This window comes from Manis pentadactyla, chromosome X (genome assembly GCF_030020395.1).
Source record: "Manis pentadactyla isolate mManPen7 chromosome X, mManPen7.hap1, whole genome shotgun sequence".
Lineage (NCBI taxonomy): Eukaryota > Metazoa > Chordata > Mammalia > Pholidota > Manidae > Manis > Manis pentadactyla.
The window spans coordinates 146191143-146463140 of NC_080038.1; the positions used below are offsets into that span (position 1 = coordinate 146191143).

At 52.6% G+C, this 271998-nt stretch overlaps 17 protein-coding genes, 3 long non-coding RNA genes, 1 other non-coding gene and 1 pseudogene across 52 annotated transcripts; 13 read left to right on the forward strand and 9 right to left on the reverse strand.

Moving 5' to 3' along the window:
* The first annotated feature begins 14956 nt into the window (after positions 1–14956).
* LOC118913303 (long-wave-sensitive opsin 1) lies at positions 14957–26649 on the forward strand. Its single transcript, XM_036887198.2, has 6 exons — positions 14957–15117; positions 18557–18853; positions 20761–20929; positions 22067–22232; positions 22900–23139; positions 26520–26649. The coding sequence occupies exons 1-6, from the start codon at positions 15006–15008 to the stop codon at positions 26628–26630; spliced, it is 1095 nt and encodes a 364-aa protein (XP_036743093.1). The 5' UTR covers positions 14957–15005; the 3' UTR covers positions 26631–26649.
* A 2587-nt stretch (positions 26650–29236) lies between these two features.
* On the forward strand, positions 29237–43080 carry TKTL1 (transketolase like 1). The gene is given in 10 exon segments (XM_057495418.1): positions 29237–29314; positions 31353–31521; positions 35609–35660; positions 36094–36198; positions 37886–38012; positions 39742–39847; positions 41257–41332; positions 41465–41586; positions 42884–42912; positions 42914–43080. Coding segments are annotated over 10 exon segments (987 nt in total). The 3' UTR covers positions 43037–43080.
* Positions 43081–48530: 5450 nt separating this feature from the next.
* On the forward strand, positions 48531–50561 carry LOC118913323 (uncharacterized). The gene is made up of 2 exons (XR_005025156.2): positions 48531–48574; positions 49253–50561. It is a non-coding gene; the product is annotated as an uncharacterized LOC118913323 (long non-coding RNA).
* A 5299-nt stretch (positions 50562–55860) lies between these two features.
* FLNA (filamin A) lies at positions 55861–81355 on the reverse strand. Of its 6 annotated transcripts, none has more exons than XM_036887122.2 (48): positions 81200–81355; positions 77639–78126; positions 74388–74636; positions 74189–74286; positions 73919–74066; positions 73251–73369; positions 73081–73158; positions 72828–72990; positions 72522–72722; positions 71840–71977; positions 71631–71754; positions 71392–71528; positions 71106–71299; positions 70827–70940; positions 70591–70734; positions 69849–69972; positions 69614–69774; positions 69437–69527; positions 69177–69346; positions 68795–68912; positions 68438–68700; positions 67615–68212; positions 67343–67516; positions 67101–67263; positions 66862–67022; positions 66601–66771; positions 66056–66179; positions 65807–65963; positions 65028–65217; positions 64849–64872; positions 62259–62506; positions 62059–62154; positions 61789–61891; positions 61561–61701; positions 61318–61446; positions 60974–61147; positions 60720–60881; positions 60426–60629; positions 60199–60351; positions 59974–60096; positions 59590–59856; positions 59303–59440; positions 59015–59130; positions 58353–58485; positions 57403–57579; positions 57023–57241; positions 56736–56939; positions 55861–56349 (listed from the first exon to the last, which is right to left on the reverse strand). In XM_036887122.2, exons 2-48 carry the CDS (start codon positions 78009–78011, stop codon positions 56162–56164), a joined length of 7944 nt encoding a protein of 2647 aa, XP_036743017.1. In that variant the 5' UTR covers positions 78012–78126; positions 81200–81355; the 3' UTR covers positions 55861–56161. The 6 variants fall into 6 exon arrangements, with proteins under 6 accessions (XP_036743017.1, XP_036743016.1, XP_036743021.1 ...); XM_036887121.2 differs by having other exon boundaries at positions 66862–67040; XM_036887126.2 differs by lacking the exon at positions 70827–70940 and having other exon boundaries at positions 66862–67040.
* A 4190-nt stretch (positions 81356–85545) lies between these two features.
* Positions 85546–87892, forward strand: EMD (emerin). The gene is made up of 6 exons (XM_036887213.2): positions 85546–85760; positions 85864–85971; positions 86138–86215; positions 86423–86556; positions 87025–87071; positions 87155–87892. The coding sequence occupies exons 1-6, from the start codon at positions 85679–85681 to the stop codon at positions 87486–87488; spliced, it is 783 nt and encodes a 260-aa protein (XP_036743108.2). The 5' UTR covers positions 85546–85678; the 3' UTR covers positions 87489–87892.
* Positions 87893–96965: 9073 nt separating this feature from the next.
* Positions 96966–100306, reverse strand: LOC118913319 (uncharacterized). 3 transcript variants are annotated; one of them, XR_008995317.1, is made up of 4 exons: positions 99712–100306; positions 98668–98766; positions 98050–98190; positions 96966–97926 (listed from the first exon to the last, which is right to left on the reverse strand). It is a non-coding gene; the product is annotated as an uncharacterized LOC118913319 (long non-coding RNA). The 3 variants fall into 3 exon arrangements; XR_008995318.1 differs by lacking the exon at positions 98668–98766; XR_008995319.1 differs by lacking the exons at positions 98050–98190; positions 98668–98766.
* Positions 100307–100414: 108 nt separating this feature from the next.
* Positions 100415–102989, forward strand: RPL10 (ribosomal protein L10). 3 transcript variants are annotated; one of them, XM_036887227.2, is made up of 6 exons: positions 100438–100553; positions 101383–101441; positions 101534–101641; positions 101862–102000; positions 102541–102703; positions 102781–102989. In XM_036887227.2, the coding sequence occupies exons 1-6, from the start codon at positions 100531–100533 to the stop codon at positions 102931–102933; spliced, it is 645 nt and encodes a 214-aa protein (XP_036743122.1). In that variant the 5' UTR covers positions 100438–100530; the 3' UTR covers positions 102934–102989. The 3 variants fall into 3 exon arrangements, with proteins under 3 accessions (XP_036743124.1, XP_036743122.1, XP_057352053.1); XM_057496070.1 differs by lacking the exon at positions 100438–100553 and adding an exon at positions 100844–100875; XM_036887229.2 differs by lacking the exon at positions 102781–102989 and having other exon boundaries at positions 100415–100553; positions 102552–102660.
* On the forward strand, positions 102372–102505 carry LOC118913363 (small nucleolar RNA SNORA70). The gene has a single exon (XR_005025172.1). It is a non-coding gene; the product is annotated as a small nucleolar RNA SNORA70 (small nucleolar RNA).
* Positions 102990–103984: 995 nt separating the features above from the next.
* On the reverse strand, positions 103985–110342 carry DNASE1L1 (deoxyribonuclease 1 like 1). Of its 2 annotated transcripts, XM_036887209.2 has the most exons (9): positions 110004–110342; positions 109462–109538; positions 107643–107852; positions 107200–107288; positions 107029–107115; positions 105795–105895; positions 105538–105650; positions 105209–105457; positions 103985–105126 (listed from the first exon to the last, which is right to left on the reverse strand). In XM_036887209.2, the coding sequence occupies exons 3-9, from the start codon at positions 107769–107771 to the stop codon at positions 104983–104985; spliced, it is 912 nt and encodes a 303-aa protein (XP_036743104.1). In that variant the 5' UTR covers positions 107772–107852; positions 109462–109538; positions 110004–110342; the 3' UTR covers positions 103985–104982. The 2 variants fall into 2 exon arrangements, with proteins under 2 accessions (XP_036743104.1, XP_036743102.1); XM_036887207.2 differs by lacking the exon at positions 110004–110342 and having other exon boundaries at positions 109462–109676.
* A 642-nt stretch (positions 110343–110984) lies between these two features.
* Positions 110985–121828, forward strand: TAFAZZIN (tafazzin, phospholipid-lysophospholipid transacylase). 4 transcript variants are annotated; one of them, XM_057496068.1, is made up of 10 exons: positions 110985–111462; positions 111610–111738; positions 112714–112759; positions 113005–113090; positions 119603–119683; positions 119807–119848; positions 120072–120134; positions 120335–120387; positions 120809–120886; positions 120986–121828. In XM_057496068.1, the coding sequence occupies exons 1-10, from the start codon at positions 111354–111356 to the stop codon at positions 121022–121024; spliced, it is 726 nt and encodes a 241-aa protein (XP_057352051.1). In that variant the 5' UTR covers positions 110985–111353; the 3' UTR covers positions 121025–121828. The 4 variants fall into 4 exon arrangements, with proteins under 4 accessions (XP_057352051.1, XP_057352050.1, XP_036743107.2 ...); XM_036887212.2 differs by having other exon boundaries at positions 110986–111462; positions 120999–121828; XM_057496069.1 differs by having other exon boundaries at positions 111352–111499; positions 120999–121828.
* Positions 115013–119535, forward strand: LOC118913297 (ATP-dependent RNA helicase DDX3X-like; annotated as a pseudogene).
* Positions 121829–131223: 9395 nt separating the features above from the next.
* LOC130682022 (uncharacterized) lies at positions 131224–134657 on the reverse strand. Its single transcript, XR_008995320.1, has 3 exons — positions 134607–134657; positions 131870–132038; positions 131224–131446 (listed from the first exon to the last, which is right to left on the reverse strand). It is a non-coding gene; the product is annotated as an uncharacterized LOC130682022 (long non-coding RNA).
* A 14392-nt stretch (positions 134658–149049) lies between these two features.
* On the forward strand, positions 149050–156404 carry ATP6AP1 (ATPase H+ transporting accessory protein 1). The gene is made up of 10 exons (XM_036923595.2): positions 149050–149253; positions 149504–149630; positions 151903–151977; positions 152261–152454; positions 152883–152923; positions 153670–153755; positions 154130–154368; positions 154955–155002; positions 155089–155320; positions 155551–156404. Exons 1-10 carry the CDS (start codon positions 149099–149101, stop codon positions 155758–155760), a joined length of 1407 nt encoding a protein of 468 aa, XP_036779490.2. The 5' UTR covers positions 149050–149098; the 3' UTR covers positions 155761–156404.
* A 541-nt stretch (positions 156405–156945) lies between these two features.
* GDI1 (GDP dissociation inhibitor 1) lies at positions 156946–162781 on the forward strand. 2 transcript variants are annotated; one of them, XM_036923596.2, is made up of 11 exons: positions 156946–157103; positions 158284–158391; positions 158535–158634; positions 158782–158916; positions 159393–159591; positions 159863–159994; positions 160521–160620; positions 161050–161221; positions 161415–161559; positions 161680–161734; positions 161825–162781. In XM_036923596.2, the coding sequence occupies exons 1-11, from the start codon at positions 157059–157061 to the stop codon at positions 161975–161977; spliced, it is 1344 nt and encodes a 447-aa protein (XP_036779491.1). In that variant the 5' UTR covers positions 156946–157058; the 3' UTR covers positions 161978–162781. The 2 variants fall into 2 exon arrangements, with proteins under 2 accessions (XP_036779491.1, XP_036779492.1); XM_036923597.2 differs by lacking the exon at positions 158284–158391 and having other exon boundaries at positions 156953–157103.
* A 625-nt stretch (positions 162782–163406) lies between these two features.
* FAM50A (family with sequence similarity 50 member A) lies at positions 163407–172308 on the forward strand. Of its 4 annotated transcripts, XR_005032318.2 has the most exons (15): positions 163407–163598; positions 164827–164911; positions 165003–165102; positions 165362–165507; positions 167612–167688; positions 167773–167839; positions 167943–168004; positions 168271–168347; positions 168711–168765; positions 168895–168943; positions 169048–169118; positions 169213–169323; positions 169454–169569; positions 170650–171243; positions 172219–172308. XR_005032318.2 is itself a non-coding variant. In XM_036923598.2 (13 exons), exons 1-13 carry the CDS (start codon positions 163488–163490, stop codon positions 169460–169462), a joined length of 1020 nt encoding a protein of 339 aa, XP_036779493.1. In that variant the 5' UTR covers positions 163407–163487; the 3' UTR covers positions 169463–169700. The 4 variants fall into 4 exon arrangements, 1 of the variants encoding a protein (XP_036779493.1); XR_005032320.2 differs by lacking the exon at positions 170650–171243 and having other exon boundaries at positions 172219–172237; XR_005032317.2 differs by lacking the exon at positions 172219–172308 and having other exon boundaries at positions 170650–172190.
* Positions 172309–179176: 6868 nt separating this feature from the next.
* Positions 179177–194699, forward strand: PLXNA3 (plexin A3). 5 transcript variants are annotated; one of them, XM_036923590.2, is made up of 33 exons: positions 179178–179449; positions 181122–181745; positions 182141–182680; positions 183207–183389; positions 184399–184527; positions 184598–184698; positions 185046–185169; positions 185259–185415; positions 185493–185592; positions 185763–185877; positions 186039–186239; positions 186425–186521; positions 186628–186818; positions 186900–187045; positions 187114–187234; positions 187343–187479; positions 187582–187752; positions 188047–188140; positions 188224–188463; positions 188546–188689; positions 188767–189001; positions 189104–189246; positions 189326–189582; positions 189662–189728; positions 189821–189967; positions 190053–190212; positions 190327–190430; positions 190630–190726; positions 190979–191169; positions 191475–191644; positions 192136–192306; positions 192545–192695; positions 193641–194699. In XM_036923590.2, exons 2-33 carry the CDS (start codon positions 181149–181151, stop codon positions 193734–193736), a joined length of 5577 nt encoding a protein of 1858 aa, XP_036779485.2. In that variant the 5' UTR covers positions 179178–179449; positions 181122–181148; the 3' UTR covers positions 193737–194699. The 5 variants fall into 5 exon arrangements, with proteins under 5 accessions (XP_036779487.2, XP_036779485.2, XP_036779484.2 ...); XM_036923589.2 differs by having other exon boundaries at positions 179179–179449; positions 192136–192348; XM_036923591.2 differs by having other exon boundaries at positions 179179–179449; positions 186718–186818; positions 192136–192348.
* Positions 194700–195381: 682 nt separating this feature from the next.
* On the reverse strand, positions 195382–196598 carry LAGE3 (L antigen family member 3). The gene is made up of 3 exons (XM_036923594.2): positions 196446–196598; positions 195973–196067; positions 195382–195717 (listed from the first exon to the last, which is right to left on the reverse strand). The coding sequence occupies exons 1-3, from the start codon at positions 196581–196583 to the stop codon at positions 195603–195605; spliced, it is 348 nt and encodes a 115-aa protein (XP_036779489.2). The 5' UTR covers positions 196584–196598; the 3' UTR covers positions 195382–195602.
* Positions 196599–207733: 11135 nt separating this feature from the next.
* Positions 207734–208893, reverse strand: UBL4A (ubiquitin like 4A). The gene is made up of 4 exons (XM_036923588.2): positions 208736–208893; positions 208472–208577; positions 208034–208248; positions 207734–207919 (listed from the first exon to the last, which is right to left on the reverse strand). Exons 1-4 carry the CDS (start codon positions 208781–208783, stop codon positions 207809–207811), a joined length of 480 nt encoding a protein of 159 aa, XP_036779483.1. The 5' UTR covers positions 208784–208893; the 3' UTR covers positions 207734–207808.
* Positions 208894–209442: 549 nt separating this feature from the next.
* Positions 209443–213323, reverse strand: SLC10A3 (solute carrier family 10 member 3). Of its 6 annotated transcripts, none has more exons than XM_036923582.2 (2): positions 213211–213323; positions 209443–211249 (listed from the first exon to the last, which is right to left on the reverse strand). In XM_036923582.2, exon 2 carries the CDS (start codon positions 211109–211111, stop codon positions 209678–209680), a length of 1434 nt encoding a protein of 477 aa, XP_036779477.1. In that variant the 5' UTR covers positions 211112–211249; positions 213211–213323; the 3' UTR covers positions 209443–209677. The 6 variants fall into 6 exon arrangements, with proteins under 6 accessions (XP_036779477.1, XP_036779478.1, XP_036779476.1 ...); XM_036923583.2 differs by having other exon boundaries at positions 213000–213306; XM_036923581.2 differs by having other exon boundaries at positions 212948–213306.
* A 3915-nt stretch (positions 213324–217238) lies between these two features.
* On the reverse strand, positions 217239–224027 carry FAM3A (FAM3 metabolism regulating signaling molecule A). Its single transcript, XM_036923580.2, has 9 exons — positions 223790–224027; positions 222172–222285; positions 221611–221634; positions 220038–220161; positions 219897–219955; positions 219361–219411; positions 218981–219065; positions 218778–218904; positions 217239–217954 (listed from the first exon to the last, which is right to left on the reverse strand). Exons 1-9 carry the CDS (start codon positions 223800–223802, stop codon positions 217859–217861), a joined length of 693 nt encoding a protein of 230 aa, XP_036779475.2. The 5' UTR covers positions 223803–224027; the 3' UTR covers positions 217239–217858.
* Positions 224028–228569: 4542 nt separating this feature from the next.
* G6PD (glucose-6-phosphate dehydrogenase) lies at positions 228570–243884 on the reverse strand. 5 transcript variants are annotated; one of them, XM_036923573.2, is made up of 13 exons: positions 243702–243884; positions 242684–242811; positions 233225–233262; positions 233033–233141; positions 232309–232526; positions 231216–231374; positions 230972–231097; positions 230570–230663; positions 230036–230222; positions 229707–229942; positions 229559–229635; positions 229356–229448; positions 228570–229266 (listed from the first exon to the last, which is right to left on the reverse strand). In XM_036923573.2, the coding sequence occupies exons 1-13, from the start codon at positions 243808–243810 to the stop codon at positions 229176–229178; spliced, it is 1665 nt and encodes a 554-aa protein (XP_036779468.1). In that variant the 5' UTR covers positions 243811–243884; the 3' UTR covers positions 228570–229175. The 5 variants fall into 5 exon arrangements, with proteins under 5 accessions (XP_036779468.1, XP_036779471.1, XP_036779470.1 ...); XM_036923576.2 differs by lacking the exon at positions 243702–243884 and adding an exon at positions 243406–243650 and having other exon boundaries at positions 242684–242814; XM_036923575.2 differs by lacking the exon at positions 243702–243884 and adding an exon at positions 243406–243650 and having other exon boundaries at positions 242684–242826.
* Positions 243885–244019: 135 nt separating this feature from the next.
* On the forward strand, positions 244020–268301 carry IKBKG (inhibitor of nuclear factor kappa B kinase regulatory subunit gamma). Of its 2 annotated transcripts, none has more exons than XM_036923578.2 (10): positions 244020–244406; positions 247636–247837; positions 251330–251541; positions 262622–262740; positions 264685–264837; positions 265349–265445; positions 266607–266750; positions 267019–267161; positions 267350–267411; positions 267671–268301. In XM_036923578.2, exons 2-10 carry the CDS (start codon positions 247651–247653, stop codon positions 267811–267813), a joined length of 1260 nt encoding a protein of 419 aa, XP_036779473.1. In that variant the 5' UTR covers positions 244020–244406; positions 247636–247650; the 3' UTR covers positions 267814–268301. The 2 variants fall into 2 exon arrangements, with proteins under 2 accessions (XP_036779473.1, XP_036779474.1); XM_036923579.2 differs by having other exon boundaries at positions 262625–262740.
* Positions 268302–271998: the final 3697 nt, after the last annotated feature.

Genomic DNA, 271998 nt, shown 5'->3' on the forward strand with positions numbered 1-271998 from the left:
TACCATAGACTGAGGTGGCTTACAAACAACACACATGGATTTTTCACGGTTCTAGAGGCTGGAAGCCAGAGATGAGGGGGCAACATGGTCTGATGAGGGCCCTCTTCTGGGTCGCAGACTTCTTGTGTCCTCACATGGCACAAGGGGGCAGGGTCTCTCTCAGACCTCTTTCATTAAGGCTTACATTTACAAGGGCTCTGCCAATCACTCCTCAAAGGCTTCACCTCCTAATACAAGCATATTCAACATGAGGATTTCAACATATGGATCTGGGGGGACATGAATGTTCACGGCAAAATTATAATACATTTATATCTCACCTCAGGTACAGTTTACAAGTCAACAGAGCACATGACTGAAGGCAGTTGCCTTGCCCCTAAGCATTGTGGTGCCCACAATGTGCTGTGTCTCTCTTCCTGGGACCCCTGGACTTTAGAGCAAAGTGGTTATTTGCATCCATCAGAGCCCATCCTCTCTCCTCCCAGACTGTAACAGATTAAGTCAAATTTGTAATCACAACCTCAACCAGAAATGTCACTTGTAAAGGGAAAGCTCAACTAGTCAGATTCAGACACTCAGACTTACTTCTAAGAACTACATGAGGAGGGACCTCCCAAGAAATGGCCTGGGCCCTCCCATTGAGAGGCGACCAAGTCTCTCCCCCAGAGAAGGAGGGGCGCCCTGCAGTGGGTTCCAGTGGGGACAAGTTTTCTGTCCTTAGCGTCCTGAATCAAAGGCAGTAAAAACATTTCTAGAACAATGGAAACGAAGAATATCTTCTGTTGCCCTGTGTAAGAAGGGCCGGACAGATTAAGGGAATACACACGATAAAAATACCGGGGCCTGAACTAGAGGAAACACTACTGTTTAAACGGATTTGCCCTGGGCTTCTGTTCTAAATGTCTTCCCTGCCCCGGGGGGAGTGGGGGGAAAGTTAAAGACAACCATATATTGCATGTGCTCCTCTTGTTGATAATTTTAATTGCATATATATTGCGTGAGCTTTTGTCTGTGAGAGTGAAAGTGAAAAGAACAACGAACTGGACCACACACTGAATTAATGATCTTAATACAAAAATGACAATGAACACATTGCAGAGGTACTGATGCAGCTGAACGGCACACCTAAAAATGCCACGATGGTAAATTTTGCCATGTGTACTTTACCACAATTTAACACCCAGTTTTTTTAATGAAAAAAAAAGAGTTAATGACAGATTTCTGGATTCAGCAGGGAGGAGGAAGGTCGCAAACCTCTAATTCCGCCACTTCCAAAAGCACGAACACACAAAGAGAACGAATGAACACCGCCCCCCGCGTGCGCACATACATCTACAAGTTCCGCGAAACCCGGAAGCTCGGACAGCTGCGCATCCAGAAGAATCTTCAGGACCAGAAACCGCCAGGGTGCGGCGGGGCAGCGGGGCGGTACAAAGGGTCCTCGCGGTCCCCAGGCCGCACCGACCAGGACCTGCCCCCTCGGGAAACGGCCTGTTCCTGCGTGGGGACAGGTGTGCGCAGCTCCGGGAAGGTTCAGGACCCAGGCGACGCACGCGTCAGCGGCCCAGGCTTACTGCGCAGCGCGGTCTGGCCGGGTCAGCGGCACGGCAGCGCCAGAGGAGGGCGCCCGAGAGCCAGGCGCCGGCCAAGAGGCGGTCCGTTCCCGCCCCCTAAGTATACAGTGCCAGGAGCGGACACTTGGGAAAACCGAGGTCGATCAAACACAGTGAAATGTTTGGCCCGCCAATATAGAGATAGCGGCTTCCATTCTTGCCAGAAATTCTTTCTGATGTTCAATTCGTCACAGGTTTGACCGGGGAAACCACCTCGAGCTGGCAGTTGTGTGTCTTTGCCGCTCCCTATCGTTTCTGACACAACAGAGATGTGCCAAGCTCAGCAATCTCGTCCTTCTTTTGATTAACAGTGCTGGAAAATATGTATACAATACATAAATCTATACTCGTGTATTTAAAACCATTGACTTCAGATCGAGATTTACAATGAACGTGCAACATTCCATCACTCCTTCCTCTTACACTGAAAATCGGGGTTTGTGGAGCGAATTTATAATTTTCCTTATCCTAGGACATAAAGAAGCCAGTTGGGACCTAACAACACTAATGTGAAAAGAGAAGCCTGTGGTGATGCAGAGCAGGGCCCGAGTGCCCCACCCGTACCCTGCAGGCAGCGGGAGTCCTCCTCCAGAGGTTGGGGGTGGGGGGACAGGGTGATTCAGCTAGGCCTCACGTGGGCAGGGGCTGCTCCAACAAAGCCCGGGTTCTGGCCCAACCCAGCTGCAAGCGCGAAGCCAAGTGCATGGTTGGCCTGTCTGGAGCGGTGGGGATGCAGACACCAGTCCTTGGGAAGTGGCAGTGCTGCTGGCATATACCTGCATGTCCCCTATTAGAAGACTTCGATGCGAACTGTTTAACAACTTCTTTGCGTTCCTGGGGATTTCTCTTAGACATAGGGACTGGCTGAGTGTTTGCCCTTGATAGGGTAAACTGTTTCCAGATGACTTTAACTATTTTCAGTTTGTCATACCCGAACACATATTCACCACGGGCTGTGACGTAGTTAACAGTGTAATGGATAATATATATTTTTAATTGTAATTGTGGTGAAATACACATAATGTAAACTTTACCATCTTATTTCTAAGTATACAGTTCAGGAGTGTTAAATTTTGTGCAGCCAAACTCCAAAACGTTTTCATCATGAAAAACTGAATCTCTGTACCCTTAAACACTGACTCTCCACTCATCCCTCCTCCAGGCCCAGCATCCACCCTGCTCTTTTCTGACTCTATGAATCTCGCTACTCTAGGGACCACACACAGAAGTGGAACCAGACACGATTTGTCCTTTTGTGACTAGCTCTGGAGCATCTATCTTCTTGAAGTCTCTTTATTCCCAAACACAACACCAACAAAAATAGTTTAATCACAGTGGAAATTCTGTGCAGTTTAAGGCTTGGCTTGGAACTAGATTATAACTCTGGATCACACTGCAAATAAAACACTTTATTTTATCAAGTAAAAAGAAGAAAAGTCAATTTACAAATACAAAGAAAAAAACAGCCTATTGGATGGGAGGATATATTTACAAATGACATATCTGATAAAGGTCTAATATCCAAACTATATAAAGAATTCATACAACAACTCAATACCAAAAAAACAATCTGATAAAAAAATGGGCAGAGGAACTCAATAGACCTTTTTCCAAAGAAGACATTTAGACGGCCAATAGGCACATGAAAAGATGCTCGACATACTCATTATCAGCAAAATGCAAATCAAAACCACAATCAGATATCACCTCATAGTAGAATGGACACTATCCAAAAGACAAGAAATAACAAGTGTTATTTATATTTTCTTTGTCCTAGCATTGGATATTAAATAACAAGTATTGGCAAGGATGTGGGAAAAAAAGGAACCTTCATACACCACTAGTGGGAATGTAAACGTCATCCCTGTGCCTGTTTGGTCTTTATGTAATTTGACCACTCTCGCCTTGCAGCCTTTGCAAACTCCCCCACTGTCTGAAACTAAGTCATATACACAAGAGTGCGAGAGTGAACTGTCAGATGATGTGGAAGAATCAAGTACGCGATCTCCATCCCCACATCTACCTAACTCCTCTTCATCCTCCTCTTCCTCTTCTTCAGAGACCGATGATTAGAGTTCTGTTCGTTCCTCTCATCGTAAAAAATCCCCAGTCTCTGTTCCTGCTACATCTGCCTTTGCGGCAGGAATACATAAAGCCCAGAGGGAGGGAGATATAGATGCTTATCTGACACCCTTAATAGCACCAGTTAGTTTAACTCCTTTTGGGCCAGGTGAGGATCCTGATTTTCCACAAGGAGGAGTTAAAGCACTTTATACACCTATTCCTTACAAGATATTAAAAGATTTTAAACAGGCTATTTCTTCATATGGTACTAATTCTCCATACGTTGTGGGTCTCATGAGGGGGTTGGCAGAACAGGAAAGGATGATTCCTCATGATTGGGATTTGTTGGCTCATACTTGTCTGGACTCTTCGGAGTTTTTACAATTTAAAACCTGGTGATATGAGGAAGCAAAAGCACAAGCTTTGAGAAATCAGCATGCCAATCCTCCAGTTCTTATAACTGCTGAACAACTAGCAGGACAAGGAGACTGGCTGCAGATAGAGAGACAAGTTAGATATGAAGACATAGCAGTAACACAAGTACGTTTGTGTTGCTTAAAAGCCTGGGAGAAAATACAAGCAGCTGGAAAGCCTGTCTTGCCATTTAGTAAACTTAAACAAGGGCTTAATGAGTCCTATGTTGACTTTGTTATGAGATTGCAAGATAATTTGAGAAAAACAGTAGCACATCCAGAGCTGAGAGATCTGTTGTTACAGATTCTAGCCTATGATAATGCAAATACAGAGTGTCAGAGAGTTCTCAGACCTTTAAAAGCCACAGGAGGGAGGATGGAAGATTATATCAAAGCCTGTGCTGATACAGGTTCTCCTACATATCAAGCTAATTTACCAGCAACTGCTATGAAGGGAAAGTCAAGGAGAAATGCAGGAAATTTAAAGTGTTTTGGTTGTGGCAGACAAGGGCATATGAAAAAAGACTGCCGATTGCAGAAGAGAACAAAAGAGTCAAATTTTAAAAATAAACTGCCGTCTGTTTGCCCAAAATGTAAAAAAGGGAGACATTGGTCTAATGAATGTCGTTCAAAATTTGATAAAGATGATAATCCTATCAATGAATCTCAGCCTTTAAACTTCCAATCTGGCCAGCCTCTGAGGCCCTAGAAAATAATACAGAGGCATCCTCTCCAAGTAAAAGAACATGGCATGATTTACAAGCTGCAACTAAAGGAAGTGCTGCTGTAATCTTGCCTCTTCTCAATCTGTATATTTACAGCCATCACAAGAAGTTCAATTACTTAGTACAGGAATTTTTGGTCCTTTACCAGCCAATTCTGTAGGATTACTTTTAGGCCATAGTAGCTGGACTCTAAAAGGATTAATAGTAAGACCTGGAGTTATTGATCCAGATTATATGGGTGAGATTAAAATAATGGTGTCATCTGATAAGGAATTATATATACCTCAAGGAGAAAGAATTGCTCAATTACTTTTACTTCCCTATCTCCCACCTTCAACAACACCTTATGAGAGAGGACAAGGTGGATTTGGAAGTACAAATAAACAAATATGGCTTAATACAAAAATTACATCTGATAGACCTCAATGCAAGATCAGTATTCAAGGCAAGTCTTTTACAGGATTGTTGGATACAGGAGCTGATGTATCTGTAATTGCTCTTAAATATTGGCCAAAAAATTGGCCCAAACAAGAGAAGCATATTCAAGTTTCAGGTATTGGTACAGCTTCTCAAGTATGGCAAAGTTCAGCTACCTTGCATTGTCTCGGTCCTGAAAAGCAATTAGCTTTGTTAAAACCTTTAATTGTTGATGTAGCAATTAATCTCTGTGGACGAGATTTAATGCAACAATGGCATACTACATTGTCTTTTAATGAGCCTTCATCAGTTCAGTCTTTTTCTTAGGGGTCATTGATAAACGGCTGCCAGCTTCTATACCATTACAGTGGACCACTCAGACGCCTGTTTGGGTGGATCAATGGCCCCTCAATAAAGAAAAATTGGCAGCCCTACACACATTAGTTCAAGAACAACTTCAGCTAGATAGGTTAGAATTTTCCATAAGCCCATGGAATTCTCCTGTATTTGTTATAAAAAAGAAATCAGGAAATTGGAGACTTTTACAAGATTTAAGACAAATTAATGCAGTTCTTAAACCTATGGGACCTTTGCAACAAGGCCTCCCTTCTCCAACTATGGTTCCAAAAGACTGTAACATGGCTATAATTGATCTTAAAGATTGTTTTTTTTTTTACAATTCCTTTAGCTATAATGGACAGGGAAAAGTTTGCTTTTACTGTCCCTTTTTAAAATTTGCAGGCACCTTCAGAAAGACTCCAATGGAAAGTACTTCCTCAAGGAATGTTAAATAGCCCTACAATTTGTCAAAATTATGTGCATAGAGCTCTTCAGCCTATACATGAAAAATGGTCTTCAGCTTATATCACTCATTATATGGATGATATTCTCATAGCCCTACCTAGGCATTTATCTCTTACCAATATTCTCAATGAGACTGAAACTGAGTTAAAACAATGGGGATTACAAATAGCACCAGATAAAATAGAAATACAATACCCAATGAATTATTTGGGAAATAAAATTCAAGAAAATTCAATAATTCCTCATAAAATACAAATTAGGAGAGATCATCTTAAAACTTTAAATGATTTTCAAAAGCTCTTAGGAGATATTAATTGGATCCGACCATTATTAGGAATTCCTACTTATAAATGACATCTTTTTAATATTTTAAAAGGACCCTCAGATCTTAATAGTCCTAGAGACTTAGCCTCAAAAGCTGAGGAAGAACTCAAGTGGATAGAACAACACATTCAAAAGGCTCAATTATCAAAAATTGACTTACACAAACCCTTACTTTTATTAATCTACTTTACTCCTCATTCTCCTACAGGATTGCTCTGTCAATGTGATGGTTGGTTAGAATGGATATTTCTGCAGTATCAAACTAAACCCTCCTTACAACCTTACATTGACAAAGTGGCTTCCATTATTCTTAAAGGACAACAGAGACTAAGACAGACGATTGGTCAAGACCCTCACTCTATTATTCTTCCCTTATCTAAACAAAATATTATGCAAGTATTTCAAGAAAATACTCATTGGCAAATTTCACTTTCAGATTATTTAGGAAATATTGACTGTCACTACCCTAAGACTAAGTTATTTTCATTTTTTCAGCGCCATTAATGGATCCTTCCTCAAAACACTTCTCCTAATCCATTATTAAATACTGTTACCTGTTTTACAGATAGTACAAAATCTTTTAAAGCAGCCTATATAACTTGTTCTGGTTTGTCAAAAACTTTTCAAACATCTTTTACTTCTGCACAACAAAATGAGTTATATGCTGTATTGCAAGCTTTGCAAGATTTTCCAGGTCCTGTCAATATTGTCACTGACTCTGCTTATGCTGCCGTTTCTGTTCCTCTATTAGAAACTGCAACATTGGGCACCGTACAATCTCCTATTAACACTTTATTTTCTCAATTACAGGCATGTATCCATCAACATCTACATCCTTTTTCATCACTCATATATGATCACATTCTAATTTACCAGGTCCTTTATCATACTGTAATGATAAAGTAGACAAGCTTGTTTCTTTAGTTACTTACTCACCAGCTCAATGATATCATGACCTGACTCATGCTCCTTCTTTCACCTTACAGAAGCGTTTTTCTCTTTCTGCATCTGAAGCTCGCAATATCTTGAATTCTTGTCCAACCTGTTCTCAAATTAATTCTCCTAATTTGCAAGCAGGAACTGTTCCCAGGGGAACGCGTCCTAACGCCCTGTGGCAAATGGATGTTACTATTGTTCCTGAATTCGGAACTCTTAAGCATGTTCATGTTTCCATTGATACTTATTCTTCCGCTTCATGGGCAACAGCTTTACCAGGAGAACGATCTCATCATGTTATCACTCATCTTTTACAAGCATTTGCAACACTAGGCATTCCTGCCAACATAAAAACTGACAATGCTCCAGTTTACCTCTCTTCTACACTAAAGGAATTTTTTCAGCTGTATAATATTAATCACAAAACAGGCATTCCTTACAATTCTACAGGTCAAGCTCTAATTGAACGTCGTCATCTTACTCTTAAGCATTATTTGTTAAAACAAAAACGGGGATTACTCCCGGATATGATAAAATCAACAGCAAATCAACGCTTAATGCATGCTTTACATGTTCTTAACCTTGATCTTTTCAAAGGTGATGGACGATCAGCTATGGAAATACATTTTTCTGACAATATTTCTTTTCCTGAAACAACAGCAGTTCCTGTATGGTGATCTCCAATAGGTTCTTCACAGTGGTATACAGGTCATATCAAAGTGTGGGGCAAAGGGTTTGTTTGTGTCATTACAGAGGATTAATGCTTGATTTGGCTGCCCAGAAAAAGAATTCAGATACGATATGAAGAAGAACTCCCAATATCAACATCCTCAGAAAGAGCTGCTCCAGAGGATGGCCACCAATAAACTTCATTGCTGGAATGAAGCTTCCGGATAGTGAAGTTTCTACTTCTATTTATGGTGATAACATTCATACATACACACACTGTACAAGTTTGCACTATTAGAGCTAGTGTGAGCAGTCCTCCATATTTAGGCCGAGGAGTAGTCCTTCGGTGTGTATCCACCTGTTCAACTCCTGTAGGTCCTATAGTGTGGAAAAAAGATGGTGAAGAGATATATAGACAAAAGTATGGAGGAAAGCTTGGATGGAATAATGCAACTGATCAGTCTAAAAGAGATAATACTTGCTATGACATTTATAAAACAGTTTTGACCAGAAATGATGTTGGCAATTATTCTTGTGAGAAAAATCAAAAAGGATCTCCGGATATATTATATAAAAGTAGTTATGTCTACTTAGACATATCACTCTCTCCAGAGAGGGAATTTTCTTCACCTAATATGTGGCTACAACTTGCAAGTCGAGGACTGAACAAGTCATCTTTTTGTGTAGCAGTAGATTCCTCTATTAGTGGATTATTAAAGAAGAATTTGATAGGTATAGGACTCCCCTTTTCTGTTTTCACTAATATTTCAGGAATAAACATCACTCATTCTCCTAAAGTTCTTACTCGTGAAGTTCAATTGAACTTACCTGTCAGTACTACTATAGTTTCTGAATGTATATGTATTAATTGCACTCATATTCCTTTCTACTGCAATTCTACCATTCACGTAAAATGGCCTTTTGGATATAGACTTCCAAATGGCTGGGTATTTTTATGCAATAACAAAACATATCAAGCCTTTTCTTCACATTATTAAGGCGTTTGTGGAGTGGGGCGAATTCTTCCTGCTCTTACAGACCATCCTGGATATAAGCACAGACAGGTTTCTCGAGCCCTGCCACCTGATTGTGACGACAACTTGAAGTTGTTGGATCCTGTTGCTGTAGCTGTCGCTGCTGCATTCATCTTGCCAGTTCCAGGACTCGTCGTAGGAATGCAGAACGAAATATCCAAGATGGCCTGTGCATACAGTAAAACAACAAATCTGACTGCTTCTGTATTATCTGAACTCAGCCAAGAACTGGGAGAAGTACGAGTTGCAGTACTTCAAGATCGTACTACTATAGACTATCTACTGTTAAAAGAACACAGGGGATGTGAACAGTTCCCAGGCATGTGTTGTTTTCATCTGTCTGACTTTTCTCAAACTATTCACAATCAAATAGACAATATTCATCATATTATTGATAAGTTTTCTCAAATGCCTGATTTACCTAAGTGGTTTTCTTGGTTTCACTGGAGATGGCCAGTAATTGTAGGCCTGTTTCTTTTGTGTATTTGCCTTCCAGTCTTGATAGCCTGGATGCGTCATATAGTCACCAGTTTGTTGAAACCGATGCATGCTTATGCTACTTTCCTGGAAGTGATGTCTAAGAAATGATTGTCCTTTGTTTGCATTGTTTCTCATGAAAGTCCGTACACTAAATCTTTGTATTTTGTGATTTCTACGATTAAGGCTGGACATAAGAGTGAGAGTATGAAAACAAACATCAGTCTACTCCTAATGCCTCCTTTTTCCACACGTTCTCTCCCTGTGGCCCCAGGAGATGGCTGCTTAGCCAGAGACGGGTAAGATTCCTCATGGGAGGAACAACCTAAGACAGGCACAGTCATAAAGGATCAAAAGGTGAGGAGGTGGGGGCCAACTGAGGTGAGGCTTAGAACCTCGTCCCCCCATTTATATGAGGCATTCTCTGCTGCTTTTGTCCAGCCAAGTTGATACTTAAAAAATTAAAAATGGATCTTTTGCTTGAGTTACAACAATCATTATTTCAAAGTTCTTTAATAAAAAAAGGGGGGAAATGTGGGAAGTCATATGGAATTTATATATAAAGTATAAAAATCATATGTATAAGCACTTTTGCCTTGATGGTTTGTTTGTAGTTCATGATTCGTAGTCAAGACAGAAACAGCAGCCAAGACAGAAAGAGTTTCTGTGTTTGTTCACCATGAGGATTTGTTCGTTATCCTTCAGAAGGTGAAACTCTTGAGAGTTGGACTTAATTAATGATTGTGCATGGAAACCCCAATATTGTTGTTAACAACCATTTCATCATTAAATATGAGAGATGCCTTCTCGGCACCACTCTTGCACTGTCATGCCTTGAGTCCCCTGGCTGGTCCTTAAGATCTTCGACGAACAATTGCGTCTCTTCCCTCATCTGCGGGTCAGAGACAGGGAAGGGACCTGACACACGTTGGTCATTGATGCCTGTGTGCTCACAACTTCCCTCCACAAGCCAAGCCCCCACCATCCAAGGCCCTGACTGCTCCACTGAAGTCAATTCCATCCTTTTAGTTGCTCAGGCCCCAAACCCTGGAGTTGGCCTTCACTCCTCCCTTTCTCCAGCTGCTTCTGCCTAAGCCACCAGGAAATCCTGTTAGCTCTCTATATAGAGTTAACAGCCATGTATTTCCCAGTGTGCAGTGAGCTAGCCAACCAGGGCCAGGTAGTAAGACTATGTTCCACGTTGATTTTAAAGGAATCAACCTTTTGAAGGTTAAGATTATAGGCATTATTCAAACCTTAGTGAGATATCACCTCACACCAGTTAGGATGACCAACATCCAAAAGACAAAGAACAACAAATGCTGGTGAGGATGTGGAGAAAGGGGAACCCTCCTACACTGCTGGTGGGAATGTAAGCTAGTTCAACCATTGTGGAAAGCAGTATGGAGGTTCCTCAAAAAACTCAAAATAGAAATACCATTTGACCCAGGAACTCCACTCCTAGGAATTTACCCAAAGAATGCAGGAACCCAGATTCAAAAAGACAGATGCACCCCTATGTTTTTTGCAGCACTATTTACAATAGCCAAGAAATGGAAGCACCCTAAGTGTCCATCAGTAGATGAATGGATAAAGAAGAGGTGGTACATATACACAATGGAATATCATTCAGCCATAAGAAGAAAACAAATCCTACCATTTGCAACGACATGGATGGAGCTACAGGGTGTTATGCTCAGTGAAATAAGCCAGGTGGAGAAAGACAAGTACCAAATGATTTCACTCATCTGTGGAGTATAAGAACAAAGCAAAATCTGAAGGAACAAAACAGCAACAGACTCACAGAACCCAAGAATGGACTGACAGTTACCAAAGGGAAAGGGACTGGGGAGGGTGGGTGGGAAGGGAGGGATAAGGGGGAAAAAGGGGCATTACAATTAGCACACATAACATAGTGGGGACCACGGGGAAGGCAGTATGGCACAGAGAAGACAAGTAGTGACTGCACAGCATCTTACTACACTGATGGACAGAGACTGTAATGGGGTATGTGGTGGGGGACTTGATAATGGGGGGAATCTAGTAACCACAACATTGCTCACGTGATTGTATATTAATGATACCAAAGAAAAAGAAGTGGAGTCATATTTGACCACATAAAGATTAAAATGTGATGTATGTTAATTTATTTCAAATACAGAGTCAAAAGCAATGGGTGAACATTGAGGACATTATGCTAAGAGAAATAAGCCAGACACAAACAAATACTGTCTGATTCCACTTCTACGAGGTACACAGAGCAGTCAGCTCAGAGAGAAGTCCGGTGGTGGGGGCCGGGGCCTGCGGGAGGGGGCGGGAGTTGGTGTCTAACACGGACGGTCTCAGCTTGAGGAGCTGAAAGGGGTTCTGCAGTGCAGGTGGGGGTGCTGCACAGCAGTGGGAATGCACGCGACGCCACTGGACTGGACATTAAAAATGGAATCGATGGTGAATGTGATATTATGTATATTTTATAACAACAAAAAAGTTAAAAAGGCCAAATGGTCCCTTGCCCTGTAGCAGTAGCAGCCACTGGCTGTTAATGACAAAACCTGCGGCCTGCTGAGCAGAGCAGAGAGTTGAATCAGGGTGACAGCTCCCAGGGCTTCTAATGAGCACCCCTGTGCCAAGTCCCTTAGGAGTAGTCAGATTAGAGACAAGTATGGCATCTCCTTCTCCAGCCTGGCCAGGTAGCTCTGGCTGGTCACAAGGGAAGGAGACCCAGGGTAGAGTGGAGGGCCTGGCAAGGTGGTCTGCCAACCATTGGCTGAGGGTGGAGAAGGATGAGCCCACAGACCTTAGTCCTGCCCCTTCTATTTCTCCTGCTCCTCTTCACCCACATTCTCACCCCTCCACTCATTCTTCATGTCCCTCTTCAGTGCCTCCCCTTTCATTCACCCTTTGCAGAGCACTGGGCAAGCTGTCACTGGGCCTCGGGGAGCACACGTGTGTGCCCAGGTGCCAGGTGACTTTCCAGGGCAGTAATCTTCTTTTGGCTAAAATGGGACTTGATCTTCTGTTAGCCCTAATCATCAATTAGCACCCCACTCTGCAGAGACCGAGACAGTCTAGGACTCACAGCCACCCCCACCTCCCCCAACGCAGGCTACACCCTCTCCCCTTCCCCAGAGTCTTGGGGCAGACCCATGACTGAGCTCAGTCATTAGTGTAATGCTGGGCTCTTGCTGGAGGCTTCTCCCAGATGTCCCACGCCTCCTCTGCCAAACCTCCACTGAGACTGCATTTCACGCTCAGAAAGGGCTTCCAAACAGCACGATGGCCCTGGACACCCATGGCAGCCTTGTGTGGGAGAGTGGCCAGGCTGGATTGGTTCTTTCCCTTTATAGAGAAGGGGAAACTGGGCTGAGAGGAAGGGCTCGCTCAGGCAAGGCCACCCAGCTGGTTGGTGATGGTGGGAGGACGAGGCAGTCCCATATCCAGGGCTTGGAAAGGACTGGGTTGGGCAGGTGATCTCAGATGCTCTGATTTCTTCGCCCTGGTGGGAAGGCAAGCAGAGAAAGCTCACCGGGACTCAGGAGGAGGGAAAAGAATGGACTTTGAAGTCACAACAACCTGAGGGTTGAGTTCTAGGGATCTGGCCTCACAGTGTGGCGTGATGAACTGTGTTCATGCTTGGAGCCCTGCTTTCCATCCTTTTGGGTGTCTACCCAGAACTGGAATTGCTGGATCATACAGCCATGCTATTTTTGAATTTTTGAGTTGTCAAACCATTATCCACAGTGCTGCATCATCACAATCTAATTTTAGAATAGTTTCCGCACCCCAGAGGACTTCCCATCCCCGTTATCAGTCACTCCCCATTCCCTCTACTGCAGGCCCTGGTACCCACTGATCGGTTTTCTGTCTCTGTATCTGCCTGTTCTGGGCATTTCACAGCAATGGAATCATATGGTATGTGTTCCTTTTTCTGTCAGTGTAACGTTCCCAAGGTTCATTCATGTTATGTATGTGTCAGACTGCACTCCTTGATAGGGCTGAATAATGGGCTACATTTTCTTTCTTCATTCATGTGTTGACCCACTTGTGGATGGTTTCTACCTCTTGACCTTGTGTGAATGGTGTTACTATGAGCGTCCCTGTACAAGTCTCTGTGTGGGCACGTTTTCAGTTCTCCTGGGTAGACAACTGGGGGGTGAGGGAGAGCACTGGGTGCCCTTTCTCTCGCAGTTAGGAAAACACAGCTTTCGAGGTGCCCTTGGGCAGTGAATATCGCTTTCCACGCTGCTGATGGGCCCTGGCAAGATTGTGGCTTTGATTCCAGGCAGAGGCCAGAGCCCTGCACCTGGCCCATGGCAGGCACTGAGCGAAGCTAGGAGCCACTCCTGCTAAGAGCGGCCAAGCTGGGGACTCCACACTGCTCCAGCCCTCAGCTCAGCAGCCGAGGCTTCCCCTCCAGCTGCAGAAGCGGCCTTAGAGTGGAGTGTTGAGGACTCAGGGCACTGAGAACAGGGAAGTGAGGCCACAAGCCCACGTCTTGGCTTTACTAAGCTTAAGACCGACCCAAAGGGAGTGCTTGAAGGCAGCTGATTTGGGGGTTGATAGAGGGGAGCTGGAAGGAGCCACAAGAGAGGATGTGCTCCTGAAGGGGGCCCTGTGCAGGGGGACAGGGTCCCTTGGTTGGAAACAGATAAGGCTGTGGGATTGGGCAATAAACAGGTAATTGGTGCCCTGCCAAGCACAGAGCTGCAGCAGCCAGACTGTAATGGGCGAACACGGACAGCGGGGGTGATCGTCTGGGACCCTCGATCAAAGGTTTGCTTCGGAAGGCAAGTTGAGAGGGAGGCTGTAGTCAGGGGCAGTCCAAGGAAAGGGAAGAACTCAGTGGAGGGAGACTTGGGCAGGTAGGGCCTGAGTGCTTATGGCTCCTGTAGGTGCTGTGGGAGGACCTGGATGGGCACCGTGGTGACCCAGGCAGCTGAAGCTCATGAAGAGCAATGTGGAGGTGGAGCGAAAGCAAGATGAATGGTGGAGCCTCCCCAGGCCCGTCCTCCACACCCCAGGGCAGAGGCCCCCACACTGGCACAAGTTGCATCCATTTGGGCCCACTGAGGTGGCCTGGCCCCCAAAGAAGCTCCAGTTCCAGGCCTGAGTCCTGCAAAGCCTCCTGGTCCCACACCTCCCAGGGCTGTGGGGAGAACCAGATGGGAAAGGCAGATCTGGCGTTTGGGCTGCTTCCTCCCACTCACTGCAACATACAGAGTAGAAGAGAACAGAGGATATGTAAGCTTGAGCGCGGCAGCTCATGCAGCTACCTGGGTGAGCTGCAGGCTCCGAGTTTAATGCCTAGAACGTCCCTCTGAGCTGTCCTTGAGGGCTTGCCTGGCTAGAAGGCAAGGGGTGGGGGAGGATGAGTTCTAAGGCCCAGGCCCAATTAAGAGATCAGATGGTGAAGGCTTTCAGAGCTTTTAAGGTGAGGAGGACTGCGCTGATCCCATGACTGGTATAAAGGGCCATGACCCCCGGCAGCACCAAGACTGGCAGGCATCAAGTACAGGGCTTTCTGGAGCCATGGCCCACCAGTGGGGCCCCCAAGGACTCACAGGTGGACAGCCGCAGGCCAACTTTGAAGACAGCACCCAGGCAAGCATCTTCACCTACACCAACAGCAACACCACCAGAGGTGAGCAAACAGGTGACCGGGTCACCTTGGCTGGAGTGGCCCCCCCCAGAGACACCAGGCCTGAGTAGCCACACAGGGGGCTGCTGGCCAACACCCCCCACCACCACCACCTGAGAGAGCCTCTCTTCTGTACATCCTCAGTAGCCAAGGTAGTTTTCTCCACTGTGTGCCGGGGGGTCCCTCTCTGAATGTAAAAGGCCACTATCATATCAAATATGCATTATCAAACCACATCGGCTTCCCAGACCCTTTGAGATTCCCTGTCCCAGGCAAGTTCATTAATTCTGTCCTTGTGGCCCACACTGCTAGTGGGCACCCATCCCACTCAATTCTGCTGCATCTATCTGGCTGTGCTGCCCTGAGCTTCCTCAGGAAGGAGCTGGGTCTGACTGACCTTTGCATCTTCCAAAGCCAAAAGGAGGCCAACGCCAGTAGAGGGAGGCTGGGAGCATACCCTGGAGGAGGGTGAGTGACTCCTAGAACCTTAGGATCCTAAGAGGAAATAGATGTCCACATGGCCACGGTGCACCCAGGCCCTGCAGCCTGGGGGGAGAGCCTTGCTCAGATCCCAGGGCAGCCTTTCTGCTGCCACATGTCCCAGGAAAAAGGGCTTAGGGCCAACAGAAAGCTGAAAACCGTGCAGGCAGCCTGAGTTCTGCCCTGGGAGGAGGAGCCCAGTCAAAAAGCTTTGCATGTAAGCTCTGCTAGGAGCAGAGAGCACTAGCGACCCCCAGTCCCAGCCCCCTGTCTAGGTCCCTCCTCCAAACCAAAGCCCATCGGCTCCTTCAAGAATGTCTCAGGTGCTATGTTTTCCAGAAGCCACAGCAGCTCCTTGACAGCCAGGGCCGTGACCAGCAACAGGGTTCTGGGCCAAACTGGATGAGAACCCTCAAGTTCACCCCCACTTGACTGCATTCCACTGTGTCCTTCATGGAGATGCACCTGTGCTCTCTCTGGAGGCCCATGGGCCTTCACTGGATGCCTGAAATTCCTTTCTGTAATTGTTTTTTCTTTTTTCAAAAATTCAAATATCTGCCAAAGTAGAGGGAAGAGTATAATGAACCTCTGGGTATCTATCACTTGTCTTATTTCATCTGCAATCCCCTCCACTTAACCCACTTTCTGATTTCTGGAAGCAGATCCCAGATATCACATTATTTTCTCTGTAAATCTTCCGTGTGCACTTCTAAGAAGAAAGGACTCTAAAAAACATAACCACAATGCCATTATCACCCCTGAAAGGTAACACTGCCTTGATATCATTGAATCTCCTCATCAGTGTTTAAAAAAAGTCACACTTTTTCATCTTGCTTGAATCAGGGCTCAAATAGGGTCCACATGTTCGGATTGATTGCTGTGTCTTTTCATCCTCTTTCAATTGAAGAAAAAGCGTTGTTTGTCGCTGGCCTCACCTACTTCAGACTTTGCTGATGGCTTCCCCATGGGGCTTCCATGCCCCTCCCACGTCGTTCATTCTGTTTCTGGCAGTCGGTCCGAAAGTCCTCTGGTAGGCTGGTTGGATTTGCCAGGTGTTTGGCAAGACCGCTCCATTTGGAGGGTGTCCCTTTCTCTGGGGTGTTGGCAGGAGCTGAAGCTCTATGTGTGAACCCATTAAACTACTGGGGATACAAACTGGTGATATTCTACCTCTCCCTGTCTTCATCTATTATTAGCTGGACTACCTCAATAAAGAGAAGCATGCCGCCATCTACTGTGGAGTGTCCCTGGACTTCGTTGTGTACAGGGGAGGCAGGGGAAATCCTTCAGTCTTTCTCCCATTTCAAAATAATGCCTTGATTCCCCAGTGGAGCCAACTAGGTCTGAACTCTGTGTCTCCTTTCTCTTCTATTAAGAATCCTGTTCTGAAGCACTTTGGGTGGAATTAGAATTAGATTATAACTTATTCAGTTGGTTTATCTTATACACACTTACAGTGGCCTCTGCTGACACCAACACTACCCCCAACAACATGACTAGCCAAAGTGTAACACATAGATAGGTCTTTTTATCCTTCGCGTATGTGCCACTAGGTTCACATAGTCAAACTAGCATCTTTTCAAGTCGACTAGCCCCTCTCTATCTGATTATACCAAGTGGATTATACCAAGTGGATATGTGTTTAGGTCCATATGTTTTATTATCTGATTTTTAGGGACTGCTTTATAAAATTTAATGTTGTTTTGTAGAACTATACAATAAAATATTTAAAAGGTGTTGAATTAAAATTTAGAAAACAAGGTACAGCTGAAGAAATCTTGCTTCTCTACCTGCCTCCATACCTGATTCCCTCCTTCCCTGTATTTTTTAAAATACCTTCACCTGGGAGTTGATTGTAATACCCTTCTCGGGCTCATTTCTTCACAAAACGGGTCCCAGAACTTTCCAGAGAGAGGCCAGGCCAGGACCCCTGCTCTGGTTGCACTGCTCAAAGCCCCTTCTCTGTGGCCTCCTACATCTGGAGCACTCCTGTCCTCCCCCACTGTGCATGGCCCTTGTTCCTGCCCTGTCCCTCTTGCCCCTGCCCTGCCCAGTTTGGACTCTGTGGGTTGTCTGGGAAGGATGCTCCAGCTGCTAGCTCATTTCGAAATGGTTCCAGCCCCTTGCACTTGTCTGAAAGCTAGAGTGTTTCGTTCAAACACCTCCCAGTTCCAGCTCTATTCTCAAACTAACCTGGGTGGGTCTGGAACCTTCTGGGAGCTGTGAAGGAGAGTCCAGGCCAGTGCTTGGCATTCCTTGGCTTGCAGGCACATTACTCCAGTCTGTGCTTCTGTCTTCACATTTAGGACACCAGTCCCATTGGATCAGGGCCCAGCATAATGACTTCATGATAATTTGCTCACTTTGTACAGACTCTGTCTTCCAGATAAGGTCACATTCTGCGGTCCCAGGGGCTATGGCTCCAGTATATATTTTCAGGGAAACAAAATTTAACCCACAACACATGTGAGATGAATGAGACACCGTCTCTGGTGAGGACACAGGCAACTCCAATATGTGCTAGAGCACCCTAGAAGTGCATGAGGCCCGAGTTAGTTAACTCTCAGCTAGAGAATCTGGGAAGGCTTCTGGAAAGCAAGGGCATCTAGGCCAGGCTTTACGGTATGGAAGGGAAAAGAACCCAGGTGCAGGGGAGATGGGGGGTGAAGACCTGACAATAGGAAGACACATGGGGAGCAGCACAGGGGGCTCAGAGGGGCTGGGGGTACTGAGCCAGATGCAGAAGTGACCCCTGGCATTGAGGATGAGAAGCTCGGGCCCCTGGCCTGAGAGACAGGATGGAGGGAAGGTTGTGTGCAGACGGGCAAAGCTAGGGGGAAAGAGCTGGTCACAAAGGCGCGGGCAGTAGGAAGAAGGGCAGGAGGGCTGAGGGGAGGCTGTGAGGTGGTGGGGTGATGCTGGTGCCCGGCTCCTCTGCCCACTCTCTACCTCCTGCCTCCAGGCCCTTTTGAAGGCCCCAATTACCACATCGCTCCCCGATGGGTGTACCACCTCACCAGCGCCTGGATGGTCTTTGTGACCATTGCTTCTGTCCTCACTAACGGTCTTGTTGTGGTGGCCACCATGAGATTCAAGAAGCTGCGCCACCCTCTGAACTGGATCCTGGTGAACTTGGCTGTCGCTGATCTGGCAGAGACCCTCATTGCCAGCACCATCAGTATTGTGAACCAGATCTATGGCTACTTCGTGCTAGGCCACCCTCTGTGTGTTGTGGAGGGCTACACCGTCTCTTTGTGTGGTAAGCCAGTTGGGGGCCCCAGGCCTGGGAAAGACCCAGCCTGCTGTGCATAAAGGGAACACTCACACAGCCGGGCACACCTTTGAAGGGAGTCATATGTGCAGGGGAAGGTGGGCCGCGGTCATCATGGAGGTAAAGGGCTTGCAGTCCAGCAGACCCTGAGTGCCTGCCCAAAGAGTAGCTAGTCTGGAGCCATGCAGCTGACATGGGAGGAGCCAGATGGAGATCACCCTGGGACAGTGTGGGAGGGGAGGGCTCGAGGAAGCTCCCTAGGTGGTGGACACGTGCCAGGCAGCTCACCTGCGTCAGCTTTTCCCAGGGGAAGAAACAATTCCCACGAGAGCTTTTGGGATATTGAAACTAGATCCCAGATCCCTTCCGTATCCCCATCACTAATATCTCTGTGGCCTTAGCTCCATTCAAGCTGAGAAGCACCCATGTGCCAGGCTACGTGCCGATTGGGAGCTGCGTCTCAGGTAGAGACCACACGGTACCGTCAGCCCTCTCAGAGTACTGTGTCCTGGAGGAGGCAAAGGAGGAGAAGGGGGCTGGGGCAAGGCAACCGAGAGCTGGGTGCAGCCAATGCCTGGGTGAGCGGAGGATGGCTGAGCAGCAGACGGCAAGAGGCAGCAGACCTGGGATGACATGCTCAGGAGTGGGGACTTCATGTCGGGTAGAGGAGACTGGAGGGAGACACCCAGGAAAAGGGTGGAATATGGCCAGGACGCTGAGGAAGAGGGTGAAGGGAACACCAGCAGGAGGGGTGAGGAGGCTGTAGCAACAGGGCCAGGGAGGGCTAGTGTTGCCAGAAGGCCAGTTTTCTTTCTCCAGGATCCACGAAAAAGAGGACAGGCAGGCCTGATGATGCCCCGCGTGGGAACAGAGGGCCGTGGGGATGCAGCTGGGTGTCCACCCCAGAAGACAGGCAGCCCAGGGCCCCAGTGGTCAGACCAGCTGAGTGGCTCACATCTGTCCCTGGTTTTGCCAGGGCACCCCAGTCCCCTCTGCGTTTGCTTGCACTCTGTTCTTAAGCCGCCCAGGTGTTGAGCAGTTTTGGTGCAGTGGACCCCCCCGGCCCTCTAGGGAAGCCTGTAGACCCCTTTGTAGAAGAATGCTTGCCAACACACATCTTAAGATCCCTAGGATTACAAAGAAAGCCGGTAATACTGAAACACAGTTATCAAAGTATCAAACCTTAATTAGTGACACAGTCCTTCATTAAGAATATTAGTATTAAAAGTATTTTTGGAAGTATTAATGACACCATTCTTTATTGAAGTATCAGATAAGTGGATCAGGCCTGAGAAGCACTGCAGTGTCCAGTGGCAATGCTTGTAGTGATATGGAAGAGAATGGCAAGTGTCCATTAGAAGCTGGTGGAAGCAAAGCTGTCATTTTTCACACCCCGCTTCATGGAGCCCTGAGTTCTGAGCAGGGACCTCCAGGTCAAAGCAGGAGAGGGAGATGCTGTCTCCACCTGCCTCATGGTGTGTGGTGGTGGGAAATCTGGGAACAGAAAGGAGCGCACTAGGGGGAAGGGCACGGGTCACTGGACACATCTAGTTTCCTTGTTCGCGGCTGGGACCACGGTACCTCAGCGTGGTCCTGCTGGTGTGTGTGTGGCTGTCAGGAGTTGTGTGGATGGCACCAGACAAAAGGCTTGTGGCCCAGTACAATAAAGGTGAGCAGCAAAGTGGTATAGGCCCGAGGGGAAGGGACAGAGACAGCAGTGTTAGAGGAAGAAACTGACCAAGAGTCCCCCTGCCTCCTGGACCTGAAAACACTTTGGGGCAAGTAGGTTTTACCGGTGGGTGGGGCGCCTCTTCATCTGGAGAACAGTTGGCTGGTCCAAGTGGAAGAAGTGATGCTGGAGGTTCACTGCCCTCGTCTGCTGCTCTTTCCCTCAGGGATCACGGGTCTCTGGTCTCTGGCCATCATTTCCTGGGAGAGGTGGCTGGTGGTCTGCAAGCCCTTTGGCAACGTGAGGTTTGATGCCAAGCTGGCCATCGCAGGCATCACCTTTTCCTGGGCCTGGGCTGCTGTGTGGACAGCCCCACCCATCTTTGGCTGGAGCAGGTAAGGACACCAGGATGCCAGGGAGGTGGCTCATGTAGGGCAGAGCAGGGGCAGGCTCATGATCCCCTCTGTGAAATAGGGGCAAATTGTACCCTGTCTCCTGGCCTCTGTGGCCCCAGAAGTAAAGCGAGAGCGGACCTAACCCCCCTGAGGCTGATCTGAGCGTGCAGTGCCTGAGGCCTCTTTCTTGCACATTCTGAGGCTCCCCACCCTGTTGGAGGCTGCTTGAGTTGTAAGTACGCTTGGGCATTTGGTCACATGTCCTGGCCAGGCCCCTTCTTTGGGGGAAACACCCAGATTTTGAGTAAGTGGCTCCGACGTTTGAGCGGGAGGGACAGGACAAGGATGCAGCATTTCTGCCTTCCACTGCACACTCCTGCACACGCGTGAGTAAGCTCTTAACGGTGTTTGCAGATAGGATGCTCTTTCTTCTGGGAGCTGCCATCACTTTGGGAAACCAACCTTCTGAAAGCTTGTTTTTGTCTCCTGCCCACCTTCTACCACCATGCCTACAATGAGTATGGATAGGCAAACTAGGCAAATGTGTGCCACATACTAACTTTGGTGGAGAGGCTGCTGTGGACCGTCTCATTTAATCCTCCCAGCCATCCTGTGAAGAAGTCCCTTTATTACAGTGGCTGCCTAGTTAACCCTAGACAAATGATTTGGGAATTTATGTGTTCTTAGAACACAAGAGGGCACCTCACCCTCCCTTTGTCAGAGGGGGATGAGATTAGGGGAATGACAATGTTCTGGAACCAGATAGTGGTGATCGTTGTACAACACTGGGACTGTACCAAACCTCCTAATTATGTTATGTGTATTTTACCACAATAAAAAAAAGAGGGGGCCAGGGGACTTGAAAATGGACAAGGATTTCCCAAAATCTTACCTAAGGGTTTCCTTTGGGGGCAATGAAAAGGTTTTAGAACTAGGTGGAGGTGGCAGTTGCACAAAAGTGTGAAATGTACCAAATGCCACTGAATTGCTCACTTCAAAAATGGTTAATTCATGGGACGTGAATTTCACCTCAATAAAAAAAGCCAACAACCCCACCCAAGTCAGTGGCACGCCCAGGCTGGAGGGTCCTGGGTTGCCCCGCCTGCATCAAGACAGGGTGTTGGCCCTTGTCTCCAGGTACTGGCCCCATGGCCTGAAGACTTCCTGTGGCCCGGATGTATTCAGTGGCAGCTCATACCCGGGGGTGCAGTCTTACATGGTTGTCCTCATGAGCACATGCTGCATCATGCCACTCAGCGTCATAGTGCTCTGCTACCTGCATGTGTGGCTGGCCATCCGAGCGGTAAGCCCCGGTGCCCTCCTGGCTTCGCCCCTGGCTGGTAGAATCGTGAGGGCTTGACATAAGCTCCCTCACCCCACCGCCTTCAACCCGCGATTATACTCCCGTCCTCCTCCCCTGGCCTGCTCACGGAGGATCACAACCAGTTAGCTGCCTCCCACGGGTTTCCGCCCAGAGCTCAGACCATGCTAGCTCTGGGCTGTGCCCCTGCCCACAGCAGGGGGTAGCCAGCCTCTATGTCTTCTCCCACCTAGTCCTCAGACCTGAGCACCATAGGGGACACTCTGCGAAGGAACCAGGTAACACTAAGAATAGCCATTCTCCTTAGTGCCTTCCCAAACTCCTACCAGGAGCCAAGCTAAGTCAAGAGCTTGGGGGACCCCAGTTCAGGACCACCTTAGTCAAGCCCAGCGGTGTGCTACCTCAAAGCCCACGCAGGGTCCTGCACTCGCTCAGGTGGGAGTAGGCTGCTGTCTGGTCTGGGGGAGGGGGCAGGCTGAGCAGGTGGGCCCATCTCCTTGTCCCCACCAGTCCCCATCCTCGGGCTGCCCGCCTCTCATCGCTTCCCCAGCTCACTGCTCAAGCAACAGCAATGGAGTCCCCTCCGACAGAGGGCCTCAAGGGCCTCTGCCGCTCCCTGTCCCTGGGCACAACTCTCCACCTCCCTCAGGTGGCGAAGCAGCAGAAAGAATCCGAGTCCACCCAGAAGGCGGAGAGGGAGGTGACACGCATGGTGGTGGTGATGGTCCTCGCATACTGCCTCTGCTGGGGGCCCTACACCCTCTTCGCCTGCTTTGCCGCTGCCCATCCTGGCTACGCTTTCCACCCTCTGGTGGCGGCCCTTCCAGCCTACTTTGCCAAAAGTGCCACTATCTACAACCCCATTATCTATGTCTTTATGAACCGGCAGGTAAGTCATGCAGTTGGCAAAGTAGAAATAGACCCCAGAAGAGCCAGGTGATGGCTCCCTCCTGGAATTGTGTCAGAGGGGAGCTTGATATCACCTCTGGAACAAGGCCCAGAGAAGACTCAGCACATGACCAAGCCTATGCTGGCTGCCACCCAATTCCCTTCCGTTGGCCTCAGGGCTAGCCTGGAGCTCTGAACAGGCCTACATTTGCCCCACGTGTGCTCAATTCTTCTCTCAGCCTTCATCTTTCCATCTCCAAACCCTCACTGCAACAAGGACATAAAGAGGCCCTTCTTGGCTGCACTGACCTGTGGCTTTTGTGACTATGGGTTAGTTCAGGGGGACATGTTGTGGTCCTGTCCAAAGACTTGCCAGTTGGAGACCATCCTGGGATGACCTACTGGGCCTCAGCAGCAAACTGCCCACAGCTCCTCAGTCTCTTAGTGGGCTACACGTACTCTCAAGGCTCATCACCTCCCAAGCGCAATTTGCCTTACACTTCCTTGACGTCATAAAGTCCACTTCCTTAAGGCAGAGCTGGAATGTGACTTGACAGCAGCCAGAGAAGTCTGTGGGTCAGGTACACTGCCCCCGCAGGGACCACCAGCTCTTCTCAGTGCCTCCATTCTGCAGTTGCCTCATGGCCCAGCCCCCTCCAGCCCGGCTCTGACCCTCTGCTGAGTCCATTAAGCACACATTCTTTTGGTGATGTTTAAGTAGAGCCAGTAGCACAACTGATTCCCCCGAAGGCCATTGTTGACACTTCAGTACCTGGAGTGTGCTTCCATCCCAGACCCCTGATCCCTTTCACACGTGTCTCTTTTTGAGTCTGCTTTTGTTTGAGGAACCCTAAGCTATCTTGCCAAGTACAGTCTTTACCCGAGTTTTGCCATGTCTTGGCTTTTTGTTGAAAGTTTTTATCACGAATGGGTGTTGAATTTTGTCGAATGCTTTTTCAGCATCTATGGAGATGATCATGTGGTTTTTGTCCTTCTTTTTGTTGATGTGATGGATGATGTTGATGGATTTTCGAATGTCGTACCATCCTTGCATCCCTGAAATAAAGCCTACTTGATCATGATGGATGATCTTTTTGATGTATTTTTGAATTTGGTTTGCTAATATTTTATTGAGTATTTTTGCATCTATGTTCATCAGGGATATTGCCCTGTAATTTTCTTTTTTGCAGTGTCTTTGCCTGGTTTTGATATTAAAGTGATGCTGGCCTCATAGAATGAGTTTGGGAGTATTCCCTCCTCTTCTACATTTTGGAAAACTTTAAGGAGGATGGGTATTAGGTCGTCACCAAATGTTTGATAAAATTCAGTGGTGAAGCCATCTGGTCCACAGGTTTTGTTCTTAGGTAGTTTTCTGATTACCAATCAATTTCTTTGCTGGTAATTGGTCTCTTCAGATTTTCTGTTTCTTCCTGGGTCAGCCTTGGAAGGTTGTATTTTTCTAGAAAGTTGTCTGTTTCTTCTAGCTTATCCAATTTGTTAGCATATAATTTTTCATAGTGTTCTCTCATAATTCTGTGTATTTCTGTGGTGTCCGTAGTGGTTTTTCCTTTCTCATTTCTGATTCTGTTTATGCGTGTAGACTCTCTTTTTTTCTTGATAAGTCTGGCTAGGGGTTTATCTATTTTGTTTATTTTCTCAAAGAACCAGCTCCTGCTGTCATTGATTCTTTGTATTGTTTTATTCTCGATTTTATTTATTTCTGCTCTGATCTTTCTTATGTCCCTCCGTCTACTGACTGTGGGCCTCATTTGTTATTCTTTTTCTAGTTTCATTAATTGTGAGTTTAGACTGTTCATATAGGATTGTTCTTCTTTCCTGATGTAGGTCTGTATTGCAATATACTTCCCTCTTAGTACGGACTTCGCTGCATCCCACAGATTTTGCAGTGTTGAATTATTGTCATCATTTGTCTCCATATATTGCTTGATGTCTGTTTTTATTTGGTCATTGATCCATTGGTTTAGGAGCATGTTGTGAAGCCTCCATGTGTTTGTGGGCTTTTTCATTTTCCTTGCGTAATTTACTTCTAGTTGCATACCTTTGTGGTCTGAGAAACTGGTTGGTACCATTTGAATCTTTTTGAATTTACTGAGGCTCTTTTTGTGGCCTAGTATAAGATCTATTCTTGAAAATGTTTCATGTGCACTTGAGAAGAATGTGTATCCTGCTGCTTTTCGGTGTAGAGTTCTGTAGATGTCTGTTGGGTCCATCTGTTCTAGTGTTGTTCAGTGCCTCTGTGTCCTTACTTATTTTCTGACTGGTGGATCTTTCCTTTGGAGTGAGTGGTGTCAGCCCATTTCTTATGTTACTGATTTCAACAATTTTTTTGTGAGTTTTGATGTTAGAAGGAGCTGGAAATAGTCAAGAACAGGCCTAAAATATATGAGGTGCCTCTGGTCTGCATTCTCAAAGCACTATTGTTAGCTCATTCATGCTATGAGGTATAACTTGAGAAATGAATATAGTCCCCATCTCTTTAAGGGCCTAGAAGCAAAGGGCATGGCCCTCTAGTGCCGGAAGTCTCTCTTGGCTGAAGAGAGAAGGTGGTAGCTGGACTGTTGTCTATGTAGTCCCTGCCTAGTCCCAAAATCTTTGGAATAGAAACAAGATGACTATCACATTCCTTTTCGCCAAAGTGCCTCTGAGTCTTTTCCCGGAAATTTGGGAGATGGGTCACTCTGTGCATGGGCCCCTTTGGCTGGCGCCATCTTTGGCCACAGTTTGAGTGTCCTTGGGCTGCCATAACAAACTACTACAAAGTTGGTGGCTTAAAACAACAAAAATCTATTCTCTCTTAGTTCTGGAGGCCAGAAGGCTGAGATCCAGGTGTGGGCAGGGCTGGTTCCTTCTGGAAGCTTGGAGGGAGAATCTGCTCCAGCCTCTCTCCCAGCTTCTGGTGGGTACTAGCCATTCTTGGTGTTCCTTGGCTTGTAGATGGGTCACCCTGATCTCTGTCTTCACCTTCACATGGCCTTCTTTCCTCTGTGTCTGTGTGTGTGAGGACAGCAGTTGCTGGGGAAGGGTGCCCCCCCCGGCATGACTTCAAGGCAATGCACACCTCAATACCATCTGCAATTACTGGCTCCAGGGCTTAGGACTTGAGCATAGCTTCTGGGGGGACACAACTGACCTAGAGTAGTCACCGTCAGCTGCGACATTAGATGACTCAGGTGACCAAGTGTAAGGAATAACCTGAGCCTTCTTCTATTCTCCCTGTACAGTTCTGACTGGGAGAAGAGAAGGTGTTAGGTCACCAAGGTGACACTTAATGAATACCTTCCTCAGAATGCCCCAAGCATTCCTTTAGCCTAACACGTTGGCCCTTCCCCCTCGGGTGAATAACATTTTCTGTCCTGCCAGTTTCGAAACTGCCTCTTGCAGCTTTTTGGGAAGAAGGTGGATGATAGCTCTGAATTCTCCAGTACCTCCAAAACAGAGGCCTCTTCTGTCTCTTCAGTGTCACCTGCATGAGTCTCTTCCAGCCCTGACAAAAAAAGGTCGGCCTCCGACTGGAAAACATGACCCTATCCCCTCTCCCACTCTCCAGGGCTTTGGCCACCCCATACCCACCCCAACCACTGCCCCTTCTCCATCGCTGTGAAATAAGTGTAGTTTCTCTTTGCCAAAAAACAACAAAGTCACAGAGACTGCCACCGCAGTTTGGGGGCGCCTGGGCCTCTGAGTGTTCGGTCACTGGGTCTCGAGAGGGCATGATGGGGTAGAGCAGCACGGGGGAACGGCTTCAGCACCCATCTCTTTCCTATGGTCTGGGAGACAGCAGAGGGGATTCGCTCTCCTTTGCCTCTCTCATCCCCATCTTTCTCACTGGCCTTTTCTCAAAAGCTCCCCTGTGTGGGTCCTTGCCTCTCTCATAGGACAGATGGGCCACCTTCTCTCCAGTGTCCCCTGCAGGTGCTCACCACCGGCACGAGTTTTGGCCAGGGTGCTCAGGGATGTTACTTCCTCTTTTGTTTCCAAGACAAGTGCTGATGGAAGAACAGGTGGATGCCTGCCTTCCTCCTCTCCCCCAAAGCTCCAGTCGAAGCCTGGCTCCTCCTCCAGATCGGCCTCGGACCACGCAAATTGCACATCAGCCACAAACACCCTGACAGTCATACATCTTGTAATTATACTTACTCTTTTATAGCAGCTTTACCAAAATATTCATAGACCAGAAATTGTAGAAATAAAAATCTAAGTTTTCCATTTATGCCATTAAATTCCTTATATATTTCCAGCACCAGTTTGGCATGAAGAAGTTATTCCATAAAAATCTGTTGATTATAGGAATGGGATGGTCACAAAAGACCACATACTTTATGATTCCATTTAGATGACATGTCCAGAATAGGCCAAACCATAAAGACGGAAACCAAGAAGTGGTTGCCAGGGGCTTGGGTTAGAGGGAGGAGAGGAGTGACTAATAACAGGGTGGGGTTTCTTCTTGGGGTGATGACAACATTCTGGAATGAGGTACTTGTGATTGTTGCATAACTCTGAATATACTAAAAACCACTGAATTGTACACTTTAAATGGATACATTTTATAGGATGTGAATTATATCTTAATAAAGCTATTATTAAAATAAAAACAAAAATTGGACTGTGGTAATGGTTGCACAACTCAGTAAATTTAGTAAAGATCATAAAAATACAGTTAAAGTGGTATATTTTATGGCATGTAAATTATATCTCAGCAGAGCTGTTAAAAAACCCAAACATACCATCACTACCTGTTATTTAAGGCTATGTATATAAGCAGTAAAAGTATAAAAACCTGCATGGAAAACGCAAGGGCCCAACGAGGATAATGAGGTGTGAAGGAGGGGGATGGAATTGGGAATGGGTAATGAGATCTTCAAGTGGATCTTTAAAATTTTTATTTCTTCAAAAAACAAGATTTGAAGTGAACACAGTACTTGTTACAATCTGAGAAAGCTAGGGATGGGTGTACAGTGTTGATCATGTTATTCTCTACATTTCCCTGGGTTTAGAGTATTTCATAATTTAAAAAAATACTGTGAGGTTCCTCGTTTGGGCTGCAGAAAGGCCAGAGGCCAAGAGGCTTCTAGCACTATCATGGAGGGAAGAGCCAAGGAAGACTGGGAATGTGATGCAAGGAGGTCAATGTGGTCCTGCTTCCAGAACGTGACTGACACCCACATGGAGATGTCCCCCAAGTAGCAAATAAGCTGAACATCTATTTATCAAAAGCCAATTCATCAAGAGCCAGTTCATAATAGTCTCTCAAGGAATATGCAATTGGTCTCTGCCCTGCTCACTGCTGAGAAGAAAGGGGGCTGACATGGCTGAGGCTACTGCCCATAGAGGGGGTAGATGATAGGGTGTCCACCCCAAAGGTAGATTCCCCATGACTAGCTTTCCAGGTACATGAAGGATCTAGCCCCAAGAACATTCAAGATACTAACTATGTTCAAGTATATATCCATGAATAGATTCTTCACAACTTTAAAGACAATGAATAGATTCTTCATTAATACACTTATAAGAATTATTAATGTATTCTTGAACATATTATTGAATAAGATGTTAATTCCAAAAGATATTCTCTTAGTCCCCTCTTTTCTTGGGGCCCTAGCCTCCTCACCCTCTGGCAGCAGCATCCTCGCTGTGACACAGTTGAGTGTCCTCCCTGTCCTTCCCTTGGTCAAGGACCATTCCCTGTCTAGCTCCACAGTCGCAGGAGCCAGTGGACTACTCTGGAAAATGCTCTTACAAAGGCAAAACGATGACCAGCCAACCAAATGCCCCCCATATCTCCCAAAGCTGTGAAGGCCACTCTCTCCAATACCAATCGTCCCAAACTGGGGTTAGGACATTGTTGCAAGAGTATACTCTTGATCATACCTGGGGATTGGCTTTTGGCAAACTGAGCTAGAACCTAATGGCCTGCAACTTGGAGACATCTGGGATGGAGAAACAGATGTAGGAGGCATCAAGCATCATGGGTAGGGGCATCATGTGGCAGGGACAGAGGAGGTCCTGAGCGAATGTGCCATCACGCACATCCCTTTCAGAGGGAGGCAGAGGGAGCCTTTGCACACAGAGGAGACCACATGAAGACAGAGAAGGACAGAAACGTGAACATTCTGGCCTGGAAGATTGGAGTGGTGCTGCCACAAGCTAAGGAACTGGCAATCACTGGAAGCTGGAAGGGAGCCAGGAATGGACTGTCCCTTAGAGTCTCCAGAGGGAGCCTGGCCCTGCTGCACCCTGACTTTGGGCAAATGAAACTGATTTTGGACTCCTGGCCTCCAAACCAAACTCACTTAGGAATATTGATGTAAAAATTGTAAAAACATTCACCAATCTCAGCTCCCTTAGTGCATTTTAACAAGTATATGAATCAGTGAAGTTCAAATTAGTAATAGAATGATTCATCAATACCAGAGGGGAGAAATTATTATCATTTTCGTAAAATTCATTCATTCATATTTTTGTTTTTGTGTTTTAAACTCTTATTAAGGCAAAATAGGGCAAGTGAGATAACTTCAGTTACATTATCAATCTAGATATCTTAAACCTGGAACCATCTTTGTACCTACCAATAAAAGCACCTCATTAATCTGGCAGAGTCAGCCCCGTCCTGGAAGTGCTAGTCAATTTGGTTAAATAACAGAATAATAGACTCAGTCCTAACAAAGAGAAGGCAAGCCTGTCGTCATTTTCAGATGGTCGTTGTATATCTAGAAAATCTATCAATGGAAATGGTTATAAAAAGAAGAGTCCAGCAAGAGAGCTTGTAGCAAAACTGATATATGAGGTTTAATTCCTTTCTTACATTAACAAAATGGAGAGATGGTCCCTTTTATAATGGCAATAAGAACTAAAATAACTAAAAGATGAACTTAAATGTGTAAGATCTATAATAAGATGCTTATAAAATTATAGCATTGCAAGAAGCCCACATGCCTTATGCGTAGAAGATGCTTACCAATCATTTTGTACATTGACCATTCCCGAAAAGATCCTGCACAAACCGGTTATTTCCGCTTACCTCTGGGGAGGGAAACTGGGTGGCTCAGGACAGGAGAGGGGGAGGAAGATGGCCTCTTCATTCAATATTCTCCCATAACTTGTGTGTACTGTCTACAGGAATTGCCTATTTTTTAAACTATTTTTAAGAGTGGATGAATGGAAGACAAATAATGAAGAGGGAAATCTTGGGGCAGGGGTTATAACAGCTTTTTTGAGATATAACAACTCCCTATATAATCCATCCATTTGAAGTGTACAGTTCAGTGATTTTTAGCATATTAACAGAATTGGGCAGCTTCACTGCGCTCAATCTTACAACATCTCCATCCCCCAAAAAAGAAACGCCATCCACACTAGCAGTCACTCTCCTCTCCCACCCTGCACCTAGGAACCACTGATCTACTTTCTGTCTCTCTGGATTTGCCCATTCCAAACATTTCATATCAGTGGGATCATATAATATGTGAGCTTTTGTGTCTGGCTTACTTCATTTAGCAAAATTTTCTCAAGGTTTATCCATGTTGTAGTATGTACAGTACTCCATTTCATGGATATAGAATATACTTTGTTAATCCATTCTTGCCTTGATGGGCATTTGGATTTTTTCTACCTTTTGGCCATTGGGAATAATGCTGCTTTGAACATCTGTGTACAAATTCTTGTATAGATGTATTTTTCTCCTGGGTATATCAACTAGGAGTAGAATTGCTGGGTCATGTGGTAATTCTATGTTTAACCATTTGAGGAACTGCCACACCTTGATTTGCAGTAGAAAAACTCACTATTTTAAAGATATCAATCTCCCTTAATACATAAATTCAGTCCAATCTCAAACAATATCGTAATGGAGTTCTTTGTTATTGACATCATGATTCTAAAGTTCTACATTTTGATTTTTGCAGGGACCATTATTATCAATCAATTTTATAGTTAGAAAGTCACAGAGGCATTAGCATTTGGGGAAATCTAAACTTTTAAGTCAACTGTATGAATGGGACAGAAGAATAAATTCTCCTTTGAGAAATTAATACCCAGTGAGCCAAGTATGATTTTAGATTGACTGCCAATGCATTTTATGACCCTGAAAGAGATTTTTGGTGAATCATAAATTTGCTTTCTTCATTAACATGAGAAGACAATTTGTAATGCTGATAAATGTCACCATTCTGAGAAACTACTGTTTGACTCTTTCAGATAGGTACTCGGAAAGCATGTGGTTTGACACTGGCTAAGCTGGGTTGTGCAAGTAATAGAGTCATCGTGCTGGATGGTGACACCAAAGCCTCCACATTCTCTGACGTATTCAAGAAGGAGCACCCTGAGCAGTTCACCGAGTGTTTTAGCGCCAAGCAAAACATGGTGTGTGTGCTGTAGGCATACCTCTTGGTTCACTGACTAATGGTGGCCCACCAGACACAGGAGATTGACTGCCCTTTTGCAGTTTCTCTTCCCATTTATAAAAGCAAAGGAACTGGGGGGAAAAATTTACTCTGTGGAAACAGGTAGCAAGTAGCCAGAGTCTGGGGGTGGCTTCCAGGACTGCTGGGAGGGACATGGTAGACTTCCCAGCACCCTCTTCCTATAGGCTGAGGGTAGCAGGTGGAGGGCCACAGCCATCCGACCCCAGGGCTCCAGACATTGTAAGCTCCCTAGTAGCTATAGGTATTCCCACTCTTTCTGCCCAGCCCAGAATCAGGTGATCCTACAACCACCCAGAGGCCAGGAGGTTGAGAGAGCTGCAAGAGACTGGTTTCTCGCTCTCCACTATAGCGCGGAGCCTAATATACCCTAAATACCAAATGTCGCACTAAATGCAGCCTGAAGAATGCTGGTAGAGCTGTGGCCTTAGGAGAAGCTACTCTACTTCTCTGTGCTTCAGCCTCTCCCCAGAGTGATGTTAATGCAGGGGGTCTCTTTTACATATGTACACATTACCCCCACCAACCTCGGGGGAGAAAGACTTTGATGCAAGTAAACGCCTTGTTTTGTGAAGCTCTGTGCCAGTGCAGAGGACAGTGCACATCTATCTACACATCGTGGAGGCCAGGCTCAGCACCAGCCTGGAAACTATGAGCCAGCAGGTCTCACATGCCCACCAGAGATACTTCACTTAGAATGAGTAGTAGTTAACAGATTTTTTTAAAATTAGCTGCTAGCTTTTAAAAATCAGATTTTATATAGAATCCAAATTCCTGGATTCTGGATTCTCTTCTGGGGGTAGAGTGAAGAATGGGAAAATCTGGCAACACTGGGATTTACTCCTGCCACCATTGGCTGGAGCCAAGCAGGGACCCCATTTGGATGGACATCCACAGCCAGCTTGCTGTGTCCCTGCCTCCCACTGGCCCGCTCGTTTGCTCTCAGTGCTGCCCTGGCCCTGTTAGTGTGAGAATTTAAGCTCCCCTGTTCAGTAAGGTAAGCGGTCAAAACTGTAGGAATATGTGTATCTTGCTGTGGGTCTCATTAAGCTGTTTCCATTTTGAATGGAAAACAATCCAACCCATGCATTTCTGAATCTAGCCACCCATCCAAAAGCTCTTCCCCAGCTCACTGATTCCTTCTGTCAGCAGCTGGGTGCTCTGTGCCTGCTGCTGTGCTCACAGTGGGAAGACAGCAAGTGAATGCATGCCCAGCAGGTGGTATCCAGTGCTGTGGTGAACTGGAGCCTGTGGTAAAGAGTGTGACTGGGGCCAATCAGGGACAACCTCTAAGGAGACATGACATTTAAGCTGAGTTTTAAGTGACAAGGAGTCAGTCATGCACAGATCTATCTGGAGGGAAGCATTCCCAGAAAAAGGCATAGCTAGCTCCGTGGTAGGCCCAGATTTGAGAGGTTTAGGGAGCAGGAGGGGCAGCAGCAGAAGCATTGTGAGCACAGAAGGAAATTGGCATAGAAAGGTCTCCAGGGGCCAGACCATACAGAGCTTTACAGGCCACATTCAGCATCTCAAGTTTCCTTGACGTTTGCTGGGAAACCACTGGGGGGCTTAAAGCAGGAAAAATAAGGTGAAGTGTTTTTGTTCATTTGTTTTTTTAGACTGCACATATATGTGAGATCATATGGCATTGGTCTTTGTCTGACTTACTTTGCTTAGCATAATATCTGATGGGTCCATCCATGGGACATGATGTGTTTTATGAGACCCTACACTGTGGAGGATAGCTTATGGCAGGAGTTGGGGGTGATGGAAGGTGGGGACTTGGGCCAGGACAGTAGCTGGAGGGCGGAGAGAAGCAGACTTATCCCGAATCTGCCTTGCCAGGAGAGACAGTAGGACCCCATGGGGTAGGTGTCAGGGCAGGAACAAAGGCTGGCACCAGGGTGTGGACCAGAGCACCTGGTGCAGTGGTGTCACGTCCTGAGACAGACACGACTGAGGGAGGACTATATTTGGGGACACAGGAGCTGTGTAGGGGCAGGTACCTGACAGACATGGGGGAGGGGGATCATGTAGGTCGGCAGCTGTGTCGGTTGTCATTGAATGCCTTTGCTCTCCAAACTGCTGAACGGGGTCTTATTAACTACATATCCTGCCTAGCTTTAAATTAATATCTAAATTCCTCATCACAAATTTTAGTTGCAAAAGATGTAATTTCCCATATATCAAAATTTGTGGCACTTTAAAATAGTGAATCATAAAATGAAAGAGTCTTCATGTTAAAGATTACATGAGGACTGTCTTTGTGAGAAATTAAGTCCTTTTATACTTGAATTCTTTCTTCCATTCTATTTTCCCAGCATATTTTTATGCACAAAAGCCTTTTATCGATGATGCTATTGTTCTCTGCAAAAAAATATGCATATAAATTGAAAGTTTTTAAAATTTATCCTGTGTCCATAGGCCTTGGAGCATTACAGTTTTTTCTTTTGGATTGAGCTATGGTTATAATTATTAGTTTGTGTGTCAATGGATTAAATATAGTTATAGCTTGAATGAGACAAGATTCCAAACAGAATCTATTGCTGTTTTAATGATGTAAGTACCAAGAAACCTTATTCACATAAATAGGTTAATGATAATAGGAGTTTTATTGTAGGAATTCATCTGATTCTTTGAATTCCTGCCCAGTTATAAACCCGAAGTCACAGTAGTCTTAAACAATGTATAGAGTTGTTCATGAAAAATTATTAGTGAAGAGTTGACAGTTCCATTGGGTTCTCTTTCAGTTTTGTTGCAAGGATAGAACTGGAAAACACCTGACTTACAAAAGGATTTGCTCTCTGCTCATCTGAGTTCTTCACTTTCTCGATGCCACTGTGCTTGTTTCGGATTGTCCTTTTCGTCTCACTCCAGAGGCTGTGTGCTCCCAGGTGCTGCCCCACTGTAGGATTTGAGATGGTGGAGAGTTTGCTAGAAGATGATTGTCAGGGAGCACGTGGGAAAGGAAGCAATGGGCCTTTTCTCCTGCACACAAATGTGGAGTCAAGGATCTTGACGGTGAAACCATGGCCATGTGCCCCTTGGAAGGTCTTTATTTATCTCCAGATATTCATCTTTTAGTTTAACACCTGCTGGCGTATGTGAGCCTGGCATCCCATGGGAGGTCATTAGTATAATGCAGGTCAGAGTGATGGCTAAGACCACATACGAGCTCCCAGTGGAGGGGGCAGAGGAGCAAGGGTGTGATCCTGAGCCCCAGGATTCAGTCCAGCCACGAAAAAGAGGTGGGCCATCCAGCAGATGGGGGAGTGGGGATGGCAGCCGCATCCAGTGAGGCAGGAGGGCTGCTGTGCCACATCCTGCTGTGAAGTCAAATGCTGCGCACACAGAGGCCCCTCGGGGAGGGCGCCTACATGACGGAGGCTGGGCAGAGGGTGAGAAACGGCCAAGTGGGGTGTGTGAGAAGAGTTCTGCGAAGGAGAACCCAGATGGAGGGCGTGGGCAGGGGATGAGGAAGATACTACCGCATGATGATGAGAGAACGGCCCAAGAGAAAGGGAGCAAGTGATTGAACACAGGAGGAGAGGGGATATTTGCGTGGAGATGCCCTTGAGAAAGCAGGAGTGGGATGAGAAAGCATGGCGTGTGGGCCTTCAGTATGTTCAGGGCTGCCATGTCTTAGTGGCACAGGGCTGGGACAGGGGTGATTGGAGCAGATAGAAGACCCTCCATCTTTCACTTCTTCTTTCCCAGGAGGTTCTAGGTGAGGGCATCATGGGAGGGGACAGGGAAAAGGGGGTGCAGTGTAGTCTTGAGCGTTCTGTGCTTCCACATCTTGGATTTGAAGGAGCCTGTATTTTCTGGCAGTGTTCAGGGGACACAGTGAGTTTGCCAGGGCTGGGGTTTTCTCAGGTAGGTGCCTGGGGAGGGGGGAGGCAGGGGTGTGTGTGGAGTAGGGCTCTCCTGGGAGCTGTGCACTCTACAGTGGGTAAGGGAAAGGGCCGGGCACTGAGGCGTGATGGGAGCAGGATCCAGTGTTCTGATTCATCTTCTTTGTATTGCACGTAGGCGTGGTGCTGGGATGCACCATCTGTTGTCAGACCATTGCTTTTGCTGGCACCCTTGCTGCCTTTTTTTTTTTTTTAAATAATTATTTTTTATTGAAGGGTAGTTGATGCACAGTATTACATTACATTAGTTTCAAGTGTACAACACAGTGGTAGAACATTTATATACATAATTCTAGGTTCCAGCTATCACCCTACCAAGCTGTTACAATATCTTGACTATATTCCTTATGCTATACATTACATCCCGGTTACTTATTTATTTTACCATTGGAAGTCTGTCCTTTTTTTTTTTTTTTATTGAGGGCATCTCTCATATTTATTGATCAAATGGTTGTTAACGACAATAAAATTCTGTATAGGGGAGTCAATGCTCAATGCACAATCATTAATCCACCCCAAGCCTAATTTTCGTCAGTCTCCAATCTTCTGAGGCATAACAAACAAGTTCTTACATGTAGAACAAATTCTTACATAATGAATAAGTTTTGCTGCCTTTTTGACCCAAGTATTTGACCAGATCCAGATGGGAGGCATCTCTCAAACCACCATCAACCTTACTGGGTCCCACTGAGGGTTATCTGTTGGTACGTGTTCTCAGTGCCATCATCTTGGGAGCCTTCTTCCTTTACAGAGAAAGATTAGTATGTGAGTGGTTGACCTGCCAATATACTTAGGGTTCTGTAATGTTTGATTATTCATAACCTGTTTTTGCTTTAAAACTTTCAGACACTCCTGGTTACTTTTGAGCAGATCTCTTGGTATTACTGTTAAGTGTTCACTCTTTCAGTCACTGAGAAATAATTATCTGTCTTGAGTGCCTCTTAAGTGTTGAGCAACAAACTGGGTATGAATAGGGCCACCCTGGCATCACAGAATTCCTTTGTGTTCTCAGTGAGGTCAGCTTTGTCTAACTGGGGACAAGCAGCATGGGCACAGGGAAGTGAGGGGCATAACCCACGAGGGCTGTGCGTGGGCAGAGCAGCCTGCTCAGATGGAATGGGAAGCCTTGAAGGGGTCAATGCAGGGGAGTGAGGCCGAGGCTGACGCTGCTCTCAGGGCCTTAACCTGACAGGACAGGCTAAACAAACAATGGGAGATGGGGAAGCCAGAGGGTTGAAATAGTGTGTGCTAGCAGTTGAGAGAAAATAAGGGTGAATCTGAGAGTCTAAAGGAAGAAGTTAACATTGCTGGCAGATGGAGGAGTCCAAAACTGCACAAAAAGCAGAGCACCAGTCTCCAGGAGTTTCTCACTCAGGAAACGCCAGGGAGTTGTTCGTGCTCATGACTGACAAGCAAAGTGCCTGGCACACTTGTAGTGGGGCAAGTCATCTGAGACAGCTTGCAGTCACTGCTATGGTGCTAGAGGAGGGGGTGCTGGACTTACATGTTTGGGCATTATTTCTGGACGTTCTTGAGAGGACTAGACTGGCTAAGAAGTCTCTGGAAAAGTCAGATACAGTGGGGGAAAGCAGAGCAGGGGAAGAGGAGGGCCAGCAGTATTTCAGGGCCTAAAATCAGTCAGCTAAGTAAAATGGCTCTAGGTCCAAAGCAGAGGAACCACGGTCTGAGGTTAGACAGTTGTCACGAGTAAAGCCATGTGTATAGTGACAGTCCACTTCCTAGCTGGAAGAGCCAGGCCACCTTGGTGTACACTGGGCTTTCCCTTCCACCCTGTTTTTGGCCAGAAACACTGTTCCCAAACAGAGGCCCCCCTCTGTTCTCACACCCCCCAAGGATGCTCCAAAGATATGCTGAGCTGCTTTGAAGGCACTGAGAAATGAATAAGACTACTTCAATCTGAAAACACCAGTTTCTTGATGGAGAAGATAGAAGAGCAGACAAGGAAGGACAGATCTGGCCTGACAGGCCCCTCCTAGGAGAAGAGGACAGGGGCAGACTTGGTGGGGCCAACTCGGCCACCAGTGCTCAGGGAGAAGAGCTTTGAGCCAACCCTGGCCAGTGCCAGCAGTGCCCAGCGACTGAGTGTCAGAGTCTGCTGAGGGTCAGAGCCAAGAGGGAGCTGCCGGTGTTGATCTGAAAGGTCACTCAGGAGCCTAACTCAGAGTGTCACAGTGATGTCTTGCAGGAGAGAGACACATGGCAGGCCATTATGAGACATTATATTGACAAAAGAATCAGACAGTTTTGTGGGCTCTGCTACAGCTGTGGGCCCCCTACGGCAATAAGTGCTGTTGGTTATCCAGCAGAGGGTGAGTTCCTAGTTGGGTCTTGCTCATATTTTTGTTGGGCTGTGGCTTGGCTTTCTCAGGTGGAGACTGCCCCCCTCCCAGATGGCCCTGCGGGATCTGGCCATGCTCCGAGCCATTCCCAACTGCACTATTTTCTATCCAGGTGATGCTGTCTCGACAGAGCATGCTGTTCTCCTGGCAGCCAATACCAAGGTACTTTTAAAGGGATACTGGTTCAGACAGGAAATACTTCTAGGCTCTGCTACTAGTTTGGTAGTGATAGTTGGATTTTTCCCATTTTTTTCCTTAGCATAAAGGTAATAGATATTCATTATAGAAATTTTAGTTTGTAGGATTCCTTTTAGAAATAGAACCATTTCACACAAAAAAAGTGATTAAGCACAGAGAACATTCATGTTGTAAAGGACAAACAGGGCAGAAGGATGTTGACCAACACTTGATGGCCTGCATTAGGTGGGGCTTGGTGGGAGAAGAGCCGTCAGCAGGGCCAGGGGAGGGGGCTGCAGCGTGAGCTACTAGGGGCTGGCCTTAGACACACCCCAGCCCAGCAGCACCTGTGACATCCAGAAAGCTGGAGAGTAGCCAGTGGGACAAACCCCAGAATCCCTAGCCCTGCCCCCTCAAGACACTGCTTAGAAGGCAAGACTATGGCTTTGTCCCACTTGCCCTTCCTGAAGTTCACACAAGGGCAGCAGGGGGACACAACTTGATTTCTGTCCAGAGCCCAGGTGCACAGGTGGCTAGGGCGCAGAGTCTTTACCTTGCCAACCACTCAGACTACCAGTCACCAGATCCCCGTCCCCACCCAGCCCCACACCCACCTGTGCCCTCGCACAGGCAGCCCTGGGTGTGGCTGGGGCCCGGCCGTGTGAGTTCTGCTGGGTGAGTCCGGCACATTAGAGACACCTTGCCTTGACTGGTTTTTTTTCCTTACGGAGACCTAAGTGGGCTCACATAGTACATACTGTGCTGTAGTTGCTTTTTTACTTAACTAAATCCGGGAAGTTATTTTATACCTATACATATACAGCATGATATCCTATGTGTTGGAGGATCCTATTTGTAGAAAATTCAAAAAGAGGCAAAACAAAGCTGTGGTAGTAGAAATCAGATTAATGGATGCGTCTCAGGTGGGGAGAGTGACTGGGGGAGAGGTACGAGGAAGCTTCCTGGGCAGGGCAAAGGCTGTCCGGGCTCAGGTGATGGTTACATGGTGTATGCCTTTGTCAGAATTCATGGTGTGCTCCACTTAGGTAAATTTTCCTTCAATAAAAACGCTGAGTAGAATTGGTTCATAATTTGTGAATGAATAAACAGAAGCAGTGTTTCTAAATTAATATATTAGTTTGTAATGTATGATTAAATATGTATGTAAGCTGATAAATACTTTAGACATTAGAGTATTTATATTCCTTTTTATGTGTTCAAGTTGATAAAAGCATGTATTTCTTCTGGCCATTGTGAAAACACTGAGTCATTTTCTATTCCAGTGTTTAAGGCATTTCTAAGGATGAATCATTGCAAGTTATTGTGGCAAAACGTAAGTGTTTAACATCATATTCTGGGCTTTCTACTCAACAAGAGTCAGTGCTCTTTCCCTGAGTTTATGTTCTGTGCAGAGAGAATGGGTCAGTGTATATTTGAGCAAGCTCTCCTGAATCCCTGAGCCTAACAGCATGGGAAGTGTGTCACTGAGGGCGGGCGCCAGGGTCCTGCACAAGCTTGGCCTGGCTCAGTGGTAACCTGACCACTTTGCTAAGGGTTGTCACTCTTTATCCCTTGCTTCAAAATGTGCACTTTATTTTTAATAAAAAGAGCTCTTCGGTCTTCCTCCCAACTCCCCTTTATTTTTTAAGGTATATTAGTGGGAAATATAGTTTGATTTTCTAAAGTGTAGCTCTGGTTTTCATTGATGCCCTAGGAGATGTGCTACATTCAGACCAGCCGGCCAGAGTGTGTGGTTATTTATACCCCACAAGAAAAGTTTGAGATAGGAAAGGCCAAGGTAAGGCCTTCAGTTCTCCAGCGTCTTCTAGTATCATTTCACATGGAGAGAACTGTTCTTGAGCTAGCACTAGGCAGCCCCACAGTTGAGGCTTCAATCCATTCTTTGCTCTAGTGTTTGAAAAATCAACTGTGACCTTTGCCTGCTGTCTCTCAGGAAGGAACACTATAACAGTATCACCCTGAACCGAACTTCTGTCCTTTCCAAATGGAGTCTCCTCTTTGTTGAACTCTTAAAGTAATAACAACTTGAAGGCACTTGAGTTTCTTGGCTATAACTTACCATTACCTCATGCTAAACAAAATAATAGAACTCATTTCAAATGAATAACAGATCTGTTCAGTCTGGGTGTCTTGATGGCAGTCAGGCGGTTCGCAAAGCTTTCTCTTTGCCCTCCTTTTTCTTTCCCTTAATGTTTGCCCTGTCCCAACAAAATGAGGTGAATGTCCTGATGGTAAAGGATATGGGCTAAAATGTGTGTGGGAATATGCATGATGACATGGATAGTTCAAGGGCTGGATTTTGTAAAGGGGACATAGGAGTGTGTGTGTATATATAAAGGCTAGGACATTCTCAATGAATGAGGTGGCTTAAAAGCCCTGAATATAAAAAAAAATTAAATTTAATTTAAAAAAAGCCCTGAATATCTGTACTGTCCACAGGGCTTAAGCTACAGGGAAACCTATACAGAGAGACTAAATGATTAATTCCAGGTGCCTTTGCTTGGGGGGCTTTAGAGGAAATAAAACTATGAAAAAAGGCCAGGGACCCCTGTGCTGGCTTGCAGAATAGCAAGTGGTTGAGAGAGTCAAGCTTTGACATCAGACAGGCCTGGCTGCCGATCTCAGCCCCGCCCTTAGGCAAGTCCTTCCTGCTCTGAGATTTGCTTTCCTTGGCCACAGAATGGGCTCACTAATGCACAGGCCTTACCAGGCGCTCAGGCGTGCAAGGTGGTCAGCACAGAGCACATTGCAAATGCCCCAGAATGGCCCCTGTTAAATTAACCTAATTCATCATTGGAATCCGGTCTGTGTGTGTGCCCCAGCAAGATGTTCAAGTAGGGGCAGAGATGGTGCCTTTCTAGTCCCCTTAGTGAGTATGACTGTGCTTTGGAGCACGTGGGCTTTACAGCCTGCTTCTGGCCCTTTGCCTTTCAGATCCCAGCTTAAATTCCACCTTCTTTGCTAAAGGGTCAGTTTGTGTGTGTATTGTATGTTACTTAGTGGTTTGGTAAAATAATGAGAAGCAGATGAATTTGTCAAACAAACATAAGGTGGGGCTTATCAAACTGTGTGTCCTTGTTAGGGTGCTGACCCAGCCTTTTGTACCTTTTGTATAGTGAAGGACTAAGGAGTCAAGTGGGTGGGCTCGGGGAGGAGCAGTGGAGCAGAAAGTTCTCCACTTTGAGACTTTGAGGTGCTCTCTGCATAGTAACCACAGCACTTCTGTTTAGTGGGTGCAATACTCTGTATGAAGCTTTAGCAGCTGCTGAAGATCTTTCCAAGCAAGCTCAGTTGGTTGTTGCTGAATGCTGAAGTTCAAGCTAGGGAGAGGTAGGACTTGGGCTGCCTCATGTGCCCCAATTGGTCTTTTCATTCTAAGTCTACTTCATATACCAAACTAATTATTGATGTTCTCCAGATATTTCTGTCTGTGTCATTGACCTGTTCACTGTTAAGCCCCTGGACGTTGCCACCATCACAGCCAGTGCAAAAGCCACAGGCGGCCAAGTTACCACAGTGGAGGATCACTACCCAGAAGGTGTGTGTGGGCCTTGCAGATCATTCTGAAAGTCTACTTTGGCAGGATGTGTTTTTTGATTTCTGTGATTGGAGGCGTGCCATGCTCCTGGGCATCACTTCCGGCAACCACTCACCCAACAACCTTTATCACTACTCTTGCAAGTGCATCAGTTTAGGTATCTCCCACCCACCTACACTGGCTTCGTAAGGGTGGGATCAAGCCCATACTCATTTATGTGTCCCTAGCACAGTGCCTGGTCCTGGGTGGCTCAGTGGCAACACAAAGAAGTGTCTAACTCTCAACACAGTGGGCAGGGAGGGGGTTGAAAAGCTTCACAGTCGCTCTTGAGATTTGAATAACTAATAGTTTGTCCCCCCAAAATGGATATAGTGTTTTGCAAGCAGAGAACCCAGCCAATGCAGAAAGAGAATGCATGCCATGGAGAGGAGGCTGGGCAGAGTTTGGCCTGGGAAGGTTGGGTGGCACAGATGAGGGGATGAGGGAGCTTCATGTGTTAGCACGTCAGGGTCCCCAAGAGCATATCCATGACCCACGGTGGTTCTCGGAAGTGCTCCCAGTGCCCTCCCTGCTGAGGCTTGTTGCCAGGGAAGGGCACTCCAGGGTCCACGAGGATAGAAGGCACAGGCTGGGACTGGAGAATCCCATGCCTTAGGCTCCCTCCTTCCCAGGAGGGGTCAACCGAGGGCACTCCCTTCTCCAGCGGCGACAAATCTATCACTTAGAGACCCAAGAACCCACTCGAGAGACTCTGTGTCTGGAGGTTTTATTGAGGGCTGGTCACGCAGGCACCCTCTGCGAGGCACACATCAAACTTCCTGACGCCCAGAGAAAAGCAGATGCTCCGCAGAACCCCATTGTGCAAATGGCCCAGGCACAAGGTCCACCCTTACCAGTAGGGACTTGCACCAGTCCACTTCCCAGGTGCCACCTGAGGGTCAATCTAGGGGCAGAAGCTAGCAGCTCCATGCCTGCCAGTTACTCTTTTCTGTAGAGTTTGTTGGTTTTAACCATTTTGGGGTGCCTAGAAGCTTTGAGAATCTGAACTTCACAGATCCCTGAATCCATGGAGCCCTGGCTGACAGGGCCCCTGCTATAGGTGGGGCTAAGAGCAATTCGGAGACCCACAGCCTCAAATGAGAACTCTCCTGGCCAGTCAGGGAATGATTATTTAATGAATCAGTAGCTAGTGAAAAACAGGTTTCCCTGGGATCCAGCAAATCCAAACGTCTGTCATGAGGCATTAAGGCTGACTAGCAGCTTCCAGAAGAGAAGCCAATGTTCCTTATTTTCCAAGGTAGCATCCGGGAGGCCGTCTCTGCAGCTCGTCTCCATGGAGCCTGACATCCTGGTCCATCAGCTGGCAGTGCCAGGAGTGCCTCCGAGTGGGACACCAAGTGAGCTGAGGAATATGTTTGGAATCCGTGCCAGGCACATCAAAGACCTATAGCTGTAGGCTTTGGTCTTAAAAGACGGGCCTGTTTATATTTCTGCTTGTTGCCAAACCACTGTTCAAGTTTATACTGTTGTGCTTGGTTCTTAAAAGCAAAGCAAGTTAACTACCTCCCTGTTAAGCCATGACTACATCTACAATTGTAACTGTCATCTTTGAGTCACTGAAGTGGGTTGTAAGGTTTTAACTGACAGAATAGCTTTTTCTGAAGTATGGATAACCAGCCTGGGGAGTGATAAAGGGTACCCAGCTCTTAAATGGGTGTATTTTCCTCATAAAGTAATGAAACTGTGACTTTAGCTATGTAGCAGGCAAGCGCCCAGCTGCACACTGCTGCCCCAGTTCCGGCGTCCACATGCTGCCATCCTACCTGCAGCTCCCCAGGGACTGTGTGATTGTAGCTGCCCTGGAATTGCCTTCTGTAATCACCTTCAACTTCCCTCCACGGTGCAGAGGCTGTGGAGCAGCAGCAGAAGCTCTTAGGATGTCCTGTGCTGCTCATGGTGACTGTTCTGTGAAGAGAGAACACAACTAGTTCTAGTCTCCACACTGCACTCTTCTGTGAGGCCTCAGAAATGACTCATTTTCCCAGTGACCAAACCAAACTGTTAGCTCAATTATATTCATCTACTAAGGATACTAGTTAATGTTAATAAAGCATTTAAAAACCAGCTGCTTTGTCCCATTTGTTCCTTGAATGTGTGACTTGGTTTCTTCTTGATTATATCCTAAATCAGGAAGGAGCTTCTATCTAAAACAGGAGAGAGTCCTGTCCCCCAATAGCAAATAGGAAATGGTTCTGGGTAGCAGGTGTAACACTAGGGGACAGTGGGTGGCCTGAAAAGCCATCCCTGCTTCTTTCAGCTGTGAGCACAGAATTCATGCAGCTGGAATACAAGAAAGTGCCAGTCAGATAAAGATGGGCCCAAGCTTCAAAACTAAATGTAAAATTGACTGAATGTGTCTGGTATGTCATGGTCATTATTTTTGTTGCCCTCATTAACTGGTCATCAGGAGTCTTTATTCCAGAATGTGTGGTAGAGACTTAAGAAGTAGCCTGGCACTTGGAGTCCTCCTTGGGGCTACTCATTCTGCTCCTGCCCTTTTAAATCACTGATCTGGCTTCCTGGCCTGTAAAATGAGCATGATTATTGCCATGCTTACTTAATAAGATTTCAAAAATGTATTTTTGTAAAACAGTTGATAGAATTGATACAAAATATTACAATATTTAAAATATCAACCGTTGATTTTTGGAAAAACGTTGATAAAGGGTCATTGTAGAAAATTTAGGGAATAGAAATAAGCAAAAAAAGTATGCCTCAACTAACCATGTCACTCTCTGTATAGTTCACTCATTTAAAGTGTACACTTTAGTGGTTTTAGTATACTCAGAGCTGTGGCACAGGCAGCACTATGGTCAATTGTAGGACATTTGCATTCCCCCCAGAAAAAAAACCTATATAGCCTGTTAGGAGTTACTTACTAGCCCCTGGCACCAACTCATCTTCTGTCTCTGGATTTGCCTGTTTGGGACATGAATGGAATCACACAGTATGTGGCCACCTTGTGTGTCTGGCTTCTTTCACTAAACATGACACATTTGAGATTCATCTGCATCCTAGTGCAAGTCAGAATTTCATTCCTTTTTATGGCCACATAAAAGTCCATCCTATGTCTAGACCACGTTTTATCCATCAGTTGATGAACATTTGGGTTTTCATTTTTTCTCGTGAATAATGTGCTGAACATTCCTACTCAAGTTTGTGGATGTATATTTTCACTTGTCTTGAATGTCTATAAACCTAGGAGTGGGCTTGCTGGATCATGTGCAATTATGTTGATGCTTCTGCATGTATGTATCTTGTCTGTATGCTTAAACAGCTCTGTAGGAGTGAATGAGACAATGACCATGAAGATGCTGTGATGTGAATGTAAGATAAATTCCAACCAAAATAAGCAGGCCAAGAGAGGCAACAAAGGGCCAGGCAGTTTATTTGAGCACAATTCCCTGGTGATGTTCCCTGGTCTGGGTATCACAGGCCGGGGAAGTCATGCTCAGGAGGGGAGGCGGGGAGTTTTTAAGAGAACAGGGAAGGGAGGGGGAAGTGGGCCGCGCTAGGGGTAGGTGAGGAATTTTTTATTGGCTCAGGGTCGGGTGATGGACAGCCAGGGGTCTCCTTCCGGATGGAGGGGGTCTGCATCCCGGGTTTGTTGGCAAGTCATGGGACTGGAATCCAGGAAGAGCTGTTTGTTCCTTCCCCATACAGCACAGGGCTACTTGGTGCTGTCTCTGCTCTGCATGCATTGTCCTCGCCCTTCTCCCTCCAGTGCCTCCAGCCTTACAGTGAAGTACTGTACACTCTAAGGAAAGCCATCATGAATGCAGACAAGCCAGAACATGTAGCCATGCACTAGCTCCACACCTGCTTGTATTCCTGTAAAATGCCCTATCTGACGTATACAACAGAAACAGTGCACACGAATGCACTGACAGCCTAAGTGGAGCAATAAATTCCATCCACAGGTAAAGCGCCATTCCAAAAGCCTGAATTCGGAGCCCCACTCGTACCGAGCAAGAACAGTAGGACCAGTCTAGTAACAGGGCTTGAAGGGGGCGATGATCGCGCAGGGAAGAGAGTGGCCCTGTGGCCACCTTGGCCCAGCTATAGCTCCCGAGTGCAGAATAGCCAAGATGATGGTAGGCAAGCACATGGTCAACTGCTGTAGGCGCTTAAGTACATCAAAATATTGCCAGAAGGGGATTGGGATTGGGAGGATAACTAAGTAACTCTTTTGCCCGTTTGTTTCATCTCTAAGGAGCGGTGGAGCTGATGATGGTGATAGTATCTATCTCACAGGACCGTGGCCAGGACTTTAGAAGTGCTATCGAAACGTCCCCATCGAGGGCTACGAACCACCCAGTCGCTGCCTCTGCCCTCCGCATATCCCAGCCTCCCTGGGAGAGTTCAGGGCTCCGCGGAGAATCACACCGCTTCTCCCTTCGCAAGCCAGCCCTCCCCTCCTCCGCAGCCCTGGCTGCGCGTACCCCTCCGAACCGCCGAGGCCCTACAGGGACGTCCAGTATGAGACACCGCCTTATACCGGCCCGCGCCACGGCCGCCGAATGGAGCCTGCGCCAGCCGACGACTCGGCCACTCGCCCCGCGGGCGGCGACCCAGGCCACGTCACTGGGTATTGTCCCATCACTCTTTGGGCTCTCCAGCCAATCGGCGTCGCCCATAGTAGCTGGCCGCGGGAAGCTACGCCCCAGGGCTGCCAGGGCTCCGCCCCATACGGAGGTGGACGCGGCTGCGTCTCTGCTGTCCTAGAACCCCTTGAATCGCGGGCTGACTGGTGGTAGAAACAGAGGCATGGACAGGGAGAGGGACACTGGGATGGGGTGATGTCGGTGCAGGGGAGTGGAGGGTGGAGATGGAGGGAGGTGCAGGTAAGGGTGATGGAGGTGAGCAGCCCAGGCCCTTCCCAGATCCTAAAGGGGAAGGAAAGTGAGGCAGAGCAGAGTTCGGCTTCAGACACAGACCGCCGAAGGCAGTGGGCTCTGGGAGCTTAGCTCTTCAGCTAGAGCACGCGATCCACACACGCCGGGCCAGCGGCGGCCACACGTGCAAAAAGAAGATAAGTTGAGTACCTTCTACCTACCCTTTGTGGTACCATACCTTCCGGGCGATGCTTCAGATCAGAAAAAACGCTGGATTGGAATTCAGAATTATTCCCAAATTGGTGAGGAGTTGCAAACACTCAAAGCAGGGACCGAGCAGTGCTCCAGTACATGTAGGGGCAGATATGAAAGATGCCTCTTTGCGTACTGTGTGCCTGTGCCCCTGGAGCAAGCTGTGAATGGACCCTAGTTACGGGTTTAATGGCAACAGGGGGTGGTTGCAGAGGGTCTCGAGGACAGCGGGTGTCCCCTTGTGGGGTACCTGCCCCAGGGGAGGTAATGACACAGTCCTCCAGCAAGGGAACACCAGTCCCCCAGACACAGGATGGTGGGCCTCTTCCACTAGCAGGGGAGGCTCAGAAGGACCTGGGGTCTTCCTGATCGTCGGCTTCAACTGAGGCCAACCAGATGTCCCCGCTCCAGGTTTCAGGGCCCCACTCCTCCAACCGCTGCCCTGCCTTCCACATGAGAAACGTGGAGAGACCAGGAATTCAACTGGCATTGGGATTCTGGGAACCGCGCAACCAAACAGTGTGTTTGATTTTCAGCACTGTCAGCCTGCAGGTACAGGAAGTTAAGAGAAATGTCTATGGCTGCCTGCAGTGGAAGTTGTCACACTGTGGTTGTGACACTGTGACTTGAGCTGAGAGGTAAGGAGCCTGAGCTTGTCATACTTCCTCTGTGCAGGCTGTGGCACGCTCAGGAGTCATCCCGCAGCACAGCCTTTGTAGCGGTCATCGCCACCATGACAGCACAGGGCAGGGCCACTCAGGCGCCCCAGTCACTTGCTGCAGGCTGCAGGCGGCCCCTCGTCCCGATCAACCTCAGGTGAGAGCTAGATAAACTGTGAGGCACCACTTCCCATTGGCGAGGAGCTCAGCCCTGCACTGCAGCCCGAGGGCACGACCAGACCGGTCCCCAAAGTTGCATCTTTTTGGGTCCCACCTCTGGGGCCACTCCCAGTACAAATTCTGTATCAGTCAGGCACGAGTCGGGATACAAAAAAATAATAATAATACGTATAAAAAGTTTTTCAGCAGAGGGAATTGAATAGGAGCGGTTGGTCGCTCAGGGATGGGAGGGCTGAAGGAACCGAGGGAATACAGGAAGGAGCTGCTGGCCCTCGCCAAAGGGGTGACCCTTTGGCTTTAGGTGGGATCTCAGTTCTGCTCTCTCATCACCGCGAGCACCTTGGAAACCGAGCCTGGCGGCTCCTCAAGCGGCCCCAGCTGCAGCCCCGCGCATTTCCCCACCCCCACCCCCCGTTTTCATTTACTCTGCTTCCCCAGGGATTTCCCTCGTCCACCTGTGGGCCACCTACGCATGTAAATAATGTAACTAAGCGCTTCCCGTTACGTATTTCCTTGTCTTTCCCCCAAGCTGGACTGGCCCCCTTAGAGGGCAGGGGCTGGGTGGCAGAGAAGCACTGCTCCCAGCCTAGTGCCTAGGCAGCAGTGGGTCATGTGAACAACACACCCCGCCCCCGCCACCGGTGACTGGGGCCGACCCGCCAGCTTGGGTCAACGAGGAACTGGCAGCAGGCATTCAGATTCCACCCAGAGTCTCCTCGCTCTTGTCACGCGTGCACAAGATACGCACCACCCAGAAAGCTTCTGTTGAGAGTTTAATAAATTTGGTCATGTAAAAATGTGTCAACTTCTTGACAGCCCCAAATAGCAAGCCTCCTCTTTCAAGACAAGAGACAGACTGAGGAAACGTATCTGCAACATACGTAACAAGGTAACAAGGACTAACAGTCCTAATTATACGACAAGTAAAGTATCTGGGGGAGGCAGTTACCTTTCAAGACAAGAGACAGACTGAGGAAACGTATCTGCAACATACGTAACAAGGTAACAAGGACTAACAGTCCTAATTATACGACAAGTAAAGTATCTGGGGGAGGCAGTTACCTAGTGTCTGTTAACATTTTAAATGCCCAGATGTTTTGACCTGGCAGTTCCACTCAGAGGTAATTAATTATCCTAGAGGGGGATTGATGCATGTCCAAAGCTGGTAGTTGCAGTGTTACTATTAACAGCAAAAAATAAAAAGAAGAAGTACATCAATTGGGGACTCATTACATAAATTACACTACACGTACTCTTATCAAATACCGGGCAGCCAGAGAAGAAATGAGCTAGACGTTTGTGTACTGACGTGGAGGGATTTCGAAGATACGTTGCTTAGTAAATCACAAATGTGTAGAGTGTTATGTTTTTTTTAAACCGTGTGAGTATGTTGGTGATCACATAGAAGAATTCAGCTAGAAGAGAGAAAATTGTTAACAATCTTGCTTCAAATAATGTTGTTTTCTAAAAAATTCCAATCGTGTGTTTTGAAAACGTGCAGGGTGGTCATGTAAAATGTACGGCCACTGTGGAAGGCAATTTGGCAGTTTCTTTTAAAGCTAAACATCCACCTCCGTAGAACCCAGCAGTGGCACTCTTGGGCATTTATACCAAAGAAAGGGAAACTTACGATCGCACAAAAAACCTGTACATGAATCTTCGGAACGGGTTTATTAGTAGACACCGAAAACTGGGAACAAGCAGTGCGTCCTTCCGTAGGTGAATGCTTAACAGACTGGTTGATCTACACCAAGGACTATAGCTAGCAATACAGAGGAAGAACTAGCTATCCATGCAGGCGACAACTTGGATGGCTCACAAGCGCGTTATGTGAGTGAAAAAAATAAAAAGCCCATCCCAGGTTACACACCGCAGAGGTTGCATTAATGTAACAGTCTTCGGTGACACAACTGCAGGGACGGGAATACAATACTGGTGCCACGGGTTGGCGGGAGGGGGGAGGCTGTTGGGACACTGATGGCAGAGGGGGTCACGTCAATCTACACGCGTGACGGAACTGCAGAGCTACTGCGTGCGTGCGCGGGCACGCACACGGATGAAGCCCGGAACAGGTTCTCGGATGGCGCCAATGAATTCCATTTCCTGGTGTGCGGTGGCGCTAGATGTGCAACGGGCCGACACTGGGGGAACTGCGGGAGGGCCCCCGGCCTCCGGGACGTTCCTATGGAACTTGCTGTGAATGTAACCACTTCAAGATACAAGTTCACACGAAAAGCACACAAACAGGGCTCAGCGTGTACACACAGGACGACTCGCGCGACTCTGCGCGGGGAGTCTCCGCCCTCCCTGCGGAGAAGCCTAGCGTCCGGCAGCAAGGAGTAGGTCCGACGCGACAGGACCCAACAGCCGAGAAAGGAGGGGCTCGCACGCGACTGGCTTGTTTTGATTGGGCAGAGACATCGGCCGCCGGGTCCCGCGGCCTGAGGGCGGGCCTCGTTACGAACCGAGCTTTCTCATTGGCTAAGATAGCCGGAAGGGGTGGGTAGGAAGGCGGTACTCCGCGGCCTGCGGGGCGGAGCTTCCGGTGGGCGCGCTGAGGAGACGTGTGGAGAGGGGCGTGGGGGCAGTCAGGGCGGGGCCCGACACGCCCGGAAGACGCCCCGGCCTCCTCGTCACCGCCCTCCCCGGTCCCGGGACTGCCTTCCGCCCCTCCGAGTCCTGCGCGCCGTCGGAGTCCCGGCTCCGCGAGACCCTCCGTGAACGGAGGCCGGGGAGAAGCCTCCACCAAATCCAGGCCCCGGGAGGCCGTTGGGGGCCCCGTCAGGCTTCCCTCCCGCCGCTCCCGGCAGGACTCCCCCCGCTCCGCCCACTGTATGAAGGAGTCTGGCCCTCTAGGCGGCCAGGAGCAGTATATTGGGGGCCCCAGGGCCTGATGAGCCGGGGAAGGAGGCGGCGACCTGGCGGGGATGGCGAAGAGCAGGGTCACTCCACCTCCGACTGCGCAGACCTGGGCTCTGGGAGCGGCCTTGTTCCGCGCTTCTGGTAGCTTCCACCCTCCCAGGGCCCAGAACGTGGCACCCCACCCCTACCTACACACACACTGCCTGTCTGTCTCTGTCTCTCCCTCTCTCCCTCTCCCCCCGCCCTCCTGCGTGCTCCCGCGTCTGGCCCACCGTGATCCAGCGCACCTGAGTGTGTCTGGGACTGTTCTGCGGAAAGCATGGGCATGGACACCCCCAGCCCCACCTCCACACAAGTGCGGTTACCCAGGGAGAGGTGGGCAGAGCCGGGGCCACTGCCCGGGGGCATGGTGTCCACCGGAGATGTCTGTCCATGCTTCTGGAAGTGGGGACGGCACTTTGGTGGAGCTGCGGGGCTCTGGCTCCGGGTCCCTCACAGGCTGCATTTGAGGCCTCAGCTGGGGCCACAGCCATCTGGCCTGCCTGGGGGGAGGCTCTGCTTCCAAGACTGCTCGCGTGGCTGGCAGGGGCCTCAGTTGCCTCCCCAGGGAGGCCTCTCCATGGGGCTGATCGGGGACAGGGTTTCCCCCAGAGCCGAGGATGGCTGTGGAGGAGGGAGAGGTGGGAGAGAGGGGGAGACAGATGGAGAGGAGAAAGGGGCCCCAAGAGTGAAGCCGCTGCTTTTTATAACTTCACTGCTAAGTGACACTCCCTCACCTCTGCTGTATTCTCATGGGTCATACAGGTCAACCCTCCAGCAGTGCTAGAGGGGACAACACCCGCTAGGGCATGGGTGTGCCTGCTCACAGCGAATGGGAAGGCTCCGAGGAGTGTCCTTGCTCGCGAGCCTGGATGTGGGACTCCTGGTCCCGCACAGGCCCCTCAGAAACGTGTCCTTTGTCTAAGCAGGGGTGGCAAGTTCCAGCCCCAGGCCCGAGACAGGCGGAGCCTGTGTTTGTAAGGATAGAGTGTGCCTCCTCTGTCTTTAAAGGTTGCAAACACAACACACAAAAAGCCAGAGAAAGGAAGGAGGATATGTGACAGAGCCCCTGGGGGGCCCGCAGAGGCGTGTGTGTGCTCTCTGCCATTGGCAGAGGAGTTGGCAGCCCTCCCTGGCAGCAGTGCCAGGTAGCTGTGCAGTCCCGGGCGCAGAGGCAGGAAGCACTTTCTCTTCAAGGCGGCCCCGTCAGGACCGGCAGCAGCGATCAGCACCACGTGAGTCCCACCCAGGCCTGGGCCACAGGATGCTCCCCAGTCCAGCGTCCCCACCCAGGGGCTCAGTCTTGCCTCCAGCCCCTCTTCTTCCTCCGGGCACGGGGGAGGGGGGCAGCTGCCCTGCCTCTGGCGGGGCGACCCCTCTCTGCACACAGGTGCTGGGCCCTCCCTCCTCCTCCCCTCCCACCTTCCCCCACCAGCAACTGTGGCCGCCGTGGGTGGGGGCAGGGAGCGGAGAGGTGCGGACCACATTGTGGAGGTGCAGGCCGAGCCCCTTTTTCATCGTCAGTGACGATGGCAGGCAGTCCCACGCTGGGCTCTGGCGGCTCAGGTGGTGGCAGGCGCCAGCCTGAAGGTGCAGCCAGAGTGTCCGGTGGGTCAGGGAAGGAGCTCCTGCTGAGGCTAAAGGAAGCCATTTGCATCTTGTCACCCTGGAGACACGCCACGCGCACCGCATCCTTCCTGGCTTGGACTCGAGATGACTTCCCCATGACAAGCACAGTAGCTCCAACTCTGTCACACAGGTTCTGTGGGTGGAGAGTGCTTTTCCTGTGGGCTCTCGCTGCTGAGCGACGCTGGGGCCCTTGGCAACAGCTCCTGGCACTGTCCGAGGCCACCATGGGCCTCTTGAGCCCAAGGATGGCAGGTTTTGGGCGAGCCGGGCTCTGTCTCCCAGGAGCAGAAGCAGAGACCGAGGCGGTGCTTGCGAGACCTTACCTCAGGGATCATGGTCATGGCTCCTGGGGACACCCCTTAGCCGGGGTGCCAGGCCACACGATCCTGTGCAGGCCCGCCACAGCCCCGCACTCCCCAGCCATCCGACCACTGTCCTCACTGCCTCTCTGGCCTGTGCCTGAGCTGAGCTGCCTTCCTGTCCATCCCCTGGCTCTGGGCAGGAGGAACAGTGAGGAGGGCCTGGCTTCTCTGCAGTGTTCCCTGGGAGCCCACTGCGGAGGGCCGTGGAGGGCTGGGCGGGTGCTGGGTACTCTCCCACCTGGCCACCGGCAGGCTTGCCCTGGGGGAGCTTCTCCTGGCGCCCTGCTCTGCAGATGGTCATAGTCATGGCTGCAGCCAGACCCTGTCCCTGCCCACCTTCAGTGCCCATCCTTGGCCCTCACCCTCTCTGCCCAGGGACATGGGTGCCTTTCCCATTGAGCCCAGGGTGTGTGTGCCCGGCCAGTCCTTGGCAGCTGTGCCGACCCAACGGCTACCCCCAACCCCATCCTCCACTCAGTGGCTTCCTTGGTCCTGCTCCCCTGGCGGCAGCCTCGCTGGGCCCATGGGGGCCTGCCGTGACACCAGCGGGGAGTGGTGGAGGTGGCCAAAGCCAGGCCGACCTCTGAGCAGCGCAGAGCCCTCCCTGCTCTGGGTGGTACCCTCCCTGGACGTGCCTGTGGCCTGAGGAGGCGGCCCGTGCAGGCGCCGGGTCCTGCCTTCTGAAAGACCTGTCCACGGCTGGTACGGGCCGGAGCCCTGGAGTGGGCTGAGACCGTCCTGAGCCGCAGCGCTCCGAGTGCGCACGCGGTCCCCGTGGTCGGCGCCTGTCACTCTGCATGCTCGCTCACCCTGGCTTAGCGGCCACCCCCTCCTCAGCCCGCTGGCACCATCAGGGGTTCCCTGGGGGCTGCCCTGGAGCGGGGTGAGGCCACTCATGCCCTCCTGGTAGGTGGCCCCTGCAGGAACCCTACGGGTCCCCACACTAATGTTCCCCTTGTTGAAGTGCAGGGACTCCCTCACTGTCGGGTAGGTGGCAGCCCCACCCTGAGGGGCCAGTGTTCCCCTTTCCTCACCCAGGGCCCCTCCCAACCTCCTGGGGGGACAGGCAGCAGGGAGGGTTGGGTGCAGAGGTGTGGCCATGGCAGGGGTGGAGGCTGGCTGTGGAGTGGTTGGCTCAGCCGTTCCCCTGCACTGCCCTGCCCTGTCTGGACTCAGACCAAGTAGGACTGGCAGGATGGGGGTGGGGGGAAGGGCCCTGTTCCCAAGTGAGGCGACCTGCAGTCTCCTCCCCAGACTTAGTAGGTGAGATGGGGCCAGCATGGGGAGGGCATGTGGCCGGGACCACTCTGCTCCTGGCACCTGTGGGTGAGCAGGGCTTGGGCATGGGGCCCGGTGGGGCCAGGCCACCACCCCTGCTGGCTCTGGGTGGGTGGCCAGGCCTCAGCACTGCGTGTGAGCCCCGCCGAGGGCCTGGGCCTTGCCCTTGCCCCTCCCTGTCTCCTCCTAGCAGACCAGGTGACCTCTGGGGATTTGCTCAGTGCGGCTGGGTCCCAGGCCCTTTGTCCCCAACAGGATGGGGTCCCGGTGCGCCTTTTCCTGGTGTCCTGGTGCCATATGCCTGTCCTCCCCCATGGAGCCCAGTCTCGCTCCCTCCCACCCTGGCCCGGGCAGGCCTCAGGCTCAGGCCTGGCCTCTCCTGCAGTCTCTGTCCAGGGCTGTTCCCAGGGACCTGTTTCCCCCAGGTCGGCGTCTTTCGCCCTTGCTGCCCCACGGTGTGTCACAGCTGCCTGGGCATGGTGTGGCATCCTGGGAGGAGACAGGGACTCCTGGTAGCTAGCTCAGCTCAGCTCTGGGGCCATTCTCCCGTGGGGACGGGGACCCCACCAGGCAGGGGCTTGGGAGGGGATGGGAGGCAGGACTGTCTCCTCTTGGTGGGGCCCCTACAGGGATAGGGCAGGAGGCTCTGGGTCACTCAGGGGAGGGCGGTGTGCCCCGTGGGTGCAGGGTCCTGGGTTGCCCGGTGGTCCAAAGGGAGAAGAGGAGGATGCCTCGGGGGGCCCTGTATGCCCCCACTGGCACTGGACCGCTCTGGGCCTGGCTCTGCTGCCTCCTGCTCGTCTCCGGCCAGGTTGCATGAAGAAGCCTCCAGAGCGCACGTGCCTCCACCCTCCCCAGCCGGCAAGCACACTGGGAGGAGGCCAGGCCAGGGTCAGGGCCTGACTCCACTCAGCTGGGTGCTGCCTGTGCTGGGTGGGGCATGGGGAGGTCCCATTTCCAGCGACTGGCCGCTGGGGGCCTAGGGCAGCGCCAGGCGCTGTCACAGCGAGGATCCAGTGCCTTTTACATAGATCAAAGGCTGCTGCTGCTGCTGTGCCTGCCCGTCACCCCAAGGTTCAGGGAGGGTGTGGGATTGGGAGAATGTATAGTCCTTGGTGTTTGGGGACCTGGCCACCAGCAGGTCCTCTCTTCCAGAGTTACGCTCTGCCACTGAGGCTGAGAAGGAACTGTGTGCCCTGGTCTCCGTGATGGTGGCCTATGAAGTGTGCCTGAAGGTGCCCAGTTGAGGCCTTAAAGCTGAGCACTGTGTTGCTTTAGGGGTTTCCCTTTGTGTGGTGTGGGGGAGGGGGTGCAGTGGCCCAGGCCCACAGGAGGGGCTGCCTTGGGGACATGAGTGCCCTGTATGCAGGGCTGCAAAGCAGGGAGGACTTGAAGGGGGGTGTTAGGCAATTATGTTTGGTTTTTAGAGCTTGGGTGGGATGTGGGAGGCAATGGACAGGGATGCAGAAGGCACGGTTCAAGTCAGGTGCTGAGATTGCCCCAGTACACTAAGGGCAAACAAAACCATGGCAAGGCCTGCTTAGGGAGGGAGAGCAGGAAAGGGGAGGACATCTAGGGCCATGGTAGGAGAGGGGCAAACTTTGCAACCAGTGGGCAGTGCCTTGAACACTTCCACCCATTGCTACCTTCCCACTGTGGGGCCTTGAGACCTGCAGCCTGCCCCACGGGGCAGAGGGTGTTATAACAGTCCCTCATCCAGGGGGATACCACATTTAAGATGCCTGGGAGATAGCCAGGGCCTGCTGTGATTTCCTGTTTATCTGGTCCTCCTACCCAGTGCTTTGCCTCCTGCAGGCTGGCCGTGACCTGGCTTTTCCGTAGGACAGTGTCTGTTCCTGGCAGGGCCTGGGACGCGTGTACTAACTCCAGGCCCTGTTCTGGAAGTACTATATATCCCTCATCCTGCACTGGTCTAAATCAAGGAGGCAGAGGGGAGATGAGTCCAGATGGGAGATGCAGATGTGGACTTTTGGAGTCAAGGGGTGGGTGCAAGCAGGGGCCTGTGGGTGCTGGGCCTACAGAACCAGGAGCCTGTGGCCTTGGGCGCATGCTTTGATCCACCCTGCCAGCACACTTGCAAGAAAGCTAGAACCACCCTTGGGAGAAAGGAAGCAGAACTTTATTCCTCTTAGCTAGGGGTAAGAACTAGTGGGTTGTTGTGCACAGGACCCCCGACCCTTACCCCTCCTGGAATCGAAGAAGACAGGCAGAACCACCAGAAGGCTACCTGTGCTTCCCTCTCTCCTTTGCCCAAGTGGAGGCAGGTGAGTGCAGGGGTGGCTGCAGTGATGGGGTAGCCAGGGCTCCAGGGCTGAGGAGAAGGGGGGTTGCTTGGGTGGGGGTTAGGCACGGGGACATTTCTAGTTCTAGGAGTAGCTGGCCAGCACGGGCACAGAGCTCAGGGTACCAAGACACGGTAGGGGCTGCCTGGGATGTGCTCATCGCCCCACTTTACCACCAGCATGTACTCCCCCTTATCCTTGAGTAGGTAGGAGACACTGTAGAGCCTACTGCCCACATGCTTCACCAGGATCTCCTCGCAGGGTGTCCGGGGGCCATGCACCCCTACCAGCAGCATGTTGTTGCCTGGAGGGGAAGGAAAGAGGCTTTAATGCCAGGCCCACCTTTCAGCTATGACTACATTGACCCCCCTTCCTCTTGTCCTGTATCCTCCCCTCCCCTTCTTGTCTGTTCAGCATAACAGGCTTCCTAAAGAGCTGCCAACACTCCTATCCCCCAAGCTAGCATAGCAAACTACAGCTCCCTCAAGACACTTTCCTGAAAAACAGAGGATATGGCAGGGAGGCCCAACTGGAAAGGTGGCTCTACAAAGAACAGTCATACCCCCCAAAAGGCATTTCCACCCAACCTCACCCCCACTTCCTGTGTTCCCTGGCACTAGCCATTCAGTCTTATGTCTGGTTTTGTCTTTCTGGGAGGGCTGGGGCTGTAGCTGGGGCCCAGGTGCCCACCTGCTTTGCTGCAGTCCACCGTGAAGCTGCTCTTCTGGCCCACATAGGCCTTGCTCAGCCCCAGGCCCTTGGCCAGCACCTTGCTGGCATCAGTGGGACCTGGGCCTGGGGCCCCATGCTGGGGGACACCAGCAGTCTTGGTCAGGGAGTCCACAAACACCGATGAGGTCTCATGGAGGCTGTGGTTGCTAACGAGACGAGGACCTGTGTGGCAGAGCAGGTGGGGCTGAGATGGCTGGAGTGCCAGGCATTGGGGCTGGGCACCAGCAGTGTGGTACGACGCTTACCTGTGACTTTGGCTTTGAAGGGGCTGCCCCCAATGTGGTAGGGGCCACCATACTTGATGGAGATGAGGTAGCTGCCAGGTGCCATAGGGGTGTAGGTGACACGGTAGCCCTCAGGGCATTCCTGGCAATCCATCTTCACCTTGGAGGGCCCGTCAATGGTTACTGATAGGGCCCCAGCTCCTGCATTGCTTGTGTTCACGATAAACTCAGCTGGGCTCCCTGGGGGCACAGGAGGTCAGACAGGGACTGGCACGTTTCCCCAGCCTGTTCCCGAGCGTCAACTTGTCACCTTTGCACACCTCCTGTTGTCACTGAGTGGTTGGAGAAGGGGGACCCTAGCAGCCACATCCACACATTGGAAGCTGCACCCTATGACCTACCTGTGACACCGCCTTCTAGGCCAGCTCCATAAGCGGACACCAGGCCTGGGTCCCCTCCATGCCCAGGCTCCCCAACTCGGATCTTGAAGGGACTTCCAGGGATGTGGGTGCCATTGAACTTGACATCAATCAGGTACACACCATTCTCCCGTGGGATAAAGCGTACAGCATACTTATCTGAGGAGCAGAAGGGCATGCTGTGGGCCTGGGGCCTCTCCTCCAAGACTGAGCAAGTGGCATCTCTGAGGAGTTTCCTTTGCCTGACAGCTGGAGTCCAGCAGGTCCATGTGGCCCACTCAACTTCTTCCAGGGACTGTGCTGGACGCACCCAGCAGCACAGGCGTCCTGAAGCCTGAGGGCTGAGGCTTTAGATGCCCAAGCAGCCCACTATTGGGGTTCGTTTGGACTGAAATCTTTTATAGACAAAACACCTGCCTCGATGCCTCCTCGGAAAAGCTACCCTGAATGCCGTATTCCTTGCATGTTAATTAGAGCTCAGAGGCAGGCCAGAACTCCCTCTGGAGGTCATGACACTGGGAAGGGGCAGAACTAGGCAGGAGAGTAGTGAGACTTGGCTGAGCAACCCCTCCTACCCCTGCAGGCTGCCCTAGGCCTGTTTGCCAAGTGCCAAACCCTGGCTGAAAGGTTGGCCAGCCCCACAGCTAGACTTTGGGCCTCTCCCTCAGGAGACTACATAGTACTGCCTGCAGAAGCCTTTCTCCTTCCCAGCAGCCATGGCTGCCGAGCCAGATCCCAAAGGGCTTGTTGGGTCAGGAGTGGGGAAGGGCTGCCTGGCTGAGGGAGCCCTGGCGTTGGGCCCTCTCTCGGCTGCTTACAGAATCTATCTTCTTTTTATACTCTCAGCCTGCTTTCAGCCAGCTGGACAGGCCCGCTGCTCCCAGCAGGGCCAGGGAAGATGGCTGGGTGCCCGGGCAGGGCCAGGGCCTCACCTTGGTCAATCTCTGTGACATAGCACTCCTCCAGGGCTCCTGAGGGGCTGTGCACCTTGGCATCGATCGCCCCCTTGGCCCCGTTCAGGCTGACTGCAAAAGAGGCTGGCTGGTTGACCTTTAGCCCTGACTCCTGGAAGCATAGCAGACGTGGTTAGACATTGCAGCTGGAGCCGGGGTAAGGGACGGCAGGGCCCCAGAAGCAGGAGGCCCATGGGGTTGAACTTACCCATCTGGCGTCCAACTTGGTTTAAAGAGGGAGAGCCATTGATTCTGAAGGGGCAACAAGCCACAGCCACACGCACCACCCACCCCTTTCCCCTGCAATCACACACCCTGACATCAGGGAGGGAGGTGGCCCTGCCCCTTGGGCAGCACTCGGCCCTGACAGGCTGTCCCTCTTTAAACCTCAGCCCTGGTGCTCAAGGGGCACAGGCTTCTGTTCAAAGCCTTTAGACCTGAGACACGAGAAAAACTCCACACGGTGGGCAGGGGTGCTTCCTGCCAACCCCAAGTGTGGGCTGCACCCGGCCAGAGCAGATGCCCGATGCCCTGAGCTGGGCTGGGCAGGTCACTTGACACAGGGCCAAGGCCTTTGTGCGGTGGCTCTGGTCTGGCCGGGCCCAGGAGCCCAAGGCGGGCGGTTTCTCTCAGTGCCTCACCTGAAGACTAGAAACAGTAAGGCGGCGGGCGTCGCCAGACGGAGAAGCCACAGGCACCACGAAGGGGCTGTCAGGGATATGCTCCTCGTTGAACTTGACTGAGACCTCGTAGTCACCTGGGCAGGGAGAGAGCATAAAGGGCAGGCTGGGAGTTCCCCACTTTTCAGTGTTTGAGCCTCCCGCCTCCCACAGACAGCTGGGTGACCCTGAAACCTCAAGGTGGAGGGTGGGAGCCAGGGGGACTGTTTACATAGACCTAAACCCACACCACGGCCAGGCCTTCAGTACCTGGCTCCTGGACCACATAGGTCACACCACAGGAGCCATCCTTGCGGTCCTCAAAGGAGATCTCAGCCTTGCTGGGGCCCTCGACAGCAATGGCCAGGCCCCCGGCGCCAGCTTCCCTGGTCCAAATGCTGAATTCAGCTATGGGAAAGTAGTGTGTCCTTTTAAAAGGCTGCTCCCCTGGCCTCGGCCCCCTCCAACCGTGGCCAAGATGAGCACGGCTGCCAGCTGCTTCCCTGACTCCCCACCCCAGCCCAGAAGAGCAAAAGCCTAGCAGGAAGCAGGCCTACCTGGCACTCCGGCTTCAGCCCTCTCCAGGCCGGGGCCCCCAGCACGAACCTTGTGGGCTCCCCCTTCCCCTAGGGGCCCCACGGTGAACTGGAAGGGGCTCCCAGGTACGTGCTGGCCCTTGTACTTGACGCTGACTGTATGCATGCCCATCTCAGCAGGCACAAAGCGGATGCAGTATGTATGGTTCTCTCCTTCCACTATCTCAGCCTCATGGCTCTTGCCTGATGGGCTGGTTACCTGAGCTGTCATGTCCTGGATGCTAATTTCTGTAGGTGGAGGACAACAGCTTAATAAGCAGGAGCCCCAGGCCCCACCCCTGCCCTTGGGGCTGCTACCCACCCAGAATTCCCCAGTACCGCTCCCTGGCTGCCTACAGCTCCTACCAGGGATCTTCAGGCTGAGGTCACAGTGACTGCCAACATTGGCCACTGATGGGGCCCGTCGCCTGCGTGTGATGCTCTCTTTCACCCGACCCTCTCCTGTCACCTTCACAGAGAAGGGGCTGCCTGCAGGAGGAAAGCACAGCCCATGCCCCACACAGTTTACGTTCTGCTGGTGGCAAGGAGGGTCGCCCAGCCATGAGGGAGAGGTGTGGATGCTGTACTTACCAGGCACATGCTGGTCAGCAAACTTGATGTTGATGATGTAGTTTCCAGGCTCTGTGGGGCAGTAGGTGACCCTGCATGTACCATCCTCCAGGTCCTCTGTATTGATGTCCACCTTGCTGGGGCCCTCGATGGATAGGCTGAGGCCACCATAGCCTAATGGAGGGACACCCCTAAGCCAAGGGACCAAGCAGTGGTCTTGTCCCAGCTGGCAGGCCACCACCACCTACCTGCATCACGGGTGTCGATGATAAACTCTGCAGGCTCAAAGGTGTGGCCTTCGTGAAGGCCCTGGCCTGAGACCCGCACCCGGCTGGCATCCCCAATCTCTGACTGGCTGATCACCACTGGGATGGGGCTGCTTGCCACATGCTGGCCATTCTTCTTCACATGCACCAGGTGCTCCCCCGTCTCCTTGGGCACGAATGAGATTCCTGGGCACAGGTTGGGGCTGTCAGGCAGGGAAAGGCATGCCTCTCCAAGCCTGCTTCTTTTCCAGAAGGCCCTGCTCCTCAGCCTCTTACCCACGTGGCCATTGCGCAGCCGCTTCAGTAGACAGGGTTCCTCCCGGCCTGAGGGTGGCACCACAGTAGCTGTCAGCAGGCTGAGGTCCGTCTCCGAGATATTGATGGGGATGTCAGCAGCAGAGCCCACCTTCAGGTGCGACATGCGCATCGAGTCGTCACCTGGCAGGGAACAGTCTGTGTGTCCAGGTATGGAGAGACTGTGTCCACCCTACCACCTACCTGCTTTTGTCATGGCTTCCAGTGCCACCCACCTGTGACCCTGGCAGTAAAGGGGCTGCCCGGGATGTGCTGCTCATTGTATTTAACCAGGATACTATAGTCACCGGGCAGCACGGGCAGGTAGGAGACACTGCATGTCCCATCTTGGTTGTCGGTGCAGCTGATATCTGCTTTGGATGGGCCCTCAATGGCCAGGGACAAGCCCCCTGGAGAGAGTCATGGGTGAAGGTGGGAACTGCATCAATGAGGAGGCCCACCAGGCAAGCGTGGCAGAGCAGGATGCCCCATTTGGGGAGATTCTCCCCATACCCAGCTCTCCAGCGGATGAGGGCATCTCAAAGCACACAGGCCGGTCAAGGCTAGAGCTGCCACTTACCTTCTCCTGCATCCTTGGTGTTGACGGTGAAGACAGCAGGTTTGTTTACTACTCCATGGCTGAGACCAGGCCCATAGGCAGTGACATGGCCGCAGTTGACGTGATCCACATAGAACTGCAGGGGGCTTCCTGAAGCAGAAAGAAAGGCCACAAGGAATAGGGGCCTTGTGTTACCCTGAAGTACCCCCCCACACCCCAGCCCTGGGCTTCTGTGAGCCAGTGCAGCATGCTGTGGGGGAAAACCTGGAATGTGCATGTTATCATAGCGGATGTCCATCTCATGCAGGCCAGCCTCACTGGGTGCATAGCGCACAGTCACAGTGCCATCCTTGTTGTCGGTGATGCCCGGCTGTGCCACCTTGCCTGAGGGCATCCGCACCTCCCCTGCAGGGCAGTGGGGCTGGGGTCAGGGTAGCCTGTTGGCACAGCTTAGCCCCTGTGGCACCCAAGCTCCTTCACATCCCCACTCACCAGTAATCTCGCCTTTCTTGATGGTGAAGGGGATAACGAGGTCAAAGGGCCTCAAACCGGTCACATCTAACCCATTGACACCCACCAGGGGTCTCTCTGGGGCCTGCAGTGGAGACAGAGGGCCTGAGTATGGGGCTATAGGAAGTAAGTCCTGGGCAGGATGTGGGGCTTTTCTCATATGGCAGAACAAGGCCTCATGGGATACAAGCTAGCCAGTCCCCAAGTGTCTCCTAGGGCTAGGCAAGCTGGGAGGAGGTGGGCAGGCCATACCCAGGTCTGCGGGCCACCCTGGGCATAGGTATACGGCGGAGCCAGCTGCTGGGGCCGTAGCGGGGTCTGGGCTGTGGGCTGATCCCCAGCCAGCGCCTGTGGAGAAACATACAAGAGCTGGAGACTCTGTCATCACACAGGAACCCCAGTGGGGCCACACCAGGCTCTGCCCAGACCCCTCCCTCCTAGCCCCTCCTGACCGTCACTTGGAAAGGGCTGTTGGGCACATGCTCGCCACCAAAGCGCACGCAGATGACATATTTGCCCGGCTGGGGGGCTGTGTAGAAGATGTCAAAGGTGCCATCCTCATTCTCTACCACGTCCACATCCACCTCAGAGCCGTCAGGTGTGCACACAGTGCAGGTCACCTTGCCTTTGCCTGCTGCCTTGGTGTCCACAGTGATCACTGTCTCCTCCCCAATCTGGATGGTGGGGCCAATGCCAGCACCTGGTGGGCAGGGCGGGTCCCCAAAGGGGGGCCAGTGCGTGAACTTGGTGCTCAGGACACTGCGCTCCGCCTGCTGCCCGCCCAGGCCTTTTACTGCCACCACCAAGCACAGCCAGGCCTCCTGCCCCCACCCCCAAAGCTGGGACAGTGAGTGGTTCTCAGAAGGCAGGAAAGGGTCCATTGGGCCTCCTCAAGCCAGGGTGTCGTGTCTCGGGGGGTAGCCCTCACATAGGAAAAGCCCAACAGGTAGCACCCAGGTGTCTGGGAGGAAGGGCGGGCCTGGAGGCCCATAAAGCCACGGCTGCCATCAGGGTACAAAATGTCTGCTGCCACAAACACCCCCCACCGCTGCCAGCTTGGCCTCGGCTGGTGCTGTGGACCATGCTGACCAGTGCCAGTGCTCTGGCGGGGCCCACAGCTGCCTTCACCCCTGCGGCTGGCCCCTGGGCCCCAGTGCTGTGTGCAGATGCGGTGAGGCAAAGTCCTGCTGCAGCGTGGGGGGATGTGGCACTTGCATCCCACCGCCCAGGCCTGAAGGTGAAACTGGAGTTTCCTGGCAACTGAGAATGTGCGCTAGGGAGGCTCATGGGGAGGGGCAGCCAGGGCAGCCAGGGCAGCCGGTGCAGGCAGGGAGCTGGGAGCAGGGAAGCAGGGAGGCGGTGGGGTTAGCGCCGGAGCAGCACGGCAGGCAGTGGCAGCACCCGAGGGGAAGGTGGACAGGAGGCCCAAGCCACAGCCACTGCTGCTAGGTTGCAAGGGCAGATCAGCTGAGCAGCCTCCAGGGCCCCAGAATGCCCAAGGAAAAGGGAGGGACAGTGACGTTATGATCTGGGCTCAGCCGTGGCTTGGGGGACTGTGGACTGTGAGGCCTGGCAGCAGGAGTGCTCCCTGTGGCCCGGCTCCTGCCAGGGAAGCAGCTGGCAACAGCAAACCCATTCAAGGGCTAAGTTCAAGGAGGTCCCCCTGACCAGCCTGCCACTGAACTCCCCTATTGGCCAAGGGCTCCCACTGTGGGTTTGGTGGGGTCAAGGCTGGCCTTCCACAGATGTCCTGAGCTGTAGACCTGAATGCCTGCTGCCCACCTGGCCCTGGGAGGCCTCACCTCGTACCCACCACACCTCTTCTCACTGGCTCAGAACCTGGACCCACCATCTACCTAATGGCCCAGGCCCAATCTCACAGGTACCCCAACTCCCCAGTCCACCAATAGGTCTTGGCTGCTCCATCCTCAAAGTACATTCCCCAAGCTGACTCCTGCCTCAAACCCCATCATCATCAGCCTGCTCCAAGCTAGCCTGCTGACTGATTCGAAGTTGATTTCGGTTCTCCAGCTAAGCTCTCTGCCTCCATCCTGCACACAGTGGCCAGGAATGGCAGGCTGGCCCATTCCTTCACCAAGTCTTGAATCTGCCCCTGGTCTCCAAAGTCCTGTTCCTCCACCCTAGGCACACATGCCTGTCCATCAGATCCTGGGACCTGCTCCACAGAGCCAGGGAGTCCCTGCCACAAAACACTAGCCACTCTCCAGCTGTGGCCCAGGCTGCCTTGTGCATGCTCCAAGCCTGCAGCCTTCAGAGGCTCTGGGGTCACTGCCTCTTACTGGCGTCCCTGGCTAGAGTTTGGCTCTCCCTTCCCATGCCTGAGCAAGAAAACCTCCATGCCTGGTAAGGGACCATCGGAATAACGTCACTGCTGGGGGAACAGAAGGGAAAGAGGGAGGTGGGAAGCTGGGGAGGGTGGGCAGGCCACCAAGTGCACTTTGGGGCTCTGAGGCAGGGCCAGGCCCCGCCATGCTGGCCGCCCAAGCGGTCGCTGCTGGTGCTACTGCATTACCAGCCAGCCCCACCCGCTCATGCAGTCTGCCCCTCCCCTGGCCTGGTACACAAGGCCCTGGGAGGTGGGGATGGGGGTCTGCGGATCCAGCCAGGGCCAGGGACTCCCACTGGTTGGGGGAGACCCCTTTGTCCCCTTAGCCCATGCAGGAGCCCTTGACATAGAAGGAGAAAGAGAAGGAAGGGCCTGCTGCCCGCCCCCGGGATCCCCTGGGGTGCCAAGATCCCCAGACCCCAGAGCCCCCAGTGGGGTGCCTCTCAGGACGCACCTCACCCCAAAGCTCTCAGCTGCAACCCAACTTCTCTGAACAGGAAATGGAGGCCCAGAGGAGGGGAAGGCTGGAGTGCTCATGCTCTCTCCAGAGGCCTCCCTGGGCCCTCACCCTCCAGCCCCACCTGTCCCTGCCAAGAGCTGCAGCTGGAACCGTCCTGGGAATCAGCACAGAAGAGGAAAGGAAGCTGCCCTCTGGGCAGGAGGGGCATTGGGAGTGGCCCCAGCAAGCAGCTTACCTAGCCCGTGACCTCCGATTGACACTGAGGTGAGAGGGCAGAGAGCAAGGACAAAGGTCAGGTGAGTCACTCAAGGGGGCGGCCCCCACTCCCACACGCCGCCCCAAGCAGCGAGCCCTTGCACACAGGCACACCCAAGCCCCGTGCTGAGCGCCGCAGCCGCTGGCAGGCTGGCTCACCTGTGACTGTGCACTTGCTGGCATCTCCAGTGGGCACAGCCCGGACACGGTATGGGGAGAAGGGGATCTCATCACCTCCATACTTGATGAGGATGGTGTAGCGGCCTGTCACATCTGGCACATAGGCTACCGTGTATGTGCCATCATGATTATCTTGGATGTGTGTCTTCTTGGGCTTGCCCTCGGGGTCCTGTATGGCAGAGCACAGGGGAGGTGGTTGGCCCAAGCCCAACCAGGCACAGGGTTACCTCAGGCCCTCTCAAGGAGCAACTGTCGAGCACCTCCAAGCCATTCAACCACCATGGCCCCAAATGGCTGCCTGCATCCCACTGCATCCCTTACCTCACCATGGGCAAGGTTCAGAAGGGAAGCCCCAAAATGCTTGATGCTTCCCAACATGACAACAGGCAGGGCCAGGGAGCTTGGCGTCCATCTTTATCTCCATAAGCACCTCTCAGCTCCCATCATTTACCGTAGGGCCTGCCTAGGAGAAGCTCCCCTGGAAGATCTCAGAGTTCTATCCTTATACCTGGCCCATGAGAATGTTACAGCTTGGGAAGTTGAAGCACTAAAGGCTTCCATAATGTGCTCAAAGTCAGGAAACTGGCCCTCTTAAGCATGGCCCTAAGGGAGACCAGAGACCAGGACTGTCCCCCAACCCTGGCTGCATGCTCCACGTTGCCTGATGCTCTGGCCTGGGCCCCGTTCCTCCCTTGCCTTCCCTGTGCCTGGAGATACAATCCAGCAGGGCCATGTGGCCACCCAGGCAGTCAGCTCACCGTGATCTGGACAGCCAGCAGGCCCTCTCCTGCATCCTTTGCATCAATGGTGAATTCCACAGGCAGGCTGGCAGGCACACCAGTGGTGTTGAGCCCAGGGCCGCTGGCTTTCACCTTGCTGGCATCATGCGTAGGCAGCACCTTGACCTTGAAGGGACTGTTGAGCCAGTTTCATGATCAGTCAAGAAGGCTCTCAGCACCCAGTCCAGGACCCTCCCCCTCTCAGGGAGAAAGATCCAGATCCCTTACCTGCGGGTCACCTCCTCTTCCCCATATAGCACTGAGATGCTGTAGGGCCCCTCACGGCTGGGCACATAGTTGACAGTCTGGGTGCCATCAGCATTGTCCACCACGTCTACTGGCTCTACCAGGCCTGGCCCCGGTCCCAAAGACAAAGCCTCAGCCTGTTCCCTGGGCCCCCCAGCCCCTCCACACTGTATGGCGAGAGCTCAGCTGTCCACCCAGCCCCCACCCTAGGCCTAGACCTCACTTGGCTTTCACCTACTGGTCTTCCAGGAATGGCCCTGAGCCCTTGTGACACCAGGCACTCATCAGGGTGCTACCCCAGACCTTTCCCTTCCTCTCACCGTGAGTGCTCAGTGGCCAAGTCCTGTCTATCCTGCCTCCCTGGCCCGTCCCAAGGCACTGGCTCAACTGTCATCTGAGGCTCCTCCATCAACTGCCTCGCATCTTCCCCAGCCTCCAAGAGCTAGACCCCCAGTCTTCTTCCCCAGCCTGCCCAGAGAGGACTGTGTCTTCCCTGACACCCTACTCCTACGCATGTGAACACTCACCTTTGGGACCCTGCACTTTGACCTGTAGTGGGGCTACACCAGCCTTGCTCGTGTCCACCTGGAAGGACTGAGGAAGGTTGGCACGGACCATGCCTGAGCTCAAGCCAGGCCCAGAGCACTTGACCTTGGATGCATCCGTCACATCATGCACAGGGACTTTGAAAGGACTGCCTAGGAGCCAGAGAAATGGCAGCTTTGTGAGACAGAAGTGGAGTGTGAGCAGGTGGCCCCCACCTGGCCTCAGCAGACCTGCCTCCTCACCTGGTACTTGGTGGCCACCATAGGTGACATTAAGACTGTAGGTACCAGCCTCATAAGGGATGTACTCAACTGAGCAGCTGCCATCCTTGTTATCCATGCAGGACATCTTGGCCTCAGAGGGGCCCTCGACAGCCAGGCCCAGGCCCCCTGTGCCAGCTCCCCTGGCCCAGACAGACACTCTATTATTCCATGGGGTTCCAAGGCCCATGGAAGCCCCTGCCTCCGGGGTGCATGCTCACCTGGTCTCCACAGTGAACTTGTTGGGCTTGTTGGTGGTGCCACTTTGGATGCCGGGCCCATGCACGCGCACTCGGGAGGGGTCACAACCCTCAGTCACAGGCACCTGGAAGGGGCTGCTGGGCACAGGGCTGCCATCATAGGTCACATCCACAGAGTGGAGACCTGGAGGAGAGCAGGCTGGGTCAGGAGAAGCCCAGGCTGCCCTGCTCCCACCCCCGCCCTCCGGAGCCCCAGCACGCACCCTCCTCATAAGGGGTGTACTCCACTTTATATGTGCCGTCACCACAGTCCTGCATGTAGGTCTCAGTCAGGTTGCCGGAGGGGTTGGCCACACGAGCCTTAACATGGGGCCCTCCAGTCTGTGTCAGAGCCCGGGCATCCACACTGAATTCGGTAGTAGCCTCTCGGAAGACACCTGCAGAGGGAGAATAGTGGGAGGAGGGACAGGTCTCCAGGAGCTCTGGGGACCCTGGCTCCCTCCTGGTTCCTGGGTCCCATGGTGGGGCCTCTCACCTTGACCCTCGATCCCAGGCCCGTAGCACTGGACACCCGAGGTGTCCACTGCAGGCTCCACTTGCAGCTTGCTGGGGAAGTTGGGAACTGGCTGGCCGCCGTACTTGATGGTGACAGTGTAGGCCCCAGGGCAAAGAGGGATGTAGGTGATGGTGTGTGTGCCGTCACCATGGTCCTGGATATGTACCTCGGCGGGCAGCCCCGCCTCAGAACGGATCTCGATGGTCAGCTCTGCGCTGCCTGCACTTGAGCAGTCCACATGGAACTGGCCTGCCTCACCAGCAGTGGCCCGCTCCAGCCCAGGTCCTGAGCACTTGACCTTGGACGCGTCAAAGCAGGGAACCACATGGGCCTTGAATGGGGAGCCGGGGATATGGGTATCAGCGAAGAGTATGTTGATGTTGTAGTCCCCAGGTTCAGTGGGCACGTAGGACACAGAGCATGTGCCATCCCCGTTGTCTAGGCACTCGAGCTGGGCCTCACAGGGGCCCTCCACTGTCAGGCCCAGTCCGCCTGTGCCAGCACCCTTGGTGTCGATGGTGAAGCGGGCAGGGGAGCCTGCACTACCCCCCTGCAGCCCTGGCCCAAACGCCTTCACCTGAGGGAAGAGGAGTAGGTCAGGAGCTGGAGTCACGCTGACCTCCCTGACCTTGATCCCAGACCCCTAGCCTGACCTTCCGTCTACCTCTTCTTGCTCTGGTTTCCTTCCCCCACCACACAGAGGCACAAGCAGGCCTAGGCAGGGTCATTGTCAGAAGAACAAAATGAGACAGGATGAAGGTGAGTCTGCAAAGACGTGAGTGGCCTCCAACACCCCAATTACCTTGCTAGGCTTGGTGGGGGGTACGGCTTCCAGAGGGAAGGGGCTGCCAGGCACAGGCACACCATCGTAGGTCACCTCGACCTCATAGGGTCCCTCCTCTCGGGGCACAAAGCGCACCACACTGTTGTCAGTCCCCAGGCCCGGTTCCACCTTGCAGGGCACTACTGTGCCCAAGGGGCCCACAATCTTGGATGCCACTTTGCCTTGGCCACCAGCGCCCTTTGATTTGACTGTGAATTCCTGGTCTTTGCCAACATCCACCTCTGTTGAGATGATGAACAGAGAGAACTGTGATGCCCAGCCCAGGTGGCCCTGGGGGCATCCTCAGTGACCACTACAAGGGTCCCATCTACTTACTCTCTCCTAGGCCTGACACCTTGATCTTGCTGAGGTCCAGGCTTGGAGCCACCCCCACCGAGAAGGGGCTTTTGGGGATAGGATCCCCTCCGTAAGTGACATTGATGCCCACTGGGCCCTGGGAGGGGTACAGAAGGACAGGGCCATAGGTCATGACCCTGGTCTCCCTGACCTGTGGCTTCCCCACTTGGGCTTGGAGGGGATGACGGCCAGAGAGACCCTGGCTTTTCTCCCCCATACCCAGCCTTCCATGTCTCCTCTCTGCCACATGGGAGATGAGAATAGGGGTGAGGGCCCCCCAGAGCAGCCCACCCAGCGCACCATGCACGGAGGCCCATGGGCTCAGGGGATGTAGTACAGCTGTGGGGGTCAAGGTAGCTACCTGTTGCACAGGGGTGTACTTGACCGTGTAGGTGTTGTCATGGTGGTCAATGATGTCCATGTCACGTACTGCATCCCCCTTGGCCGGCCCTGAGAACTGGACATCCAGCTTGCCTTTGCCAGCAGCTTTAGCACTGACCGTGAAGTGGGTGGGTTTGCCAAGCTCAACACCTGAGGATACACAGTGACTGTGTAGGGGTACCCCACCTCAAGCCCTCTTGAGACCCTCTCGCATCCTCCCCACAGGACGCTCATCCTCACCAGTGCGACTGAGGCCAGGGCCCTCGGCTTTCACCTTGCTAGCATCGTGGGAGGGCTCCACCTTGACCCGGATGGGGCTAGTGGGGGTGGCCTGCAGTGGGCACGAGGAGAGGAGCTGAAAGGACAGCAGCACCCAGACCTCTAGCAGTGTCAGGGGTCAGGGGCAGCAGCACCCACCTGGTCAGCAAAGAGCACCATGATGGTGTAGCTGCCAGCCCCTCGCGGTGTGTACTTGACTGTGAAGGTGTCGTTGTCGTTGCGGATGATGTCGAAATCGATGTCAGCCTCCGTGGGGCCCACCACGCCAGGGGCACACTTGATGCCAATGCTGACATCACCTGCGGCAGGGGTAGGAGTGGAGGCTGGGACTTCCTAGGGGCACCTTGCCCACCCACCCAAGGTAGGGCCTTACCCTGGCCGGCCTCTGTGCAGTCCACAGTGAAGTAGGTGGGCTCATGAGCCTTGAGCCCCGTCTTGGCCACTCCTGGGCCATACACCTTGACTTTGTTTGGGTGGCTACCGGCCCCCACATTCACCTGCAGGACACAGGGGCAAGTCAAGGGCATGGCCTCTCTAAGCAAGGCAGGGGCTCCTTCACCCACAGAAAGTGGTACAACCACCTTGGAAGCTCTGGTGGTTCACCAAAGGATTAAAGGTGCTCACTATTCACAACAGCCAAAAATACCCAAAGTCCATCAACGAATTATTTGATGAAGAAAACGTGGTCCATCCAGATGATGGAATGTTATTCAGCTGCGGAAAGGCAGGAAGTGCTGATCCATGCTACTGCGTGGATGACCCACAATGCAAACATTACAGTGTGTGAAAGCGGCCAGGTATGGAAGGCCACCTAGTGTGTGATTCCACTGATGACAAATGTCTAGAACAGGTGGGCAAACCCACACAGCCAGAAACCACATTAGTAGTTGCTTCCCGCCAGGAGGGCAAGTGGGGGCTGAGGGGGTAAAAGGGTTTCTTTGTGAGACGATGACAGTGTCCTAACTTTCAACTGGTGACAGCTACACAACTCTGAATGTGCTCAAAGAGTTACACTTGAAAGGGACAAACAGTGTGGTATTTGAGTTTGATCTAACAGTGCTGGATAAAACCAGAGCAGGCACCCTGGGAGATGGGCCCACAGAGCGCTGGCTCACCCTGAAGGGGCTGTTGGGAATGCTGACACCTCCCCAGGACACCATGGCGGTGTGCTTCACAGGCTTCCTGGGCACATAGGAGCAGCTGTAAGTGCCATTGCCATTGTCCTTGACGGATGCCTCCACGGGGCAGCCCTCACTGTCCTGGAAAGCAGGCAGGAGCAGGCAGCTCACTGGCCAGTGCCTGGGCCTGGGCACTTGCCTACCCAGCCCCCTGCCATGGGTGCACATCCCACCTGGACTTGGACCCGGAGAGGTGCCTTCCCACCATGCTTGGCATCCACCATGAACTCTGCCGGCTTGTTGACAGCCACACCTGTCTTCTCCAATCCAGGCCCACGTGCCTTCACCTGATGGGAGGCCACCCAGATCTCAGGAGACCAGGTGTCGGCCACCAAGGACAGAGTGCCAGAAGCACACTGCTGGGCATAGCAGCCCAAGACCCATCTTCCCTCTGATCCCCAAGCAGCAGGAGGACAGAGCCAAGACCCAGGCCAGCAGCATGTGCCCTTTACCCGGTCTGGGTGGAAGTCCTGGGGCGCCTCGCGGATGTCAGCCATGAAGGGGCTAAGGCGGATGTCCTCACTATTGCACAGCACATGCACGGCATACTCGCCGGCCTCCTGGGGCCAGTAGCGCACATCACAGGAGCCATCTCCCTTGTCGTCACATTCGATCTTGGCCTGTGATGGGCCCTCCACCGAGAAGCCTGGCAACAGCCGCCAACTTCATCAGCGCCCCAGTCTTGTGGGGGTGGCCGCCCTCTCCCCCCAAGTGCCCATAGGACAGCCCCCAACTTACCCAGGGTGCCCACGTCATCCCCAATGGCCTCCACCACGAAGTCAGCCGACCTACCCACAACGCCGCCCTCCAGCCCAGGGCCCCAGGCCCGCACCTTCTGATCGCCGCACTCAGTGCCGACCTTCACCTCAAAGGGGCTGCCGAGATAGAGCCACACAAGGGCATGCTGAAGGACACTGCCCTGGAGGGGCACCAGCCGCAGCCCAGTAGGAGCAGAGGTAGTCTGCCTGGGACCTCACCTGCGCCCAATGTTCTGGCTGCCCCATGTGATGGTGACGGTGTACATGCCAGGAACCATGGGGTAATACTCAAAGCCATAGACGCCATCCCCCAGGTCTTTCTGCTTCACACGCTCCTCACCCTCTGTCCAAAAAAAGGGAAGGCCTTAGGCCTGCCCAGCAGCAGCCCTGGGGCTGCCACTGCCCATCCCAGCTGCCGGCCAACTTACTGGGACCCTTCACAGTGACCTTCAGCTCCCCACTGCCTGCACCTTTCGTGTACACCTTGAAGTCGGCAGTCTCCTTCACCCGTACACCCTTGGGCTGAAGGCCCCGGCCAACAGCGCGGCAGGCACCCGGGTTACAGGCTGTGGGCAGAGGGCTAGCTGAACCACTGGGAGCCGGCACTTGGCAACCCCTCCCTTGCCTCCCACAGGGCTGGGCCACTGGGGTCTAGGGGTCCCTTAGAACTTGGCCACCCTAGATGGCAAGGGACACAAGAAAAAACCTTGAGAAAACCTGGGGACTATGACCCTAGGACTCAGGACAAGGTGGGCCTCCTCCCACCTACTCCACACCAGCCGCCGTTCCCCCCCACCCCGCCCACCCTGCCTCTCCCAGAGGAAGACAGATCCAAGTACCGTTGACCTTGTAGGCAGAGCAGAGAGCAGCAGGTTTCTAGACAGCTGGAGCGAGATCTTCCGAAGGTGAAAGCGTGGAGGAAGAGACAGAGAGGGGCGAGGGAGGAGGAAGGGCCCCAGCAGGGAGGAAAGAGAGTGTGCCCAGACAGTGGCAGAACAGAGACCTAGGGCGCCAGGGCTGGGGGCTGGAGCACACCTACCCCAGCTGTCCCCCTCCTGAGGGAGGCCCAGGCTACAGCGCCCCACTGTGGGGCGGCCGGGACCAGCCTACCTTGGCCAACAGTGACAGTGTAGGGGCTGCGAGGGATGGGCATGCCAGCAAAGGTGACATGCACTGTGTGGATGCCCTCCATGGTGGGCTGGTAGCTGCAGCGGTAAGTGCTGTCGCCCCGGGCTTCGAGCTGAGGCTCCACAGTGCCCTTCTGTCCTGCAGGGTCCTGGATCATGACCTCCACCTCGCCTGTGCCAGCTCCTGCCACCGCAAGGCACCGGCTCAGCTCTCTCAAGAGCCTCCAGGCTGCTCCTGGGCCCAGCAGCTCTACCCCCAGACCTGCCAGCCTCGGCAGCCTCCCCTCACCTGCTGTGAAGATCTCAAAGTAGGTGGTCTTGTTGGCAATGTTGCCGCTGGGCTCCAGGCCAGGCCCCTGGGCAGTCACTTTGCTGGCGTCACCCTGGGATTTGTCCACATACACCTCAAAGGGGCTCTTGGCAATATGTTGGCCAGCAAAGAGCACAGTGACCTGTTCCCAGGAGGGGCAGGCCATGAAATGGGGTCAGGGCCCTCCAGCCACTGCCCCAGCCACGAGCCTTCCCATAGACTGAGGACTCACCTTGTGAGTCCCCATCACCTCAGGGATGTACCAGACAGAGAAGGTACGGTTCTTGTCATTATTGGCAGTCACCTTTGCCTGTGGTGGGAGGGAACCCATAAGCCTTTGCTAAGAGTGGTCCCTGCAATGGAGGCACTGCAGTGCCCTGCCCTGCCCGCCAACAGCTCTACCTCCTCCTGGTGTCCAGCTGGGTCCTCCACATACACCAGCACCTCTCCCTGGCCAGCACTTCTCGTCTCCACAGTGAACTCGGCCCGCTTCTTCACCATATTGCCTGTGGGCTCGATGCCTGCCAAGGGAAGGTGAGGAAGGCACAGGCCAGCCGTCAGGGACGCCACCTCACCCTCCACACTCTCATCATCTAGGAGCTCCCATCTTCACAGGCTCAGTGCCCCTCTCTGCCATCCCCGTCAGGCACATTCTGAACTGGGTGAGCCAGTTTGGTGTAAACTCCGATCCATGAAGCCTGGCCTAGGGCCCCAGGCGCACTCTTGCTGCGGGATGGGCCCAGGCCTGTCTTCTGGAATGCACACTTGGGTGTGCCTGGGCCCTTGTTCCTGCGTGGTGCCTTGGCTGTTTGGTCTCTATTTACGGTAAAGCAGCTGGATCCTGCCCCCCGAACACGCTCCACCTTGGGCTTATGTAACGTGGGGAACTTACTATCCAAGTGCCCAGTTTCGACGACCCTGACTTACTCCCGTCTGATTCTCAGGGGGCATTTTATAACCTAGGCCTCATTTGGCTGAAGACTCCCCAGTACCTCTACGTTTACAGAGTGAGTGTTGTCCTACAGGGACAAGGTCGGTGCACAGGAGCACCCACAGACCAGCTCCCTCACCTGGCCCATAGGCTCGGGCTTTCTTCGGGTTCAGTTTGGGCCGCAGGGGAGCCCCTGGCTTCAGCTTGGCCTTGGGAAACTGGGACAGGTAGGTCATGACAGAGTGCTCGTCCACATTGGGATCTACGATCTCCTCTGGGGTGATCACCTGTCACAGACAGAAGACAGGGGCCATCTGATCTCCAACCTCAGGCTCCTGAGCCATGACCCCTCCCTCCCACTGGGGCTGTGGCCCCCAGGATGGCCCTGGGCAGCCAGGCAGGGGTGTACCTGAGGGATGCCCAGCCAGTCATCAGCCTGCTGCATGGCTTCCCGCGCATTATTCACGGGCTTGCTGGCGTCCCAGGAGTCCCAGTCAGGACACAGGCCTGTGGTGTGAGGAAGGCTGCTGAGTCAGGGCTGCAGGACCCCCTTACGGGCCACTCCCTCTAGTCCCTAGCTCCCTGTCCTCTACCCCCACACCCCTCACCTGGGGCACAGCTGTCGACAAGGGCACCCAGGGCCCTGCCACTCTGCCAGTCCCGACTGAAGTTGGTGATGGGCAGCTGTGGCAGCTTGTTCTGGATCCAGCCCAGCAGCCTCTGCTTAGGGGTCTGCTTCTTGGCTTCCTCATCCTCATCCTCATCCCACATGGGCATGGAGATGGAATAGTGCAGGATCAGGGTCCAGATGAGGCCCAAGATCAGCTTCAGGTTCCCGTCCACGATGGCCTTGCTGTCTGTGAGGCAAAAGAGGGGCAGTACTGGGTGGGCAGGGAGCTGAGCCGCGCGGCAGCCCTGTATACACACATGCATGCATATGAAGGTTGTGGGAGCCCCCCCCCCACTCCAGGGAAGGAGGGAGAAGCCCCCTGCGGGGAGGGGAGGTGGGGTTATGGGTAGGGCACTCTGTGCTCAGGACCCCTGTGGGAATGCAGGGGTGTCCAGAGGTGAAGGACACTCCTGGGTGAGGCTGGGGGGCACCCATAGACACAGGGTGACAGTACAGTACAGGGAGGGGCATTGCTGGAAGCCCCTGAGGACCCAGGCTGCAAACAGGGCCCAGGAGACCTCTGGAGGAGCCCCCTGCCCAGAGAGCTCTAGAGTGAGTGGGAGTTGTTGTCTGCAGCTGCCCAGGCAGGGGCTCACCGCCAGTCTCTCGGAGCAGCAGCCCGGCCCCAGTGGGCCTAGATGCTGGGGCCCCTGACCTAGTGCTGGCAGGGGAGGAGAGCTGGGGCTAAGGGAGAGAAAAGGAAGGCCAGTGCGTGAGGCAGTTGGGAAATAAAAAAACTGCTGCCTCAGGGTGGGTGGGTGGGCAGTATGAGGCAGGGGAAGCTGTAAGGGAGGCATTGGGCAAGGCCCCTTTGGGAGGAGGATGTGACCGCACCCCCACTTCCTTAGTGCCCTTCCACCCCCAGAGCCCAGCTGGGAGTCAGGCAGCTAGCCTGGCTCAGGGGAGGGGCCAGGAGCCCAAGGGAACTGGCGGTTGAGCAGCATGGCCCTGACTCACTGGGTCCCAGCAGGGATAGCCTGCCAGCAAGGGTACGTTCCCAGGGGCCTGCTCACCCAGCCTGAGGAGGGCAGAGGAGCCAGCGAGCCAGGTCAGACACCCAGCCAGTTCGGGAGCTGGGGTGGCAGAGGCCACAGGTGGGGTTCTTAAGTCCTACTGCCTCCGCAAAGCCTGCCCAAATGCTGCCTAACCTCCTTAACACCTAAGGGGCCACTGGGTTGTGGGTGGGCAGCTGCCAAGCTCACCACAGGGGAAGTGGTTAGGGAGGGTACCCTGCACCCCATCACCATGGCAACTCCTCTGGGCTCTGCACCCCACCCAAGACATTTCTTGGTCTCAGCCTCCTCAAGGGATGAGGGGCTGGGGATGGAGCCCTGAGAATAGGCAAGCTTTCTAAGAGGGTATCTTTGAAATCCTGCTGGCATACTGCCCCCCCAATAACCGCCCCTGACTTGTAATCAAGATAAAATACTTGTCTAGTGAATTAACTTGGGGTTGGGAGGAAGGGGAGGGACACCAACAAAAGGGCTCTCAATGGGAGGTGGCCTCTGAGTCCCCTGGGCAGCACCCTGAAGACCAGCTGAACTACTCAAAGCAGAGTAGCCCCCCTGTTCCCAGACTGGGTTGGTCCTGGTCCTGCACCACTGCTTTGCACTGTCCTCAGATGGTGGCCGGAGGGTGGAGGGGGGCTTCAGGCTGGGGCTGACCGGAAGGTTCAGAGAAGACTAAGGGCACAGGACCAGCCAGGGCTTCCCACCAGGTCCCCACCTCTGGAGTCCTGGGTCTAGCCCAAGAGCCATCAGGAGGCATGAGGCCCTCAGTGACCCAGGGATCACAAGCCAACCCATCAGCCTTGGTCCACAGGAGGCCAGCCTGGGTCCTCTCCATCCCCCTCCCAGGGTTGGGAGACTGCCTGGTTGTGCGGCCCCGCCCCATCCCACCCCCTTTCCCCAGCCCCTGGGCCAGCCTGCCCCCTCCCTCCCCTAATCACTGCCGCTTTCCAACATTTTTTTGCCTTATATGGCAAAGCTCTGGGAACTAGGCCTGCTCCAGCCAGCTCACAAGAAAAGGGAGGGAGAAGACCCCCCCAGACAGTTGGGGTGTGGCTCGCTTCCCCACATCCGGTTGCCCCCCCCAGAGATGACTCAGCTTGGCTAGAGTGAGGCTGAGACTTAGGGGTGGGCCTCAGCCTCAACTGGCATTCCAAAGAAAGAGGTGGGGCCCCTGAGACCTGCCCTCTGAGTAGTCGTGGGCATCTGGGTCCTGGTCCCTCAACTGGCTCTGGCTCAGCAACGAACATGCCGGGGCCACAGGGACCGCCAGAAGGCTCCTTTCAATTCTGGAAAAAGCTCAGGTCCCTCCATCTCTCCCTGTTGCTCATTACACCCAAATCAGTCACCGGCTCTGCTGCCTGTCCCTGAGTGGCTCGCACCTTGAGAAGAGCCTGGGATGCTGCACTAGGCCGGTTCAATGCGGGCCTCAACAGCTGGACTGGCGCCGGGCCCAGTAGTCAGCCCAGTGCATGCTGAAGTACCTCCCAAGCAGCTCCTGCATTCTAGAAGCAGAAAAGCAAGTCCTACATGGCAGGAAGAGCTTCGCCCAAGATCAACACTTAGTGTCTAAGTAGACTACAGGCCAGCTCCCTTCACTGACCAACACCCAGACTCATCTAAGGTGCCATTTTGTTAGCAATGGTCCTCTCTGGCCCCCTAAGTTCCCCGGGGAGATCTAAAGTAGGGGTTGAAGCCATCTCCAGGGGGAGGGCCCATCTTCCATGATCAAAAAAAGGTGAGCCTTTGACAATGGGACCCACAAGCTCCAACCCCGTTTAGGAACCACAGCGGCGACTGAAGGCCAGAAGGCCCTCAATCAAACCCCTCAAGGTGGCCGGTGCACCCGTCGTTCTCCCCCAACTCCGCCAGGCCCACTCCCACCACGGGTGCAGCAGCGGGGGCACGGCCTGCGGAGGATGTGAGCTCAGCCTGGGCACAGGCCAGCCCGGGGCGCGGCTGGTGAGGGCGCCTAGCGGTCCACACGTCTGTCCGGCCAGCCTGCACGCCTTTGTTCTCGAGGCCAGAGTGCAGCTGCGCGGCCCAGGGGCCCCCGGGATAGCGCCACGGCGAAAGGGAGTGGCTAAGAGGGGTCGACGAGGGAGGGTTGGGGGAGACGGGAAGACGCACTGAGCTCCCGCCCTCGTCCTCCCCACGCCACGGAGCGGCCCCACGCCCTCACCGATGGACACGAGTTTGATGCTCTCGCGGTCCAGGAACTCGAGCGCGACCGACACGTTCTCGAGCTGCATCTGGCGGAAGGTGGGCCTCTGGTTGTGTTTGCGGTGCATCTTCTTCTGGCTGAGCACTTCCAGCAGCGCGATGAGCCGTAGCCCATCGCTCAGATCCGTCTGCAGGTTGGCGATGCGCTTGCTCACGCACTTCAAGTGCTCATTGCACCAGCGCGTGAATGTGTTCTGCTGGATCTTCTTCCACGGCGCGTCCTCCGCCAGGTCCTTCTCGGTGGCCGGCATCTCCGCGTCCCGCGTATCGACTCCGCCACCCGGAGCCGCGCCCGCCGCGCTCTGGCCCGCCCGAGAGTGGAAGCTACTCATTTTGAGGCTCGAGGAGCCGAGGGGCGGTGCTGCAGCCTAGGCGAGGGGACGTCCCTTTAATTAAAGTCGCAGGGACCTCTGAGTGCGCAGAGCGATGCAGACAGCCGAGGTTGCACTGCGGAAAGAGCGAGCCCTTTAAATGGGGGCGAGGGGCGGGGATAGGGGTGGGGCGAAGTGGGGCGGGACCACGGGTGGGGCTTCGGGATCGCGCCCTCCCGGCGCGGCCCAGTTGGAATGCCACCCTCTCCAGCCGCCTCCCCAGCGGTCTGACCTGACCCCTGGGAGGCTAGGGGAGCATAGTGGGGCCTAGAAGGGGTCTAGAACGTACTCAAGCCCCGCGGCCTCGCGTCTTCACTGCAGGAAACCCTGCAGCGTGGAAACGCTGCGCAGCGTCTGGCGCTGGACCACTTGGCCTGCCTCGGCCACGCCATACAAGGGACTTTACTTACCCAAGGCCCCTGCGAGGGGGTGGCATGGCTCGCCCACCCCCAAGTCACTTGGATTCCCCCCGTCCCCGCAGCCACCGCTAACCCCCTTCTGCAGGCGCCGGCGCTCGGGGTTCCCGGCTGCACCCGAGCCAGCGGCCCTGGCAGCAGCTGAAAGGGGCCCGAACCTACAAGCGAGCCCTCGGAGAGCCCGGGTCCCGGGCCAGGCTCTGATGGGAGCGCCTTGCGCGCGTGCGCCACGCCATGCAAGCGGCCGCCCCCCCAGACCCTCTGCCCCGGGCCGGCCTTCCCGCTCTGCACGGCCCTGGCCCGCGCACCTGCGCCCGCCTGTCCCCACCGCCTCTCTCCCTCACCACTCCACCCCGGAGAAAATGGGGCACTGGGCCAGGAGGCCACCAGCACTCCAGGAGCAAGCAGTCTTGGAAGGGGCCGGGCGTGCCAGTGGGCACTGGCAGAGGGTGCCGTGTGATGCGTGCAGAGACCGCGAGCGTCTGCCTGACCCACTTTGCGGTCCACCTGGGACACTGGGGGGTTTCCTCTCCTGTGGGAGTGGACCCTGAGCCCAGTGTGACCTGGAAGGTGGCCAGGGAACGGGTACAGGGGCTGTTCCAATAAGGCTTGCCAGGCAGGCAGGCACTGAGCACCTGGGTCTGGGTGGGCTTCAGGGCCTGTGGCAGTGCAGAGAGGGTCCTGGAGGACAGGGGTGCCAGGGAACTGAGGGGGGTGAGACACGGCAGGCTGCCAAGGCCTGCTGAGGAGCCTGGAGTGTGTCCCCGGGACAATGGGGAGCAATCTGCTCAAAATTAATATTCTGGTAGACAACTCTCGAGACAGAGGGGGGCTGCTGCGGGGAGACAGACCAGCAAAGGTACAGGGACAAGAAGCCTGTTAAGGACACTCACTTCCATCTTCTTTAGTCAAGAGAAAACAGCTTACCCATGCCTTCCTTCCCAGAGTGGACTCACTCCTCCCACTCCTGTGCACCTCCCTTCCCTCTCCAATGTTCCCTTCTTGACATCTTTTTTCAACAAAAGCATGTCATTGTTCCTACTGTTTGATTCCTAGATTGAGCTGCAGAATAGTGGTAATTAAATTATGTGCTAAAGACCAGGGAGAGAGGAGGCCCTGGATGAGCCCAAGTGTCATGCCCAAATATGGTTGATTCTCGTAGAGCACTGAGTGTCTTCATTGCCCACAGTGGGGCTGTGGTCGCAGCCAGCATCTCCCCTGCCCTGTAGCATGCTCACTTTGGGGCTATCACCCCACTGGTTCTTCCTCACCAGTTGTGAGGGGTCCAAATGGCATTCTCCAGTGTGAGGCCCACCTCCTGTGCACTCTCCCCTCTTCTGACCACTTTCAGACACACCTGCACACAGCTCCACACCACAGCATCTGGGAACTGGGGTGCGGGACGGAGGGAGAGCTGTAAAGGGGGAACAAGAACGGATCCTTCCTTGCCAGGCCCCATTCAAGACAGGTGAATGTGGCCCTTCTGGTCCATCTCCCTGCCCCACTGGAGTGCAAGTTTCCAAGGACAGAATTACATCAAGAATTGATTTGCTCTCCACTAAGTGCCATCCAACTGGGTTCATTCCTTAATCTTCAGAAAGTGGGGAAACTGAGTCAAGGTAACTGACCAGTAGTCAACTCCAGCAGAAAAGGGGACAGAAGCTAAGGGTTCCAGCCTGAGGCTTTCCGTATTTGGGGAGACAAGAGATGGCGTTCTTGTCCATAGGGAACAAAGTACACCACCAGGTGGCGCCCCATCCCAAAGCCCCCAGATCGGGCAGTCCTTGGAAGTCAAAATCCAGCTCTTTCATATTTTCCCTTATTTGGAGTAGATTCTTGGATGTTAGACACACTCCGCCCCCTACCCCAAGCCAGGCTGTCAGACCCCAGGCCAGGCCCTCCCACAGGGGCGCCTCAGCTGGTAAAGAAAGCTGCAGAATGGCACGGTGAGAAGAGACCCGAGCTCCCATCTTCACCGGGAAGCCTAGCGCATGTGCAGGTGGGCCTGCCAGTGGGCTTCACCTACTTTTCCTGAACCCAGGTGGCATGGGAATCGGGGGACGTTGCTGCTCACACCCTGGCTGGCAGTGAACATCCAGCTCAGGGCCACCTGGGATATGGGCCCAGGACCCAGCCCAGGAATCCGGTGTGTTGGAGGAGCCCCTGCTTCCTGTACCTGGTCACAACCCCTGCCCTAGCCACAGAGCACAGCAGCCCGGGAAACAACTGCCCTGTGTCCAACCAAGGCAGCTGATGCCCTGAGGGCTAGTGCCAGCAATGAACCCACTGTCACCCTCCCCGGGGGACACACCGTCCATGAAGTATCCTTCCAGGTAACCATTCACCCTGAGCCCACATAATGTCCTGCTCCTAGTGCCCATCCTTCCAAGACAGTCATAAGTTACACACCGGCTGGCTCATGGATGGCCACACCAGCCTATATACTGCCAAACGCTCAGACACCCTCTCTCTCAGGGACCACCGTGGCCTTGGGCTCCCACACTCCTGGGCACCGACAGATTCTCGGGTGAGCGAGGGAAGGCAGTCCCTGGACGGTGCACTCCCAGGCACCAGGGTCGCCCCCAGAGCTCTCAAAGCCCAGCTGCATCTGGCCTGGGTGCGCGCCGGCACCTGTGTTCTCGGAGCCTCTCTGCCTACCTTCGCCACCGCCGCCCCAGGTCTGCGAGCAGTGCTGTGACCGTCCCGCTAAGAGCCCAATCACTGAGGCCTCACCTGCTGTCCCTGCGGGCGGCCGGCGACCGCGGGGTGGCGCCTGGCTCGCTTTCGCGCCCGCACCCGGCGCCTCGGGGCTCCGCTGACGGTCGCTGCACGCCGCGCGCCTCCACGCGAATGGGCTGCCGCCCGCCTTCTTGTTGGCCGCACCCCCGCCCCGCGCCCGGCCCGGCCTGGCGAGAAAGCCTTAATTGGTAAAATTGTCCAGGAGCTGTGGGGCAGGGGGGTGGCGCGCCATGAGCTCAAGTGCCCGGACCGCCTGGCGACGCCGCCCCCCAGGATGAGCTCACCGCCCAGCGAGAGCCGCCCTGGGGAAAAGGGGGCTCGCCTCTAGAGCCCGCAGGGTCTACAGGGCCCACGTGTCAGCCCAGCTGGAAAGGCTACCTCTTCCAGGGAGCCGCCCACAGTCACGGCTCCCTGCATTTGCCTCAAGCCCTGCTGGCCAGGCAAGTCGGATTCTGCCCTCTGGGCTGGGGCACAACAGACGTTGCGGGTGTTCCTGAGTACCTACCACCCACAAGGCCGCAGTGGGGTGGGGACCGAAGCCTGGTGGTGAGCAAGCAATCCAGCTGCCACTGATCTGGCCCTTGCTGAACGCCAGGCCTGGCCTGGAAGTGGGCAGCAGAAACGTACTGCAGTGTAGTCCTGAAGCCTGGCAGTGTGCAGTGGGGTGCCGCAAAAGAGCCAGGTGTCCGTGAGCTGTGTAGGCACAGCCACAGCCTGGCACTGCCAGCTCCCTCTTCCTCTTTTTCGTGCTTATTTCCTGGTAGCTTCAGATTCGGCAGCTCAAATGTCACTTCCTCAGGAAAGACCACATAAAGCAGTGTTATTTAACATTTTGCCCACAGTCCCCAAGAGTTACATTTTACACCCTGCGCCTGCACGTGTGCAGTCACGTAAGTAGTTTGACAAATCACTGAAACAAACGTTTCACCAAATGAGACTTTCAGATCTTTCCCTTATGACCTGAAAAGCACTCTGCTGTTTTCTATTCTATTCTACATCATTAAAGGAGAGAAAGAAAAGAAAGGAGAGGGAGGGAGGAAGAAGTTTGGTCACACCTGCTAAATGAGTTAGGCGATCAAGCTACAGACACTAACAGGAAGGTGCTGATCACCCCCCCAGCCTCCCGGTAGCCACTGCTGCCTTTGCTGATTTGGCTGGGGATGGCCTTTCCACTTTGACCCAGGTGGGATCTCCTGGCAGTGCCAGGGTCTCTCTCGGTATTCCCTCCAGTGGGAACCCACGCCTCATTGACCCACACACACACACTGGGGAGGACAGTGGGTTATCATCACTTGATAGACGAGCACAGATGAGTGACCTGAGTTCAGACCCCTGAAGTGGCTGTGTTGGAGCTCATGACCAAGGCTGTCCTTTCAGGGAGGAAACCCACCGACCATAGGCATTGCAATCAGAGCCAGGGGTGCAATAGGTGTGGGGGAGGCATAAATGAGCTGGTGACCACGTGGCTGGACCTCCACACCCCTACTTCCATGTGAATACTCTTTACACTACTACCTCCCTCCCCCAAAACACACCCATCTCCCCCAAAACACTTGGTCCTTGGTCTGCATGTCTTCCAAGTCTAGGGTGGTTGTACAGCACTGGCTATTCCGTGGTGAAGATGGTAATAAATTAAAGACCTTTCCTCCTTTGAAGGTGTTGAAGGTTTTGGAAAATGCTAGAATCAGCTCCATTACTGCTTCCAAGGCCAGCTGAATCTCCAACTAGCCATGCGACTAGTACTGAGATTAACTGATGTGTTCCAGGGTGGGAACACAGGCATTCTTTAGAAGGCTTTGGTCAGCCAACCATTCAGTTTTATACTGAGTGTTATAATCTTCCACACATTAATTTTCACAATATTTGTCTTCTTACTACTTTTGTTACTGACCAATGTTTCAAGCATTCAAATACCAGGTAAAACCCAAAGGATCTTTAACATTCTTGAAGAGGAAAGTTGTTTTGTATTATACTAAAATATTAAGATTCTGATCTTAAATAAAATATTAATAGCCCAGTGAACAACTGTTCCCTTGGACTCTATGTATTGGTTGGTATTTTTCTGTATAACTTAAAGCCATTCCCATCCTTAAAGGAGAAACTATCTTCTCATTCTTGACTTGGAATCAGTAACTTCCTAGCCCTTTTCATCCTGGCTACAGTTCCAGATAAATTCCTCCCCTTTTTAAACTCTGGTCACCCTTCCCAGGAAGACTCCCCTGGAGAGCCCAAATTTCCCCCAACAGCCCCTCTGACCACTTGGAACCCCTGCTGGGCCCCACCACCTAGGTCATTTAGCTGAGTAATAGGTACTGGCTGGGGCAATGGTCTCTGCAGGAATCACTGCACTCAGGGCCTCGGGCAAGTCTCCTCCTTTCTGGGACCCCACCTCCCCCTCTGGATGGTGCAGAGGGCATCAGCTTTGATGGTCAAGGGCACGTTTGGTTTCTGGTGGTCTAGGATGGGTCTTCACTGCAATGTGGTTGGACTTGGGATCCAGATGCCCACAGGGTAGGTGAGGGGGACCATTACAGTTCAGCCTCCTGGTGCCATCCGTCGTGGGACCTCATAGTGAGGCAGGCAACGGAAGAAAGCATAGAAGGTAGAGTGCCAGGCAGGTGCTGAGGGGGAAGTTCCTTGGGGAGAAGGCAAACCTAGAATTCCTTGACCTCATAAGGAAACAGCTTGGATCCTTATGGGGAGGGGTGGCATGTGGGAGGACTGAGCCTCTGGGACAGGGGCCAGTACTGCAGAAGAAGGCTTGGAGAGGTGCTGGGGAACTTGATCCTGCCAAAACTCAAAATTCCCTGAAGCAGCCCAGAGCCCACATGCCAACTCCCTCCCTGCTCTGAAAGATAAGCAGCAAGCCCCTGCCCTGCCCAGGGCTCTCCCCCTTCTTACTGCCACACACATGCCTGGGGACCCACACACACCTTCTCCTCCTATTTGGGGAGACAAAGCAGGTTTTACCCTGACTTTAAAACCCGGCCAACAGCACCTCTTCTTGCATGGCAACGTCTTCCCCATCCCATGAGCACACCTCCAGGGAGGACTGGTGTTACCCTCCCCAGCTGGGCTAGAACCCTCCTCTCTTCTTCCCCTTATTCAGCTGTTCCCTGTGAGAACAAACACAGCACTTTGTCTTCCCATGCCTACACTCCATCAGCTGCTTTTGTTTAGAATGGGATTGTTACCTCCTTTCCAATCTCCAAGGAATAGGTCTTTACTGACCAAGGCCCTCATCAACTCCTAGGGACAGTCCAGGCTCCTCAGCAGGCCTTGGCAGCCTGCCGTGTCTCACCCCCCTCAGTTCCCTGGCACCCCTGTCCTCCAGGACCCTCTCTGCACTGCCACAGGCCCTGAAGCCCACCCAGACCCAGGTGCTCAGTGCCTGCCTGCCTGGCAAGCCTTATTGGAACAGCCCCTGTACCCGTTCCCTGGCCACCTTCCAGGTCACACTGGGCTCAGGGTCCACTCCCACAGGAGAGGAAACCCCCCAGTGTCCCAGGTGGACCGCAAAGTGGGTCAGGCAGACGCTCGCGGTCTCTGCACGCATCACACGGCACCCTCTGCCAGTGCCCACTGGCACGCCCGGCCCCTTCCAAGACTGCTTGCTCCTGGAGTGCTGGTGGCCTCCTGGCCCAGTGCCCCATTTTCTCCGGGGTGGAGTGGTGAGGGAGAGAGGCGGTGGGGACAGGCGGGCACAGGTGCGCGGGCCAGGGCCGTGCAGAGCGGGAAGGCCGGCCCGGGGCAGAGGGTCTGGGGGGGCGGCCGCTTGCATGGCGTGGCGCACGCGCGCAAGGCGCTCCCATCAGAGCCTGGCCCGGGACCCGGGCTCTCCGAGGGCTCGCTTGTAGGTTCGGGCCCCTTTCAGCTGCTGCCAGGGCCGCTGGCTCGGGTGCAGCCGGGAACCCCGAGCGCCGGCGCCGGCGGAAGGCGATCGGCGGGGTCCGGAAGAAGCCCAATCGACTTGAGGCGGGCGAGGCGTGCCGGGCGTGCCGACCGCGCCCGCCTCGCGTAGCTCTCCCTTCCTGGCCGGCTTCTGCCGGTTCGACTTGCACAGGCCCCGCCCCTCCACGCTGTTCGCCAGAACAAGCCAGCGGCGAACGTCTCTCGGCTGGCCAACCGCCCGGCTCCCACAATTAGCGGAGCGCGTAGGCCCTGCCCCTCCCTCCCGTGTAGCTCTAACACGCCGGAGGGTGACGCCTCCCGCCTCGCCGGTTCCGCCCCTGCCTCCGGGCGCGCAGCCCCGCCCACTCCCGCGGCCGGGCCGGTCTGCGCCTACCGCTCCCCGCGGCCTGGCTCCGCCCCGCGCTGCGCGCGCAGCCCGCAGCCATGACGCGAGTGGGACGCACTCTGACGTGAGCGCTGCCGCTCCCGAGGCCGTCGCGCTGCCGCCGCTGCCTTCCGAGGCAGCAGCAGCTCGGCCCCTGTCCCTAGGCCCGGGCCGCCTCCAAGCCTCCATCGCCCGCCATGGACGACTACGCGGTCCTGTCGGACGCCGAGCTGACCGCTGTGCTGCGCCAATACAACATCCCACATGGGCCTGTCGTGGGTACGCGACGGCGGGAGGCGGGAGGCGGGCGGGCCCCCTCCCCACGCTGCCTCCGGGCTCCCAGCCCGCGCCCCTGACTGCCCCGTGCCCTGCGTATGGCCAGGTTCCACTCGCAAGCTCTACGAAAAGAAAATCTTCGAATATGAGACCCAGAGGCGGAGGCTCTCGCCCCTGAACTCGTCTGCATCCTCTTTCTCCTATCGGTTCTCCGGTGAGGCCCCAGCCCCAGACTTTCCCCCGCCGCTTGTGGGGACAGGGTTTGGTCGACGGGGCGGATGGGGTCTTCAGGGTGTGGCAGGGGCGCTGATCGGGTTGGGGACGGGGAGAAGGGAAGGGAGCTCTGGGGTCAAATGGTCGTACTCCCCTCCTCCATTCAGACTTAGATTCAGCATCCGTGGACTCCGATATGTACGATCTGCCGAAGAAAGAGGATGCCTTACTTTACCAGAGCAAGGGTAAGATAGGGATGGGGTGGGCACCCTGATACCTTCATTCCATTTCCAGTATCAGGGAGAACCTGAGATCTCAATCCCCATTGTCCCTCAGCAGTCCTAGAGAGGAGAAACAGTGTCACAGATCCCAAAATGGGCTTCAGCTTAGGGCCATCAGGCCAGGCTGGGACACCACTGCCCCCTCTGCTACCACTGCCCCCCTTTCCCAAGGCTATAGTGATGACTACTATGAGGAGAGTTACTTGACCACCAGGACTTACGGGGAGCCTGAGCCTGTGGGCACATCCAAGGGCTTCCGCCAGCCCTCAGCTTCACTCTCAGATGCTGACACCTTTCACCACCAGGTGAGCAGGCTGCCAGGTACCCTGTACTTGGGTATATCCTGAGGGGGTTATAGCTGGGTTTGGATAAGGGGACCCCTTGGTACAAATGGTGGCTCCCAAGGCTCCAGGGAGAGGTGGGGTCAGCAGACACCTGCCTGGTCAGGGTCGTCTTTCGGCGTGTTACCAGAACTGTTTGACTAAAGCACACAGGACATGCCCTGCACCCTGGTCTGGGATCCAGGTTTGAGCTCTTTTTGAGAATCATGGGGCCGAATGTAGGATCTAGGCAGCCATGACAGTCACTGAGCAAGTATCAAGGCCCCATGGACAAGTAGCAAGGCTGAGCACTCCGAAGGGTTCTGGAAGGGGCAGGGCCCAGGCCTTTAAGTAACGTCAGAATAGGTCATCTGGGGAGGTCTGGACTGAGGGGTACAACAGGGCTACACTGACCCTCCCAGCCAGTTCCCTCACCCTTACTCTCTTCTGTAGGTACGCGATGACAGTCTTTTCTCTTCTGAGGAGGAGAGCAAAGATAGGTGAGTAGTAAGGAGGGCTGGGGACTGTGGCTGTTTCTGGGCCCAGGTCCTCCTGGCCCATATGGTCCCCCTCTTTGCCTCAGGGAACACCCCATGTATGGCCGGGACAGCACCTACCAGAGCATCGCACACCACCGCCCAGTCTCCAACATCTCCAGGAGCTCCCTGGGTCTATCCTATTATCCTACGACCTCCTCCACCTCCCCTGTATCCTCATCTTCATCTCCTCCGCCTTCGTGGCTCACCCGCCGTGCCATCAGGCCAGAAAAGCAGGTCCCTGGGGCTGGTCTGGGCCAGGACCGCCAGGTCCCACTCTGGGGCCAGCTGCTCCTGTTCCTGGTGTTTGCTGCCTTCCTGCTCTTTGTTTATTACTCCATGCAGGCTGAGGATGGCAACCCCTTCTGGACAGAGTCCTGAGGGTCTGGCTTCATGGCTGCAGGGCCAGCTGCTCTTGGAAGTCCTGGCTGACTGCCTTAGCAGTGTTTGCTGGGGGAGGGGGTGGGGGCTTTTCTGTGTGTTCTAGCTTGGGTGCACTGGGCCTGACCTAGTGCAATGCTTGCTCCCCCTGCCTTGTCCTGCCAGAGAGGCAGAAGGTCCAGGCCCTCTGTGTTGCCATGGTGGGCCAGAGCAGGCCTTCCTCTGGAGCCTCCTGGCCCTGCTTGCTCTGACCCTTAGGGCCCAGGAGGTCAAGACCTTTCTCCTGGAAGAGAACTTGTTGGTTGTCATTGCATGCCTCCTGTTCATTGTCACCTTGTTGGGGGGTAACCCAAGGCCACCCTGACTGTTTTCGTGGATACACAATAAAGACCATTTATTTTTAATGTGTGGGCTTTTCCTGCTAAGGGAGGGATGGTCTTGGTGCTTCAAGAGCCTTGGTTCTCCCTTTTTGCTTTGGATTTGGGGTAGGGATCCCATGCTACCCATGAACACATTAGTGCTTGACTTGTAGGGTCCACTCATTAACTCGTTACCCAAAGCTCTTGTTAGGACTTAGGAAGGTAACTGTGGTGCCACAGGCTGCAGAAAAACCACACATATGCAGGCGAAGTTGCATGTACATTGCCTGCTACAGGTATTCTAATGAAGAGCTGACGCCACTTTGCTGTCCAAACGCAGGGGGATGGAAAGGAAATGGCATCTGCTTGGTGGGCCACTTCTGGAAAACTGGGGAAGGCTTCCAGTGTTTTCAGATTCCTCACCTCTGGGTAACCCAATTCTTCAACCGGCTATATTTTCATTTGTCCATCTCCAGGTTTTCTGCCATGGGTATTTGGTAATCTTTCTAGGTTACATGCATTTTTAAAAGCAGGTGCTGAGGAAACCCAGGGTAGAATGCCACCTGAGGCTCTAGGGCTAACAGCAGAGGGTGGGAAAGCACAGAGGGGCTGGTTTCTGCTCCTCACAACCAGTGGGAAGCAGAGACTCAGCCAGGGCTTCCCTAGTGGGTAAAGCATTGACATTTGTCCCTCTTGCCTCTGAGCAGCTCCTTGCTGCAGGCACTGGGCCTCAGCCCAGCGTCTCACCTGGCACAGCGCCCATGCAGCACCTGCATGTGCATCCAGGGCTTCTGGGCCTCCAGGGCTCTCACCTAAGGCCACATGGTGAGCTCCAGCCAGGGCTGGGCATGGGACCCCCTGCCTGACTCCTGGCCATTTATTTTTGCAGCATTCTCATCTTTCTACCATATTTTTGGGTGTGGTTTTTCTAAAAGTAACATGCTTTTTAGCAATTTAAAATATACAGACAAGAATGAAATAAATGAATTGCTTTTAATTTTCTGACCTCCCCCCAACCCAGTGTCAGCCTCCCTTGTTTGCTGCAAGCCACTCTTACATGGATCAACCCCCAGTCTCCAGCCACCTGTGGCATGGATTCTCCAGGCACCTGGCCTCTGCCCCTTGCCAATAGTGCAAGGGCTGAGACCTGGATGCTCCCTGGTGAGCAGTGGGCTTGGGCAAGAGATTGTCATTGGTAACAATAGGGCCTGATGGTTAGGTCAGTGAACCTGTGTCAAGTCACAGTTCACCAGGACCCCAGAGGAGCACAGTGACATGTGATCCCTAATCAAGCATGTTGAGAGGAGGTACCAACTGCACCTGTGACTACAGCATCCCTATTAGCACTGTCCTAGGGGACTGCTGGCAGGCTGGGATATGGCGAGGTCTGAGCAGAGGCAAGTGTTGCCTAACAGGCCACACATGAGGTCTGGGGAAGTGGCAAGGTTGTCATGCTGATGCTCTGAAATAGCTGGGGTGGAGAGAAGGGACAGCATAAAAAGAAGGGGAACTGGGTTGAGGCATCCCAAGGAAGGGGAGAAAGATGGCATGACTTCTGGATGGGATCCCTCACTAGGCCTCAGGTCCTCAGGTTCTTCATCAGGGACAGGAAAGGAGAGGGGCGCTATGTGTGCTTGGCAACCACTGTGGTATCTGGCATGAGAGAGAAGGGAGGAAACAGTTGTCACCCATGTGACATAGTCCCCTTTTTGTTCATTTATACCCCAAGGGTAACCACACTCATTCATGACCAAGTGTCAGATGAAGAATTGTTGAGGACTCAAGAGTCCCTAAAGGGCTCCCACTTGGGCCTCCTGCCCCAGGGCTCTGAGACACCCTCCTCCCAAGGAGGAATCCTGAAAGTCCCTGGCTGCTCTGGGCCTGCCCCAGGATTTGCATTCAGGCTTGGCCCACTCCCCAGGGCTTGGTGGGACCCAGTGCTCCCTCAGCCAAACGATGCTCTCCCAGGGCTCTGTGCTTCACTCAACCCCCAAGGCTCTGGAGCTCCGTAAGGGCTCTGAGTGCTCCCTAGTGCACTATGTGCCCCAACTCAAATGCTTTCCAGGGCTCTGTGGGCCCCAGACAGAACCCCAGACTTCCAGGTCTCTACCAAGTGCTATTCAGAGCTCTGGGACTACCTCTCTTGAGAGCTCCAAGGGGGCGCCCTCCCAAAGAGAACCCAGGGGTCCAGGGTATCCGCACATGGCAACTGAGATCTCCAGACCTCCCAGTCCTCAGGGATAAGGCCCACCCTTCTGTCCCCGACTCCCCGGAAAGCCTTCTGTGCTGCCCTGTGGTACAGAAGGAGCCAGCAGCTGCGCGATCCAGTGGGCTGCTGTGGGGGTGCCACAGTAGCCGGGACACTGCTGGGTTTGGGAGTGGGCAGCGTTGGCAGCTACTGGGGAGCTGACTGGCATCCCCAGCAGGGACTGGGAGGAGAGCAATGCAGACAGGACAGGACGTGAACCCGAGAGCTGCATTCTTGACCCTGCCCCTAAACTCTGCCTGGACAGGTCATCTGGAAACAACAAACAGCACTTGGAGGCCCAGGGATGCCCCTGCCTTCATACAAAAGCACCAAAGCCAGCTTCTCAAGTTAGAGAGCATTAGGCTGACTGGATCCCAGTCTCAGCAGGCACCCCTGCAAGAGAACAACTGAAGGTATGCCTGGCTTGTGGCTCCAGGAGGATTCACTACCCTGGCACCTAGACCTGACAGGAAATAGGCACTGGATCCTCGCTGTGACAGCGCCTGGCGCTGCCCTAGGCCCCCAGCGGCCAGTCGCTGGAAATGGGACCTCCCCATGCCCCACCCAGCACAGGCAGCACCCAGCTGAGTGGAGTCAGGCCCTGACCCTGGCCTGGCCTCCTCCCAGTGTGCTTGCCGGCTGGGGAGGGTGGAGGCACGTGCGCTCTGGAGGCTTCTTCATGCAACCTGGCCGGAGACAAGCAGGAGGCAGCAGAGCCAGGCCCAGAGCGGTCCAGTGCCAGTGGGGGCATACAGGGCCCCCCGAGGCATCCTCCTCTTCTCCCTTTGGACCACCGGGCAACCCAGGACCCTGCACCCACGGGGCACACCGCCCTCCCCTGAGTGACCCAGAGCCTCCTGCCCTATCCCTGTAGGGGCCCCACCAAGAGGAGACAGTCCTGCCTCCCATCCCCTCCCAAGCCCCTGCCTGGTGGGGTCCCCGTCCCCACGGGAGAATGGCCCCAGAGCTGAGCTGAGCTAGCTACCAGGAGTCCCTGTCTCCTCCCAGGATGCCACACCATGCCCAGGCAGCTGTGACACACCGTGGGGCAGCAAGGGCGAAAGACGCCGACCTGGGGGAAACAGGTCCCTGGGAACAGCCCTGGACAGAGACTGCAGGAGAGGCCAGGCCTGAGCCTGAGGCCTGCCCGGGCCAGGGTGGGAGGGAGCGAGACTGGGCTCCATGGGGGAGGACAGGCATATGGCACCAGGACACCAGGAAAAGGCGCACCGGGACCCCATCCTGTTGGGGACAAAGGGCCTGGGACCCAGCCGCACTGAGCAAATCCCCAGAGGTCACCTGGTCTGCTAGGAGGAGACAGGGAGGGGCAAGGGCAAGGCCCAGGCCCTCGGCGGGGCTCACACGCAGTGCTGAGGCCTGGCCACCCACCCAGAGCCAGCAGGGGTGGTGGCCTGGCCCCACCGGGCCCCATGCCCAAGCCCTGCTCACCCACAGGTGCCAGGAGCAGAGTGGTCCCGGCCACATGCCCTCCCCATGCTGGCCCCATCTCACCTACTAAGTCTGGGGAGGAGACTGCAGGTCGCCTCACTTGGGAACAGGGCCCTTCCCCCCACCCCCATCCTGCCAGTCCTACTTGGTCTGAGTCCAGACAGGGCAGGGCAGTGCAGGGGAACGGCTGAGCCAACCACTCCACAGCCAGCCTCCACCCCTGCCATGGCCACACCTCTGCACCCAACCCTCCCTGCTGCCTGTCCCCCCAGGAGGTTGGGAGGGGCCCTGGGTGAGGAAAGGGGAACACTGGCCCCTCAGGGTGGGGCTGCCACCTACCCGACAGTGAGGGAGTCCCTGCACTTCAACAAGGGGAACATTAGTGTGGGGACCCGTAGGGTTCCTGCAGGGGCCACCTACCAGGAGGGCATGAGTGGCCTCACCCCGCTCCAGGGCAGCCCCCAGGGAACCCCTGATGGTGCCAGCGGGCTGAGGAGGGGGTGGCCGCTAAGCCAGGGTGAGCGAGCATGCAGAGTGACAGGCGCCGACCACGGGGACCGCGTGCGCACTCGGAGCGCTGCGGCTCAGGACGGTCTCAGCCCACTCCAGGGCTCCGGCCCGTACCAGCCGTGGACAGGTCTTTCAGAAGGCAGGACCCGGCGCCTGCACGGGCCGCCTCCTCAGGCCACAGGCACGTCCAGGGAGGGTACCACCCAGAGCAGGGAGGGCTCTGCGCTGCTCAGAGGTCGGCCTGGCTTTGGCCACCTCCACCACTCCCCGCTGGTGTCACGGCAGGCCCCCATGGGCCCAGCGAGGCTGCCGCCAGGGGAGCAGGACCAAGGAAGCCACTGAGTGGAGGATGGGGTTGGGGGTAGCCGTTGGGTCGGCACAGCTGCCAAGGACTGGCCGGGCACACACACCCTGGGCTCAATGGGAAAGGCACCCATGTCCCTGGGCAGAGAGGGTGAGGGCCAAGGATGGGCACTGAAGGTGGGCAGGGACAGGGTCTGGCTGCAGCCATGACTATGACCATCTGCAGAGCAGGGCGCCAGGAGAAGCTCCCCCAGGGCAAGCCTGCCGGTGGCCAGGTGGGAGAGTACCCAGCACCCGCCCAGCCCTCCACGGCCCTCCGCAGTGGGCTCCCAGGGAACACTGCAGAGAAGCCAGGCCCTCCTCACTGTTCCTCCTGCCCAGAGCCAGGGGATGGACAGGAAGGCAGCTCAGCTCAGGCACAGGCCAGAGAGGCAGTGAGGACAGTGGTCGGATGGCTGGGGAGTGCGGGGCTGTGGCGGGCCTGCACAGGATCGTGTGGCCTGGCACCCCGGCTAAGGGGTGTCCCCAGGAGCCATGACCATGATCCCTGAGGTAAGGTCTCGCAAGCACCGCCTCGGTCTCTGCTTCTGCTCCTGGGAGACAGAGCCCGGCTCGCCCAAAACCTGCCATCCTTGGGCTCAAGAGGCCCATGGTGGCCTCGGACAGTGCCAGGAGCTGTTGCCAAGGGCCCCAGCGTCGCTCAGCAGCGAGAGCCCACAGGAAAAGCACTCTCCACCCACAGAACCTGTGTGACAGAGTTGGAGCTACTGTGCTTGTCATGGGGAAGTCATCTCGAGTCCAAGCCAGGAAGGATGCGGTGCGCGTGGCGTGTCTCCAGGGTGACAAGATGCAAATGGCTTCCTTTAGCCTCAGCAGGAGCTCCTTCCCTGACCCACCGGACACTCTGGCTGCACCTTCAGGCTGGCGCCTGCCACCACCTGAGCCGCCAGAGCCCAGCGTGGGACTGCCTGCCATCGTCACTGACGATGAAAAAGGGGCTCGGCCTGCACCTCCACAATGTGGTCCGCACCTCTCCGCTCCCTGCCCCCACCCACGGCGGCCACAGTTGCTGGTGGGGGAAGGTGGGAGGGGAGGAGGAGGGAGGGCCCAGCACCTGTGTGCAGAGAGGGGTCGCCCCGCCAGAGGCAGGGCAGCTGCCCCCCTCCCCCGTGCCCGGAGGAAGAAGAGGGGCTGGAGGCAAGACTGAGCCCCTGGGTGGGGACGCTGGACTGGGGAGCATCCTGTGGCCCAGGCCTGGGTGGGACTCACGTGGTGCTGATCGCTGCTGCCGGTCCTGACGGGGCCGCCTTGAAGAGAAAGTGCTTCCTGCCTCTGCGCCCGGGACTGCACAGCTACCTGGCACTGCTGCCAGGGAGGGCTGCCAACTCCTCTGCCAATGGCAGAGAGCACACACACGCCTCTGCGGGCCCCCCAGGGGCTCTGTCACATATCCTCCTTCCTTTCTCTGGCTTTTTGTGTGTTGTGTTTGCAACCTTTAAAGACAGAGGAGGCACACTCTATCCTTACAAACACAGGCTCCGCCTGTCTCGGGCCTGGGGCTGGAACTTGCCACCCCTGCTTAGACAAAGGACACGTTTCTGAGGGGCCTGTGCGGGACCAGGAGTCCCACATCCAGGCTCGCGAGCAAGGACACTCCTCGGAGCCTTCCCATTCGCTGTGAGCAGGCACACCCATGCCCTAGCGGGTGTTGTCCCCTCTAGCACTGCTGGAGGGTTGACCTGTATGACCCATGAGAATACAGCAGAGGTGAGGGAGTGTCACTTAGCAGTGAAGTTATAAAAAGCAGCGGCTTCACTCTTGGGGCCCCTTTCTCCTCTCCATCTGTCTCCCCCTCTCTCCCACCTCTCCCTCCTCCACAGCCATCCTCGGCTCTGGGGGAAACCCTGTCCCCGATCAGCCCCATGGAGAGGCCTCCCTGGGGAGGCAACTGAGGCCCCTGCCAGCCACGCGAGCAGTCTTGGAAGCAGAGCCTCCCCCCAGGCAGGCCAGATGGCTGTGGCCCCAGCTGAGGCCTCAAATGCAGCCTGTGAGGGACCCGGAGCCAGAGCCCCGCAGCTCCACCAAAGTGCCGTCCCCACTTCCAGAAGCATGGACAGACATCTCCGGTGGACACCATGCCCCCGGGCAGTGGCCCCGGCTCTGCCCACCTCTCCCTGGGTAACCGCACTTGTGTGGAGGTGGGGCTGGGGGTGTCCATGCCCATGCTTTCCGCAGAACAGTCCCAGACACACTCAGGTGCGCTGGATCACGGTGGGCCAGACGCGGGAGCACGCAGGAGGGCGGGGGGAGAGGGAGAGAGGGAGAGACAGAGACAGACAGGCAGTGTGTGTGTAGGTAGGGGTGGGGTGCCACGTTCTGGGCCCTGGGAGGGTGGAAGCTACCAGAAGCGCGGAACAAGGCCGCTCCCAGAGCCCAGGTCTGCGCAGTCGGAGGTGGAGTGACCCTGCTCTTCGCCATCCCCGCCAGGTCGCCGCCTCCTTCCCCGGCTCATCAGGCCCTGGGGCCCCCAATATACTGCTCCTGGCCGCCTAGAGGGCCAGACTCCTTCATACAGTGGGCGGAGCGGGGGGAGTCCTGCCGGGAGCGGCGGGAGGGAAGCCTGACGGGGCCCCCAACAGCCTCCCGGGGCCTGGATTTGGTGGAGGCTTCTCCCCGGCCTCCGTTCACGGAGGGTCTCGCGGAGCCGGGACTCCGACGGCGCGCAGGACTCGGAGGGGCGGAAGGCAGTCCCGGGACCGGGGAGGGCGGTGACGAGGAGGCCGGGGCGTCTTCCGGGCGTGTCGGGCCCCGCCCTGACTGCCCCCACGCCCCTCTCCACACGTCTCCTCAGCGCGCCCACCGGAAGCTCCGCCCCGCAGGCCGCGGAGTACCGCCTTCCTACCCACCCCTTCCGGCTATCTTAGCCAATGAGAAAGCTCGGTTCGTAACGAGGCCCGCCCTCAGGCCGCGGGACCCGGCGGCCGATGTCTCTGCCCAATCAAAACAAGCCAGTCGCGTGCGAGCCCCTCCTTTCTCGGCTGTTGGGTCCTGTCGCGTCGGACCTACTCCTTGCTGCCGGACGCTAGGCTTCTCCGCAGGGAGGGCGGAGACTCCCCGCGCAGAGTCGCGCGAGTCGTCCTGTGTGTACACGCTGAGCCCTGTTTGTGTGCTTTTCGTGTGAACTTGTATCTTGAAGTGGTTACATTCACAGCAAGTTCCATAGGAACGTCCCGGAGGCCGGGGGCCCTCCCGCAGTTCCCCCAGTGTCGGCCCGTTGCACATCTAGCGCCACCGCACACCAGGAAATGGAATTCATTGGCGCCATCCGAGAACCTGTTCCGGGCTTCATCCGTGTGCGTGCCCGCGCACGCACGCAGTAGCTCTGCAGTTCCGTCACGCGTGTAGATTGACGTGACCCCCTCTGCCATCAGTGTCCCAACAGCCTCCCCCCTCCCGCCAACCCGTGGCACCAGTATTGTATTCCCGTCCCTGCAGTTGTGTCACCGAAGACTGTTACATTAATGCAACCTCTGCGGTGTGTAACCTGGGATGGGCTTTTTATTTTTTTCACTCACATAACGCGCTTGTGAGCCATCCAAGTTGTCGCCTGCATGGATAGCTAGTTCTTCCTCTGTATTGCTAGCTATAGTCCTTGGTGTAGATCAACCAGTCTGTTAAGCATTCACCTACGGAAGGACGCACTGCTTGTTCCCAGTTTTCGGTGTCTACTAATAAACCCGTTCCGAAGATTCATGTACAGGTTTTTTGTGCGATCGTAAGTTTCCCTTTCTTTGGTATAAATGCCCAAGAGTGCCACTGCTGGGTTCTACGGAGGTGGATGTTTAGCTTTAAAAGAAACTGCCAAATTGCCTTCCACAGTGGCCGTACATTTTACATGACCACCCTGCACGTTTTCAAAACACACGATTGGAATTTTTTAGAAAACAACATTATTTGAAGCAAGATTGTTAACAATTTTCTCTCTTCTAGCTGAATTCTTCTATGTGATCACCAACATACTCACACGGTTTAAAAAAAACATAACACTCTACACATTTGTGATTTACTAAGCAACGTATCTTCGAAATCCCTCCACGTCAGTACACAAACGTCTAGCTCATTTCTTCTCTGGCTGCCCGGTATTTGATAAGAGTACGTGTAGTGTAATTTATGTAATGAGTCCCCAATTGATGTACTTCTTCTTTTTATTTTTTGCTGTTAATAGTAACACTGCAACTACCAGCTTTGGACATGCATCAATCCCCCTCTAGGATAATTAATTACCTCTGAGTGGAACTGCCAGGTCAAAACATCTGGGCATTTAAAATGTTAACAGACACTAGGTAACTGCCTCCCCCAGATACTTTACTTGTCGTATAATTAGGACTGTTAGTCCTTGTTACCTTGTTACGTATGTTGCAGATACGTTTCCTCAGTCTGTCTCTTGTCTTGAAAGGTAACTGCCTCCCCCAGATACTTTACTTGTCGTATAATTAGGACTGTTAGTCCTTGTTACCTTGTTACGTATGTTGCAGATACGTTTCCTCAGTCTGTCTCTTGTCTTGAAAGAGGAGGCTTGCTATTTGGGGCTGTCAAGAAGTTGACACATTTTTACATGACCAAATTTATTAAACTCTCAACAGAAGCTTTCTGGGTGGTGCGTATCTTGTGCACGCGTGACAAGAGCGAGGAGACTCTGGGTGGAATCTGAATGCCTGCTGCCAGTTCCTCGTTGACCCAAGCTGGCGGGTCGGCCCCAGTCACCGGTGGCGGGGGCGGGGTGTGTTGTTCACATGACCCACTGCTGCCTAGGCACTAGGCTGGGAGCAGTGCTTCTCTGCCACCCAGCCCCTGCCCTCTAAGGGGGCCAGTCCAGCTTGGGGGAAAGACAAGGAAATACGTAACGGGAAGCGCTTAGTTACATTATTTACATGCGTAGGTGGCCCACAGGTGGACGAGGGAAATCCCTGGGGAAGCAGAGTAAATGAAAACGGGGGGTGGGGGTGGGGAAATGCGCGGGGCTGCAGCTGGGGCCGCTTGAGGAGCCGCCAGGCTCGGTTTCCAAGGTGCTCGCGGTGATGAGAGAGCAGAACTGAGATCCCACCTAAAGCCAAAGGGTCACCCCTTTGGCGAGGGCCAGCAGCTCCTTCCTGTATTCCCTCGGTTCCTTCAGCCCTCCCATCCCTGAGCGACCAACCGCTCCTATTCAATTCCCTCTGCTGAAAAACTTTTTATACGTATTATTATTATTTTTTTGTATCCCGACTCGTGCCTGACTGATACAGAATTTGTACTGGGAGTGGCCCCAGAGGTGGGACCCAAAAAGATGCAACTTTGGGGACCGGTCTGGTCGTGCCCTCGGGCTGCAGTGCAGGGCTGAGCTCCTCGCCAATGGGAAGTGGTGCCTCACAGTTTATCTAGCTCTCACCTGAGGTTGATCGGGACGAGGGGCCGCCTGCAGCCTGCAGCAAGTGACTGGGGCGCCTGAGTGGCCCTGCCCTGTGCTGTCATGGTGGCGATGACCGCTACAAAGGCTGTGCTGCGGGATGACTCCTGAGCGTGCCACAGCCTGCACAGAGGAAGTATGACAAGCTCAGGCTCCTTACCTCTCAGCTCAAGTCACAGTGTCACAACCACAGTGTGACAACTTCCACTGCAGGCAGCCATAGACATTTCTCTTAACTTCCTGTACCTGCAGGCTGACAGTGCTGAAAATCAAACACACTGTTTGGTTGCGCGGTTCCCAGAATCCCAATGCCAGTTGAATTCCTGGTCTCTCCACGTTTCTCATGTGGAAGGCAGGGCAGCGGTTGGAGGAGTGGGGCCCTGAAACCTGGAGCGGGGACATCTGGTTGGCCTCAGTTGAAGCCGACGATCAGGAAGACCCCAGGTCCTTCTGAGCCTCCCCTGCTAGTGGAAGAGGCCCACCATCCTGTGTCTGGGGGACTGGTGTTCCCTTGCTGGAGGACTGTGTCATTACCTCCCCTGGGGCAGGTACCCCACAAGGGGACACCCGCTGTCCTCGAGACCCTCTGCAACCACCCCCTGTTGCCATTAAACCTGTAACTAGGGTCCATTCACAGCTTGCTCCAGGGGCACAGGCACACAATTTGACCTTGGATAAAAACGTTTGAACATCAATAAAAATTTTAAAGACTTTTTTGGTTTCTACCAGCTGAACCCTAGTTGAACATTTGCCAGAGTGTAGTCTCAGGGCACTAAGACTAAATTGTTGAGCTAAGACACTCAGTGGTTTTGATTCACTGCCATGGGTCCACTTGCCAGAGGTTCCAGATTAAATGTGCTACACCTGCATGTGGTGGGAAGTCTAGTCCGTCACTTGGTCAGTTGACTGAAACTCGGACTTGCTGGTGGTCTGCAGTTCATGGGTTTTGATTCCAGAGGTGCTCTGGCATGAGGTAGAGAAGAAAATCGAAATGCATAGGGCGAGAAGAATCTTGGGGTTGATCACATTCAATGGAAACACCCCACCCCCAACTGTGTTCTATGGGAAGGGCCGGAAGCAGCTCTTTTCAGTGAGGCATTGAGAAAACCATTAGAGTGGGAAAACCTGTGTCCTTCATGTGCTCTGAAAAGATCAGTGCTTTTGGGAACGAAATAGACTGGTAGCGTGCTCCAGCATTGCTTGATGTGTGTAATGCTAAGTGCTGTAGGTCTGAAAGCTGAAAACCTGACTTGTGTTATCCTGGTGGAGCTTCACAAACTCACTGTTTTCTAGAGCCCCCTGAGAGAAGGGGAGGCTGGGTCTCCTGGGACGGACTCTGCACTATTGCTCGAAGTGCACACCACAGATCTCCCCAAGCCTTCCCAAAGGACCTGTAGCCCTTTACTACAGTGACAGATCATCATGGAGAAAAATAAGTGTGCTTGAGTAGATCCCCTGCCTGGGCCATGCCTTGACTAGAGGAAGACTTTGTTACCTTCCTGCTGCCCTACCTCCAGAAGTGAGGACATCTGTAGTGGACATTTAGATCCCTAGCTCTGTCCACCTCTGTGGATACTCTTGTGTGTGTGAGGGTATCTACGCTTTACAGCAAACCATCTCAGAGGCCTTCTCAGGAGACACTGCAACACAGTGGGCACAGAAAGGAAGGAGTGTGTATGTGCACCCAGCGGGGTGGGGCAGCACATTCCTGGCCCTGGGAGGACTGAAACTCCCAGGTGCATGGAACACGGACGCTCTTAGAGCTCAGTACTGAGGAATGACTGGAGGAATGGTAGTTCCTTTTCCATCCCATTGTGGTCCTCACCCTTCTCCAGGTCACCCTGGGGAGCAGTGTCACTTTTTGCTGATGGGGGTCATGGTGGGCGGGGCTGCTCTATAGGCACTCACAGTTTGTCTTAGGGCCTGGATCTCGCTGGAGGCTTCTCCTTGGCCTATCTCTAGCAGACGAGCGCACAGCACCCCAGGCCATCACAGGTTCTGCCCTGGGTCTCCGGAGAGCTGGGACGAACACATGGCTTACATAGAAGCTGATTCTGGACCCTTTGGTTAGGGTAGGGAGAACGAGGTACGGGCCTCCTGCTCTGGCCTCGCCATCGATAAAAGAACAAGGGCAGAGGCTCCAGCCTGGCGTGTCCAGGCCAAGTCCTGGAGCCCAGATAGAGGCAGGGAGGACGTGTCCTAGGCCCCGAGATCTCCGGGAACACGCGCGTGGCCGCTGTGAGTCCCAGTCGGAGTGTACTTTTCTTCAACTCTAGGAGCATACATCTCTCGTAGTTAAGGCAAATCGTCGGGCAAGACTTCAACGCCAAAGACGGCCAGCTGGAAACCGTCTTCTCGGGCCGAGGTGGCGAAGCCCGATTCGCCAGACCGCTGCCAGCTTTCTAGAGCCCAGCCGCCTCCCCCATCTGGGCATGTGCAGGTCACGCCCGCACGCAGGCTCAGAGCGCTGCTGCGTCTATGGTCGGGAAGTCTGATAGAGTGTCCACCTATCTGGACCTGGACTCTATGGTTCCTACGTGTGAAGATGGACGGCCTATATAAGGCATGCGCAGGGGCAGGAGTGCCTCTTTTTCTTCGTGGTGGTGAGTAGTCTTGTTTACGTGTTTGTACCAGTCCCTGTGCTTACTCCCCGGTTTGAGGCTTGCCTTCCTCTTCTGTTCCGACTTTGTCTGTTTCATTGCAGCCACTGAAGATCCTGGTGTCGCCATGGGCCGCCGCCCCGCCCGGTGGTGAGTGCCAAATCCATGTATCACTACTGGGTAAAGGGAGAACTACATTTGGCCGCCAAAAGCATCCGTGCGGTGGGGCCTCTCTTGTGCGGCTTGCCGTCTTGGAAGCCGACTGTTTTTCCCAATACCTTTCGGGTCGCTTTAGGTTCTCCTTTATCATTTGTTTATTTACTTGAAAATCTCATGACACTCTTTAATCTTTTCCCCATTTTGTTGGGGTGGCGGATTGACCCTGGACTGCATGCGCTCTGCCAGTTAGGAGCTGGAAGCGTCGTCCGCCTTATATCCTGATCAGTGTCCTGGAAATGCGTCGCTGTTTCAGGTTCGGTGCCCTCAGAGCCTTTGGGTGCCATCACCGTTTTATTTCCGGGCGCCGTGCAGTGTGGTCTCGGACGCCAAGGGCAGTCCCAGCAAAGCGTGTTCAGCTGCCTCCTGTGCCCTACAGGGTGCGCTGCCAGCCCATCGGGTGGCTCAGGATTTTTAATGCCAAGTGCCCAAAGTGTGTAGGTGGATGGCATGGACCACGTTAAGCTTCAGATTTGAAGTAAACAGTATCTTGAAGTGGAATTACCGTGTTTCTTTTTAACAAAGGTAGTTTCAAAGTGTGCTTTATAGGAAGTTGAATATTCAATAAGGGTCGAGGGAGATACTTCTACTTTTGTGTTACTAGTGTGTCCGTGCAGTCTTAACTTCTGGACTTATGGCCACCTCATTTCGATACCCCTTTCCCAGCCTGCCTTTGGTCTTATCTTGAGGGTGTGACTCGGTGTGTCTATTGGTAGAGATTGTGTGTGAACCCCTGCAAATTTGTTTCCGTATTCCCCTGCAGTTACCGGTATTGTAAGAACAAGCCGTACCCCAAATCTCGCTTTTGCCGAGGTGTCCCTGGTAAGTAGTGGAAGAGTCCCCAAAACTGATTTTGCTGCTCCAGCTCAGTTGCCTGTGTCGCCCCCCACACACTTAACCTGAGCTTTTTTCAGATGCCAAGATCCGCATCTTTGATCTGGGACGGAAGAAGGCAAAAGTGGATGAGTTCCCACTCTGTGGCCACATGGTGTCAGATGAATATGAACAGCTGTCCTCTGAAGGTGTGGCAGGATTCCTTGGTAGTCACACCTAGTCCCTTGTATGTGCTCTCCCAGCCAGACCCAGAACAGACTGCCCTGTAATTAACCAGTTTATTAAGAGCCTCTTTACAAAATTTACCCAGTCAATACAGATGTCCTGAGAAGCAAGGAGAGCCATGAGTGCATCTGTTCCATCTCTCATTCTGTGGCCTTCCTCTCCCCACCCCCTACTCCACCCTAGCCCTGGAGGCTGCACGAATTTGTGCCAATAAGTACATGGTGAAAAGCTGTGGCAAAGATGGCTTCCACATCAGAGTGCGGCTCCACCCCTTCCATGTCATCCGCATCAATAAGATGTTGTCCTGTGCTGGGGCTGACAGGTGAGTTGGGTCCTCTGTGTTGGGCTTGATTTTCCATGGGTCAGGGCCAAGAAGTGGCCACACTTAAGACTCAACCACCCATAGCAAAGCTAGGGCAAGGACTGGCAAGCAAGTTTTAGTGGACAGTTCCCCCTCCCAGCACTGTATAGATGAATAGGACTGACCCCCAGAAACAAAACTGAAGCCATCACAGCTCTTAGCAGGTTCTGGGTGGTAGGTGTAGGGATGTGCTTCTGAGGGAGTAGGCCTGAAGATAGCCATCTGCTACCAAGCAGGTAGCTGGTGTGGTCACAGTTTGGGGGGTTTTCAGACAAGCCCAGTGTCAGTGGCACCTTGTAAGGACTCTGATCTGTTTTGGAGCTCTGTGTTCTCTGCAGCCAATTAAGCCGACCGTGCTCTTTCCCCATGGGGGCTCGGTGTGCAGTGGCTGCAAACAGTAACCTCCTTGGTAGTGTATGCAGCCTGTTGCTTGTATAGGTTGCCCTAAGGGACCTTGGAGACAGTGGGTGCTCATCTGATCAAATGCTGTTCCCAATCTAGGCTCCAGACAGGTATGCGGGGTGCTTTTGGAAAGCCCCAGGGCACAGTGGCCAGGGTCCATATTGGTCAAGTCATTATGTCCATCCGCACCAAGCTGCAGAACAAGGAACATGTGATTGAGGCCCTACGCAGGGCCAAGTTCAAGTTCCCTGGTCGCCAGAAGGTAAGAAATGATGCAGTCTTCGTCCTATCTTTCCTTGCCTCAGTCTCTAGTCCTCCTAAATTCTTTGTCTCTCCTAGATCCACATCTCCAAGAAATGGGGCTTCACTAAATTTAATGCAGATGAGTTTGAAGACATGGTAGCTGAAAAGCGGCTCATCCCAGATGGTTGTGGAGTCAAATACATCCCTAATCGTGGCCCCCTGGACAAGTGGCGGGCTCTGCACTCATGAGAGCCTCAGCACTGCCCCCCTTTATTCACACCTATGAATAAATCCTACTTCCTGTCCATCTGTCTTAGTGTCTGGATTTGTGGGGGTGGGGGTGGCTCTGGGAACCCTAGAGTCATTGTCCCTTCTCTAAGCTGGCCAGCTGGTAGTTGGTAGGGCCAACAAGGGGACAAACCCAGAACACATGCAGGATCTGCAGCCCCTCCTTGCTTACATAGGTGGGATGCTGACTTGGCTCTGCCTAGATCAGGCTATAGGTTCAAAGTTTCCCTAGCAAACCCAGGCAGTGGTTAGTCTACATGCATCAAGTGCTGCCTTAGTAAAATGTTCTGTCCCAGTCATGAAAAAGAGATTGTAGCCTAAGGCTGACCTCTGCTTTCTGTGCAAGCTTTTTCCAAGACTTTCCAGATCAGCAACCTCACTGGAAATGAGAAATGAATCAGACTGGGTGTATCTCTGCCTGTCTTTAACTAGCCTTACAGGAGACAGGGTAATCTAGTTACTCTGGAGTAAACAGGTTTGTCCTGGGTCAGACCCCATTTGCCTGTCTTCAGGGTAGTACAAGCAACCTTGACCCATGGCTCTAGGTACCTCTCCCCTGTTCAGGGTTCATTCCTGGGGCCCTGACCACCATTGGCTGATGTCAAGTCTGACCTCCCACAGCTGAAATGGCCCATGGAGCTTGGCAGTCACAAGAGATCCTTGAGCAAATTGTGCAGCCCTGCTCTGAGGATGCTGAAGGGCTGACTGTCCAGTACCCAGACTGTGCTAGGGCTATTCTGCAAGCACAGCATTAGGACTCTGCAATATCCGCAGGAAGCAGCAAAAAAAAAATGGCCAGAGAGGTCCACTAAGTGGGATGGCCTGCAGCTCTGCCTGGAAGAGGGCCCTGAAGAGATCTGGTTGCAGAGCCAAACACTGGTCTGAGACCCCTGCTCTGTTCTGCACTGTGGTCAGAGACCCAGGCTGCTCCCTGGGTTGGGCTGCGTGCAGCACTTAGTCCCTGTGGCCCCTGAGAGGCATCTGACTTTCTGTAATCTTACATTGAGAACACTTGTAAAATTCAAAATTACCTTTATTTTTAACCTCAAAGATGGTTTTAAAGTATGACTAATTTGCCCTGACATCCCACTAGATACTTTTTATTGAGCTCTGTTGTCTTCAAGAGGAGCTGGGCAAGGAAGGGTCCCTTGATACCATGTAGCCCCTTTCCCTGCAAGACCAAACTATGTATTCAAACAAAAGGTGCTACAGTTACAAGATAAGTGTTGTGTGCACTTCCAGCCTTGGTAGCCAGCCTCTTGTGGCTGGCCCTACACACAGGCCTATGGGGACCAACAGCTGCAGGGCCAGAGGGGTAGGGGCTGCCCAGTGGTTGTGAACATGGGCTTGACTGAAGGCATAAGGGCTGTTGGCAGCTATTTTCATTCATTGGATTACAATGAGCTTAAACGTTTCCTTTTGTTCACTGAGCTACTATGTGTGTAAACTCATCTCCATCCTTGTATCTACTGGTGTCTTAATATTTTAATTCATATGAATCCTGTGCATAATAAAGATGGTCCTTTGGCATATCTGCTACACATATGTGATAACCCTCCAGCCTAGCTTTTTGTTGTCAGTGTGGATGTAAGCTTCCTTTTGAGTCATATAGTAAAATACTTTGATCTGTTGCACTTTCCTTTTCTGAGCCCCGCAAGAGTTTAGTCAAGATAACCTCCCAAACATCCCTCCCCTGTCCCTCGAGCCTGCTTAGGCCTCATTCCTGACACTACCTGGGGCAAGAGTGGTACAGACAGGTCCAGCCTCAGGGAGGTCTTCCTCTTCTACATTCTAATGCCACCCACAGGCCCAACCAAAAAACAAGCCAAAGCAAAGCAAAGGCAGAGGAGGGATTCAGTCCGATGGATCAAGGCCACACAGATGGAGGGCTGCAGTTGAAAGCCCTCAGGAGTCACTTTGGCCCCAGGGCAGGATGGACAGGGAGGCCAGGGTTTGAGGTCTGAAGGCAGCATATTCATCCCATCTGCAGGCAGCAGGCAGCAGGCTGGTTCACACCACCAGGCCCAGGCTGGGCGGCAGGAGTGGCAGCAGCATTGACAACAGTAACAGTGTGGCCAGGCTGAGGGGCTCAGTCCTGCGAACTGACCAGCTCAGCTCCACCTCCACAGGGTAGTGGTCACTGATGTTGAGGGCCTGGGGGTGAGCAGTGGAACAAAGTGTCAGTGTTGGGGCTAAAGGACTTTGCTGCAACCCCATTTCTGCCTCAGCTCTTTACCTCCTCCTCTGTGAGCTGGAACCTCCTAGGGAAGTCGAAGGTGGCCGAGGCAAGCAGCAGGCTCTGGCAGCGCTCCCCGTGCAGCACTATGCGATCATAGGTGCAGTGGGTGCTGGCCCGCACAGTGGTGTCCTCCCCGTCGGGAATTGCCCAAAGGAAGCCTGCCTGAGTCCGCAGCGCCAGCTTGTCTAGGCGCTTTTTGGTCAGCGAAACACAGTCAGCATTGAAGTCTCCGAGCAGGATCACATCCTGGAGAGGGGGGCAGTGACTGGGCCTGGCCATCCAGACATCTGGTCCCCATCCCACCCATGTAATCTGCCCAGCCCTACCTTGCTCTGCCAGTGCTCAGAAACATCCAGAAACACATCGTACAGGGCGTTCAGCTCCTTCTCTACGGCCTTTGGAGTGGTGTGCAGTGGGACCAACACCAGGCTGGGAAGGACTACAAGGGCCCAAGGATGAAGGGTCCACCCACTCCTGGCCCTCGTCCGCCCAGCCTTCCTCTCCGGGTGACCAAGCCCCTGGCAGAGCCAGCCAGACCCTGCTTCCTTCCCGCTCCCACATAGCAGAGCCACCCTTCTCCTACCCTTGCTGGGGAAAGTGAACTGGGCCACAAAGGGCTCCCGGGCAAAGAGGTCATCCTTGTCATTGTACACGTAGGAATCCAGGACCTGCGTCTTGTGTGACCTGGGAGACCAATGGATAGGAAGCAGTGCTTCTCATGTCCCTGATTTTGGTTTGCAAATGCCAACATAAGAGCTGGTGCTCAGGGAGGGGCCTCTGCCCTCAGCCCTGCATCATGTGGGCACAGCTTTTCAGGCTTTTTTTCTAGAACCTTTTTTTTTTGAGATACAATTCACAAGCCATGAAGATCACCTCTTTAAATTGTGCCATTCAGTGGTGGTTAGTATAGTCAGGTTGTGCAGCCATCACTACAATTTTAGAACATTCTTATCACCCCAGAAAGAAACCTCATCCCCATTAGCAGTCACTCCTCACTCCACTCCCCTTCAGCCCATGATGTTTTCGGTCTCTAGATTCGTCTATTTTGCACATTTCGTTTCGACGAATCAAATAGTATGTGATCTTCTCTGGCCTCTTTCCCTTAGCATAGGTTTTCAAGGCTAATCCACACTGTGGCAAGGGTCACAGCTTCATTCGTTCCTATGGTGGAATAATATTCTAGTATATGTTGACAGCACTTCGGTTTATCCAATCATTTGCTGATTGACACCTGGGCTGTTTCCAGTTTGGGGCTGTTATGAGTGATGCTACCACGAGCATTCCAGTGTGGATGTGTTTGTTCCCTGTTATTTTTGCATGAATTCTAGATATTATGTAATTTCATCTATACAGAGACGCAAGTCTCCTTCTCTGACAGCCCCCCTTGCCTTCCCAATCCTGACCCTAAAGGGCTTCTCCCAGGCTGTCTGCCCAAGGACTTAAGAGATGTTTTTAGAAACTGGGTCTGCCCAAGGCCCACAATGGGCCCCAGTTGAGCTTCTTCCCAGAAGTTGCAGCCAGCCATTCCCGAAGAGGGAGGCAGCCTTTCCCTGAGCCCCAATAGTTTCAGCAGGACAGAAGCAGAGAGGCCCCTCATCTGTGTATGGAGAAGGAAGGCCTCATGCTTTAGGGCTGTGTGAGCACCAAGGCTGCCGAGGGGAGAGGAGAGGAAGATCCCAGAATAACACTGTTGAGGAGAGGTGTAATGAGAAGATGACAGCTGCCCCAGGAGGAAGGGGCCTATAGCCCTTGGAACTAATGAGCCCTTTCACACCGGGCCAAGCACCAAGTCTGCCTTGGCCACCCGCTGTGCTTACCGGTACACATACACATACTTCTCCATGTATGTGCTGCGCCCCAGCGGGAGGCTGCTCAGGAAGCTGTAGGGCCCAGAGCCATCAAATCTGCCAGGAAAGGGGAATGCAGGGTCAGGGGCCCTGAGGCTCTGGTGGTGGGGGTGCAAATTAGACCCCCAGACTCCTCCTCACCTATTGAGTTCTCGGAGCAGGAGGGGGATGGCATTGCCAGAAGAGTCTACCACCTCTTGCAGCACCATGATGTCACAACGAGCCAGGATCTGCGGGACACCAGGAAGGCCAGCCCCACCCAGTGCCAGCTGCTCGAAGGGGGGGGGTGTCCCTGGGGAACTGGCACTGGTGTGGCCAACAGTGTCATGGTGTGCTGGCTGTGGCTCTCAGAAAGCAGTGGGACTAGAAAGGACCTGGGAGAAGACTGAGTGCCATCCCCACCCACACCGCACCCATTTTTCAGAGGAGGAGACTGAGGCCGACAATGGGAAAGTTATGTGCTCCACATCTCCACACACGTCTCTTGATGTCACCTCTTCTCTGGGACATGGCCCTGGTCAGGCAGGGCTGGGGCCTGAGTCACAGTTCTTAGGGGCTCAGCTTCCCTGCAGTGATGAACCTACCTGAACTAAGGTGTCCATCACATGCTCCCTAGCCACCTTGGCAAGTGTCAGCCGCTGGGCATTGAAGGCACAGATGCGAAAGGCCTCAGCCCCGCTGGCCAGGAGGAGGAACACCGCTGGGCAGTGCATGGCTGGGTATGGGTTGCTAGGACCCTCCAGAGGAATCCGGGTTGCCCCAGGGCACAGTCCCAGCTGGGCTCAGCTCTGGCTCTAGAAAGACATGGTAATATGGGAGAGAGAGAAAACAGCACCCTCCTGCTGCCCACACCACCAGAGCTGCCAGCACCTCAGACTTACTGCCTTTCTCCTAGTGGACACCTTCTGACATCAGCACATATGCCTTGACCTCATTCTCTTCAATTGTGGTAAAATACACTTAGGATAGAAATAGACCACCTGAACCATTTTAAAGTGTCTGAATCAGCGACATTAAGTGCATTCACACTGCTATGCAGCATCCTCACCTTCCATCTCCATACTTGTTCATCTCCCCAAACTGAAAAATGTCCCATTAGACACCAACTCCGCACCCCCTTACCCCAGCCCCCCGTCCGACTTTCTGTCTTTATGAGTCTGACTGCTGCACATCCCTCACCTCACAGAAGTAGAACCATACAGTATGTATTCATTTGTGACTAGCTGGTTTCACTGAACATAATATCCTCAAGGTTCATCCATGTTGTCAAGTGTATCAAGATTTTCTTCCTTTATAAGGATGAGCAACACTCCACTGTACAGATAAACCACATTTTGTTTATCTATGCATCTGCTAAGGTTGCTTGCACATTTTGGTGATTGCAAATCATGATGCCATGAACATGGATGTGCAAAATCTCTTCAAGTTCCTGCTTTCAGTTCTCTTGGGTATCTATCCAGAAGTGGAATTGTTGGATCACATGGTAATGCTATGTGGAATTGTTTGAGGAACCACCACTCATGGTGGCTTTGCCATCTTACAAGCCTACCAGCATTGCACCGGGTCACTTCTACCCTGTCACCGCCATTAGCAACTAGGAAGACCATCTTGGCACATCTCTCTCCCTATTTGTGAGATGTTACCTGTAAGACAAACTCCCAGCAGAACTGCTCAGTTCAATGGCATATGCATTTAAAATGATCTCAGATACTCCAAGTCACCCCACTGCACAGCGTGACAGGGCCATTTGCCCACACCCTGCTACCACTGGCAAGCCTTTCTTGTTCATCTTACCACTGAAGTCCCCCTCACCCTGAGCGGCGCTCTGGTTATCTCTGTCGCGGGCTTGCCCAGACTTTGCCCTGTCTTTCTAGCTTGCTCCCTCACTCCACTCCCAGTCCATGTCGTTCTCATTGAGTGACATAAGTCCCCCTATTTCCGTCTGCCTGTTTTTCTCTGGCACTTTGTCACCCTTCCCCTTGGGCTCACTTCCTGTCTCTGTCTTTGTCATCCTGTCTTCGCTGCTCTCCCTGTCTTTGTCTCTGTCATTGCGCCTCTGAGCACCTCCTTCACCCTCCAGGCTGGGCTCATTGCCTATTTCTTCCTGGCCACCTGCTCTGTCCCTCATACCAGTTTGGGTCCCCTGCCCTGAAGCCTATTCTGGGATATATGAAGGCATTTGGGCAGCCCTGGGCTGGCAAGGGCAGGCTTGGCGGCTCTGCGCCTCCCTGAGGACCTAGGGCAAGAACCAGAGAGTGACGATTCTGGGCCCCAGCCCGAAGACCAGACTGGGCTCCCAACACCAGGCCTTGGCCCCAGCCCTGAGCTTCCCTTCCCCTCTCATCCGCCTCCCCAGGCCGGAGTCAACTTCCTCCCTCCCTCCGTCCAGAGGGCTCTGGTTACCTGCACAGAACAGCTTGTCTCCAAGCACCCGTGGGCTGTGAGCTGATTGTAGTACCTCACGGAATCGCAGCCGGTGCCTGGGCGGAGACCGGAGGGGAGAAAAGAGGAAAAGTCTGTCTTCCGACCCACCCTGCCTACAACTAGCCGCTCCACCCTTGGCAGGGGGTGGGGGAGGGGAGGAGGGGAGGGCAGGCCCAGCCCAGCTCCACCCACGCCCGAATAGGGAGGACGGGTGCCTGGCCTGGGAACGGCCGACCTGCCCTCCCAGCTTCCCACCAGGCCCCGCCTTCCCAGAGGCCGCGAGGGACCGGGCGCTGGCAGAAGCCCGGATCTGCGGGCAGATAACAGACTTGTGAGTTACAGAGAGCCATTAAGCGGCAGCAGCGCCCTAATGAGTGGTTCCTGTGCCAAGGGCGCGGCGGGGAGGAACTGGCACCAAAATGCTCTCCCAGGCCCCCGCCCCGGGCTGCCTCCAGGCAGCACCTGGTAGGGAAGACCAAAGAACTGGAGCGCATGCCCAACAGAGGGGAGTCCGCTATGACCTTGGGCACACTCGAGGACAAGAGCCTTCTCTCCATGTCCTCGGGCCAGGTCCAATGTGTCCGCACACTCCTGAGAACTCTGGAGACCCAAAGTGACCGACAGCCGGTGTAGGTACTGGCCATGGTGGTGGCAAACCGAGGAACTCAGTCTCTGAGAGATGGCAACTCAGTGCCCCGTGCCTTAAGCGCTCCTGCACTGTTGGGACAACTGGAGGACTGGGCGGGGTCTGTGGGCGGGCTGTGTGTCCTCGTTGGCCCGTTGTAGAGCGGTCATCAGGGCTGTGTCGCTGTTTGCAGGATCTGGGTGCTAATGGATTGGGGGTGGTGATCAGCAGAAGGTTTAAGGTTTAAAGGTTATGCTTTAAAAAATAAAAATAGACCGCTGAACGGGTACTGGGCTTTCTTTTGGGGTGATGAGCATGTTTTAGAACCAGTGGGAGATGGTTTACAACATTGTGAATGTACTAAATGACATAAAATTCTACAATACATATATTACACATAATGCCTATTATATGTCATATAGTTACATATTATATGTTGCCTATCACACATTACAAGTTATATACATGTAGTGATGTTGTAGTTATGTAAAACTACGTGCAGGTAATTATGTAAAATCACAATGTAATATATGTGGCTTAACATTACGTATGTCATATTCGTGCACAAAACATGTAGTATACGATGCTATGATATACTATAAAACGATTAAATCTGTCATATGAATTTTACCTCAAAAAAAAAAAGGGGAAAAAAAACTAAAGTTAAAGTGCTCCGCCGTCGCCGACCTTGAGTGGTGTCAGGTAATCATGCTCCACAGCCCAAGTTACCTACGGAGACTTCTCTGGTGACAAAACAGACCCACTCCGCCCGGGCGCCTGGAACCCAGACTACACCGGGGCTTGGGGGGACAGGGGCGGGGCCACGCTGCCCGCGGGCCCGCCCTCGCTGCCGTCAAGCGGCCCGAGCTCGTTTTGCGACAGGCGCCCGGGCAGCCAGGCACCGTCACGGGCTAGCCTTCCGGCAGGCGCGCGAGTTGCCGCGGCTGACACCGTCAGCCCCCTGTCGCTCTTCATAGCGACCGCCGGCTCCTGACCCCCATTGGCGGCTGGTCTGTGGCACGAACTCGGGGCCGCCATAGGCTCTGGACTGACCCGCGAGGTGACCCTGGTCGAGTCCCGTGTCGCGCTGAACAGCGGCACGCGTCTGTAGCGCGGGCCTTTCAGGGACCTGGCTCTCCAGCCCTTGAGGACACAGACCTAGAGAGGCCCCAGAGGCTGCCCCCTGGTAGGGGGGGCGCCGCTGGGCCCCTGGGGGTGGTGGGAGGAGCTCGGGTGGAGCGGGAGGATGCCCCTACACGTGAAATGGCCGTTCCCCGCCGTGCCGCCGCTCACCTGGACCCTGGCCAGCAGCGTCGTCATGGGTCTTGTGGGCACCTACAGCTGCTTCTGGACCAGTGAGTGAGCCCGAAGCCGAGGCAGGGCCGACCCCGGGTCTCCACGCCCGGCCAGAGTTGGGGTTGGGGCTTGGGGGTGCTGGGGGGGGGAGCCCTGGGCCTCGACGCGAAGGAGGCCAAGAACCCCATATTCCCTCTCGGCCCCAGAGTACATGAACCACCTCACCGTCCACAACAAAGAGGTGCTGTACGAGCTCATTGAGAACCGAGGCCCAGCCACCCCCCTCATCACCGTCTCTAATCACCAGTCCTGCATGGATGACCCTCATCTCTGGGGTACTGGCGCCAGTGTGCTGGGCACAGGGAGGGAGGGAGCCAAACCAAAGCAAAACAAACTCACTTTTCACTGGGCTCTTCACATAGCCCTGGGGCTCCTGTTCTGGAGTGTCCTGCCCCAGGGGTGAACATCTGAGTTGTGGTCCCTTCAGCATCCTCTCAGGGAACCTGATTTGGAGAGGGTCTCAGAAATTTGGAGGGAATGAGGAAGTGAGGAAACGGCCCAGGGCAAGGTCTGACAGCTTCGTTACTCTGATGCATCAAGCCTGTAAGACCTTCCTTTCTCTAAGCCATTGAAGGTTCCAGAGTGTTGGGAACAAATTAAAGGACCATATCAAGGAAGCTCTGGGTTAGGGGCTGGAAGACCTGTATCCTGGTACCAGCTCTGCTTCCGGCTGGGTCTGTACCCTTCAACCAGCTTCATTGGGGAGCCTAGTTCCCCATCTAGAAGTTCCTGCTTTGCTGACTGTACAGGGAGTGGCTTGGCTCCAATAACCTGGATGGCTGGATAGAGAGATACCCAGGGCTTCCACCACAGGTTCCAGGTTAGACTATCCTGGAGTTCATGGGGTGCCACCTGATCAAGCTGGAGACTTCCAGAGCTCACCACTGGGCAAGAGTAGGGTAGCGTAGGTGGATCCCTGGAAGCCAGGAAGGAGGTTTTAGAGCCATCCAGTAGCCTGGCCTAGGGTGGTAGCAATGACAATGGAGGGAGAGGTGTGGGAGGATAGGCAGTATCAGGGGAGGTAGGCAGAGCACATGTGGCGACTAATAAGCTGTAGGGGGTCAGAGAGAGGAAGGAACCAGGGAGAACTTCGGGGTCCAGCCTGAGCACCTGGAAGATGCTTCTTTGGACAGTAGGGAAATGGTGGCACTGCTACCCTTGTCCCTCATTCCCTGAAATGGGGTGGCAGGAAAAGGTGTTCCCTAGGGACAAGGTAAATTGACACATGAAACTTTCCTCTCCTTCTCTAGGGATCCTGAAACTCCGCCACATCTGGAACCTGAAGTTGATGCGTTGGTGAGGAGAAATGGGCCCCTCGCACTGGGCCTGGCAGGCTTCACCCGTCTCTGCCCAGATTTGCCCTCCTCCTGCTCTGCCCAGGAGGTGGCGTCCGGCAGTCCAGGCAGGGCATGGGGTGGGGCCCCCAGGCCCTCCTGTGCCTCCGTTCTCCATTGCTGATGATGGCAGGCATCATGCTCAGGGGAGGGTGGGGAGGCAGGGTACAAGGGAGGCAGGGGTGACTGTGCCTGTTCCCACTCCAGGACCCCTGCAGCTGCAGACATCTGCTTCACCAAGGAGCTACATTCACACTTCTTCAGCTTGGGCAAGTGTGTGCCCGTGTGCCGAGGTGAGCTGCTCCCCGGGAAGGGCTGCTGGGCCAGTGGGTGTAGGAAGGTGTCTCTGGGGGCTTCTTTGCCCTCCCTTGGGGCAGGGGGCTGGGCCCAATGCCTCTGGCTTGGCAGTACTGGCAGTGGAGGGACCCAGCTGGGACAGGCAACCTGGGGACAAGGGGAGCCCCAGTAGCACAAGGCCCAGCTCCACTGTGTGACAGCAGAGGTGGCAGTGGCTGTGGGAGGAGCAATGGCTTCTTGGAGAGCACTCAGTTCTCCACGACGGCCTGAGGCTTGTGCAGACCTATAGCAGTCAAGGAGGCATTACCTACAGCCCCTTCTCTGGAGGGCACTGCTAAGAGACTAAGTGATGGCAGTGTGGTGTCATTGGTCTGTGAGGGTGGTGGTATATAGCGGAGTCTGCAGGGTTTGGGCGAATAAATAGGATTGTGTGTTGATGGGGGGTAGGGGCCATTTTGACCCCCGGTCTCCATATAAAAGGGCTTGGAGAGATTAAGCCATTGCTCGAAGGTCAAGGGGTAAGAGATGGCAAAGCCAGGATCCAAATACAGGTTGCTCTTTCCTCTGGGGAAGTACAATTTTCCCAGGCAGAGTATGAAATGAAGGGTGTTCTAGACAGGAAGCACATGCCAGGAACTGGAGAGGTAAATGGTAAAGGTAGAAAATGTAGGTTGGCTGTTGAATATAAAGGTTCTGGAATAACTGTGTTAAGCAGCCGGGACTCTGTTCTCTCATTGCGGTAGTGATGTGCTTTCATCAGTGGCTCAGAGAGCACCATGGCTGCAACAAGGCTGGTGGACTGGAGCTGGGCCAGGAGGAGGTAGGGAATCTGGTTAGGGGTTCTTGCAGTAATTCTGGCATCAGAGGATTAGTAGCTGAGCCTCTGCTCATCACTGTTGAGAGCCGGCGAAGGGGACAGCTTTGGGATGTGCTCTGGAGGTAGAGTTGACAGGACTCTTGGTCGATTGGGTGTGGGAGATGGGGCAAGGAAAAGAGAACTCAAAGATGATTCTAGGTGACATCTGGTGGCACGAGTCACTGGGAGGACGGGATGAGGGGAAATCAGCGTGGGGGTTGGGAAGGGCAGGGAGTCCCAAGTTGCACATGCTTCATCTGGGGAGCCTCTCACCCAAGAAAGGGAGCAGCCGAGAGGCAGTGGGATGTGCTGTTCCAGAACTCAAAAGAATGTTCAGGAATAAAGATACTGGGGACTCAAATCAAAAATGAAATCGCAAACGTAGAGGCAAGATTGCAGAGGAGGAGAACAGGGAGAGAGCAGGGGCTCAGGATGGTACCTCAGAGTACAGGGGAGCAGGAAGCAATGGCCAGAGGGGAAGGAAAAGTAGGGCCCCTTGGCACTGTGGGAGCCTCCAGTGACCCCAGAGAAGCCATTTCTGTGGAGTGACAGTGGCAGGAGCTGCAGGGGGTGGAGAAGCAGGAGTGGAGACCCTCCACCCTGCAGGAGAACCTCTTTTCACAGGTTCTGTGTGAAGAAGGCGGCAGAGGAGGAAGTAACCAAAGTGTGTTAGAAGTCAAGGGAGAGTTTCTTATTTCTGGCTGGTCAAAGTAAAACAGTAACACCCAGTAAAGTCACTGAAGAGTAAAGGAGCGCTTTTAATGAGAGGCTGCAGTGCCTACCCCTCCGGATCCGCAGACCTGCTCCCTGGACACAGCTGCCTTTCCAGAATGCTCTCTTTTTGCTGCTTTGGGCAGCTACTTAATTTCTCTGAAACATAAGCAGAGGCCACAATGTTGAGGCTAGTGACCATGGTATTGTTTATCACTCCCTGCTCGTGTGCCCCCATCCCCAAATCTCAGCTCCTCCCTTCTGCAGCCTCAGACAGAGGCCTTCCATGTCCACTTCCTGTTCTGTTCCTTCTTTGACCTGTATCTAAGTTCTATTGCACAATTTAAAAAAGAAAGCAAAATATTAATCCTAAGCTCCTTTAATGAAAGAAAGCAGGCAGGGACAAGCTATTTATCAAACACGTTTCATGTGCAGCAAAGATCTAACAACAGGTGTTAAAGCAGGTGAAGTATCTTTGGTTCTGTGTTCCAAAAAAGTCCTTTTCCCTGAAGCACAGATAGGCCTTGTGAGAGGGCAAGAAGTGGCAAAGTGATCTTGCACAAGCTATACGAGTGAGTAGAGATAGCATTTGCAAAAGGTAAACATTATGAAGTGTTGTTCCAAAAGCATACTAGTAGTTTTTTAATTTTGTTATCATTAATCTACAATTACATAAAGAACATTATGTTTATTAGGGTCCCCCCTTCACCAAGTCCCCCCCACAAACCCCATTAAAGTCACTGTCCATCTGTGTAGTAAGGTGTTGTAGAATCACTACTTGTCTTCTCTGTGTTCCACAGCCCTCCCCATGCATCCCCCTACATTATACATGCTAATCATATTTGGTTGGTCTGCTTTCTTTTCTGTGACTTTATTTTCTCTGGTGACATCTATTTAGCCTTAGGAGTGCTCCCATCTAGAGCAGTCCCTCTAAAATACCGTGTAGAGGTGGTTTTTGGGAGGCAAATTCCCTCAACTTTTGCTTGTCTGGGAATTGTTTAATCCCTCCTTCATATTTAAATGATAATCGTGTTGGATACAGTATTCTTGGTTCAAGGCCCTTCTGTTTCACTGCATTAAATATATCATGTCATTCTCTTCTGGCCTGTAAGGTTTCTGTTGAGAAGTCTGATGATAGCCTGATGGGTTTTCCTTTGTAGGTGACCTTTTTCCTCTCTCTAGCTGCCTTTAAAACTCTGTCCTTGTCCTTGATCTTTGCCATTTTAATTATTATGTGTCTTCGTGTTGTCCTCCTTGGGTCCCTTCTGTTGGGAGTTCTGTGTACTTCCCTGGTCTGATTGATTATTTCCTCCCCCAGTTTGGGGAAGTTTTCAGCCATTATTTCTTCAAATACATTTTCTATCCCTTTTTCTCTCTTCTTCTTCTGGTACCCCTATAATGCGGATATTGTTCCTTTTGAATTGGTCACACAGTTCTCTTAATATTGTTTCATTCCTGGAGATCCTTTTATCTCTCTATCAGCCTCTATGCGTTCCTGTTCTCTGGTTTCTATTCCATCAATGGCCTCTTGCATCTTATCCATTCTGCTTATAAATCCTTCCAGAGATAGTTTCACTTCTGTAATCTCCTTCCGGGCGTCATCCCTTAGCTCTTGCATATTTCTCTGCAGCTCCATCAGCATGGTTATGACCTTTATTTTGAATTCTTTTTCAGGAAGATTGGTTAGGTTTATCTCCTTCTCAGGAGTTGACTCTCTGATTTTGGTCTGCATCAAATTCTTCTGCCTTTTCATGGCAATAGAGGTAGTTGTGCAGAGTTGGCGCGCGTGTCAGCTGGGAGAACGTCCCTTCTTCCTGGTTTGTGGCCTTCCTCTCCTGGGAGAACAGCGACCTCTAGCGGCTTGTGCTGGGCAGCTGTGCGCAGACGGGGCCTCTGATTCTTGCCCAGCCTCTGTGGAGTTTAGCTCCGTGGTTGCTCTGGGCGTGGCTGGCCTCACTCTGCTGCTCCAATATGGCGGAGCCTCGACGGAGGGGAAACAGGCAGGAATCTGTTTATCCCTGTGAAGGGCCTCTGAGCTGTGCTGCCGCCCAGGGGTTTAGGGCGCCTGGAGTTCCCTGGGATTTCTGGCTGCTCGGCTGAGTGTCCCAGGACGCTTTACTCCACATACTGAAAGTTTCAGTGATGCTGAGATGGGAGAAATTATCATGGGGAACATTGAGCTTACTTGTTACACTCGTCCAACTCCAGTGCAAAAGCATGCCATTCCCATTATTAAAGAAAAAAGAGACTTGAAGGCTTGTGCCCAAATAGGCTCTGGAAAAACAGCAGCGTTTCTCTTGCCCATCTTAAGTCAGATTTATGGAGATGGTCCAGGCGAGGCTTTGGAGGCTGTGAAGGTATGGATGCCGTAAACAATACCCACTTTCCTTGGTTTTAGCTCCTACAAGAGAATTGGCTGTACAGCTCATGAGGAAGCCAGAAAATTTTCACACTGGTCTAGAGGTCGTCCTTGTGTGGTTTATAGTGGTGCTGATATTGGTCAGCAGATTCGAGATTTAGAACGTGGGTGTCACTTGTTAGTTGCCACTCCAGGGCGTCTAGTAGACTTCTACAAATACTTAGTATTGGAAGAAGCTGATAGGATGCTGGATATGGGATTTGAACCCCAGATATGTCGTATAGTTGAACAAGGCAGTATGCCACTAAAGGGTATTTGCCACACCATGATGCTCAGTGCTACCTTTCATAAGGGAATAGTTTCTTGCTTGTGATTTCTTGGATGATTTTCTCTTCCTGACGGTAGGCAGAGTTGGCTCTACCTCTGAAAACATCACGCAGAAAGTAGTTTGGGTGGAATAGTCAGACAAACGGTCATTTTTGCTTGACCTCTTAAATGCAGCAGGGAAGGATTCCCTGACTTTAGTGTTTGCGGAGACCAAATGGGTGCCTATTCTCTCGAGGATTTCTTATACCGTGAAGGATATGCTTGTACCAGTATTCATGGAGATCGATCACAGAAGGATAGAGAGGAACCCCTTCACCAGTTCCACTCAGGAAAAAGCCCAATTCTAGTGGCTACAGTCGTGGCAGCAAGAGGATTAGACATTTCAAATGTGAAACGTAATCAATTTTGATTTGCCAAGTGATATTGAAGAATATGTACATCAGATTGGTCGTACAGGACGTGTAGGAAACCTTGGCCTTGCCGTCTCATTCTTTAATGAAAGAAATACAAATATCACGAAGGATTTGTCGGATCTTCTTGTTGGGAAACATGGCTCATTAGCAGTCGTGGACGTTCTAAGAGTAGATTCAGTGGAGGATTTGGTGCCAAAGACTATTGACAAAGTAGTGGTTCCACCAGTTCTGGCTTTAGTAGTTGTCATGCAACCAGCAGCTGCAGTGGTGGAGGTGGTCACAGCAGCAGCAGAGGATTTGGTGGAGGTGGTTATGGAGGCTTCTACACTAGTGATGGATATGGAGGAAATTACAGCTTCCAGGGGGTCGACTGGTGGGGCAATTGAATCTGCTTTACAACAAAGTCATCCTTTTAAACAACCTCATGGAAACCACATGCAACTTCGCCAGACTATTGTGTAGCTTTAAGAACTTCAGTACATTACCAACTGTGATTGTCCTGAAAATTTAAGGGAGCTCAAAGAGAAAAGAAAACAGTAGTCAACAGTCTATTAATACATTGATTTAAAGATTTAATTGATGTAGTTTGGATTAAACCCCCTCCTGCTTATTCCCACCCCAAACTGCATTTATAATTTTGTGACTAAGGATCATTTGTTAATTGTGACTTTAACTTAAGACAACTTACTGTTTTGATGTCCTGTTGGCTCACTAATGCTCAAAATATCAATTGTTCAAATGAAGTTACTGAAGTTGGGCTGAAAAAAAAAATCCATTTCTTAGTGTATTGGGCCAAGATAGTCCCAGTGTCTGTCTCCATCCTTTGCGATGGCTCTCCATTCCCTACTTGGTAAGGTGAGGGTATTTACTTGACCCCACTCCTTTGACCTCCCCCCTTCTGTCTCTGTCTCTGTCCACTATATAAAGGTTGATGAGATTCTTACTGTGTGTGATCACAGACTGTCTCCACATCACCCCCAAGTTGAAATCCAGCATGCAACATAAGGCATCTGTGTTGCTGCTGATCACAGGGCCACCTGGCTCCACTATCATGGTGGGCAGCATGAATCCACTTTTTTCAGCATATCAAGTTTTGAGTTTTTCCCAACTCTCAATGGCCCTGTCTGTCCCATAATGTGTTCTCCTTTTCCCAAGAGGCCTCACTAAGGGGGAGTCAAGTTTTCAGGGGGAACCCTGAAAGGAAGGGGCCAGCAACGGGGGGATGGCAGAGCTCAGGCGGAGGCCTAGGTGAGACCCCGAGAAAGGGTGCTGTCCAGAATCTGGGGCCCAAGTGAGGTTGGAAATAATGTACTGCTTTGCTCCAGCAGCTCCCTCTGTGCCAGGGGCTACATATGGAAAGCCCACCCAAGGGGCAGTGCATCCCAAGGAGAAAGAGAAGGGTTCAAGAGCCTGGCTAGGGATGGAAGGCAGGGAGGGTGATGCGTTGGTCTGGGCAGCTGTGAGGGAGTGGACTGCGGGTGTGCGGCAGCTGAAGTGGCTCAGCGGGTGAAACTGGTGAGACCAGCAGGCAGGGCCCTAGAGTGGTAGAGGAGCTGCCAGCTCAGGATTTCAGTCACAGTTCCAAACCACGATGCGGCCTTGTAAGTGACAGGCACTTAGAGGTTTAGAGGATGTTAGTCAACTAAGGATGTCAAGGGCCATAATGCAGCCAGGGCTGAACAGGCCCAGGAGAGACAGTCATTAGAGGGTGTCCCTGTGGATGGCGAAGTGAGGGGTGAGGAAGTCCCTGAGCTGCTGCTTCATCTGCCCTTCATTCCCAGGGAGGGGGAAGGAGGGGCTCAGGGGAATGGGGACTGATGGGGAGAGGCCTTTCCTTGGCAGGAGATGGTGTCTACCAAAGGGGAATGGATTTCATTTTGGAGAAGCTCAACCATGGAGACTGGGTGCACATCTTCCCAGAAGGTCAGTGGGGCTGGCAGGGTCACAACCCACCCCACCCCTACCAAGTATATGGGTGGAACTAGTCCCCCCTTCCACCTCCCCTCAGCAGCTCCCAAGCTTCTCCTGTGTTCCCCCTCTCAACAGGGAAAGTGAACATGAGTTCTGAGTTCCTGCGCTTCAAATGGGGTAGGGGCTGCTGGCCTTCTCTGGCTGGGTTGGACTGGCAGATGGGGGCACATGGGTGTGTTGGTAGCAGCAGGAAGAAGACTGGTGCTGAGATGAGGGATTGTCATGCAGAGGGACCAGCCCAGGAAGCTGGTTTTAAGTGGGGGAAGGGCAGGGGTGGCCTGGCTGTAGGCTGGCACGTAAGCTCTGCTCATGCCAACATTTCTGCCTCTCTGTGGGGCAGGAATTGGACGCCTGATTGCAGAGTGTCATCTCAACCCCATCATTCTGCCGCTGTGGCATGTTGGTGAGCCTCCCTCTCAGGCCAAGGCTGTGGCCTGGGCATGGGGGTGGGGAGAGGGGTTTCTCTAGATGGTGTTGGCAGGGAGTTCCACTGGGTGGCAGGGAGAGGATGTCTGGGTTAGGGGATCCACCTGGGCTCAGGCTGCACTGCTCCACGCCCTGCCTCATGCTTCTCGGTCTTCTCTTCTGTCCACTGTGCTGCAGGAATGAACCATGTCCTTCCTAATAGCCCACCCTACTTCCCCCGTTTTGGACAGGTGGGTAGGGGCTGCTGACCTTTGTGTCTGTCTGTCTGCCATCTACCCCATGTTCCCTGCCCAGCACTACTGAGGCCGGACTCAGGAGGAGCTGAGCTTGAGGCCACAGCTGGGGGACTGAGTGGAGCAGAGAGAGGGCCTAACTGGCAACAAGGCCGATAGAAGGAGAGCAAAGGAAATCAGGAAGGGCTGGGCCCTTGGGTTGGGGCAGAATGGGACATCAAGGGCATGGACCCCAGGACTGGAATGGCACTTGATGCCATGGAGCCCGAATGCCTTGTTTTAAAGAGAGAGAGTGGCTCTGAGGGAGCATGCAACAAGTCAACGGCAAGACTCAGGCTTCTGGCTCCCTGGGGTGGTTGGGCTGGGACTGTGGGCACTCCCCGTTTGTGTAACCTGCCTCTGGCTGCACTCCCCACAGAAAATCACCGTGCTGATTGGGAAGCCCTTCAGTGCCCTGCCCACGCTCGAGCAGCTCCGGGCAGAGAACAAGCCAGCTGTGAGTCATGCCCCACACCTCCTGCTGTCCCCTCCTACAAGTGCCCTCTTCTCCCAGGGCCCCTGGGCCCAGCTCCCCACGGCTGCACGCCAGCCCCAGTGCTTCCCCTCAGGTGGAGATGCGCAAAGTCCTGACTGACTTCATTCAGGAGGAATCCCAGCGCCTGAAGACCCAGGCTGAGCACCTCCACAGCCACCTGCAGCCTCGGAGATAGGCACCACCCTACCCAGATCCTGTCCTTGCTTCCTTTCAGGAGAGGGCAGCCAGCCCCTGAGGCCCGGGAAAGAGGCTGTCCTGGGACCCAAGCCCCAACTTCTGGGCTCTCAGCACCATCCTTGGGTTCTTGCCTGGCACAGAGATGGGGCTGGGGGATGGACTCGTGCTTTGAGCTCAGCTCTGGTTTTGTAGACAGATTTGTTCATAACCCTTAACGGGTACCCTCCCCTAGATGGTGAGCATTCCAGCTCCTCTCGTTCTTCACGTGAAGGAAGGCTCTCAGCTACTCCTTCCACTTAGCCATGAAAGGAGCAAGAAATTTAGGCTGGAGCCTCCTTCCTGCTTGCTTCCAGGCGTTCCCTCCAGGACTGGGGTCAGGAGGCAGAGTAGTTGAAGGAGGTGGGGTGGCCAGGACAGACGTTCAGGGAGGGGCCCATGAAGGGGTGGGCCCAGGCTTCCGACCACCCGCCCTGATCAGGGATGGCCACTAGCCACGTCTTCCTTCTGCCCATGCTTCCCACAGGTGTGGGACTCTTGGGCAGGGCCCAGCCTCAGGCTGCAGGCAGAAGAGCAGCCATTTGCCAGAAGTGGAGCCCAGTCAAACAGCCTGTAGCCAGGGCTCACTGACTTCTCTTGTCCTTCCCACCCCCTAGCATCACTCAAGTACCCTGGAGCCTACATTTTAATGTTTTGTAAACAATAAAGTATCTGTGTTGTTCCGGTTTACCTCTGGCCTCTCTGCAGAGGTGGGGATGGGAGGTGACCTGTTGGACAGGGAGACTGGGCGTTTAGAGTCCTGGGCAAATCAAGAACACTTGAGCAGACAGCCATCAAACTCTCAACGTGCACCAGTCATGTCAGACTTAAGTCATCGTCTGTAATCCCCTACCAACCTCGCAGAGGAGGCAGAGCAAAGCTAATGGACTTTCTTCAGAATTCAAAGCTAGCAAGGTAGGGGAAGGTAGCAGCAATTTGATCCTCCTCAGGCCAGTTCCCAGGAGAAAGGTTTCTGAAGGGCCTGGTGAGCCACCATGAGCAACACTTACCGTGATGGGAGGTGGGGCAGAGATCGCTAGATTGAGCTTGGGACCCGGCTGGGAACAAAGACGGATCCAGGGTGGTGGCACTCCCGGCAGAGGCAAAAGCAAACCTCTAGAGAAAAGTGAGCTCAGTTTAGGCCTCCAGGTTGTCCATAGATTAAGATCAATAAAAAAAAAACACCTTGGGACTCGCTGGACGGCGGCCTGCACCAAGCAAATAGCTGGAATTTTTTAAAAAGCAAAATCACAGCGAGGGGCGGAAGATGGCGGCGTGAGTAGAGCAGCGGAAATCTCCTCCCAAAACCACATATATCTATGAAAATATAACAAAGACAACCCTTCCTAGAATAAAGACCAGAGGACACAGAACAATATCCAGACCACATCCGCACCTGAGAGAACCCAGCGCAGCGCGAAGGGGCTGCCCGAGCCAGGCCACGCCCACAGCAACAGCGGAGATTAACTCCATAGCAGCCGGGCAGGAAGCAGAAACCCTGTCTGGGCGCAGCTGCCCAGCACAAGCCACTAGAGGTCGCTGTTCTCCCAGGAGAGGAGGGCCACAAACCAACAAGAAAGGAAGTCCTTCCAGCCGTCACTCGTCCCAGTTCTGCAGACTATTCCTATCACCATGAAAAGGCAAAGCTACAGGCCGACAAAGATCACAGAGACAACACCAGAGAAGGAGACAGACCTAACCAGTCTTCCTGACAATTCAAAATAAGAATCATAAACATGCTGACAGAGATGCAGGGAAATACGCAAGACATATGGGATGAAGTCCGGAGGGAGATCACAGATGCCAGAAAGGAGATCGCAGAAATGAAACAAACTCTAGAAGGGTTTATAAGCAGAATGGATAGAATGCAAGAGGCCATTGATGGAATTGAAATCAGAGAACAGGAACGCATAGAAGCTGACATAGAGAGAGACAAAAGGATCTCCAGGAATGAAACAATATTAAGAGAACTGTGTGACCAATCAAAAAGGAACAATATCCGTATTATAGGGGTCCCAGAGGAAGAAGAGAGAGGAAAAGAGATGGAAAGTATCTTAGAAGAAATAATTGCTGAAAACTTCCCCAAACTGGGGGAGGAAATAATCGAACAGACCACGGAAATACACAGAACCCCCAACAGAAAGGATCCAAGAAGGACAACACCAAGACACATAATAATTAAAATGGCAAAGATCAAGGACAAGGAAAGTGTTAAAGGCAGCTAGAGAGAAAAAGGTCTCCTACAAAGGGAAACCCATCAGGCTAACATCAGATTTCTCAACAGAAACCCTACAGGCCAGAAGAGAATGGCATGATATATTTAATACAATGAAACAGAAGGGCCTTGAACCAAGGATACTGTATCCAGCACAACTATCATTCAAATATGACGGTGGGATTAAACAATTTCCAGACAAACAAAAGCTGAGGGAATTTGCTTTCCACAAACCACCTCTACAGAACATCTTACAGGGACTGCTCTAGATGGGAGCACTCCTAGAAAGAGCACAGCACAAAACAGCCAACATATGAAGAATCGAGGAGGAGGAACAAGAAGGGAGAGAAGAAAAGAATCTCCAGACAGTGTATATAACAGCTCAATAAGTGAGCTAAGTTAGGCAGTAAGATACTAAAGAGGCTAACCTTGAACCTTTGGTAACCACGAATTTAAAGCCTGCAATGGCAATAAGTACATATCTTTCAATAGTCACCCTAAATGTTAATGGGCTGAATGCACCAATCAAAAGACACAGAGTAATAGAATGGATAAAAAAGCAAGACTTACTGCTTACAAGACTTGCTGCTTACAAGAAACTCACCTCAAACCCAAAGACATGTACAGACTAAAAGTCAAGGGATGGAAAAACATATTTCAAGCAAACAACAGTGAGAAGAAAGCAGGGGTTGCGGTACTAATATCAGACAAAATAGACTTCAAAACAAAGAAAGTAACAAGAGATAAAGAAGGACACTACATAATGATAAAGAGCTCAGTCAAACAAGAGGATATAACCATTCTAAATATATATGCACCCAACACAGGAGCACCAGCATATGTGAAACAAATACTAACAGAACTAAAGGGGGATATAGACTGCAATGCATTCATTCTAGGAGACTTCAACACACCACTCACCCCAAAGGATAGATCCACTGGGCAGAAAATAAGTAAGGACACGGAAGCACTGAACAACACAGTAGAGCAGATGGACCTAATAGACATCTATAGAACTCTACATCCAAAAGCAACAGGATATACATTCTTCTCAAGTGCACATGGAACATTCTCCAGAATAGACCACATACTAGGCCACAAAAAGAGCCTCAGAAAATTCCAAAAGATTGAAATCCTACCAACCAACTTTTCAGACCACAAAGGCATAAAACTAGAAATAAACTGTACAAAGAAAGCAAAGAGGCTCACAAACACATGGAGGCTTAACAACACGCTCCTAAATAATCAATGGATCAATGACCAAATCAAAATGGAGATCCAGCAATATATGGAAACAAATGACAACAACAACACTAAGCCCCAACTTCTGTGGGACACAGCAAAAGCAGTCTTAAGAGGAAAGTATATAGCAATCCAAGCATATTTAAAAAAGGAAGAGCAATCCCAAATGAATGGTCTAATGTCACAATTATCGAAATTGGAAAAAGAAGAACAGATGAGGCCTAAGGTCAGCAGAAGAAAGGACATTATAAAGATCAGAGAAGAAATAAATAAAATTGAGAAAAATAAAACAATAGCAAAAATCAATGAAACCAAGAGCTGGTTCTTCGAGAAAATAAACAAAATAGATAAACCTCTAGCCAGACTTATTAAGAAGAAAAGAGAGTCAACACAAATCAACAGTATCAGAAATGAGAAAGGAAAAATCACAAAAGACCCCACAGAAATACAAAGAATTATTAGAGAATACTATGAAAACCTATATGCTAACAAGCTGGGAAACCTAGGAGAAATGGACAACTTCCTAGAAAAATACAACCTTCCAAGACTGACCCAGAAAGAAACAGAAAATCTAAACCGACCAATTACCAGCAACAAAATTGAAGCGGTAATCAAAAAACTACCAAAGAACAAAACCCCCGGGCCAGATGGATTTACCTCGGAATTTTATCAGACATACAGGGAAGACATAATACCCATTCTCCTTAAAGTTTTCCAAAAAATAGAGGAGGAGGGGATACTCCCAAACTCATTCTATGAAGCTAACATCACCCTAATACCAAAACCAGGCAAAGACCCCACCAAAAAAGAAAACTACAGACCGATATCCCTGATGAACGTAGATGCAAAAATACTCAGCAAAATATTAGCAAACCGAATTCAAAAATACATCAAAAGGATCATACACCATGAGCAAGTGGGATTCATCCCAGGGATGCAAGGATGGTACAACATTCGAAAGTCCATCAACATCATCCACCACATCAACAAAAAGAAAGACAAAAACCACATGATCATCTCCATAGATGCTGAAAAAGCATTTGACAAAGTTCAACATCCATTCATGATAAAAACTCTCAGCAAAATGGGAATAGAGGGCAAGTACCTCAACATAGTAAAGGCCCTCTATGATAAACCCACAGCCAACATTATATTGAACAGCGAGAAGCTGAAAGCATTTCCTCTGAGATCGGGAACTAGACAGGGATGCCCACTCTCTCCACTGTTATTTAACATAGTTACTGGAGGTCCTAGCCATGGCAATCAGTCAAAACTAAGAAATACAAGGAATCCAGATTGGTAAAGAAGAAGTTAAACTGTCACTATTTGCAGATGACATGATACTGTACATAAAGAACCCTAAAGACTCCACCCCAAAACTACTAGAACTGATATCAGAATACAGCAAAGTTGCAGGATACAAAATCAACACAGAGAAATCTGTGGCTTTCCTATATACTAACAATGAACCAACAGAAAGAGAAATCAGGGAAACAACTCCATTCACAATTGCATCAAAAAAAATAAGATACCTAGGAATAAACCTAACCAAAGAAGTGAAAGACTTATACTCTGAAAACTACAAGTCACTCTTAAGAGAAATTAAAGGGGACACTAACAGATGGAAACTCATCCCATGCTCGTGGCTAGGAAGAATTAATATCATCAAAATGGCCATCCTGCCCAAAGCAATATACAGATTTGATGCAATCCCCATGAAACTACCAGCAACATTCTTCAATGAACTGGAACAAATAATTCAAAAATTCATATGGAAACACCAAAGACCCCGAATAGCCAAAGCAATCCTGAGAAAGAAGAATAAAGTAGGGGGGATCTCACTCCCCAACTTCAAGCTCTACTATAAAGCCATAGTAATCAAGACAATTTGGTACTGGCACAAGAGCAGAGCCACAGACCAATGGAACAGACTAGAGAATCCAGACATTAACCCAGACATATATGGTCAACTAATATTTGATAAAGGAGCCATGGACATACAATGGCGAAATGACAGTCTCTTCAACAGGTGGTGCTGGCAAAACTGGACAGCTACATGTAGGAGAATGAAACTGGACCATTGTCTAACCCCATATACAAAAGTAAACTCAAAATGGATCAAAGACCTGAATGTAAGTCATGAAACCATTAAACTCTTGGAAGAAAACATAGGCAAAAACCTCTTAGACATAAACATGAGTGACCTCTTCTTGAACATATCTCCCCGGGCAAGGAAAACAACAGCAAAAATGAGTAAGTGGGACTATATTAAGCTGAAAAGCTTCTGTACAGCAAAAGACACCATCAACAGAACAAAAAGGATCCCTACAGTATGGGAGAATATATTTGAAAATGACACATCCGATAAAGGCTTGACGTCCAGAATATATAAAGAGCTCACACGCCTCAACAAACAAAAAACAAATAACCCAATTAAAAAATGGGCAGAGGAACTGAACAGACAGCTCTCCAAAAAAGAAATACAGATGGCCAACAGACACATGAAAAGATGCTCCACATCGCTAATTATCAGAGAAATGCAAATTAAAACTACAATGAGGTATCACCTCACACCAGTAAGGATGGCTGCCATCCAAAAGACAAACAACAACAAATGTTGGCGAGGCTGTGGAGAAAGGGGAACCCTCCTACACTGCTGGTGGGAATGTAAGTTAGTTCAACCATTGTGGAAAGCAGTATGGAGGTACATCAAAATGCTCAAAATAGATCTACCATTTGACCCAGGAATTGCACTCCTAGGAATTTACCCTAAGAATGCAGCAATCAAGTATGAGAAAGATCAGTGCACCCCTATGTTTATCGCAGCACTATTTACAATAGCCAAGAATTGGTAGCATCGATAGATGAATGGATAAAGAAGATGTGGTACATATACACAATGGAATACTATTCAGCCATAAGAAAAGGGCAAATCCAATCATTTGCAGCAACATGGATGGAGCTGGAGGGTATTATGCTCAGTGAAACAAGCCAAGCGGAGAAAGAGAAATACCAAATGATTTCACTCATCTGTGGAATATAAGAACAAAGGAAAAACTGAAGGAACAAAACAGCAGCAGAATCACAGAACTCAAGAATGGACTAACAGGTACCAAAGGGAAAGGGACTCGGGAGGATGGGTGGGTGGGGAGGGATGGGGGGGAGAAGTGGGGGTGTATTAAGATTAACATGCATGGGGGGGTAGGAGAAAAGGGAGGGCTATACAACACAGAGAAGGCAAGTAGTGATTCTATAACATTTTGCTATGCTGATGGACAGTGACTGTAAAGGGGTTTATGGGGGAGACCTGGTATAGGGGAGAGCCTAGTAAACATAATATTTGTCATGTAAGTGTAGATTAGTGATACCAAAAACAAAAAAAATAAAAATAAAAAAGGGCAGTTCCTGTGTGGTAACCTCCAATGAGTTCTACAGAAGGGTATAAAGGGCATATAAAAGTGTAGGCAAAGGGTCTGTTTGCGTTTATACAGAAGATCAAAGCCTAATTGGGCTACCCCGAAAATGAACTATGATATGATATGAAAGAGAACTTCCAACATCAGCACTCTCTGGAAGACTCATGCCAGAAGATGATCATCAAAAAACCCCAACAAAGATCCACGCACTGCTACAGCTGTAGATGCACTCATCCCACCAGTTCCTGGACCTGCCATGGGAATGAGGAAGGAGATATCTAAACTGGCCTGTGCATACAGTAAAACAACAAATTTGACTGGATCTATACTGTTGGAACTCAACCAAGAATTAGGAGAAGTGCAAATTGTAGCGCTCCAAAATCTTACAACTACAGACTATCTACTGTTAAAAGAACACATGGGATGTGAACAGTTCCCAGGAATGTGTTGTTTTAATCTGTCTGATTTTTCTCAAACTATTCAAATTCAGTTAGACAATATCCATCATATCATAGATAAATTTTCACAAATGCCTAGGGTGCCTAACTGGTTTTCTTGGTTTCACTGGAGATGGCTGGTAATTACAGATATGCTTTGGTTATGTAACTATACTCCTATTATGTTAATGTGTGTGCGCAATTTAAGTAGTAGCTTAAAACCTATACATGCTGAAGTCACTCTACAAGAAGATATGTCAAAGAAATAATCAATCTTCCCATGTTTTCTTCCGCCTGCTACTTCTATAGCTTTTCTTCTTCCTTCCTAATTACAACCCTTAAATAGAATTCGTGCCTCATATCAAATTTACCGTGTATCATAATTCTTCCAAGTGGTAAAGATACCTCAAGACAAATGCTGGGCATAGAAGCTACAGGGCATAAATATGCAAAGAAATAAAAAGCTAACCATTTCAAACAATAAGGCTTCTCTCTCACTTACCAACTTTACATTTCCCTGTATGGCCCCGGAAGATGACTGGTTAGCCAGAGACGGGTAAGATTCCTCAAGGGAGGAACAACCTAAGACAGGCACAGTCGCAGGGGGGTCATCAGGTGAGAAATTGGGGATCAACAGAGGTGAGGCTTAGAACCTCACCCCCCCGTTCTGAGAGAAATCTTCTGCATACATGGATGTTTTATTGCCCTTGTCTAGCTTGGATTAACACATAGTCTACAGGCACACACCTGATCATCTACATGTGCTCTCTTACAACACTAAACTATGTTTTCTACCTTTATCTTGTATCTACCTACCACTTCAGCATTTTATGAAAAATAATAATAATAAAGAGAGAAATGTGGTATCCACATATAAATCAAGTATAAAAAAAAAACACCTCATAATCTTCACTAAAGTATACAAGGAAATGAAGCACTGTGCCTCTGTCGGCAGAAATAAGAACAGGCTGAAACCCTTGGGGACTTCTAAAATTGGCGGTCAGATAGAACATGGGAAATAGAAATGTGTAAAGAAAAGATGGGATCACAAAACTGAGCCAGCAAGAAGAGAAGCTTCAAAGGCGATCAGGACTGCAACTATGCGTGAGTCTATGGTGACTTAAAAATGAAAGGTTTTTAAAAAATGACCGGAAGGGGACTGCTCTCCACCTAGAGACAGTCATTCTCTCTTTCAGCCATTAAAATCTCTTGCTTGGCTTATGCAGAGCAATTTGGCTCTCTACATTCTCTCTTCCCAAACTATTCACAGACTCACTTTTGTATTTCCAAAACACATTAAAGTGCTCTCTTGAATAAAGAACCATTAGCAGAAAAAAAAAAAAATCTCTTGCTTGGGAATTTGAGCTGCCTTGGGAGCCCTCACTCCCCAATCCTCCTCCACGAACCCATCTTCCATCTCCCTGGTCGCTCGATCTCCTGCCCAGCACCGGCCTCCGATTTGTTACTCCTCCAGGGCTATCAAGGCCTTCTCATGAATAATGAAACCAGCTATGATGACATCACGAATCATCTCAAGATGCCCACCCTTCCCCCACTCTACAGTAATGGCCTCTCCAACCCCAGAATCTGCGCCCCCTTCCAGCAGGAAGTAGCTAGAGAATGAGATTCTACACCCAGTTCCCCAGAGGCCCTACTAAGAAAAGAAAGATGAGAGTGAAGGCAAGTTCTGGCGCACTAAGATGCCCATCACTTAAGATCCAATCACCAACGCAGAACACATCCTGGCCCTATTCCTTAAAAACGCGCCTTTGGTAATCATGAATCTAAAGCCTGCAACGGCAATAAGTACATACCTGTCGATAATCACCCTACATGTAAATGGTCTGAATGCACCAAAAAAAGACACAGTCACACACACACACACACAAAATGACCGGAAGGGGAAAGTTACTTGAGAGGAAAAAAACAACTTGTAAATAGACATATGTAAAAATACTGCTAGCCAATTTGCGTTTATAGGTCCAAATGCAACAACCCTTTTCATTATTTTAAATCTACTTGAAGAAACACCAACTACGTTTCATAGAGTTCTGATTTTACATCCTATGATAGCATGTTTCATCTTTTTCATGTTCTTGTGTTTTTACTACATACTCATTTCCATAATATGTAAATACTCCTGTAAGTTTTTAAATTTAACATAAATGATACTGTATTGTATAGATGCTTCTGCAATTTGGTGGGGTTTTTTTTTGTCGTTGTTGTTATCATTAATCTACAATTACATGAAGAACATTATGTTTACTAGGCTCCCTGGTGTGGTTTTTTTATAGATGTTTTTTAGAGCCATTTTAGGTTTACAGCAAATTTTGGCTTGCCCTACCTAGGACTGCAAAATCTACAAATGCCACTGGCCAAATTAACTGATTAGAGGACAAAACCCATATTATAATTTCAATAGATGTCAAAGAAGCACTTGATAAAATATTCATCATTTTAAAAAATGGCAAACTATGAACAGAGGGGGAATCTCCTAATCTGATAGAGTCTATGTACAAAAAAATCTTTCTAATCTGATGGAGAATATCTGTTACGGGGGAGCGTTGTATATTTTCCTTGGTTCATGTCCCTGCTGCAACAAAGAATTGAAGGGCAGAGAAATAGTAATGAGGCAGAGTAAAAGTTTTATATAAAGTTACTTAGAGGGAGGAGCCAAGATGGCGGCGTGAGTAGAGCAGAGGAAATCTCCTCCCAAAATCACACATATTTTTGAAAAAACAACAAATACAACTCTCCCTAAAAGAGAGACCAGAAGACACAGGACAAAAGCCAGACTACATCCACACCTGTGAGAACCCAGCGCCTAGCGAAGGGGGTAAGATACAAGCCGCGGCCCGGCGGGACCCAAGCGCACCTCACCCCAGCTCCCGGTGGGAGGAGAGGAGTCGGAGCGGGAAGAGAGAGGGAGACCAGGACTGCTACATAGCCAGCCCTAGCCATCCGCACCAGAGTGCAGACACAGTGCGTGCGTGGGGTCCTGAAAACTAGGGAAACAGGACAGCAAGACTTGTGAGCGGGTCCCCGCAGCCAGCACCCCAGGGACAAAGAAAAGCGAGTGCTTTTTGAAAGTCTTAAAGGGACAGGGACCCCAAAGCTGGATGGAAGCATCCCGGGATACTTAGCCCAGCAGCTGGGAATCCCGCAGAACTCTAGGCACTCTAACCCCCTGGGCAGCAGAGCTGCTTCTGTAATCAGCCCTTGTGATCAGGAAGCTTCTGTACAGCTTCTGTGATCCTGGTCTGGGACAGGAGGATCAGGTGGGCGACCTCCAGTACACGAAACTGCATCCCACACACATGGATTTTGCTGTTTACAATGTGGAGGACTCAGAAGCAGTGCCCCCAGCGGCACCGTCCCTGCGCTGCGTGCTGTACCGGCAAAGGGGTCAGACAGACGGTACCTTCGGGGCCCTCCTCTAGCCCCATGAGCTCTCTCCACTCTTGCATGCCAGGGTCACAGGCTGCCATGTCCTCAGCCTCCCTCGAGGCCTTCTCAGCTTTCTCCAGGTGCTTCCTCCCAGCCGGCATCATCCGGAGGTGTCTTCCGCGGTGGACACAACTATCCTGCACCTTGTGGGCCCAAGCAAGCACATGTTAAAGGAACGGGGACACTGTCAGTGCGCGATGCCGGGCATCGGCCCGGGCGCAGATCAGACTGCATGTCCTCGTGGCTCCTCTTGGACTAGGAGTGGACAAAGCAGATGGTGACGGCAGACCCTCCCCCCAGTCCCCACCCTGACTTCAGGGACCTCCCCCTATCCCGTGGGGTCCTCCGAGGACACTGTAGGGACAGCGCCTCAGGGCCCGGAAGCCCGCCCCTGCCGCACCCCCGGCCTCGCTGAGGAGCCCCCGGTGTCCGCCCACCAACCCCGCCCACTTAGGCCTCAGGAGCCCTGCCCCCGGCCTGCTCACGCCTAAGGAGCCCTGCCCCCGCTGGGGCATGCTGACCCCTCAGGAACTCCTCCCCCACCAACCCTTGCCTGCTTACGCCCCAGGAGCCCTGCCCCTGCCGCGCCCGCTCACCCCTCAGGAGCCCCCGCCAACCCTGGCCCGCTCATGCCTCAGGAGCCCCCGCCCCTGCCCGCTCACGTCTCAGGAGCCCTGCTCCCGCCGCGGCCTGCTGACCCCTCAGAAGCCCCGTCCGCAGGGCTCACGCCTCAGGAGTCTCAGGAGCCCTGCCCCCACCACGGCCCGATCACCCCTCAGGAGCTCCCCCCACTCCCGCCTCAGGAGCTCAACCACCTAGCCGCTCACCCCTCAGGAGACCCCCCACCCCTCGGCCCACTCACGCCTGAGAAGCACCACCGCCTCAGAGGCACCACCATCTCACCACTCACGCCTCAGAAGACCCATCCTCGCTCACACATCAAGAGCCCTGCCCCCGGCCCGCTCAAGCCTCAGGAGTCCCGCCCCTGGCCCGCTCACGTCTCAGGAGCCCTTCCCCCGGCCTGCATCACACCTCAGAAGCCCCACCACCTCTCCGCTCACGCGTCAGGAGCCAAGTCCCCGCACCGCTCACGTCTCAGGAGCCCCCCATCCTGGCCCACTCACACCTCAGGAGTCTCAGGAGCCACTGCCAACCCCGGCCCGCTCACGTCTCAGGAGCCCTGCTCCCTCCGCTGCCTGCTGACCCCTCAGGAGCCCTGTCCCCAACCCCGGCCTGCCACTGGCCTGCTCACGTCTCAGGAGCCTCGCCCCCTGCCCCAGCCTGCTGAACCCTCAGAAGTCCCCCCTAACCCCCTCTTGGCCCACTCACGCCTCAGGAGCACCACCACCTCGCCGCTCAAGCCTCAGGAGCCCCGACCCTGCTGGAGGCCACTTCCTCAGGAGCCCCGCCCCCCGCCACAGCTCACACATGCCTCAAGAGCCCCGCCCTGCCATGGCCTGCTTACGCCTCAGAAGCCCCATCTCCGCAGAGCTCACGCCTCAGGAGCCTTGCCCCCCCCCCGCCCGCCCTACTGACCCCTCAGGAGTCCCCCCCAACCCTCGGCCCACTCACGCCTCAGGAGCACCACCAACTCGCCAATCACGCCTCAGAAGCCCCGTCCCGCTCATGCCACAGGAGCCCCACCCCCACTGGAGTGGGCTTACTCAGGAGCCCCTCCCCTGTCACAACCCGCTCACGCATCAGTAGCCCCGCCCTCGGCCCGCTCACGCCCCAGGAGCCCCACCCCTGCCAGCCCCGCCCACTCACGTCTCAGGAGCCCTGCACCCACCGCATGGCCCGCTGACCCCTCAGGAGCCCCCCACCCCCGGCGCACTCACGCCTCAGGAGCCCCATCACCTCGCTGCTCACGCCTCAGGAGCACCACCCCCACCGCAGCCCGCTCACGCTTCAGGAGGCCCGCCCCGCCAACCCCGCCCGCTCACGTCTCAGGAGCCCTGCTCCCGCCACGGCCCGCTGACCCCTCAGGAGCCCACCCCGGCCCACTCAAGCCTCAGGAGCCCCAACCCTGCTGGGGCCCGCTCACGCATTAGGAGCGCCCCCCACACCCCACCCCCACTCACGCCTCAGCAGCCCCACCAGTGGCCGCTAACGCCTCAGGAGCCCTGCCCCCACCACTGCCCCATCACGCCTCAGGAGCCCCCCCACCCCTCCCCCACTCACGCCTCAGGAGCCCTGCCCCCACCACCTCCCCGCTCACATCTCAGGAGCCCTGCCCCCACCAACCACGTCCCACTCACGACTCTGGAGCCCCGCCCCCAGCCTGCTAACGTTTCAGGTGCCCTGCCCCCACCACAGCCCGCTCACGCCTCAGGAGCCCCGCACCCCCAGCCCGCTCACGCCTCAGGAGCCCCCCACCGCCGGCCCACTCACGCCTCAGGAGCCCCGACCCCGCGCACACCTTGCCTGCGCAGCGGGGCCCGCACCCACAGCCCCCTGGCCCCGCCGAGGAGCCCCCGGTGTCCGCCCTGCCGCCTCGGCCCCATCCCTGGCCCGCTCACGCCTAAGGAGCCCCGCCCCCCGCCAGCCATGGCCACGCAGCGCCGCCCGACCAACCCTGTGCCCCCTGGCTCTGCCAAGGATCCCTCTGTCTGCCCCCGCCACCCCCGCCCCACCCCCAGGCTCCCCTGCACCCCGATCCCAGCCCTCTGTCTCTCAGGCCTTCCCTCCGTCCCTCCCGCCCGCACTGCTACCTCGGCGCCGTTCGCCCGGTGGCCTCCGCTCAGCCAGGAGCCAGCCGCTCAACTGCGAGGGAACGCTGCCGATTGGGCGGCACACTGCGCATGCGGGAGGCGGGGCCTCGGCTAGGCCATGCCCCTGGACTGACTACCCCGCCGGGGCGGAGGCTGGGGGCCCGGGGCAGGGCTTTTCCGGTTCCTCTGTTCAGAGACGTCTCACAGGTCGTCTTTCTGGAAAATCACAGAAGGAATCGAGAGTGTGGACCAGGCGCTTAAGCCGCCACCTTCCCGATGAAGGAGGGTCTACCAACTCCAGTCAGTCCCCTCCTGGGGTCCTTCCCGCCTGCCCCTGCCCCTCGCAGAGGAACAGCCACCCCCCTGAGTGTTCTCTGTAAACCACCTCCCTCCGTTTTCCAGGTGTTTCCAGAGGCCCATGTGTGCATCGGTAAACAGGGATGCCTACTGCTGTCTCGCCTGGCATTACAGTAAACTGGGTCACTTTCTGTGCAGTTTTCTGCCACTTCCTTTTTTCCAGTCAACATTGTGTCGCTAGCAGGACCTTCATGATTCCACGTAGCCACAGTGCTTCTGCCGTCCCTGCTGTAGCACGTGCCACTGTGGAACCACTCCTCCATTCACTCCCCCATTTTCTTGTCTGTGGACATCTGGACACCTCCCGCATCAGGGGCCTTGACCAAAGCAGGGATGCTACAAATATGCTAATGCCTGGCACACGTGCATATATGCTTTGCAGCGTCTAAAGTAGTCAAGGACTTTTAAGGAGTTTAAAGGACTTTAGGCCTCTATTGCTAGGTCACAGGCTAGGTGAGTATTGGGTTCAGCCATGTGGTTTCCAGCTTAAGACTCCACCAGCAGCTTGAGCTCTGATTGTTCCACACACTCACCAGGAGTTGGGATAATCAGATTTCTTAACATTGCCATTTTAGTGGGTGTAAAATCACACGGGGGTGGGGGGAGGGCCCTCTTTTGCATTTCTCCGAAGGCTAATGGCATTGAGCTCCTTCTTACGCTGATCGGCCATTGCAGTGTCCCTCTGCATGACGTACCTATGTGGGTGTCATGACCACTTTGCAGTTGGGCAGGGCGAACTTCCTCACAGCTTTGTGGAAGCTTTTCATATATTCCAGATATCAGTCTTTATGACAGCATTCTCCTTTGCCTTTTTATTTTCACTTGTCTTTCTTTTTTTCTTTCCTTTTTTATTAAAGTATCATTGATATACAATCTTGTGGTGGTTTCACATACACAACACAGTGGTTCAACATTCACCCATATTATCAAGTCCTCACCCCTTCCATTGCGGTCACTGTCTATCACCTAGCAAGATGATACAGAGTCACTAATTGCGTTCTCCGTGCTGTACTGCCATCCCCGTGACCTACCTACATTGTGACTGGGAACTGTAGTGCCCCTTAATGCCCTTCTCCCTCCCCACTCACCCTCCCCAACCTCTCCCCTTTGGTAACCACTAGTCCCTTCTAAGTGTCTGTGAGTCTACTGATACTTTGTTCCTTCTGTTTTGATTTGTTTGCATACTCCACAAATGAGTGAAGTCATTTGGTATTTGTCTTTCTCTGCCTGGCTTTTTTCACTGAACATAATACCCTCTAGATCCATCCATGTTGCTGCAAATGGCAGGATTTCTTTTCTTTTTATGGCTGAATAATATTCCACTGTGCAAATGTACCACGTCTTCCTTATCCATTCATCTATTGATGGACAATTAGGTTGTTGCTTCCGTATGTTGGCTATTGCAAATAGTGCAGCAATAAACATACAGGTGCATATGTCCTTTTGAGTCAAGGGTCTCGTTTTCTTTGGGTCAACTCCTAGGAGTGGAATTACTGGGTCAAATGGCATTTCCATTTTTACTTTTTTTGAGGAAACTCCATGCTGCTTTCCACAATGGTAGACCCAATTTACATTGCCACCAACAGCAAAGGGGTTCCCGTTCTCTGCATCGTCGCCACCGTTTGTTCTTTCTTGTCTTTTGGAGAGTGCCCATCCTAACAGGTGTGAGATGATATCTCATTGTGGTTTTAGTGGGCATTTCCCTGGCGATTAGCATCAGCAGGAGCATGATGTGGAGCATCTTTTCCTGTGCCTGTTGGCCATCCCCATTTCTTCTTTGGAGAAGTGTCTGTTCAGGTATTCCACCCATTTTTTAATCGGGTTATTTGTTTTATGGGTGTTGAGGCACATGTGTTCTTTGTATATTTTGGATGTTAACCCCTTATCGGCTAAATCGTTTACAAACATATTCTCCCATACTGTAGGGTGCCTTTTGGTTCTGCTGGTGTTGTCCTTTGCTGTACAGAAGCTTTTTAGTTCGGTGTAGTTCCACTTGTTCATTTTTTGTTTTGTTTCCCTTGCCCAAGGAGACGTGTTCAGGAAAAAGTTTCTCATGTTTATATTCCAAGAGATTTTTGCCTTTGTTTTCTTCTACAAGTTCTATGTTTTCATGACTTACATTCAGGTCTTTGATCCATTTCAAGCTTACTTTTCTGTATGGAGTTAGACAATAATCCAGTTTCGTTCTCTTACACGTAGTTGTCCAGTTTTGCCAGCACCAGTTGTTGAAGAGCCTGTCTTTTCCCCATTGTATGTCCATGGCTCCTTTATCACATATTAATTGACCATATATGTGTGGGTTTATATGTAGGCTCTCTGTTCTGTTCCATTGATATATGGGTCTGTTCTTGTGCCAGTACCAAATTGTCTTGATTACTGTGGCTTTATAGTAGAGCTTGAAGTTGGAGAGCGAGATCCCCTTCCCACTTTATTCTTCCTTCTCAGGATTGCTTTGGCTATTCAGGGTCTTTTGTGGTTCCATATGAAGTTTAGAATGAATTTCTCTAGTTCATTGAAGAATGCTGTTGGTATTTTGATAGGAATTGCATTGAATCTGTAGATTGCTTTAGGCAGGATGGCCATTTTGACAATGTTAATTCTTCCTATCCATGAGCATGGGGTAGATTTCCATTTGTTGGTGCCTTCCTTAGTTTCTATCATGAATTTCAGAGTAAAGGTCTTTCACCTCCTCACATAGGTTTATTCTTAAGTATTTTATTCTTTTTGATGCAATTATAAATCGAGTTGTTTTCCTGATTTCTCTTTCTGCTAATTCGTTGTTAGCATATAGGAATGCAGCATATTTCTGTGCATTAATTTTGCATCCTGCAACTTTGCTGAATTCAGTTATTAGTTCTAACAGTTTTTCAGTGAAGTCTTTAGGGTTTTCTATGTATAATATCATGTTGTCTTCAAATAGTGACAGCTTAACTTCTTCCTTACCAATGTGGATGCCTTTCATCTCTTTGTGTTGTCCAATTGCCGTGGCTAGGACCTCCAGTACTATGTTGACTAGAAGTGGGGAGGGTGGGCATCCTTGCCTTGTTCCTGATGCCTTTGCGTTTTTATTGTAATAAAAATAAGTTTTTCAAAGATTACCTTTTTAACCATTTTTAGGTGTACAATGTGGTGGCATTCCAGTACATTCCCACCGTTGTGCAGCCATCACTGCCATCCATCTCTAGAACTTTTTCATCTTTCAAAATTGAACCTCTGTACCCCCATTACACGATTGGACAAATGCATTGCAAGCAAATGAAACTGGATTATTGTCTAACCCTATTCACAAAAGTAAACTTGAAATGGATTAAAGACCTGAATGTAAGACATGAAACCATAAAACCCTTAGAAGGAAACATAGGCAAAATTCTCTCAAGCATAGGCATGAGCAATTTTTTTTTTCTGAACGCATGTATCCCTGGGCAAGTGAAACAAAATAAAAAAATGAATAAGTGGCACTACATCAGACTAAAAAGCTTCTGTATAGCAGAGGATCCCATCAACAGAACAAAAAGGCAACCTCCAGTATGGAAGAATCTATTTGTAAACAATTTACCTGATAAGGGGTTAACATCCAAAATATATAAATAACTCATGGCTCAACACGGAAAAAAAAAATAACCTGATTAAAAAATGGTCAGAAGAACTGAACAGACATTTTTCCAAAGCAGAAATACAGATGGCCAACAGGCATGTGAAATGACGCTTTGCATCGCTAACCGTCAGGGAAATGCAAATCAAACCCTCAATGAGAAATCACCTCACACCAGTCAGAATGGCCACTGTCCAAAAGACAAGAGATAACATGTGTTGGTGAGGGTGTGGAGAAAGGGGAACCTTCCTACACTGTTGGGGGGAATGCAAGTTGGTGTATCCACTGTGGAAAGCAGTATGGAGGTTCCTCAAAAAACTAAAAGTGGAAATACCATGCAACTCAGTAATTCCACTCCTAGGAATTTAGCCAAAGAAAACAAAATCCCTGATTCAAAAAGATATATGCACCCCTATGTTTGTTGCCACCTTATTTGCATGAACCAACATAGGGAAGCAACCAACGTGTCCATCAACAAATAAGTGGGTAAAGAAGCAGTCGTATATCTACACAATGGAATATTATTCAGCCATAAGAAAAGAAAGAAATCCTGCTATTCGCAACAACATAGATGCCCCTAGAAGTTATTATGCTAAATGAAATGAGCCAGGCCGAGAAAGACAGATACCGTATGATTTCACTTATTTGTGGAATATACAAAAACAAAGCAAAACAGAAGGAACAAAACAGCAGTAGACTCACAGACACTGAGAAGAGAATGGTGTTTACCATGGGGGAGGGGTTGGAGGTGGGTGGGGAAGGGGAGGGGGATAATGGGTCACAAAAATTCTCAGTCATAAGTTGGTCTTGGTTACAGTAGTGCAGCATGGAAAATATAGCCAACGATTCCGTAACATCTTCCTATGTTGACAGATAGTAACTGCGCTAGTTGAGGTGAGGATTCAATAATATGCGTACCTGTTGAACCACTGTGCTGCCTATCTGAAACCAAAGTAAGTTTGTATACCAATGATACTTTACTAAAAATAAAAATAAAAAAGAAACCCTATGGGAATTACAGGACACCGTTATGCGACTCCCAGAAGGAGAATACAGAGACAAATAGACAGAAAGCTAATTTAGAGATATCGAAACAGGATCTCTTTCTGCCAAAACCAGAAATGCAAAGGTCCCTGTCTTACCGGCAATGGAAAGGGCAAGTGACAAATAGTGTGGCTGTTTGAGGGAAAGAGGGAATCCGGCAGGAGGTGGGAAGGAACAGCAACATTCACGCGGTGTGTTTTCTTTATAAATAAGTGGCCGGATGCTGGAGGGCAGTGAATGTGTCTTTAACATTCTCAGGGCTTTTTTCCCCAGACATTTGAAGAATGGCCAGGAAAAGGAGACTTGGAAAAGAATAAAGTGTTCCCAGATCCTGGCACTTCCCTGCTGCATAGCGATCAGTAGAAGCTGTAGAAGGACCTTTCTTGGGATTCAGGGAAGGGCTGAAGAGAAATGCACCCGTGTTCCTTCTGGGAATGGGGAGTTGGCTGGGGGTGGCCCCCAAAAGAAGTGGACAGGAGCCATTCTTCATTACCTGAGTAATGAAACTGATTTAATATTATCCAGTGTGTCCATAGTCTTAGGTTGTGGATAAAAGGCATATGGCTAGTTAGAGACCTACCTCCTGAAGGCAGTGGTTGAAGAAAGAGAGCACAGCTCCTTGTGAGCTTGTATGTTCCTCTCGACCGAAGGACATGAAGCAACAGGGATGTGTCAAGGCTGGGCTCCTTCTCTGGAGATAAAAATGAAGGACAGATGTCAGGGATGGAGATAAATTTTTCTGAATCATGCATTCAACAAATATTTATTGAATGCCTGCCAGAAAGTGGAAGATTATGAGGAACCCAAATCCCACTGCAAGGCTGTGTCAGGGATGGAAAACGCGCACTGATCCAACTAGGTGTCTAGTTACAAACCAGGCCAAGTCCCATGAATGAATGTATAAGAAGCTAAGAGAACATAAAACAGGGGCGGGCCTAACGCAGGCTCATGGGGGCCATGATAAAGATTTGGTACCTGACAGGGAGGGAAACAGAAGACCTAGAAAGACCAGCCAAGATAATCTCCCTTCTGATTAAAGTTCATTGATTAGTGGCTTCAATTACATTTGCAAAATCCTGCCATTGTTGTCATATTCTGTTGTTTAGAAAAAGTCACAGGTTTCACCTGCACGCAGGGGGAGAAAATTACCCAAGAGTGTGATTCATTGGAAGTCACCCTAGGATATGTGTGCCATACTCAGTGAACCAGGTTTTTCAAAGTGACCAATATGAGATGTTACAGAAATATGCACGGGTAAAAGAGCAGTTCAAAGTGCAAGGCAGGACCTGCGGACCAAGATGGTGGAGTAGGAAGGTCCCGAGCTCACCTCATCCCACAGCACAGCAGAACTACTACTACATATAGAGCAGTTCCCTCTGAGAATGCCTAACGGCTGGCAGAACGGTTCTTTCATGGATAAGATATAAAGAAAAAGCCACCCTGAGACAGGTTGGAGGGGCAGAGATGTAGCCTAGTCATGACCCACACCCCCAGTGTGGGGAACCAGAACTGGAAGGGATATCACAAATGCTGAGGTCCCTCCCTGAGGAGCAAGGGGTTCAAGCCCCACACTGGGCAACCCTGCCCTGGGGATGTGCATTAGAAAGAAGAGCCCTGATAAACTCTGGCTTGCTTTGAAAATCAGCGGGACTTAACTCTGGGAGACCCAGCAGGCAATAGGAAACGGACTACCTCACTCTGAGAACCGGACAAATGCAGCAGTTTAAAGAGTACCTGGGCCATAGACGAAGATTTATTGACCAATTTTATGGCATGTGCCAGTGGGACGGGGATCTGTAGGAACTCTCTCCAGGAATGTCAGTGGTGGTGGGGACCGTTTTTCTTATTCTCCTCTACCTAGCTGATCTGGTACTGGCGGGTGCCATTTCAGACACACACACCCCCATTTACCTTGCTAGCACTGCTTGCCCCACCACAGCATTCCCCCGTGTGGCCACCCCACCTAACCCGGCCTCCCTGGCAATCTCCCTTCCAAAGCAGTACCCGTGGGCCTATCTCAGCCTGAACCAGTGCCCCCAACAAAAGAGGTTCTGGAGGGGCAGCCCTGCCCAATAGTGCCCCTGCAGCAGCCATAGCTGAGCCTCTCAGTCAGGCAAGCAACACCTCACCCCCTGCAGGTGGCCCCCACGGTGACTGGGGCCCCAGCAGATCCTGTGATGGAATTGCCCTTCACCTCTGTAGGGCACATGTGCTCAGATTAGGGTCAGGGACACATCCTGGGGGCCTGATTCTTTCATTAGTTACCAAGACGGGCTCCAAGCTGGGTGGGTTGGGGCTGGGGGGCACTCAGTGCGGTTGGTTGCCCACCTGCTCCCTCACATCACGGGGTGGCTGTTCTGTCTGGGGGGGCCAACCCCAGTGCCAGCACCTGGGCACACAGAGAGGAAGGAGCCAATGGCCCATGCTCCAGGAACCCATAAACCTCCCAGAAGAAAGAGGAGAGGGAGGGCTTGCCAGCACCTTGAGGTTCTAAAGGGGCTGGGGGACAGTGGGCAGGATGAACTTTCAAATTTTCCTTTTTCGACGAAGACTGTAACTGAGAAGACCACTGGGTATAGAATACAAGTGAAGCAAGACTGGAACAATAGGGGCAAAGAAAAGAGAAGGTGCATATAAAAGTGTGGGAGGAGAAAAACATGAGAATCAGAATGCACGTGGACATATTTTTAACAGTTCTCAAAAAATCAACAGAAGAGAGTGCTCCTTGTATGTGCAATTAGAGAAATCTATTATTTACTCCCATTAGTGCAGGAAAACTAATTTCAGGTAGAAATGAGTAATAGAAGATCAAAGGCAAATCTCATACAAAGTTATTAAAATAAAAGAGAGAATCCAGAGCAGAATAACATCCCTCCAGACACTGAAAGCATTCCAGAAAGAAATGTGCTCAAAACAGATGGAACTGCAGTCCTTTATGGTAAAGCAAGCTATAGGTATTAAGAAAATGAATGAAGACATGAAAGAGCAACAGACATCAGAATCATAAAAACTCATGAGTGAGATTATAGACGGGGGAAGAATTATAAATAAAAGACAAAAGATTTTAATTTTTTAATTTCAAAAATTCAGACTAAATTAAAAGGAACCCAAGAGTGAATGCAACATATAATGCCTTAAGAGAAATAGAAGAAGAAAATAAGGGAGTTTTTAGAAAAAGAAATATGAATAAAGAGATGAAAAGGATTTGACAGAAAATGATAAATACAGAAGACAGGCAAAAAAATAAAAAAGATCTAATATACATATAATAGGAGTCTCGTAAGATTAAAAACCAAAGCAAAGGAAAAGAACAAATACTAAAATGTATAATTCAAGAAAACTCTCCTGGCAGAAAAGATTCAAAACTGTAAATTAAAAAGTACATGCTGTTTGGAAGAACCTGGTAGATGGTCAAGATAGGAGATACCGTAGACAAAGATATTTCAGTGAGTGAATCCTTGACGACGGGGTCAAGGGAAACAGTCTCAGGCCTGCTGTAGACGGGAGAAGGGCCAGCGCTGTTGGAAGTAGGGGGAAGGAAGTGGCTGCACATGCTTATAGGCTTAATGGCTGGAAATCCTTACCTGGTGGCATCAATTCTCTCTGTGAAGCGGTCAGCCAGTCATCTCAAGTGAAGGGGAAGTACAGAAGAGTGGTCGAAGGCTTATAAAAGATAGATGTTTAAGGAAAGACTTGTAAAGAGTGGGAGAACAGAGCACATTAGGAGACCAGCAGGCCCAGCTGAGGTCAGCTGAGGTCAGCAAATAGACAGCAGCACCCATCTGTGTGTGATGTGGGTTTTCCCTCCAATATCACTGAGCAGGTTAAGCGCAGGCCCAGAGGAAACTTATAGTTGGATTCATTCGAGCCTAGAATTTTCCAACAGGTTACTGCAGACGGATAATGGAGGGAGCGGCCTGAGAAAGGTGGTACAAGAGTAAGTAGAGTCGGGGGTGTCCCTAGGATGTGCAGGGCTCCAGGCAAATATTTTTTGTGGGTCCCTAAAAGCAATTGAGTGAAAACATCTATGACAAAATTCACGGTCCTATGTGAGGTGTTGGAATTTGTCTCTGAGGATTTAACACAATAGGGAGAGGAGGGACTTCGCTATCTGTTTACTGCCCCGGTCAGTTGCATGCGAAGGGTCAAGTGAGATTCAGGCCCCATGACTTCCTGTTCAGGTCCAGGAACCGTCTCTTCATGTTCTTTGTTGCCCAGCACACCTGGAATGGAAAATTTCGTATCTCCCACAGAGAAGGTAAGTATTGATACTGTTACTCACAGGCCATGGCTCTTTGGAACCTGCTGGTATTGGAACAATCTAGATCTTGTTGGCTGGTACCATTAACCTCCTTGATGCCACTAACTTAATGCTGGCTACGTCATTGTTGGTGAGGCTGTCATTATCCACTGGGCTCAAGCCATAGACACCAGGTTCCAGTTGACTCTCAGGCCTTGTTGCGATGCTCTGCTGGTGATGACCACAAGTGTAGGCCCTCTGCAGAGTATGCATAAAAAGGTGAAGGATAAGTTGTTTTCTTGTCACAGCCAATTTACTGATTGGCATTTTACAGCCTAAATGTAGAACAGCACATCTTCCGACCAGGTCTTCCCTTGAGTGCTCCAGGATGTAATCCCTGCCTTCCTAGAATAGGATCTTTCTCCATGTTGGCTGCACCCCTGCATTCCACACAATGCCACCAGAAGGGAGGACAGGCAAGGCCCCAGCGGCAAGGCTTGAAAAGAAAGAGTGGTCCCGTCATGTAGGAGAAGTGTGTCCCTCTTCTGGCAGGGCATGGCCTTGCTTGCCGGGGACTGCGAACAGTCCTGGATGGAGTCCTGGGGCACATGGGTCTAAGCTGGGGAAGGTGGGAGGTGAAGACCGCAGGAGGGCACCAACGGATAAGGAAACTGAAGTGCCACTGGTTGGAAGTACGGAGACAGCTGGCCCACTGATAGACTGGGAAGAAATGGGTCAGCCAGCTGGAAGCGGAAGAGGTCAGGTCGTCGGCCCTATGAATCTGGTTGCGAAGGTGAAGCGGATGGGTGTCCCAGCGTCAGTACGGCTGTGACTAGGTGGAGGAGGACCGGCGGTAAGGAGGTCAGGGAGCCGAGGCCTGGGCGCTGGACGGATCCTTCTCACAGATGCCATGGTCGTTCGGGATGCTGGCAGTGTTGGGATGCAGAGGAGGACTGCTCGAGAGGGGCCGGAGCTGTGAGCGTGGGAGCGTTGGCCCTGCGGGGGACAGCAGGGCTTCCAAGCTCCAGGTTAGCGGTCCTGAAGAGGAACGCACATCTTCCACCCACTCATTTAACAAGCACCTATAAAGTGCCTAAGGTGGAATGCAGGAACAAACACTGTCATTTCTCCCCCATTCGATTTTGTACTTGTTAAGTACAGGGAGCCAATGAAATGTTTGTTGAGTGACTAAGTAAATATCAGGCACAATTTGAAAAAATGAGTAAGATGCAAGCTCCTCTCAGGTTATTAGGGGAGAAAAAAGACAATGGCTCATATTTAGTCAAGCCTTGGCACGAGCATAAGCAGAGTGTGTTCCCCTACATTATGGCTTTGGGGCCTCCTGATCATTCTGCCCTGAAGACAGGGAAGGGGTTATTATCTCAATTTTGCCCAGGTGACAATGGGCCCCCTCCCTGCTCCAACTCTTTTCTTCCTGCGGGGGAGCTGGGGTGCGGGGCGTGCTCGGGTCCTGCCGGGCCGCGGCTTGTGTCTTACCCCCTTCGTGTGATCGTGAGTTCTCGCAGATGTAGATGTATCCTGGCTGTTGTACTGTATCCACTGGTCTCTCCTTTAGGAATAGTTGTATTTGCTGTATTTTCAGAAATATATATGTTTTTGGGAGGAGATTTCCATTGAATTACTCATGCCACCATCTTGGCTCCTCCTCCCCCTCCAAGCTTTTTGTGTTATCTGCTGGACAGCTAATTGGGGCAAACAAACCCCAAGGACCCCCATCTCATGATCTCCTTGGCCATGAGATATCCACCAGACCCAGCTGGAGGCAGCACCTACATGTGCTCACCTTGCAGGGAACCCCTCTCTAGGAGGCAGGTCATGATTGGGTCCTAGGGAATGTCACCCAGAGCAGCCAGATTTCTCCCTTTACTCTCCTCCAATGGCTCCCTGCAGGAGCTAAGAGCCTTCTCACTTTCCTTTATTCTATAACTCTTTGTCCCTTTTTTTTTTTGAAAGGGCATCTCTCATATTTATTGATCAAATGGTTGTTAACAACAATAAAATTCTGTATAGGGGACCCAATGCACAATCATTAATCAACCCCAAGCCTAATTCTCAACAGTCTCCAATCTTCTAAAGCATAACAAACAAGTTCTTACATGGTGAACAAGGTCTTACATAGTGAATAAGTTCTTACACGGTGAACAGTGCAAGGGCAGTCATATCACAGAAACTTTCTGTTTTGATCATGCATCATGAACTATAAACAATCAAGTCAGATATGATTATTCGTCTGATTTTTATACTTTATTTATATGTGAATCCCACATTTCTCCCTTATTATTATTATTATTATTTTAAATAAAATGCTGAAGTGGCAGGTAGATGCAAGATAAAGGTAGAAAACATAATTTAGTGTTGTAAGAGGGCAAATGTAGATGATCAGGTCTGTGCCTATAGACTAAGTATTAATCCAAGCTAGACAAGGGCAACAAAACATCCATGGATGCAGAAGATTTCTCTCAAAACAGGGGGGGTGAGGTTCTAGGCCTCCCCTCTGTTGCTCCCCAATTTCTCTCCTGATGGCCCCCCTGCGACTGTGCCTGTCTTAGGTTGTTCCTCCCTTGAGGAATCTTACCCGTCTCTGGCTAACCAGTCATCTTCCGGGGCCATACAGGGAAATGTAAAGTTGGTAAGTGAGAGAGAAGCAATATTGTTTGAAAAGGTTAGCTTTTTACTTCTTTGTAGATTTATGCCCTGTGGCTTCTTTGCCCAGCATTTGTCTTGAGGTATCTTTACCACTTGGAAGAATTATGATACTCGGTAATTTTCGATATGAGGCACTAATTCTACTAAAGTGTTGTAATTTGGAAGGAAGAAGAAAAGCTATAGAAGTAGCAGACGGAAGAAAACATGGGAAGATTGATTATTTCTTTGACATATCTTCTTGTAGAGTAACTTAAGCGTGTATAGGTTTTAAACTACTAATTAAATCGCGCACATACGTTAACATAATAGGAATACAGCTACATAACAAAAGCAGACCTACAATTACCAGCCATATCCAGTGAAACCAAGAAAACCAGTTAGGTACCTTAGGCATTTGTGAAAACTTATCAATGATATGATGGATATTGTCTAACTGAATTTGAATAGTTTGAGAAAAATCAGACAGATTAAAACAACACATTCCTGGGAACTGTTCACATCCCATGTGTTCTTTTAACAGTAGATAGTCTATAGTTGCACGATTTTGGAGCACTGCAACTTGCACTTCTACTAATTCTTGGTTGAGTTCCAACAGTATAGATCCAGTCAAATTTGTTGTTTTACTGTATGCACAGGCCAGCTTAGATATTTCCTTCTTCATTCCAATGGCAAGTCCAGGAGACAAGTAGTGATTCTACAACTTTTTGCTATGCTGATGGACAGTGACTGTAATGGGGTTTGTGGGGGGGACTTGGGGTAGGGGAGAGCCTAGTAAACATAATGTTCTTCAAAAAAATAAAAATATATTAATTAATTATTTTTAAAAAAGATAGAAGTCTCTGTTGGGGAAGCATTGTGTATTTTCCTCAGTCCTTGTCCCCACCGCAACGAAGAATTGAAGGGCAGAGACACAGTAGTGAAGCAGAGTAAAAGTTTTATTTAAAGTTACTTAAAGAGAGAAAAAGTGCAGCAGGCAACCTCAGCGAGGAGAGGCGCCCTGAAAGTTTGGAGAGAGTTTAAGATTAAAAGGTTATGCCCTCAGAAAGTGTGGGCGACCTCAGAGAGAGGAGTGCCCCAAAAGGTTGGGGGTTCCCCCTTCTAAGGATTCTTTAGGAATGTGACTAAGGCCTGGGGGTGCAGACCTGTTAAGTGGCCTTTGAATACTTAGAATTAACTTAACACAAGGAACTTCCCGCTCTGCTGTCTCCCTGGGATATGGGAGTCTTGGTCTGGGAGCAGATCACACAGGCTGCCTGCCCAGCCCCCAAGGTGGACTCAGTTACTGTCTGTTTGCTAAGAGCTGGTTAAGAATCTTACTTCTTAACTTCCTGGGTATTAAAATATGATCTTTAAGATGGACTCCTTCCTGCCTTTTACTATGTTGTCTAAGGCTGGGCCTGCATGCTAAATCAGTTGCCTAGGTTACAAACTAGTTGATGAGGGCCCAAGGAGAAATAAAACAGCATAGAGGTAAAGTAAAAAAATAAGCTGGGCCTGCATGATTAACGCTATAAAGACATGGGCTATGTGGAGGTACCCTCCTTAATCTGGGGGATATGCAAACATTCCAGGCCAAGTTGCTCCTGGCTTTTTGAGCTTTAATTGATTAACTCTGAGTCTTTTTAGTGGACTTCCCTGGCCTTTTCCTTTCCATCCCGCTCATATCTATTTTCCTGCCTAACAGTCTCCCAATTAGTTTGAAGTGGTGTCTCCCATCTTGTGACTCAAGCTGTCATTCTCTTTCCTCTCTTTAAGGCAAACTTCCAATCCTACACCTTGTCTTCACTTGATCACACTGACAAGGTTCTTGCCAAAGTCTCCAATTATTGCTTAGTCCAAGAAACACTTTTTTGTCCTCATCTCACCGGCTTCCTAGTAGCAGTTGACAGTGACATTGTTTATCACAGTGTCCTTGATATCCCATTTCTCGCTGGGTTTCCCCCTCCTCCTTGATGCTCCTCCTCCCTGCCCGCTGTAAGTGCTGTTTATCCGCACGCTCCGGACTTGTATCAGGCAGGGACCACCTTCAGGGAAAGAAACTACTTTCCCAATTTTAAGCAGAAAAAAGATTAAAACAGGAAGGAGCGAAGCCACGCCTCTGGGAACCTGTGGAGAAGCCAGGCCAGCCTGGTGGGAGGGGGCTAAGCTTGGCCACGCCCCCTTTCCTGCCTGAAGCGCGCGTTCCTGGAGACACGGACAGCCAACCAGTGAAAAGGAGCGGCTCTGACATGGTGTGGGGGATCACGGGGTGAGCAGTGCAGCACAGAGAAGGCACATAGTGGATCTCTGGCAACTTGCTGCACTGATGGACAGTGACTGCAGTGGAGCATGGGTGGGGACTTGATAATATGGGTAAATGTAGTAACCACATTGTTTTTTCATGTGAAACCTTCATAAGAGTGTATAGCAACAATACCTTAATAAAAAAAAAAAGGAGTGGCTGTGAGTGGCTTGCGCTTCTTCCAATCATCTGTGGCTCTGGGGAGCAGGCCTGTGCCCAGGCCAATGGAGGCGCGAGGCGGAGATCGGGCGGGGGCAATGGTCACCTGATCTGCGGCTGCAGGGGTGGCCTAGGCAGTGGAGACCGAGGATATGATGGCGGCGACAGCAGTGGCTTGGGGACGCATGGGGACGCGGCGGGCCCCGGCATTCTGGCAGATGCAGTGGTTGCTGCTGTTCCTGGTGGCGGCGGCGGCGGCGGCGGTGGCGGAGCAGCAGGTGCCGCTTGTGCTGTGGTCGAGTGACCGGTGAGCGGGGCGGGCCGGGCCGGGTTGGGCTGCGCTACGCGCCGCGGCGGCTGAGGTGCCTTCTTCCCACCCAGGGTTGTCCTCGGCGAGGGGAGGCGAGGCCTAGAAGTGGACTGTCCCTTGGTTGACGGCCCGTAGCGAGTAGACCAGCTCAGAGCTCCGGGCCCCACGCATCAAGCTGGGAACCCATGGGTTTTGGACCTCAAGCTGTGTGCCCCCGCTTGACAGCACCTCTTCTGTCCCCTGACAGGGACTTGTGGGCTCCTGCGGCCGACACCCACGAGGGCCACATCACCAGCGACATGCAACTCTCCACCTACTTAGACCCCGCCCTGGAGTTGGGCCCCCGCAATGTGCTGCTGTTCCTGCAAGACAAGGTGCGACTGCCCCAGCCCTCTCTCCCTTGTTCAGCAGGCTTCCTCCCCCGACGACACTGAGGCCCATTCCCCCAGGGAAAATTTCAGTGACCTTGTCCCAATTGTAGGGAGGTGTGGCTTCTTTCTTGAAAGGTCTGTAAGAGAAGATTCACTGGGAATGGCCCGAAAATGGCATCGACTTGACAGGGTGAAGCAAGGGGTCAGAGTCTAGATGTCTACTGAGTACCAAGCGCTTACCTGATCTTCCCTGCCTGGTGGAGATTATAGACCCTGTTTACAGATGAGAAGTCTGACCCTCAAGGAGGGTAAGTGACTTGCCCAAGGTCACACAGCTAATGGGTGGCAGAATTGTGATTCTAATTATGATGATCATAGTAGAGATAACTAGAAAGTGATCAGTTATTGTGTGCTTCCTATGCACTGTGCTCAGTTGATGTCATTATCTCGGTTTTACTGCCAAGGAAACTAAGGGTTGTTGTGGTGCAATGATTGGCTGAAGTTCCATCGTTATGCACACTGATTAGTTCCAGACTGAGTCCTCAAGAACCTGTGTCCCCAAAGCAGGCATATAGACCATGAAAAGATTCTAGGGTAGTGTAGGATTGATGTTTGGGAGGTTATTGAGCCTCTGCTTGTCTCTACCTTGTTGGTAGCCCTCATGGATCATCCTCCTAGTGGTCTTGCTCCATTGCTCCGTGGGCAGGTGATGGTGGTCATGCTGGTCTGTAGTCCTTCCAGAAGGTGATAATTAATGAAGTCAGACTGCAACTCACTTATAGTTCTCCTCCTTACCAGACTTTGGATATCTGAAATAATCTACGAATGTCAGTTTTTGCATCTATAAAATAAAGACACCAACTACATCGGAGGGCTATGAGGAGCAATTCTTACAATCCATGTAAAACATCTAGCTCAGGTCACCTGCCTTATGGCATCCATCCATCCATTCATTCATTTGCCAAATATGGACTGCCTACTCTATACCATTAAGTATTGGGGATATAGCAGTGAACAGAATAACCCAAGCCACTACTCTGAGGAAGCTGACATTCTCCGGAGGCTCACAGGTAAATGCTAAATTGGTATGTGATATAATATCAGTGCTATAGTCTTTAAAGAAGGAAGCAGGCTAAGGGGACAGAGTGACTGGCAATGTTGTTTAAGATAAGAGTGATCAGGCAAGGACTCACTGAGGAGGTGCTGTGTGAGCACAGACCTAAATGGAGGGAGGGATGGAGCCAATGTGGCTCTGCAGGGAGGGGCATTCCTGGCAGAGGGAACAGCAGGTGCAAAGGCCCTGGGCAAGGAGTGCTCTTGGTGAGCCCACAGAAGAGCTGCTGTGGCTAGCATGTAGTGAGTGGCAGAAAGGGGTAGGAGATGGTCAGCAAGTACCCAGGAAAGGAGGGAGAAGAAGGTGGGTTGCAGTTCTAAATGTGGCAGGAAACCTTGGGTGATTTTGAGCAGGGTGTGCCATGAGGACACAGTAACGGTTCCTGGGCTTTTGGAATGAGAGCCCAGGCAGCCCAGCAGGGTCAGGATTCCTGCCCAGAAGGGAGAGGAAGCAGGGCAAGTGTGTATATAAACAGTGAACTAGGGAATCTGATGAAGATTGTCCCTGGGCCTAACTGGGTGAAACCAGAAGAAGCTGGGATTTGAGGAAGAAGGGCAGGAGTTGAAGGTTGGCTCTGGGTTGCAGAGGAAAAGGGGTTCGGATCAGAGTGACTGGTTCAGAGAGCTCAGAAGACTTTAGTGCTCTCTCCTTCATGTTCTGAGACCTTAACCGTGCTCTCCTCTTCCACCAAAACCCACAGTGAGGGGGACTTTTCAGCCTCCTTTGAAAAGGACCTGTCCAATGGACATAGGAGGCTCTAGCATGGGTAACTGGTATGCAGGCTCTCCTTTGCTCTGACTTCCCCTCTGTAAATGCCTGGCTGTCCCCCAGCCCCCACTCCCCAGCTTCCCTCTTCTCCAGTTCCTCTTATCTGCAGGCAGGCAGCTGACTCTTACTCCTGAGGCTACCGCAAGTCAGCTTTCCTCCCAGCCCCATGACCACCTTCCATGTTTTCTCACCCTGCCAGGAGGGTGCTTAAAAAAGAATGAGAACCTTCTTTCCCCTTATCCCCCACTCCCAAACCCATCCTTGCTTACTCTTTTGGCCAGACCAAATCTGACTCTGAATGAGATTTTGCTGGCCCTGCAAATGCACAGGGAAGGCAACTGCCCCCTGCCTTGGCCCAACCCTCTGAGGCCATCTTTTTTGCTTCCCTACTAGCTGAGCATTGAGGACTTCACAGCATATGGTGGTGTGTTTGGAAACAAGCAGGACAGTGCCTTTTCTAACCTGGAGGTAAGAGTCCTCTCCCAGGCTAAGGACCATGGGCACTATCCTGTGCCCCCTTCCCCAGCACAATAAGAACTGTCCCCTTATCAACTAGAGACACTGGCTTTGTGGGTAGAAAAGCCTGACTGTCTCGGGCTAAGGGTGTGGGGTGTTTTCTTTCTGACCCAGGAGACCTCTATGTGGGTGTTGGTGTGGCTTGCCAAAGAGGGCTGCCAGAGAGGTTTGGGGTGGTGGCCCAGGCACACTGGTCTCTTGCTAACTCATCCTCCCACTTCTCCCCTATCCCCAGAATGCCCTGGACCTGGCCCCCTCATCTCTGGTGCTTCCCGCTGTTGACTGGTACGCGGTCAGCACTCTGACCACTTACCTACAGGAGAAGCTTGGGGCCAGCCCCCTGCATGTGGACTTGGCCACACTGCGGGAGCTGAAGCTCAATGCCAGCCTCCCGGCCTTGCTGCTCATCCACCTGCCCTACACAGTCAGGTATGGCCCAGCCCCTGCCCTCAGGGCCCAGAGAGCTGTGAGTCTCTGGTAGCACAACTCCGCCAAAGACGATAGTCCTCCCATTCAGCACCTTGAAGTCTTTCCAGAAGGTGCCCCATATGGCTAGAAGAGGCACAAAGAGCCTTTGGCTAGGCTGTGACTCCGGAGTCAGTGCCCAACACTGAGCTAGGCCTGTCGAGCTTCCAGAGATGAGGAGCTGGGACTGTGAAACTGGGGGAGAAAGGGGCAGGCCCATAAGGTGAGCACAGGTGTGGAGGGGCAGTGAGTGAGCACAGTGCCTGAGACCCAGCTGGGCTGTGCCGGGTGAACGGGGCTGTGAGGAAGGGTGCTGGCCCAGAGCAGAGGACACACCGGAGGGGCACAGCTGGTTACATCGTGGGGGCTCTAATGCTCTGACTCTTCTGTAGCTCAGGTCTCATGGCGCCAAGAGAAGTCCTCACAGGCAATGGTGAGTGGGGTCAGCCCTTGGCTGCGGGGGGCCGGACCACAGCTCCTCATACCCACATTCCCAGGGTGGCCTCCCTGCTTCTTGGAGCACCAGGCAGCTGATCAGGGAAATGTTGGCCCCCAAGCCTCACTCACCTCCAGCTGGGCCCTGCCTGGCAGAGGTGTTGGGATATCTAGGGGCTCCTTGTGCAGAAACCTACGAATAGAGTTTAAGGTTTAACAGACCAGAAGTATTTCAAAAAACAGTTCTGAGGATTTGTTGTTTTTGCTATAAAAGTCATTCCCCATGGAAAGGTCATTGAAAGCCTTCCATGGGTGGATTTGGAATTTTTTGTATCTATGGGCCTTTGCTTGTCCCACATGGGGCTTGGCTTAGGGAGTTGACTACTGAGGCCACAGGTGTCCTGTGGGAGGCTGGGCATGAGTGGGGTGAGAAGTAGCTGCTATTAGGGGTCTTCACTGGAACAGAGAACACTAGTGAAGGTTGATGGGAGCTGGCCCTGGGAGGGTCTCTGTCCCATCACAGAAGAGGTGCCAGTTGCTAGGGGTGGGGAAGCTTTACAGGGAAGACATCTGGTGGGCCCCACTTTAATGAGGGGATCCCACTGAGTGTCCGCAAGAGAGGGCACCAATGTGACATGTGGAAGGGTACAGCCTCACCTCTGCCAGCTTCTGCCAGGCCGTGGGGAGTGTTGCTGTAAGCGGCTGCCTACGACCTGGTTCTCCACTCTCCCTGTTGCTCCTCAGATGAGGTCATAGGACAGGTGCTGAGTACGCTCAAGTCCGAAGATGTCCCGTACACAGCAGCCCTCACAGCTGTCCACCCTTCCAGGGTACGTGCCCTTCTGCTGGGGCTCTGGGAGGTGTGAGCAGAGGCTGCATGGCTTCTCCCCTGGGCTGATGAGGATGAGCTTTTGTGAACTCCTGTTTTGTCCTCCTAGGCAGTAGCTTTCCATCTTGCCCTGTCAGCCTTAAACGCTGCTATACTTGGATAGTAAGTCCCCACATCCCTAAACTGGAAAAACTAGGACAATCACAAAGGCTTGGGGACAGCTGGAGAAAGCTTCCTGGAGGAAGGACCTCAATAGGGCCGGTGGGACTGCAGATGCTGGAAAGGGTACCGCATGGGGAGAGCAAGGGCAGACCACTTGGTTTTGGGGCCTGCTCCAAGGGCCATTGAGAGAAGGCTTATGGGCTGTTTCTGCAGGTGGCCCGTGATGTAGCCATGGTGGCTGGGGGACTAGGGCGCCAGCTGCTGCAAAAACCCCCAGCATCGTCTGTGATCCATCCCCCTGTGAGTTACAATGACACCGCCCCCCGAATCCTGTTCTGGGCCCAAAACTTCTCGGTGTCATACAAGGACCGTTGGGAGGACCTGACCTCCCTCACCTTTGGGGTCAAGGAGCTCAACCTGACGGGCTCCTTCTGGAATGACTCTGTTGCTAGGTGAGGGTAAAGTGCCTACCACTACAGGTGTGTGTGTGTGTGCAGGGGGTATTCACCCTGGGAATACAGGTGGTAATCCTGGGGTGGTAGATGGCTCTTAGAATGGGGGTTACTCAGAGTTCTGCCTCCCCTGCCCTCTAGTCTTTGGCCCAATCACCTGGGAACCTGATGCGTCCTCTCTGAGCAGCCTCAAGGCAATTGCATGAGGGTGTATACCATTTCTGAGCCAGTTCTGGGGCTCCTGTATCTACCCTCCCTGTGTGGCAAGAGAAAGTACCCTAACCCCCAGAGCCTAGCCTGGGCACCTCAGCAATCCCAAGGGCAGTTGAAAAAGAGGGGTAGTGGGCTCCAGGGAGCCAGAGGAAGGAACCCTCAGTTGGAGGTAGGGGACTTGCATGCTGGTTCCTAACCTACAGTGTGACTGGACCTCAGTTTTCCCATCTGTTAAGTGGGGGGGCTGCCTCTTCACATGGCTGTGAGGATTTGGGGGCAGCTTAGATAGGAGTAGACATGAAGAAGTTGCTCTAAGATGCCACTCAAGACTCTCTCAGAGCCTGGCAACTCACCTCTTATTCTGGCCCTGCAGGCTCGTACTGACCTATGAACAACTGTTTGGTACCACGGTGACATTCAAGTGAGTCTAAGAGGTGGTTGAGGTGTGGATGGGCTGGCAGGCCTCTCGCCTTCTCAGCTACCTGACACCCCCGTGGCCTCCCGTAGGTTCATTCTGGCTAATCGCTTCTACCCAGTGTCTGCCCGGCACTGGTTTACCATGGAGCACCTTGAAATCCACAGCAATGGCTCCGTCTCCTACTTCAATGCTTCCCAGGTCACAGGGCCCAGCATCTACTCCTTCCACTGCGAGTATGTCAGCACTCTTACTGAGAATGGCAACCTCCTTGTGCCCCAGGCACAGCCCTCTCTCTGGCAGATGTCTCTTCAGGACTTCCAGGTAGGGGGCAGGGAGGGGCCCAGCCTTGGGGTGGGGAGCCCAGGCTGGAGGTCGCAGGGTACCTGTGCAACTGAAGAGTTGCAGCATTGGGCTCGGGCTCAGGAATGTAATTGAGTCTTGCACCCATGGTGCTCCCATCCCACAAAATTTGGACTATCCATTAACTTGGGAACCCCAGCCCTCACTGGGCCTCTTTCTGTGTGGGGCCATGTGGTCCTTTCTGTCCCCAGATCCAGGCCTTCAACGTGACGGGCGAGCAGTTCTCCTATGCTAGTGACTGTGCTGGCTTCTTCTCCCCGGGCATCTGGATGGGGCTGCTCACCTCCCTGTTCATGCTCTTCATCTTCACCTACGGCTTGCACATGATCCTCAGCCTTAAGACCATGGACCGCTTTGACGACCACAAGGGCTCCACCATCTCTTTGACCCAGATTGTGTGACCCTGCGCCCTGGGGCAGGCGGGTGTGTGGTGTCCAGGTTGTCACTTTCCCACCTGGAGGCATGCTGGACTGAAGGGCTTCCTCTCTTTCTTCCATAGCATGAACCCCTGTCTCCCCTCAATTTGTCTTGCTCCCTGTTCAACTCGCTAATGGTCTTCCCTAGGGCTGCCCACCCTCCCATTTCTACCCATGAGGTGTATGTATTCTGCATAGACAAATCTCCCAGCCTGTCATTGTGAGGGGAAGGGGACATGAGTTCTAGGGCCCCCTCCTCCCCCTTTCTCCTTACTCTTATCTCTCCACCGTTATTTACCCCGAGCTGTTTATAGTGCTTTTGTGTAGGCAGTGTCCCTTTCCCAGGTTTTATGGGGTTCACTGCAGCAGCCAGGAGCTGGAGGTTCCCTGAGCTTGGGTGTGTGTGGAAGTACTATTTAACTGTCCAGCTTGGCTGGCATTATTGCAGTTTGGTGATGTTGTGCTAACAGTAAGCAGTATCCTGGGTTTTATTTCTGTGGCCTGACAAGGAAGGGACCTCCCAGGCAGGTGGGCTGGGTGTGGCCACTACATTTCTGGCATGTTCCGGCCAGGAATGCCTGGGATAATTGGTGGTTTCCTCCTTAATAAAATAAAGACGGGTCGCCATGCCTGCGCCTCTATTCACTCTTTTCTGCGGTGGGCATGAGGGATGCGCTTCACTCAGGGCTGCGGCAGGAGGCGTCCGGATGTAGCTGCAGCTGAGCCAGGCCAAAGGAGGCGGGGAGGCCTCGGAGGGGTCCTGCGGCCCACCTCTCCGGGAACCGGGCGAGGCCAGGAGGATCTTCAGCAAGCTGGATCCTTAGTCGGCCAGGGCAGGGAGGCGGACGAAGGGCGGGAGCGGTCAGCGTCCAGCGGGGGACAGCTGTGACAATGGCTGTCCTCGCGTCCCCAGGGGACGCCCCCGGCTGCCGCAGCGGCGCGCGCCCAGCCTCTCGGCGGGCGGGGAGGAGCTCTCGAGCTCCCGCGCATTGATCCCTCGGAGGCCGCCGCACAGGCCTCCGGCCCGCTCCGCCCAGCTCCCCTCAGGGCCCTCGGGGGGCGGCGCCGCCCACAGAGCCGTGGTGGTGTTGGGGCCCGAGCCCCGGCCGCCGTTCTGGGAGGCAGTGGCTGCGGCGGGACGCGGGGAGGAGCCGGGACTCTTTGACGCGGCGGAAGGGTCACGCGGAGTTCGACCGCCGCCATCTTTGGTCCAGTGCTGCGGCAGCGGCTGCTGTGGTGAAGGAAGAGGAGGAGCCGACGGGCGCTGGCACTGAGGCGAGACGATGGACGAGGAGTACGATGTGATCGTGCTGGGAACCGGCCTCACTGTAAGTGCGGCCTTCGGCGCCTGGGGCCCCGCATCGCCCCCTGCTTCCCGTGGTGCTGCAGGCCCCGGCCGCCCGCGCCATCCTCCCCTCACTGCCATCCGCCGCGCTGCCGCCCCCGGCGCTGTGGTCCCCGAAAGGGCAGCCCCGTGTCCCTCCCTCCCCGCCACGTCGCTTCTCCCCACCGCCGTGGGCTCGTCTCCAAGAAGGTGCCCCTTTCCTGGCTGCCCCGTCGATTTCCTGGTCCCTATGCCCAGCTCCCCCCGTCTTCCCCATCCCGGCTTGCTGGGCCAGAAAACGCACCCTCGTTCGGCCCGATTTCCCCGGCCCCGCCCTATCTCCTCCCATCTTGCGCTAATCTTGATGGGGTTGAAGTACAAGGATCTCTGGTTTGGGGTGCTCACCAGGGTGGGCCTTCATCCTGCCTCCCCGGCTTCTTATGGGGCCGGAGACCCAGGGAATGTTCCAGAAGGAGCAGCAGCAGGGGGTAGGGGGGCATTGACCGCATTCCTGCTGCCTCACCCCAGTTTCCCATGGAGATCTCTGCGGTCTTTGTCCTTGGGCTGCTGACAGTGACTGGTTGAGGGTGTTTATCTTCTCCCTTCTCCCAAGCCCTGTTGGACCGCTCTCCTGAGAGACTCATCTCCCTTAGTCCAGGGGGTGTGGAGGGGACGCCCCTCCCGTGGCTGGCGCAAGTTCAGGGTTAGGGGCCCTTGCCCTTTGAAGAAAGAGCATCCCAGATTGGGGCTTGCGATTTCAGGACCATGCTCCGCTTTTCTTCACTTCTCTTTCGGTGCCCTTCGCTGTCCAGCTGGATCTCCTCTGTGGCTCATTGTGTCTTCTCTGCATTTTAGCGCGGCTCAACGTGGCTAGATGACTTTCTTGGCTAATGTTAGTTGCCGGAAGACCGTCCACGTGTCTGCTGGTCACTCTCTCAATTCTGCCTTTATTTTTCTGCCTTTATTATTATCTTTGCCTATGACAGTGCCATAGGCAAAATGGTCAAATAAAGCCATCACCCCCCGTTTTAGGTGAGCCAGCCAGCTGGGGTGGAGAGAGCTGTCCACCTGGGCAGCAGCATCCAAGTTTTGCTTTTCTCTCAGGTTTGGGGTGGGGAACAAATCAGCGCTGCTGGTGGGAATGTGGGCAGTGGGAGTACTGCAGATGTTGTCCCCTTTTCCAGGAGTGTATCCTGTCAGGCATCATGTCCGTGAATGGGAAGAAAGTGCTGCACATGGACCGGAACCCCTACTATGGGGGTGAGAGCTCTTCTATCACACCCCTAGAGGAGGTGAGGTCACCTGGACCCAGGCCCATCCTTCATTAGCCTCTTGCATAGGGTGCCAGAGCAGCTCCCCAGACTCTGGGCAGTGGGGCAGGGGAGGGGAGGGGTGGTCCTTTAGGTACTTCTCTTTCTCTTCCTCCTGCTTACAGCTGTATAAACGGTTTCAATTGCTGGATGGGCCCTCTGAGGCAATGGGCCGGGGCCGAGACTGGAACGTGGACCTGATCCCCAAATTCCTCATGGCCAATGGTGAGAGAGACAAATGAGGTGTTGTGGGGGGTGATTAGGACAACCAGAGGAGGGTTAGGCTCCAGAGAAAGGGCAGCTAGTCCCACTAGAGCATCTGCAGGGATCCATGCTGATTGCTGATGTTGCTTTCCTCCCACCGCCCCACAGGGCAGTTGGTAAAGATGCTGCTGTATACAGAGGTGACACGCTATCTGGACTTCAAGGTGGTGGAGGGCAGCTTTGTCTACAAAGGGGGCAAGATCTACAAAGTACCATCCACTGAGACTGAAGCGTTGGCTTCCAGTGAGTGTGGGTCCCCTGAGCCAGAGAATCATGGGCACAAGGAGCAGCCATTCCCGGCAGGGCACCCCTTGCCCAAGGTCATATCTCTGTTGAACACCAGAAACCCTTTGCTCTGTCTTATAATTGCCCCAGGCCCCTTACCTTGGTTATCAGGAGCAAAGTCAACACACAGAAGGGCTGTGCAGTGGGGGAAACTCTGAAAAACTTAATTAAGCCTTTGACAGGGGCTCCATCTGACTGATGAAATATCCCCAAGTGTCAGTAGCCTGGAGGGTCCTGAGAGCCTGTCCAGCCCAATCCCCTCTTTGTACAGATGGGAAAACAGACCAAGAAGGGCGGAAGGATTTATCTAAGGTCACATGGTGGGCAGCAACAAAACTCAGCTGGGAGCTAGGGCACCTGCTTTCTTGGTCTACCTAGTGGGAAGGAGAGGTGTGTTCTGTGGTGAGAAGGCTCTCTTCACATTGCCTCCGCAGATCTGATGGGCATGTTTGAGAAACGGCGCTTCCGCAAGTTCCTGGTGTTTGTGGCGAACTTTGATGAGAATGACCCCAAGACATTTGAAGGTGTTGACCCCCAGAACACCAGCATGCGCGATGTCTACCGGAAGTTTGACCTGGGCCAGGACGTCATTGACTTCACCGGCCATGCCCTGGCACTCTACCGCACCGATGAGTGAGGGAACGCTGGCATGGCAGACCACCCCTCTCCTGGCCTGTACCCTGCCCTCCCCACTCCTGTCTGCTGCTCCCTTGGCCCACTCTGCACTCTCTTGTACTCAGCCACATGCTAACCTGTCACCTTTTCTGTCCCTTTTCTGCATTTGACCCATAATCTTCCCCAGGTCCCCAGGTCATTGAGGGTGGTGAAGGCTGGCCTGGTGCTTGGGAGGGCGTGGGCTGGGGGTGCTGCTGTTGGAGCCTCTTCTGACTTCATCCCCCCTCAGCTACCTGGACCAGCCCTGTCTTGAGACCATCAATCGCATCAAGTTGTATAGCGAGTCCCTGGCCCGGTATGGCAAGAGCCCATATTTATACCCGCTCTACGGCCTTGGCGAGCTGCCCCAGGGCTTTGCAAGGTGAGGGCACGGCTTCTTTCAGTTCACAGTCCCAAGTAGAAGAACTAATGGAAACAGCCCTTTGTGCATTCCGTTGTGCTCTTAATTTAATGTACACCGTTCTTGAGTGACGGGTTCTGCAACAGTGCGTTGAAGGGCAGAGGTGAAGAGCTAGGCCTCCGCAAATGGGGTTGCTTGGTTCCTGGCCTGAGTTGGGCAGTGCTAGCACTGGGCCCAGTGCCATGGAACCTCAAGTCAGAGCTGCTCCAGAGCCCTGTGTCTGTCCTCCAGGCAATTTCTGTGAGGAGCTATTCCCTCACCCTAACCCATTGTAGAGTATTCTGGGTGGAAGCTCCAGAGAGGAGGGAGCCTGAATTCAGTCCTGAGTTTGTGGGAGTGACAGCTGGGAAGAACCGCTGGCTCTCCTGAGCTCTGCCTGCTTGGAGTAGCCACCTCTGCACGCCAGTGCTGGTGGGGGGAAGGTGCAGTGGCTCCAGTCTCTGTTTCTCCTGGGAGGGGGAATTCACCATGATTGTCCCCACCACAGATTGAGTGCTATCTATGGGGGGACGTATATGCTGAACAAACCTGTGGACGACATCATCATGGAGAATGGCAAGGTGGTGGGTGTGAAGTCTGAGGGAGAGGTAAGCCTTCCCCGCAGTGCATTCACTATGTTCTGGGTGGGGTTTGGCTCCCTCCTTAGAGGCTCTTTTCCAAGTGATCTTGCCTTTCCTGAGTCTGCTGTTACTCAGCTCTAAGGGCCTTGGCCTAGGGACTGGGGCTCCAGAAGAAATCTGTCATAGTCACTCCTCTTGGCGAGAGGTATCTTTCAAAGCCCATGTGCTGTGTCGGGTCCAGGGAGTGTTCCTGATCACAGTGTCTTAGCAGAGGGGGTCACCCAGCCCTGGATATTATGGCCCATTTCTCTGAGGTACAGAATGGAGCTCTATGCTATAGAAGGGGCAGTGGAGGGCCCTGTCTGCTGGAGCTGCCAGTGCTGGCTGTGGACCCATCTCCATGTTCACCTGGGGGAGCAATGGGGTCAGGAAAAGGTCTTCTGGTTGCTTTCACAGGTGGCCCGCTGCAAGCAGCTGATCTGTGACCCCAGCTACATTCCAGACCGTGTTCGGAAGGCCGGCCAGGTTATCCGCATCATCTGTATCCTCAGCCACCCCATCAAGAACACTAACGATGCCAACTCCTGCCAGATCATCATCCCCCAGAACCAGGTCAACAGGAAGTCAGGTAGGCTGAGCCCCTCGTGATTTCCTCCAGTGGGGTTCTAGTGATTGGGTAAGCTTAGACTTGTTCTCTATGTGGGTGATAGCTTGGATGCTGCCCACTGTGTTTAGCTTGGGAGGGGTGGCAGACCCAAATTGAGCCCAACCCCCAGGAGTCTTGCATGAGCCTGTGTTGACGGAGTGCTTCTTTTGGGCAGACATCTACGTATGCATGATTTCCTATGCACACAATGTGGCTGCGCAGGGCAAGTACATAGCCATCGCCAGTACCACAGTGGAGACTGGGGAGCCTGAAAAGGAGATTGAGCCAGCCCTGGAGCTGCTGGAGCCCATTGACCAGAAGTGAGGGACTGGGGTCCAGGGCTGAGGCTACCGGGGAGGAAGGGAGCCAAGTTGCTGGGGGTTGGGGACCAGGGAGGGCAGGGCTGGTTGTAAGGCCTACCCACCCCTACACCTTCTCAGGTTTGTAGCCATCAGTGACTTGTATGAGCCCATCGACGATGGTTCTGAGAGCCAGGTAAGCAGCCTGTCCTGGCCCTGGCTCCTGACTGCCCACCCAGAGTCCCTGCCTAACTCACCTTGGGCCCTGGGCTCTGGCTGTTTTCAGGTGTTCTGCTCCTGCTCCTATGATGCTACTACACACTTCGAGACAACCTGCAATGACATTAAAGACATCTACAAGCGCATGGCAGGCTCTGCCTTTGACTTTGAGAACATGAAGCGCAAACAGAACGATGTCTTTGGAGAAGCTGACCAGTGATTGCCGACCCCCCCCGTCCCCCCCTTGGCACCCTCTTCCTTCACCTGAGTCTTTTCTCCTGGAGGCTGGGGAGATGGGTGTGGCTGGGCACCCCTGTTTCCAGCATCCTTTGCTTCCCTCACCACATTCCTGTTTCCCACCTCATTGACTGACTGACCAAATCCTTAACCTTAGTGGTTTGGGAGACAGGGGTTTGGATAGCATACTCTTTCTTGGCCCACCCTTATCCTCGAAGAGGGTTCCTCTTGTGTGTGTCTCCCCCCTCACCTCTAATTCTTCTGCTCTCTTTGGGAAGAACGGGGAGGAAAAGCTCACTTCTGCCCCCACCACTCTTAACCCCACTGTAGTGGCCTTTGGAGATGCCCCCGCCTCCCCCCACCAACTCTCTTGTGTGTTGGAAAGAAGGGGCCCTCCCAGCACAAAGTTGCATTCCCCCCTTTCCCGTTAATTTATTCTAATTTATTAACTTTGGCCCACCCTGTCTGAGAAGGAAGTCCTGTTCCCCTCAACCTGTAGCCTTCTGGTATGGCCTGGGAGGGGAGAGGGCTTGGGTATGGCCCCGTTAGAGGATGGTTTTGCTGTTCTTTTTTTGTGTGTGTGTCCTCTGGTAATTGCTGAGAGAAAAGAAACGTGAGCAAAGCAAAAGGAGGTGGGAAAATGGATCCAAACCCCTGTGCTCCACCCTTTCCCTAGCCTTTCCCTTTGTGGTGGGAAACCCTTATGCAAAGTGAATGTGTCCCCTTCCCCAACCTCTAGTGTATTTCACAGAAAAAAGCTCCCAATAAAACCGTGTTGAAACCTGAACTCATATCTTTAGCTTTATTTCCTAAAAGTTGGGCACTTGGTGGCCCTTGTGCTGAACAGAAAGGGCTTGTACAGAGGCAACAGATCACATTGGCTTCCCCAAGGCCACCCAGTGAGTGCTGGCACCAGGACTACAACCCTTGGGTGGGTCAGTGTGAGGGAAATAGGGCAAGAGAGGTCTGGCCTGGCCTGGGGGTTGAAGTGGGAAAGGAATGGGGGCAGGGTCCCTTCCTTCATGTCAAGGAAGGGAAGGTGGACAGGGCACCCAGGCCCAGGGTCATGGCCTAGGGAAACGGGGGATTCGGCCCTGGCTGGTGGGGGTCAAAGTTAAGGAAGCGGGGGGTGAAGCAGCAAGGGGATTGGGAGGGTCTGGCCTTAAGCCAGGGTCTTCTTTATCAAGGAAGTGGAGGGCCTGGGGGCCTAGCCTTGGAGTCAACAGGATGCTGTAGGACTGGGGACCCTGCCTGGTCCAGGCGTTAACGTTGAGAAACTCGCGAGGGAACCAGGGCCAGCGGGAGACCGGAAGCGGGAAGGTGAAAGGACCCAGGGCTGGCGGGGCGGAGCGGCCGGTGGTCACGTGGCGGGGCGGCGGGCGCCCGCGCGTCTTTTAATGCTGACGTCACGGCGCCGGCGTCAGCAGACTGCACGGCTGCCGCCGCGGTTGAGACTGTGGCTGGGGTGCTCCGCCACCGCCGTCGTCGCAGCCATGGCTCAGTACAAGGGCGCCGCGAGCGAGGCGGGCCGTGCCATGCACCTGATGAAGAAGCGGGAGAAGCAGCGCGAGCAGATGGAGCAGATGAAACAGCGGATTGCCGAGGTGCGGACCGGGCCAGGGCGCCCGAGAGCGTGCGCGCCGCCGGCCGCCCCAACATCTGGGGCCCCGCGCGACCCCGACAGCAAGCTGGGGCGGGACTCTTGCTGGCTGACCTCCAGCAACGGGCAGAAGTGAGCTGGAGACAGGCTGCTCATCTGTAAAATGGGCCCAGAAGGCCAAGACGAGCTAGCTTGTGACAAGCCTACAAGAAGGAGGGAGCCACAGTCAATGGTTCCAGTTAGTAGCATTGGTGCACCCTTCGTGGGCACAGCATCCAGGCCCTGGCCTCTTGTCCCTGAGAGCAAGGCCTCTGCCCTGTCCGGTGGATGCCAGGAAGGGCAGGCCCCGAAGGCTTCGGCCAATACATCATCAGTCGCTGAGACCCATTTCCGGAGCGCTTTGCTCCCCGACAAAGGCAGGCTGCAGCATCCACAGTGCTAGCGGTTCACTTGAGTGGCCAGTGGCCATGGGCAGTCAGGAAGGAAGGAGTCCTCCGCTTGGGCATTTGGGGGGTACTCATCCAAAAAGCCAGGGACTCAACAGTTCAACAGTGTGAGGGGAGAGCAGGCTCCTACGTGAGGTACTGTGGAAGCTGGACCCCAGGAAGCAGCCACTTTTAGAGGCCTGGCTTAGCCTCAGTTCATGCTTGTGCCCTGGCCCCACTGTCCCAGTGTGGACTCTCTGGCCAGCCAGAGGTATATTTCTCTGCTGGCCACCTCCTTTGGAGGCCACTGGCCAGAGAGGGAACTTTATGGTACCAAGTGGGTTGGGGCTGGGCTGGAGCAAGGAAGCCTTATGGGAAGCTGTTGGCAACTTCTGAGGCCAAGAGGGAGCAACATTGCTCAGTGGGCCTAGGCCACGCCTCACTTCCTCCTGTCACCCTTTGGCTTGGGTCTCCGGAGCATTGGCTTAAAGGCTGGGTATGAAAAATGCCAAAGGCAGGTAGGGCCCATGGCTCTAGGCTACTGTGGGAGCTCTAGTCCTCAGTGGGAGACTGGAAGGGGCCAGAGCAGCACCAGAGCTGCAGGGAAGCAACCCCATCTGGGTCCCTCAGCACTGAAAGAACCCCTCACAGCCTTGTGGAACCTTCTGTAGACCCATGAAAGGGGATGTGTCTTTCTCACGGTCACATCATGGTGGGTCCTGGGGTAGATCTGTGACTAGAACCCAGGTTCCCACTTCCACAGTGTAGTGGCAGGTGGCCCTCACTGCTGCTGTCCCTCCCCAACAGGAGAACATAATGAAATCCAACATTGACAAGAAGTTCTCTGCACACTATGATGCTGTGGAGGCAGAGCTCAAGTCCAGCACTGTGGGTGAGGCACACCATCCTCTGCTGGAACCAAAGGCCTGTTACTTCCCTGGCTCGGGTGCAGGCCTTTACCCCCATGGCCCCTTACCTCACAGGTCTTGTGACCCTAAATGACATGAAGGCCAAGCAGGAGGCTCTCGTGAAGGAGCGGGAGAAGCAGCTGGCCAAGAAGGAACAGTCAAAGGAGCTACAGCTGTGGGTGCTCTCCCAGCATGCAGCCCTCCCCTCGACCTGCTCCTGGGGCTTGGCAGCGGTCAGGCACTGCCTGCATCTTGGAGGGGTGACCCTGTGTTGTAATCAGAGCCCTGCCTGTGAGCTTGAGGTGACCCAGAGCAGTAGGACTCCTTTGGGCCTGTGCTGTGTGGGCCTGACACTGAGCACACAGGTAGCTCTGGGCCACCCAAGGGGCCTCAGGGTGGGGATGTGGTGTATAATGGCCCCCATGCCTTGGCAGGAAACTGGAGAAGCTGCGAGAGAAGGCACGCAAGAAGGAGGCCGAGCGAAAGATCTCCAGCCTGTCCTTCACCCTGGAGGAAGAGTGGGAGGCAGGCGAGGAGGGGGACGAGGCGGCCCTGTACGAGGAGGAGCTGGAGAGGGAAGGTGAGGGCAGGCTTGGGGGCTGGGGGGACCCTGCCAGCGGGAATGCCTGGGGTTTCCGGCTCTAGAGTGAAGAAGCACAGTCAGCCACCACCCAGCCTTGATGGCCCACTGTGTCCATGGGCCCAAACCTGGTGGGGCAGGGCAGGAGATGAAGAGCTGAGTAGGGGGTTTGCCTTCAGTCACAGAGCAAGTCAGAGCCAGGCGTGTGGCCTCTGGGCATGGGTGTGGGGTCTCAGTGTGAGAGGCTGCCAGAATGAGGCTGGTGCCTGATGAAGAAGGGTCCAGAAGCTGCCCTTCATAGGTGCCATGAAGGATGGACCCAGATGGGGAGAAGGTAGTCTTCACCAGGCTGACTGGTAGGACTTTACACAATGATGAGAACATGTCTGTGCTGCCAGGTGGCCACTGAGCTTGTGACTTGTGTGACTGGGGCACCAAACTGTTAATTCTGTCTGATTCATTTCAATGTAAATTGACACATTTCTTTATGTGCAGATCTCAGCCAAGGGAGCAAAGGGCAACAGGAACAACTTGGAAAGGCTGGGGAGGGAGTAAGGACGAAACTGGTGTGGTGCCCCTGTGTGCCACATACCTGCCTTGGGCCAGGCCAGGGCTGGCATAGATGGATAGAAGCAGGGCACCAGCCATCTCCTTGGGGGTGTCCTGTGGGTCACTGAGTGCCTTGCTGGGGCCCAGAGCTCAGGAAAAGTGTCCTGTAGGGAGACAGTTGAGTTGGGTCCTCAGGATGAGGGGAATTTCTTGTGTAGCCAGAGAGACGGGGGTGGGGATGTGGGTAGAGTCATGAGATGAGTACCCCTGAAGTAGAGCAGGAGGGTGGGCACAATGGAGGGCTGGGAGGGCATGCTGGAAGCCCTGGGCGGATGTAGAAAGCCAAATGACCAGGGTATGCTGCTGGGGTAAACTGAGGCAGGGGATGGTGGTGCATGGTGTGTGGACAGGCCCCATGTGATGGCTTGGAGGGGAGTGGCCTACCCGGTCAGGAGGAAGAGACTATGAGCAGCCTCCCAGGGTTTCATGTTTTACAGGAGCCACAGGAATACAAACAGGTGACATTAATTTCAGTACTATTTAGCAATACTAAGTATGTAGTAATATTTGGTATCTAAAATATTATTAGCATGCTGTGGCATGGGTCTGTGTGGCAGGAGCCACCATTTTGGACAGTGCAGGTTTGGGGGAAGGCTGTCAACCTTGCTGTGTGTCACCAGGGATTTGTGGGCACTTACCTCCTCGTGGAAGTTTTGTTTTGAGGGCCTGGTAATGGGGGCCATCATGGGATTTCTTTGAGCTCTCATGCAGCCAAGGGTCTGGAACCCTGCCTTGGAGTGGCAGGCTGGGATGGCTTGTCTCCCTGGTCCTCAGTTCTCAAAAGAGTGCCCCTGGGGGGCCTCCAAGGTGCTTAAAGGGGAGGGAGGTGAGGTCAAAACCATTTTCATCATCATACTAAGACATGCATGGCCTTTTGCACTCTCACTGTCATGAGTACAGTGGAGTTTTCTAGAGGCCCCCTGACATGACATCATTGCTCAGAGAGCTAACAGAGTACAGGCTCTGCTGTTCTTGCATCTTCCACGTTTCTGGGGCTTCATTTCTAAATTGGTGAATGTCGATAGCTACAACCCTAACAGAGAGGAGCTCTCTACAGTCCTCAGTAACTTGTAAGAGTGGTCAGGATGCTGAGGCCAGCTCGAAGAACACTGTCTTAAGTTAGGCATGTCCTAATTGGGAAAATGAGCCTTAGTGTGGCCTTGCCTTCCCTTCTCCCAACTGGCTCCAGTGTCAGTAGCTGTGGGACTTTGGGCTTCAGTTTTTCCAGTGCAATGAGGCCTTCACTTGTTAAGCTGCTGGGACAGGAGCCAGGTCCCCAAGTGTCCCTTGGCAAGGGTGCCTTTTAGGTCTCCATAGGTGCTGCAAAGAGAGCAGCGCAAGCCACTGTGGGAGCAGAAGGTGGCGCACCCCAGCCAGGACAGTCTCGAAAGCCTCCAATGAGGTGGCATTTGAGTCAAGAACTCAGTGACAAAGGTCTAGAGGGCCCCAGTGGGGCCCATAGTCCAGCTGACCGTTGTGCTTCTTTTTGTTCCAGAGATCACCACAAAGAAGAGGAAATTGGGGAAGAACCCAGATGTGGACACGAGCTTCTTGCCTGACCGAGACCGCGAGGTAAAGGCAACCTGCCCCAAGCCCAGGAGTGGGCCTGCCCCCGGGGCAGCTCTGGGCCTCGCCTTTACCCATGCCCTCTCCCAGGAGGAGGAGAATCGGCTCCGGGAAGAGCTGCGCCAAGAGTGGGAAGCCAAGCAGGAGAAGATCAAGAGTGAGTGCTGGCCAAGTGGGGTGCTGGGCGCTGAGCCCCAGGGAGGCTGCAAGGGTGGGGACACCTGGGTCTAATGGCCAAGTGGCAATGCTGCTCTTTGTAGGTGAGGAAATTGAAATCACCTTCAGTTACTGGGATGGTTCTGGGCACCGGCGGACAGTCAAGGTAGGCAGTGTGGGGCCTGCACACTGCTGTTTGTGCCCCTCAGGCCCACACTTCTTGGATCCAGTGGGAAGAAGCTTTCAATCCTGACTTTGGGAGCCCGCAGGCCCCTTCGTGTTGGTGGCCCCTGGGGAGCTGGAAGGGAGTGGATAAGAGGGTCCGGGCCCCTGTGGGAGCAGTGAGGGCTCCAGGGTCCCTGGCAGCGGCCTCCGTCTTTCCTTCCCAACTCTTTGGTTTCCTGGACACTGTCTCTTGGGCCACTCACACAGATGAAAAAGGGCAACACGATGCAGCATTTCCTGCAGAAAGCACTTGAGATCCTGCGCAAAGACTTCAGTGAGCTCAGGTAGGGCTGTGTGTACGTGGGGCCTGCAGTCCCAGCCCTGCTCCCAGAGACCCCAGGGGGTGGCTACTGCTTGCAGTGTACCAGGGTGACCTCTCCCTGGATAGGAAAGTGGCATACTAGGCACTGTGCTCCTGAGAAGAGGGTCAGGCCCGTTTTTCCAGCCCTCTCCCCTTAGAGAGCTTAGGTGGGAACACCTTAGATCTTAACCCAGAGGTGGAGGGCGGTGGGGTGCTAGCCCTGGCCTGGCCAGACCTTGCAGCCTGCCCGAAAGCATTCTGGGCTACTGCCTCCCAGCCCCGGCACCAGGCTTCATTGGCTGGCTGCTTCCTCATCTGTCCACAGACTCCTGCCTTTCTCCCTTAGGTCAGCAGGGGTGGAGCAGCTCATGTACATCAAGGAGGACCTAATCATACCCCACGTGAGTCCCTTCTCTCTCCCTGCAGTCGTGGGCAGACAGGCAGCAGGAGGAGTGGTAGGCCTGCGGGCAGTTGGGTGGGAGAAGCCAAGATGGGTCATCAGCTGTTGCTTTCTTGCCCTCGGCCCCTAGCACCACAGCTTCTATGACTTCATCGTTACCAAGGCGCGGGGGAAGAGCGGTGAGTGTGCCCAGCCCCGCCCCGCCCCTTCCCCTTCCCCAGCAACTTGCCCCAGTATCACAGGGCAGTCGTGTGATGGGGGGATGGCCACCTCTCCCCTGCAGGGCCACTCTTTAATTTTGATGTTCATGATGATGTGAGGCTGCTCAGTGACGCCACGGTGGAGAAGGACGAGGTACAGTGATGCAGGGACCCAGGGGAAGTGGAAGGAAGGGGAGGTCCCCTGCATGGCCCTGAGTCACAGGGCTTGGCCCTTCTCCCTTCCCCAGTCGCACGCGGGCAAGGTGGTGCTGAGGAGCTGGTATGAGAAGAACAAGCACATCTTCCCTGCCAGTCGCTGGGAGCCCTACGACCCCGAGAAGAAGTGGGACAAGTACACGGTGAGGAGAGAGCACATGGGCTGGGCAGCTGGCTCTGGGGGGCTGTGGCTGGCCTGGCTGGGGTGGGCTTCCCTGCCCTGCAAGAGGACCTGCTCAGCTTGGCTTCCCCCAACTCTCATGCCCACCCCAGATCCGGTGAGTGCAGGCTGGCGGCGCCACCCCAGCTCCTTGGCTCCAGCCCAGCCTGTCCCTGCGTCTCCAGCGTCCGGCCGCGAGCTTTCCTGTGTGATGTTGCCGTTCAGAGATGTGAGGATGCTGTTTGTCATGTTCTGCTTTTCTCTTTTATGGTAAAGGAGTACAAGTCAGAGTTGGGGTACCTGCGCTGTGTTCTGTTTTAAAATTTTCTTTATTGAGATAAAACTCATATACCATAAAAATCACTCACTGTTTTGGCCATTTGAGAGTGTATAATTCACCGCCCCCCCCCCCCCCCACGTCTGCTTTCTGTCTGGGCGGATTTGCCTCTTCTGGAAATATCAGAAGAAGGAGCTCAGGCAGTGCTCGAGTCGAGGATGAATGGGAGCATTTGCCACTCACTAGGGTCTGGGCAGGCCCACACATCTCTGCACGCAGCCCACCCTCCCTGCTGCTCCCGCGTGGCATCATGGTGGTCTTGACCCTAGCAGGTTGGGCTGCTCCTCCCCAGGCCTCCCTCTCAGGCCCTTGGACTCCTCTAGTATCTTTTAGCTGTCCAACCTGTAGGGGGCATGGCTGTCCTGGGGCTCCAGCCACTCTACGTGCCTACCGCAGCTGCACAAACCCACCCTGGGACTTTCGCAGCGTCCCTCCCCCAGCACTGATGGGGGAGGCCTGCTTGCTTTGGGCAGCCCTTACTTCCTCCTCACCTGCCCCACCTCAGCCAGCCCTGCCCCAACTGCGGGGGGAGCCAGTCGCTGTCCTGGCGCCAAGGGGGAATCTGCCTTGGGGTGGGTGCTCCCGCTCCTCAGCCCTGCCTCAGCCGCCAGTCCCCAGGCCCAGCTTCAGGAGGCTGAGGAAGGCAAGCAATCCTGCTCTTCTTCCCTTTCCCCACGGCTGAGCAGAGGGACTGGGGAATAGGCTCTGGGTCTGGCCCCACCTCCCAGATGTCCAGACCTGATGGTGGTGGGCTTTGCTGGGTGGAGGGACTCCTATGCCCTCCCATGGGCAGGGCCCTGTGTCTTGTTGGGCAGTGTGTCAGGCAGTGCCACCCACAGTCACTTGGATGAGGGAGGAGGGCAGAGTAGGCTAGAGTGCCTTGGGGCACACCAGGAACTGGGTTTGCCGAGCCTGACCCTAGGTCCCAGACATGGGGGACATGTCCAAGGCCCTCCGTGTGCCTTTTGTTAGGTTCCAGGAACCCTGAAGAGGGAATCATCTGACCTTCTGCATCGACCCCTGCTACCCTCTTTGAGAAGCCATCAGAACAGCACGGTTTTCTCAGGGAAGCCCAGGAGCCCCTCTCAGCCAGGTCACCTAAGGGCAGATGATTTTCAACGGAGCCACCTTTGGCCCCACAATTTCTGGAAACAAGCTCCCTGAGGCCCAATCTTGGGGCTTGGCAGGGAAGGACCTGGTTTTTGGAAGCAGCCCTAAGTCCCTGGGAGGTTGGGTAGTCAGTGAGGGTAGCCCTTTGGAGTCAGGATCCAGGGGACTGTCAAGGAAAGATACCTACTTCCTTTTGGCAACAAAGGGCCAGAAAGGCTGCACCAGGGCCAGGGGTCCAAGGGAGGAGCACCTTGTCCTAAGTAAGGGCTGTGGTGGCAGGCTGGCAGCTGAGCTGGAAGAAGGTCAGCAGAGCAAGCTTCTTGCAGAAGGTCCGCTTGGCCACCAGTGCCGGGTGGCCTCAGGCACCCATGTTCCTGCTTGCTGCCATAGGCCGCGTTCCTGCCAGAAGGGAGCTGTCCAGGCCTAGGAGCCCTCTCCCTGGGATGCTGGATCCACGTGAGTGAGGAGCTCAGAGGAGAGGTTGGGGAGCTGGGACCTTGATTATGATGATGCTCTAGAACTTCATAGGGCCACTGAGATCACTGAGTGGTTGCCAGTATTTCCAGGGACCAGTGTGGGCTAGGGGTAGGCTAGGCACCAAAGATACAATGGAGAGGGGAAAGCTGGCCCTACCTTGCTCACCCAGGCTTCGTTCCTGGTGTGTGTCTGGCTGGGGGGTGGGGGGCGGTGGCTATGCCCGTGTGTGGATATAAACAAATGGGGAAACAGGAAATGAGCAAGCAAGCTGAAGTGGAGGAGGGGTGTTCCAGGCAGAGGGAGCAGCAGGTTTGAAGACACTAGTGGACAGGTTGGAGGTGAGCAGGGCTGGATGGAGGGAAGGAGAGGGAGGGAGGAAAGATCACAGAAGTAGGGCCTGGGAGATGAGTAGGAGGAGTGGATGCTGAACTTTTCATGTTTACCTGTAACTGTTCTGTAGAGGCCAAGTCTTCACCTGGTTCACACATTCGAATGAAAGGGCAGACGTAGAGATGCCTCACCTGTCCAGCCCTTGTCACTTAACAAAATGTTGGAATATCCTGCATGGCTCTCCACATCCGTGCATGTAGAGCCTCCTCATTCTTTTTTAAGCAGCATAATTAATTCTCCAGATACTGGCAATTTCCTCACCCTAGGGCCTGTCCCATTTTACAGCCCCACCAGCAGGTGAGAGTCCTGGCTCCCCTGTGCCTCACCCACAGGACACTGCCACTCACTGGTCGGGGAACATATGCAACCTGGGATGGGACATGTGGTCACTCAGTAAGGGGCTTTATTTTATTTACTTACCTATTTATTTATTTATTTACTGTTTATAAATTATTCATTTCTTTATTTGCTAACTGCCGGTGGGCTTTATTTTTAAATATTTTTCAACTGAGGGGAAACATAACATAAAAATAACCATTAACCATTTAAATATGTATGTTTCAGTGGCATTCAGTGCACTCATGATGTCGGGCGGCCATCACCTCTGCGTATCCCCAGAACATCCTCATCACCTCAAAGAGAGGCCCTGTGCCCATTAAGCAGACTCTCCTCATTCCCCCACCCCTGCAGCTCCTATAGGGGAAGGTTCACATAAATGTAATCATATAATTAAAGAGGATGACTTTATTAGGTTTGTATTGCCATGTAACAAAGTAATGAAAACTCAGTAGCTTAAAACAATACCCATTTATTATTTTTTATTATTTATTTATATTAAAAAATTCTTTTACTAAGGTATTGTTGCTATACACTCTTATGAAGGTTTCACATGAAAAAACAATGTGGTTACTACATTTACCCATATTATCAAGTCCCCACCCATACCCCAGTGCAGTCACTGTCTATCAGTGTAGTAAGAAAAATAATACTCATTATATACCTGATGGTTTCTGCAGGTCAGAAGTGCAGGCATGATGTAACTGGGTCATTTGCTCCGTGTCCTGCAAGGCTGCAATCAACATTGGCCAGCTCTCTTCTCATCTGAGCCTGGGGCCCTTTCCCAAGCTCACGTGGTTTTGGTAGAATTCAGTTTCTCATGACTGTAGGACGCAGGTCCCTGTTCTCTTGTTGGCTGTTGGCTAGGGTCTCAGCTCCTAGAAGACCCCTGAGGCTTCTTGCCACCTTCTGCCCTCCATAGCCCCTTTCATGCTTCAAATCTCTTGCTTCAGGAAGGGTCCAGTCTAGGTTAATGGCTCACCCATTTAGGTCAAGCCCACACAGATAAGATTCCTTTTGATGAACTCAAAAGTCAGCTGATTACTAACCTAACCATGGGAGTGATGTCCCAGCATGTGCAGAGGTTCTGTTCTGCTTCAAGGGGACAGGGTTATATAGGCTTGTACACTAGGAGGTGGGAAACTTGGGAGTCATCTTAGAATTCTTCCTCACAATGACAACTCTCCCCAAAGTGATCTATGAATTCAGTGCAATCCCTACCTCAAGCCCCAGCGTGCTTTTCTGTAGAAATTGACAAGCTGATCCTCAAATTATATAGAAATGCAGAGGACCTAGAATACCCAAAACAATTTTCAAAAAGGGGAACAAAGCTGGAGGGCTCACATTACTGATTTGAAAACTTACTATGAAGGCACAGTAATCCAGTATGGTATATCACAAGGATAGGCTATAGGTGCATGGCACAGAACTGGGAGTCCGGAAGTAAATCTTTACATTTATGGTGTATAAGAAATGGTGCTGGAGCAGTCACATGTCTGTGAACTTCAGCCCTGATGTTATGGGTTGAATTGTGTTTCCTATAAAGATACCTTGGAGTCCTGTCCCCCAGTACCAGTGACTGGGACCTAGTGTGGAGACAGTCTTTACTGATAGAATTGAGTTAAGATGAGGTCATACTGGAGGAAGATGGGCCCTAATTCAGTATGACTGGTGTCCCTTTAAAAAGAAGAGAAGAAACAGATAGACACAGGGAGAAGGCCACGTGGTAACAGAGACTGGAGTGATCCATCTACAAGCCATGGAACACCAAGAATCGCCCCCCACCAGCAGAAGCTCCAAGAGACAAGGAAGGACCCTCCCCTGGAGCCGCTGGAGGAAGCTCGGCCCTGCCCACACCTCAGCGTCAGACTTCTGGCCTCCAGACTGGGAGAGGATAAATTTCTGTTATTGTAAGCACCCCAGTGTGTGGTACTATATTATGGCTGCTCGAGGATCTCACGTGCCTTATTTAGACCACACAGAAAAATGAACTTGATATGAACTTGTAGACCTAAAAGTAAAACCTAAAACTAAAAACAAAATGTAAAAGCATAGGAGAAAATCTTTTGAGACCAAGGCCCCTCCATCCAACACCAGGTAGCAGCTACAAAGGGACCTCCTCAGAGGGCCCCCTGGGCTGCTGCAGATGGCCTATATCTTGACCAGAAGGTGATTGCATAGGTATAGGCAATACATTTGTAAAAAACTCATCAAACTACTCCTAAAATGGGGTCATTTTATTGCCTGCAAATTATGCCCCCAGTAAAGCTCAATTTAAAAGGGGAAAAGAAAAAGAAGGCAATTAATGAAATTGGTCACCTAAAGGGGCTGGGAGGGAATCAGGTGGTAGGGATATGGGAAGAGGTGGTGTTCCCCTGTGTACTGAAGGATCCAGCAAATGGGTCAATATATTGATGTTGTTGGGAGCCAGGTCTCCCACTGCTGGACAAGGGAAATACAAATATAGATTGGGGAAAGAGTAAGAACTTTTGCTATGGAATTGGAAGGGGAGGTGTTAGCATGCACTTAGGATTTTATACACACACCACACACACACACACACACATACATATCGTAGCTCTGCCTGCTGCGAGTGCCTAAGAACATGACACCCCAGTAGCAATGAGCACAGCTTGACCCCATATCTTGGTTTCCAAATATTACTCTCCTTAACAGAAATCTGGGTTCTTTTGAAAAATGGCTGATTCCAGGGCTGGGGCAAGGAAAATACAAGAAACATCAGGAGGCTTGCCAAAAATAATAAGGTACTTAAAGAATGATAGGGATGTGTCAGAAGGGCACAGGAGCCAGCTTAAGGGACCAAACTGAGACAATTTGAGCATAAAAATGAATAATTACCAATAATAGATTATAATCCATTGAACAGAATCAAGATCCACAAGTCCATACTGATAATGAATACATAGGTAGATAAACAGAGGAACTCTTCCTGACAGTAGAATGCCAACAAATGAAGTCAGGAGGATCATGGAGGGAGAAACAATCACTCTTTGGCACCCATCAGAGTAATCATTCATTAAGGCAAGAATTCTCAATGATTGGGTGACATTTTGATGAAGAATATTTACCTAGTTTGACAGTATCTTCCTACAAACTGCTTTTTAGTTACAAAGGGAAAAGTAGTAACTGTCCACTTGAGAAACTGGCAGTTACTACCTTAACCAACCTGAAGTGAACATCACAGTGAGGGGACAAATGGACAACATGCTTCCTGAGGGGAGGCCAGAGCCAGAGGGTGTGGGATCCTCCCAATACCGCACTGCCTCCATCTCTTCATGAGAAAACATCTGACAAAACCCAGACTGGCGGAGAGTCTACCAAATACCTGGCGGGCACTCTTCAAAAATGTCCATGTCATGGAATACCAAGAAAAGCAGAGGAAAGTTCCAGATTAAAGGGAACTAAAGAGATGTGACAACTAAATGCAACATGGGATCCTAGACTGGATCCTGGATCAGAAAGAACAAAGCTGCAAAGGACATTAGGGGGACAATTGGTGAGATTTGCATAAGATCTTAGATTTAAATAATATTATTGTAATAACATTAACATTTCTGATGTTGATAGTTATCTTATGGTTATGTAAGTGGCTGTAGGCATTATACAGGAGTTATACTGTGGTTATGAAGTACAGAGTGGAGTATTTAGGGGTAAAGGAGCAAGGTGTATGCAACTTTCTTTGAAATAGTTCAGAAACATTATCTTTGTGTATCATAAATATATATAATATATGTGTATACATGCATGAGAAAGAGAGCAAGAGAACTTGAACATGAGAAAGCGAATGGGGCAAAATATGAACTATTGGTGAATCTGTGTTAAGGGTACATGGGAGCTATCTGTACTATTCCTGCAGCTTTTCTGTAAGTCTGAAATAATTTCAAATTATAAGATTAAAAAGCAAGCAACTACTTCTATCCAACATTTGACTGGGGGGTCTAGCCGGGGCAACTAGCAACAAAATCAAATAAAAGCCATCCAAATTGGAAAGGAAGAAGTAAAACCATCTTTATTATTAGATGATATGATCTTGTATGTGCAAAATATTAAGAAATCTGCTAAAACACTATTAGATCTAGTAAGTTCAGCAAGGTGGCAGGATATAAGGTCGATGTACAAAAATCGATTGTATTTCCCTACACAGCAATGGACAATCCAAAATGAAATTAAAAGAAAACAATTCCATTTACAAATAGCATCAAAAAGAATAAAATACTTAGGAATAAACTGAACAAAAGAAGTGCAAGTCTTGTACACTAAAAACTACAAAATATCATTGAAAGAAATTAAAGAACACCTACATAAATTGAAAGACATCTGTTTAGCTGGGATTCTCCAGAGAAACAGAACAGGATACACACACACACAATTTATTTTGAGGAAGTAGCACCTGTGATCGTTGGGATTGGCAAGTTGGCAGGCCAACAAACTGGAGACTCAGGGAAGATTCCTACATTACAGTCTTGAGGCAGAATTTTAAGGCCTTTCCTTGAGTGGATGAGACCCCCCTAGAGTATGGAGGATAATTTTTACTTAAAATCAACCAATTGTAGAGTTTGACCACATCTAAAAAGTATCCTCACAGCAATACCTAGATGAGTGTTTGAGTAATAAATGGGGGGGGATCTATAGCCTAGCCAAGCTGAAATTAATAAACATAAAATTAATCATCACAACATCCATGTTCATGGATAGAAAGACTTGATCTGTTGAATGACAACACTCCCCAAATTGATCTATAGATTCAATTCAGTCTCTATTAAACTCCCATTGACTTCTTTGCAGAAATTGATGAGCTCATCCTAAATTCATGTGGAAATGCAAGGGACCCTGAATAGCCAGAACACTCTTGAAACAGAAGAACAAATTTGGAGGACTCACAATTCCCAGTTTCAAAACTTACTACAAAACTACCATGATCAAGACAATATTAGCATAGGATAGACATATAGATCAGTGAAACAGAATTGAAAGTCTGGAAATAAACCCATGTATCCACTGTCAATTGATTTTTAATGAGCTTTCCAAGACCATTCAATGGGGAAAGAATAGTCTTCTCAACAGATGGTGCTGAGATAACTGGGACAACACATGCAAAAGAATGAAGTTGGACTATAGCCTCACATCATATCCAAAAATTAACCCAAAATGGATCAGGGACCTAAGTTTAAGAGTGAAAACTACAAAACTCTTAGAGTAAAACATAGAGATAAATCTTTGTGACCTTAGATTAAGCAATATTTTCTTAGATATGACAACAAAATCACAAACAACAAAAGAAAGATAAATTTACATCATCAAAATTTAAAACTTGTGTGTATCCGAGTACACCATCAAGAAAGTGAAAAGAGAACCCAGAGAATGAGAGGAAATATTTGCATATCATATATATAAAGGATTAATATCCAGAATATATAAAGAACTCTTACAACTCAACAACAAAACAAAAACCCAATTAAAAAAATAGGCAAAGAACTTGAATACACATTTCAGATTTCTTTGTAGATCAAAGAAGATACACCAACAAACTCATGAAAAGATGCTCAACATCATTTGTCACTGGGGAAATGCAAATCAAAACAAGATATTTCACACCCACTAGGATGGCTAGAAACAAAAAAGTCAGATAATAAAAAGTGTTGGTGAGACAACATGGATGGAGCTAGAGGGTATTATGTTCAGTGAAATAAGCCAGGCGGAGAAAGACAAATACCAAATGATTTCACTCATCTGTGGAGTATTAAGAACAAGGAAGAAACTGAAGGAACAAAACAGCAGCAGAATCACAGAATCCAAGAATGGACTAACAGTTACCAAAGGGAAAGGGACTGGGGAGGATGGGCGGGAAGGGAGGGATAATGAATAAGGGGGAAAAGGGGCATTACGATTAGCACACATAATGTAGGGGTGGCATGGGGAAGGCAGTATAGCACAGAGAAGACAAGTAGTGATTCTATAGCATCTTAATACGCTGATGGACAGCGACTATAATGGGGTATGTGGAGAGGACTTTGATGGGGGGAGTCTAGTAACCACAATGTTGCTCATGTAATTGTTCATTAATAATACCAAAAAAAAAAGTGTTGGTGAGAATGTGAAGAAATTGGAGCCTTCATCCACTGCTGATGGGAATGCCAAATGGTGCAGCTACTCTGGAAAGCAGTTTGGCCATTTTTCTAAAAATCTTTAAAATGGAGCTATCATGTGACCCAGCAATTTCACTTAAGGGTGTAAGGTAAATGAAAATGTGTTCACACAAAAACTTGTACATGAATATTCCTAGCAGCATTATTCACAGCAGCAGAAAGATGGAAACAATCCAAATGTCCACTTGTTGATGAATGGGTAAATAAAATCTGATAGATCCATATAATGGAATAATATTTGGCCCTAAAAAGAAAGGAAGTCCTGATCCGTGCTACAATATGGATGAACCTTGAAAACATGATGGTAAATGAAAGAACCCAGATGCAAAAGGTACATGCACATTGGATGAATCCATTTATATGAGATGTCCAGAACAGGCAAATCCATAGTCAGAAAGAGAGCAGTGGGTGCCAGTAGGTGGGAGAAGGGAGACTGGAGAACGACGGCTAGTGGGTGTGGTGGTTTCCTTGGGGGTTGATGAAAATCTTCTGCAATTTGATAGTGGGGATGGTGGCATAACTTTGGGAATATACTAAAAGTCACTGAATGTTACACTTTCAAGGAGTGACCTGTATGATGGGTGAATTATATCTCAGTAAAGCTGCTCAAAAAGAACCGAAGAAAGAAAGGGAATGAAAACCCGGGATTTAGGGCCGTGGTGGCCGGCCGGGGAAGGGACCCGGAGTAAATAGCTGACAGCCTGGAGTGCGGGCGCTGGGCCCTTGCTGGTGTTAGCCGCGGGCCCTCCGGGCTGCGGACCGTCAGAGGGAGAGTGTCCCAAGCTAGGACGGCGAGTCCTCGGCTGATGTGCGCCCGACCGGTCGAGAGGCGGCCGCCCCGCACCTGCAGCAGGTGGTCCCGAGAGCGCCCGCGAGCGCCCGGGTGGGGTTAGGGCGGGGCGAAGAGGGGCGGGGCCGGCGCGCGCCCCCGGCCCGAGGGGTGTGTACGTGTATGGGGGGGCGCGCGCGCGGGGCCCCAGGTTGCCCGGGGCGGCGGCGAGGGGAAGGGGGAGAGGCGCGCGCCGGACGCAGCCATTGCGTGAGGGGAGGCGGCTCTCTGGGCGCGGACCCGCCGCCCGCCACTCCCCGGGCGCCCCCGCCCGGCCTGGTGGTACGGTCCGAGCTTAAAAGGCCCCGGCGGCCGCGGGCCGGCATAGTGTGTGGGCGGCGGCGGCGCGTGAGACCCCGGGCGCGGCGGCGTGGGCGCGCGAGCGGGGGCCGGGGCAGGGCCTGGGGCGCCGTCCACGTGGTTGGCGGGCGGCCTCCCGGAGCCGGCGGCGGCGGAGGGACAGGTAGGTGGCTGCCACCCCCCCGCCGCTCGTGCGGGGTTCAGTGCGGCCTTGAGGCCCTGCGTCTGCTCCCCCCCTCGGGCGCTGGCCAGAACGCTCCTTCATGCCCCGAGACCTTAGAGGGATGGCGGAGCCCCCCTGCCCGATGGGAGCCCTTTGTGGTGGAGGAGCGGCCCCTCCAAGGACGGCTGCGGCGCCCCCAGATGCAGGGTCTCCGTCGGTCTGCCGAGAGATTCCCTTGGTGGGGGCAGGGCGAGCCAGGCCCGCAGCAGGGAGAGGGGCACTGGGGAGTGGGCGCTGGAGCAGTGTCTCTGCCAGGGGCTGTCCCCCTCCTCTGACCTGCCGCCGTCCCTGTTCCTAGGCTTGTCTTCCTGAGAGATGTGGAGTAGGTGAGGTTGGGACGAGGCCTCTTTTCTCTATCGCTTTCTTTTTTTCTCTGACTGTTGCAGACCTGACAAAAGAGCCTGGAGCAGTGATAGGTCTGAGTCGAAACTTGGTTTCAAGCTGGGCCTGTTTCTTGTAGCAAATGCATTTTTTTCCTCTCCCTCTTCTATGCCTCTTTGATTTGGTTCCCTGCAACCCTCTGCCCCCCAAGCTGGGTACCTCGTGTCTCCCTTGAGACTTGGGCATTGAGAGGGTAGCACTGAGCCCTGCCCCTTTGGCTGCCACAACACTTCTCTGCTGATTTTGTGGCCTGAGGCTGGCTGGAGAGCTGGGTGTGGCCTGGGGGGGTGAAGGCCAGAGACCTGGCCAAGCTGAGCACTGTCCCTATTCCCCCGGTCCCATCTCCTCAGGGCCTCGCTGTATTTGGCGATGTTGCTCCCCTTCCATAGGGCTCCTTGGGCCCCCCTGCACCGGCCCTTCCCCAGCTAACCTCTGGACCTGGAGGGAGAGCCGCCTAGGGCTGCCTGGGCCAACTGTCTGGCTGTGCGTGAGCAGAACCGGACTTATGTCTGTCTTGGTGCTTGGCTGTGGGGACAGGCATGCCTCAGCTTTGTGGTTGCAGCAGATAGGGCAGACAGGAGGCTCCTGGACAGCCAGCTGAGTGAGGCCCTCCGGGCAAGGAGGCAGCTGGGGCCAGGACTGGGGAGGTGGTGGTGCTGGATCCAATTTCAGGCCTCGCTGCCCCAGATCTCTGTCCCAAGGGCTCCTGGTGGCAGTGCCACTCTGGGTGATGGTCTCCCCCCAACACCACTTGTGATCTCTCCCTGCCTTTCTCTTTCCCCACCTTGGGTATGGGGCGTCTCTGGCCTGGGGCTTGCCCACGGTATCTCTTGTGTGGCTGGCTGTCCTCAGCTCTGGGATCTGGTGTTCGGGTTCTTGTTCCAGGAGGGCCTCCCACCCTGCTTTTCCCAGCATCTGGCTCTGCTGCCCCTTGGGTGTGGCCCAGCTGAGGCGAGGACTCCTGGCACTTTTCCAGTGGGGGTGAGGGGTGAGAGATGATTGACAGCCCCCAAGCCTGCCTGCACTTGCTGCTTACTCTTGCACCCTGGTGGGGGGCCCTCTTTTCTCCCAGCCTTGGTAACCATCTAGGACTTTGGTCTGGTGGTGAGTGGCCTCCACCCTTTGTGGCACAGAGCTCAGCCTGCCAGGAGCCCTGGGCCAGGCCGGGCAGGAGGAGGGCTGGCAGCCTGGCCCGGGGGGCCTCTGACTTACCCTCACCATTTCTTCTCAGGCCCATTCCTGGGTGTAGCTGCTGGCCATGCTCGCTGTCTGCCTCCTCCCACTGTTGCTCCTCGCCATGGCGGGGGCCCTGGGCAGCAGCAAGACCTTCCCCACCTTCTCGGTGACAGACACCACGCTCACCCACCTGGCTGTGCACCGGGTGACCGGGGAGGTCTTTGTGGGCGCAGTGAACCATGTCTTCAAGTTGGCCCCCAACCTGACCGAGCTGCGGGCCCACGTCACAGGGCCTGTTGAAGACAATGCTCGCTGCTATCCACCGCCCAGCATGCGCGTGTGCGCCCACCACCTGGCACCTGTGGACAACGTGAATAAGCTGCTGCTCATAGACTATGCAGCCCACCGCCTGGTAGCCTGTGGTAGCGTCTGGCAGGGCATCTGCCAGTTCCTGCGCCTGGACGACCTCTTCAAGCTGGGCGAGCCGCACCACCGCAAGGAGCACTACCTCTCGGGGGCCCGGGAGCCCGACTCCATGGCAGGTGTTATTGTGGAGCAGGGCCAGGGGCCCAGCAAGCTGTTTGTGGGTACTGCCGTGGATGGCAAGTCCGAGTACTTCCCTACCCTGAGCTCCCGCAAGCTGATTGGTGACGAGGATGGCGCCGACATGTTCAGTCTGGTAGGTGCCCTTTCGGGCTAGCTGTGAGCCCTCCTTGCCTGGCCTCTCTTCTCACACCCCTCTCAAGAGCCCACTCCCGTTTCCCTCCTGCCTTCACCCTGTCCTGGCTCTGCCCCTCCAAGAGCCCTGGCCTGAGAGGGGAAAAGCTGCTGAGGACAGGAGGACAGGCTGGGGCATAGGACGGGGCTGCTCACCCTGCCCTCTGTGGCCTTTCTGGCCTGGGTTCCAGTGGCCATATTGGTGCGCTACGGTGGTTGTGGGGAAGCCCTGGAGAGACTGTGTCTTGGGAGCAGGGCCAGTGCAGGTTGTAGGGACCAGGCCGAGGGACCAGGGTTCAGGAGGTTGATGAAGGACCCAGGCCTTGTCCCATGCTGTCTCCCCCACCTGTTCTGTAGGTGTACCAGGATGAGTTTGTCTCCTCGCAGATTAAGATCCCATCAGACACACTGTCCTTGTACCCTGCCTTTGACATCTACTACATCTATGGCTTTGTGAGTGCCTCCTTCGTGTACTTCCTGACCCTGCAGCTGGACACCCAGCAGACACTGCTGGATACGGCAGGGGAGAAATTCTTCACATCCAAGATCGTGCGCATGTGCGCAGAGGACTCAGAATTCTACTCCTATGTGGAGTTCCCCATCGGCTGCTCCTGGCACGGCGTGGAGTACCGCTTGGTGCAGAGTGCCCACCTGGCCAAGCCTGGCCTGCAGCTGGCCCAGGCCCTGGGTGTGCCTGCCGACGAGGATGTCCTCTTCACCATCTTCTCTCAGGGCCAGAAGAACCGGGCCAGCCCGCCCCAGCAAACCATCCTCTGCCTCTTCACCCTCAGCAATATCAATGCCCACATCCGGCGCCGCATCCAGTCCTGCTATCGCGGGGAGGGCACGCTGGCCCTGCCCTGGCTGCTGAACAAGGAGCTGCCCTGCATCAACACTGTGAGCATCCTCTCACCTCAGTCCAAGCCCAGGCTGGGCCTTCTGCCCCTTCCCAGGTCTGCAGGCTCTGGTGGGCAGCTGGCTTGTCCCAGGCTTGGTGTGGCCTTGGGAGTGGCACCCCTGCTCTGGAACACTTCTTGCTCCCTGGCAGGGGTATCCTGCTGTCTCTCATCCTCTCTCTGCCTCTGCTGCTTTGCTTTCCTCCCTGGCTTGCCCTCTCACCAGCCCTCTGGGTGGGCCACCTTTCCTCTTCATTTCATGTGTGTCCCTTGCTGTCTTGAGTCAGCAACAGTCTCCAGCCTGTCCCTGTCTTGCAGACCCAGGCCTTGCTCCCCTCACCCAGCTCCTGTGTTCTCTCCCTCCTCAGCCCTGCACTGCCTGTGGGGTCCCAGGACAAGCAGTTGGTCTTGGCTGGTGGGGAGCAAGTACCAGCTCCTGCTCCCTTCCCAAATGTGGAGCCCCATGGCCTCTGTCCAGCTGGTGCCCTCGGGCTCTGCCTCTTATGCCTGCCCTCCTGTCTCGCCAGCCCATGCAGATCAACGGGAACTTCTGTGGACTGGTGCTGAACCAGCCGCTGGGAGGCCTGCATGTGATTGAGGGGCTGCCCCTGCTGGCTGATGGTGCAGACGGCATGGCCAGTGTGGCTGCCTACACCTACCAGCAGCACTCAGTGGTTTTCATCGGCACGCGCAGTGGCAATCTCAAGAAGGTAGGGGTTGGGGCAGACCCTCCAATACAGGCTGAGGAGTAGGGGTGAGGATGCACAGGCAAGCCTCTCGAGACTGGGTGCAGGGCACTGTGCCTGTGGGGTAAAGGGAGTGGCCCCTCAGTCATCTGCCCTCACCACCACCAGTGCCCACTGGCCTGAATTGCTAGCTTCATGTGGCTCTGGGGACAGTCAGCAGATCTGTCGTGGGGCCTCCCTGCCAGGAGAGCAGGGGCTGTGGCTGAGCCATCATTGCTGAGTCATCAGTCAAATGAGTGAGGGAATAACTGTGGACGTAATTCCCTTTGCCCTGTTGTCCCCTCATGGCCACTGGGGCTGCAGCGCAACAGCTACTTCTGTTCCAGGCCCGGGGCTAGCATGAAAGGGAAAGCTGAACTCCCAGGAGCTCTGATGTGTTCCTAAAGGGAGAGGAGTCTTGTCCGGCAGATACAGAGCTGTCCCTGGGGAGGTTTGCAGTGGCCAGGGGAAAGTTTGTGAAGGGGCTACTGTGCTCTTGGGGCCTAGCCTGCTCCCCCCAGGGCCCTTGTTGCATTTGTAACAGCTTTGTCGGTGGGGTATAATTTCCGTAACATATACTTCCCTTATTTAAAGTGTACATTGCAGCTGTTTTGTTAAGATTGCAGAGTTGCACCACCATCACCACCATCTCATTCTGGAATATTGTCATCACCCTAAAACACCCTGTGCCTTTGAGTCATCACCCCTTCTCCCTAGCCTCCATCCCTAGGCAGCACTGATCTATATCCTGGGAGGCCTTTCTGACTAAATTACCCCCAAGAGCCTCCAGGGGGCAGCCTTTGCACCCTCCTTCCTCCACTCATGGGGACCGTTGGGGCAGGCCTGGCGAATGCTGAGCCCTGTGAGGCCCTGGCTTCAGCTAGGCCACAGCCTGGAAAGTCTCTGGCTCAAGAAGAGGATGCCCTAGGTACATAGGGTGCTGCTGTGGCATCAGACTGCCTTATCACCCTCCTGCCCTGGTCCTGTGGCCCAGGTGAGGGTCGATGGCTTCCAGGATGCTCACCTGTACGAGACGGTGCCCGTAGTGGATGGCAGCCCCATACTCCGAGATCTGCTCTTCAGCCCTGACCATCAACACATCTACCTCCTGAGTGAGAAGCAGGTGGGCCCGTGGAGGGCGGTGGCAGGTGGTGGGGGGGAGGTGGAGGGGGTGCTGACGTGGCTGTCCACAGGTGAGGCAGCTCCCGGTGGAGATGTGTGAGCAGTACCCGAGCTGTACAACCTGCCTGGGCTCGGGGGACCCACACTGTGGCTGGTGTGTGCTGCAGCACAGGTGAGGTGCAAAATGGCTGGTGCAAAATGACTGGTGGCACCGGCTTGCTGAGGCCCTGGTCCTGGGAGGAGCTGGCTAGGCCTGTTGGCAGGGTAGGGCAGTGCCTGCCCTTGCCCACATGCCCAGTTCTCCCAGCCATGCCTTGTGGTCTTCCCTCTCTCCCTTTCTACTTCCTCTGGCTAATGAGGTGATATCCCTTGGACCCCAGGGGACCAGGCAAAGGCACACTGTTGCCTAGCACTATGAGCTGAGCCAGTTGTCCCCTTTCCCCCTGGGCACCCACTGCACCCCTGGCCAGGGCCCTCTTGGGACAGCTGTGGGATGGGCTCTGGCCTAACCCCACTCAGATGCTGCCGCAAAGGGGCCTGTCCAGGTGCCTTGGCCCCACATGGCTTTGCTGAGGAGTTGAGCAAGTGTGTCCAAGTGCGGGTCCAGCCCAACAATGTGTCAGTGACATCACCTGGGGTACAGGTGAGTGGCGTGGGTGGGGAGGTGTGCATGCCCATTTGTACTTGTGTTGTGGGGGGCATATCCAGCTCTTGAGTCCTCTGCCTCCTCAGCTGACTGTGGCCTTACACAACGTGCCCAACCTCAGTGCGGGGGTGAGCTGTGCCTTTGAGGAAGTGACGGAGAGTGAAGCCATCCTGCTGCCCTCTGGGGAGTTGCGCTGCCCCTCCCCATCCTTGCAGGAGCTCCAGGCTCTCACCCAGGGGCATGGTCAGTGGGCTGGGGCTGCCCGGGTTGGGGGCACTCTGCCACTGGCATGCTCATGGCCACCCCTGGGCTTGCTGCAGGGGCTTCCCGCACTGTGCGTCTGCAGCTGCTCTCCAAGGAGACCGGTGTGAAGTTTGCTGGGACTGACTTTGTTTTCTACAACTGCAGCGTTCTCCAGTCGTGAGTACTGGCCTTTCTGATCTCTGACCTCACATCTCTTCGTCCCTCCCTGGTTGTGCAGGCCCCTTCCTCCCTTGTCCTTCCTTGTCCCTTCCTGCGTGTCCCATAGGAGGGGTGGTGAGGGGACAGGCCTGGCCTTCTCGGTTATCTCTGAAGTCTCTCCCCGACAGGTGCATGTCCTGCGTTGGCAGCTCTTACCCCTGCTGGTGGTGTAAGTACCGCCATGTGTGTACCAGCCACCCCAGCGAGTGCTCCTTCCAAGAAGGCAGGGTCCGTAGCCCTGAGGTGAGGCATGCGCCGCGGGCAGTGGGGCTGGGCTCTGTGAGGGCTGGCCTCAGGCTTTTCTGCCTTTGATCTTGGTTCTTGGAGTGTGCTCAACCTGGACTGGCCCAGTGGGACCTGGGCAGTGGCAGCCGGTGTAAGGCTGATGGGCATTCTCCCCTTAGGGCTGCCCTGAGATCCTGCCCAGTGGGGACCTCTTGATCCCAGTTGGTGTCATGCAGCCTCTTACCCTGCGGGCCAAGAACCTGCCGCAGCCCCAGTCAGGCCAGAAGAACTATGAGTGTGTGGTCCAGGTGCAGGGCCGGCAGCAGCGCGTGCCCGCCTTGCGCTTCAACAGCAGCAGCCTGCAGTGCCAGAATGCCTCGGTGAGGCCCTTCCTGCCCTAGTTGCTGGCTGCGCTGCACCAGGCATGGATTGGGTCTGGGCTCAGCTCACTGGCCTGGAAGCCTCAGCTGGCTGTGGCCAGGGACCTTCTGGGTCTCCTGCTGAGGGTTCCTGAGCAGGGGGCTCTGTGTACCTTCTCTGATGTCACATGGGTCCCTCTCCCCAGTACTCCTATGAAGGCGATGAGTACGGTGACACCGAGCTGGACTTCTCTGTGGTCTGGGATGGAGATTTCCCCATCGACAAGCCTGCCACCTTCCGAGGTGAGGGGCAGGGTGGGGCTGAGGAGCTTGCCGTCTGGTGCAGGGTGGGCCTGAGCTGGGGCCAGGCCCTATGGGGCCCTCTGTCAGCACTGCCTTCTGCCCACAGCTCTGCTATACAAGTGCTGGGCACAGCGGCCCAGTTGCGGCCTCTGCCTTAAGGCTGACCCCCGCTTCAACTGTGGCTGGTGTGTCTCAGAGCACAGGTGCCAGCTGCGGGCCCACTGCCCAGCCCCCAAGACCAACTGGATGCACCTGAGCCAGAAGGGCACCCGCTGCAGCCACCCCCACATTGCCCAGGTCGGCCTCTCCCACCTGCTCATGCCTGCTGGGCACCTTCGAGGCTGGGCTCGTCCGCTCACCTCCCATCCTGCTCTGCAGATCCACCCACTCATGGGGCCCAAGGAGGGAGGCACCCGAGTCACCATCATGGGCGAGAACCTGGGCCTTACCTACCGAGAGGTGGGCCTGCGGGTGGCTGGTGTTCGCTGCAACTCCATCCCTGCTGAGTATGTCAGTGCCCAAAGGTGAGTGTGGTTGAGCAGGTGCCCAGGCCCCATCGACTGTGCCCAGCCCTGACTTCTCTGACCCCTAGGATTGTGTGTGAGATGGAGGAGTCGCTTGTGCCCAGCCCGCCGCCAGGGCCTGCGGAGCTCTGTGTAGGTGACTGTTCCGCTGACTTCCGCACACAGTCTGAGCAGCTCTACAGCTTTGTGGTGCGTGGGCCAACTGCCCCTTCCCCCTCCTGTCCCTTGTGAGGGAGTATGACCCTGCCTTGGTACTGGGCTGCCTCCTCCCTTCCCTCAGGGCTGCTTTTCCCACAGACCCCGACGTTTGACCATGTGAGTCCCAGTCGGGGCCCAGCATCTGGGGGCACAAGGCTGACTATCTCTGGGAGCTCTCTGGATGCCGGCAGCAGGGTCACAGTGACCGTGAGAGATGGCGAGTGCCAGTTCGTGAGGTAGGCAGGCCCTGCCAGCCTTGCATGGGGTAGGGGGCTGCAAGGGTGGGATGGGCGATGGCCCTGGGCTGCCTGTTCCAAGTGCCCCATCTGCCAACATAGGAGAGACGCTGAGGCGATTGTGTGTATCTCGCCTGTCTCCACCCTGGGCCCCAGCCAGGCTACCATCACCCTGGCCATCGACCGTGCCAACATCTCCAGTCCTGGAGTTCTCTACACTTATACCCAGGACCCCACTGTCACTCGCCTTGAGCCCACCTGGAGCATCATCAAGTAAGACCCTACAGAGAATGGGGAGCCTGGCTGGCCTCAAGGGGATTAGGGAGTGAGACCCCAGGCTCTGACCTGGGGTCCTGACTGGTGACTGGGATCTCGGGTATCAAGTGACGCATCTTCTGAGACTGAGCCCTCACCCAGTGAGGGGCCAGGGGCCTCCCAGCCAGCATCTGGCCCCCCCCAGTGACTTGGTGTTAGAGAGGCCTAGGCTCCCACGGCAGCCTTGACAACTCCAGGACCAGGCTGGGGGCAGTGGGGAGGGAGGCTGAGGCCCCTCACCCCTGTCCCCAGTGGAAGCACTGCCATCACTGTGAGTGGAACACACCTGCTGACGGTTCAGGAGCCCCGGGTCCGGGCCAAGTACCGAGGCATCGAGACTACCAACGTGAGTGTTGGCTGCCCTCATCCCACCCCTCACCCTGCTACTTGTGGTCTCATGTGCTGGGCTGCCCGCCCTTGTCCCCACAGACATGCCAGGTGATCAACGACACTGCCATGCTGTGTAAGGCCCCCGGCATCTTCCTGGGGCAGCCCCAGCCACAGGCCCAGGGTGAGCACCCTGATGAGTTTGGCTTCCTGCTGGACCATGTGCAGACGGCCCGCTCCCTCAACCGGTCCTCCTTTACCTACTACCCTGACCCCAGCTTCGAGCCGCTTGGGCCCTCCGGTGTTCTGGATGTCAAACCTGGCTCCCATGTAGTGTTGAAGGTGCTGGTGGGGCCTGGGCTGGGAGGAGTAGGGAGGGGCAGGGAGGTGGGAAACCTTGCCTGACTGTGCCCTCCACGTGCAGGGCAAGAATCTGATCCCTGCAGCAGCTGGCAGCTTCCGCCTCAACTACACGGTGCTGATCGGGGGCCAGCCTTGCATACTCACTGTCTCGGACACACAACTCCTGTGCGACTCACCCAGCCAGACAGGCCGCCAGCCTGTTATGGTAGGTGGGGGTGGTGAGGCCACCAGGGTGATGTGGGGTGGACATGGGGGTCAGCTCACAGTGGCCTGTCCCCCCAGGTGCTGGTGGGCGGTCTGGAGTTCTTGTTGGGCACCCTGCACATCACGGCAGAGCGGGCACTGACCCTACCGACCCTGGTGGGGCTGGCCGCAGGGGGCGGGCTCCTGCTGCTGGCCATCACGGCTGTGCTGGTCGCCTACAAGCGCAAGACTCAGGATGCAGACCGCACACTCAAGCGGCTCCAGCTTCAGATGGACAGCCTGGAGTCCCGTGTGGCCCTGGAATGCAAGGAAGGTGCCTGGGGTGCGGTGGGGTGGGGTGCAGTGCAGTGCATGGGGTGGGTGGGCAGGCTTTCTTCTTCTGCACTGCTCACTCCTCCTTCCTGTCTCTCCCCAGCCTTTGCTGAGCTGCAGACAGACATCAATGAGCTGACGAACCATATGGATGGGGTCCAGATCCCTTTCTTGGACTACCGGACCTATGCTGTGCGTGTGCTCTTTCCGGGCATTGAGGCTCACCCAGTGCTCAGGGAGCTGGACGTGAGTCCCCATCTCACCTGCGCACTCCCTGTCCCACCCCCCAGGGCCATCCCCCTCTAATACTCCCTGTCCCCCACAGACTCCCCCCAATGTCGAGAAGGCCTTGCGCCTTTTCGGGCAGCTGTTGCACAGTCGCGCCTTCCTGCTCACCTTCATCCATACACTGGAGGCCCAGAGCAGCTTCTCCATGCGTGACCGTGGCACCGTAGCCTCACTCACCATGGTGGCCCTGCAGAGCCGCCTTGATTATGCCACGGGGCTGCTCAAGCAACTGCTGGCAGACCTCATAGAGAAAAACCTCGAGAGCAAGAACCACCCAAAGCTGCTCCTGCGCAGGTACTGTACCGCCAGAGCTCTGCCCTCTGCTGGCCCCACCCCTGCCAGGCCAGGGCCCTCAGCAACCCTTGCCTCCTAGGACTGAGTCAGTGGCTGAAAAGATGCTTACCAACTGGTTCACGTTCCTGCTGCATAAGTTTCTGAAGGTGTGCTTGGTGGGTGGGGGCATGGGAGGTGATACGGGGAAGCAGCTGGCTGTCAGGCATGCCCCAAGCTGTGCACCCTACCCTGGCTGCAGGAATGTGCTGGGGAGCCGCTTTTCCTGCTCTACTGTGCCATCAAGCAGCAGATGGAGAAGGGACCCATTGACGCCATCACGGGTGAGGCGCGGTACTCCCTGAGCGAGGACAAGCTCATCCGGCAGCAGATCGATTACAAGACGCTGGTGGGTGCAGGGCCAATGTGGGCAGGGTTTCAGGTGTGCGGGAAGCTTTCTCCAGGACCCACCCTGTGATCCCCCTCGCCCTCAGACCCTGCACTGTGTGTGTCCGGAGAGTGAGGGCAGTGCTCAGGTCCCAGTGAAGGTTCTCAACTGCGACAGCATCACCCAGGCCAAAGACAAGCTTCTGGATGCTGTGTACAAGGGCCTCCCGTACTCCCAGCGGCCCAGAGCTGAGGACATGGACCTAGGTGAGGCCCCTCCTACCTCCTGGTTCCCACCCAGTAGCTCTGTTCTCTTAGGGGAGTGGGCCCAGGTCTCAGGGGACACTGAGCAGGACCTCAAGGGCTGTTTGTGGCCTGCAGAATGGCGCCAGGGCCGCATGGCTCGCATTGTCCTCCAGGATGAGGATGTCACCACCAAGATCGAGTGTGACTGGAAGAGGGTCAACTCACTGGCCCACTACCAGGTAAAGGGCTGGGGGCTCACTCACTCCCAGGATCACCTGGGAACTGTGGGGCTCCCCCTCTGGCCCCTGTGCTCACAGGCCGTTCTCAGGGAGCCTCGGGTGCCTCCCCACCTGTGCACTGCAGGGTCTGGGTGAATGGTGGCTCAGGTGCTTTGGCTTTTTGGCTTCATGCACTACCCCCTGTCTCTGGGGTTTCCAGGTAACAGATGGTTCCTTGGTGGCACTGGTGGCCAAACAAGTGTCTGCCTATAACATGGCCAACTCCTTCACCTTTACTCGTTCCCTCAGTCGCTACGGTAGGTGTCAGTGTGGTCACCTTTGCTGGCCCTGTGGCCAGTCTGAGTTGCCAACTTAATTCTGGCGGCCTCACTGTGTTTTGCCCTTGGGAGGCCTCCAATTCTTTAGAGCTGAGAAGTGCAGAGGGCCAGCAAGGGCAGAGAGGGCCCCCTCTGCCTGCTGGGCTCCTGGGACAGAGGAGTGAGAGCCTTGGTGATGGCCCATGTGGCCCTGCCCCCCAGCCTAAGAGGCATACCCATCCTCTGCCCCAGAGAGCTTGCTCCGTACAGCCAGCAGCCCTGATAGCCTCCGCTCGCGGGCACCCATGATCACGCCTGACCAAGAGACAGGTACTAAGCTGTGGCACCTGGTGAAGAACCACGATCACACCGACCACCGTGAGGGGGACCGTGGCAGCAAGATGGTCTCAGAGATATACCTGACGCGGCTACTGGCTACCAAGGTGTGGGCCTGCCCCAAGCTGTCTCGGTGTCAGCTCTGATGCCTTCTAGCTTGGCCTTGTCCCTGAGCTTGGCCCAGCCTATAGGGGTGTGGGGTGGGGAGATGGCTGGATCATTCCAATCCAGCAGACCATTCTCAAGGCCTTTGCTATGGAAACTCTCAGCCAAAGGTTGAGGCTGGGCTTATCTCGGGCACTGGCCCTGCAGGAAAGCTCTGCTTGTGACTGAGCCCTTCTGTCCCATCTGTTCTGTGGGGATGTCCCAACCTACCTCCCTCACAGGCTCTGACTGTGCTATGTCCCTGCAGGGCACACTGCAGAAGTTTGTGGATGACCTCTTTGAGACCGTGTTCAGCACGGCACACCGGGGCTCAGCTCTGCCTCTGGCCATCAAGTATATGTTCGACTTCCTGGATGAGCAGGCTGACCAACGCCAGATCAGTGACCCTGACGTGCGCCACACGTGGAAGAGCAATTGGTAATTCCCTGTGCTGGGCCCGGAGGATGGGTGAATGGAAGAGGCTGGTGGCTCTGCCAAGACTCAGGGGTCATGGGGGCAGAGTGACTTATGGGGGTAGAGTGGCTGCCCCGGCAGGACAGGACTAATGTGGATGGTGCCTCCAAAAAAGAGAGGAAGTGAGTGCAATTCTGGACATGGGCTCTACTGAACATTAGGGTGGGTGGGGTGTAGGTAGTGGAGCTGGCACCCAGAGGTGGTCCTTAGGCCTCCAGGGCCTTGCACAGGGCAGAAGCCCAGGTGGCAGGGAACTGCACTGAGGACAGAAGGCTCTTTACTCTTGCTTTCTCCATCACTGCTTAAAGGCTAGCAGAAATGTAAAGAAAACCTGTCACTTCTGCTGCCTGTAGGCAGGACATGGGTTGGCCAGACCAAAACTTTGGAGGGGAGTGGAGATGGGAGGGTGCTCACAGGGAGACTAGGGAGCGGCAGGTATCTCTCCCTCTGTCCAGCCTGCCGCTGCGCTTCTGGGTGAATGTGATCAAGAACCCGCAGTTCGTGTTTGACATCCACAAGAGCAGCATCACAGATGCCTGCCTATCAGTGGTGGCCCAGACCTTCATGGACTCCTGCTCCACATCGGAGCACCGCCTGGGCAAGGACTCGCCATCCAACAAACTACTGTATGCCAAGGACATACCCAACTACAAGAGCTGGGTGGACAGGTGGGCCCCGCCTGGCAGCCCCATGCTTTGCTGCGGGAGGTGGCAGGGCCAGGGGGCTCAGGGCACAGTGCTGTCCTATCAGGAGGCAGAGGCTGCCCCTCTCTTGGCAGGCTTGTCTTTCATGCCAGCTGCTGGCCAGGGCAGGGCTTTGGCTTTTGTGCTGCCTGCCTGTGTGACCTGCCTATGGTCCCAACAGGTACTACCGGGACATAGCGAAGATGGCACCCATCAGTGACCAGGACATGGATGCCTACTTGGTGGAGCAGTCCCGTCTCCATGCCAGCGACTTCAGTGTCCTAAGTGCGCTCAGTGAGCTCTACTTCTATGTCACCAAGTACCGCCATGAGGTGTGTGCCACCCCCACAGGTCCCCAGTTGCCTGACCCTGAAGGTGTAGCCAGTGGCAAAGGCAGGGGGTCAGTAGGGGTCATGGAATTCCACAAGGAGGTTGAGGGGAATGAGGGGACACAGAACCCATCTATTAGATTGCTCATGAAGCCTCCCTTCACCAGGCCTTCAGGGCTAGCACAGATGCCACTCTCCTTAGATGCTGGGATTTGAAGAAACCAGGAGAGAAGCCACTGGCTGGAGCACAAACTTCGGCTTGGGCAAAAGTGAAGGTGCAGGGGGAGGGGGAGGGGTGCGGGGGAGGTGGTGCCAGAATATAGGCAGGGCCGATCCTTTTATACTTTGCAGGGTTTGTGACCCGAGGTGTCAGTAGGCAGGGAATACAGATTAGGACTTCAGGATGCATTCTGGGCTGGACAGGAGAACTGTGAGGCAGGACATGGCCCCGAGCCAGGAGGAGCTGGCCACCAGCAGTGGGCACCAGGCCCTGGGACCCTGGGACACTGGGAGGCAGCAGCAGAGGAGGCTGAGGAGGGGTGGCCAGAGGGGTGGGGGGGACCCCAACCAAGGGTGCCGCCCCCACCCCCACCCCTTCTGGGAAGGTGGGAGGTAAAAGAGGCGACCGGAAGGAGGACATCGGGACAACGTGTTCAGACCAGTCTTGGGAGGAGCGGTGCCCTGGCTGGGGAGAGGAAGGGAAGCCAGGTCTGCTGCTGGAGCTTTTGGCGGGGGTGGGGTGGGGGGGCAGCTGGGGGTGTTTGTTCAGAGGCGAGAGGGGGTGGCCCTTGCCGTGTGCCCGACTGGGGACGACGGACGACAGGATGGAGGCGCTGAGGCCTGGGGGGGAGAAGAGCTCAGGTGGCAGAGGGAGGCTCTGCTTGGGAGCAGGCTGGAACCCCTTGCGAGCCCAGTGCCCGCCCGCCCTCCGGGGCCCTCCTCGCTCAGGTTCTCACCGCCCTGGACCGAGACGCCTCCTGTCGCAAGCACAGGTTGCGCCAGAAGCTGGAACAGATCATCAGCCTCTCCTCCGACCACAGCTAAGGGTGGCGGAACCGGTGACGAGGGGGCTTCCCGGTGCTGAGCCGGCATCCCGTCGCGCAGGGCGGCTGATGCCTGGGTCTTGGGGCTGAGCCCTGGGCCAGGGGGGCACGGGGGAGGTTGCTGGGCCCCACACCTGGGCCCCCTTCATTAGTGCCTTGCTTGGGGCCCTGCGAGGGGGCTGGGGTGATGGGGCCACGCCCCCCACCCCAGCAGCAGCAATACGCCCACCCTCCTGCCCTCGGGGCCAGGTGTTGTGACAGCCACCGCCCTCCTTGCTATTTATACCCCCCCTCCCGCCCCCTATTTATTTAACTTATCTCCTCCGCACCTAGTGGCCCGGGTCTGTAAATAATTATTTGGCGTCCAGCGCCGCCCTGCCGCTGTGTCACCAACCTCACTCACCTCCATTGTGACAGTCAGCCGGGGCCTGGCCCCTGGCCCCACCTCACCCTTGCTACGGCGGCCCCAACAGTCTGAGGAGGGGACCTTGGCAGCAGCAGCATTTGGGGTGGGGCGGCGTGCCTGCAGACCGGGGCTGTGCCAGGGGTATCCCCCCCGCGGCTGGGCCACAGTGTGCCCTCCAGACACGCGCGTCGGGCCGTGCGTCCTGGCAGGGCCGGCTGGCTCGCCCCCATCCCCCGAGGCGCTGGAGCGCTACTGCCAGGCAGGCGCGGGATGGCCCTGGGCCTGGGCGCTGCGTGGCTCTCCTGGCGAAGTACTGCCGAACTTGCTCAGCGCGGCCTGCCCGCGGCCCGGAGCCCCTCGTCCAGAGCTGCCCTGTCCCGCGCCCGCCCCAAGGGGCCCAGGCGGCTGTGCCTTACTCCTTCGTTCTGCTTCCCCTGAGGAACCTGGCCGCCGTCCCATGACCCCGGAAGCCCAGTTGTCTCCGCGTTTGGGGCATGGCTTTCTCATTGTGCGGGTAACTTTTATTTTTCCTTCCTCATTAAACATTGGGAAAACGGAGTCGGGTTGTGGCTTTGTCCTTGGGGTGGCTGGGCGGTGGGCAAACACGCAAGCAGGCGGGGACGCTGCTGGACACCCGTGACGGGAGGAAGGGGCACTCACCGCAGGGCTCCTGAGGACGGGGCCTTGGCTGTCCAACCCCTCAGCAAATCCTGGGGGCCCTACTTTCTGCAAGACCTGCTCCCTTCTCCCCACCTCCACTGCCCTTGGCCGGGTGGGTCCAAGTACATCCTTGTGTCTGCCAGTCGCCTCTCCTTCGCCCTGGCCGCGGGAAGGCGCTGGGAGCGCCCGGGGAGACGGGGGACGGTGTTTCCACCCCCGCCGCTCAAAGCCTGCTCAAGAAGTGTCTGGCTTTCAGGGCGCCCTCTGGACGTCGCCTCTGACCAAACTCCTCCTCCCTGTCCCGCATGCGTGCACTGCGGTCACTGTGCACCCACCAACCCACACTCACCCCGCATACCTTCTAAAGTCATGCAGGCGCAGAGACAGTGGCATGCAATCCTAAGTAGGGGTGGGGGCGGGGGGCAGGCGGAACCCCACAGGAAGACGTTCAGCTCCAGGCAGCTCAGTTCCAGAGCAAAGGCCCTGAGGCAGGCGTGGGCCTGGTGGCGTTTCAGAGTGGGGAGGGGCTGATGTGGTGAAATCCGCGTGAGCAGGGTGGAGAAGGCAGGGGAGCAGCCCACAGAGGAGGCCCGGCTGGATATTTAGTGATGGAAAAAGCATTTACGCACCGAGCCAAACCCTGGGCACCAAAGTGCCAGTAGAGGCTGAAATTTAGGCCCCCTCCAAGGCCCCCTAATAGCACAGAACTAGTTGCAGGAGGGAAACCACAGCCGGAGGAAAAACGCCCCACCTAGGAGGGGACACAAGGGTAGAACTTGTGGCCCCATCCCCAGGCGACGCTTAGTGCAACATAGGGGGTCCAAAGCGCTGGAGGGTGCGCAACACGAGGGAAAGCTGGTCAAGGAAGTTGACAACGGACACACGGAGGAGGCGAGGGTCCGCAGCTCTCCAGCGACTAAAAGTAAGGGAAAAAGAAGATCAAGTTGGCAGTGGGGCCGCCTCCTTTCCTTGCTCTGCTCCTCAGGCACCCCTTACAACCAGCCCTTGGCCACCTCCATCGGTGTGCCCGCCCCAGAGGGGACGCTGGAGCGCCGCATCCCCTCCCTTGACCCAGCCCGGGAGGGTCTCCGCGTCTCTAACAGAATGCCCGTGGGTGGAGACGGGCCAGGCCACCTGCTGCCACTCCCACCCGGGCCCTGGCAGAACTTACGCCCGGAGGATGCTGCCTCTCACTGTCAGTTCCTTGTGAAGCACCACTCGGTGGGGCTCGGCGTCCGAGGCCAGGGAAGTACGGGCGATCTCCGCCTCCAGGGGGGATGGGAAAGGCACGCTGAGAACGCTGGGGCAGATTTGGTGAAGGCCTCATCCATACCAACTGGGTGCCTGGGCCCCCTGACGAGTCGTATCCCCTTCAGGCCCTTCTCGGCCTGTACCCACCCTCGGCCGGCCCGGTTCCCTTTCTGCTCTCCATTACTCGGTCCCCGCCAGGCGCCCCCTGGTCCCCCTCAGCTCTTCCTCCTCTCCCTCCAGGGCAGCCCCAAGTCCGCCTTTGCAGTCCCCGCGGAAAAGATACAACACGTAAAGTCGGCCTCCCGGTCTTCCGGCCGCGGCAGTGGCTTCTCCGCCCGGCCCTGCGACATACTGTGCTTGCGGCACACTGTGACCTCCATCGCCCGCGCCTACAGCCCGCATGGCGCCGCACTCCGCCTCTGGCCCCGCCCCTGCAGCGCCGGCTCCACGGTCTTCGCTCTCCGCCGGCGGCTGAGGAACTGCGGCTCCTCCCCGAAACTCCGCTCCTCGCTCTGGCCCCGCCCCGCGCATGCGCAACAGGCCTTCGGGAGACCGGGCGCTTGCACGGTTTCCGCCAAGCCGACCGTGGTGGAGACTATGGAAGACTCCGTGGGCTGCGCGAGCGCTGAACAACCCGACCCCCAGACACCTGCGCAAACAGACTTCCACCGAAGCTGCCAGGCAACAGTTCGGTTCGCTCCACGCCGGCCCTGTCGCCCAAACATAAACAGTCGTTATCTCCACGTGGTGGGGTTGTGAGTGATTGTAATCTCCTTTTTTGGGTTTTCTTTTTCAAACGGAGCTGTTGCTGACATAATACTGTAGCTTTAATGCCGGGGTTCTTGTTCACGAAGCCGAAAAATGAGCTTCACAAACAGTCAAGGTAGGAGAGCAAGGTACAGGCTTTTATTTAGAGATAAAGTGAAGGGACAGAGCTCCCGGCTCACGCCAGGAGGGGACAAGAGAGTAGGGGTGGTGCTATGTCTAGGGGGTTTTATAGGCAGATGAGGGTTTTTCGAGAACATGAAAAAAACCTTAGGGATGTGGACTTACTAAGTGGTCCTAGGATATTTACAAGTACCTTGATACAAGTGACCTCCTGCTCTGTTGATTTCTCCCCGAGATACCAGCATCTTGGTCTTAGGGCATATGAAACAAGGCCACCTGCTCAGGCCCCAAGGTGGGCTGAGGCATTGTTTGCTAAGGAGTAAGTCAAGTGCAATCTTATCTTTACGGTGGAATCCTTCTTGCCTTTTACTGTGTTATGACTGGGCTTGCATGCTAAATTAGTTTGCCCAGTTTGCAAAATCACCTCATGAGATCTGAAGGAGAAAAGACAGCACATAGGCCTGGGCCTTTAGCCTGTTAAAGTGAGTCTTATACATAGTTATAAATAATTGGCATAAAATAAACATGTGCTACTCTTCTTTATCTGGGGTACACCAACTGATCTCACTGAAGAATGACTCCAGAGCTGAATGTTTAACACAGAGTTTTACTAGGGGGTTTTCTTGCATGTAGTTACATTGCTCTGACTGCAGATATCCTGCCTTGCTTTTTCCAGAGGCTCTCACCCTACTCTGACTACACCCATGGTCCCTGTCTCATCTGCTGTTTCACACTTGGCTGTGAGGTTTCCTGAGTTCTGTGTTGTCTATCAGCACAGGGCTTATGGGTGTGGACTTGTTAAGTGGTCCTTGAATATTTAAAATTAACTTAACACAAGAAACTTACTGCTCTGATTGTTTCGAGATACCAGCATTTTGGTATGGGAGCATATCACACAAAAGACCGCCTGCCCAGCCCCCAAGGTGGGCTGAGCTATTGTCTGTTTGCTAAAAAGTAGGTTAAGAATCTTACTTCTTAACTTCCTGGGTTTTTAAAATGCAATTTTATTTTTAAGATGGAATCCTTCCTGCCTTTTACTATGTTGTTTATGGCAGGGCCTGCCATTATTAATAGCCCAGATTGCAAATCACCTCATCAAGTCAGAAGGAGGAAAGACAGCACATAGGCCTGGGTCTTTTAGCATGCTAAAGTGAATTTTACACATGATTATAAATAACTAGCATAATAAGAACATGTGCTACTCTTCTTTATCTGGGGAATATTTTCTCTCTCTCTATTAGTTGCATGATATCTGGGGAATATTAACTGATCTCACTGAAGAATGACTCTAGAGCTTAATATTTAACACAGAGTTTTGGTAGGGGGTTTCCTTGCATGTAGTTACATTGCTTAGACTGTAATATCCTGCCTTGCTTTTCCTGGAGGCCCTCACCTTACTCTGACTACATCCACAGTCCCTGTCTCAGTTTCAAGTGCACAACATGGTGACTGGACAATTACATACATTACGAAATGCTCAGGATGGTAAGTGTAGTTACCATCTGTCAGCATACTGGGTTATTACAATATTACTGACTATATTCCCCATGCTGTACCTTTCATCACCATGACTTATTTCTTTCATAGCTTGAAGTTTGTACCTCCTGATCTCTTTTACCTACTACACACACACACCTCTGTAACCACCAGTTTGTTCTCAGTATTTGAGTCGGTTTCTGGGCTTTTGTTTGTTCATTAGTTTTGTTTTTTAGCATCCACATTAGGTGAAATCATACAGCACTTGGCTTTCTCCATCTGACTAATTTCACTTAGTATAATACCCACTAGGTCCATCCACGCTTTTGCAAATGGCAAGATCTCCTTCTGCCTTATGGCCAAGTAATGTCCCACTTCTAGTTTATTCACCTATTTATGTAAATAAATAAAAATGATATTTGGAAGGAAATATGAAAAAAATTAAAACACTGTGACTTCTGAAGGTGAGCAAGTTGTAGATAAGCATATGGCGCTTTCTAAAAAAATTTTGGTATCATTAATCTACAATTACATGAGTAACCTGTTTACTAGTCTCCCCCCTTCACCAAGTCCCCCCCACAAACCCCATTACAGTCACTGTCCATCAGTGTAGTAAGATGCTGTAGAATCACTACTTCTCTGTGTTGCACAGCCCTCCCTGTGACCCCCTCCCACATTATACATAGTAATCATAATGCCCGCCCCTTATCCCTCCCTTCCCACCCCTCCTTCCCAGTCCCTTTCCCTTTGGTAACTGTTAGTCCATTCTTGGGTTCTGTGCTTCTGCTGCTGTTTTGTTCCTTCAGTTTTTTCTTTGTTATTATACTACACATATGAGTGAAGTCATTTGGTACTTGTCTTTCTCCACCTGGCTTATTTCACTGAGCATAATACCCTGTAGCTCCATCCATGTTGTTGCAAATGGTAGGATTTGTTTTACTCTTATGACTCAATAATATTCCATTGTGTATATGTACCACATCTTCCTTATCCATTCATCTACTGATGGACACTTAGGTTGATTCCATTTCTTGGCTATTGTAAATTGTGCAGCAATAAACATAGGGGTGCATATGTCTTTTTCAAACTGGGCTGCTGTATTCTTAGGGTAAATTCCTAAAAGTAGAATTCCTGGATCAAATGGTATTTCTATTTTGAGCTTTTTGAGGAACCTTCTTACTGCTTTCCACAATGGTTGAACTGCTTTACATTCCTACCAGCAGTGTAGGAGGGTTCTCCTTTCTCCACAACTTCGCCAACATTTGTTGTTGTTTGTCTTTTGGATGGTGGTGATCCTTACTGGTGTGAGGTGATATCTCATTGTGGTTTTGATTTGCATTTCTCTGATGACAAGTGATGTGGAGCATCTTTTCATGTGTCTGTTGGCCATCTGCATTTCTTCTTTGGAGAACTGTCTGTTCAGCTCCTCTGCCCATTTTTTAATTGGATTATTTGCTTTTTGTTTGTTGAGGTGCGTGAGCTCTTTATATATTTTGGATGTCAACCTGTTATCGGATCTGTCACTTATGAATATATTCTCCCATACTGTAGGATGTCTTTTTGTTCTATTGATCGTGTCCTTTGCTGTACAGAAGCTTTTCAGCTTGATATAGTCTTTGTTCATTTTTGCTTTTGTTTCCTTTGCCCGAGGAGACATGTTCATGAAGAAGTTGCTCATGTTTATGTCCAAGAGATTTTTGCCTATGTTTTTTTCTAAGAATTTTATGGTTTCATGACTTACATCCAGGTCTTTGAACCATTTCGAATTTACTTTTGTGTATGGGGTTAGACAGTGATCAAGTTTCATTCTCTTACATGTAGCTGTCCAGTTTTGCCAACACCAGCTGTTGAAGAGGCTGTCATTTCCCCATTGTATGTCCATGGCTCCTTTATTGTATATTAAATTGACCATATATGTTTGGGTTAATGTCTGGAGTCTCTATTCTATTCCACTGGTCTGTGGCTCTGTTCTTGTGCCAGTACCAAATTGTCTTGATTACTGTGACTTTGTAGTAGAGCTTGAAGTTGGGGAACGAGATCCCCCCAACTTTATTCTTCCTTCTTAGGATTGCTCTGGCTATTCAGAGACTTTGGTGGTTCCATATGAATTTTTGAACTATTTGTTCCAGTTCGTTGAAGAATGCTGATGGTAATTTGATAGGGATTGCATTGAATCTGTATATTGCTTTGGGCAGGATGGCCATTTTGACGATATTAATTCTTCCCAGCCAGGAGCATGGGATGAGTTTCCATTTGTTAGTGTCCTCTTTAATTTCTCTTAAGAGTGTCTTGTAGTTTTCAGGGTATAGGTCTTTCACTTCCTTGGTTAGGTTTATTCCTAGGTATTTTATTCTTTTTGATGCAATTGTGAATGGAATTGTTTTCCTGATTTCTCTTCCTGTTAGTTCATTGTTAGTGTATAGGAAAGCCACAGATTTCTGTGTATTAATTTTGTATCCTGCAACTTTGCTGATTTCTGATATTAGTTCTAGTAGTTTTGGAGTGGAGTCTTTAGGGTTTTTTATGTACAATATCATGTCATCTGCAAATAGTGACAGTTTGACTTGTTCTTTACCAATCTTGATTCCTTGTATTTCTTTGTTTTGCCTAATTGCCATGGCTAGGACCTCCAGTACTATGTTGAATAACAGTGGGGAGAGTGGGCATCTCTGTCTTGTTCCAGATCTTAGAGGAAAAGCTTTCAGCTTCTCGCTGTTCAGTATGATGTTGGCTGTGGGTTTGTCATATATGGCCTTTATCATGTTGAGGTACTTGCCCTCTATACCCATTGTGTTGAGAGTTTTTATCATGAATGGATGTTGAATTTTGTCGAATGATCTTTCAGCGTCTATGGAGATGATCATGTGATTTTTGTCCTTCTTTTTGTTTATGTGGTGGATGATGTTGATGGATTTTCGAATGTTGTACCATCTAGAGCAGTCCCTCTAAAATACCCTGTAGAGGTGGTTTGTGGGAGGCAAATTACCTTAACTTTTGCTTGTCTGGGAATTGTTTAATCCCTCCTTCATATTTAAATGATAATCGTGCTGGATATGGTATCCTTGGTTCAAGGCCCTTCTGTTTCATTGCATTAAATATATCATGCCGTTCTCTTCTGGCCTGTAAGGTTTCTGTTGAGAAGTCTGATGAAATCCCGATGGGTTTTTCTTTGTAGGTGACATTTTTTCTCTCTCTAGCTACCTTTAATACTCTGTCTTTGTCCTTGATCTTTGCCATTTTAATTATTATGTGTCTTGGTGTTGTCCTCCTTAGGTTCCTTCTGTTGAGAGGTGTGTGGGCTTCCATGGTCTGAGTGGCTATTTCCTCCCCCAGTTTGGGAAAGTTTTCAGCAATTATGTCTTCAAAGACACTTTCTATCCCTTTTTCTCTCTCTTTTTCTTCTGGTACCCCTGTAATGCGGATATTGTTCCGTTTGGATTGGTCACACAGTTCTCTTAATATTCTTTCATTCCTGGAGGTCCTTTTCTCTCTCTCTGCGTCAGCTTCTCTGCGTTCCTGTTCTCTGGTTTCTATTCCATTCACGGCCTCTTGCACCTCGTCCATTCTGCTTTTAAGGCCTTCCAGAGATTGTTTTATTTCTGTGTTCTCCCTCCCAAGTTTATCCGTTAGCTCTTGCATTTTTCTCTGCAGCTCCATCAGCATGGTTATGACCTTTATTTTCAATTCTTTTTCAGGAAGATTGGTTAAATCTATCTCCCGAGGTTCCCTCTCAGGGGCTGTCTGTGTGATTCTGGTCTGGATCAAATTCTTCTGTCTTTTCATGGTGATAGAGGTAGTCGTAGGCAGTTGGTGCGTGTGTCGGCTGGGAGAACGTCCCTTCTTGCTTGCCTGTCGCCTTCCCTTACTGGGAGAATGGCAACCTGAAGCAGCTAGTGCTGGACAGCTGCATGCCGACGGGGCCTCTGAGTCTGGCCCAGGTGGCTGCGGAGGAGGCTCTGTGTGGCTGCTGTGGCGTGGCTGGTCTCAGGCTGCTCCCCTGCTATGGCATGGCCACGCCGAGGGGTAATACACTGGGAGGCTGCTTATCGCTGTGAGGGGCCTCAGAGCTGCACTGCCTCCCAGAGGGTTAGGGCGCCTGGAGTTCCCTGGGATTCCCAACTGCTGGGATGCTTCTGTCCAGCTGTCAGGCCCCTGTCCCTTTAAGACTTTCAAAAAGTACTGGCTTTTCTTTTCTCCCAGGGGTGCCGGCTGCGGGGACCCACTCACAGGTCTTACTGTCCTGTTTCCCTAGTATCCAACACACCATGCACTGTGTGTCTGCGGTCCTGGTGCGGATGGCTAAGGCTGGGTGTTTAGCAGTCCTGGGCTCCCTCTCCCTCCCCGCTCCGACTCCTCTCCTCCCGCTGGGGAGCTGGGGTGGGGGCCGCTCGGGTCCTGCCGGGCCACGGCTTGTATCTTACCCCCTTTGCAAGGTGCTGGGTTCTCGCACGTGTAGATGTAGCCTGGCTGTTGTCCTGAATCTTCTGGTCTCTCTGTTAGGAATAGTGGTATTTGTTGTATTTTCAAATATATATATGGTTTTGGGAGGATATTTCCGCTGCCCTACTCATGCCACCATCTTGGCTCCTCCCTGGCTTTTGTTTTTGGAATATACCTTTTTGTGTAGTTTTTTTTCCTCGAAACATGTATTTTACATGTTCAAAGAGTGAAAACGATCAAATGCTAAAATTGAATAATAACAAAAACTAATGAGCCTAACTGCATATCTAATTGATGTCAGAACCACACAGAGAAAATAATTCAAGTGCCTTTTAAACCCAGCTATTTGACTGTACTCCTTTCATGGGATATAGTCTTCATCCCATGTGACAAAAGGAATTGGCTTTACTCTTAGTATGGTTGCTGTTAATAATGGTAGTGAAGAGGTGATGGTGAGGCCTTTTTAGGTGTACTTTTAGACTATTTGGTAGACAAAATGAGTAAATACATCAATGGGAGCCAGAATTCTCCCTGTGGAATGAGGGAAGGTGAGAGAGAATTGTGATACTGGATTCAAACTGGGGATTTCAGTACTAGCTCTTAAATACATATTTCCAAGTTTTGTCCAGTGACAGCATCTAGAAGAAATGACACCCAGTAGCAATGAACACACCCTGGACCAAGACCTTGGTTTCTAAATACCACTCTCCACTAAGATGAACCAGAACTCCTTGGAGAAATGAATGATTCTAGGGCTGGTGCAGGAAAAAATACAAGACGAGCTTGGAACACCTTGTAGTGCCAGAAAGTAAGGAGTGATTGAAAAACAAAAGGATGAGGAATTGCAGAGGGACCTGGAAGCCAAGTGGAAAGGACCAAAGTAGAACAATTTGAACATCCAAAAAGATATTAATCCTTTTGGAGAGGAGTATGACTGGGAGGGGGCACCAAGGAAGGTGTTGAAGTGCTGGTGATATTCTATATTTTCATTTGGAGGGGATAGATACATGGGTGTATTTAATTTAAAAATCCATTGAGCTGTGCACTGATGATGTATGCATGCTATAGTCCAATAAAAATTACTCCCCAAAATGACATTCTTGGATTTTAGGTTGTTGAATAAAAGAGCACTGCATCCACCAGGATGATCCAGAAAGAAAGTAGGGAAAAAAGAAAGCTTTTTATAGAGAAATGCCAACTAATTGCAGAAAGAAAGAAAGCATCAGAAAGCCACCATTTTGCAGCCACCAGTGTAACTCTTTGAGGCCAGGATCATCCTCTGATGGTAAAGCCATTAGGTAAAAGTTGTTGGGGAACAGGATAGCCGCAGAGTCTCAAGGTATTACCCCCGATTTCTTGTGCATTAGGAAGGGAAAATGCAACCTTGCAATGGAGAAACTGGCATCAGCCACACTGACAATGTGATCAAACCAAATCAAGCCTCTAAAACAGTAGGAGTGCTTCCTGATGATATTGAGGTGGGGGGAGGACACAGCATCTGCTGGGTGGCGCTCTCATCAAAATGCTTAAGCTAAACCACTGAGGAAGGAATCAGGCACATCCAGACTCTGGAACATTCTAGAAGGCAACTGTTCTGGACTCTTCCAAAAATATAGCCTGAATGCCTATGGAGAAAGAGTTGAAAGAAGCAAAGTTGGCCTCCTGCCTCTTGTCGTTAAAAGCTCACCGAATGGAGAAAATGTGTGCTAACGGGCTGCCCAGAGCCGGACCAGGGTGCCAACAGGGAAGGAACTGTGTCTTCAGTGCCAGTGTTGCTAGCGTTTGGAACATGGCGGGCGCTAAGTGAATGTGTGCTAAAGGAACGAATAAGGTGGCTCACAGGAGAGCCACTTGGTAGAGGTGTGGCCTGCTGCTCAGGGCTAACGGGCTCAAATGAGCCGCAGCCATAGGAGTGAAGCACAGAAATGGAAGTGAAGATGGACAAGCTCCCCTGGGTAGTGATACATATAAAAGAAGGGGTCTGGAGACACACCCCTAGAGACCCCAAGAAGTTGTTGTGGGGAAGAACCAACAGGGCTGAGACCCAAGAGCCCAGGGAGGTGGAGAGGGGTGTGTTGTCTCTCCTGCAGGCTTGTCAGGATCTGGGGTTCTGAGGCAGGTCATAGGTGTGACATCTGCTCCCTGAAGTGTCCAGCCTGGCTAAGCAGTGCCCCTGTGGGACCTACTGAAGCTGGCTAGGCCCAGTTTTAGCCAGGCCCGCACCAGAGGCCTGCAAAGTGCCAGCAAATTGTGGGCACAGCTAATCTGTTACTTGGGCACCTCCCACTCAACAAGCCCCACCCCAAAGCAAAAGCTGCTCTCTTCTGAATCTGCCTCTTGTCCCATGTGCCCTTGGGAAAAGGCACCACAAGCATCTTATTCCAGGTGCCTGACAGGTCACTTCAGCTAAGCCCCTGCCCCATCCTGCCATCCTCCAATATCATTTCCATCACAACAGGGTCTGTGAGCTGTACCATGTCCCTGGAGATCAGGGACTGTCCTGAGACCTCTCCCAAGTGTGCAGGCGACAGGGGATAGAGGGTGGACGCTTGGCTGGGAGGGGCACAGCACCTGCAGTAAACATTCGGGCCACTACTGAAGGATCTCAGCATGTGGGGCCTGCACGTATACAAGGGGCCACCCCCAGACTCTAGGGCCAAAGGGGCTGTGGCCTGTGACTGCTCCATTTTCACATGCAGTCCCTGGCCTCCTCTTATGACTGCACAGGGCCTGGACCGAGCCTCCTGCCCCCCACCTGTCTCTCCCATCTCCTATCCCTGCAGCTTTGTAGGTCTGTAGAAGGTACAGTCCCAACAACATTGTAGAAGGCTGCACAGGGCTCTGGAACTGGACCAGGTCTGTCCCACTAAGCTCTTCTGTCAGTGAGGCTCCCACCATGTACCCTGAAGACTTCACTCCTGTGTCCATGTCCAGCCTGATCTCCCCACTGAGTTTCTGACTCCCATGCCTAACTGCCCAGCTGATGCCTCCTAACCTATTAAATGGTTCTGTCACCCCTGATGCAGGAGGCTCTGGTCCAAGGGACTCAATGACCATCTCTACGGTCTGTCTGAAATGAGCATCTGCATGTGTCACCACTCCCTGCAGTGGACAGTTGCTGTTTGGGGCCACCATTCAGCCCTCCCTGACGACCTAGCTTTTGTTGAAAATCTCCCTCTCCCTCTCACAGCTCATGTGTGTCTAGGGGATTGGCTTCCCACTGCCCACCTCACCTCTGGCCAAAATGATTCGAGGCACCATCCAGTTCTGACCAATGAAAGGACATCATTTATTTGCTGGAGGTATCTGAGAAAGAAGCTACACTATAGGGCGAGAAGGTGCTCCTTGCTGGCTATGAATGAATGAGGGATGTGGTGGAAGCAATAGGCAGCCACCTTTTGATCCTGAGGTGATGGCCTGGGATGAAGCAGACACTGAAAATTGCAGAAGGAAAGTAGGAAGAAACTGGGTATTTGGTGAAATTGTCCATCAGTGGCCTGTACCCCTGGATTTCTGTTTTGTAAACCAGTAAGTTTCCTTTATTGTTGGAACCAGTTTCCTTTATGGTTAAACCAATTATTGGAAACCCAAAGCAGCCTAGCTAATATAGTTCCTTTTGGATAAAAGTCAAAGTCTCACATTCACCTTCAGTGACATTTAAATTTCAACAAATATTTCCTGACTCAAAATAAACAAGAGCATTGGTAAGTCTATCACATGACCCGGCAGACTCCACAGCTCCAAGTGGGTCCTGCTGTTTGATGTTCCCAGCTCTCGGGTACAGCCAGGTGGCTTCTGTCCATCCTTCAAAGCCTTTGAGCATCAGGCTTCTGTCCATCTTCCCAGCCTGGGGACCCAGTGTTCACCCCCGAAGCCCAGGCAGCAGGGTGGCTTCCTTCCAGCCTCAACCTCTCCCGGTGCTCTTCTCCAAGGATCAGGTACCTAGATGACCTCTAGGGCCCGCACAGAAGGCAGAGGGGTGGGACCAGTGCCACCAGCTCATGCTTCTGCCCCCGGCAGTGAGGGGTGTGCAAAGTGAGAGCCCCGAGCACACCTGGAAGGGGAAGGGCCTACTCTCACTCTGTGGGTGAGCACAGGGTGTGGGGGCCTGGCTGGGGCTGAGTGACCTCAAGCCAGTCATCTGTCATTCCTAAGGGGGCAAGAACTGCCCACATCTAGGAGACCAGTAGAGAAGAAGAGCTGTGACAAGCCCAGAGAACAGCTGTCACACGAAGGGCCAGGACACTCCATTGCTGAGTCAAGTTCAGCTATTGCTTGGCTTTTGGCCTCAGTTTGTTTATGAAACAGAAGGAAACCGAGGTTTAAGGAGTGGCCCTCATTGTGCAGAGTCAGTGGCTGGGGACCAGCATGGCACAGGGACTTGCCTGAGGTCAGACCACAGATCAAGGTGGCATTTGCCCACAACTCCCCAACCTGCTTTTCCTTCATCTAGTACACACCGGCTGCAGCAGCTGAGGACACCCAGGGCTGGCTGTCACTTGGCTTACTGCCAATGCCAGACTTGTCAGAGGTCGGGTGACAGGATTGGGCAGCAAGGTCCAGCTGCTTCCCCTTTCAGGCCTGGAAAGGAGCTGCTCAAAGTTTATTCTCAGTGGGCTAAACATGATACGCCAAAGCCCATCCCTCAGAACCGTTCCAAACAGCCCCTTTTTCCTTCTCACGCTGAGGCACTTCTAGAAGTTGACTGGACTGATTCTGGCTCCCCCACTTCACTGCTAGGAGCCTTGTCGTCTCACCTTCTGTGTGAGGTGCAGGAGCAAACCCAGGTCAAATGCTTTGAACGGTGCCTGGCACCTACAAGAGCCAGGTATGGGTAACCTGGTACCTACCAGCTATTATTATTATTATGAGCCAAATTGCAACATGAGAACACATTTAATGCTACATGCAGCTTGTGGCCCAGCCAGGCTCTTCCCCACACTCCCGGAATCCTATTTGGAAAACCCTTTCTCCATAGCTTCAGTCACTTCGGGGTGCAGGAAGCGGCTAGCCAAGCGTTCAATGTCATCCAGTGTCAGGCGGCTGAGGGACCTCTCATAATCCTGAGGAGAGAAGGCCAGGAAGATTCAGGGGGTGCCAGTGGGAGGGTACGCTGTGACAGAGGCAGGGGCTGGGAGCAGCTGGGCTGGGAGTGGGCGACCCGCTACCCTTCTCACCCTCTGTAGTTGATCCAGGACTCTGCTGGCATCTGCAGCACTGAAGTGCCGGGCCAAGACTTTGGAGATCAGCTGCCAGGCGGACGGGGATGGGGGCGGGGCTTCAGCCAGTCTCCGGGCAGCGCTTTCTTCCAGTAACACCTTCTCTAGAGGTTTGACCACTAGGTTGAGCTTGGAATTGGGCCCAATGCTGTAATCGGAGAGTCTTTTTCCATCTGTCAAAGAGAGATTGATGGAGTCGTTACCCACAGCAGTGGGGGTGGCCTCACGGAGCGCAGGCAGTAGCGCTGCGGCATCAGCCTGAGGGTTCCTCCAGCTCCCTGAAGCCTGGATCAAGTGGTCAGCGTCCCATTCATTACACTACCGTCCAGGGTCGGCCTGGACAGCCCGCCCCCCGACTTCCTGCGGGCTCTCTGGGCGTCTCCTCTTCCCGGTTACCTGCCAGGGCCTTGCCCTTGAACAGCAGCCGCTGCTGGCATACGGGGACGTTTAGCTTCTCGGAGACCAGATGTTTCAGCGTGGATACCAGCTCGTCCTCCGACACCTGGCCGGGTCGAGGGAGCGAGGCAGGGGATGAGCCCGCGGCCTCCGCTGGGGGCAGCTCTCCCGGCCTCCCCGTGCCCTCCCTGGGCCCGGCCCGTCCCTGCGCCCGGGCTGGGTGAGTGCGCGAGCTGCCACGGTGGCGGGGGCCGGCGACGCTACCTGCACGCTGCACTCGCGGCCCTGGAGCGCCTTCACTGTCAGCTGCATGGCGGCCGCGGCGCCGTACACCCCGGCCGGCGCGAACCCCAACGGCCCCCAGCCGCGGGAACCGCCCGCCGCTGCCGGAAGCAGCGAGAGGGGCGTGTCCGCACCCCGCCCCGCCCCCCGGGGGAGGAGTGTCCTAGCGGTCCCGCCTCGCAGACGCACAGGGAAGACCCGGGCTGACAGGTCCCCAGCGGCGGCCGCGCGGGGAGGGGCGGGAGGAACTGGTAGGGCCCGGTCGGCTCCTTCTGGGAGCAGGGCCCTGGGAGGCGGGAGAGCTGGGAGTGCGCTCGCTCTCGCGGCCAGCCTGCCCGAGCTGCAGTCCCAGAGACTGTCTCTCAGGGGTCCACAAACGCCCCAGGCCTGCCAAGCTTGCCCCATTGCCCGCAGGCCTTCTGCCTCCTTTCTAGTCTGGCTGCAGAGAACCAAGCAGGCTTGGGAGCAGGTAGGGGAGCCAGGCCTCTGCCCTCCTCCTCCTTCTGTTTTCTGGAATAGAGGCCCACCTCTCCCAGAGAGGGAATGTGTGGGGAAGAAGGGCTGAGAGAGTCTGTGCAGAGGTCACTGTGTGTCACCCAAGCCAGTCATCCACCCTGGCCCACACCTACCCAGAGACACCCTTCCTTCCCCCACCCTTAGTCCCCAAAGGGCAAAGATTGGAAGGGACCCAAGCTTGCTTCTCTTTTATTGAAATGTATTTTCTGGGCAGTACCCACCTACCTAACTCAGTGTGGCTTCTTTGGCACTGAAAGCTGGAGAATAAAAAAACCAGTAAAAAAAATACGCCTGAATTTTTCTGAGTGCATAGTGCATGAGAACTAAAGGCCTTTGGTACACAAGAACTGTGGGGACAGTGGGTGGGAGGGTAGGGGCTAGGGGTGGCAAAAGCTTGACCCAGGGGCCTCAAGGAACTGGGCACAGGCTGCTATAGATGAAGTGGCCAATGACCAAGGCCAGCATCTCTGAGGTGCCACTCAATGCCACAATGAAGGGGGCCTGGGAGGCATAGTCAGCTTGAAGGCGGCGGAGAGACAGCTGTAACATGGCCAAGGCCAGCAGGCTGTTCTGCACCCCTACCTCAATGCTAACTGTCCGCCGCTGGGCCACTGGCAACTTCAGGCATGTGGCCAGGCAGTAGCCCACCAGGAGGCCAACCAGAGGCACTGTGAAGCCCACCACTACAATGGGCAGCCTGACACCCACCAGGATGAAGACCCCCATGTGGTAGGCCAGGAAGAGGCCACCCAGGAGCAGTACAAAGCTGAAGGGCTTGATGACCTGCAGCAGCAGCTGGGAGAACTTGGGGAGCTTGGACTTGATCACCACCCCTGCTGCTATGGGGATGGCGATGAACAGCAGGGTCCCCAGGATCTTGGAGATGGGCACGTGGAGTGTTTCATGAATGCTGAGCAGACGGCTGTAGACAGCTGAGGACAGGGGCAGGAAACCAGTGGCAGCCACTGTTGAGATGAAAGTCATGGAGATGGCCAGGGTGACATCCCCTCCGAGGAGGAGGCTGAAGAGGTAGCTCCCCCCGCCGCCAGGTGACGAGCAGGTGATGATGAGGCCCAGAGCCAGGGCCTTGGGCAGCATGAAGACCTTGGCCATCAGGAAAGCATAAAAGGGCATGACCAGAAACTGGCCCAGGAGACCCAGCAGCATGGGCTGGGGGCTCTGCAGGAGCCCCTTCAGAACCTCGAGTTCCACTTTGCACCCAAATGTACACTTGTTAACAAAGATAAGAGGCAGGAGCAAATAGAGTATTGGGTTCTCTGAGAAGTGGACTAGGTCGGTGCCAAGGGTGGCAGGGGTGTCTTCAGCAGGTAAGACCTTGATGCAGAAATCTCTCCGCTCCTCAATCAGCATGAATGGGGCCTCATGGGGATCCACCAGCTGGATGTGGAGTGGGGCTAGTCCAGGCAGGCCTGAGTGGATGCTCACCACAAAGCCGCCCCCACCACCCCAGGTTATGGCACTCACATTCTTGATGGTCAGCACCTCTGCGTCAAGGGAGGTGACCCTCAGCATGGGGCTGGGCCCTGTTGTGTTACCCTGGCCTGGGTACTGACTTGAGATCACAATGATGCCCTCGCTGTCCTCTGGGAACTCAAACTCCATGACAGAGCCATCCCCAATGCTCAAGTAGCAGCCCCCTGTCAGTGGCATGGTATCGCCCAGAGCTGTGCTGAGATTGGCACTGGCTATTCCCTGGGCCCCACATGGCAGGCTGAGAAGCAGCAGGGCAGCCCTGAGCATGCCTAGGAGACCTGGGCAACCATCACCCTCTCCCAGGCCAGACCACCACTGGGTGCTGCCCCTGCCCCTCCTAAGCACCATGGCTGCTACCAAAGGATGGTGTGCCCAGGTGTGCTGTGCCTTAGGAGAGAAGCCCTGCTGGTGCTGCCGGGTGGTCCTGGGAAGGGTCCATGGGTGAGGCCTGGCCCTGTGTTGTCTTCTTTGATGGCAGAGCTCTTCCTGAGGAGAGAAGGGACAGAGAGAGATGGCTGGTGAGGGCGAGCAGCTGTGAGCCCAGAAGCATGGGCATCTGGAAGCTCACTTCTGGGAGACTCAACAAGACTTCTTGCCCCAAGCCCAGGAATGGCAAAGCAATCAATGCCTATTGCTGGCATCTGAGAGCCGCTTGGCTGTGCCTTACACCAGCACTGCTGTCTCAAGCCTCCTATCCCTCACCCCGAGGGGCCACCTACAGACAGTAATTCCTGTTCAGCTACTGATACCTGCTGATTTCCCTGGGCTTGCACAGTCAGCACAGTGACCATAAAGAAGTCCTGATACCAAAGGATTCAGGAGAGTCATCTCCCATCCTGTCACTGGTAGCCTGTTCTCCACTGGCTATGAGACACAGCTATAGCGAAGGTTGCAGTGATACTACAACCGGGATGAAATCTCTGAAAGGCTGCCCAGGGATGACAAGGAGACAAACTGATGACAGCAAAAGGTGCTGATGGGACTTGGGCCAGATCTGAGAAGCCATCAGAGAGCAGGTTAGGGCAATTGAGTGTCATCTGCCAGGTGGAAATTAGCCAGCAAAGTGGCATGGGCAGTGAGTGACCATGCAGCCAAAGGCCCCAGGGGCTTATGTCCACCACCAACATGTACTTGTGAACAGTGCTGCTGTGGCTGCCTCGTCTACCCGACCTGTTGACAGGGGCGAGATGGGGGTCCTGGGGGAAGCAGGTCTTCTCTTCCCAGGGAAGCTGTCAGAAGGGGCAGCAAGAGGGAGTCAAATAGGGCCACATGTCTGTTGGGGTCTTCTCTTTCTGTCAGAGCTTCTACTCCTCTGGCAGTCCCCAGAATTTGAGCTCCAAGTGCTACTGTGTCACACCTGAGAGGCTCTGCTTGGAGTTCAGGGGCTCCTCCCCATGCCCACATGGTCCCTAACCAAGCCTGAAACTCCCAGTGGAGCTATGAGTAGTTCTAGGGGGGCGGGGTGCCTCTGGGTGAAAGAAGGTTTGCTTCCTTCCAATTCTCAATTTGGGCAGCCACCACCCAACGTCACATCACCTGCTGGAACTGGGGCAACCAGGATGAGGACAGAGTCGTTTTTCATCACTACTGTTGGTTGCCTTATGCCCTGCAGTCCTAGTCCTGGAATAGGTCTCTGCCTCTCTGGATCCTACCAGTCTTTGGCCCTGGAACCCCCTCATCTGAGACTGGAAAGCAGGGGATGTAGAGGGTGAAGGGCAGGTTAAGCAGAAGGCTCATCCCTGGGAAAGTCTGTCCCTACCCCTTGGGCACACCATGGCCTCTACCAGTTTGGAGTTTGGGTCACTTACCCTGGAGGCCTTGGTTCAGCCTTGCGTTCCACTGAAGAAGGAGGCAGAAAAACCAGGGAGTGTATGAGGAGCAAAGTGGAGGGGAATCACAGGGAAAAGATGAAGGCACCTGGGACTGAAGCCACCGGGGTGGTGTGAACCACTTCAGAAAGGAAGGAGACGAAGGACCACTCACCCTATCCTAACAGTATGGCTTGCGGCTTTGAGTCACATTAAGAGGTGTCTGGCCCAGATTCCATAGCAGTTCTGCTTGACGGATTTGGAGCAGATACGCCCCAAGGGCGGGGAGAGAGCCCCGGGCCAGCCTTGTTTCCCACGCCGGCCGAGCGTTCCGTGTTGGGGCAGTTGGCGGTGCTGACCAGGGGCTCCCCCCTACCTGGGAGTCAGGAAGTTGCCAGAGTGGGTACGAGCAGAGCTCGGGCACGAACCGGGGAGGGAGGGAAGAAGGGGCGCGCCCTCGCTGCGGCCCCGCAACCGGCAGGCCGGCGACCAGTCCCGGCGGTCCCGGGGTCGCGGTGGGGCTGCCCTCACGCCGCTCCCAGGTCCAGCGACAGCGTCCTTCCCCGGGTGGGCGAGCACGGAACCCGGCCGGGGCCAGAGGCCGCCTTCTGCCCGCCCTCTCCGGCCCGAAGATCTCACCTACCACCGCCGCCCCAGAGCTCGGCGCGGGGGCCAGCGCCTGCCGGACCGGCGGACGCCTGGGAGCTCCGCCCGCCAGGGCCAGGCCCCGCCCCGCCCCGCCCCGCCCCGCGGCGGCCCGCTCACCCCTCGCGGCTTGGGCTGGTTCGGGCCGGGTGTGACGTCTGCGGGGGCGAGGAGCCGGCGCGACTGCGCAGGCCGGGCAGCTTTCCGGGCTGCTGCGGCAGGCAGGGGTGCCCGGGAACTGCCGCTAGTGGCGGGAGGCCGGGGTCAGGCGCAGCCTAGTTCCACCTTTCTTCTTGCAGGCATTGACCAAGCGCCTCTTTCCGTACTGTGGAACACCTTTCAGAACTAGGCGTTGGCACCACCAGCTAGATCAGCAGGCTTCACGGAACAGGAATGCAAACAGTGGGCATAAGGATGGGCAAAAAGGTGGTGAGGGTGTAAAAAGGACGTGGGAATACAGTAAGCATGTACGGAGTCGAAGGGGGTTTGCATATTCCCAAAGGCTGGGGGGCAACTTCAGTCAGTACCCTGGTGACTCCGTGGCTACCCAGTGCTCTGGAGTAACCTCTTGTTGCGGCTCTGATGGAGGCCGGTGGGCCCCTGAGTTGCAGGTACTTGCCCCCAGGGAGGTACACAAGGCACAAAGCTGAGAATGTCCAAAACAAAAAGCCATAGCGTCTCTAGCTTTTCAAATATTGTAAATTTAATGAAAAATCCCAACTTACCCAAATACATTTATTTAAAAAGTTCATGTTTGTGTTTTATCAAGTTCAGATTAGAACCTCCAGCTGATATGTAAGTAGATATACACATGGTGGGGGGTGCATGCTCAAGAGGCTTTATGTCGGGGTGGTCAAGAACATTCAGAGGCCATAGCTGTAGGCTGTTCTTTAGCTTCAGAGGACCAGTAAGGCGTAGGCTATTTGTGTTGTGGACTTGGTGTGCTGGAACGTTCATGCTCTCCCTCTCAAATGGGGTTGAGGGGTCTTGGTGGAGCAGGCTGGCACAGGTAAGAAGGCTGGGCTTGGCACATGCTGTGTTGAAGACTGCAGTTTGCAAAAGAGCAGTGGGGGTGGGGATATCCGAGGACTGGGTAGAACTGGCTGAAGGGGATGCCTCAGCTGGAAGCAGCCAAGATGTGTCCTCCTTGGAGGAAACCTGTGTGTTTGTATTCCAACTGAAGGGGAGTGGTGCCAGGGGTCATGGAGAGCGAATGTATTCAGAAGGCTGCTCCTCATTATTTTCAGTGACTTCAGCTTTCCCTGAAAGGCCAGAGTGGCCCAGTGGGGTGTTTGACATGAGGAAATTTGGGGGGGCTTTCCCTGCTGGAAAAAGTGATGGCTACATTAAAGCTAAGAGAGTGTCCATAGTTGGTTTAAGAGATTAATTTACCCCAGAAAAGGAGGAAGGGCTCTTACACATCAGTCAAGAATATCTAGTTCCCAAAGAGAAGTCATCTGGATTGAGCGAAGAGATAAACAACCTAAGTATAATTCAGATGGGACACCTGCCACCATATTATGTAATAGGGTCATGATGGTGATGTGACCCTGAGATGTGTGCCCACCTGCTGCTCTCCAGGCAGGAATCTCCAAAGATACTATGTGATAAGCACACACGCATGGAAGGCACATTCTATGCAATCACAAATATGGGATGCATTTCATATTTAACAGGGAGGTATAGTGACAATTATCATTTTTGCCTACCCAGCATCAGGTCACAGCACCTCAATTTTCTTTTTGGGGAAGCATAGCTCCTCTTGGTATTCAAGATTTGCATGTGGATGACCCCCGTGTTGGATGCTGGAGTGGGCATGTGCCCATGGGTATCAGAGCCACACAGACTGATGCACAGAAAAGCCCACAATCCACTTTGGACCAATGAGAGTTAGGACTTGTACTGAAGTGTTGGGTGGGTGGGAGCTCTTTTTGCTGTGGTTGCTAGACTGGGACCTCTACTATTGCTCCCCCTGCCTGGAGAAGACAGCATGTTTGACAAGGAAGCAAGTAGAAAATCAGATCCGAGACTTGGAGAGCTCCTGTCCTGATGACATTTTTGGAGCTGGAATCACCAATGGGCGTTGGGGTCCATTATAAGAACAATATGACTCCCTGCCTGTCATTATTTTTGCTTATGCCAGTTTGAGTTGGCATTCTGGCACTTGTGATGTCCTAACTTCCAAAGGGTAGGTTTTGGCTGGGGCACCCTGGTGGAGGGCTGTGGGATATATAACACTTGACCTCTAGTTTGGAAACTTGTACAGGCTACACTCTTCACCACTATCAGCTTCTGAGTCTGCACTGGGCCTAGTGGGAGCTAAAGCTGGCCTGCTGTTCTGTGTGCCTCTAGCAAGGGCACAGCCCCCTGAGGAGTTAGGAGCCATTGCTGGGGCACAGTCCTGAGATCCCAGCAGGTGAAAGGGTGTGTGACCCAGGACAAGCACTTGGTGAATGTCCTAGGAAGGTCAGGCACTCACAGCAGTTGAGGCACAGTGGGGCTTAAGTGCTTCCCAGCCTTGCCCTGTGGACCTTCAGTGAGATTGTGTTCATCTGGGCCAAGCTACTGGCCTTGTGGAGCCCCACCTATCTGGCTTCTAACCTCTGGCTCCAGTGAAATTCTCCCTAAGCTTGCCAGGGACCTTTAACCTCTTCTGGAAATGGGGATAATGGCAGTCCTTTTTGCTCGGGTTGTCATGAGGATTGGGCAGGTAATGCGTATAACTGGGGTGCTGACGAAAGAACTAAGGTTCAATTAGATTCAACATATTGGGTTGTGGTGGGTGCAGAGGAAACACTGGCCCCATGTTGATTGATGTATTCAGAAGGCTGCTCCTCATTATTTTCAGTGACTTCAGCTTTCCCTGAAAGGCCAGAGTGGTCCAGTGGGGTGTTTGACATGAGGAAATTTGGGGGGGCTTTCCCTGCTGGCAGCTCTGATGGGCACATGCAAACTCATTTTCTCTACTTTGGGGGACGTTTAAAAGATGAATACATGTCTACTACTATAATAGTGGATACATGTCATCATACATTTGTCAAACCCACAGACTGTATACCATCAAGAGGGCACCCTAATGTCAAGCCTGGGCTTCTGGTGATGACTGTGTGTCAGGAGAGGCTGGGTAGGTGGTAATCTTTCTGTACTCTCTGCTCAGCTTTGGTGTGAACCTAACACTTCGCCAAAAAAGGAAAAGTATTAAAAACTGAACACATGTAAAGTGCTTGCCACAGGGTTAGGCACAGTGTTAGCTTCTTTGATCACCATCTCCTGAGCCCTTCTCAAGTCTCCACCTCCCTGACCCGTCATGGCCTTGCTATCATGCCCACAGCCTCTAACTCCTGTCTGTTCCATAAACGCTTTGTTTGCACTCTGGCAGCATCTGACTCCCAGAAGCAGGACTTTTAAGTCCCTTGGCTCCACCACGGCCCTCTTGAGATTGCCTGGCTGGCGCCCCAATTCTTTATAGCTAGGAGGTCCAAACCTCCTTCTCTGAGCACTCCTTTTTCTGACCCCTGGCTACTTCTGCACCCCCAGACGTGCTACTCCAGCGAAACTCCTTAGTTTCCTGCTGAATGAAGGATATAACTAAGCTGCTAGAAATGCCAAGTAGCCCACATGACCCAGCCCTTTGCAGCCCTAATTTCAAAGGCATCCAAAGTCGAGTGTGATGCACTAGCTCTGGAGGGAGGCAGGGGTAGCAGGTTAGGCAACTGGGCTGGTTTTAACCCCCATTCCTGTCCCTATAGGTTTGCACTGTGGATAAGAGTCGGTGAGTTTCCTGAACCCCCAAGGGCAGAACCATCTCTCCCAGGAAGGCTATGGGGATGGCAGCTGGGAAGCCATTCTGTTTACTGCCTGAGTCACAGCTCAGCCACAGCAGGACCTGTCGGTGGCAGGAGCCCTGGACACAAAGGCTATCTGCTAAGGCTGTGGGGACAGGTATGCTGAGCCTCAGGGACATGTTCCTCCCTGCAAAGACAATGCCACCCCTAACTCCCCACTAAATGCACTTAATTCCATTGAGGGCCACCAATTTATTGAGGTCATTTAGAAGGCAGGCCCTCTGACAAACCGCAGGAGCTGCCACCTGCTGAGCTAGGGGCCCGATCAGGCTTGCTGTACCTTACAGCCCCAGCTGGCCTGGCTCGAAGGTGGCCCCTTCCTGCAGGAAGTGAGGCAGCAGGCAAGAGGCAGTAAAGTTCCCAAAGCAGCTGCCAGGTATGGCTCACCAAAGGAATCACACTGGAAACAGGTTTAGCCTACAGAGCAGCGAGAGGCTCTGGAGGAAGATATTCTGGAAGATGCCCCACACTTCTGGAGAGCTGCTGCCAGACTTGGGCAGTAAGGGGGCGAGCGCCAGGACCCTTGTGGCTGGGGTGCTTGGGGATCAGGTGGGGGCTGGCAAAGGGAAGCAGCTTTAGGAAAAGGACATGGGTACCTGAGTCCCCCTGACAAAGCAAGATGGGACTGGTCCTGCAGCCCCCACACTCTGGCCACTGGTCACCACCTTGGGGCCCCAATGTTGGGGCAAGAGAGCACTTCTGGCTGGCCATGGAGTCAGTCCTCAGCCCCGCCCTCATGCTGCCGCCGCCGCTGCCGCCACCACCACCTCCCTTGCCTGCTGCTTGTGCTTGGCTGGCTAGCTGGCCATGGTCCTCTTCGGGACACAGCCTTCCATGTCCAGTGCCTCGGGCCAGCCTTCATACTTATTGGTGTGCTTGCTGTTCTTCATGTGCTGCGGGGCGGGTGGGGGGAGGCAGGAAGTCACGGTCGCAGCCCTCAGTCCCCTTGTGGCTGTGTCAACCAGCTGTGCACCCAGCGTAATCGCCCCCTCTGTCTGTCCCAACAGTGTTCGCCCCCTCTCACAGATGGAGTGGGGGGGCCAACTTCTTTGCACTTATTTGAGCCTGGCACACACCAGGAAGGTAAGAAGGGAGTGTGTGCTTTCCCACCCTCACCTAGCCCACAGGGAGCTGCTAGAAGCTGCAGGAAGAGCAAGGCCGGAGGGGGAATGTTACTTCTGTGGGGGCTGAGCTATTCTTTTGACAACCAGAGCCTTCTGGAAATCACTAGAACAGCGTGTTTGCTTTGTGCTACTCTGGGGAACAGGGCTTGGGACACTATGGCTTTCACGGGGCTGGGAGCCTCCCAGAGATGACGATGGTACCTGAAGTAGGCCAGCCCCTCACAGGGGGCCTGACATATGTGGCCCAGAGGAGCAGCCAGGGGGCAGCCAGGGCCAGTGGGAGGAGGACATGCAGTGTGGACCGGGGCACTGGGTTTTGGAAGAATGGGACAGGACTGAGCATCTTGAAGGTGTCTGGGTGGAAGACTTCTTAGTTGTGAGTCTTGACAATGGGGAAGCTTTGCCATTTAAAGACCCTTTAGGATGAAATCCATACAGGACAGGATGGTTAAGTATAGATGGTGGGGCCAGGGCCACTGGGGGTATGGCTGCTGGGTCAGAATTCAGGGAAGGCTGCAGCATGAGCAGAAAGGGTCCTCAAAGGATTATGCAGAAGGGGTGGGCAGAATGCAAGGCTCCTCTCCACAGGTACCTGCTCAAAGGGGCTCTTGTTCTGCACACCCTTGGCCCCCACGAACACCCAGCTGTCCCGGAAGGCCAGATCCTTGATGTTCTTGCTGCCCAGATCACTGAAAAGCTTCCTGGTCTCTTCATTCATCCTGCCACACAGAAAGAAGAGATGTGAGCCATCGCCAGAGAAGAGAAAGCCTGAGGCGGGCTCCGGCAGGCACTTACTTGGTGGCTGGGTCATCGTAGGATGCCACGAACACCAGGGTACCTTCATGCAGTGGCCGGATAAACTTCAGCAGATCGTTGACATCTGGGGGCACAGGCCCCATGGGACACAGCATCAGGCACCACTGAGCACCCCTCCCACACCAGCCCTGTTCTCCAAGAAGGGACCAGGCCAGGGACACACCCCAAAGGGTTACCAAGTGAGTGAAGGGACAAACTGGCAGAAGAAGCAGGGCCATCCCTATGACCGTACACCTGTCCCACCCCCAGCTCTTCAAGACCTAAGGAAGTACTCAGGAAGCCCCCAGTGAGTGGACAGGGAAAAGACGCCCAGTCATTCCACTGCAGTCAAAGGACAGGAGGCCACAGCTGCCACTCACCTCCCGCCCACATGTCGAAGGCCCGGGCCTCAATGAGCTCACCACTGACTCCTGGGTCGAGAGGGAGAAAGGGGTCCTGCTGGGTGAGTTGCCAGGGCGGCTCCACCTACTACTCAGCCCTGCCAGACCAGACTTAGGAAATGGCCGTGGCTACAGGGTGTAGCCCTTCTGGAAGTGTTTCAAACATCCTCCATATTCGTGCCCCATGCATGCTGCTTGTTCAGACAACTGTGGCCCACTCAAAGCTGCAGAGCTTCTGCCTTGCATTTAATACCCTCCAGAGGCTCCCCATGAAGCACCCCCTAGCTTCTCATACACTTGTAGGTCTGTGCTGCTACCATGCTTTTGTTCATTGGGTCGCTTCTTCTGTGGAGCCTTCAGCTTGCACAGACCCCTTCCCAGGCTTCCCTGGGAATTCTCAGATGGGTGGAGTGAGGCAAACACCCAGATGCCTCCACATGGGGCAGAAGTGTGGCAGGTCACAGCATGGCTGCAATTCTCTAGCCTGAACAGACCCCACGTCCAAGGGGGCTCACCGTTCACCAGGGCAATGTTCAGTCCACGGCCCACGTTGTCCTTGACACTGCTCATGAGCCTGGCGGGAGGACAGAGCCCTCGCACAGCTCCTAGCCCCCATTCTTCCCCTCAGCCACCCCCGGCCACCCTCCGGAGCTCACATCTTGTCCTCCAGGCAGATCTTGGGTCCAATGACATTGGCAGCCCCGCTGACTACACGGAAAGCCAGGTGCTCCTCAGGACACGGCTGGGGCAGGCCACACTTGTACTTCCTGGCTCGAGGCTCTGGGCAGGGACAGCAGGGGTGACCCACGGGCCTGGCCCTCAGGTCACCCGAGATCTGAGAGGGGGAGGCCAGGACCAGCCTATAGGAAGGAATGAGTGACCACAGAGCAGGGAACTGGTGGGGTGTATGGCTCAGGCCAAGGCCAGGGATACTTCCACAGACACTGTGAATCCTGGGAAGCTTTTCTGCCATTGGTGGGAGAGGAAAAAGGAGGTATGAGGGCTGGCCTGGGCCTTGGCCCTGCCAAGACCACAGCCCAGAGGAGGAAGGAGCAGATGGGAGGGCAGCCCCACCAGACCACAGGAGAGCAGCAGGTGCGAAGAGAGCACCTGGTTCCCAGGGGGTGGAGGTGGGAGAATAGGACTAGGACAGTCTCTGTTAAGGTTGAATTTTGTCCCTACAAGAGATATGTTGAAGTCTTAACTCCCAGTACTTCAGAGTGTGACCCTATTAGGAAATAGGGTCATCAAAGATACAATTAATTAAGATGAGAGCTTCCTGGATTTCCCTGGTGGGCCCTAAATGCAGTGACAAGTGTCCTTATAAGAGACAGAAGTGGACAGTCACAGGGGAGGCGTCCACACGGCGACAGAGGCAGAGACGGGAGTGATGTGGCCACAAGCCAAGGGCCCTGGGGCCCCCCGATGCTGGGGGTGAGGAAGGACCCTCCCATGGAGCCTCTGCAGGGAGTCCCACCCTGCCCACACTGTGGCTTCAGGCTTCTGGCCTCCAGGACTGGGAGAGAAGAAATCTCTGTTGTTTAAGCCACCCAGTGTGTGGTGATCTGTCATGGCCACCCCAGGACACTGACACAGATTTTGAAACCAGGAAGTGGAGGGCTGCTGCAACCAATCTCCAAAACTGGGGGAATGGCTTTGGAACCAGATGATGGGGAGAGGCTGTAGAGTTTGGAGTTGCATGCTAGAAAAGGCCTAGACTGCCTTGAGAGACTGTTGGTAGGAATATAGCTGTTAAAAGTAATTCTGGTGAGAACTTAGAAGAGAGAAGAGCAGTAGAGAGAACTTCTGTCATCTTGGAGAATGCATACATCATCATGATCACAATGTTGCTAGAAGTGTGAACATTAAAGTTGCTTCTGAAGAGACTGCAGATAGAAATGAGGATGTTGGAAGAAAGACTTGGCCAGATTATTTTCTAGTGTTTTGTGGAAAGTAGACTCTTCTCAGGCCTTGAGACCTAATGGCATTTGCCCTACTGGGTTTCAGACTTGTTTGGGACTATTTATTGTAGTTTCTCCATTTTGGAATGGGAATGTCTACCCTATGCCTCTCCCCCAGTGTATTCTTGGAAGAGGTAACTTGTTTTCTAGGTTCACAGCAAGAGCCCCAGTGGGCCATGATGGCTAGTTTGGGGAGGGATGGAGAACAGAAATGCTGGAGGACTGGGACAGGCACAGGGGAGGAGCAGGGAGGTGAGAGGAGCCTTACCTGCAGTCACTGAGTCCTCTGGGCCTGTGGGTATAGAGAGTTGTTTCTGTTAGTGTGGAAGCCTCCTGGGGCCTGCAGCAGGGCAGCCTGGCCCTACACCATGAAGTCAAGGTGGAGGGGCAGTTAGGCTCAGGCACATTCCTGCTCAAATCTCAATGACGTTCATATGCAAAGCTCCCTGCTCCAGGAAAAGGGTAAATCAGAATTGTAAAAAGTACTTAGGTGACCTGTCACCAGTAAGAAGGGTCGAGTGCCCTCCCCATCTCATAGCCCAGTGGAGGACCTGCAAGGAGCAAGCAGGGAGCAAGCCCCTCTGCCCCTCACTCAGACCCCAGTGACTCCACCTGGACACAGAACTGTGATTAGTGGGGCCTGGCATTCCCACGTGAAGCACATGGGTGGGTGGGGGCAGGCTGTGCCAGGTGCCTCCCGAGACAGACTAGTGGCAGCTGGAGGTGGCTGGCCAGGAAACCTGGGCCACCCCCTGGAGCCTCAGCCCCCAGGCCCGGGCAGCCACCCTGGTGACCTCCATGAGGAGGCAGGGAAGGGGCCCACACTCACTGGTGAAGAGTTGCTGGATGTGAGGGAAGCCGCTGCCAGGCCCACCTCGGAGGACGCTGACTATGATCCAGGTGAGGCCCACGATGACAACCAGGGCCACGATGCGGAGGGGGCCTGGAGGCAGGACAGACACAGGCGAGGCCACCTCAGAGGCCAGCGAGCTGTGAATGACCCTCCGGCCTGCCACGACTGGATCTTCCCATCCCCTTGGGAAGAAGTGACCAGAGGACAGGAAGGCGGGAACCTCCGGCCACCCCACCAGGCCTGAGAAGGGAGCTCGGGCTCCTGGCAGGTGGAAGGAGGACTCTGAGTCCAAGGCTCTCCACGTGGTTCTCCCTGGCAGGTGTGGAGGTGCTTTCCAGAAATCACTGCTCGAGAGAGCCCCAGTGCTCCCCCAGGAGTCCCCCAGCTTCCTGTCTCTGAGGCTGCCAACAGGTTTGTGTCCCACCCGCTCTGTCCTCTTTTCCTCCTGCAGTGATGGAGGGGGTGGCCCCTACTCCCTTTGGGGACCAGTCCCTCACCTGCTGAGAGCTGGAGCCTGAGCTCTCCCCCCTGCTCAGACTCCCTGTCAGAGCGCTCGTTCTGTCTCACCCTTTCTCCTGGAGGTTCAGCGGCACCTCCTGTCGTAAGGCAGCACGGAGGGGAAAGCCCTCCGTCAGAGTCACCTCCCTCCAGCCGCTGACCACTCGCCCTGGCCCTCCTCTTCCCCACCAGTTCCTCGAGTCATCCACTCGCTGGGTCACCTGTCGGCCCTGCTCTGGTCTTCCTTGACCTCTCGGTTGGCTGCCCAGGACCTCCTGCTGGAGATACGCCCGTGTGCGCTGGTTTCCAGGACAGCACGCTCTAACCCTGGCTGGACACTCGCCCCTCTCTGCTTAGATCAGCTCCCCCCCCCCCGCCTCCCCTCGCGTCCCCTGAAAAGCTGGGCTTTCCCAGGCTTCTGTCGGAGTACCTTCTTTTCCTGTCCTCTACTTTCCCTCTACGTACAGGTGCTCTCACTTACTCTTGGCCTCCAATTAACCCCCACGGAGCACTGACTCTATTTTCCTGCCCCAGTCGCTACTGTTCTTGAGGCCACACCCTCCCAGCCAGTTCCTCCTGGAGGGCTCCTCTGGGACACATCTGTAACACTGCAACCTTGGCAAGCTTGAATTCCAGTTCTGGAGTTCTGCTCTCCACCCCAACCTGTCCCTCCCGAAGCCATGCCATCTTCACTGTAGTGGTCCAGCTGACAGCAGGGCTGGCGCCACTTTTTGTGCAAGTCCACCGCCACTCCGGTCAGCCTCTCCTCTAAGACCACGCCTCCCCACCTCGCTGTACTCCACCCAGCCGCCAGGCTCCGTGGAAGCCCTCTTCCAACTCATTTTCCAACCAGGGGCCAGTTCTCCGAGTTGGGAGAAGTGTACTGTCCTAATCTTCACCTCACAGCTTAGGAAGCTGAAGTCTTTGGAGGTGAAAGGACTCAGTCAAGGTCACAGAATGAGTGTGCAGAGCTCTCCGTCTCCAAAACTAAGCCCAGTAGTCCACCGGGGGCCTCCAGACACAGACCTCTGTACACCTGGGACTCCAGCTGGGTCTCCTTTCCAGCCGCCTCCCGTTCACTGTGGAAGGCACTCACCGGCCAACCTCATGTCCAGTTCTCTCGCTGGGTTGGGGCCGCCAGCAGGCGCAGTGTTTGGAGGCCGTGCGCTCCGGGGTCAGCAGAGCAGAAGAGGAGGTTTGGGGGGGCGCAAATGGTGCACCGACTTGTTCGTCCAACCCCCTGGCCAGGCTCCTCGGGAACGCGGAGAAAAGCCCTATCAGGACAGGAGAGGGCCTCGGGAACCCGTCGGCTCGCGACAGTGCCCACGGGAGCCTCTGGACCTGGGAGGTGGAAATGGTTCTCGGGGACTCAGGCCCCTCCCGTGGGAGGCCCCGAGCTCGGGCCGCCTTCCCGGGCCTGGTGGCGGGCGACACGGGCTGCGCCGGCCGGAGACTTGCCTGACCGTGGGTAGATGCGAGCTCGGTGGCGGGCCGCCCTGGAAGGCCAGCCGTCCAGCTCTGGCGGGCGCGGGGGAAGTGAAGCAGGAACGCTGCGCGTCCCGACAGGTCCCGCAATGGCGGCCGGGGGCGGGGCCCCGGGGCCCCAGGGCCCAGCCCACCGGCGCCACGCCAGCCGCCCGCTCCCGTTCCCCCCGCCCGGCCCCCGGGTGGGAGGGGCCGCGCCTGCTTCGCTTCTGACGTGAGCACAGGGCTCCTATGGCCCCGCCCCCACCCGCGAGAGCCCTGCCCCGAGGTCTACCCTCAGACCCCTTCCTAGGGGCTGGGGGACGTTCGAGCCCCGCGGTCGGATTCCCGAAGCCTGGATAGGTTCCGAGAGGCGGGCAGATCTAGGGGCATAATTAGAAATTGTTTTAAAGTTGATATATGTGCTTTAAGGACGTGGTGGTACAGAAGAGCACACAGGGGAAACCACTAGAATGCGACGAGACAGAGGCGACCAGGCTCAGCCTTCCAACGCCTTTCCCCGCAAGCCTGTTGTCTAAGTGCGTTCACACTCAGGATCGCTCTGATGATTGGAGGAGCGTCTCGACGGCCCCACTGAAAAGCTCCTGCCTATTCCTCTGGCCTCCTTCAGGAAGGCCTTCCTGGCACCAACTGCACCCTGATCACCTCCCGCATTGGCAGAGCTGCGGCCACCCTTTAGCTGGACCCATCTTTCTTTCTGGTGGGCGGTAGCTGGGCGGCAGGAGAATCGCAGATACATCCATGCCCTCTGACCTTGACCCCACTTACAGGAAGAACTTTTCTAAGAAAAAATCCAAGATACTGAGAATGCCTATAGAGCCAGACAATGACAGTAGAATCCAGTAGCTTCTACTCTGGCATACAGAACAGCCTCTCATCCTCCATAACAAGATGAAGGTAATCAGTTTCAGGACCCTGCTGCTGTAGTCAGGAGTATTTGGCTTCTGTCATGAAATCTGAGATCAGAGATAATGCTTACCATATGCCAGACTCTCACATATTTGTGGGGATCAAACCTTGGGCACTGTGTCCTCCTAAGTAGTCTTTCCTGCTTGTAGTTGTGGGGCCCAGGAGAGGGAAGTCCCAGCTACTCACACTCTTGGGTTGCCAGTCACTGGGCATGTGACTGGTAGTTCTGAGAGGACAGTGTTTACATCTTGCTCAGAGCAGGCATTTTGGAAAGGCTGGTTTAATGAGTCCCCATGAGGGTCCAGGGCACATCCACCATTCCCAGAGGTACCTTATGAGTGATGGGCCAGAGGCCTGGGATTCTTCTGTGCCGCATGGTACTTCCCTGGGTGCCTTGCACAAGTACCTTATTTTCCTCTAAGAGTGTTTTTCAATGGGGATGTAGAGAGGATTAGACTTTCATGTCACAGACCCTCATGTCCCTGCCCTAATGCAGGGAAGCAGTGTGAGGCAGCAATGTGTCCTCTGGGCCCCCTTACCTGTAGCCCAGTGTTGCTCCCCTAGCTGAGGTGCCAGTTGGCTGATTTATCTTGGATCCTTACGTATCTGCCTGTTTAGGCACCAGAGTTGACAGTTGATTCCCTCACCTGGTAACTTTCCCTTCCTCAGTGTAGACATGGAGTGCTGAGCTGGGCCTGCATGCTTATGCCCCAGTGTAGGCTCCTCATGCCTCTATCCCAGAGTAGGTACCCAGAGCTGAGGTCACAGTTGGTGGCTCTCAATTGGGCTGTTGTGTCTTTCTTCTGTGTAGGAATCCAGAGCTGAGGTGACAGTTGACTTCTCCTACCTAGTCCTTCATGTCCCTGCTTGTTTAGTGACCCAGAGCCAAAGTGGTAGCTGAATGACCTCAGTGATCCCCCATTCTCCTTTTCAGTATGGACGTCAAGATTTGTGCTTTCAGTTGACTGTCCTCACCTGGGCCCTCATGTCTCTGCCCCAGTGCAGGCACCCAGTGTGAAGTGATAGTTGATGGTGCCCAGTGGGACCTTATAACTTGCTCAGCCCCTCCTCCTCCTTCCTAGTGTACAGATCAATGCCCCAGTACAGCACCCAGATATGAGTTGATTGCCCTCACCTGGGCCCTGGGCCTGTCACAGTGGAGACACTCAGATCCTCAGATCAGATTGGGAGGTCCCCACACACCTCCCTGTGCAGTCAGCACATGCTGAGGGCCTGGGAGGAGCCAGTGCATCCCTCCTTTACTCAGGGCTCCCATGCTTCTGGAGCGTCCTTCTAGGTGATGCCATGCCAGCTGACTCCCCAGGGGAGGGCTACCCTAGCAAACTTCTCTGCTAGTCTCCCAGTCTGTAAACATGTGGGCTTCTGAACACAAAGACCCCTGCGGGGTGAGGAAGGGCCCCTGTCCTTTATTTGCTCTGAGATCCATCTGCAGTTCCAGGATGGTGGGCTGTGGCTGCTGTGGACTTGGATGGCTCATGCTTACCCAGGCAAGGCATGGCTGTGTGTTCAGGGACCAGTTTCGCCCCCTTGCGGACTACCTACCATCTTGGGCCTTTTGAAACCCATTGCAGGCCTGTGGCTGCAGACCCTCTGTACATTACCGAGGAGCCTGTGAGCCACTAGGCCATTTGCCAGCTCCCAGGGAAGACACTGCTACTGCTCCTTCTCCAGGAGGCACCGCACTCTCCCCTCCCACCCCCACCCTGGGGCTGAAGCGTGACCTCCAGTCCTGTCCACCTGTAGCCTTCCCGGCTGCTCTGTGTGGACCTGTGAGGGACCAGGAGATTCAGATTTCATCCAAGGAGTCACTTAATGGTCTGTGACCTGCCTCTGTCCCTTCAAGTTCCTTCCTTCCTCATTCATCCAGACCCAGGTGAACTTGGTAATCACTCTCCTCCCCCAACCCACAGGAGATCAGGGAGAAAGAACAGCATCCAGGAGGCAGCTCATGTGTGCAAGAACATAGCATCCTAGCTTACAGCCTGGGGTCGGGCCAGCACACCATTCAGAGTTCCTTGTCTCTGTATCACTCCTGAAGAGCACATCTCAGCCCAACCACAAGACCTGGGGTTCTGCCTGTCAAGCCACACTTCTGCTTCACCCTAACTGGGCTGACTCTTGCCAACCCAGCCAGGGGGAAACCATGCAGACTTAAGGCTACTTGGTTCATAGTGGCAAAAGCCAAGGAGAGGGCTAGGTGGTTGGAGCAAATAAGCCCTGGGCAATTACCTTCCCAAGCAGAGGGGCCACAGGCTCAGCTAGAGGGAGGAGTCACGATGGCCAAGCCTTTCCTAACAGTCTGACGGCCCTCCCCATCTGGGAACAGAGGCCTGGCAGCCTCAGGGCCCTGGTGTGTCCTCACTTCCCCTCCAGTCATTTGCTGGACTGCTGGTTTGGTCTCTCCACAGAACATGCCCAGCATCTGATCATTCTGTTCCCAGCTAGCTCCATGTACCAGAACCCAGGCCACAAGTACAGGGACATGTTGATCTCTGCCATCTCCTTGGTGCTTGGCTGAGAGCAGATCTGGGGAGAGAGGGCCAAATGCCCGGGGCTGTTGCCTTTGTTGGGAGTAAGCCAGGTCCCCCCAAATCTGTGTCTACTTAGAACCTTAGAATATGGCCTTCCTTGGTTAATAGGACTTTTGCAGAGGTGATTGATGTAAGTTGGGGGGAGGTCATACTGGAGCAGGTGGGCCCCCAAGCCAGTATGACTGGGGTCCTTGTAAGCAAAAACAGGAGACAGACACATACAGGGAGAAGGCTGCGTGAAGATGGGGACAGACACCGGAGTGATGTGTCTACAAGCTAAGAAAGGCCAAGGATGTTGGCCACCACCAGAAGCTAGAAGAGACAAGGATGAATCCTCTCCTGGAGCCTTCAAAGGGTGTGCAGCCCTGCGGACCCCTTGATTTCTGGCTTCTGGCCTCCAGAGCTATGAGCATGTCAACACCAGCGTGGGGGTGTGGGGTGCTGTTATGGCCACACCAGGGAATATGAGCAGGGACTCCATGACCTTAGGTCCCCAGCCAAAGGAGTGGCCAGACGGTGCTGCTGTCCTACACTAGCCCCACCCCCTGAGCCCCTGACACTAATCAGGAATCCCCATTGCCTCTCCTTCCAAATACTTCCTGCAGCAGTGTATGTGAACAGCCCTCAGCAAGTTTCTGAAGTGGCCTGGCTGGGGCAGAGATACCATAGGAGGCCCACGTGGACAGCAAGTGCAGTGGAAGCATTTGGGTAAGTGGAAATAAATGCAACCTGTTCTTGTACCACAAACTGGTCTTGTGAAAAAATCCTGTGAGGGGGACTTAGGGGGTGACTGGACATGTGGTCAGGGGTGAAGGATGGGTCCCCAGAAAGGCAGACAGCCACAGGTGCTTCGCCAGGTGGGCCAGCCTTAGGTGCAGGACCCCTCTTCCATGGTGACAAATGGCAGGAAGGAAACAACCAGGGAACAGGTGGGTGTGCTCGTGGATTTAATGGCAGGTGGCTGAGGCAGCCATCCTGCCTGCTGCTTCTGCTTTATCTGTGGTGAGGCGAGGAGGGTGGGCCATGGAGTGTAGAGCTAGGGCGGCAGGGAGAGCTGGTACGGCAGAGGGCCATTCAGGGGGCCTGAGGCACAGGGGGCTGCTGGGCAGCCTGGAGATCCCTTCCAGTGGGTGACCAGGAATGTAAAGTGGCACTGAGGCTGGCATGCATGTGCACAGCCAGTGGAGTGTGAGTCAGCCACTGGCCCGCTGAAGCCCACCCACTGCCCCTCCCTATCACCCCTAACTCCTGTCCTTGGCTAAGGAGCCTGGGACAGATGGAGGGGACAGTCTTCTTCCTTCCACTGGAGCTCAGTTGCGTGGTTGGGAAGAGTCACAGCATGAGGCTCAAGTGCTCAGTGGTTGTGGAATGTGCTCGGCCTGGGCAGCAGCAGGGCAGGGCAGCCAGGGCAGCCCAGGGCCAGGAATGTGAGGCTGAGGTCTATGGTCCCGAAGTCCTCCCAGTGGGGGGTTAGGAGATGGCAAACGGCGGAGGACAGAGGCAAGGGGGTTGGGGTGAGGGCCTGGGGTACATGGGTCAGAGCTTGTGGGGGTTCACCCACTTGTAGGTGCCCTCGTACTGGAAGCCCACTCTCTTCATCAGCTCATCCGCCTCCACAGGGCCTCGGCTAGGAGAGTGACAGGCAGAAGGGAAACATGAGGGAGCATGAGCTCGTGCGCTCCCGCCCCATCCATCCCTTGGTGCTCAGCCCCTCACCTGCCATAAACATAGGGGATGGGCTGGGGCTTCTCTTGTTCAATCCTGTGCAGCAGTGGCGTGAAGATCCGCCAGGCCTCCCGGAGCTCGTCACTGAGGGGACACAGTATGGCTTTGGGGGCGGGGATGGCAGGGAGAGGAGGAGGTGCTCCCTGGGGTCTGGAGCCCAGCCCAGCTCCCACTGCACACAGGGCGCCCCTCACCTGCGCACAAAATGCATCTGGCTGCCACAGAAGACATCGAGGATGAGGCGCTCGTATGCATCAGGGAGCTTCACGTTCTGTGGGGGGCAGGGGTCAGCGACACTGCCGTCGCCACAGCATAGCCCCCGCCACCCGGGCTGGTGTCCACCTTGTATCTGCTGCCGTAGGTGAGGTCCAGCTCGGACTCCTCGGGACTGAGGAACATGCCGGGCTTCTTGGTCATCATCTTGGTGTACACGGCCTCGTCGGGCTGCACGCGGACCACAAGCTCGTTGCGCTTGCACTGCTGCTGGAAGATGTCCCCGGCCACATCCCGGAACTGCAGCCGCACCTCGGCCTTGCGCTCGTTCAGGGCTTTGCCACAGCGCAGGACGAACGGCACTCCTGGGGGGTTCAGAGGGACTGTGTGTGGGCGAGCGGGTGGGGCTCTGGGGAGAAGGCTCCACGAGGCCTTGCCAGCCCAGAGGTGTCACCTACCGTCCCACCTCTCGTTCTCCACGTAGAGGACAACAGCTGCGAAGGTGGCAGTGGTGGAGCCATGGGGCACTGTGGGGTCATCCAGGTACCCTCTGGTGGCCTCACCCTCTCCGTTGGGGTTCCCCACATACTGGCCCAGAACCACGTTGTCTGCCTGCACCTCTGAGATACACTTCAACACCTTGACCTGGGAGGGAAGTGGGGGAGAGGGGGCCCCTTGCATATCACGGTGGAGCAGCTCACAGGTAGGGCAGACCAAGAAGGGTGGGCTTTTTGGGTGAGTGCCAGGATGGGGTGCCTGGTTAGCTTTGCGTGTCCTGTCCAGGCACAGCCACAGCCGCTGACGAGCACCTGGGCCCATCCCCAGCTTTTGTGAGGCCTAGAGAGGTAATGGATCTTTTCTTGGTTGCGGATGAGTCACTGTCAGCGCTGGACACAGCATCCTGGGCTTCTGACTGTTGGCCCAGGGCACCTCATGCTCCGAGTGGGCCACCAGGCTGGTGGGGGGGGCCTGAAGGGCGCACCTCCACCCACCTTCTCATCGCGGACATCATCTGAGTGGGTGGAGGCAGGCTTCTCCATGGCCACCAGACACAGCATTTGCAGCAGGTGGTTCTGCATCACATCTCTGGTGGGGGAGTGGGTGGAACTTGGGTCAGGGACTTCTGGTTGGGAGGAAGGAGCAGAAGGGAGCTGGCCCCAGGTGCCGCCACAACCCTGCAAGCCAGGTTCCGGCAGCTTGACAACTCCAGTAGGGTTTTCTAGCCACAGGTTAAGAGACTTGGTCCCTGATCCCCACTATATTCCCCTTGAGGTTCCTTCAAGGCAAGGGAAGAGACAGCGACCCTCCCTTCACAGCCACCACTGACTGCACAGGGTAGTGGGATTGTGCTCCTTGTCTCTGCCGACCTTCCAGAAGGGGAGCTGTGCTCTCACCGGATGATCCCAAATTCATCAAAGTAGCCCCCGCGGCCCTCAGTGCCAAAGGGCTCCTTGAAGGTGACGATGACACAGGCGACATTGTCCCGGTTCCAGATGGGGCCAAAGATCCTGTTGGCAAACCTGTGGGTGGAGCAGGTCAGGGCAGAGGCTGGTGCCACATCTGAGGGGGCAGCAGCAGGACAGGCTGTGTCCCCACCTTCCCCCCAGCCCTGTTGCTCTGGCCTGGCCCTGGCCACACCTCAGCACCATGAGGTTCTGGACCATCTCCTTGCCCAGGTAGTGGTCGATGCGGTAGATCTGGTCCTCACGGAACAGGGAGGAGATGTGGTTGGAGAGGTGGTCAGAGCTCTGCAGGTCCCTTCCAAAGGGCTTCTCCACAATGACACGGTTCCAGCCTCTGTGGGAGCCCAGAGCCACATCACTCCACATCCTCCCTGGGGAACAGGGTCCAGAATCTCACCCCCCATGCCCCCTTCTCAGGGAGTAGGGCAGAGCCTACCTTCCAGAACTTCCCTGCATTCTCAGGTGACCAGGAGAGCTCCACTGGGCTGGCCCTCTCCCCACCTTGGTACAGAGCCCCTTCACACCAGAGGACTCCAGTTCTCCGTAACTCTCAGTGCTCAGAAGCTTTCCCGTCTGACCCACCACCAAGGGGTACAAACACTGCTAGCATGCTCTGGGTGGCCCTGTTCCCCTTCTGCCCCACACTGGGTCCCCAGCAGGTCGGGAGTGGCCTGGGAGCCATTGGGAGGGTGGGGTAGGAAGGGATGTGCAGACAGGATGGACGTCAAGGACACAGCTATCTTCCTGAATTATACGATGGGAAAAAGTTCCTTTCTTTGCTACTACCCCCCATTACCAGAGTAAACGTGGCATTCAGCATTCAAAGCCAGAACAGTAAAATGGAGGTGCCCTTAGCTTTGGTGGAAGAATGGAATGCCTGAGCTTGTGGAGCAACAGTGCCACATGGCGGCCATGGAGGGCACCTTGGAAACAATGAAAAACCAGAAAGCAAGCCAGTGGCTCTGAGAGTTCATGGAGCAACACTGCCATCTCGTGGTGCTGGTGGGGACTGCGGCCAGGGGTAGTTGGATTTCTAACGCGTGGACCATGGTCTCCTTGAAGATTTGCAATGTAAACCTAAGTGGTAGTGTTTTTAGTAAAGTTGTTAGAAAGCTACCATATATAGGCTATTCCCTTCCTTGGAGAGCTAATTCACGTACAGAACAAATGGGACATCCATTTTTTTCAGACGCCCTAGATTAGAGAGGGCCAGACCAGGGCAGGGCAAGCCTAGCAGGCAGGAAGGCAGGGTGAAAGCCAAGCCTTACGCCTGGCTCATGCAGGTCTCGTGGATGTTCTTGGTGACAGCCTCATAGACAGTGGGGGGCAAGGCCAGGTAGAAGAGACGGTTGGCCTGTGGCCCCTGGTGCAGAGCATTCATGTGGCTGTTGAGGCGCTTATACGAGGCTGTGTCATCGTACTGGCCAGCCACATAGGAGTTGCGGGCAAAGAACTGTTCCAACTTGGGCTTCTCCTCTGGCGTGGCCTGGAAAACATGGACACAGGGATGGCGGCCTTTCCCCAGTGCCCTCAGAAATCAACCATCCTAGCCCCACTCTGGGTTCACCCCCATCTCATCAGCTTTGCACACCTACAGGGGAGGCCACAGCAGCATGGACACTGTGGGAGATGGGGCCCAGCAGTCCTAAGACACAAATCAAACTTTAGGAAACCCTGACCTGGAAGAAACACTGGGAAAAGATCTCTCTCCAAAGTCACTACACCAAGCTATAGTGTGTTGGGAAAACAGATCTGTAGGATTTCCTTGGTGAAAAGGTCAGAGGTGCACTAGGAAGAGCGTTCTCCTGCTGGCTGAGAAGTGAGGGGGTGGCTCCAGGAGGTTCTGATTATGGCCCTGCTTCTCTTCAGTGCAGGGAGAAGGGCTGGGCTGGGGGGAAGGAGGAGCAGAGCAGGCGCAGGTGGAGGGAATGGCATCCTGGGACGCAATGGGCTGGGGGGCTGTTCCCTGCACAGACCCCAGAAGCCACTCACTTTGAAGAAGGGCTCGCTCTGCTTGCGGATGTCGGCCACTGTGAGGTGGGAGCGGGCATAGCCCACAATGAAGGTATCTTCAGGCAGAAGGCCATCCCGGAACAGCCACCTGAGGGCAGATCACGGCTGTGGCCAGGATGGGGAGGGGCGGCAGGTCAAGTGGGAGGGGAGCAAGTTGGGGGACAAGCTTACCAGATAGTGGGGTAGATCTTTTTCTTGGCCAGGTCGCCCTGTGGCAGAGGGAACAGGTGTTATCAGGAGAAAATAGGGACACAACCTAGATCACTGCCCTACTTGAAGACCTGGCCACTCACTCACCACTAGCCACGAGCATACCTGTCCTGCCCCCCATGTAGCCACAGGTACTTGAATTAAGAGCCTGCACTAGCCCTTGACCCCAGCCCTGAGCTGATGATACCTAGTGCCTGCACATTGCAGGAGCTACCTTGAGGGGAATGGACACCATGCTGGCCAGGAGGCACTGTGCCCAGCCTGCCCACCCTGCGACCACATAGCCCACAGTCTCTGGTTGTAGTGCAAGTAAGCAGAACCAATTCCAAACTGAAAAGCCCACTTTTAAACAGCTCAGGGGTTAAAGAAGAAAACCTGAAAACTTCAGTCCACTAGAACCAAGTGGTGAGGGAAGTAGCCCAAACACAACTTGTGAGATGTCAGCAAAAAATAAATGGCTCAAAACATGAACTAAGCATTCAAATTAAGAAGTTAGAAAAAGATCAGTAGAATTTTAAAGCCAACCAAATTATAAAGCAGAAAATGATTAAAAATAAAAATTAATGAAATGAAATGGGTATAGAGGGCAAGTACCTCAACATAATAAAGGCCATATATGACAAACCCACTGCCAACATCATACTTAACAGCGAGAAGCTGAAGCTTTTCCTTTAATATCGGGAACAAGACAGGGATGCCCACTCTCCCCACTGTTATTCAACATAGTACTGGAGGTCCTCGCCACGGCAATCAGACAACACAGAGAAATAAAAGGCATCCAGATTGGCAAGGAAGAAGTCAAAGTGTCCCTGTTTGCAGATGACATGATACTGTACATAAAAAACCCGAAAGAATCCACTCCAAAACTACTAGATCTAATATCTGAATTGAGCAAAGTTGCGGGATACAAAATTAATGCACAGAAATCTGTTGCTTTCCTATACACTAATGATGAACTAGCAGAAAGAGAAATCAGGAAAACAATTCCATTCACCATTGCATCAAAAAGAATAAAATTCCTAGGAATAAACCTAACCAAGGAAGTGAAAGACCTATACTCTGAAAACTACAAGACACTCATGAGAGAAATTAGATACCAATAAATGGAAACACATCCTGTGCTCATGGATAGGAAGAATTAATATCATCAAAATGGCCACTCTGCCTAAAGCAATCTACAGATTCAATGCAATCAATTCCTATCAAAAGACCAATAGCATTCTTGAATGAACTAGAGCAAATAGTTCTACAATTCATATGGAACCACAAAAGACTCCGAATAGCCAAAGCAATCCTGAGAAAGAAGAATAAAGTAGGGGGGATCTCACTCCCCAACTTCAAGCTCTACTATAAAGCCACAGTAATCAAGACAATTTGGTACTAGCACAAGAACAGAGCCACAGACCAGTGGAACAGAATAGAGACTCCAAACATTAACCCAAACATATATGGTCAATTAATATACGATAAAGGAGCCATGGACATACAATGGGGAAATGACAGCCTCTTCAACAACTGGTGTTGGCAAAACTGGACAGCTACATGCAAGAGAATGAAACTGGATTATTGTCTAACCCCATACACAAAGTAACTCAAAGACCTGAATGTAAGTCATGAAACCATAAAACTCTTAGAAAAAAACAGGCAAAAATCTCTTGGACATAAACATGAGCAACATCTTCATGAATATATCTCCCCAGGGAAGGGAAACAAAAGCAAAAATGAACCAGTGGGACTATATCAACCCAAAAAACTTCTGTACAACAAAGGACACCATTAGTAGAACAAAAAGACATCCTACAGTATAGGAGAATACATTCATAAAGGACATATCCGATAAGGGGTTGACATCCAAATTATAAAAAGAGCTCACGCACCTCAACAAACAAAAAGCAAATAAACCAATTAAAAAATGGGCAGAGAAGCTGAACACCTCACCAAAGAAGAAATTCAGATGGCCAATAGACACATGAAAAGATGCTCCACATCACTAAAGATCAGAGAAATACAAATTAAAACCACAATGAGATACCACTTCACACCAGTAAGGATGGCCAGCATTGAAAAGACTAAGAACAACAAATGCTGTTGAGGATGTGGAGAAAGGGGAACCCTCCTACACTGCTGGTGGGACTGCAAACTAGTTCAACCATTGTGGAAGGCAATATGGAGGTTCCTCAAAAAACTCAAAATAGAAATTCCATTTGACCCAGGAATTCCACTTCTAGGAATTTACCCTAAGAATGCAGCAGCCCAGTTTGAAAAAGACAGATGCACCCCTATGTTTATCGCAGCACTATTTACAATAGCCAAGAAATGGAAGCAACCTAAGTGTCCATCAGTAGATGAATGGATAAAGAAGAGGTGGTACATCTACACAATGGAATATTATTCAACCATAAGAAGAAAACAAATCCTACCATTTGCAACAACATGGATGGAGCTACAGGGTATTATGCTCAGTGAAATAAGCCAGGTGGAGAAAGACAAGTACCAAATGATTTCACTCATATGTGTAGTATAATAACAAAGAAAAAACTGAAGGAACAAAACAGCAGCAGAATCACAGAACCCAAGAATGGACTAATAGTTACCAAAGGGAAAGGGACTGGGGAGGAGGGGTGGGAAGGGAGGGATAAGGGCAGGGAAAAAGAAAGGGGGCCTTATGATTAGCATGTATAATGTGTGTGTGAGGCACAGGGAAGGCAGTATAACACGAGAAGACTAGTTAGTCTATAGCATCTTACTATGCTGATGGACAGTGACTGTAATAGGGTGTGTGGTGGGGACTTGATAATAGGGGGATCCTAGTAACCATAATGTTGCTCATGTAATTGTACATTAATGACACCAAAAGAAAAATTAATGAAATGGAAAACCAACTAAAAGGAAAAGATCACCCAAACCAAAAGCTGGTGTTTGAAAAAGCCTGAAAAGAACAGTCAACCCTCTGGCAAGACTGCCTTTCAAACAGCAGCATCAGTTAGGAGGGTGATGGGGCAAAATTATAGTCAGGAGACACAGAAGATTGCAAGAACGACCTCACTTCATGTCTGACAATGTAAATGAAATGGCCAAATGTCTAGAAAAATTCAACCTACCAAAAAGGAATGAGGGACATGATTAGGCAATGGTCATTAAGGAAATCAGACTGGGGCCACAACCTGCCCACCGAGAAAGCCCAGCCCTGAGCCTGGCACAGAAAGCTTCGCCTTCGAGTCCTACCAACATGCTAGGGAGGGAGAACTCCATTCTGAGGCAAACTCTGCCTGCAAACAAAATAAGGGGAACACTTACCAGGCCACTTTATGGGGCCTGCAGAACCCTGGTACTGAAACCTATGAGAAAGGCACATGGGAACCCCAAAACCCCAAACCTGTCTCATTCATGTACACAGATGGAGACACAAAAATCCTGCAGGAAACAATCTTGCATGGTTAACAATGTAACGTGTCAGAACCAAGCTGGGGTCATCCTAGAAACAAGTTTGGTTCGATATTAAAAAACAAAAAGTCACTGAAATTCACCACAAAAACTGATTTAAGGAAAAAGCCTTAAGTAATCTTTGTCTACTCCTATCTACTGACTTTTAAAAATTTAGCAAACTTGTGAAACTCACCAGGTATAGATAAAGCATTCCAGAGAACTCAACATTTATCATAAGAACTCTTAACTGATTAGGAATAAAAGGGAACTTCCTTAACTTGACAAAGAACACCTTTAAACCCTGCAAACATCACATGGAGTGGGAAATGTTGAAATAATCCCCTCTAAACAGTTAGGAGCAAGAAAAGAGTGCCTGCCATTTGCTCTTTAGTCAGTGAGCAACTAGAGGCTATAGCCAGTGCTGCAAGGCAGGAAAACATAAAATGGCATTAAGCGTCTGAATGGAAGAGACTAAACTAGCTTTATTTGTACACGATTGTCTATTAAAACAAACCAAGCTACAGGTAAGTGATTATAATTAATGAGAGTTTAGTAAGGTTTCTAGGTTAAAAAAAATCAATAGATGGGTATAGGGAAAGATTCCTTAGGACACAGACAGCAACAACCAGAAAAAGAAATAAATTAAGTCTTCTTCAAAATTAAAAACTCCTGTTCATCATTAAGATACATTAGAAGGTTAATAGACAAGCCACATACTAGGAAAAAATATTCATCGAATGTTTCTGTATCCAGACTATATAAACCACACCTGTAACAAAAACAACCCAATAACTGGCTTGAGCTGGAAGAGAAATGAATGGCTAATAAATAAGTGAAAAAGTGTTGAAGATCATCAGTTGCCAGAGGAACATGATATGAATCATAATGAGATCCCAGAGAAAGCACTTCACACTCACTAGAATGGTATAACCTGAAAGACAGACAACACTGTGTTAGGAAATGGAGCACATGCAGCCTTAATTCACAAAAGCCCCAAGCTGGAACAGCCCAAGTGCTCAAACCAATCGCCAGGTGTATGGACAAGCTGTATATTCTTACAGTGGGACAGTACTCAGCGACATCAAGGAATGAGCTGGTGACCGACCCAACACAGGCAAATCCCAGAAACATTATGGTGAGCCACAAACCCAGACCAAGACTGAATACTGACTTCCCTTAAGTGATGCTCTAGAATAGTAAAAACTAAATCTATTGGGATAGAAATGCCATCAGTGTTGCCTGGATCAGGGGTTGGGTTGACTGGAAAGGCCATTTAAGAACTTTTTGGGGAGATAAAAACATCCTACATTGTGTTAAAGATGTGTAACCAATTGTATAATTGAGATGTGGACATTTCAATATGTAACAAAGTTTGCCTAAGGGAAAACACAAAAGACTGAGAAAAACGTCAATAATCCAGCAGAGGGTGGTGAGTGGCGAAACCAGATGGCCGTCAGACCTTGCTGGTCTGTTGCCTTTGCATATGTGTGAAATTTTCCAAAATAAAAGCAAGGGTGTGAATACACGGCAACTTCAAGCAACAATACAGGGAATCTCACAAATCTGACAGAAGACTCACTAGAAAGAATCACAAAGTCACCTCTCCCCAGGCTCCAGTTCGGTTGCCGCAGCCACCCCAACGTGCTTTGGTTTTGTAGCCTGATAAAGGAATTCTCCACTCCAGGAGGAAGAGGAAGGGGTAGAATGGGCATGAGCTCATGAAGAACGGAGCAGGGAGCCCTTTCATCTGTGCAGGACATAATTACAGTGTGGGATGGGCCTGGGGCAAGCTCTACCACCTGCTGCCAATTGGCGAGGAGGGAATATGCCAGGCTGGGGTGGGTGTGGACTTGCCCCAGGCAGGAAAACCGACTTCCAGGGATAAGGACCTGAAGAGTCAATGCAAAATGACCTTTTAGAAGCAACTGACCACCAGATGAGTTTACCTCTATGACCAATTGCAAAATAGAAGCTGCATGACCAGAACCAAACAATTCCAACCTGGTTAAAACTCCCCCAGAGGCAGTTAGAAAGGCACTGGGCAGGAAATCCCGGCTATGGGGAGGTGAGTACAGGCCATCTCTGAGACTGTAGGCTCTGTGGGAACTCAGGGAAGCCTGGAGCCTTCGAGGCTGGGTTCTTCCTGTTTTTTGCTCTGTCTCCAGTCTCCCTGGGTGACCAGACCCTCATCCAGGGTTTTAGGTGGGGACCTGCATGCAGATGACTCTAAGCGATCGTTCCACCCCAGACTTCACACCAAGCCCCAACAGGCAACTGTGTACTGGCCATCTTCAGGCTCCAGTGAGACCCCTGAGCACTCAGTGTGGCCGCTTTCCAAACCACAGTTCCCTGCGTTGCTGCCTCTGCCCACAACGTTATCTCCCAAGTGCTCTGGAATGGGTCCCTATCATAACTGCCACCTTCCATGTGAACCACTGTGACAGCCACATCAGACGGCTGCTCTCACTGATCCTTCAAGGTCTAGCTCTGACCCCCATCCTGAGCTGTGAGCTTCTGCTCCATGCCCCTTGGCACTTAGGCCCCCATTGCAACACTTCTCATAGCAAATCGTCAGTGCCCACCTATGGCTTCTCCCATCAGTGGGGCTGAAGGGATACTCTGTTCATGTCACCTTAGCTCAGTGATGGCTCTGCACTCCCCAGAGGACCACCTTTCTGGGGACTAGTTGCCAGGAGAAAAGTCAGAACCATGGCCGTAAATACCTCCCAGATTTCCTTGTGGCAGGTAATGTTTGCTCATGATCAAATTCCAGCAGGCTGAGAGGAATCGGGCAATGGTGTGGTGGCAGGGGACTGGTCTCCCATCTGCTGAGTCACAGTGCTCCACACCCCAAGCTGTTTACTCTTGCTATTCCTCTTGGGATTAACGAGTGCTAGAGCCTGCTTGCCTTGTTCAGATCAGCTACTGAAACTGGCGGTGTGCAGGGTTCCAAGTCACCCAAGGGAGAGGCCAGGTAGGACCCAGGACAGTGGGGGCAGGGGCCCTCATGGCTGCCCCCATCCATAGGGAAGTGGGACAAGCTGCTCTCCTGGGGCTGGGGGTGGCCTGCCCTCCATGCTGTGGGCCTGGGCCAGACTCCTATACGAGAGCATAGGTAGGAAGACATCAACAGAGTCTAAGCATGCCAGGAGGGCGGGCAGGGGCAGCTGCAGGCGCTCTTGGTAAGACAGGGTTGAAGACGTCTCATCTTTCCCAGGCCTCTCATTTGGGCTGAGTGTCACAGGGGAAGGAGTTGCCTAGGGACATGTGGTTGACTTAGTAGGAGGAGCAGGACCTGACTAAGATCTCCAGCCACCAGTATCTGGTCCACTGGGGCAAGGGGACTGGCCTACCACTTGCCTGTCATTGCCCAAGTTTGACCTCAGTCCCCAGTTTTATAAGCCCAAACCACTGCTGTTGTCTGTATGTTAGCGTTTTAGCGCATAGGGCGAGAGCTCTAGAGGTTGGCTGCCAGCTGGAGGTCCAGCAGGGCTTGGCCATCCCAGTCCCTCTAGGGTCACCCAAGTCAAGATTCTGCTGGGCCTCATGGGCTCCACCCTGGGTGCTGGCTGCGGTCCAGCCGGCACCCAGCCACTGGGAGAGAGAACCTAGGGGCTGTTGAGGTAGGCTGAGCTGCAAAACTAACACAAGGGCCTCCCTCTTCCCCCCTGGGGCTTGTGAATCACCAGGCCTTTGGGGGAGTGCCACCATCATCGTGACACAGCAAGAATCTTATCAGCCCAGAGATGTCCCAAGGAGGGGCTGAGGTTGCCAGGTCATCCCTACACAGGGCCAACATCGGGGTGGGGCCTGAGTACCCATCCAGCCCTTGTGGTTTGAGGAGGGGTGGGGGTGAGACTGAGGTCCAGAGAAACAAGGCGCTCACTGAGGACCCGGCAGGGAGCCAATCCTCCCCAAGCAGAGCGACTCTCTGTTACCCCCACCCCCCTCTCCATCCCCTGCCGTGAGGTCCTATCAGATGGGGGAGGAGTTGATCTGCTGGGCCCAGCCTCCTCCCCCAAGCTGGCCTTGAGGAGAAACTGGTTTCTCTCATTCCAGAGCTTTTCAGACTGGGATAGTTAAGTACCTCCGCTCCCTTCCTGGCTGGGGGTGGCAGTCCTGAGCAGGAGGTAAGGCACCAAATAGCAAGGGAACAGAGAGCGGCTCAGAGCCTGTTGGGTAACTCTGTGAGCCAGCATCAGGATGCCCCCAGGAAGGAAGCTGGGCATGTGGGCAAGGATTGGGTAAGCAGGTGAGGGAGGAGAAAGGGGCAGAGGATGGCCACGTGGGCCCAGCTAGCCACCGAGGGCTCTGTGTCTGCTCTTCCCTTTGTGCGGCTCTGCAGGCCCCCCTCATGGGACCTATATGCTGGGGTGGGGGCTGGGGACACACGGGCCTGTTTGTGTCACCTGTGCCACTCTGGACTCTTTTTGGGCTGCTAATCCATCTCAGGTTCTGGCCCCTCCACACACAGGTCCCATGAGGAGGGTGAGGCCGTGCTTAGGGCGCTGCAGATGACGCACTCAGTCACTATTTGTTAGGCGAATGAACAGAGGATTTGCTGGTTTCCCAGAGCAGCAGTTTCTGGGAGGGCAAGCTCCCGGTGACACCCTGCCTGTGTCCTGCAGAGGGAGGCGGCTTGGGAGCCAGGTGGCTGGAGCCATTCTAGGCGTTGCCTGAGCACAGGGGCCGCCGCACTGCCTAGGAGAGGGGAGGCCCCCTTGTCCTGCCCCTCCTCCACCCTCCTGGAGTGGCCTGTCCCCGCTCTGCTGTGGAAGCCTCCTGTTACGGCTCCCAGAGTAGAGAGCAAAGGGGAACCTGAAGGTTGCAAAGAAACAATTGCCCAACCCTAAGCTGATGACAGGCAGAGACAGTGAGGAGACACAGAATCAGCTTAGCAGAGCCTGAGGACCCTTGGCACTTGTTCCCAAAACCCTGTTCTACATGGAAGTACTAAGGTTCACAGAAGAGAAGAACTATGCCCCAGGTCACCCAGCACGCTTGGATGTTCTCAATGAGATGCGTCATTAGTTGAGGGCCTGGAGTCGTAACCATTTGTGGTGGCCTGGGATGCTCTGTTGGAGTGCCCTGGGGCAGGCTGATATGGGGATGGGGGAAGGAGGAGACATAAACTGGGGTTACTCTCCCTTCAGACCTATTTGTTGCATGAAGGGCCTAATGGTCAGAGTCCCAGCTGTTAGGGCTTTTGGCCAGCACAGGTATGGCTCTTCTAAGGGGACCATGCTAGGGCCAGGGTGGGGACCAAGGCTGCTCCCCATGTGCTCCTCCTGGGTACCTGCAAATCTTGGGGTTACGGGGAGTCAGAGGACAGTACTTGGCGTGGGCCTCCCTCCCCTCCCACTGGCAGAGCCCTTCTCCCCTGCACCACCTCTGGCTCTCCTTTTCCAAGTTCCGATTAGAATCACAAAGCTGGCAGGGCACAGGCTCTGCAAAGCTTGCCATGATATGTGAACAAAGAACCAAGTTTGTCCAGAGCTGAGGGAACCTTGATTGTGGAAGGCACACAGAGACAATGCCTATTGTGTCAAGAACTAACCAGTTTCAGCAGAACTCATGCTCAAGATTATATAAGCTACGAGCAAAGATGTTCATGTGACAGCAGCTTCTCGGTCATGTCCAGAGTTAAAAGTAAAAAGAGGAACCTTCTTTTACTTTGAGATGGAACCCTGGCAGCTCATCTCACCAGTGCCTTCCTGCACGTCCTGCCACCTGGCAGACCTCATTCTACACCGCACACAAGCAGGGTGCTTTAGTCTGGAGGTCATGGCTCCACTAGGACCCACCTGCCCTCTGCTGTCTCCAGCTTTATCAATGTGCTATACCTGCGCCTCTGCTTCTACTCTGGCTTTCCCCACCAGAGCAATATGGCAGTTTCATTGGCTATACAATGGGTCAGGGTGGAGCTGGAAGGGTCCTTAAGCTATGTCACATCCTAGTCTGGTTTTTAAGATGTGGGCTCTGGGGGATACTCACCGATGCACCCATAATGATAAAAATATGTGTATCGGACTGATGGAAGGCATCGCCCTGGCACAGCTCTTCCCGCAGGATCCCACACACCTGGGTCCGGCTCAGGGCAACCTGCTCTGCCATGATGTTCTCTGCTGGAAGAAGGGCTTGTTGACAAGGAACGAGAACAGAATAGCATTGAGAAGTTGGCCGCTTTCTTGAGGGTTCCTTTGGGCTCGCACCCGGCTGATACCTGATTACTGAAACCACTCTCTGTGAATGGCAGCGATGGCGGCGGGGGCAGAGTAGGGGACGAGCGCGGGGATACTCTCTAGGTAGCCTTTCACACATGTACTTTACAAAGTTACCCAAGGCATTACTGAATTCCAGCTAGAGCCTCAATTCTGGGGGACCAACTAAGACCCTACAGCAACATTGCACGACCTGCCTAGGACCATCTCACCTCGGACTCAGGCGAAAACTCCATAATGAGCTGGAGCATGTTAGACCATGCAGTTGATGGAATGTAACTCCAGCTCACCTCTTGCCATGCAGGAAGGTCGCGGCAAATTCCCTCCCCTCTCAGGGTCTCGTTCTCCCCAGGAATCCAATGGGGGGGAATGCAGGGGACAGTGGGATCGGCTAAGATCCTCTCGAGATTTTACCCCGCTCCTGAGCACAGCAAATCAAAGGGCCTCGCAGCGTAGTATGCTCTCTGCCGGCGCGGCACTCGCCCACTACTTTACCTGCGCCTTGCCGCCGCCGCCCGCCGCGGTTGCAACTCCGTAGTTCCCGGCTGTTTCCGGTAGCTGCTCCCCGCCGGCCCATTTAAGCGACGGGGGCGGGCGATTGGTCTGAGCTGACCAGCCTCAGGCGAGGCGCGCGGGCGGGACCTTGGTGGGGCCCACCCCGCGGGAGCTGGGCGGGGCGATGGCGGGGGCAGGTGCGCGCGCATCCCAGGTTTGCCTCTGGCTCCTCCTCCCACCTCCACACTCCGCCCAGAGCAAGGCCCTCCCCTAATCCCGCCCCGCCCCTTGGGCACCTGCGCCGGCTACCCGGACGCGAGCCGCTTGTGCCCGCTGTCGATGCACCGCGTTCCCAGTGCCTCCCGGGTCTGCGTGCAGCTCCGCGCCGTTCTCCCGCGTCCCCATCACCGGCCCGGCTTTGCCCCTACAGCCCAGCTTTCTTGCCCGCCCCGGACAGCCCGGCGCCCTCGCGGAGGGCCCCACTTCCGCCGGCAGCTTGGCCACGCTTCCTCGACCCCATTTATGGGCGTGGCTTCTACAATCCCGTCCCTCCCCGGACGGGTCGCGGCTTGGGTCAAACCAGCCCTATTTAGGCAGCCTCGTCGTGGCACCTCCTCCGACAGGGGCGGGGTGGCTGGGCAGTCGGGAGTCTGGAGGCCCGTGCCCGAGAGACAAGGGGGAGTGTGAGTTGCGACGCCCGAGAAAAGTAGCGGGTGGTGCCCATCATTAGGCAGCGTCCTGCAAGCGCACAGCGGCTGGCAGGCAACGGATCCTCTCTAGAGCAGCCTCCTTCGCACCTCTCTCTGGCCTCGGGCAGGGCAGGGCGGGGCTTGTGTTTTACTTCCGGATATAGCAGTACGATACAGGAAGTCGGAAGTGGGAATTTAGCGGGAGAAGGGAAGGGCGACGCGGAGCGTGGACTTTGTCGGAGCGCCGGGGCGCAGGAGCGCTAACAACCCGCCGCTGCCGCCCTTCTCACGTCGGACCGACTCTGCTGACAGGTGTGGTCCTCTTCCCCGAAGGCAGGGTACCACCGGTGGGCGTTTGCCCTCTCAGGGACTTCCCCGGAGGTCCAGGCTGTTGGGCGCCAGCTTCCAGAGCACTGACCGATGCAGGACCCTGGTTGCTTTCGCGGCTAGAGGGGCTGTTTCTGCCTCTCCCTCGTCTGCCACCGCGGAGTCTGACCACTAGAATGTCTAGTTCGGAGACATTCTGTTCATCAAACTTGACTGTATTTGAGGTCGTTAAACTATTTTAAAAGGCCTCAAATATGGTTTGGCAGCTAAGTATCTTACCTCATGTGCTTCAGTTTGCTCACTTTGCAAAACGATTAATGTCTACCTGACCTCATACCATTTCTGTGACTTGAAGACTCATGGGCCATCTGGCATGTTCAAGGAACAGCAAGGAGGACACTTGAGCTGGAGCAGAGTGAGCTAGGAGAGAGTACTTGGAGAGGAAGCCATTGGGACCGGTAGTGCGGTGCCTTGTAGACTGTTGTAGTGACTTTCGGCTCTTACGTGGAGGGCGATGAGGAACCATGGTGGGGATCTGAGCAGAGGAGGGACGTGATCGGAATTACTTTTTAGGCTGACTGTTCTGGCCGGGGCAGGGAGGAGAGACTGTCCCAACAAGGGTATGAGCAGGGTAATCTGTTAGGAGGTTATTGCAGTAATACAGGTGAGAGATGATGGTGCTTTGAGGATTTCATTATGAGACGTTTCAAAAATGTAAAAAATGTAGAATGAATAGTTAGGTAAACCCTGTGTGCCCACCTTCAACCTTCAACAGGCTAATATTAATTTATACCGCTCAAAATCCTTTCTCATTATTATTTCAGGTTTTATTGAGGTATAATTAATGTATCACACAACTCACCCATTTAAAGTGTACAATTCACTGGTTTTTAGTTTAGTCATATAGTTGGGGAACCATCAGCACTAATTCCAGAACACTTTCATCACTCCAAAAAGAAAGCCAGTACCCTGTTGCTATCATGCTCTTCATCATCTCATTTCCCCAGTTCTAAGCATTTCTGTCCCCATAGATTTGCCTGTTTTGGGCAGTTCACATACATGCAATGGAATCACTCAATATGTGGCCCTCGTATCTGACTTTCAGTTAGCGTACTGTTTTGAGGTTGATCCACACTGTCACGTGTGCAAGTACTTCATTCCCTTTTATGGCTGAGTGATACTCTAGCATGTGGAGGGACCACATTTTGTTTATCCATTCTTCAGTTGATGGACATCTGGGTCATTTCCACTCTTTGGCTGTTATGAGTACGGCTGCTGTGAGCGTTCGTGTGTGGATGTATGTTTTCATTTCTCTTGGGTGGGTACTAAGGAGTCCCCCATTATTTTGAGGGTGAGTATCAGGCACCATCTGTAAGTATTTCATTGTGCATCTCTCAGAAAGGACTTAGAAAGTCACAAGCACAATACCACCATCACACCCAACATAGTTACCATTAATTGCTTAGTGTCATCAAATAGGTTCTGGGATACATTTTGACAGGATTTCTTGATGGCTTAGATGTGAGCTGTGAGAGACACAGAGGAGTCAGAGAGGGATTCCCAACGTATATGTCCTGGTAACTGGTGCATGGATTTGCCATCAATGGTCAATAATGAAGGCTGTGGGCAGAACTGGCTTTTGGGTACTGTTGAGGGAGTAGTTTTAGAGATATGCAAGTGGAGATAATGAGCTGAATATGTGAGTCTGGAGTTTAGGAAACAGGTCTGATTTTGGGCATCAACAGCATTAAGATGGGGGTTAAAGGCATGAGGCTGGATGGAATTAGTATGGGAGTGACTAGTCAGAGAAGAGAAGAGATCTCATGACAGAGTCCTGGGGTGTCGCGACCTGAAGGGGTTGGCTGACCAGAGGGTCCACTGAAAGAGCCTGAGCAGGAACAGCCAGTGAGGAAGGGGAAAGCCAGGAGAGGGGCTGTTCTGGAAGGCGAGCGAGGGGTCAGTCATTGGTCAGATACTGTTGGTGGGCTAGTGGCGGTGTTCAGGGGAACAGTGTCCATGTAATAATCAGAAATCCCAGTTTATGCGGTGTTAAAAGTCTCCTCCCTCAGCTCATGCATGCTCCTGGAAACTTGTATTGGGATTGGCCTCCTCTTCCGGGTGGTTAGTCATCTTGGGCAGGATTTAAGAGGGCTCTGGGCTGGGGCTGTCCTGCATGGCCTGCCTCTGCTCTAATTCACAAGAGAATGCAAACAGCTCAGCCTGTTTCTCTGTCCTGCTGTCTCAGGCTCAACTCTCTGTCAGATTCCTCAGCAACCATTAGATACTAGATGTCACCTTCAGCCCCTTAGTTCCAGAGAATACTCTAGTTCTGAGTGTCTCAAAGCCCCTTTTACTAGGTGTATTGATGTCCTAGGGCTGTGGTAAGAGAGAACCACAAGCCAAGTGGCCTTAAAAGCAGCAAAAATTTATACTCTCCCAGGCTGGAGGCCAGAAGTCTGAAGTCAGGGTGTGGGCAGGGCCGAGCTTCCTCCAGAGGCTCCAGGGGAGGGTCCTTCCCCACCTCCTCCAGCTTCTGGGGACTTCAGGCATTCCTTGGCTTATGGCCACATCACTGCAGTGTCTGCTTTGACATTTATGTAGCCTTCTCTGTGTCTGTGTCCCTCTTTCTCTGACTCTAATAAGGACACTTGTCATTGCATTTAGGGCCCACCCGACTCCAGGATGAACTCTTCCCAAGATCCTTCATTTAATTACATCTGCAAAGACACATTTTCCAAATAGGGTCACATTCACAGGTTCTGGGGGTCAGGATGTGGACATATCTTGTTAGGGGCCATCATTTAACTCACTACATTACCGTGAGTGGCCAGAAGCGTCCACTCTTGCTTGGAGGTGTGTGTAGTCAGTAAGATTCCCAGCACACTGACACCTCCCTCCCAAAATAATCCTCTCCCTTATTTCCCCTGTCTGGCGAGATTCTTAACTCCAGTTCACAGCTTGGAGGTAGGTGCTAGACAGAGTTTATAACCAGTGCTGAGCCATGGCCTTTCCAAGTCTCACACAATGGGTCTGCACCTCCCTTTTGAATGGGAGTATTTGCCACCTCTTAAACTGAATAACCCGTGTTAGCATCCTATTACACCTGACAAAGTGCTTGGCGTCTGCTTGAAGTGCGGCTCAGAGCTCCTGCACAGACTGTGTCCCTTGTGCTGTGTGGGTCTCATGTGGCCCTTTGGCTGCCTTTCTCTCACAGACCCTGACTTCTTGGATGAGTAGGCACCCCTGGAAGAGTCAGCTGTGTGACATGGTGCAGCCTAGCAGTGGCCCAGCAGGGGACCAGGACGTGCTGGGCGAAGAGTCTTCTCTGGGGAAGCCGGCCATGCTCCACCTGCCTTCAGAGCAGAGCACTTCTGAGACGTTCCAGCGCTGTCTGGAGGAGAATCAAGAGCTCCGAGGTGAGGAAGACGGCAGTGTGTGGAGCCCTGCTAGGAGGAAGGCTTATTCCACTCACCTGTGTCTCTGCTTTCACTGGGTCTGGGGCAGTTGTGCACCTGAGAGCCGGCTAGCAATTCAAGCACAGCCACCCTCGCTTTTTGTTTCAGGGGGTGTCCCTGGAAGTGGACTCTGAGATAAGAGATTATTAGCATGCAGAAGTTTACTTAGAGTGCTCTCAGAACCAACACTGGGGAAGGGGAGGGAAGGGCGGAGGAAGCAGGGGTGGGCGGAGGGAGAAGCTGGGCTGCAGTGCAGGCTGAACCTCCAGGGAGCTGCAGAGCTGGAATGACCCTTCTGAGCTGTCCCAAGTTCAGCCAACACGGCCAGCCTATACGTCCTCACACTGATCAGTCGTGACGCGCTGCCAATCCTGGGAAGGGGCGTGCTGGCCGCTTTGGGAAAGGGTGGGGCTTTGGGCCTCCCTGGGCGGGGCTTGACCCCAGGCCAGGTGGCTCTCTGAGGTGTCCCCAGCTGCAAGCTGTGCTCTAGCAGCTGCGTCCCGTGGCTGAGGTGGAGTACTTCCCTGGCCGTCCCATCCCTGTCTCCATGACAGACCCCGACTCACTCATCCTCCACGTCCTCCCCGGTACCCGGGGCAGCTTCTGCAGGCCCCGGTGGCCATTGCACTGTGCCCCTCATGCGGCTTGGCTGCCCTCAGATACGGTCCATTTCTGCCCCCTTGCGTGTGACAGTTGTGTGTTGTCACGTGCCCTCTGATCATGCCCTTGGGGGCTCCTCTTCTGGCCTGCTGCTCCTTTGGCATGAGTAGCCCCAGGTGGCCTCCCTAGCTGCACACTTAGTGAGACTGTTGCATTTCTGGTCTGGGGATTTTCTAGACCACGGAGCTCAGACCTGCAGGGAGGGGTGGCACAGACTCCCCAGGTGGGCAGTGGGGACTTGATGGGGCATGAGGCCCCCTTTGCTTCATTCCTTGGTTCCTGCTGGGAACTCAGGGCTTATCAAGGTCACAGCTTCTGTGGACACCATATCCTAGAGGCAGTGCTTCGTCCTTGCAGGAATTGCCCCCAAGCCAATGCCCCAGTTGTTGTCAATCAGCCATCCGCCATCTTAGTGGGCTGGCAGATTGACACAATACAGCCAGTGGAGGCCACCATCATGAGGTCACTCCCCCACCTCCTTTGCTGGACAGTGTGTCCCCTGGCATGATGGGATGTTACATGGTGCTCTGTAGGCTTGAGAGAGTGGTGCCTGAGGCCCTACAGGCAAGGACCAAATCTGTGTCTGGAATCTGTGTTTCTTCCTGTCAAGGTGATTTGCTTCCCTTCCAAGGATGGAAGGGGTCCAGTGCAGTCAACTTGCCACTGAGGACCACTGTTTGGTCTCCCGGAGGACTGGCTTGCTTTGGAGACAGCTCTGCCTTGAGCACAGAGAGCCAACAAGACCTGCCTGCCTTTAGGGCAGGGTGCTCCACCTCTGCACTTCAAAATCTAGGTGCTGTCCTGGGTACTGCAGGGTGTCGAACAACATCCCTGGTGTCTACCCACTTAGATGCCAAAAGCAGCCTTTCAGTTAGCCAACAGTGTCCCCAGATGCTGTCAAAATCTTTTGCTGTGTTGGGGCCACATAGAGCTGGCAAGCCAGGTTTGGGGGTAGGGAGGCACAGTGGCCTCTGCTTGTTCCTAGGGGGACTTGGGGGCCAGCGTGTGGTAGGCTGGCTTTGTGGGGACCGTGGCTCCCCGGCCCCCACCCTCCCAACCTGGGCTCCACTGGCAGGTGGATGCCTTGAGCTGCATGGCCTCCCCCGACCTGCCCTTGTGCAATGAGTTGGCTCCTCATGTTCCTGCTAAATGGGTGCTGTGCGTGCGGCCCTAGGCCAAGCCCTGGGGCCCTGATGCTCATGATTGTGTCCATGGAGGAAGATAGGAGAAAGGGTATAGACTTTGCTTGGAATGTTTGGGAGGAAACTTTGTGGAGGAAGTTGCATGTACTTAGTGCAGGAGTTCACTTACGTGGCATGTCCTGGAGAGGTGATTGTGAAGAGAAACAGTGGGTAATGGGGGCTGTGGGTGAGGTGGGGAGTGATGCCCGCGGGTGTGGGGTTTCTTTAGGGCGTGATGGAAATGTTCTGGAACTAGATAGAGGTGATGGGTGAACAGCATTGTGAATGCGCTGAATGACTATGTGTACTTTAAAATAGGTAAAATGCTGAGGTTGATGTTACATGCATTTCACCTCAATAAAAAAAGCAGCTGCACATGAGCTCAGCCTTGGGCAGGGGTCTGGGCAGGATTGCAACAGGTAGAGGCTGGTGGGGAAAAAGTGTGCCAGAGGCAGGAGGACCGTGTACAGGCCCTTGCTCAGTGTCGCTCCCCTGCAGGGGAAGAGTCAACATGGGGACAGTAGAATGCAGAAGGTGGCTTTGGAGCTGGGTTCTGAGGTCACTGTAGTTCCAGCAAAACGATGTTCCTTCAGCAAGCACCAGTTAGCCAGTGAAGGATTTGAGCAGAGAGTGATATGATGCTGCTGTCTGCCCCCATCTTACATAGTTCTGTAGCTGCTAGAACCTTGGTATGTCACTAATCACTTTTGTCACCCCCAGTGGTCTGCTGCCTGGGGTGTCCCCTGGGTGTGTGACTTCCCTTTCCTCAGCCTTTGCTGACTGCCTGCCATTTACATATGTTCTGCCTTCAGCCCCAGGGACTTGGTCTGCTTCTCATCTAACCCTCATCTTGTGTGGTGGGTGCGATTGTGCCTATTGACCATGCAGATGGAGATGATGAGGCTCAGAGAGGTTAGGAACTGGCTTGCTCCAAGCCTTCTGGCCCTCCAGGCCACAGCTAGCAAAGCCATCGGGAGGTTTGCCCCAGTGGCTGTCTTTTGAGTCTGCAGGTAGGTTAGGGCCTCCTGATCAGGGGACACCTACCGCGTGCCCCAGGGCAGGCTCACCCCCGACCTGCCAGAATGGAAAGGAATTCCACAGTCACTTACAAAGCAAGTGCATGGTGCACACTTTTATGTATGTATGTATTTGTCTATCTATCTATCTATCTATCTATCTATCTATCTATCTATCTGTCTATCTACCTATTGAAGCAGAGTAAGTTTTATTTAAAGTTACTTAAAGAGAGAAGAAGTGCAGCAGGCAACCTCAGCAAGGACAGGCGCCTTGAAAGGTTGGAGAGAGAAATTTTAAGATTAAATGGTTACACACCTAGAAAGAGACCTCAGAGAGAGGAGCCTGGTGCACACTTTTTTTTTTTTCGGTGCACACTTTTAAATGAAACTGATGTGCCTAGTATTGCGGAGAAATTTAGGGGCATATCACTAGTGTGATTGATTTTTAAAGTGTTTCATGAAAGAAAAAGGAAGATTTTGAAGGTGCCTCTCTGGGTACAAGGCTGGGCAGTATTATGAGGGTGGCACTGTGATGGGTACCATGGCTGTCTGGGTGCTAGGGCTGACCTCCCCTTTGCTGTCTTCTCTGTCACCAGATGCCATCCGGCAAAGCAACCAGATGCTGCGGGAGCACTGTGAGGAGCTGCAGCGTTTCCAAGGCAGCCAGAGGGAGGAGAAAGAGTTCCTTATGCAGAAATTCCAGGAAGCAAAGAAACTGGTGGAGAGACTGAGCCTGGAGAAGCTCGACCTGAGGAGACAGAGGGAGCAGGCCCTGCAGGAGATGGAGCACCTGAAGAGATGCCAGCAGGTAGCTTGGGGCAGGGTGGGGTGCCACCTCCCCCACCATCTGGGAACACTGGCATCCCTGTGGGTTTTTAGAACCCGTTTCAGAGGAATAGCTCTCAGGTCCTTGAGAAAGACTGTCCTGGGTTCTAGGAGATGCATAGAGATCTCACAGAGATAGAGGAAGCAATCACAGTTGGGTGGCCATTGTAGTAAATGCTCTAAGGAAGGGAGGTGGGTGCCTGTGTCAGGAAAAAACAGGGCCTGTCTTGGCTGGAACAAATAGTTAATTCTGGCAGCACTGAGCTCTCCCAGGCAGACATGCCCATGGGGGACTGGGTCATCCCAGGGCCGTGGCCCTGGGCTGCTCGAAGCCATGTTACATTTTGGTCAAGTCTCTGAGTGCCGGAATTTGGATGGAGTCAAAGTCATTCTGTGCTGATTTCTTTTGTAGTTCTTAACAGTCATTGGATTGGGGCCTGTCCTCCTCCAGCTCCTCCAGTACAACCTCAGCTTAACTTTGCATCTGCAAAGACCCTGTCTCCTCACTAGGTCCCAGTCACAATACTGGGGGACAGGACGTGGGCATATCTTTCTGGGGCCACCATTAAACCCACACCAATCCTGAGCTGGTGTACTCAGTGCAGAATGAGAAGGAGTAAGATGCCATCTACAGAATGCCTTCAGAGCACCCACCTGGCACAGTCCTGGGCACTCCCTCTCTGCCTGCTGCTTGCTCATGTGATGGGATGCTGCTTTTCCCACAGTGACAATGGCCACTGCCCTCTTCCTAGTTGACAAGTCTGACAGTAGCAAGTATTGGGGGAGATATGGTTTCATATTGCTGGTGGCTATGTCACTTTGTGCCAGCTACTTTGGAAAACTTGAGCATTTCCTCCTAAAGTTGACAATTCAGGCCGCCCCCTGAGTCAGCAGTCTCCCCCCAGGCATGTACCAAGAGAAACTCTTGTTTGTACACTGACCACAGGAGATGGGGTAAAATGGCCACCCCAGCAAAAACCTGGCCACCATCCGAAAGCCCATTACTTGGGAAACTGGTAGAGTCGCAGGTCAGAAATTTTTTAACATCTTTACTGACATAAAATTCATACTCTTAAAGTGTAAAATTCGATTATTTCTAATATACTCATAGTGTTGTACAACCATCATTTCTATGTACTTTCAAAAGATTGTCATCCCCTCAAAAGAAACCCCATCCCGATTAGCAGGCAGTCTCTATACCCTCCCCCAGCTCTAAGCATTCAGTAATCTGATTTCTGTACCCATAGATTTGCCTGTTCTGGACAATTCACATACATGGAATGGAATAACTCAATATGTGGCCCTCATATTTGACTTCTTTCAGTCAGCATACTGTTTTTTTTGCATGCAAAATACATATTTATTTAGAGTGAGAAAATAAATTCCTATAAATTACAAACTTTAAAAAGCTATTACAAATACCATAATCATGAAATCAGAACAATTAAGACATTTCTGCATAACTACATGACATGCCCCTATACTTTTTTTTTCCTACAATTTTGGACGCATGCTCTTCATATAGCAGTGATTTTATTTATTATTTATTTTTAGAATTTTTCTTAAGGTATCATTCATATACACTCTTATGAGGGTTTCACATGAAAAACATTGTGGTTACTACATTCACCCATATTATCAAGTCCTCCCATATACCCCATTGCAGTCACTGTCCATCAGTGTAGTAAGATGCCACAGAGTCACTACTTGTCTTCTCTGTGCTACACTGTTTTCCCCGTGACCCCCCACACCATGTGTACTAATCATAATACCCCTCAATCCCCTTCTCCCTCCCTCCCCACCCACCCTCACCCATCACTCCCCTTTGGTAATGACTAGTTCATTCTTGGGTTCTGTGAGTTTGCTGCTATTTTGTTCCTTCAGTTTTGCTTCGTTGTTATACTCCACAAGTGAGGGAAATCATTTGGTACTTGTCTTTCTCTGCCTGGCTTATTTCACTGAGCATAATGTCCTCCAGCTCCATCCATGTTGTTGCAAATGTTAGGATTTGTTTCTCTCTTATAGCTGAATACTATTCTACTGTGTATATGTACCACATATTCATTGTGTATATGTCCACCACTGATGGACACTTAGGTTGCTTCCATATCTTGGTTATTGCAAAAAATGCTGTGATAAACATAGGGGTGCATATGTCTTTTTGAATCTGAGAAGTTGTATTCCTTGGGTAAATTCCAAGGAGTGGGATTCCCAGGTCAAATGGTATTTCTATTTTTAGTTTTTTGAGGAACCTCCATACTGCTTTCCACAATGGTTGAACTAGTTTACATTCCCCCAACAGTGTAGGAGGGTTCCCCTTTCTCTGCATCCTTGCCAGCATTTGTTGTCTGTGTTTTGGATGTTGGCCATCCTAACTGGTGTGAGGTGATATCTCATGGTGATTTTAATTTGCATTTCCCTGATGATTAGTGATGTGGAGCATCTTTTTTTTTAAATGACAATCAATTTTATTTTATGCTATCACTTAACATTTGTATTAAAAATACAAATATAAAAATCTGTACTTTCTGTGCTATAACTTGATATTTGTGAACATTTAATACATTTTCCAGAGTTAATGATCTTTTTATTTTTATTTTTATTTTATTTTGGTATCATTAATCTACAATTACATGAGGAACATTATGTTTACTAGGCTCCCCCCTTCACCAAGTCCCCCCCACAAACCCCATTGCAATCACTGTCCATCAGCGTAGTAAGATGCTGTAGAGCCACTACTTGTCTTCTCTGTGTTGCACAGCCCTCCCCATGCCTCCCCCCACATTATACATGCTAATCGTAGTGCCCCCTTTCTTCCCCCACCTTATCCCTCCCTTCCCACCCATCCTCCCCAGTCCCTTTCCCTTTGGTAACTGTTAGTCCATTCTTGGGTTCTGTGATTCTGCTGCTGTTTTGTTCCTTCAGTTTTTCTTTGTTCTTATACTCCACATATGAGTGAAATCATTTGAGACTTGTCTTTCTCCACCTGGCTTATTTCACTGAGCATAATACCCTCTAGCTCCATCCATGTTGTTTCAAATGGTAGGATTTGTTTTCTTCTAATGGCTGAATAATATTCCATTGTCTATATGTACCACATTTTCTCTATCCATTCATCTACTGATGGACACTTAGGTTGCTTCCATTTCTTGGCTATTGTAAATAGTGCTGCGATAAACATAGGGGTGCATCTGTCTTTTTCAAACTGGGCTGCTGTATTCTTAGGGTAAATTCCTAGGAGTGGAATTCCTGGGTCAAATGGTATTTCTATTTTGAGCTTTTTGAGGAACCTTCATACTGCTTTCCACAATGGTGGAACTAATTTACATTCCCACCAGCAATGCAGGAGAGTTCCCCTTTCTCCACAACCTTGCCAACATTTGTTGTTGTTTGTCTTTTGGATAGTGGTGACCCTTACTGATGTGAGGTGATATCTCATTGTGGTTTTAATGTGCATTTCTCTGATGACTAGCGATGTGGAGCATCTTTTCATGTGTCTGTTGGCCATCTGAATTTCTTCTTTGGAGAAGTGTCTGTTCAGCTCCTCTGTCTATTTTTTAATTGGATTATTTGCTTTTTGTTTGTTGCAGTGCATGAGCTCTTTATATATTTTGGATGTCAACCCCTTATTGGATCTGTCATTTATGAATATATTCTCCCATACTGTAGGATGCCTTTTTGTTCTATTGATGGTGTCCTTTGCTCTACAGAAGCCTTTCAGCTTGATATAGTCCCACTTGTTAATTTTTGCTTTTGTTTCCCTTGACCGGGGAGATATGTTCATGAAGAAGTTGCTCATGTTTATGTCCAAGAGATTTTTGCCTATGTTTTTTTCTAAGAGCTTTATGGTTTCATGACTTACATTCAGATCTTTGATCCATTTCGAATTTACTTTTGTGTATGGGGTTAGACAATGATCCAGCTTCATTCTCTTACATGTAGCTGTCCAGTTTTGCCAACACCAGCTGTTGAAGAGGCTGTCATTTCCCCATTGTATGTCCATGGCTCCTTTATCGTATATTAATTGACCATATATGTTTGGGTTAATGTCTGGAGTCTATTCTGTTTCACTGGTCTGTGGGTCTGTTCTTGTGACAGTACCAAATTGTCTTGATTACTGTGGCTTTGTAGTAGAGCTTGAAGTTGGGGAACAAGATCCCCCCCACTTTATTCTTCCTTCTCAGGATTGCTTTGGCTATTTGGGGTCTTCTGTGGTTCCATATGAATTTTTGAACTATTTGTTCCAGTTCATTGAAGAAAGCTGTTGGTAATTTGATAGGGATTGCATTGAATCTGTATATTGCTTTGGGCAGGATGGCCATTTTGACGATATTAATTCTTCCTAGCCAAGAGCGTGGGATGAGTTTCCATTTGTTAGTGTCCTCTTTTCAGGGTATAGGTCTTTTACTTCCTTGGTTAGGTATATTCCTAGGTATTTTATTCTTTTTGATGCAATTGTGAATGCAGTTGTTTTCCTGATTTCTTTCTCTGCTAATTCATTGTTAGTGTATAGGAATGCCACAGATTTCTGTGTATTAATTTTGTATCCTGCAACTTTGCTGAATTCTGATATTAGATCTAGTAGTTTTGGAGTAGATTCTTTAGGGTTTTTTATGTACAATATCATGTCATCTGCAAATAGGGACAGTTTGACTTCTTCCTTGCCAATCTGGATGCCTTTTATTTCTTTGTGTTGTCTGATTGCCATGGCTAGGACCTCCAGTACTATGTTGAATACAAGTGGGGAGAGTGGGCATCCTTGTCTTGTTCCTGATCTTAAAGGAAAAGCTTTCAGCTTCTTGCTTTTAGGTATGATTTTGGCTGTGGGTTTGTCATATATGGCCTTTGTTATGTTGAGGTACTTGCCCTCTATACCCATTTTGTTGAGAGTTTTTATCACGAATGGATGTTGAATTTTGTCAAATGCTTTTTCAGCATCTATGTAGATGATTGTGTGGTTTTTGTCCTTCTGTTTGATGATGTGATGGATGATGTTGATGGATTTCCGAATGTTGTACCATCCTTGCATCCCTGAAATAAAGCCTACTTGATCATGATGGATGATCTTTTTGATGTATTTTTGAATTTGGTTTGCTAATATTTTGTTGAGTATTTTTGCATGTATGTTCGTCAGGGATATTGGTCTGTAATTTTCTTTTTTTGTGGTGTCTTTGCGTGGTTTTGGTATTAGAGTGATACTGGCATCATAGAATGAGTTTGGAAGTATTCTCTCTTCTTCCGTTCTTTGGAAAACTTTAAGGAGGATGGGTATTAGGTCTTCACTAAATGTCTGATAAAACTCAGCATTGAAGCCATCTGGTCCAGCAGTTTTGTTCTTAGGTAGGTTTTTGATTACCAGTTCAATTTCGTTGCTGGTAATTGGTCTGTTCAAATTTTCCATTTCTTTTTGGGTCAGCCTTGGAAGGTTGTATTTTTCTAGAAAGTCCATTTCTTCTAGGTTATCTAGTTTGTTAGCATATAATTTTTTATAGTATTCTCTAATAATTCTTTGTATTTCTGTAGTGTCTGTAGTGATTTTTCCTTTGTCATTTTTGATTCTGTTTATGTGAGTAGACTCCCTTTTTTCTTGAAAATTCTGGCTCTGGGATTATCTATTTTGTTTATTTTCTCAAAGAACCAGCTCTTGATTTCATTGATTCTTTCTATTGTTTTATTCTTCTCAATTTTATTCATTTCTTCTCTAATCTTTATTATGTCCCTACTTCTACTGACTTTGGGCCTCCTTTGTTCTTCTTTTTCTCGTTTTGTTAATTGTGAGTTTAGACTGCTCATATGGGATTGTTCTTCTTTCCCGAGGTAGGCCTGTATTGCAATATACTTTCCTCTCAGCACGGCCTTCACTGCGTCCCACAGATTTTTGTGGTGTTGATTTGTTGTTGTCATTTGTCTCCATATATTGCTTGATCTCTGTTTTTATTTGGTCATTGATCCATTGGTTATTTAGGAGCATGTTGTAAAGCCTCCATGTGTTGGTGGGATTTTTCATTTTGTTTGCATAATTTATTTCTAGTTTCATACCTTTGTGTTCTGAGAACTGGTTGGTACAATTTCAATCTTTTTGAATTTACCGAGGTTCTTTTTGTGGCCTAGTATATAATCTATTCTTGAAAATGTTCCATGTGCACTTGAGAAGAATGTGTATTCTGCTGCTTTTGGGTGTAGAGTTCTGTAGATGTCTGTTAGGTCCAATCTATTCTAATGTGTTGTTCAGTGCCCCTGTGTCCTTACTTATTTTCTGTCTTGTTGAACTGTCCTTCAGAGTAAGTGGAGTGTTGAATTTTCCTAGAATGAATGCATTGCGTTTTATTTCCCCTTTTAATTCTGTTAGTATTTGTTTCACATATGTGGGTGCTCCTGTGTTGGGTGTATAGATATTTATAATGGTTATATCTTCTTGTTGGATTGACCCTTTTATCATTACATAATGTCCTTCTTTGTCTCTTGTGACTTTCTTTGTTTTGAAGTCTATTTTGTCTGATACAAGTACTGTAACTCCTGCTTTTTTCTCCCTATTAGTTGCATGAAATATCTTTTTCCATCCCTTCACTTTTAGTCTCTGTATGTTTTTGGGTTTGAAGTGAGTCTGTTGTAGGCAGCATGTAGACAGGTCTTATTTTTTTATCCATTTAGTGGCTCTGTGTCTTTTGATTCGTGCATTCAGACCATTTACATTTAGAGTAATTATCGATAGGTATGTACTTATTACCATTGTAGGCTTTAGATTCGTGGTTACCAAAGATTTAAGGGTAATTCCCTTACTATCTAACAGTCTAATTTAAGTCACTCAATATGCTCTTACACTCACAAGTTAAAGGTTTTTTTTTTACTCCTTTTTCTTCCTCTTCCATTTGTTATGTATTAGGTATCATATTCTGTACTCTTTGTCTATCCCTTGACTGACTTTGGGGGTAGTTGATTTAATTTTGCATCTGCTTAGTAATTAATTGTTCTACTTTCTTTACTGTGGTTTTGTTACCTCTGGTGACAGCTATTAAACCTTAGAAACAATTCCATCTATAGCAGTGTCTCCAAAATAGACTATAGAGATGGTTTTTTGGGAGGTAAATTTTCTCAGCTTTTGCTTATCTCGAAATTGTTTAATCCCTCCTTCAAATATAAATGATAATCTTGCCAGATAAAGTAATCTTGGATCGAGGCCCATCTGCTTCATTGCATTAAATACATCATGCCACTCCCTTCTGGCCTGGAAGGTTTCTGCTGAGAAGTCTGATGATAGCCTGATGGGTTTTCCTTTTTATGGAATTTTTGTTCTCTCTCTGGCTGCTTTTAATTCTCTGTCTTTATCCTTGTACTTTGCCATTTTAATTATATGTTTTTTTATTGTCTTCCTTGGGTCCCTTGTGTTGGGAGATCTGTGCACCTCCATGGTCTGAGAGACTATCTCCTTCCCCAAATCAGGGAAGTTTTCAGCAGTTACCTCCTCAAAGAAACTTTCTATCCCTTTCTCTCTCTCTTCTTCTTCTGGTACCCATATAATGCGAATATTGTTCTGTTTGGAATGGTTACACAGTTCTCTCAATATTCTTTCATTTGTAGAGATCCTTTTTTCTCTCTGTGCCTCAGCTTCTTTGTATTCCTGTTCTCTGATTTGTATTTCATTTACTGTGTCCTCTACTTCCTCTAATCTGCTTTTAAATCCCTCCATTGTATGTTTCATTTCAGATACTGTATTATTCACCATTTGTATCTCATTTCTGAATTCCTCCCTGAGTTCTTGAGTATTTTTCTGTAGTTTCATGAGCATGTTCATGATTTTTATTTTGAAATGTATTTAAGGAAGATTGATGTTTCACTTGGCCTTCTTTCTGTGGTTTGTGGGATTTTGCTTTGGACCAGGTTCCTTTGGCGTTTCATATTTGTATGTGGCTCCCTCTAGTGCCCAGAAGCTCTACTCTGGAGCTGCTCGGCCCCTGGAGCAATGGTGGGGGTTGCATGCGAGCTGCGCTGGTGCCTGTCTGGAGAAAAGATGTCTTCCCTTCTTCCTGGCTCCAGTGCTTGCCTCCACTGCCAGGGCCAGTGGGCTGAGTGTGCAAGGAGAAGCCTCTATGCTTTGCAGTTGTACCTGCCAAAGGTGGGGCTTCCCTCTGGCTGGCCTGGTGCAATGGTGGGGAAAGCCGGTTTGCGAGTTGTTGCCTGCTGGGAGGAAGGTGCAGCAGGCTGCCTATTGCAGTGGGGGGTCTCAGAGCTGTGTAACGAGCCAGGGGGATGGAATGCCTGAAGCTCCTGAAAGTTCCCAACCTGCTGGGCAGAGTGCATCCAGACAATTTTGTCCACCTGGTCTTTCTCCTGAGTGGTAAGCTCTATGCAGTCCTTGCCCCTTTAGCAGCCCTCTTGCTGTTAGGAAGTCTACCTGCCTTTCTTTTATCCCATAGTGGCTCGGTGTGGATCCCTGTTTTCCATAAGCGGTTGGAATCTTAGTCTCTCCAAGTATTCTGCCTGTCAGCTTTCCAACCCCACTAATGTCCAGAGCACCATGTAATGTAGGTTTGTACTCCTAAAGCAGATCTCCAGGGCTGGGTGTTTAGCAGTCCTAGACCTTCACCTCTTCCCCACTCCATTTCTCTTCCTTTGTGTGGTGGGCTGGGGTAGGGGAAGGGCTTGGGTCCTGCTGGATCATGGCTTTGGTACGTTACCCCTTTCCTTGAGGTCTGCTGGTTTCCCCAGGTGTAGACAGTCTGCTGCAGCCTTCTTTTCTGTTGCTCTTTCAGGATTTGATGTATTTTCTTATTATGTGTGGTTTTGGGAGAGGGTTTCTGTCTCACCTCCATGCTGCCACGCTGCCATCTTTAGTATTCTGCAGTATACTGTTTTGAGGTTGATCCACACTGTCACATGTGCAAGTACTTCATTCCCTTTTATGGCTGAGTGATACTCTAGCATGTGGAGGGACCACATTTTGTTTATCCATTCTTCAGTTGATGGACATCTGGGTCATTTCCACTCTTTGGCTGTTATGAGTACGGCTGCTGTGAGCGTTCGTGTGTGGATGTATGTTTTCATTTCTCTTGGGTGGGTACTAAGGAGTCCCCCATTATTTTGAGGGTGAGTATCAGGCACCATCTGTAAGTATTTCATTGTGCATCTCTCAGAAAGGACTTAGAAAGTCACAAGCACAATACCACCATCACACCCAACATAGTTACCATTAATTGCTTAGTGTCATCAAATAGGTTCTGGGATACATTTTGACAGGATTTCTTGATGGCTTAGATGTGAGCTGTGAGAGACACAGAGGAGTCAGAGAGGGATTCCCAACGTATATGTCCTGGTAACTGGTGCATGGATTTGCCATCAATGGTCAGTAATGAAGGCTGTGGGCAGAACTGGCTCTTGGGGACTGTCGGGGGAGTAGTTTTAGAAAGGGTTTGTTTTGAGAGGGCTGCTGGATATCCAAGTGGAGAAGTTAACCCAGCAGGGCAGGGTTATGAGCACTGTTAGCTGGTAAAGTCTTACTGAGGTGCCAGCTAATAAGGATGAGAACAGTGAGGGGTGAGCCATATGGGTATCTGGGAGAAAGAATGTTTTAGAGGAGAGGGAAGCAGGTGGAAAAGTCCTGAGGCAGGAGCATGCCTGTCATGTTCAGGGAACACTGAGGAGGCAAAGGCAGCTGGGCTGAGTGGATGGAGGCCCAGTCATGGTGAGGGCTGGTCATGTGGGCTTCGTAGGCTAGTGGAAGGATTTAGGCTTGATCCTGAGTGTGACAGAAACATTGGGAAGGTTGCTGTGCTAGTGTGAAACTACCTGGCTTCCTGTAGATTACAGAGAGTGTGTGTGGTGGAACTGTGGGTTGAACTGTGTCTGCCAAAAAGAAATGTCCGCATTGTAATCCCCAGTACTTCAGAATGTGATCTTATTTGAAAATGGGGTTTTTGCAGATGTGATCAAGCTAAGATAAGGTCATACTGGATCAGGATGGCCTACAACCAGTGACTGGTGTCCTTATGAAGAGATAGACACTGAGTCACACACACAACGGAGGCAGAGATTAGGGTGATGATTCTACAAACCAAGGAACCCCAAGGACTGCCGGCCACTCCCAGAAGCCAGGACGTGGCCTGGAATGGATTCTCCTCCAGAGCTCTCAGAGGGAACCAACCCTGCTTACACCTTGCTCTTAGACTCCCTGGCCTCTAGAACTGGGAGGCAGTATATTTCTGTTACCATTAGTGCTCTGCTTTGTGGTCCTTCATGGCAGTCCCAGGGCATGCCTACAGGCACAGGAGTGGTAGGGTAGCCCAGGCGGAAGCCCACTGCATCTGCGTTGGAAGGGGGCTTGGAACAGCATGAGCTCCAGGACAGATTGAAGCAGGGGTTCTTGTTAATGGGGCCTGCTGGCAGGCATAGGCATGGAGATACTGAGCAGGCAGTTTGATTGCTAAGTTCGAGTTCAATAGACACGTCTGCCCTGGAGGTATGAACTAGGAAAAGCCTTGAGACGATCAGATCACCATGCATGTGCACATGGATGGAGCAGAGACATGATCCTGGGACTGTGCTTGCAGAGGATATGCACATGGGCCTGTGTACATGCTCGTGACCAGGAGCCCAGGGTGGGTGCAGAGGGCAGGAGTGGCATTACTACAGCAGGCTACTGTGCAGGGGTTGGGGAAGCTGAAGACGGGCTTGACCCTGGGCTTAAGTTGCTCTCTTTGAGTCTTGCCTCCTTGACACCAAGCCTCAGAGGCTAAGAACTTCCTGCTGGGCTCAGCCATCATGGCCTAGTTGTCAGCCTTATGAGAATCAGGGACCTCTGTGTTCCTGTGTCCTTGGGGATGGGGAGGGGCTTGGGAGTGTGGGCTCATGGGACTTCAGCCCTTTCTACTGCCTCAGTTGCCTTGCTGAGGTCTGGAAGCTTCTAGAGGTGAGAGGAGGAAATGAGTGAGGGTGTGGAGGGAAGGAAAGACACCTTCAGGGTGGCACATCTCAGTGCTTGCAGGCTGCCGTGGTACTTGGGGTCACCAGGGGAGGGCAGCTGGTGAGAAAGCATCACTGACAGGCAGTGGCTTTTCTTTTTCCTGCAGCAGATGGTTGAAGACAAGGCCTCGGTGAAAGCCCAGGTGACGTCCTTGTTGGGGGAGCTGCAGGAGAGCCAGAGTCGCTTGGAGGCTGCCACCAAGGAGCGGCAGGCCTTGGAGGGCAGGTGAGTGGGGAGGGAAAGCCCACCCCAAAGCCAGTGTTGGGGTGTCAGAGAAGAGGGAGGCAGTGGAGGGCCTCCAGGGGCTCTGGCGAGAGAAAGTGCTGGAGATGTGGCACCTGAGCACACAGGGCTGTTGGGCCAGGGGCTCAGAGGAGCTGCAGGCCAAGCATGCAGGACCTGGCTCCCAGTGGCACTTGTGGGTTCTGACCTTCTGCTGGAGTTGGGATTATTTCCTTAGGGGACATTTTGGGAAGGTCCCAAGAGCATATCCGTGACTCACGGTGGTTCTCAGAAGCGCTCCCAGCGCCCTCCCTGCTGAGGGTTGTTAGCGGAAAAGGGCATACACCAGGGTCCACGAGGACAGAAGGCACAGGCTGGGACTGGAGAACCCCATGCCTTAGGCTCCCTCCTTCCCAGGAGGGGTCAGCCGAGGATATTCCCTTCTCCAGCAGCGACAAATCTATCACTTAGAGACCCAAGAACCCACTTGAGACTGTGCCCTGGGTTTTATTGAGGGCTGGTCATGCAGGCGCCCTCTGCCAGGCACACACCAAACTTCCTGACTCCCAGAGAAAAGCACGTGCTCTGCAGAACACCATTGTGCAATGGCCCAGGTGCAAGGACTTGCACTAGCCCACTGCCCAGGTGCCATCCGAGGGTCAACCTAGGGGCAGAAGCTAGCGGCTCCATGCTTGCAGGTCACTCTTTTCTGCAAAGGGGAGTTCCTCTAAGTGGGGTCATTGGCTGAGCCTGGTCACTCTGTCTTGTTGCATTCTGGTGGTTTCCCCTGTGTACTCTTCTGTACCCCCATGTCCCCAAAAGGCACACATGTAATTTTTAGGACAATTTGGTCTTTCCTGCCTCTCTTTTTTCTATGCAAATATAAGAAGCTGATGGAGGCATGACACTGTTGGTGGGTTTCCAGCTGACTTTTGTCGGCTAGTGACTCTGCATGTGTGTGTACTCAGGCAGTTGTAGGCTCTTCAGCAGTGTCCATTCCTGTCCCTTCCCACGTGGTTGAGCATATAAATGCCGAGCTGGACAGCTCAGGGAATGAAGCCTTGCTTGCATCTCAGATCATTTGGTGTGGCCATTTAAACTGCTGAAAACTTCATACATATGGCTGCCTTCTGAGTCCCAGGTCGGTCATGTCAGAATGGCCTTCCTCCTTGTTCCAGGGCCCCTGGCAGGCAGCAGTTCCATCTGGTGATCATGATGACAGCACCTAACTTGTGTTGGATCACAGATGGAAGTACATACTCACTGCATTTGGACAGGTACTGAGAAACAGTGAGGCCAGGGAAAATCCCTACTAACCTCCCCCACTGTGAAAACCCCACTGTTGCTCTCAGAGTCGGGACCATGGAATGCCTGGGGACAGCAGGATGACATGGCTGGAGCTGGGAACTGGACATTTAGTAGGAGCTATGGGGAGATAGGCGTGCAGAGATGTGAGATGGGGTGATGTGAGCCAGGAACAGAAGGTTGGGGATGGTGGGGAGGCCAGGTGAGCAGAGCCAAGCAGTGATAGTGGGACTGACAAAGGCTGTGGCTGTCACTCAGTAGGCGGATGGGTGGCTTTTCCTCCAGGTGTGAGTGTTTGGGATTCCATTTGAGCCAGTGAGGTGGGCCAGTGGTCTCCTTGCCACTTCTAGCACAGCAGCTGGGAGGGAGCGAATCCCCCTGATACTGGTGCCCTGTGGTTGTCTCTTTCTCTGGTGATGGTGCCTCCACTGTGGCACCTGGAGGCCCCCTTGCTCACCCTGCATACAGCTCTGAGCTGACAGTTGGCAGGATGTTCTCAACCTCTGTCTTCCTGAACCTGGGATGACTGCAAACTGCAGAGCTTCCACCACCCTCCAGCTTCACCTTCCTTTCCTGCCAGCCCTTCTCAGTGCAGCCATGTCCCTGCTGCTGGGCCCTTGTGACCTCCCTCTCCCCCACCAGGGCCCGTGCGGCTGGTGAGCAGGCCCGGCAGCTGGCCAGCGAGCGGGACGCACTGCAGCGGCAGCACAGCGTGCAGGTGGACCAGCTGCGCATGCAGAACCAGAGCGTGGAGGCTGCCCTGCGCGTTGAACGCCAGGCTGCCTCTGAGGAGAAGTAAGTGGGCTCCCAGCTATGGGGATGGGGTCAGTGGCACTCTGCCTCCAGGGGAGCCCTTATGGGCATTGGCCTGGGCAAGGCTGAATCTGCCTCCTGCCCTTCCCGCACACAGTCAGCCTTTGGCAGAGTACCATGAAGTCAGCAAGCACAGGTGTGCGTGGCCCTGTGCCCACATGCCTTTTGTTAGCATGCCTTTTGAGTCCCCTTTCAGCTAAGAAAGTCTTGCCTTTCTGTTGTTTCCATGAACTTGCCTTTTTGAAAAGTGCAGGATGGTTCCTTTTTATTGTAAACATTTCTTCTTGTACTTTTAAAAATGTTAACTTTAAGGAAAATACTAACTATTTAGCAAAGCCTGCCTCAGAGCTGATGGCTTCTAAGGCACAAATGCACCTTGAGCCCCATTCTGGTCTGTGGCCATGACAGGAAGGAGGAGGTGGAGTTGGAAGCAGGAAGAGCTGTGGCTGGACCAGGACAGGTGGTTTTTCCAGCAAAAGCTCCTTTTCCTTAGGCGGAAGCTGGCCCAGCTACAGGTGGCCTATCACCAGCTCTTCCAAGAGTATGACAACCACGTCAAGAGCAGCATGGCGAGCAGTGAGCGGAACCGAGTGAGTATGGCAGGACTGACCTGGTTTTGCTTCCTCTTCCTGTGGCCCAGGAACAGAGAAGAGCATGGGGCCTGCTCCCCCCATTTGGGGATGTTGGAACTTAAGGCTATAGCTTAAGGCTTGACAGAATGGGCTTTTAGGTGGGATCCTTGACATGTCTTAGAGCTTTGGCATGGCTGCAGGGTGACAGCCCCAGGCAGGCTGTCAGGAGATAGGGATGTTTGGGCCATGCTGCTTGCTGCCTGTGGCAAACTGGCCTGGGCCTCTGGGTGCTTCCTCTGTTGGCCGGAAACATGCTCATGGCCACAGCTGGTCCCTCCTGCCAGCCAACATCAGCTCAGCTCCTGGCACGGGTGTCCCCGGTGGTAATGTTTCTATCCCAGTGTTGAAGGTGGCTGAAAGCCCTTTTCCAGTTTGTCCTCATCACATCTGTACTGGGTGCAGTTTATAGCAATCATATTTTCAGAAAGATGTTGTCAAACATGAACATACTCAGAGGAGACTTGTCAGGGAAAAGTCTGAAAATGGGTCACGTGAGGAAGAGTTAGTTACAAATCTGTGGCCTTTGCTCTCCAGACGGAAGAGTTACTGGTATATGTGGGCATCTGCATCTGTATGTGTGTCTGTGTCTGCATGCATCTGTGTACGTGTGTCTGTAATGTTTGCATGTGTACAGGTGTGTGTATGTGTGTGTGTGTCCTTGGGTCTGTAGGTGTGCATGTACAGGGCAGGGGGTGTCTATGAGGGGACTACCAGGCCTTTGGCCAGGTGGCAGAGTGGAAGGACTGACAGGTCTCAGCTTAGCAGCTGGGATGTGGTGGAGTGTTAGTGTGGGAGACTGGCTTGGTGTAGAGCAGGAGGTCTCAGGAGGGAATGTGGCCCCTGTCCCTTGAAGGGTTGAAGGAGGGCTGTCCAGTTCAGTATTCTGGGAAAGGAATGTTGGCATGGGTGCGAGGTTGTGCCAGATGACCTCAGAGGTCCCTTCCAGCCTCTACCTTTCCTGTGTCCTGCACACGCTGACATCCTGTAGTCAGATTCATCCTGGTACAGGCCCGCTAGAGTGACCTTTCATTCCCCTTGGTTGTTGCCCAGAGCAGCAGGTGGCCTGGCTCCCGTCTGGGCTAGCTCAGGCTCTGTCAGCTCCCCCTTGTCTATATCTAGGGAATGCAGCTGGAAGATCTCAAGCAGCAGCTCCAGCAGGCTGAGGAGGCCCTGGTGGCCAAACAGGAAGTGATTGACAAGCTCAAGGAAGAGGCCGAGCAGCACAAGACTGTGATGGAGACCATCCCAGTGCTGAAGGCCCAGGTGAAAGCTCTTCTTTGGCTTGCACATTTGTGAGCAGATTGCGTGCACTGGCTCTGGGACCTGGTGTGTCTCTGCTGTCACTTTGCAGTGGCTTCTCGGAAGGTCCTTGTGCTGTTCCTTGACCTTTCAGTGCACTTGGGGTGACTCTCTCTGCTGTGGCTTGGTGAAGGCAGGAGAGGGCCCCAGTTTGCTACCTGGTGCCTGGCACGGAGTGTCCAGTGAGTGGCCGATGGATGGCAGGCACATCCCCCTCTCTTGTCTTGCCTAGGCGGATATCTACAAGGCAGACTTCCAGGCTGAGAGGCAGGCCCGGGAGAAGCTGGCTGAGAAGAAGGAAATCCTGCAGGAGCAGTTTGAGCAGCTGCAGAGGGAGTACAGCAGGTTGAAGGCCAGCTGTCAGGAGTCGGCCAGGTGGGCCTTAGAGCAGGTGCCCATGAGGGGTAGGGCTGGGTGCCAGGGGTCTCCCGTAGTAACCACCTGAGACTGAGTGCTCCTGCCTGGTCAGGCTTCTGCCTCTCCTCCCTCCTGTCCTGCCGCCAGCTTTGTACACCCTGGAGCTTGACTTGCATGTATTGATTGGATGGTTTCTCTTCTCTAAGGATTGAAGATATGAGGAAGCGGCATGTAGAGGTTGCCCAGGCCCCCTTAGCCCTGGCCCCAGGTGAGTGGGCTATAGGAGGGGTATGGAGGGCAGGGTGGTGGGAGAGGACTGTGGTGGAGGGAGGCGTGGTTCAGCTCCCAAGCTGCTCTACAGGGTGCACTACAGCGCACTGCCTGGGTGGCAGGTGCTTCACTGGCCAGTCTGCTTCCTGCTGTGGGGGAGGCTAACAGGGAGGAGCTGCTGGTGGTTGGATCTGGGGGCTTTCTGTCCTCCCCTTCTACAGCTCGTGCCACACCTGGCACCCCTTCTGTTTCCCCAGCTTCCCACTCCTTCCACCCGGCCCTGCCCAGCCAGAGGAGAAGTGCCCCTGAGGAGCCGCCTGACTTCTGTTGCCCCAAGTGCCAGTATCAGGCTCCTGATATGGATACCCTGCAGATACACGTCATGGAATGCATTGAGTAGGGTCACCTGCTGATGACGAGCTCAGGACAGTGCAATCCGTGCTTTCCTCTCCCACCTGCCTAGTCCTGAACTACAGGCTAGGTGACAAACAGCAGGCTACTCCTTTGGGCCCCCAGAGCTAGTTGCAGGGCCTTATGCTTTAGCTCCCTCACCTGCTGGTTTGTCTCCTTTAGGGCACATGGAGCCCTGACTAGGCTGATGCTCTGCTCTTTTTGTTCATTCTTTCTGCTTGAAACACCTACCTCTGGGGCTCCCTTGTCCACATCCACTGGAGAAGATGAGAATCAAGGCTGGGGAGATCAGGATGATCACCCAAGCCAAGCTGGGCAGGAGAGCTCACCCACACAGCACTGTGGTGCCAGTGCTCCCGTGGAGTGTGTGGGATTCCGTTTGGAGGCTGTACCACCTGGATTTAACCAGTCTGTTCCTGATGGACATTTGGGTTGTCACCAGTCTTTTTACTGTCATAAATAATGCCACGGTGAAAATCCTTGTGTCATTGTGTATCTCTGGGTCAGATTCCTAGTGTCGCACCACTGAGTATTTGTGCACCAGGGAGATGGTGCTGGTGTCTCCTCCCCTGAACCCCACCCACCCTCTCTGGGATTTCCCAGTCCCCCTTTGTTCTCCACAGCCTTGCCTGGGTGAGAGGAGTCCAGCATGTTGGCTTTCCCATCCATCCATCAGGCATGCAGTTCTCTAGCAGGGGTGACCTTCAGCATCTTTTCACATCTTCAAGGGGCCTTTTAAAATCTAGTACACACGGCTTGTTCATATTTCTTGCCCATTTTTGAATTGGACCTGTAGTCTGTTCCTCAGTTTGTGGGAGCTCTCTGGGCATTACTGGGATGAGTCCTTGTGTGTGATAGGGGCTATGGTGACATTTTCCTACTCTGATGTGAAGCCTGCTGGCTTTGCACAGTCACATCCACCTGCCTGCCTTCACTGCTTTGGGCTCACAGTCGCTGCAGCCACTCAAAACTGCACTTTGATGGGGGTGGTGTGCTTCCTACACTACACTTTTCCCGTTCTGTCCTCCCCAAGAGCATTGCTGCCCAGTGTTGAGTGCTGATGGGCTGTGCTTCACATCCCAGAGACTGCTGCCTGTGTGCAGGCAATCGACACAGGCAGCGGAGAAGGGCAAGGTGACCAACAAACAGGAAGGGACTTTGTTCTCCCAGCTGACACACATGCCACCTGCCTGAGACCACTTTTATCGCCATGAAAAGGCAGAAGAATCTGGTCCAGTCAAAAATCACTCAGACATTTGGGGGCAGAGCCAAGATGGTGGCGTGAGTAGAGCAGTGGAAATCTCCTCCCAAAAACATATATATTTTTGAAAATACAACAAATACAACTAATCCTAAAAGACCAGAAGACACAGGACAACAGCCAGACCACATCCATACCTGCGAGAACCCAGCACCTTGCGAAGGGGGTAAGATACAAGCCGTGGCCCAGCGGGACCTGAGCGCCCCTGACCCCAGCTCCCAGTGGGAGGAGAGGAGTCGGAGCGGGAGGGAGACGGAGCCCAGGACTGCTGAACACCCAGCCCCAGCCATCCGGGCCAGAGCGCAGACACAGTGCGTGCATGGGGTGCTGGATACTAGGGAAACAGGACAGTAAGACCTGTGAGCGGGTCCCCGCAGCTGGCGCCCTGGGGACAAAGAAAAGCAAGTGCCCTTTGAAAGTCTTAGAGGGACAGAGACCCCACAGCTGGACAGAGGCGTCCCAGCACAATCACCTCATCAGCTGGGAACCCGCGGAATTCTGGCCGCCCTAACCCCCTGGGCAGCAGCACAACTCTGAGGCCCCTCACAGAGATAAACAGCCTCCCACCCGTGCCAGCTCCAGCGTGGCCCGGCCCCGCCAAAGTGGCAGAGGCCACGCCCACAGCAACCAAGCACAGAGCTTCCTTCACAGCAGCCAGGCAGGAATCAGAGACCCCATCTGCGCACAGCAGCCCAGCACAAGCCACTAGAGGTCACATGTTCTCCCAGTAGAGGAAGGCCATAAACTAGCAAGAACGGACGTTCTCCTAGCTGACGCATCCCAACTACCCATGACAATCTCTATAGCTATGAAAAGGCAGAAGAATTTGATACAGACCAGATTAACCCAGACAGTCCCCCTGAAAAAGAATCTGGGGAGATAGACCTAACCAATCTTCCTGAAAAATAATTTAAAAGTAAGGTCATAAACATGCTGATGGACTTGCAGAGAAATATGCAAGAGCTAAGGAGGGAGAATACAGAAATAAAACAATCTCTGGAAGAATTTAAAAGCAGAATGGATGAGATGCAAGAGGCCACTGATGGATTAGAAGCCAGAGAACAGGAACGCATAGAAGCAAATTGCAGAGAGAGAGAAAAGGATCTCCAGGAATGAAACAATATTAAGAGAACTGTGTGACCAATCCAAAAGGAACAATATCCGCATTATAGGGGTACCAGAAGAAGAAGAGAGAGAAAAAGGGATAGAAAATGTATTTGAAGAAATAATTGCTGAAAACATCCCCAAACTGGGGGAGGAAATAGTCGCTTAGACCACAGAAATACACAGAACCCCCAACAGAAGGGACACCAAGAGGACAACACCAAAACATAATAATTAAAATGGCAAAGCTCAAGGACAAGGACAGAATTTTAAAGGCAGCCAGAGAGAAGAAAAAGGTCACCTACAAAGGAAAATCCATCAGGCTATCATCAGACTTCTCAACAGAAACCTTACAGGCCAGAAGAGAATGGCATGATATATTTAATGCAATGAAACAGAAGGGCCTTGAACCAAGAATACTATATCCAGCACGATTATTATTTAAACACGAAGGAGGGATTAAACAATTCCCAAACAAGCAAAAGTTGAGGGAATTTGCCTCCCACAAACCACCTCTACAGGGTATGTTAGAGGGACTGCTCTAGATGGGTGCACTCCTAAGGCTAAATAGATGTCACCAGAGAAAATAAAATCACAGCAAAGAAAGCAGACCAACCAAATACTAACTAAAGGCAAAAAATAAAATTAACTACCCACAAAAGCAGTCAAAGGAAACACAAAAGAGCACAGAATAAAACACCCAACATATAAAGAATGGAGGAGGAGGAATAAGGAGAGAAATAAAGAATCATCAGACAGTGTTTATAATAGCTCAATAAGCAAGTTAAGTTAGGAAGATATTAAAGAAGCTAACCTTGAACCTTTGGTAACCACGAATCTAAAGCCTGCAATGGCAATAAGTACATATCTTTCAATAATCACCCTAAATGCAAATGGACTGAATGCACCAATCAAAAGACACAGAGATGGGGAGGGCTGTGCAACACAGAGAAGACAAGTAGTGATTTTACAGCATCTTACTACGCTAATGGACAGTGACTAATGGGGTACGTGGGGGGGGACTTGGTGAAGGGGGGAGTCTAGTAAACATAATGTTCCTCATGTAATTGTAGATTAATGATACCAAAAAGAAGACACAGAGTAATAGAATGGATAAAAAAGCAAGACCCATCTATATTCTGCTTACGAGACCTCAAACCCAAAGACATGCACAGACTAAAAGTCAAGGGATGGAAAAAGATATTTCATGCAAACAACAGGGACAAAAAATCAGGTGTTGCAGTACTAGTATCAGACAAAATAGACTTCAAAACAAAGAAAGTAACAAGAGATAAAGAAGGACATTACATAATGATAAAGGGCTCAGTCCAACAAGAGGATATAACCATTATAAACATATATGCACCCAACACAGGAGCACCAACATATGTGAAACAAATACTAACAGAATTAAAGGAGTAAATGGAATGCAATGCATTTATTTTGGGAGACTTCAACACACCACTCACTCAAAGGACAGATCCACCAGACAGAAAATAAGTAAGGACACAGAGGCACTGAACAACACACTAGAACAGATGCACCTAATAGACATCTACAGAACTCTACACCCAAAAACAACAGGATACACATTCTTCTCAAGTGCACATGGAACATTCTCCAGAATGGACCACATACTAGGCCACAAAAAGAGTCTCAGTAAATTCAAGAAGACTGAAATTCTACCAACCAACTTCTCAGGCCACAAAGGTATAAAACTAGAAATACATTGTACAAAGAGAGCAAAAAGGCTCACAAACACATGGAGGCTTAACAACATGCTCCTAAATAATCAATGAATCAATGACC

Excerpts from the sequence above, each read along its gene's own strand:
- GDI1 (XM_036923596.2), top strand. The coding sequence starts at position 157,059 with ATGGACGAGGAGTACGATGTGATCGTGCTGGGAACCGGCCTCACT. Across the intron at positions 158,635-158,781 it reads CAAATTCCTCATGGCCAATG|GGCAGTTGGTAAAGATGCTG; the intron begins GTGAGAGAGACA and ends ACCGCCCCACAG. Across the intron at positions 158,917-159,392 it reads GACTGAAGCGTTGGCTTCCA|ATCTGATGGGCATGTTTGAG; the intron begins GTGAGTGTGGGT and ends TTGCCTCCGCAG.
- EMD (XM_036887213.2), top strand. The coding sequence starts at position 85,679 with ATGGACGACTACGCGGTCCTGTCGGACGCCGAGCTGACCGCTGTGCTG. Across the intron at positions 86,216-86,422 it reads CTTACTTTACCAGAGCAAGG|GCTATAGTGATGACTACTAT; the intron begins GTAAGATAGGGA and ends CCCTTTCCCAAG. Across the intron at positions 86,557-87,024 it reads CTGACACCTTTCACCACCAG|GTACGCGATGACAGTCTTTT; the intron begins GTGAGCAGGCTG and ends TCTCTTCTGTAG.
- FAM50A (XM_036923598.2), top strand. The coding sequence starts at position 163,488 with ATGGCTCAGTACAAGGGCGCCGCGAGCGAGGCGGGCCGTGCCATGCAC. Across the intron at positions 165,508-167,611 it reads GGAGGAGCTGGAGAGGGAAG|AGATCACCACAAAGAAGAGG; the intron begins GTGAGGGCAGGC and ends TTTTTGTTCCAG. Across the intron at positions 168,348-168,710 it reads AAAGACTTCAGTGAGCTCAG|GTCAGCAGGGGTGGAGCAGC; the intron begins GTAGGGCTGTGT and ends TTTCTCCCTTAG.
- PLXNA3 (XM_036923589.2), top strand. The coding sequence starts at position 181,149 with ATGCTCGCTGTCTGCCTCCTCCCACTGTTGCTCCTCGCCATGGCGGGG. Across the intron at positions 185,878-186,038 it reads GCAGGGTCCGTAGCCCTGAG|GGCTGCCCTGAGATCCTGCC; the intron begins GTGAGGCATGCG and ends TTCTCCCCTTAG. Across the intron at positions 190,727-190,978 it reads TCGTTCCCTCAGTCGCTACG|AGAGCTTGCTCCGTACAGCC; the intron begins GTAGGTGTCAGT and ends CCTCTGCCCCAG.
- LAGE3 (XM_036923594.2), bottom strand. The coding sequence starts at position 196,583 with ATGCGCGGGGCGGGGCCAGAGCGAGGAGCGGAGTTTCGGGGAGGAGCC. Across the intron at positions 196,068-196,445 it reads AGTGCGGCGCCATGCGGGCT|GCGGAGATCGCCCGTACTTC; the intron begins GTAGGCGCGGGC and ends TCCCCCCTGGAG. Across the intron at positions 195,718-195,972 it reads AGAGGCAGCATCCTCCGGGC|TCGCTGGAGAGCTGCGGACC; the intron begins GTAAGTTCTGCC and ends CCTTACTTTTAG.
- UBL4A (XM_036923588.2), bottom strand. The coding sequence starts at position 208,783 with ATGCAGCTGACAGTGAAGGCGCTCCAGGGCCGCGAGTGCAGCGTGCAG. Across the intron at positions 208,578-208,735 it reads GCCGCGAGTGCAGCGTGCAG|GTGTCGGAGGACGAGCTGGT; the intron begins GTAGCGTCGCCG and ends CGACCCGGCCAG. Across the intron at positions 207,920-208,033 it reads TCCTGGATCAACTACAGAGG|GATTATGAGAGGTCCCTCAG; the intron begins GTGAGAAGGGTA and ends TTCTCTCCTCAG.
- SLC10A3 (XM_036923582.2), bottom strand. The coding sequence starts at position 211,111 with ATGGTGCTTAGGAGGGGCAGGGGCAGCACCCAGTGGTGGTCTGGCCTG.
- TAFAZZIN (XM_036887212.2), top strand. The coding sequence starts at position 111,354 with ATGCCCCTACACGTGAAATGGCCGTTCCCCGCCGTGCCGCCGCTCACC. Across the intron at positions 111,463-111,609 it reads CTACAGCTGCTTCTGGACCA|AGTACATGAACCACCTCACC; the intron begins GTGAGTGAGCCC and ends TCTCGGCCCCAG. Across the intron at positions 120,135-120,334 it reads TCTGCCGCTGTGGCATGTTG|GAATGAACCATGTCCTTCCT; the intron begins GTGAGCCTCCCT and ends ACTGTGCTGCAG.
- ATP6AP1 (XM_036923595.2), top strand. The coding sequence starts at position 149,099 with ATGATGGCGGCGACAGCAGTGGCTTGGGGACGCATGGGGACGCGGCGG. Across the intron at positions 151,978-152,260 it reads GTGCCTTTTCTAACCTGGAG|AATGCCCTGGACCTGGCCCC; the intron begins GTAAGAGTCCTC and ends CCCTATCCCCAG. Across the intron at positions 153,756-154,129 it reads CAGCTGTCCACCCTTCCAGG|GTGGCCCGTGATGTAGCCAT; the intron begins GTACGTGCCCTT and ends CTGTTTCTGCAG.
- G6PD (XM_036923573.2), bottom strand. The coding sequence starts at position 243,810 with ATGGGGACGCGGGAGAACGGCGCGGAGCTGCACGCAGACCCGGGAGGC. Across the intron at positions 233,142-233,224 it reads AAGATCTACCCCACTATCTG|GTGGCTGTTCCGGGATGGCC; the intron begins GTAAGCTTGTCC and ends ATCTGCCCTCAG. Across the intron at positions 232,527-233,032 it reads AGAGCGAGCCCTTCTTCAAA|GCCACGCCAGAGGAGAAGCC; the intron begins GTGAGTGGCTTC and ends CATGTTTTCCAG.
- DNASE1L1 (XM_036887209.2), bottom strand. The coding sequence starts at position 107,771 with ATGCACTGCCCAGCGGTGTTCCTCCTCCTGGCCAGCGGGGCTGAGGCC. Across the intron at positions 105,896-107,028 it reads AAGTATGTGTATGTGTACCG|GTCACACAAGACGCAGGTCC; the intron begins GTAAGCACAGCG and ends TTGGTCTCCCAG. Across the intron at positions 105,651-105,794 it reads GTTCACTTTCCCCAGCAAGG|TCCTTCCCAGCCTGGTGTTG; the intron begins GTAGGAGAAGGG and ends GGGCCCTTGTAG.
- FLNA (XM_036887121.2), bottom strand. The coding sequence starts at position 78,011 with ATGAGTAGCTTCCACTCTCGGGCGGGCCAGAGCGCGGCGGGCGCGGCT. Across the intron at positions 71,300-71,391 it reads GGATGACGTGGGCACCCTGG|GCTTCTCGGTGGAGGGCCCA; the intron begins GTAAGTTGGGGG and ends GGCTGTTGCCAG. Across the intron at positions 69,775-69,848 it reads CTGCACAGAGGCCGGCCAGG|GTGATGTCAGCATTGGCATC; the intron begins GTAAGGCCCTAC and ends CCCCTGCCGCAG.
- RPL10 (XM_036887227.2), top strand. The coding sequence starts at position 100,531 with ATGGGCCGCCGCCCCGCCCGGTG. Across the intron at positions 102,001-102,540 it reads TCCTGTGCTGGGGCTGACAG|GCTCCAGACAGGTATGCGGG; the intron begins GTGAGTTGGGTC and ends TTCCCAATCTAG. Across the intron at positions 102,704-102,780 it reads AGTTCCCTGGTCGCCAGAAG|ATCCACATCTCCAAGAAATG; the intron begins GTAAGAAATGAT and ends TGTCTCTCCTAG.
- FAM3A (XM_036923580.2), bottom strand. Across the intron at positions 219,956-220,037 it reads ATCTGCCTGGAGGACAAGAT|GCTCATGAGCAGTGTCAAGG; the intron begins GTGAGCTCCGGA and ends TCCTCCCGCCAG. Across the intron at positions 217,955-218,777 it reads ACAAGAGCCCCTTTGAGCAG|CACATGAAGAACAGCAAGCA; the intron begins GTACCTGTGGAG and ends CCCGCCCCGCAG.
- IKBKG (XM_036923578.2), top strand. The coding sequence starts at position 247,651 with ATGAGTAGGCACCCCTGGAAGAGTCAGCTGTGTGACATGGTGCAGCCT. Across the intron at positions 251,542-262,621 it reads ACCTGAAGAGATGCCAGCAG|CAGATGGTTGAAGACAAGGC; the intron begins GTAGCTTGGGGC and ends TTTTTCCTGCAG. Across the intron at positions 267,162-267,349 it reads AGCTGTCAGGAGTCGGCCAG|GATTGAAGATATGAGGAAGC; the intron begins GTGGGCCTTAGA and ends CTCTTCTCTAAG.
- LOC118913303 (XM_036887198.2), top strand. The coding sequence starts at position 15,006 with ATGGCCCACCAGTGGGGCCCCCAAGGACTCACAGGTGGACAGCCGCAG. Across the intron at positions 15,118-18,556 it reads CAACAGCAACACCACCAGAG|GCCCTTTTGAAGGCCCCAAT; the intron begins GTGAGCAAACAG and ends TCCTGCCTCCAG. Across the intron at positions 20,930-22,066 it reads CCCATCTTTGGCTGGAGCAG|GTACTGGCCCCATGGCCTGA; the intron begins GTAAGGACACCA and ends CCTTGTCTCCAG.